The sequence below is a fragment of the Ceratotherium simum genome, chromosome 16, assembly GCF_057802395.1.
Source record: "Ceratotherium simum simum isolate JZ-2026a chromosome 16, ASM5780239v1, whole genome shotgun sequence".
NCBI lineage: Eukaryota > Metazoa > Chordata > Mammalia > Perissodactyla > Rhinocerotidae > Ceratotherium > Ceratotherium simum.
The window spans coordinates 17,123,914-17,401,249 of NC_141915.1; the positions used below are offsets into that span (position 1 = coordinate 17,123,914).

The following is a 277,336-nucleotide window of genomic DNA, read 5'->3' on the forward strand; positions in this document are numbered from 1 at the left end:
AGGAGCTGCCTGGTGGCTGACCTGGAGACCTGGGTGAAGAGCAGGGAGGGGGCTCGGGCTCACCTCCCCCCGAACTCCGCCACAGTCCCCACAGGCCACAGTCCCCACAGGCCGAAGGGAAGCGCAAGGAGAGTTAACTAGGTAAATAGATTCCTGGAAACACATCTGGATGCAGCTGGAAGAGTGAAATATTTAGACTGGTGGTCCTCCCTGGACGACTAAGAACATAAACGTCCACACCACAGGGCTGAGTTGTGTGCAAATGTTGGGGCTTTGCATTTTTTTTTATTAACGTTTTCCTTTCACGTGGTTTACATCAATTTATAATAATCTACATAAGTTGAAACAAAACATAGACAAAAATAATATATCCTTACCAACTTATTAAAGTCAGATATTAATGAAGGGTCCCATCCTACCTGTATCAGCAAAACCCAGCAGCCCACGGCCATTGGCCAGCAAGGACAGGCGTACTGGGATTCCTGTGGCCTGTCTGCAGGGCTCCTGTTGGCACAGTGGCTGGGGTTCCAGGCTGCACGGTCCCTGTCCCTCAGGAGAACTCACGGGCTGTTTCCCTGGTGCAGCTTAGTCCAGGTCTGGTACCCACCCCTCCCCACTCGGGGTGGGATTTACAAATATTCTGAGCCTTTTGCATTTCTCAGCACTTCCAGCCTTCCTCCCATTCATACTGCCTATGCAAGCTTGGGGGCTGCAGGAGCTACCTGCTGCTGAGAAGCAAACATCCCTTGTTTTGGGGGGGTGGGAGGCACCCATTTTTGGCTGTAACTAGCTCTCAGCAGGACCTCCAGTTGATTCCTGTCAATGGCTTTGGAAGCAAGAGCCTTTCATGCCGCACACCGACTCCTGAGCGCCCAGCAGAGACTCCAGGGAGGCTCGGGTGCTGGGATCTCTAGACCAGTGGTGTTTTCTCCACCCCCTGTCCCAGGGAGCAGGGCTCCTTCCTAAGCTGCTGTCAGGCAGCTAGGGGGTCAGTATTTCCCTCCTCTTGGGCATTTCTTTCCTCCAATGTGCACAGAATGTGTACCGTTCTGCCCAAGATTGGGCAACAGGTGTAAACAAGATCAGAAAGGGCCCTGCCTCTCACTGACCAAGTGCTGCAGCTTTAGGGCAGCAAACCCTTTAAAACTCAGCCCTGAGCACAAGCTACGGGAGCTGTTCTCTCCAGTCCTGAGGGCCTAGAATTTACTCTGCCACACAGGAGCGCCAGACAGCTGTGTACTACAGCTCAAGCCCCTCAGCCTGGGAGTGTCTGCTCTCCCAGGCTAACTGGTGCAGGCTAGCAGCCACTGCCCAGATGGGAAGAGATGATGCTTTGGGGATTCACTTGGCTCCTTTCCACTGAGCAGTGGGTCTCAAAGTTGGGAAAGGAACCTGCTGATCCCCTACTCTGGAGTAGAGCATCAGTAATGAGGGTCCCCAGCAAAACCCAGCCCCAAGAGAGGCAGATGCTTGTGACTCCTTGTCCTTCCCCAGCTTCTGGAGTTTCCCCGAGGTCACCCAAAAGGCTGCATCTAGAAGCCAGGGGTGCGGAGGCAGCACCATGATGGCTGGCTACTGCTGGACTGTGCCTGCCTTTTCCAGGGCCTAGAGCACATGTGGCCATGGGGGCTGCCCCGTGGCAGTGCTTGGCTGTGGAGAATGTGTAAATCTAAGGCAAAGGTACCGTGAGGTACGTGAGGCACCAGGAAGGGCTTGCCTCCTGGTTGGAGCCTGCCTGTTGCTGGACACCAGCTTCAGCCATATTAGTTGCCCTCCTGGAAGCCACTACAACTCCTGCTGCTGAGAGCCACGTCCCCCCAACTCAGGACACCCAGTGCTCCGTGGCACTCCTCTGAATGTTCAACCTTGTTTCCTCAGTGGCCCAACTCGCCTGCCTCGCCCCGATTCTTTCCTGACCCTCTGGCTGTCTTGATAGCAGGTCACTTGTGAGCCTACACTCAAAGGAAACAGAATACCAGGAGAAAAGGAACTGAAAAGCAGTAGAAGAAACAGTCGAAGATGCCTCACTGGTAGGCAGGAGACAGAACAGATAAACCCCAGAAATGGAGATTCTCAGATGGAAAATTCCAGAAATCTGCTCTCCAGCTCTGTGCTAAGCTGAGGATTAGTGTGAGTCTGTCTCCATGTCCAACATTTGCACAGGCAGCAAGGCAAAGCAGGTGTGCTTCCACAGATGGAGGACAGCGAGAGGGCTGGGAAGCAAGCGGCAGCATCTGCTGGGCCACCGCCACTGCCACCCAGGGCCTCCTAGAACTTTCAAGGTGATGGAGCGAAAACCGAGGCTGCACATGCATGCGGGCAGGCTGGGAGGGAAGGGAGGGTGGAGGCAAACCGAGGGGAGGCTGCCAGGAGACTGCAATCTGGGAGCAGGGCCAGGAGAGGACGAGCTGGCAGCAGTTACAGAGCGCAAAATAAAAGCCCTTGGACTGGACTTGGGAGAAAAGAAAGTGTTGGAGGAAATGAAAGAACAAAGCAGGCTGTCCGTGTGCCCACACCCGGTCAGTCGCTACCTTTTCTGCATGACAAACAGACATAAAACAATTCCCGAACAGCACGGAGCATCAGACACAACTAGAGGTACAGAGGGCAGGAGCCCGGGGCCTGGCGGTGAGGCTGGGGGCTGGGGCAGCTGGCTTTGTACAAGGTGGCACAAAAGATGCACATATTCCAGTTCTTGGAAATCTGTGTTCCTTGGAGTCTGGAGTGCTGGGTTTGGGAGTTTTCTATTGTAGTCTTTCAAGTCTGTGTTGGGTCCCCCGGCTGGAGAGGCTGGCGGGGCCACCCCCCCCACAGCACAGCTGCTCCCACCTCCAGCTACACATCGGTGGAGAAGTACAGTGTGTTCCGCTTCAGGTCTGCGAAGGAAATGGGAGGGTGCTGCAGGTAGTAGAGGAGGACCTGCACCTGTGGGGAGACAGGGGAGACTGAGGCTGGGGTCCTTGTCTTCATGACCCTCCTCTGATCCGTTGAGAAGAAATGGCCCCTGGGCTGGGGTCACATCTGGGTTGCCACCCCCCCGCCCCCGCTGGCTCTGGCAGCTTCACCTTCTTTGGAAGCCCAGGTGTGTCTGCCCGCTTGCAGCAATAGAGGGCGCTGCAGGGCAGAGGGTGGGGAGCCTGGGGCCACTTCTCCAACCTTAGTCATTAGCTTCCAACCTGCTCTAGAGGTTGGCTTTGGTTTGACAGCCCTGCCTCAGACTGGCCCCTGCCCTCGGTCTCTCAGGGATCCCAGGGAAGCTTCCTGACCCCAGAAGCAATCCTAGAGCTTCCACACATGAGGACAAGGCCCCCAGATTTTTCCTATACCCCTGGGCTTGCTTTATGAGACCAAGGCACTCCCAAGGTTGCAGCCAGCTCCTGGGACAGACATTCTCTTGCACTTTGTGTTTGGGTCTGGGAGGGGCAGGACTGTGCAGAGCCCTGGCTCCCTGGTGACATCCTGCAGGCCATCAACCCAGCTGCTCAGAAGGAAAGGGCTGTGGGACTCTGAGCTGTCCTCTCTCCACCCCTAGGTGGGGCTTGTCTCACCCCCCACCAGCCGCAGGCCGGGCAGTGCTGGTGGTACCTGGGCCATGACATCATGGGACCAGATGTCCGCAGCCGACGTGAGGTGTGCTTTGCTCTCCACTTCTGAGGGTCTCAGTAACGTGGGGCCAAACACCGTAGCCAGGTTGTGAAGGGACATTTTGTTGATGGGCTCCTTCTCAGCAACCCTGGAAGGGAGGGAAGAGGAGAAAAACAAAGTCGTTTCTCAGCAGCCATCAGAACTCCAGACCCTTGGCCTTAGCTGGAAGAACTGGAAGGATTCCTGGAAGGTGCTCACTAGCCTCCTCCTCACGAGAGACCCCTTGGTAGGGAGGGGACTAAACCAAGGGACCAAGGCCCCAGCTCTGTCCCAGGACATTGCTAGAACAGATTCCCAGCTCCTGGGCCATACCCTGAACTGATGGTTAACTGCCAGAGCCTGAAGGACCCACCAGCTCCCTTGCCTTAGAGATCATGATATTACTGGTGCAAGAACTTTCCCTATAGTAATTCATACTCATCACAGTCCTTTGAGGCAGGTATCCTCACCTCCACTGTACAGATGAAAAAACCAAAGTACAGAGAGGTTAAGTGAGTTGCCTGAGGTTACACAGCTAGCAAGTGGTACAACTGGGCTCACAGTCTGCCTCCAGAGCCCATGCGCTTTACCCACAGTCAGTTGAGCTGTGGTGAGTGGCCCGGGAAGAGTCGCAGTGGGTGGGGCGGGGCCGAAGGTAGGGAGCTGGTCCCAGCAGCAGTTGCTAACTACACCTGAGGCTCTGCCCGCTGTTCTGTGGCAGGAATCACCCTAATCCCAGATGCAGCCCAGGGCTGTTCTCTCACACCTTTCCAGAAAGGTCTGCCTCATGGGACCCCAGAGTTGCCTCCCTTTGGATCTTCCTCTCCTTCTCTTGCATAACAGGCCAGATGCTCTGCAGATATTTCCCAAGTGACAGCAGGAGCTGCCATCTGTGGCTAGTGTCCAGGCAGGCCCAGTACCACCCAACACATCAGAGAGGCCCTGGGCCTCCCCCAGTCCTAGGAAAGGTTTCAGGGCTGAGACCCACCGGCCCCAAGCAGCACCTCTCACCCTACTCCCAACTCTAGCATCATTCCCACCCTCCAGGCAGGAGCCGTGGATGCGCCTGCTGACTGCTTTAGAAACGGGCAGACAAACACTGCCATGCCAGGAGGCAGCTGTGCGGCTGGCCCAACCCCACGGCCCCGGCCAGGGGCCCAGATGTGGGAACAGACTGTGCCCAGTTCCCAGGGTGGAAAACCTAATGAATTTTCCCTTCCCACTCCTCCTCTGTGTGTCCTCCCCACAGTGCTCGCCAAACTATTTGGGAATTGGTTGGGGCTTTGGTCCTGGCCAAACCAGAGGGAAAATATCTCATAATGGGAAAAACAAGACAGCAGCCCCAGGCATTTCCAGGTCTCCACTGACCCTCCCAAGCCAGCCAGGCGGAGCTGCAGCTAGGAGCCCAGTCCTGGGGGCTGGAGCCGAGCTCAGGGAGGACCTGGCCTGCAGGGCAGCCCCCTCTCTGGGGGGCTCCCTGTTTCAGTGGATTTAGGGGACACCTGGGAACTTTTCCTCCCCACTGATAGCCGGGACTAGTCCTGGGCTCAAGAGTGAGTGACGAGGAGCCTTCAGGGCCAGCCTGAACTTCGCTGCAGGCGTCCACTTTAGCGGTTCTTGGAGTGACCCGACTACGGAAGAGGTTGGGGAAAAGGTAGGAAGGGCCTTAGTGTAGGATTTGGGAGATGTGGCTTCTAAGGACAGAGCTGCTGCTAACCAGAAGCAAGTCCCTGCTGGGCTGGAGACTCAGTTTCCCCATCTGTTAGATGAGGTGTGGGTCAAGACCAGTGGGTTTCAAACTTTTCTGACTGTACCCGCCCACACTAACAAACACATTACACTGTAACCCAGCACATGTGGCTATAGCTAACTGAACAGAACAATACACTTCCTGCTTGCAGTGTGTCCTGATGCCATCTATTCTGTTCCATTTAAAAAATGCCAAAATGACTGAATGACCCAGTGACTGTTAAATCTATCCCTAGTCCTTGGCTCTAGGCCGACCTTTCTAAGCATTCTTGGCCAATATTTGAGGTTGCTGTTAGGACCCAAATATTATTCAAAACAGAACAATGTGAGTGCGAGAATTTGAAAAGCAAACTCGCACCCTGCTACAGATGGCCCAGCAGAGGCCAGCATCCACAAGGAATTGCTGAGGAGGTACGTCCCACAGCAGACGTGTCCTCCCCAGCGGGGGCCTGCCCTGGGCTCCCTGCCCCCCCTGGATGGGCCCCCGCCTGTTACCTTTTCAAGTGTTCCAGCAGGAAGAGGAAGGTGATGAGGTTGGGGTCAGGCAGGGAGCGGAGCAGGTGCATCATGCAGTTTTCCTTGGCAGCAGGGTCTGACAGGGCTGTGGGGAGAGATGGGCTAGGGCGGGGCTCGGCTCCTGGGAGGGGAGGCCCCAGCCAGAGCCCCCGTGGTCAGGAAGCTGCCGGACTCTGGGGGACAGTCCAGGCGGCTGGGGGTCAGGGGAGCAGACCCTGCAGGGAAGGGCCTGGTATCTTCCCGAGGGTGGGCTATTAACAGCTGGTTCCTATAGGAGGCCCACCCGTGACCTGTGACTCCACCAGGAGGCAGGCTGGTGGGGAGCAGACACCCTTCCTCCCCTCACTGCACAGCCTCTGTGGCTGGTGCCATTCCCCATCCCTGGTCTGTAAGGCTCAGTTTAAGACAACGATGATACTGCCATGAAGGTTCTCTTTCAACTGCCTCTGATGCTGGAGTATGGCGGTGGGCAGCCTTCTGTGGGGCTCCTCATTTCCCGTGGTGGCTGAAGCTCTCATCTGCCCCAGGAGAAGAAGAGGCAGGAGGGATGCGCCCAATTTGGCCATGGGTGGAGGCCGGAACCCTGCTGGCCAGGGCTCTCAGCTTCCTCCCCATCCACGGATACATGAGACAAGAGTGCTCCTTCTGGAAGGCTCAGCACCAGCCATCTTAAGTGCATTCCAGCTTTAACCAGGCTTCTCCTTGGCTCTGGGGCACTGGCCCACCCACCTCAGGGCAGATTTCCCTGGACACCCGGGTTTCCAAGCAAGGAGGTCAGTGTCCAAGGAGGAAGCACAGAGGGCAGCCCACTGGGGCATGTGGGGAGAGAGCAGGTCCAGCCTCTGGATCAGGCCCCAGCAGGCTACGCCTTGTCCTCTGGGCCACGCAGCCACGTGGCCCCGGTGTACTGGGCAGGTCAACAAGCAAGGGCAGCCACAGATCTCTTCTCTTTACTTTGCTGGTCAGGGAGGCCTGGCTCAGCCCAGCCCTCAGGTCCCCTGGAGCCTCACCGATGCCCTCCATGAAGGCTGGGTAAAGTCTGTCTGTGAGGAGGGGCTCGGGCAGCTCCCGGAAGTAGAGCTTGAGGGTGCCAGCAATGGCGTTGATGTCCATGTCGCTCAGCATCAGCAGGATGTCCTTGTTATCTGTCGAGGAGGTGTGAGGTCAGGCGCCATGCCAGCCCGAGCCACCTCTCTCTCACAGCCCTCAGCTGGGCGGGTGGCCCTGTTCCACCCCCTATCCATCCTGAGACAGCCTGGCCATGGGCGCCCCTACCCACCCCATCTCTGGTCTGGTGTCCCCCAAAGAAGCAGGCTGTAGGTAGTGCCCGCAGGTGGTCCATGATTCAGCTCCATGAGGGGGGAGCGAGGGGAGCATAGTTCATCATCCAGAGTTCTGGAACCACATTCACACCCATGTCACACACCCTCCTTCCCACTGGAATCTCCCCACTACTAACCCCTCTGGAAGGCACTGTACATCTTTCACACCTAAATTCACGTTCTGACCAAGCCCCAGCTTCCAGGTTGCACAGAGGAGTCATGTGCCAGCGTGTCCCCAGCCCCACCACCCCAGGCTCCCCGACCATGTCTACTTGGCAGCTCTCCAGAGACCCACGGGGCCCCTCTCGGCTGCCATGGAATCAGCAGTGCCCGGCCAGTTCAGGTTCCTGACTACTGGACATGCTGCTGCCGCTGCAGTCTGAACCAGCGAGACGGGGGAAGGGAGAACCAGAAAGGTCAGGCCCGCCACCGAGGAGCTTACAGTCAAAGCCGGAGGCAGCAGTGCCCTCCCAAAGGGGCCCTGAGGACAGCAGAGGCGAGCCTGAGTCTCCAGCTCAGGCTCAAAGCTTTTAGTTTCCCTGCAGCCCACCAGGCACCCTGGAGCTAGCCAGAAAGCCAGGAACATGGACTCTGGAGTCAGAAAGATCTGAGTTTAAATAAGGCTCAAAACGTATAAACTGGGTAATCCTGGGCAAGTGACTTGGCCTCTCTGAGTCTCACTTTCCTCATCTGTAGCAGTAGATGAGAGATTGGAGGGCAGGAGGATGACATGAGAAAATGCAGGATGAGCACTTGCCACAGGGACTCAAACGGCCTACCCCATGCCATGCTGGACCGCAGGGCACAGACCAAGGCTCTTCTGCCATCGGCTAGCTGGGGCCACTCCATGGAGAAGGCCTCCTGGTAACACTGGGCTCTCCTGCCGGCCCTACGAGCTGCTGGAGCACCCTCTCCCCGCCACCCCTGGCCTGGGCCTCCCAGACTCACTGGCATCGAAGACGGCCTTCAGTGCCTGGATGTCCGTGGCCACCCCTGATATCCGGTAGATGCCGACCTCCTCGATGCCCCGCTTCTCCACCTCTTCCACACACTGCCGGACAATGTAGGGCACCTTGGAGCGCTCTCGCCTGTGGGGGAGGCGATGTGAGGGGTGGGAGCCCTCTCCCTGCATACCCTGGCCTTGGAGAGCTCTAGCCTCTGGGATCAGGAGGGGGCCACGGAAAGGGCTGCGAAAGAGGCTGTGCCATCCCCCCACTCAGTCTACCCAAGGCCTGCCTGCTGAGGGACCAAAGGCAGGAGAAAGTTTGGAGAGATAAGCCCAAAGACTCTAAGGAAAGAATGTTCCCTTAGAACAGAGGTCTCAGATTCAAATGCTTGTGGGGTACCCAGCAGGTAACCTACACGAGGGAAATGAGTCAGGTCCTGGAGACAAAGCGCATGGAGGGGATGGTGGTAATCGGAAGGACGCATGCCACCCCTCGATTCCAGCCCGCGACTGCCAAAACGTGGGCCTACAGTTGTCAAGTCTTCCCATCTATTATGAGAAGCTGACGATCTGGGCTTTTCACATGCACTCGCCCGACGTCAAAATGCTGGCTCATCTATTTCTAAAGCATGTGTGAGCCAGAGAACACACCTCCGCGGGCCACTTCTGGCCTCCAAACTGGCCGTCCATGACTACTGAACTGGAGGGTGACTGATGAGGGGCCAGCATAGGCAGGGAGGGCTGGAAGGCAGGGGCTCGCAGGGGCCCGGGCGCTGATGCCAGCACTCGGACACTGGAGGCAGCACCTACTTCGTCACCACACTGATCTTCACACCAAAGACGCCAGTCTGCTTCTTGGACGGGGTCCTCTTCAGGCTCATGTCTCGGCTGGTAAATTTCATGGAGAATTCCACTTTGATCTGGTTGGGGGGAGGCAGGCGTAAGTCCCCCCGGGCATAAGAGCCTGAGGAATGCCCCAGAATACTGCAAACAAGAGGTATTTCTAGCATCCAGGGCTCCCTGAAACACCTGCAGGATGGGAGTGGGAAGGGTGCAGGCAGAGGAGACGGGAGAGGGACTGGGCTAAGGGGAGGCAGGGGCAGGACAGCACCCTGAGGAAACCACCTGATGGGGCTGCCCACCCACTGCGCACTCCGGGCTCACCCCATTCATCTCAATCACATCCGTGTGCCAGTTCTTGGTTTCTACAGTTTGTGGATCCAACTGCAAAGAAAGAAAAGAAAGAGAACACGCGTGAGAGAGAGCTGACAGTTCAGAGACCCGACCAGGGCTCTGCCTGCTGGTCAGCAACTGCTCATAGGCTGCTAAATGGTCAAGAAGGCTGAAGAGGTGCCTGATGCTTATCTTGAAATCGATCCTTCAGGGCAGCTCCAGCCCCCAGGCCCCTCCTGCCCCAGCTAGTGAGGAACTCCCCTGCCATTGCTGTGAAAGAAGTAGAGCACACTGTTAGGCATTCTGCTCATCACATCTCATTCACTCCTGACCCTGTAAGATGAGTATTGTCACTCCATTTCACAGATGCAGACACTGAGGTTCATAAACAGAAAGCAAGTAGCTCAACCACTGATGAACTGGAGTCGCCAGGAGGGGCTGCAGCCATGCACGTGGAGGTGCTGAACGGGAGGCAGCGCGATGAAGAGGTTTGAGTCTGGTCTCGGGAGTCAGGTGCCTAGTCTGATTCCCGGCTCTGCCGCTTCCAGCCGTGGGGCCCTGGGAAGGTTTAACCTCGCTAAGCCCCATTTGTTTCATCTGTTCATCGAGCCAGTAACAGAACCTGCCTCGCTGGATTGTCGTGAAGACTCAAGGAGATAACCTGGGGTGAGCGGCTGGCCCCCCAGGAAGCTAACACTCTCTAGGGGAGGCCCCCAGATTAGCAGGAGGAAGTGGGAAGGGAGGTGTGGAGGACAGGGGAGGCTCAGAGGCACCCCTCACATGGGACGGCACAGGCCTCTGTTTCCCTAACTCAGTCGCCTTCAAACTGTTTTTCCTTGTGCACCCACAAACTAATTTTGAAAAACTTTGCACTCCCTGGCACATTTTTAATGAATATTGAATTCATTAAATTTATTTAATTTTTGAATATTTCCAAATATTTCTGAATATTTGGTGAACTTGCTGAATATTTCCAAAGCAAGTTTAAATAGCTGCAAAGAACAAAATTTCCAGAATAATGTAAATATTTACATCTTAAAAATAAAACTGTTACATCATTCTTTTAAATGTAGTCAGCGGAATCCAAGTATCGTAGTGATCCAATACCCACCATCAGCCATTTAAAAATACACGAACAAGGGGATAGCCTGGTGGCGCAGCAGTTAAGTTTGCGTGCTCCACTGCGGTGGCCTGGGGTTCGCGAGTTCGGATCCTGGGTGCACACTGATGCACCGCTTGTCAGGCCATGCTGTGGCGGCGTCCCATATAAAGTAGAGGAGGATGGGCACAGATGTTAGCCCAGGGCCAGTCTTCCTCAGCAAAAAGAGGAGGATTGGCATTGGATGTTAGTGCAGGGCTGATCTTCCTTACAAAAACAAAACAAAACAAAACATGAACAAGCTCTTCTTCCCCTTGTAGAAACCCTGCATTGTTTCTTTTTCTCCTCGAATTTATGTTTCTATCCTATTGCTCCCAAAGAATTTTGTCCTAGCTTATATTTCTATATTTTATTTTATTTTATTTTATTTATTTTTTTTGTGAGGAGGACCAGCCCTGAGCTAACATCCAATGCCAATCCTCCTCTTTTTTGCTGAGGAAGACTGGCCCTGGGCTAATATCCGTGCCCATCTTCCTCTACTTTATATGGGACGCTGCCACAGCATGGCCTGACAAGCAGTGCGTTGGTGCGCGCCCGGGATCCGAACCGGCGAACCCCGGGCCGCCGCAGCGGAGCGCACGCACTTAACCGCTTGTGCCACCGGGCCGGCCCCTATTTCTATATTTTAAAGTCTTTCATTCATCACCCTATTACTTTTTGCTTCAACAAAAATATCGGTATAAACGGAAATGAAAATTTTCCTGAGACCACAAGGCTCCAAATACTCAACCCATATTCTGGATTAGTTATTACAATAAAAAACCCAACACATTACAAATTTTAACAAATATTCAGCAGCAAAGTACCATTTTGGTGGAACTGCATCTCTTAATGAGGTGGATAGAGCATTTTTTTTGTTTTAGTTCATGTATGTATATGGATATTATTTTTTGCTGGGGTGAAACAGGGTTCAGCATCAATTCTACTCAAATTTTTCTTGGTTTTGTTTTTAAAGATGTAAAGGATGGGGGCCGGCCCAGTGGTGCAAGCAGTTAAGTGCGCCCGCTCCGCTGCAGTGGCCTGGGGTTCGCCGGTTCGGATCCCGGGCGCGCACCGATGCACTGCTTGGCAAGCCATGCTGTGGCGGCGTCCCATATAAAGTGGAGGAAGATGGGCACGGATGTTAGCCCAGGGCCAGTCTTCCTCAGCAAAAAGAGGAGGATTGGCAGATGTTAGCTCAGGGGCAATCTTGCTCACAAAAAAAAAAAAAGACGTAAAGTATGAATCTTGTTCACATAAATAAGTAGATGGAGCTGAAAATAGTTTTATTATAGCAACATTATGCAATTCTTTAACCTCTTTCCTCGTTATTTGCCTTAAATTGGATATATATCTATTACCAAAATTTAAGTGATCTCTCAGCTGACAATTTCCATCAGTTTTGTGGAAAGCAAAGAACTGGAAACCACCTGACTTGTGAAAGGATTTGTGACTGCCCATTCAAGTCTTTCACTTTCTCACACCTACACCCACATTTCAAGTGGCCCCTCTCTTGGCCACGCAGGAGATCTTGGCGCCCTGGGCCAAGTCCCGCAGTGAGCCCTGGGCTGCTCTACAGACAAAGAGAGGTGATGGCGAAAGGCAGACGGCACCTGTGGGAGTTGAGGATCTGCAAATCAATTCCCTTAAACTCTCCCTGCCCACGTGCCCCTCAGAAAGTCTCTGCACCCCCATGGGCATGTGCACCAGGGTTTGAACACGGCTGCTCAACCGTCCCTGCAGAGGAAAACTAGATCCCTGTCAGCCCAGGGTAGGCTGGGCCCTGGGGCATTCCGCAGCTCCAGGTAAGTCCTTCCCGTACCTTCTATGACCCATGTGGCAGCTGGGGGCAGGTGGTACCCAAGCCTCTGATGGGGTCTGGAGTCTGCATCTGGGTCGCTGTGGCCCAGGCTCAGCCCTCAACAGTAAGTTCCCTGCCCAGAGGAGGGATGGATTGAGAGCAGTAGGGAGGGAGAGCAGTGTTGAGAGAACCGAGCATCCCTCCTCCCCAGCCCAGTACTTCCTCAAACACACAAGGGAAGCTGCGGGACTCACCAGCCTGGCTGCTGCCCAGGCTCTCTATTCCAGAAGGCTGGAGGCCAAGTATCCTAGTGGGTCCCAAAGGAAGCCCCTGAAACCTCCCTCCCCTCTAAACTTCTTTTTGTCCCAAACCCTCAATGGCCTATAGCACAGGCTGCCCCTTATAGTTCCTCCATCCCTTTCAGAATGCTGGTCTTGAACACAAGGCTTGGGTCTGTCCTCAGCCCTGTCCTCTAGCAATGGCCATCTGGAGTAGAGCGATCTCAACTGCTCTGTGTCAACGAAGCAGATGCTACCTTTGGGACACACGTTCTGGAATGACCACCCCTTTTTAACGCAGGTCTCTCCAGGCATTAGCATGAGCCTCAGGCCAACTCCATGGTCATGGCACCAGTCAGATTCACCTAACGCCCCTCCCCTGCCCTAGCCTCCCATGAGCTGGCACCTCCTGGCAGCTGCCAGGGGCTGAGCCAGTGGTGCCTCCCTGGGTCCTGGAGTGGCATCTGGACACAGCCTGAGTGGGGAAAGTGCAGGGATTAGTCAGACCTATCTGGATCCAAATGTTCGCTCTTCCATTCAACTGTGTGAATTTGGGCAAGTCACTTAACCTCCTTGAAGCTCAATTTCCTCGCAGGGGTGTCCATACCTACCTCAGAGGGTTGTTATGGAAAATAATAACAGCAACCGACTTTTTTTTCTTTTTTGCTGAGGAAGGCTTGCCCTGAGCTAACATCTGCTGCCAATCTTCCTCTATTTTGTATGTGAGCCGTTGCTACAGCATGGCCACTGATAGATGAGTGGTGTAGGTCCACGCCCAGGAACTGAACATGAGCCGCCAAAACGAAACACACCGAACTTAACCGCTAGGCTCTGGGGCTGGCCCGCAACTGACGTATTCTGAGCATTTCCTATAAGTCTGACACCCTGACAAACCCTTTACAGACAGCATCTCAATTAATCACCATCAGAAACCTGTGAGGTTTAAGCTTTTACAGCTGCTCTGAGGACACTGAGGCTTAACGAGAATGAGGAACTTGCCCAGTGCCATGCACCTGGGAAGGGAAGCTGGGGGACAAAGTCAAGTCTCCCTCACTGACTTGCTCTGCCCATCCGGCAAGAGAACATGTAAGCACCTCGCCTGGCGTCTGCACCTCTTGGCCACAAGGCAGCTGTTATTTATCTAGAAAGGAGATATCAAGCCTCCTGGCGCATGGTCTGGCTTCATGGGCAGACCTGGGTGCTGGCAGCCCGCCTCCGTACAATTCTTCCATCCCTTCCCTCCCCATCGCTTTTGTTCTAGCTGCCAAGTAGCAACAGTGTGTTTTCCTGAGACCATCTGAGACAGGAAAAGCAACTCCTGATGCTAAGGCTCAGTTCTAGCCCTGTTTCTTCCAAAAAGCCTTCCTGGACAACGCCAGGCCTCAGGAATCTTCAGTTGCCCCCCGCCTTCCTGCTGCACTAGGACCCTGTCCCTCTGCAGTCTGCTGGCACCATCTGCCGTTGTTTCCCACACACCAGCCTGTCCAAGGCCAGGTCTGGGTGAGGTGGCACTTTTGTGTTTTCCTGAGACTCCCCACCACTGCCATATTCCAGATCCCCTCTACAGGTGTGGCCCTGGTACCCATGCGGGGAGGTCTGCCTGGCCCCTTGGCACCCCGACAATGAAGCTCTGTCTCCCAGGAGGCCAGCAGCCTCCAGAAACCAAGTCTATTTCAGGATATCATTTAAATACAGAGAAGGGAGGGTGCGGAGTGGAGAGGGACATGGCACATTTTCCAAAGAAATGATGCTGCCTGAATTGCTGTGGCTATTTTTAACCCCTGGGAAATGTGGACTCTGCTATTTCCTGATTAGATTAGCGCTGGGGGCGGAGGAGCCAGCCCCCAGGATGTCAGCGGACGGACGGGAACACCTGACCGCTCACCCTCCAGTCCCAGCAGACAGGTGCCATCCACTGGCCCTGGGGAGCAGGTACCTGGGGGACGCTGGATCACCTGAGGGAGGGAGACACATGGGGCTTCAGAGGGCCAGATTGGGGGAGACCCCCAGAGGGCACTTCCTTTACCCCACAGGTAACACACACGAGTGGGGCTCCCCCAAGGCAGGGCACAGGCAAGAGACAGAAACGGGCCACCGAACATCCTGGAGGTGGTTATGAATGACTGGGCTGTACACGGGCACCGAGGGCCTTGCTCTGTCCTTTCTGCCTTTGCATTAGACTCGGTCAGGTCACGGCTACAGTCAGACCTCTCCCAAGAAGAACAGCTGACCTTTGGAACTGATGTCCACGAGAGAGCCACCGTGTCCCCTGCAACAGAACGCTGGGCCCCTGCATCCCCAGGTAAGGAGACCGGGGGTTCTCTGAGAATCTGGCGGTGGCTGGGGAGGCTGCCTCACCTTTCTGGGCCTCAGCAGCCTCAGGTTTAGGGCGGGAAGCACCCCAGCGGCCCTGCACGGGGCTAAGAGGAGCTGAGGATCCGAGGGCAGGGGAGGGTGCTCTGTGCACACCCGGGCATCCTCCACATGGTGGGTACTGCCTTTGTTTCAGGCATGTCCTCGGGGGTCCCCTCTGAGAGTTCTAAGCCCTTCCTCCCTGCCACCTTGCAGGTGACCCCACTGCTTCTCCTTCCGTCTGGCTCAAGGGCTGTTCACGGCCACCTCCAAGTGCTTGGCATTTCGGAGGCAACAGTGAGTTTGGGGTCCCCATTCCTGCTCCCCCTAGTAGGTGACAGAGCCCATGTTCAAACACGGGTCCTTCTGACTGTGGGCCAGTCTTCCCACTATATCACACTCCCTCAACCACATACCTCGCCCGGAAGTCTTCTGGTGATTTCTGCCACCACACCTTCCCAGAGGCCCTCACATGGGCTCCTTAATCTACAATGAGGGGCCTGTGGTGGCCCCAGTCTAAGGCAGTGGGGACAACCAGTCAGAAGTGGCGGGTAAGGGGGGAGCACAGGCCCAGAGCAGCCATCCATGTGTTACTTTGGGATGTAACGCAAGGGCTCACTGGGTGATGGGGACCCATGAAGACCAGGGGCCCCAAGGGCTCCCAGGCCTCCACCACCCTCCCCACAGCCCCTCAGCACTGAACCCCTTCCCTTGGAGCCTCACCCTGTCGTTTCCACAGCCTGGGAACCAGAGGCCCTGAGAAGCCCGCCTCCCCAGGCTCAGCCATGACCTCCTGTCCCTCTCAGGGCCTGGCATCCTGGGCCTGTCGCGGGTGGTGGCGTGGACTTCTCTCAAAGCCTAGGGTTGTTTTTAGGGCTAATAAAAACTAAGTGCTTCTTAACAACGAGGGCAATAAACCCAGTAACTGAAGTTGTCACCCTGAGAGTGAACGGGGCACTGAACGGAAGGTGGAGGTGTCTGGCCGTGTTTCTGGGGACCCCTGCCAGAGGCCAAGTCCTGGGCTGTGGAGACCAGGCCCCAAGCCAAGTGTCCTGTCTGACGGTGGGTACACTTCCTGTGGCTCCCAGGCCATGGTGGCGGTCCTGGGCTGCCTTTCCCCTGCCCTCCTCCAAGTGCGTCCACATGCTCTGGGATGGGTCACTTGGGACGTTAAAGCCAGCCTGTCATTGGGACAGACCACAAGCGTGAGGCATGGCAGGGCTGGCAACGAGGTGACAGGGAGCTGCCAGGAGCCTCCCTCTCAGGGAGGGTACTGGAGGATTCCGTCAACGTGGCCACTCTGAGAGAAATGCAGAGAGAGGCCAGGCCGTGGGTGGGGGACGCCAGGGCCTATATCCTGGCTTCCAGCTCAGCAGCTGGGTCGGGGGAGAGTGGGGTCAGGCTCAGTAAACTTACCCCATCTTCCCAGAGGCCAGGGTGCCCCCACCATAAGGCCAAGCAAGGTCTGCCCCTCCAGCTTTCGCCCTGCAGGTCAGGCCCCCTCTCCCAGGCCAGCCACGCAACAGGCTGTGCTGAGTGTGCATGCAAGGCACCAGGGTGAGGCCATTTCACCCCAGCCCGCCGCCCCTCCCCCACCCCTCCTCTGAACTTTGAAGTTCCCCGAGTCCCACATATGGAAAGGGTTTCGCGGCTCTGAATGCGGCTTTTATTGAAGCCAGGTTAGCCTCGTAGCACCCACCATGACCTGCCTTCCCCAGCGCTCCACATTCCAGCCGCCCTGCGCCTGCCAGACTTGGAGCCCTTGAGCCAGCGCAGCTGCAGACAGAACTGAAGCCTGGGCTGCTCTGGGACCCCCAAGGCTGGGCACATCCCTCCCAGAGCCCCAGGGCCCCGTCCTGCTCAGAGATGGCCCACCCGCCACGGCCTTTCCTGCCCCACAGCCTGGAGACTTCACCAGGCTGGAGAGCCAGACCTCAAACTGACAGCCAGGAAGTTGGCTCGCCCCAGCACAGGGCCATGTTGGGGGCACAGGGTAACAAGGGCAGGGACACTCAGGAAAAGGAACTGGTTAGGGCCGAAGCCACACAGAGACGGCCCCCAGCAGCCTTGTCCCCAAAGGGAAGGGGCCACCTTAGAGGTCAAAGTCCAAGGCAAGAGGCTACCTGAGGTCCTGACTGGGAGGTTTCACGCTAGCTGCCACGGGAAGGCCAAGGGCCTCTAGAACCACCATGGGCTCAGCGGCCTCCCCCTGGACTTGGAGTGGTTTGGTAAGAATTACAGAAATCTTCTTTGAAGCTGACTGCATCCTCCCTGCCCAGGACGGCTCTGTCTGGGCACAGAGCCTGACAGTGAAAACGAGAGGCACCGACAACTGTACCTCCCGTGCCCGCTCTGAGGGGTCTCTCGGTGGGCTCCTCCCAGAGCCCACATGCCGCGAGCCTCACGGTCACTAGACATCATCGGAAGTAATCGGCGTGTCCATTTCTGTGCACAGCACGCTATGCTGGGTACCACAGGCGTCAAGGCTCCTGGGTGAGACCCCACCTCCAGAAGCACCCCATACAGGGCATGCAGCCCCAGCCAAAGGGCTCCATGACCACTTGGACAACTGGACGACTAAGCATCAGCCAAACGCCCCCAGGGGGCTCAGGGCTGGGCTGCCTGGGTTTGAGCGCTGGCTCCTGCACTCAAGCCACTCACGTGACCTCATCTGTGTCTCTAGGAGCCCCAGTTTCCTCACGTGGAAGATGGCATGGATAATAACAGCACCTGGCAGGTCACCACCTAACACATCAAGGGCTAAGAACGACGCCTGGTGCTCGCAGGTGCTCAAGTGTTGGCATCACCAAAACTGCGCTGAAACTCGCCGCTGGCCTCCCACCGCACTTACGCTAAAAGTGAACTCCGTGTCATGGCCTACAAGGCCCTGTGCAACCTGGCTGCTGCCCACTCCACCCCTCCACGTGGCCCGTCTGCCCCTGAATGCAGCGCGGTCGCTGGTCACCCGGTTGTAGGGCTGTCACCTTGCCGGTTCCTCTGCCTGGAATCACTGTCCCTGGATCTTTCAAGAATCCTTCTTGTCATTTACTTATTTATTTTTTTCCCCAAAGCCCCAGTAGATAGTTGTATGTCATAGTTGCACATCCTTCTAGTTGCTGTATGTTGGACGTGGCCTCAGCATGGCCAGAGAAGCGGTGCGTCAGTGCGCGCCCGGGATCTGAACCCGGGCTGCCAGCAGCGGAGCGTGCGCACTTAACCGCTAAGCCACGGGGCCGGCCCCTTCTTGTCATTTAAGTCTTAGCTCAAAATGATCTCTTCAAGCAAGGCCTCTCCCTCCGCATTACTCTCTAATCCATCACCCGGTTTTATTCTCTTCACAGCACTTGTCCAGCCTGAAATGATCTCACTCACTGCCTGACTCTTGGGCCACCTCTGGAGTGCCCAGCACATGAAGGCGCCCCATCAACACTCAGGGACCAGAAGAATGAACTGGGATGCGGGGGATGGAGGGAGCAATGCCTTTCCGCCAGGGTTCCCTCAGGACAGGGGTCAAGGCGGCCCACATTCCTGCTCGCCTCTCTTCCGTGTTCAGTGAATGGCTGGCCTGGACCCAGGGGCAGCCTTGTGACCTCTCCCACCCAGACTTTCCCAGTGTGTTGAGAGTTTAAGGCTTAGGAATAGGAATCTTGAGACGTGGCCAAAGTCACCACATGAACTGGATCTGGGAGATCATCCTGTTCAGCTCCTTCATTACGCTGATGCTGGAGAACCAGAGAGGTGAAGAGATTTGCCCCAAGTCTCACAGCAAGAAAACAAACTCAGGATTAGGAAAATGAGGCCCCTTGACTTATAGCAGCCCAGTGTCCTCCCTTCCCTGGCATCCTGTCCCGCACGAGCCTGATGGGTGCGGGTGCTCCAAGGAGGAGGCCGGGGCACAGAGGAGCCATTCAGGCATCTGACAGGAAGAGGGGCTGTGGCTGTCGCTGCTCTGGCTGTGCCCACCTGAGGCATCAACCCTGGCTGGGGTCACTGTCCAGGATAAAGACGGTTCTAGCTTCCGGCTCGTAGTAAGTTCCACTCAGGCAAAGCAGAAGCAGAGAAATCACCGTGGGGCTCTGGGGCCCGCCAGGCTCCCTGCAGGAGAATCCAAAGGGCAGGTCCCAGGGTCGCTTCCCACCTCTCAGGCCCACCCTGGGGACCAGAGACAATGGGACCTTAGTCTAAGGCACACTGGGACCCAGGACTGACTCTGGATTCTTGCGGCGATTGGGCAGGCAGGTTCCAGGCACGGGGGATGAGTGTTCCTCTAGGGTGCTAGGGAGCTGTCAGAACACAAACACCCTTCCTACCCCCAGCACGACAGGGAACAGGAAGCCAAAATAGCACCAGCTGACCAGCTCCCGACAAGTTGGGCAGCTGGCAAGGTCACTCAGCAGAGGGCGGGGCCTTGCGAGATTGTGCTCCCTGATCAACGCCTGCAGAAGTTCCTGGGCTCTTTCCAAAACGTCTGCCCTCCTGGGGCCTCACTGCCTCTGGATCCTCCTGCATCCTGGACGCTCCTGGATCTACTGGGCTTGGGCAGCTGTGGCCTTTCAGAAACCAGCTCGGTTGGCAGGCTCAGCTCCCCCTGGTCCGGGGCCATCCAAAAGCTGGGGCACCAAGCCCAGCATGGTGGCCTGGCCAAGCCACCTGTGGACTGCAGAGATGGTGGAGAGGGCCAGGGCCCCTTCTAACCTCCCCAGGGTCAAGAAACAGCACCTCACCAGTTCACTTAGAGCACGGGTTCCTTCCTTGGGATCTGCGACCCTCTCTGAAACAGCTCACAGTCTGTGCATATGGGTGGCTCTGTGTCTGGTGGGGGATCCATAACCTTCACCAGATGCTCAGAGTTGAGGACTCCTGCTCTGCAGAATCAAACAGGCAACTCGGGAGCCAGCTCAGTGGAGAAGCGGGAGCACTGGGGGTCAGGAGACCACCCATGTGGCCCCACAAGTAAGGTCCTCTCACTCTAGAAGAATGCAGGGAGGTCACTCCACTTCCCCTCCCAACCCTCCAGTCGGCCTGGTCACAATCCAGGCCCACACAGAGGCCCAGGAGGAAATGGGGTGGCTGCAGGGGTCTCCGGCCCCAGGGGGAGGCGCTACTGTCCCTTTCTTACAGCTGAGGGATCACTAGAGGGGTGTGAGCGGCTGTGAATGGGGAAGACACAGATCCTTTCCCTCTAGCAAATAAGGTGGAGGGGGGTGGGGTTGGGGAAAAGGGGGCAGAGCAGTGGGCAGCTGGGGCAGGACAGATATCTATTACATGAGGTTTCAAGACCTTTCTTGATGCCCAGACCTAGATTTTGAAATAAAGGAAATGAGCCCAAGACATATCTATATCTTATACCCCAGCATCCTTGTACCCTCAGCGCCTGGAACAGCCAGTGAATGGCTGAGGGAGTCTTGGGGATAAGCACATGGTTTGCGTACCTGGTGCTACCTGTTAGGAAGAACTGTCAAGTTAAATGACAGACTCTGGGAGGGGCTAGAGCTGTCCTTTGGTTGCAATGCAGATGGCAAAGAAAGGGACCCTCCTGAGCCCCCAAATTCCCCAGACAAGTGGCCCAAAGGGGTCCCCCCAATCCTGTCCTTCCTCAGGTAACACCTCTGGCCCTCCCTAGAAGTAGAGGACAGGAAACTCCATCCCAGAGCAGGTGGACTCACTCCGGGGCTTAGAGGAAACGCCTCAGTTCCCTTGCCGGCCTCCAGCTTCTTGAGAGCAGCTCTTTGGAGGCTGGAATTCTGAAGCCCACGTGGCACCCTCTTGAAGCAGAGACGAGGTCATCAGGAACTGTCCTCGACTCTCTCCCACTCCCCTGGATTCTGCCAGGTGAGCCTGAGTACCCCCTGCCAGTATCTGGCCTGGTCTGGGTCGGGACATCTTTGGGTTGAAGGGTGACAGCAGGGGCCTAGATCCCCCCTAGACAAATGCTCCTGGCTTGGCCTCCCTGGGGCCCTCCAAGCCCCTCTATGGCCCTCATAAGTGACCCCCTTAAAACCTTTGGACACTTCAGGGGGTGGGAGGCAGGATTCCTCTTTCAGCCCTTCTCTCTCCAAAGTGCAACCTAAGCAGACAGGATGGGAGGAGGCACTGGGCCTGGTCTCCTTGAGTGTGATTTGCAGCAAAAAAAAAAAAGAGGAAAAGGAAAGTAGGAATGCAGAGTAAAGCGCCGAGAGCGCTGGCAGAGCCCACAAACCCAAGTGCCACGTGTCTCCTCTGCCTAATGCTTGCACAACAGACCGACTGCCAAGGCAGGGGCTGCAATGAGGCTCCAGCCCCAGAGCTCCTGGGGACAAGAACAATCCCGACCACAGCCCCTGGGACCCAGAGCAGAGCCTTGCGTGGTCCCTGCCTCCCCTCTTCCAGCAACTGCAGGCTCCTGGGATCAGAGGCCCCAGAGATTAACACTGCCACTTTTCCCTCTGAACAGATTCCTCAGCCCCAGCACGGGGTCCCCGATGAGTCACACACCGCCCCCCACCAGCCTTTAACGAATCTTTAGTTAAATGGGAGTAGGAGGGCCACAGGTATCTTGGGCATCCAGAGCATCAAATCCTCAGGGCAAAGTTAATGAGTTAACAAAGTGACCCCTCCTGCCAGGCTGGGCAGTACCTGGCACCCTACCCCACCCAGGCTGCTGCCTGATCCCAGCCCTCGTCTGGCAGGGAGCCTGCTACACTGAAAAAAATAGGTTAATGCAGCTGGGGAAAGATGGGGAGTGGGCAGCGGGCCTGGCTCCATGAGCCCACCTGCTCACCCACCAGCCTGGGCACAGCAAGGCAGGCACAGCAGGGTGAGTGTCACTCATGGTGCAGACCCTTGTGTCTGTGACACCGATACACTTTGTCACACAGCAGGGGATAGAGGACTGAATCACCTGCCACACAGAGCATCCCAGCACCACAGCTACCCTGCAGCGGCACTGACGCCAGTCAGCTCAGCAGCCCAGCGCCTGGCCGGCCGCCACCCTCGCCCAGAGAGCACCGTCAGACACAGCGCTATCAGATACCATCAGAGGCAAAGCTGCTGAAGAATTCCTGGAGTGGCTTCTTGGTTTTGCCAGTCACAAACGCACAGGGAAAGAATGGAAACTCTGGGATTTTAGGGTCTAAAAATTGTCCCCTCCCTGCCAGGCACCTCCCAAAGGGGCAAGTAAAGGGGAAGGGCTCTGTTTGGCTGGCACTGGACCAGGAACCTGCTGGGTCAGTTTCTTGCCAACCTCGAGGTTTAGGAATGGACTGGGCTGGTGTCTGCTGGCCTCAGCAGGGGCTGGAGGGTGTGTGGGGAGGGGGGACGACTCCATGCCGCTGGGCACAGACAGCTGCCTCAGCGCCGAGGGGCTCTGGCAGCAGCTGAGGCCAGCAGGGCTCTGCTAGCCAGGTCCCTAGAGAAGCTGAAGGTGACACAGGGGCCAATGCAGGACAGCTCAAGTTGCTGCCCTGCCCAGCACTTTCCAGGACTGATGTCACCTCTGGGAAGTCAAGTACACCCCACTGGCAGGGGACAAAACTAGACAAGGAGCCAATGGGCCCAAGATCACTTCCTCTCGGCAGGTGCCAGGAGCCTCCATGCTGGCTGGCAATGGGGATTTGCACAAAGGGCCCCCCTCCGAGCTATAGGAGGGCTTGCAAATCCCCATCAGCCACAGGGACTGGCCAAAGCTTCCCTTATCACTGCCCTGAAGGACGGACACAGCCCTTGCTTGGGCAGTTAATCTGGTCTGCAGTTATCAAGCGCTTACTGTGTGCTAGAAGCTGGGTCTGGCTTTTCCTCGGATGCCTGATGCCAGGGCCCAAAGCCAGTCCCGAGGCAGTCTGCCCAGCTGCAGGACAGTCAGCTTCTATCTCCGATTTTAATCCCCACCCAGGTCTGGGGCTGCAGGCGGATGGGCAGTCTGCCCTGGCATGGCTTGGTCTGAGCTGCCCGCTGGGTCAGGAAACCCCTGGCACACTGATGGAGTCGCCTGGTGCCTAGTTGGCACTGGGCCAGCAGCCATCTGGGTGGTCCCTAAAGCGGCAGCCCCCAGCCCCAGCAACACCACTACCTCCCCACAGCCCTCCCCTTCCTCCCTGGTGGGGAATGACGCCCACAACCCCGCACAAAGAAACCCCACATGGCTGCCGGCGTTGAGGGGCCTCTGCCAGTGCCTGTCAGCAAAGGGGCAGCCAGCACTGTCCGCTGGATGCAGGGGGGTCGGGCCGGAGCTGGGCACCGTGGGGGGACACTGAGATCAGGAGCCCCTTACTTAGTCTGTTCATTTTCCTGCTGGTATACACTCAGAAAAGAGCCAGGCAGAATCCTCTCCCACAGGAGACAATCCCCTTTTCCTGAGACAGGGACAGCTGCAGAGAAAGCAGCCAGGGTCGTGGGTGGGGGTAGCAACCAGCATTAATCATCAAATTAAGGCCACTTAGAGCAGACCCACACATACCCCATCTCTGTCCTAGGACTCCACGGTCAGGCAGGAGCTGTAATGAGCTCCAGAGGGAGCAGGGCAGAGTGGCCCCAGCAGCCCCCAGCCCTCCCTCAGTCCCTCTAGGCCACCCCCTCCAGCCCCCTCTGGTCCCCAGCTAGCACCTTTTGGCGGAGAAGCTTGCTGCGCACCCGGCCCCAGAGCCGGGCGCCCGTGTTGGGGGGCCGCTTGCTCCCCGGCTCCTCCAGCTGATCCAGGCAGCAGCGCTCCAGGGGCTCGCACACCGCCTTAAGGCTGCAGTCGGGCTGGGGCAGGACGTCGGTCATGCCGGCGGCAGCGGCAGAGCCCAGCCCCGACGGCCACCAGGCCTGTGGGGCCAGCTCCGGGACGGGACGCGGGAGCGGGGCCGCCGGGGCTCCCCGCGCGGAGAGGGAGGTGCGGAGCGCTCAGCCGGGCGGCCGGGCTGCTACTCGAGCCGGGCAGGGGAGCGCATGGTGCGCGGCTCCGCTTTCTCCTCCCCTCCCCGGAGACTGCGCCCGCCCGGAGGGGCACACGGAGGGGCACACGCGGCCCGGGCCTCTCCTCCGCCCGCTGGTGCCGGCTAGCGGCACAGGGACACGGACGCCGAGTGTGTGCGCCACGGCCCGCCCGAGGCAGCGCGGAGAGGCACCCGCCCGCAGCACCGAAGGAAGTGACTCAAAGAAGCGCTGGAGGCTGCCCCCTCCAAAAATCCCAGCCTCCGGGTTTTAACTCTTGGCAGGCTGGGGCTCCTCCTCATAGACCCGCGTCCCTCCCTCCAGCCCCTACTAAATAAAGTTTGACAAGCAGCTCAACACAATCCAGTCCCTTCCCCGCTAGATCTCCCGTTAACCCCTTCACCACCAGGCTGCACCCTGGGGCCTCAGCGTCTGAGGGAGGCTTGGGGGAAGCCAGAGGGCATTTAGGGGGGCCAGGGCTCAGAGGCAGAGCTGCATTCTGGCCATCAACAGCTTGCCCTCCTGGCCAAGGAGTCACACTGCCCTGGGGTTCTACCTCCTGTGTCCCCAATCCCTGCCCAAAGGCACCCCCCTCTAGCCTACTTGGTGATGGACCAGCACTCATAAACTCTTGTGGGGAAGGTAGAGAATAAAGAAGCTCCCTAACCGGCAGCCTCCTGGGCTCCAGCAGCCCCAGAAGGAGTTGGCCACCACGGGCCTTCTCCTGGGACATGAGCAAAAGCCAAGGACGACACTGGTCATAGGTACCTAGCAAGAGGTGCTCGTCACATGGCCACTTGTGAGCATGGTCCCATGCACCTCACCAGAAAAGCCCCAAAAAGGCCTGTGGTGCCAGGGGCAGAGGATGCCCACTGCCAAGGGGCAGTCAGCCACCTTGCCTGTGCTGGGTGCCTTGGGAGACAGAAGCAAGAACTTGTTCCTGACCCTCAAGTTGGCGAACGCTCTAACCCGAGGGAGAAGTGGATCATTCTGCAAGATAACAATACAAGTTATCATTGCAGCCTTATTCACAATAGCCAAGACTTGGAAGCAACCTAAGTGCCCATCAAGGGACGAATGGATAAAGAAGCTGTGGTATATATACACAATGGAATACTACTCAGCCATAAGAAACGACGAAATCCAGCCATTTGTGACAACATGGATGGACATTGAGGGTATAATGCAAAGTGAAATAAGTCAGAGGGAGAAGGCCAAATACCGTATGATTCCCTTCATTAAGTAGTAGATAATAACAACAATAAACAAACACATAGGGACAGAGATTGGATTGGTGGTTACCAGAGGGGAAGGGAGAGGGTGAAGGGTGAAAGGGATAATTCGTTACATGTGTGTGGTGATGGGTTGTAATTAGTATTTTGGTGGTGAACATGATGTAGTCCATGCAGAAATAGAAGTACAATGATGTACACCTGAAATTTTTGCAATGTTATAAACCAATGTTACTGCAATAAAAAAATAAATAAATAAATAAAATACATATTTATACAATAAAAAAAAAACAAAAAAAACAAAAAAAACAAAAACAATACAAGTTAGAGTATGGCGTTCAGAGAAAAGAGAAAGGCCTGAACCTCAAATGGTTAGGGCACACAAAACCCAGAGGTGTCCAAGATGTCACGCCACTGCAGAGATAGGCACAGGGTAGGAAGGAAACCAATATTTTCATGGTGCCAACCATGAGCCGGGTTCCATGCAAAGGGCTTTCAAATACCTGATTGCATTTAAGCCTCACAACTTTTGTGATGTTGGTGTCATCGTCCTCGTTTGAGAGCTGTGAGGCCTGGGGCTCAGGGAGGTGAAGTTCTCTCCTGAGCTGGGGAGGGACAGGTCCCCTCCAAAGCCCCCACTGCTCACAACTGCCGGGCCTCGCTGAAGCGGGGCTGCCGCTCTGGATTTGGGGAAAAGAGCTGGGTCAGGACACTTCTCGGCTGACCCCGGGGCAGGGGGGTCAGGGCACAGAAGCAGCCCTTGGCATCTGGAATGCTCCTGCTGGGTTGCAACCAGAACACAGGTCTTGGGGTTTGACCTCAGAGCCTGCAGGGCCTCCTGAGAAAGGGGCGGCTTCACCGCAGAGATAGCCCAGACCTGGCCATGATAAGGGCTGCCCTTTACCAAGAGCTTCCTATGCGACAGGCACCATGCTAAACCTCCACATGAACTAACTCACTCACTGCTCCCCCAGCCTTATGAAGTAAGCACTAGCGTCCCCGCTTCCCCATTTACTAGAGGAAACTAAGGACACTGAGGAGTTGAGCAACTGGCCCATGGCCAGGCCGGGCGGTGAACGGAGAGGCCTGGCCAACTGCAGAGCTGACGCCCTCACTGCTGTGATACCCCAGTGGGGCAGGAGCTGGTCCCGCACTGCCCTCTGCCTGGCTGGTGGAGGTGGGCCCTCGGGGCTCTGCTGGCCTCTGGGTGGCCCTGCAGGGTGGCCAGGCCAGCCCCATCTCTTCCAGGGCTCCACCCTCCACACCCCCTTCTGCAGAGCGCGGGCAGGGCTGGGCTGCCAAGGCTGCACAGAGCCTCCTCATTCCTGAGCTGAAGTGGCCCAAAGCCCCTGCAACCAAACAGGGCTGAGTCACACAGCCTTCTCAGCACCCCCTGAGGGCAGGGGAGGAGACCCACAGAAGCAGGGACACACCTGGGGCCCCTGGCCAGCTGGGGTCTGAGCCTCCCCTCCTGACTCATCGCCCACCTGCCTCTCCTAGGGCACCTGGGTGCCACCTCTGAAGAGAGTCCTCCTCCAGCCCCACGAGGGACCAGGCAGCTTCCTCACCCTGGCTGCCACAAAACCCATTTCCTCCAGGCAGGGGTGGCTCACTCCTACAGTCTTCATTTCTTCATCCCATTCATTTCATTCAAAAGGCACTGACCAAGGGCCTGGCTATGTGCCTGACCCAGGGGTAGGGGCTGAGGAATCACAGAGACGAATCAAAGTCTGCGCTTGACAAATTTGACAGTCCAAGAGAGGAGAGGAGATGTGGGCGTAAACACCTCTTCACAGGAAGCAGAAAGGCATCCACGCATCTGGCACACATCGATTGTCTACCTACCATGTGTCATACCTAGACGGACAAAGCATCATCTTTGCCCTCAAGAAACCCAGAGTTATGCCACAAGAATAGTACAGATACAGTGCCATGAAAGTCGAGAGGAAAGACAGAAAGTTTCTAGCCAGAGGAATCAGGGAAGGCTTCCTGGAGGGGGATGGGTTGGCATGGGCTCGAAGAGCTGTGGAAAAAGGTCATCCACCCTGGCTTTACTCTGCATCTCTTCAGCTCTCTGCAACTGCTGGTTGTATAACTGGCTGGTAAGGTGCCACTATAATTGCTGACCACGTTCACCTGCTGCAGACACACAGCGCCTGGCACCACCGGCTGGTTAACTTCAGAACTGGTTCCTTGCTGGCTTTCTAAGTTCTCTTCCCTCTATCTGGGTCACATTTCACAGGGTGCAGTTTGGGGGAACGTTCTGCAAGACGTGCCCTGCTTGCTGGGTGTGTGGGAGAAGGGGGGCAGTACAGATCCTGTTCCCATAGCCCTACACTTGTCTGTCTCAGGAACCCCAGGCTCAACACTTGTCTGGGAAAAGCGAGCTCTGATTGGATGAAAGATGGCCAACTGGTCTCCATGGTGACACAAGCGCCTTAGCAGATGGGCAGATGAGTTGGGAGGCTCTTCCCTTGAGATGCTCATCTTTCTCTTCTTCCCTGTGCGCTGGGGGTTCTCTCTGGGGACAGCACAGATTTGCCTTCTCTTCCCCAAGCCTGACTCACTCCTTCCTGGAATCAATGGTCTAGGAGCAGGCCTCAGGGGGTTTGTGCAAGACAAATGTTCCCAGCATTCCTCAAAAGCAGGAGTCTGAATTCTGGTCACTCCAGCCCACCGTGGACCCTTCCTCATCTTTGCTGGATGGGCTAGGCTCAGGCTGTCCTGGCCACCCAGGAAGTGCCTGCACCCCCTCCTCCCTCTGTCCACCCCTTCCATCCAGCCACACCTGGCAGAACCCGCCTCTGAGGACATGCAGGGGCCCCCTGTCTGGATAAACAGAGCCTGGGCGGTAAGGCCCACACGAACAGATGTCGCCGCCTTTGGAATTAAAAACATTCCTAGTAGACTGTCCCGTCCTCCCTCATCCCCTCCCCAGGCTCTCTGCCAGAGGAATGAGAGGGGCCATCCCCAGAGAGACGCAGGGCAGGATCGCTGGTTATACCTGGGGGGGGGCAGGTATCCACCTGGGGTGTCCAGGACCAGCCGCCCAGCACAGCTGTGACCGAGGCAAAATCAGGTGAAAGTGATCAGCAGCCGCATCACTGAAGAAAAAAAGGTCAACGGAGAATGTACGCAGCCTGAGATGTGTGGGCGGGAGAGGCAGGGACTGCCACCAGTGCTGCCTTGGTGACAGGTGGGGGTGGGGACAGCTTCCAGGCAAATCCTCCAGCCTGTGAACACGAGGAGCAAGGCTTTTCCTCAGAACCTAGGGATGCTGCTGGCGCTTCTGCGGGGTGACCTCCTTTTTCCCACTGGAATTGCTTGCAACTTCCCCCGAGCCCAGACTAGAACCCCAATTTCCTGTCCCTGTTCTCCAGCCAAATAACTCTAAGCCAGGAAAGGTGGTTTCTGAGCAGCCAGCTAGACCAAGGCCACCACACCCCAGCGAGGACAGACTGGGAGGGCAGAGGGGAGCCCCAAAAGGCCACCCAGGGAGTCGCACGTGCTGGAGCTGGAAGCCTGAGGAGCCTGGATGGTGCTGAAGATGAGGGCCAGGAGGGATGTGGTCGGGGTCTGCCAAGAACGCTCCTTCTCAGTCCCAGAGGAGAACAGCACGGAGCGGGCCCCGCAGGGCAGAGCTGGAGGCAAGGAGGTGGTGCAGAGCAAGGTGGGGTGGGAGGCTGTGAGGGCTGCAGAAATGACGCCCGCAGAAGTACCTGCCCAAAGACAGGCACAGAGAGAACCAGCAGGGCCGGGCAGTGCTGGGAGCCCAGAGAGACCGGGGCCCACGCAGAGGGTGGGCAAGTTGGCAGGGAGGGTGGCACATGAAAGGGGAAATGGGAGAAGCGGGGATGGGAAAGTCCCCTTAAGATCAACGGCTCTGGAGTCCCTGCACTCCTGATGTGTGTTCTCATCTTGCTCTGCACCTGTCCTAACCCAAACCCGGGAGCCAGAAGGGCAGAGAGCCTCAGAGAACGAGAAAGTGAGGCCCATTCGTGCTTTTCTCTCTCTCCATCCATACTTTCCGAATATCTGCTTTGATCAGGGCCTGCAGGAGGCCCAGGGACGGGAACGCTTTGCTCAAATTCACCGAGCAGCCAATGGTGGAGCTGAGCCTAGAGGCTACATTCTCACTCATTGCTCATTCACTCATTCATCCATCATTGAATCGATATCCACCAAGTGCCAGGCGGGGAGGACTCTGAACAGTTCATAGTTTAACTTGGCCAAACTGAGCCCTGGCCACCCCAACACTGACCCACCCGCCCCTCCAAGGAGAGTAATGTCAGCAATCAGGGACTCTTGCAGGCAGTCCAGGCCAGAACTGCCCAGGGTCCGGGTCCCGCCTGCTAAACAGCTGTGCACGGGGTGCAGCTCTTTAAGCTCTGGAACCTCAACTCTGTAGATACGGTGAGGCTGACACGGCCACAGCGCTCGTCACTGCAGAAGAACTGTCCTGATGGCGCGTCCCTGGCAACCCTAGTGATTCTCACGGCATATTTGGTCACAGAAAAGGATGGAAAATCAAGTTGAGCCTTTGGGAACATCTTGCTTATCTAAAACAGCCCCCCCTCCTCCCCCAGCCGGACAGAGTGGGCAGAGCATATCCACCACATGCCCATCCACTCCTTCCCTACACAACTCACGGACGTAACTCATGGCCAGACCAATGCTCAGACCCCCTTGGCCGCTGGCCTGCTCCTCCTCACACGAAGGAGGTGGTGTGGCCGGGGTCTCTCAGTACAGCCAGTGGGCAGAGCACCCCAGGTAGGCTGCCAAGCCACGGGCTGAAGACATAACAGCCTCAGGCAGGAGGTTTGAAAGAAAGTCAGGGTCCAGTGGGCCTCCATGCCTTTTCCTCTTTCTCTATTATTAAGCAATGCTTTTCTACCCAACTCTGAGCTCCAAGTGCACAGAAGAAAGCTTCTGGGAGCGAGTCCTGCCTGGTCACCCTGGTCACTGGGACTCAGCAGCCACCTTCTGTCTCTGGGCTCAGTTTCCACACCTGTCAAAACAGAAGCTTGGACCAGACAAATGGTCATCGATGAATTTTTTTTTTTTAAGGAGCAGACACTCCCCTAAATCTTATGCCAAAGTCTCCCTACCCCCAGTCAGATAAGAGCAGAAGCAGAGAGCTGAGGCCCCTGGCTGAAGTGGGGATTTGGGACCCCACCTGCTCACATCTTCTTTGTCCACCACCCGTCTTGGGGGCTCTTCAGGCCCCCCCAGTAATCCCTAAGCTCTGCAGGCAGAATTTGAAGCCCCTGATCCTCCTTTCAAGGGGATGGCTCAGACCTTAAGTTCCGGGGGTGGGCGCAGAGCAGTCCTGATGGACAGGCCTCCTGAGAACTGCTGTTTTATTGACCACGGCCACTGGCCCTTGCTCTCCCTCCGGGCGGGGCAGATGTGGAAGCTGGGGAGATCAGGGGCTTTTTAAGGAAACTTCTGGGTCAGAGTCCTAGATCTGAAACTCATGTCTTATCTCTACTCTCTCTGCCTTGCTGGGGGCTCCCCTCAGTGGCCTTACCATGGGATAACGCTTATCTCATCGAGTCAGTCAGGCTAGTGTTTTCTGGGTCACCTCAGCCCTGAAGCCAGCACGGGTCAGCTCTTGCCTCCGCAGGTATGGGCAGGCTGCACCCAGCTCTCCCCATCCCAGACCACGGGGAGCAGGCGCCTGGGGGTTAGCCCCTCACTGAGTGCCACCACTGCCCACACTCCTCAGTGCCATGCCAAAGGCAGGCTGGCAGCGAGGGGCCATGGTGGGCTCTGCAGAGCCCACAGTGAGGGAGGCCGGCAGAGCCCACCTAAAGTGTCTCCTATCAGCATTCACGTCCAGCCTCAGCCTTCACCCAGGGAGGTCCCCGGTAAGTCTTCTGCTAAGTCCTTTTCTCAAAGGTTTTGAAAAAAATCAAAAGTGGAACCATCCTAGGGCCAGTTTTTTGGATTCCTAGGAGTATGAAGTTGCAGCCTGACCTGCAAGGAGGGTAGCCATGGCCGAGAGGGTACAGCATGCCCGGTACTGTCACCTCCGTGGACTCATTCAACACTCGAGCAGGCTCGAGAGGAAGCACTCGGAGAAGTCACCTAAGGCCACCTGGCTATTAAGTGGTGGAGATGGGCTCAAACCTGGATCTTCTGCTTCTGAGTCTAGGAGCCCCCCAGTCCCAGAGCTGAGAGGAGAGCACCCCTGTTTGGTCTGTTGAGAAGCTGGATGTTCTCAGGCCTGAATGAATCAGTTCTCGAGGTCCTCTCTGGATCGGCTCCTCTGCTTGTCGCCCACGCCTCAGAGACACGCTTGGGGAGCGGGCACCCAGCCTGACTGCCAAGGTGGCATTCCCAAACAGGGCAGGAGGAAGAGAGGGAGACTCGAGCCTCCATCTGCTTCCTATTGAAAGCTTCCTGTCTCCAGAACCCAGTGGGCAGAGTCCAGGCTCCCCAAATCAGGAACACCTGGGAGGCGGGGCAGCTCAGCAGGGGCGAGGAGAGAGGTTTGTACCACAAGTTTGGGACACAGGGACGGACCCTCTCGCGGGATCCCGCCCCTGGCTTTCCCCATCCTGCCGCCCGCTCTCCAAGTATGGCCACTCTCCAAGTATAGCCGAGGCGTCCAGACCTGCCTTGAAGAGTGACAGCAGGTGGGGCGCTGGAGAACACAAGGGTCTGAAACAGCTGGGGAGGCGCGGCTGGGGTGGGACAATGCCTCAGTCACCTGGGCCCCTGGGAGGGAGGTGGTGTCTGAGGCAGCGAGCAGAACAGTCCTGGTGCTCAAGCTCCCCTGTCGCCACATGCCTCTGGGCTGGCACAGTGGTGATGATGGCAGCAAAGGGAAGAGCCCCACACGGGCCAGCTCCGAAAGCAGTGGGCAGCAGGGGTATAAAACACGAACTCTAGAGGCAGACGCTTCTCTGGACGTGCACGTACGGCCCAGGCTGGGGACATGCGAGGGGTCCATCTTCCAGGGGAGAGGCTGTGTCCCAGGGCAGGGAGCTGCCTAGGGCTGGGAGGTGCCAGGCTGGGGTCAGGGGCTGGGGTGGTAGAATGAAAAGAGCAGCTCTCTGGCCAGCCCCACAGGCCAAGGATTTCTCCCAGTTGTTCCCGCTTCCCCATCCTAGTCAAAACCAGGCCACTCCCAGGGACCAGGGATCCAGCTATGGCCAGCGTGACCTGTAGGATGAACGAGAGAAGGCGCCAAAGACTGACATTAATGTCCCTCTGTCATCTCACCAGGGAGGGACCCAGGCACCTCCTGGGTGGGCCAGAGCTAAAGGGGCTCCAGGTCAACCAGGCCAACGCCCCCAAGCCCAGGCTCCCAGGGCAACAAAGCGAGCACGCTGGACCCTCGGGCAGAGTCAAACGGGGACAACAGATCCCCCGGGGCCAGAGGGAGGGTCTGGGGTGCGGGAGCCCTTGACTCCTGCCCTGGCAGGCTCCTGACCCACACTCGTTGCGAACGTCCTCACGCTCTGCAGGGTAATTGAAACCAGAAGCAGCTCCCGGCCGACAATGGCCCCTTGTTCCCGCTCCTCACTCACTGCACTGCGGGCCTGACCGCACCACGCCAAGCGGAGAGCTGCTCCAAGGGGACAGAGCCGGGGCTGCTCAGCCCGGGGTCACGGCAGGGAAACCTCGGGCCAGCAGACAGTGAGCACCCCAACCTTGACCTCCCGGCTCGCTCTGAGATCGGTTCATCAAAGCCAGGTCTGACTCCATCTGCTTAAGAAAACAGATGTGGCCTCAGCCAGCCACAGGCCCAAACACAGGGGGTCACTCACAGGTGACAGTCTTTGGTGGGGGGGGTGCTGGACAAACTACACCCAGAATCCCTGCAGGAAGGCAGAGGACAGTGCACCAGGACCTGCCAGCTTAGTCAAAACGCCATCATCATTAGACAAGTAATGACTGTGCCAGGCCCCGTGCCAACAGCTTCCCAGCCTTTCATATTCAGCTCTCCATAGAGCCCATTGTACAGGTGAGGAAACTGAGGTTCAGAGAGGTGAAGTAACTTATCCTGTTCTCCCAACTAATGAACAGAGAAAGCTTGACTCTGAACCCCAGACCTGCCTGGCCTCAAAGCTGCTTCAACACCAGCCAAATGATGAAAATTTTCTTCTGTTTCTTTACTACCTGGTGACTTCCTGTTCACTCTGTACCCACAGCACAGTGCCTACCACTTAAAGGGTGCTCAATAAACAGAAATGGATGAAAGCAGGGATGCGCATGTGTGGCTCTGACCAGCCCTTTCAGGTACATTCCACCCTTTGAGCCTCACAACAAGCTGGTGATGAAGACAGAGTGGGAATAATTACCCCCATTTAACAGATAAAGAAACTGAGGCCCTCGGAGGTCAAGAGACCCGGATGCCCGGGTGTTCTTCCACAGTGTCATGGTAACTACACGCCACACTCAATATATCTAAACCACCGACCCAGGGGAGGGTGAACAAGAGGTTGGAGGAAAGAAGGGTCAAGGAGTCAGGGATGCCTAACCTGTGCGGAGAAGGCGCGGGGGTGGGGGGCAACTGTTTCTTTAACTAGAAGAAGCTAATGGTGACCACTGGTGCTCTGGGGTCGTGGGGCCCTGCTCTTGTCACAGCTGGAGAGAGAGGAGCAACTGGCGGCAGGGGGAGCCCCGGGCCTGGGGAGAAGGATGCCATACAATCTCCATCGTCAGAGACCAGGCTCTTTTTCTCATTAAAAGTCGAAGGTGGAGGGGCCGGCCCCGTGGCACAAACAGTTAAGTGCGCACACTCCACTGCGGTGGCCCGGCGTTCGCCGGTTTGGATCCCAGGCACGCACCGATGCATTGCTTGGCAAGCCATGCTGTGGCGGCGTCCCATATAAAGTAGAGGAAGATGGGCACGGATATTAGCCCAGGGCCAGTCTTCCTCAGCAAAAAAAGAGGAGGATTGGCAGATGTTAGCACAGGGCTGATTCCCACCACCCCCCCCCCAAAAAAAAAGTCTAAGGTGGAAATAGCCCAAATGTCTAACAATGGATGAATGGATAAACAAAATGTGGTATATACATACAGTGTTATTCAGGCTTAAAAAGGAAGGAAATTCTGACACATGCTACATGGATGAACCTTAGAGACATTATGCTAAGTGAAATAAGCCAGTCATGAAAGGACAAATATTGTATGCTTCCATTTGTATAAGGGTCCTAGAGTAGCCTAATTTGGAGAGACAGTAGAATGGTGGCTGCCAGGGGCTGGGGGGAGGGAGAATGGGGAGTTGTCGTTTAATGGGTATGGGGTTTCAGTTTGGGAAGATGAAAAAGTGCTGGGAATGGATGGTGGTGATGGTTGCACAACAATGTGAATGTACTTAATGCCACTGAACTGTACACCTAAAAATTGTTAAAATGGTAAATTTTATGGTATGTGTATTTTACCACAATTGAAAAAAAAGTAAGAGAGTCTAGATATTGTCAGATTTGCCACTCTGGGCTCTGTGACACTCCCAGTCCTGAAGGTGGGGGACTGGCCTGAGTTTCATTTATAATAGCTCTGACCCCTCTGAGCTTCCAAGTGGCCAGGTCAAGAACGTCAAAGAAATTAGCCCCTTTCCCCTTTAGACACAGGCTCCAAGCTTCAGAAGGGAAGAGGATGGAGGGCGAGGCATCGCACTGGGCCTGAACTTTGCACTTGCAGGCGAGGGGGAGTTGGCACCCCAGGCATTGGGACAGCTGGGGCTTCCTTCTTGGTCTGGCACCCTGCCCCTTCCCACCCCAGGGTCTTGAGCACCCCTATGTCCAGGGAGGGCTGCCTGCCCCTGGCAGGCTCATAGGAAGGTGAAGCTGCCTCTCACCCAAGGGGAACAGAGCCGGGGTGGGGGGGCAGAGTCCCCAGGCTTTTGGCTGAGCTGGGGAACGGAGGAGCAGGGGCATGGAGGGGCTCCTCTGGCTTAAGTAGCTCCTACATCTCAGACCCCTCTCTATTCTGGAGTCGCTGGCCAGAACTAAGCTGCGGGGTCCTCAGGGAGAGCTCCCCTCTGGCCAGCCAGCCAACAAGGGCTGGATCCTGGGAATATGCTAATCAGCCAGCAGGGGGGGGGGGGGGGGGGGGCGGTGTCCCAGCTGGGGATAGCACATCTGGAGCCTGGAGCAGCAGGGTTGGAAATAGACCTCGATAAACATATGGAGTCCCCTGGGGCCAGGGAGCCAAGGCAGACTAAGAGGGGGCCTCACGGCTGAGCTGTTCTCAGGCTCGACGGGGGTGGGGCAGCAAGGAAGTGGCGGGCAGTGGGGGTGGCCTGGATGGAGAATCTGGAGGTACTGGCCCCTTGGGTATGGGAACAAAGGGAGGACTCCTGAGCCTGAAGGAGGAGAAATGCAGCAAGCTGGTGGGATCTTCCAGTAAATTTGCAGCGACAAAGGACAGACCCCCGAGTCACGGACTGACATCCAAGCCTGCCCCCGCCCCATCTATGAGCATTTTCATTTACTCATTTGCTCAGCAGCTGACCAAGCAAGACCAACCCGGGACTGGGTCCCCAAATTTGGAGCCCTTGCTCAACCACTAATGAGCTGTGTGACTGTGGCCATGTCACTCACCCCTTCTTGTCTCAGTTTTCTTCTCCCCCAAAACAGGACTGGATTAAATGCCCTTGAGGGTTCCTTCTGACCTGAAACCCTACTGATCCTCTTCTTTTATTCATTCCTTCCCCCTCACTCTTACTTGTGCTGTTCACACCCCCCTCCTGCCCCTTAATTTCCTGGGACACTCCCTGCACATTCCAGCCTCCCTGCCCTTGCCCACACGGGCCCTTCCCCCAGAATGCCCACCCCACTCCTTTCTGCTGATCCAGAGCCTGTCCACCTTCCTAGAATAACACGGAGCCTTAAAATGGCAATTAATGCGCTGGCCATTATGTAAAACGATTTTTATAAAGTATACGAACTACTTACGACAACATATCAAAAGAGGTAATTATAAAGACTACATACAGCCCTAGAAAAAAGGGGGTTTATGATAATACTACATGAAAATAGAAAAAATACAAAACATGCGCTGTGATGAAAACCATATAAAAATTTGTATACCCGAGGAAGGGAAAAGGAACAAAATAAAATGGCTGTTTCAGAGGAGTGGGAGGAGGGATGGTGTGTGATTTTGTTTCAAGTCTCTGCAATTACTCCAATTTTCTTTCTAATGTACACACTGCTTTTAGAATTAAAAAAAACCCAGTGCTCTCAAATCCCTCCCGCTCCACCTCCTCCTGGAAGCCTCCCTAACTCCAGCCCACGATGATCTGTCCTTCTTCAAATTCCTGTGGCACAAGTTTCCATCTTATTACGTACGGAACAGTGGGAGACAGGAGAGCACCCACAGAGGGCTCTGCCTCCAACCCGCCTCAGCCCGGTTCACTCCTGGGTTTCCTGCCCATCTCTGCCTGGCCTGGGAAGATTACTTAACCCTTGGGGCCTCAGCTCTCTCATCTTCAAAATTATGATAACGTTGCTACCCCATGGGGTACTGTGAAGATCCCGAGACAACGGCTGTGAGCATTAGCCCCGTGCTGGGCTCATAGTCAGCTCTCTGATGTCATCATCATTGGCACCTTGTTTCCCAGTGGCTTGCATATATTGATATACAGTCATGCACCACATAACGATGTTCGGTCAACGATGAACCACATATACGACGGCGGTCCCATAAGATTAAGATTAGTACCATATAGTGTGTAGTAGGCTAGACCATCTAGGTTTGTGTAAGTACACTCTGCGATGTTTGTTTGCACAAGGACCAAATCGCCTAACGATGCATTTCTCAGAGCAAATCCCCATCGTTAAGTGACATACAACGGTACTTGTCTTTCCAATCTGGCAGCAGATTCCTTGAGGCCAGGCCCTACACCTCTCGGAGCAGCCACCCCACGCTGGGCACACTGCACATGCAGAGTAAGTCCCCTTCCCCTGTCTCTTCTCCACACACGCTCACTCTTTTTCCCTCCAGGTGCACCAGGCAGAAATCCCCCCCACCCAGAGGTCAGAGGACTCTAGACTAATTGGAAGACTTGGGCTCACCTTATGCCATAAAGCGGGATGCTGGGTGGAACATCACCCCAGCTCCTTCTCCAGGCCACTAGCCATGCCAGTGCCCTCCACCTAGGCTGAGAGATTCGTTGATGAAGGCCCAGGGCATATGACACAGCACAGAAGAGGGAGCTGGCCTTCCCTGCACCCTGTCAGCAGAGACACCTGGGCCTCAGCGTCCTCATAAGTAAAGTAGGGAGGATACAACTGCTGTTTTCCTCGCAGAGCTGTTGCAAGGATCACATGAGAGGAGCACTGGACACACGTGTTGGCGATCAGCACTGCCACCTGTCTGTCACTAAACGCTGCTCCCCTCACCCCCAGCCTACTGCTCCAGATTCCCTGCCCCCACAGCCACATCAGGCAACCCAGATAGAGAGGCTCATTTTGGAGCAAAGGCCTGGAGCTTAGGAAATGGAGTCCCTTGCTGTTCTCTGGATGGGCTGAGCAAGAAGGGGCTTAGAAAGAAGAGGCACCTTTCCTTCAGGCCACCTGAACATCCCCAAGGACTGGGCCTCTACTCTGAGGCCACCTTTAGCTCCACCCTTGGCGCCAGCTGAAGGGGAGCAGAACCGAGTGCCCGAGGCTGGTGCCAATTCCCTTCCTTGGGCACGTGGCAGGAAGGGAGGTGGGGGCGAGCTGTGGGAACAGACCGTTCCGTGGCTCTGTGGGGCCCAGCCATTTGGGAATGGCTCGGTGCAGGCTCTCCCCCCAGCCCGGTCATCCACAGTGGCTCCAAGGGCAATCACAGAGCGAGTAGGACTTTACGAGGCATGGCACATCCCTGGCAGGGACACCCCACCCCTCCCTGATCCACAGGAAGGCGGGTAAGACAGTCCACAGCTGAGGGCCAAGGGACGCGCCCTGGGGAGTCGAGGGCTAGGAGACTTCAAAGCCCTCAGAGGACGCTGGCTCTGAACCGGCCGCTCCCAGGCCCAGGTCAGCTGGCAGCAGGAAGGTTTGTGTTTCTTTTAATATCAACTCCCAGGCATTTAACATTCCTCGAAGCTTAAACACAGAAACATTTTCCTTACCAGACTGTGCTTTCTGCTTTGCCAAACATAACCTGGCCTCCTCCCCTCCCCCTATCGCCTCCATCTGCTCCTGTCTCCAAGATGTAATGATTTATGGTGTGTTTCCCCTGGGGCTTGTGCAGCTGACAGAGTGAGAAGCAGGGAAGCAACAGGGCTGGAAGTCCAGGTGGGGACAATGACATCGAGCCCCGGAATCCGGGTTCTGGGGGAGGTTGGGGCCCATGGTGCTCACTGAGCTGGCTGCCCTGGACATCCTTTTTAACTCTTCCATTGCGCAGCCACCAAAGGCCTGGGGAGCCTGGCAGCTGGTCATGCTTCTTGGCTGGGTATCTCCTGGGGCTGGATGGGCCAGCCCAGGACCCCTTCCCTGCCTGTCCCTCCGGCCAGCCCAGGGAACGTGGAGATGGGGCTCCCACTCCTTACCCCTGCAGGAAGTACGTTCCTGGGACTGAATTTTGAGAGCCCTCCCTCATCAGCCCCATTTCCTAAATAATGACGGACTGGCTTGTGGTTGCCTGGCAGCACCGTCTCCCTGGCGACAGTGCTCAAGAGCGGGGTGCAGGTCCCACAGCGTTAGGAAGGGATGTGCTCAGGAATACGGGGCAACATGAGGCAGATAGCTGGGCCCCCACCGAATGGTGCCGTCCCCCTGTTCAAACACTGGAGCCCGAGACACGTGGGGGGAGCAGAAGGCCCTCATGGGTCCCCAAGGGGGCACTACCACCAAGTACGCCCAGCCAAGAGCCAGATACCAAACTCTGCAGCCTCAACGGTATGTCAGAGAACAAACGCTTCCTGTGAAGAAGCATCATCACCTTCCACACGCAGGTCACATCTGGGGCAGGTGTTCAGAAGCCCAGAGCACCTCCTGCCCGTGGCTCCAACCCAGTACACACCAGTTACTGCTTCCCTTGATTGCGTGGTCACAGAAGATAACCCCAAACCAAGCCACTTGTGTCACAAGTATGAGGCCACACAAGGTGCCAGATGCAGTGTGGATGGCTCCATGCTGACTGTCACCCCCTAGCCTGTATCCTGATAGTAAGTGAATAGCAGCCATCTTCAAAACTGGCAGAATTTCCAGAGACCCAAGCATCAAACAAGGCCCTTTTCCCTACATACAGCTACAGCCCTACATACAGGGCACCAAAAAATGCAGGCATATAAACTCTTACCTGACTCAGGACCTGCCTCTGTGATACCCACAGAACCCATCCTAAGCCAATGAACTCCCAGCATGGGTGAGTAAGGCCTGGCAACCTAGCAATAGGTCAGAGACCAGCCCCCAGCAACCCAGCCAGATCCTAAGCCCTTCCAGGTCAGTGGCAAATGCTCAGGGCCTCTTTCCTCCTATGGCAGACAGTGCTAATCAAACCCAGCACTCATGGATGTAGCCTCAGAATCTTTCTCAACACAGTGTTCCTGGAAAAAGCCACGAGCAGACTGGAGTTGGGATGTGAAAACAAGGGTAGCTATCACCCTTCCAGTCCATCCTGGAGGAGTATGGATGATCCACCTGAGCCAGGTGTGGAAGCCGGAGGAACCAGGCACACACGGGCTTCTGGGGCTAGAACAAGAGGCCACCTCCAGCAGGGAGAACCACCACCTCAGGGAACTTTTCTCAAACCAGCTTTGAACCCAAGTCACAAAAGGCCAAGCACCTTGAGCGAGAAGGCGGGTGAGGACTGGCACCACCTCCTGGCAGCTCCCCGGGCCTTGCCAGGGCACCCTGGCTGCGCCCGGCCCCTCACCTGGATCTGCCCTTTGCCCATGATCTTGTCCACGATCTCGTTGTTGTCTTTGTTGACCTTGGTCTTGTCATAGCACTTCTCGTAGCACAGGATCCTCAGGGACTGAGAGCCCTCCAGCTCAATCTCGAACTCCTGGGGAAAGAGGGACGAGGGGCCTGAACCTCCAAAGCAGGGAGACACGGCCTCCTGGCAGGTGTGGGGCCCGACTTTGCAAGGGTGAGAAGGGGGCAAGGAGGGCCACGTCATGAGGCGTGGAGAAGTGTCGTCATTTTCTGAAGCTCCAGAGGCCCCCAAATCACTGATGAGGTGGAGTTTGGGGCCTGAGTGGAAACCCCACGTCTAGACACAAATCCTGTGGTCAGAAGCCAAATGAGTAGGGAGCGGAGGGCAGAGGGGTTTGAGGACTGAGCTGGCCCCACCAACAGGCTCAGCCATCTCCAGCCAATGGGACACAGGGAGTGGGGTGGGCACGGTCGTGACACGCTCAGGGGCCCCTGCGGGGACACCAGCCTCCTCACTCACCTCGTCCCACTTGGGCTCTGCCGTGTCTCGGAACACCCTGGTTTTGGCTTTGCTGACAAAATAGCCAAAGGAATCCACCTCCAGGGTACAGTACAGGTCTGCGGGGGGACAGGCAGAGACACGCTGAGTGAGGCCCGAGGCCCGGAACCCAGGAGGCAAAGGAGATAAGGCATCTGTCCTTCCTGACATCCCGTGGGCCACACTCAGGTTGCCCTACCTACAGCCCCGCGAGTCTGGCCCCTTTCCATTTCTCTGCCCTCTCCGCCTCACTCACCACCCTCCAGCCACGGGGGTCTCTTCCCTGCAACGCGCCCAGCTGCTCCCACCTTAGGGTCCTCACCATCCCTTTGTCCCTGATCTCTGCATGGCTGCCTCCTCACCACGAGGCCTCATGCCAAGGCCCTCACTGCCCACGCTGACTAAAGGAGCCCTTCCGACCCCCATCGCGAGCTCCTCAACAGGGAGTCACTGGGATGTGAGGTGGGAGTCACTGGAGGGCATCTGGCCTCTGGATGCTGAAAGCCTGGAGTAACCCCCCGTCACTGCGACAACCAAGAATGCCCCCCTATGCCAAAAGCTCAGTTTGTTGTTGTTTTCCTCATAGCACTTAACTTTAACTCAAGTTATCTTTTCCATCTGTGTGTCTTTTGTCTCCTGTCCCTCCATTATGTCAACACCACACAGGCAGAAGCCTTGTTTTCTTGGCCACCAGCGTACCCTGGGTGCCAAGAACAGGGCTTGGGACACAGTAGGCACACAGTAGGCACACAGTGAGTATTTGTGGGATGAATGAGTGAAGCTCTTACCGCCCCCAAGCGCTTCAGGTAACACAGGGGCAGAGGGCTGAGGGCAGGGAGTAGGTGGGGGTGGGGAGCTTCCTCTAGTGTTTCCATCTTGAACCACGGGACTTTAAGGCTGAAAAAACCCCTCTACCCTGAGACCCAACTGAGGAGCCCACAGCACTGGGTGGTCACCCTAGGCACTCGCAAATTCACACGCTCCTCTGGGGCTCAGACCCTGGCAGCCTTCCCCCTCTGTGGGAGCTGCCCAGGTTGTTTCCCAGGGTAATGGTGTGTGTTGGGGGTGGCTTTGGGGCACTACAGCCAATCCTTTGCAGTGTGAATCAAGGGGCAAGGGGCAGAGGTCAGAGGGTGGACATACATGCCCCTCCCAGACCTCAGGAGTTGCCCAGCTGGGCTGTTCTCTGTCAGAGGGCTTTCCTGCAGAGGGAGAGTGGACAGCGCTGCCCCAGGTTGTCTCCAGCTGGTGACGTAGACTCGATATCACCGGTATCAGAGCACGCGGGGATGTGGGTGCGGATAACAGGTGAACAATGCCAGAGGTCAAAGCACCCTGGCCTCTGCCGGATCAGAGAGCAGTCTGGGTAGCTGAGAGATGGAGGGACATGAAGTGCCGTCACCATTTATTGATTTTGGTGTGAATGAACCCTCTGTCAGGGGCCTGGGGATAGTTCATGGGATAAACGGGAGGGCTCTGGAGTCAGACAATCTGGGTTCAAATCCCAGCTCTGCACAATCACCCAACTCTCTGCCTTAGTGCTTCCACCTGTAATGCAGGCATAACAATGGTGCCCACACCCTAGGCCTTACTGCACAGCCACATGAGTTTACTAGGACAAGAAGCCATGGTCGAAGACTCATGGGGCCTAAACCTCTCCCGAGTCAGACTGAACATCTGAGCGGGTCAGGGGGCCGGTGGAGTGGGAGGTGAAGACAATCTGGAGGTGAGGAGAGATTCTGCAGCAGCTCACCCCATGTCTACCCACCCGACCCAGTGTGGGAGGTAGAACATCCTACTCTGTGGAGTGGGACACTCCACCCCAATGGGCCTGCTCCCTGAGCCCCAACAGGAAGCAGGGGGTGGGGGGGTGAGACATCTGGGCACCGTGGAGATGGGAGGCCCCTGGTCCAGTTGAATGCGCTGCAGACTTGGGGGTGTGCAGCAGCCCTACAGAGCTCACTAACCAGGAACATTCCTGGGCAGCACCCCCAGGAGGGGATTCCATGGGTCTGGGGAGGGTCCAGGAAGCTGCCACGTGTATCAGCAGCACAGCCCAGTGATGAGTGCGGTGGTCCCGCCACACTGAAAGAAACACCGCTCTAAAGGGAAAAGCGTGGGCTCTGGTGTTGGAAGACACGGATTCTACTCCTCCACCTGTCCCTTGAGCCCTCTGGGCCTCAGCTTCTTCGTGTATAAAACAGGAAGGATAGCAGTGGCCTCAGAGGGATGCCAGGAGGATCAGAGCAGCTGATGCACCTGGAAGGGCTTTGACTGTGCCGAGGCATGGTCCACGTGCTGGCCAAACTGCTGTTTCCTCCAGCACCTCGTAAGGCACCCAGGCACACAGGGGCCATCTGGAAAGGAACTACTGCGTCCAGCATTTCTGAGCTCCTATTCATCCAAGGATAAGGAGACACAGTTCCTGCCCTCCAAGAAGTCACAGTGGGGGAGGCAAAGTTTAAGGGACAAAGCAGTAGGACAGGTGCTATAAGCACAGTTTGCCCTAGGGTGACGGGAACACAGGGAGGGGAGGCCGATTCACCCCAGGAACCGAGGCTTCGCCGTCCATGTCTATTGAACGGCTGTTTGCGAGCCAGCAGTGTAACCTCTGTGTGGCGCACGGCAGGGAGAGAGGCAAAAGGCAGACCTCATCCGCCAGAGAGGAAGGGCAGGCTGACGGGAGAGGAGTCAGGAGCCCTGGGTTTCTGATCCCGGGGGATGTTAAGTCCTTTTATCTGTGACTCAGTTTTCTCATTTGGCAAACGGGGAGAAACTATTAGCTGTCTGACTGACTCAAAAATTCCTACGGGGAGAAAAAGTCAATAAAGAGTGTAATTGTATCTTATGAAACACTAAAAATTGCACAGATTTAGTAGATGGTGATAAAGGGAGAAAAAGGGATGTGTGCGGCAGTGTGCTGATGCTGCACATACACGGTCATATTTAAGCCTGCTCTTAGGTCAGTGTTAACAAGTGTGATTGCCTTTTATGGAGAAAGAAGCTGAGGCTCAGAGAGGTTAAGACACTTGCTCAAGGTTACACAGCTTGGAAGCAGCAGTTGTAGGGCTGGAGTCCAGGATTTCAGACACTGGGGGGTGGGGGAGGGCTTGGGGAAGAGCAGACCTTGGAGACAAAGGGCAGGGACCACCCCCCTGCCAGGAGGAGCTGGTTCCTGGCTTTTGGGGGAATGCCCACATCTCAAGGCAGCTGGCAGGGCCCAGCCTGGGAAGACCAGAGCCGAGCAGTGGGGCAGCGGGAGGCCCCACGCAATGGGTCCACAGGGACTTTCTGTGAGAGGATGAACGGTGGCTCCCCCAGCCTCTTCCGAGGGCTGGTGGTCAGGGGCACTTACTGGCTGACTGCTTAAACCCCTTGGCAGAGTGGACGATGACATGGAGGAAGCCGTAGAGTCCCGGAGACTCATCGTCTGCAAGAGAGGAAAGCCCCAAGGGAGGAGGTGACGAGAGGCTTCATCCCCTCCCAGCCTGGCGGGAGGCAGAAAGGGAGTACGACAGTCTGAGCCTTGGTCTGACGGCACCATCTGGTGGCTGGATGAAGAAGTTTCCAGAGCCCACTGCTTTCCGGAATGTGAGCTGGTGCCTTCTCCCTCCAGTCAGCCTGGGAGGCCAGCTCACACCTTCCCTCCTGGGCCAGGGATTTGGATCCCTTCCCCAGGGCACTTTCCCTCCCGCACTGAATCCTGCCTCTCCCCTGGCTGTTCCCCTCAGTCTAGCCTTTCAGAGTGAAAATTAACCAAGGTAAGTCACTCTGTGCCAGTGGGAGAGAGACGGTCCAGCTCTGCCTGCTCTTTGGGACACAGCGGGCAGACGACCCCCATCTGTGGAGGAAAGCTCACCTTCAAACCCCCTTCCCCAGGGTGGACCATTCCCAGCAGCCAAGGGCAGCCAGATTCTACCCACTCTAGGCCAGTTACCAGCCCCGATCGTAGCTCTCCTCTGCTCAAAAACCTCCCATAGGCTCCTCAGCTTGAACAAACTCCTTTCAAGGCTTCTAAGATCTGGTCCCTGGAAACTTCTGGCCTTATTTTTCATTCGCTACTCTAATCCTTCTCCCCTTCCCACCACTATCGCCCTGCACCATGCTGCAGTCTTGCTTCCATTATCTGACTACCTTATGAACATATTAGCAACATGATCCCAGTGCACCAGGGTGCCAGATTCTTCTCTCAAGCCAGAGGGGGCTGGGGAGGAGTTGGGGCCATCCGGGGACTCAGTAGAGAACAACCCCTATTCAAGCTCTCTGTGGACCTGACAACTGAGGCTTACCAGCCCAGCCAAGCAGAAATCAGCCATTTGTAGCCAAGGGTCTTGCTAGGTCCTTCTGGAAGGCCCCAGCCATGCCCTGGGGGCTTGAACCTGCTGACTGGGCAAGCTCGGATTCCAGATCTTACCATCTTTATTGCTGGTGACAGGAATGTTGTGTACAGTCCTAAGTTTGAAACAGGATCCCGTGAGCACCTGGAGCTCCACTGAGCTCAGGACAAAGGCCTGGAGATCTGCAGGAGGAGCCAAGAGAGAGGGGAACATCATCACAGGTCCACTAGGACCTGCTGCTCTTCCTTGGGGGCTACTGCAGGAAAAAAGCTAAGCTCTAGGGGCAGAGTTGGTCATTGGAAGGAAGGGAAAGACTTGTAGACATTCACATGGGGACAGTCATGGGTGCTGTCAGAGGGGTAAGAATGGGAGAGTAACTGAAGAGGCTCATGTATGTGTGTAGGAGACAGCGAGAGTGAGTGAGAGATGGACAACCCTGGGCTCTGGGTCCAGTCCTATTGCTAAATTGCTGCATGCCTTAAGCAAATCACTTAAATTCTTTGGGCCTCAATTGATCAGTAACATCAATTAAGTGCCACTTGCCCTGGCACTTTATAGAGTGACAGTGAGGGTCGAAAAGATATTAGACATGAAAGTGCTTGAAAAAAAGGCCCATCGTTGCTATGGACACCATCACGGCAGTGTAGAGCGGGACAGGACTTTACCCTTCTTCTGTAGTTTCTGAATCGCTTCTCTCCACTCTGACCTCTCATAGTCCGAGGACAGTAGGAACAGATAGCTCTGAAGAGAGGAGACGAGAAGTCAGTGGGGTGAGCAGTCAGGCCAACTACATTCCTGGATTCCAGGGCCCCCAACAAATCTCCTTCTCACCCAGGCACCACTAGGCTTAGAGAAGAAGGCAGCTGGGAGGACAGCCTCCTTCCTGGGAAGCCTGGTGACAGGAGTGGTGGTGCCAGTAATGGCCAGCAGAGGGCGCTAGCTCCATACCAGTGGGGAGAGGGAGTTCAGGGCTGGAGCCATGGCAGCCTCATTGGGAACTGGGGACCTGAGTCCCTGATTCCCACAGGTCAGGGCCAGGAGCCATAGAGAGTGGGCAGCCCTGGACTGAGGAAGGGGCTATCTCGGTCCCATCCCCACCCTTCCTGACCTTTCCATTCCGATTGTGGATCCGAAACGGGATTGTGGGGGAATTGAGCAGCAGCAAGAACTCATTCTCAAACATCTTCTTTTTCAGGCGCTCGATGGCCCGGCTCTGTCCTTTGTTGGCTTTCTGCAAGGGACAAAGAGCACAGATGGCTTCCCTCTTCTCACCCTGCAGCTCTCAGCACAACATGCCCCTGTGTATTAATCACGGTTTTTTCTTTTTCTATATTTTATGATGCTTTGACATCTTGGGGGGCCTAACTCGCCAGGGAGAAAACTGCCCCTTCCAGAGTCAGCTAATTCCCAAGAGAGCAAATGACTCCTCTGCGAGTGGACCTTTCATATGTAAACCAACCAATCCTGGGTTCACAAACCACCCCCCACCTCCTTTATCTAACTACACACACCACACCTCTGCCCGAAGTCACCCAGGGCCAAGACAACTAGAGATGGCCTCTCCAGACCAAGCCTGCTGATGTTTCCCAAACTAACCAGTCCTAAGCTTTTGCCCCTGCCCTACCTTCCTTTCCCACAGAACACACAACACAGGCTCTGGGCCATGATTCCCCCAATGCTCCTCCTGTCTCCTGACCAAACCTGGTGCTTCCCCTGTGGCCCTGCGTGGTGTGATGTGTCTCTTCTTTTGGAAACTATAAGTAATAAAAATCTTCTTGCAGTGGCATTAGCCTCTCCACGTCACCACTGAGTCACCTCTATAAATTAAATCCCAGGTATCATTGAGACACCGTGTTTAAAAACCACAGACACCTTACAGCATAAAGCCCGATTCCCGGCCTGGCACACGGGGCCTCTCCAGGCTGGGTCCAGCCTCCACACCCAGCCTGATATCCCACCACGCCCCACCCTGCACCCTCCGCTTCATTCCCATGGGATCATTCCCCATTCTCTAACAAGTCACTGCCTCTCGACCAGTATCCCCTTCTCCTCCAATCTTTCAAGTTTATGTTTTATAAAGGACCCCCTCTATTCTGCTTCAAGCCTCAGTGCCAACACCATCCTCAAGTTCCTCAGGTGGAAGTCACCTCTGCAGCATGTTCCCACCCACTAGATGGGCAAAACTTTGGCCTCTCACACACGCTGGTGGGAACATGATTGGATGCAACCTTTTTGGAAGTAAATCTGGCAATTAACTGCACAAGCACCCTGCCCCAGACATCCCACGTGCAGGGAATCTCCCAGAGAGAATACAGTGCAGTGATGTTTACTGCAGACCTGCCTGTTAAGCGTAAAGAACCAGAAACAATCTCAACATCCAAATACGTCACTGTACAGTCAAGCCACAGAATAGGATGCAGCTGTCAAAAAGAATCTGCTAGATCCAGGGAGCTCTAAGGCACACTGTTAAGTGAAAAGCTTAACTTGCAAAATGGCACATGTAGTCTAGTCTCATTTAAAAAGACAAAAAACATATATACACACACACACACCAGTATAAGCATAGAAGAGTCTAGAAGAATACACCTCAAACTGTTAACAACAGGAGATGGGTGAGGATCAGTTGTATTTTGTACACCTCAGTATTGTATTTCTCGTTCTATAACAAGCCAGTGTTACATTGGTGATTGGAAAAAAAATTATAAGTTTAAAAAACTATTATTAAAAGAATAAATCATCGCTGCTTCTGTGACTCAGAGTGACACTGTGCCTCTCCAGCGACTCTCATCACATTGTATCCCACACGGTGGTCCATAACGGGCATGTCTGCCTTTTCTATTGGACAACAAACACTAGGAGGCACTTGGCACGGCCCTGCAGGTCGCAGCCAGTGGAGCTCAGACAGCATTTTTTTTTTTTTTTTTTTTTTTTTTGCTGAGGAAGTCTCGCCCTGAGCTAACATCTGTGCCAATCTTCCTCTATTTTGTATGTGGGTCACCACCACAGTGTGGCTGATGAGTGTTGTAGGTCTATGCCCGGGATCCAAACCTGTGAACCCAGACCACCGAAGCAGAGCACACTGAACCTTAACCACTATGCCACAGAGCCAGCCCCAGAAAGCACTGATTTGACTGAGCAGAAGGCTATGTCTACACATATGTCTGCACACCTGGGGCAGGAGGGAGGGCACAAAGCCCACTGGCTCCCAGGACCAGGTGAGAAACACGCATGCAGGATGCCCCTGGGGTGGGGATGGTGGGCAGTGCCAGATGGGGAATAGGCTCAGCTGAGGCAGAGTGGGGCGTGGTGTTCAGTAGGAGGACACCTGTGCTGGTCAGGGTGCTCCCTCTGGGCAGATGCACCTCCAGTTGGACCCCCAATCCCAGGACATCCCCCTGCCCCAAACATTCCTGAGGTTATCACTGTGGTCTTCTTCTCCTTCAAACAGAGATGTCCAAGCTGAGGGGATCCTTAGAGGCCACCCAGTGATGTATTCCTCAACAATCGGTCACGGAGCGCCTATTCATTATGTGCTAAGGACTGGGGACATAATGCTGAAGAAAACAGCCCTCAGTAGAGTTCAGATTCTAGTGGGGAAAAGAGAAAGCTGACTGTGCAATGATAATTCAGTACCATTACAGCAAAGCAAAAGGCAAAACATCAGGAACCAGGAAGCAGGGCACCCAACCCAGACTGCAGAGGGTGGACATCAGGGAAGGCTCCTCAGGGGAGGTGAGGCCTCAGCTGAGCCTGGATAGGTGAGGAAGAGAGACCAGGCCAACCAACCAAGCCCCTCCCTGCCTTTCCTGCCATTCATGGGGAAGGCGCCTCCTGCAGTGCTTTCCTCTAGCCACTGTCTTCAAATAGATGAATTGAAGGCTACACATTTTCCTCTAAATAGCGCTTTGGCTACATCCCGTGGGTTTTTGTAAGGCTACACATTTTCCTCTAAATAGCGCTTTGGCTACATCCCGTGGGTTTCTGTAAGGCTACACATTTTCCTCTAAATAGCGCTTTGGCTACATCCCATGGGTTTTTGTATGTAGCGCTCTCATCTTCATGCAGTTCTAAACAGTCTGCAGTTTCCATTTTCATTTCCTCTTTACCATGAAAGTTTTAACTTTCCAGGCATATTCTTAACTATATTCTAGTTGTTGATTTCTAATTCTGCTGCACTGTGGTCTGTGAACATGACCAGTATGCTACCAATTTTTTTTTTAAAAATTGAGATTTTCTTTGCAGCCTAAAACATGATAAACGCCTGTGAATGTTCCATGTGTGTTTGACAAGAATCTCAGTCCTCTGTCAGGCCCAAGCTTCTGTGCATTTTTATTTATTTACTTATGGTTTTTTTTTTGATAAGGAAGATTGGCTCTGAGCTAGCATCTGTTGCCAATCTTTCTCTTTTTGCTTGAGGAAGATTGTCCCTGCTAAGATCTGTGCCAATCTTCCTCTATTTTCTATGTGGCATGCCTCCACAGTATGGTTTGACGAGTGGTGTTTTGGTCCATGCCTGGGATCCGAACCTGTGAACCCTGGGCCGCCAAAGCAGAGCGCGTGAACTTAACTACTATGCCACCAGGCCAGCCCCTCTGTGCATTTTTAGATCAAGCACATTAATTGTGATAGTCAAGGCCCCTCTTTCCTTATTTATTTGCCTACTTGATCTGTCAGTTTCTGAGAGGCCTCCCAGGTCTTTTCTCTTACACACATCCTGCTTTTCCTTAAGAATGTCTTCTTCTCTTGCTTTCCTTTTCTACAGTGTTTGACATACACTGTTCTCCAGGAAACTTCCCATAATTAACCCCACTAAATTCTGAGCACTGACTCCTTGGCCTGCCCTCCATCTGCTCAGTTACTCTGCCATGGTCAGTCTTTCCCTGAGCATGTATATGCTGGAGGCCTCCCACTGTTGCATTCTGCCTCTGTTATCAGATTCCCAAACCTGACAACTTTCTCTCCCTCCACCTCCCCGGCACACCCAGTTCAAAGGGCCCCAATAAAAATGGCCAACTTCCTGTCCAGCTCAGATGCCAGGCTCTGCTCACCTCCTTCTGGATTTCACTCTTGAGGGCGGAGATCTTCATCTTCATGTCCTCCAGCTCATGGTCTGGGAAGGGGTGCACCTGGGGGCTGGCCTCAGACTCCTCAGGGGATGGAAACACTAGGTCGGCCAGGGGGATGTACCATTTGCAGTCATATTGTTGGTGCTTCCTGCAAACAAGCCAGAGGGAGACACGAGTCAGAGGGAAATTGGCTTTTTAAGCCTGAACTGCTGGAACCAAAAAACCGCCTGAAAGGGATTTACAAGAACTCATCACAGGCAAGAATAATCCCTGTCCTTGAGGAGCCCGATGAAGAAACACACATGTGGAGCAATGACAGTCGGGTTCTAGGGTCAGTCAGCAGCGGGGGTTCTGGCCCTTTGCCTCCCAGTCTTTGGCCCATTACAACTGATGTTTTTTTTTTCTTTTTGGTGAGGAGGATTCGCCCTGAGCTAACATCTGTGCCAATCTTCCTCCATTTTGTATGTGGGATGCCTGCGACAGCATGGTTTGATGAGCGGTGTGTAGGTCTCTGCCTGGGATCCAAACCTGCGAACCCCGGGCCGCTGAAGTGGAGTGTGCAAACCCAACCATTACACCACCAGGCTGGCCCCACAACTGATGTTTTTAAACATCTCAAATCTCTAGGGGAAGAGCAAGAGTGGGCTCACGCTTTCCTATTCCCCATCCCACACTCCCTCCTCCCTTCTAGCCTATCCAGACCTAGCTTATATTCACTATCCTTTAGGCTAGAGATGGAATACAAATGTTATTTTGAATGCCAACTCTGATCAATAGATGTCCCCTGGGGTACTGGGTCGAGGATTATAAAGCCACGTCCAAGCCTCGGTAGGAAATAGTGCTGCGGTTCATTAGTAATGTCTGCCATGGGCAAAGGACTAAAGGCAAAGGTATGTGTACTTATGATGCCATCTCTGCCTTAGAATGATCTCACACGTGATCTAGTTCCAGGGAGTCGTCCCTTTATCAAAGCTCATAATAGCCTCTCTTTCTCTCACCTCCCTCAGGACTTAGGTCTGCACCTCTCACCCTGGTCCCTTAGTGCTGCAGGGAATATATGGCTTGTCTCCCCTGGACTGTAAGGGAGTGAACTGGGCACACAGTAGGTGGTAAGGACATGTGGGTGGAAGGACATGTGGACATGTGATGAATACCGAATAATGTTTTCTGCTCACAGCACAGAGCAGATCCTTATCACTGGGTATAGAGAGGAGGTGGAAAGAGGCTTTCAAGTCAGATTAAAGTTCAAATCCTATCTCCTCCACATCTAGTTGTGCGACCTCGGGCAACTTACTTAGAAAAGTTAACTTTTCTAAGGCTTTTCTCTCATCTGTGAGGTGGGGATAATAATACCTACTTTGTGGAGTTGTTGGGAAGATTAGAAATAATATATTCAAAGCATTTGTCGTGGCACCTGGCATGGCATAAGTGCTCAATAAATGGTAGCAGCAGATTGAATGAATATTCACTGAATTGCAGTTAGCAAAAATTTAGAGATGTCTAATAAAAGGAGAATGCTCAAGTAAATGATGGCATATCCACTTGTAACATCATGCAGGAAAGTAAAATGATGACTATGAAGATTAGGCAGCAACAGGGAAAATGCTTATGACGTGGGTTGAAAAATGCAGAGCCCCAAATTGGGCATTCACTCTGATTACAAGTACATGAAAAAACAGAAGAACATTTAAGAAAACTGGAAGGAAATAGAGCAGGAGGAGACTGACGCTTATGTTCAGGGGGGTGATGGGTTTTTTTTCTGTAATTTGGTTATATTACCTTTATAATTAAAGACAAGATTTATTTTTAGAAAAAGGCTACGCAGTAAAATAAAATTAATTAATATATTTTTTAAAAGGAAAAAAAAAACGCAGATTGCCCCAGGTTGCTGGGGGGCTCCACAGCGGGGCAGGGTCTAGCTCCCTCCCGCCTTGCACCCTGGACTCACGCACACTCACCCTGCAGATGTCTTCTTGAGCTTGGCGCACAGTAGGACATCTGTAAAGAGGAAGACGTGCCGCAGCTTCCGGGAGCCCTCTGACACTTCCACCAGGAAGCCATCCTTCACCAGCTGTCGTGTCTGAGGGAGAGGGCACACCCACCCCCACCTGCTCAGGGGGAGTCAGCCCAGGGCCCAGCCTGCCCTGGGGGGCGCCATCTGGGGACGGGCTGCAGGGAGGGGCCATAGTGCTTGGTGGTTAAGAGCATTGGCTTTGGGGTCACACAGACACAGGCTTGAATTTCACTTTCTGGCTGTGATCTCGGGCAAGTTCTCTGACCTCTCTGAGCCTCAGTCTTATCATCTGTAAAACGGGGATAATGATGTCTGCCCCATAAAGTAGGACCGTCCAGATGGTATACGTAAAACAGTACAGTGCCTGGCGCATAATATGTGATCAATAAATGGCAGCTTGACACTTTCCCCGCAGCTCTCAACAGCTCCCACCTGGGTGGACCCTAGTCCAGGATGACTTGGTTCCTCCACGCTGGGGCAGGAACACCCCCAACTCTGCCTAAGAAGTTGACCTAGTTTCAGTCCAACCTTGGCCTGCAGCCCCACTCAGTCCTGTTTATGCTACCTATGAGTGGATTCTTCAACCACCCCGAGGTGGATGGAGACCCTGGGCTACCCTCCGTGGGGCCGTAGCTGTGTCCTGGGGGAACCTGCAGCCATCTCTAACCTGGGCTCTGGATGGTGAGAGCATTTTGCTCCATGTGGAACTTCCAGAGTCTCCTCCCTGCCACTCTCAGAGCCAGCTGGCTTCTCTGGGGCTGTCATAATCTGTCCCAGCCTTCCCTGTGTATGATACACTGTGTGACCTACCTATGTCGCAATAAGTTGGTGAGCATGTTGAAAGTAGACAATTAAAATGATCTGAGACTGACAGTGCTCTAAACCCTCTGGAGATCTTTCAGATATCCCAGAGTCAAACAAACGAGCGACATTCCAGGGCTTGCAAACCAGGGCTGGGAGTTGCACACAGGGACAGCTCTCTACGCCCCATTAGTCACTCTCCAGACCCTGTCCCTCATTATTTCCCTCCCCAGGAGACACTGGAGGCTCGTAAATGTAACAAAAGAGCATAAACCCAGCCAGCTTGCATTCCTAAATGCCACTTAATTACCTCTCCTGGACAGGAAGGCCTATATGTGGGCCAAGCTGCTGACCCACATGGATAACTGTCTCTCTGATTCTTCAAATTGCTTCCTCTCACTGGGGTACCCACCTTTCTACCAAGAAGGGCCCCCAGGGAACTGGAGCTGCTGTACCACACCTAGGCACCACCTGGGACATTACAGCAACCTGGCAGCCTCAGCCACCTCTCCTACCAGCCCTTCTTGCTGTCAGGCTCACTCCTAGCTCCTGCCCACCTGCTCATGCAGGCTGATCAGAGGCAGCTCAGAGCTCCCGCTCCCAGAGACTCCCCGAGCTCCCTCAGACTGAGCCATTATCTTTCAGGGGACTCTGAGGACATCATACTGCCCAGAGCAGGGGGTTTGCATTTAAGAATGAGATAGCCAGAGCCCCTGGCTTCTCGGTATGGGGACAATGCATGAGGCTTACAGACAGAGAAGCCTAGCTAAAGAATCTAGTTCCAACACTTATGGCCAAGAGACCTCGTGCCAGACCTGCAGAGACTCTCCAGGCCTCAGTTTCCTCTTCTGCCTCCGTGGATTATTATGAAGATTAATGTGACACTGGACTTAAAGCTCTCAGCCCAGGGCCTGAAGATCTCTCCCTAGCTGGGCACGGGGGATCAGGGTTGGAGAGGCACAGAGGACAGGGCAGCGGTGCCTGTGTGTGCAGGAGAGCAGGGATGGGTGGTCTGGTCCGCTGCACCCTCCTCAGCCTGGGGGAGGCTGTGCTGAGTCCTGAGCTCACCTCCCCCTTAGGGGTCGTGACTGCAGTCCGGCGGGGGTCAATGTCCTCATTGATGCTGGACAGGAAGTTCTGGGAGATACGGAGGGCATCCTGTAGCAGTGGGTAGTCTGGGTGGTCCACAGGTGTGTGCTTCAGCAGGTCCTGGGAAGAGATGAGGTGGTAAGTTGTGGGGAGCGGTTCTGGGGCTCAATGAGAAACAGTGGGGAATACTCAATCCTCACCAAAGGGATTCCGAGCAGGGGCCTCAGGGACCCACACTCTAATCTGGCCAGGCCTGTAGAATCTGAACCAAAGATTACGGTCAGAGCAGAGGGGTGAGGGCAGTGGTGCCCCTTTATTCCTCCTGAAGTCATTACTCTTCCCCGTGGCGGGGGAGCCAGGTAGAGTCTCATCTCACCAGGCAGCTGGGGAGACAGCCCTCTACCCACCCCGCAGCTGCTCCAAGGACACTGGAGACCGTCAGGCAAGGGAAGTGTCTGCCTCCTAGGGAGCATCTGGCCAAATGTCAAGCTTAGTGGCCAAGCTATATTTAGGCCCTGGGCCCGTTGGCATGGTTACCGCAGGCCAGGCAGGCGCAGTTGGGGTGCAGGGACCCTCTGCCCAGCTCCCCAAATGGGCTATTCTCAGTGACGCCAGCACCCTCCACCCTAAGCTCATTCTCCCACCGAACTCCTAACCCCTCCCTGGCCAATCAGGGGGCTGACACTCACGTGTAGGACCAGGGTGCTCCTGGTGACTCGGTCAATGGGCTTGTAGAGCAGAGCTGTTGGGCAAGGCAGGGAGGAGACAGGACAGATGAAATATGGGAGCAGACAGAGACCTCAGAGTCCAGCCTTATGCCCCGACTTGCCTCACTTCCCCACACGGACACCCACTTGCAGGAAGCCAGAGCAGGTTCTGCAGCAACTCACACCTCCATTCTCCCTCCAGGCCAGGCCAGAAAACACCAACAGGCGACAAGCAGCTCTGGCAGCCCAGGCCCCTCCCACCTGCCCCCTCATCTGATCTCCCACCAGAGGTGACTTCTTTGAGGGCCATCCCGCAGGCCTGTCCTAGCCTGCAGGCTCAGAGTGAATGCAGCTGCTCCTCTGTACCCCCGACCCTGAATCACACAGCCACGCCTTGCCTTACCCCGCAAGAGCTCCAGTGCACCTGGGACCCCAGAATGCAGCAGGGAGACATGCTGTTTTTCTGAGAAGGGTGGCTCTCCCATGCCTGATCATCCTCATAGCCCTCTGGTCCAAGGCCTGGCATCGCCCGCTGGGAAGGGCAGGCTTTGTTCTGATCCACACAGCCAGCCTCATCTCCATGAGAAGACCTTGCTCCACGCCCTCAAACCCCGAAACAAAATAGGACAGGCTGAGGGCCAGGGAGGCAGGCCAGGTCTCCACAGAAAGACTCTGCCCTCAAGCAAGTGGCAGCTGAAGGAGCAAAGATTTCCTGAAGGAATTCAGGCGGGGCCTCTGGGAGGCTGGGAAAATGCAACTCAGCAGGGGCCCCGTTTGCCACACCCCTTGGCAACCAGAACACCAAATGAGGATTGCTGGGATTCGGCAGGGACAGGTGGAGGCAGCTGCTGGCCGACCAACACTTCCTGCAAGCAACTGTTCCCCGCCCCTCCCTCAGCCTCAGTCCTGCATCTGGACGCCTCTGTCTATGGGGTCATGACCTCTGTCCTTCTGCCATAGGAGCAGTAAGAGGCAGGATGCTGGTCTGGGGAGGAGGACCCTAGACTGTGTGTCCCATCGGACCAGGTTGTGACAGGTCTCAGAGCTGACACTCATGCCCTAGCCAGCCCCCAAATCCCGAAGCCCTAGATGTAAATCTCCTGTGCATAGCTAAGCAGATACTTTGGGGAACAATCTGCTGGCTACAGAGAAGATGCAGTCTCAGTGGTGTGCCACGAGCCGTATCTGCAGTCTGCTTGGCTGCCCATTAGAAGCACTGGGGGAGCTCTTAAAAGATACAGCTGCCTGCCCCTTTCCCCACCCCATCAACTAAATCCCAATCTGCGGCGTAGAACCCGGGTATCGGCATTGTGAAAAAGCTCCTTTGCTGATTCTGATACAAAGTAATGATTGAAAACCACTGCTTTATGCAAACATACTTCCCACGACTTATCTGTAGTGCTTTCTTAATTTACGAATTTCTACAGACCCTCCCCATGGGCTGTGGGAGCTGGAACGGACAGGACGACGCTGGGGGTATCCTAGGACAGTGAGGGTAGAGCCCAGCTACCAGCCCGGGGGGGGCCCAGCACTGAGGCTGTTTAGGGTACCCACCTGTGGCTTAGCTCATCTTTAGGGGGAAAAAAATCACACCCGGAGAACCTCAGAGACCCAGGAGAAAGTGCGAGGGCAGCAGACACCTGCTGGGTGGGCCCTCGAGTTCCAGCCTGGGAAAGCTGATACTGCAGTGTCAGCTCCCTGCGTCCCTCTCTCGGGTCCCAGGAGGAAGAGGTTTCTGACTGAGCTCAGAGATCTGCACAAAGGGTAGGTTGGGTTTCAGAGGGGTTATTAATATGCCTGGAGTCACCTCAGGAGGCCACCTGATAGGGTCTGCGGAACCTCAGCCCCAGATGGGGGAGGGCAGCTGGAGGAGAAGTTGGGGAGGGAAATGCAGGGAGAGGGCCCTGATACGGAGAACCAGGGGAGGAAGAGAGAACCCGACGTTCCCCATGGGGGTGTCCCCACGGCCCCTGCACGCCGGCTTCCCCTAAGAATGCAGGGTGAAGAGCCCACCTGTCCCCCTCACCTGTTCCTGCCCCTTCACCTGTTCCACGGCTCCGGCAGACTGGCCTGCTCCTGCCCCTGCTTCCCCTACTCTCCCCACCCCTCACCATGCCGGTCCTCCAGGCCAAGGGCCTGTTTCACGAAGACTAAGCTTCCTGGGACAGACACTATTCACCAAGTTGCAACGCCCGTCTCTCCTCCTCCTCCAGGAAGCCTTCCCTGACCAAGACGTTTGCAAACAACACCCACCATGCCTACAAGTCAGACCCCTGACACGAGCAAGCTGGCCTCTCTCTAGTTCGCTGGGTACTTACTCTGTGTCCAACGGCACTGTTTGACAAGTGTTATTTCCTTTGATTAAAAAGGGAAGCAATTATCACTAGCCCCATTTTACAGATAAGGAAACTTCTCTAAGGCACAGAGAAGTTATGTAACTTGCTCACAATCACAAAGCTGTAAGTGGCAGCTGGGTTTGAATTTAGATCTACCCATGCTCCTAACTTTGAGCAGCTCTTCCGTAGGGGAAGGCAGCTCCTGCCGAAGCTCAACAACCCTCAGGAGGATTCTCAGAAAGATTCCCCAGGAAGGAGTAGGTGAGCTGGCCTCTCTTGTTGCCAAGGTGAGCCCCCTCCTTAGGGGCCTGGGTCACCCACGACTTCCCTTTGCATCCCCCTAGCATTTGGCACGGAGCCCAGAGCCTGGCAGAATGAGCGCTCAGAAAATAACCATTAAGGCTGACAACTCCAGATTGAGCCCCCAGTTGCGCAGCCTCCGGGGACCCCCAGAACCAGCATCCCTTGGACGGGCTGAGAAGATTCTAAACAGAGTGGTCAGCCAGGGCTCATTCACTCCTCACTACCCCTCCGAAGCTGACTTCAAAGAAAGCATCGCAGGGACCAAAGAAACCTCAAACTCCAGGCCAAGGGCCTGTTTCACGAAGACTAAGCTTCCTTTCGGGGAGAGAAGAGGAAGCAAAGTGCCAAGCTCGTTTCCTTTTTTAGGGAGGCAGAGTTGAGTCGACCAACTCCCAGGCCAGACCAAAAAGAGCATGTCCTCTCTGATCTTCAAACAGACCAATTTCCAGTCCAGCTCTCCTCCGGACCCCAGCCGTCAGGATCTGAACTGAGGGCCAGGGGCACAGGGCAGCTTCTGCCCAGCCACTCAAGTTCCCACAGCTGTCCTGCTGGGGTGGCTGGAGCGGCTGCCTCAGGGGTTCCCTCCATCACGCGTGGTCTCTGACACAGGACAGGCTGAGGAGGTGAGGGGACAACAGCCCCTCGGGCACAATGGCCTCTGGGAAAGAGCCCAGGAAACATCATCATCTCTCCTCCAGCAAACTGCCACCCCCCTGCATTCAGCCTTAGACTAGGAGCTCCAGGTTACCACGGAGATGGGAAAGCAAAGTGACTGGGAAGGGTGCGGAACAAAACGCCTGCGGGGAAGGAAGAAGGTCCTAAAACCAGCCGTCTGCCACTCCAAGGGCCCAGAGCAGCTGGCCTGAAGGCAACACTTGACCCCACACGCCCGCGAAAGGCAGCGTGGGTCATCCCCAGCGCTCTTTGCCTCAGAGAGCAGGGCCCCCCGGCTTCTGGACACCTCCTGGCCTAGGTCTGCTTCAGCCTCCCCTGAGCAACAGGCTGGCTGACAGCATGTGCCTGTCCCAGGACCCCCTCACTGAGGAAGCTACAGAGGGGCCCAGACCCTTCCATTGTACGGTGGGTGTGTGACCTTCACAAAGCAGCGGCCTGCCACGCCCCCCTCTCCTGCCAGCACTCACCGCCGACCTTCCGCGCTAAGTGCCAAGACTCGAGAGTCTCCAGTGGCCAGAAACAAACCCCTCAGAGCACCCCAATGCCTTCCTGCTCTCCCAGCCGCATCCACATTCCCCCACAGCCGCCGTTCTGAGAGGAGAGAATGTGGTGAAGGCGGCATGAGCACTCTGAGCACACAATACCCTGGCCGCCCAACCTCCTCTCCTCTCTCCCGAAACAAAGAAACTCCCAACTTCTCCCTCCAGCCGGGGCTGGCGCCTTCTGGGTCCAAGGCACTACTCTCCAGGCCATCTGTCACTCTCTGACTGGCCCCTGCTGACCCTTCTCCAGCCCCAGGTTGCCACGCCTGCAGGTACAGCCTTGTCACTTTCCTTAACAGCCTCTCCAGGAAGTTGCCCACAGCCTCTCAAGCTAAGCCACCAATTCCCCATAGATCCTCGGGGCTACCTGGACCCTTCTAGCCTGGTCCTTCTATTTCCAAGCCACCCTGCCCGGAGCGGACCCCAGACTTCAACTCTAGGCTGGAAGCTGACTGGAACGGGGGTAAACGCAGATCCAGCCACCTGTTCCCCCTCCCTTCTCTGCTGCCCCCCAAACCTTGATGGCTACATTTAAGCCCACTCTAGCCAGCCCCCAGAGGCGGGAAGATACACCACCTCCCAAACGAAGGGGGCCTGGGTTACCATAGGTGCAGTTACAGCAGAAGCGAATGATGAGGAGAATTTCCATGGCAGCCTCCGTCCCTGTGGCAGGAGCATGTGGCCATCGCTCCCTGGCTCCCATCAGCAGCCCGGCCACTCAGGCACCTTGCCGGCTGCTGCTGCACAGCCTCCAGAATCAAGCAGCGGCTTCCGAGTGCTCCTCTAGCAAGGGGGAGGGGAGGGGAGGGGAGGGGAGGCGCGTGGAGAGGCGGGAGGAGGGAGAAGGAGGACGGGAGCGAGCCGCCTGCTGGCATCCTAAGAAGGAGCACGTTTGTAGCTGGCCAGCTGCCTGGGGACAGAGGCTGGATTCCTGGCGTGTGTGTGCTCACACACACTCACACATGCACACGCACATGCTCACACAAGCAGGGCACCGTAGCCCACAGAGCCAGACAAAGGAAGGTGACTGCTATCCAGCCGTTCCCCAGAGTACCTTCCATGGTGACTGACGTGTGGCTGTCCTTGGAGTCCTTGGGACCTTTCACTTTGAGCTCCTGCCAAACAGAGGAGAGGAATCACTTCCTGGTCTGTCCCTAAGCCTCCCCATCCCCCACGGTGAGCATGGCAGGAAGAAGGGCTCTGAGACCCAGGGGTGCACATACAAGAAGAGAGACCAAGACCAAGGGACACAGGCCTCCCTCTGCCTCATCACCTCCCTGTGCCACACCCACGACCTCCTGGAGCCTCGTGGAGTCCAGTGGCTGGGTGCAGGCAAGGAGAGGCTCCAGGTACCACAGAGGACTGCGATAATGAGGCTTCTCAGCCCACCCACTAAAGCCCCTCCCCGGGACTCTGAAGGCCTCCAGGGAAGGAGTGGTGGCAAGAGCAGGACTCCTCCCACCCTCTGCCCAGGGCTCCCCTCCACAGTGGCCACTACTTAGGGCTCTGTACACATCAGCTCAGGGCACACAGGGTTTGAGTGGACAAGCACCAGGGGTACCAGCTGATCTCTGGGGCAGGAGCAGTCCCTGAGATCAGGAGCGAGGGATCTTGCACACGTGCACAGGGGGAAGCAGGGAGGGGGTGCACCTGGGGCCTGGAGGCTGCGCTCCACAAGGCAGTCTGAGTGCTAGCCTACCCACGTAGAGAGGGACTCAGCCAGTCCCCAACACCACCAACACTCCCCACGCCCCAGTGCATGCACTAGGTACCAGAGAGGAAACTGCAAGGAAGGAGAGGAACATTCCTCCTGGATCCATGCAAAGTGACCAGGTAGTGAGTGCTGGAAACAGGCTCCAGGGAGGGCTTATCTGACCCAAACCTCTTTTATCCGCCTTTAGAGACAGGTTCCAGCTCCAGCCCTTGCCAACGGACCAGCATGGCCTGCAGTTGGAGCAGTAACGCAATTCCCACCCAGAGGGCTGAGTGCTCGGAGGGGCCTCCAAGGCAGGTGTCGGCAGGAAGGCGGGGCGAGGTGAGGCCAAGGCCAGGGACCCAGGGGATGTTGCCTGCTCTGCCTGGGAGGGAGGAAATGCCCGGGCAGCAGGAACATTTCCTACTCCTGCCTCAAGCTGTTGCCAGCCCCAGGGACTGAGCCTGGGGCTTGGGGGTGAGGGTGGGGATGAGGAGAAGGGGGGTTACTCAGCTCCTCAAGGCTGTGTCTCTGGCTGGTGTCTGGATTCCAGGCTTTAGGGAATTTTTCTCCATGCCCCCTCCAGTGCAGCCTAGAGATATGAAATTGGTCTGCTGCAGAGAAAAAGGGCCTAATTGCAGTAATTAAGTGGCAGCGCCAGTAGGAAGCGACGGCGTCGGCGTCAGCGTGTGAGTCAGGGTGAAAAGCCACCTGGCAGCAGGCCACGGGCCTGGCTCTGCCCTTGGGGCCTGCAGGCTTTGAGAGGGGCTTGGCTTGGGGATGAGAGCACGGGCTTCTGCTGACCACAGAAAACGGGCAGGCAGCCCAGGCTAAGAGGAGACTCCCCACTCTGGACCATACGTGACTCTGGGTACCCGGGCAGCCTTGGCAGGACCACTCTAACACAGATCAGGGGAAGCCAGTTTGTTCCCAGGGAGGGCTGGGAGCCACAAGGGGAAGCACCATTTCCCCAGCCTCGTGACTCCACGTAGAGGGACATCCCCACTCCCCACTCCGTCCTCCCAGGCAGAGGGTGACTCTCCTGATCGCTGGGTTTGGGAGAAGAAATTGAGCTCAGCCTTCCTCCCTCTGCCCCCAGTAGATGTGCTCAACTGTGGAGGGGAAGTGTTAGCAAGCCCAATGTGGCTACAGACCCAAGTCCACACTTTTCCAATCCAGCTTTTCCTAGTAATCAGGCTGACATTTTCACCTCTGTCTGTCCAACTCTTGTGCTGCCTCTAGGCTGATTCCAAACTTGGGTATAACCCATAACCCCAGTAGTTTCACAAACTATCCTGCATCTCATCAACTTTTCTAGCATCAGAGCCGAGACAGGAAAGCAAAGGGTCCAGAGGGGCTCATAAGGCAGGACTTTCAAAACTGCAGAAGGAGCACCGCCTCCCCTCCCCAGAGGTTCTCTTGCCCTGAGGTTGGAGCGGGTGCCGTGACTGCAAGGCCAGTGGCTTGGGGGTGTCACTGAGATCTTTCTGGCTAATGAGGCAAGCTGGGCTGTGCTCCTGAAGGATCCTAGAGCCCCTCGCTGCCACGTCCTGGACAGAAGTGTCCACGGCAGACAATGCCACATCTTTGCCCTGCAGAGGAGCATGGACGGGAGGCATAGCTGCAGCAGCAGGGAGAGGCGTATTTCCAGCCCGAGGGTCTGGGGCTTCTTCTCCATACAAGTGGCCCTTGTCCTCTCTCTGCTTGTGGGATTGCAAGGATCTTAGAAGACCACCTAGTCCAGACTTCCTCAAATCTTCCTGATCATAAAAATCACCTGGGAAGCTTGCTGAAAATACAGATTCCTGGGCCACCCCAAACCTTCCGAACTGAAGCTCCAAGGAGGGTGCCTGAGGATCGGCACATTAAACAGTGCCCGGTGGTTCTTATCAAGCAAGTTTGGGATGAGCTGGACAAATCCAGAGACCTCATTCTACAGAAGAGGTAATAAGACCAAGAGAAGGAAAGTGACTTGCTCAAGGTCACCACAGTGTGGGAGAATACCATCTTTTTTCTTTTCTTTTTGGCCTCCTCCATTCTAATACAGAATAGCGTAAAACAGAATAACAAAATCAAATAAATCGATATTCTTATATTAAGAGGGAAAATGTCAAGTGCAAGAAAGCAAATGTCAGGCTAAGTGTTACCCATCAGGGGAACTGTGTCCCTAACCGGCAAGCAGCGGAGGAGAGGCCCAAAGGCTGGAAGGCTCTGAGCATCCCGCAAAGACCCGAGTCGTTGGGGTGGCTGTGCAGGGAGCTGCCCACCTCGGAGATCTTCTGGAATTGGTTGTTGGACTGGCTGCACTTCTCAGCTGTCTCCAGAGCGACTTTATAGTTATCCACAAACGCTTTGTACACGCCAAGCTGGCTGGCCTGCCGGGAGAAGAGAGAGGAGGGAGAGAGGAGGGCAGGAGTGGGATGGGGAGAGAGGATTAATGAATGGATGAAAGCTTAACCAGAGCATCTGGAGCTCCCTTAGCACTCAGAACCTCTAACTCAGCTCCAAAGGGCTGGCTGGGAACAGAGGGGAAAGGCAGGATGAACATACTACAGTATCCCTTTGAAATGACAGTTTCCATGGAAACTGGCTCAGCCAATAAGGTTAATAAGGGGGTCCTGGGGTTGGGGGGAGCAGAGCAGGGCCTTTGTTGGCATGTTAGAAATTCAACTCATCTTAGCGTTTGGCTTTACTTAGCATCATCAAGGTCTTGCAGGGTTTGAAGCCCCTGAACGCCTCATACCTCTTTCACAGCCTGGAATTAGCTGGAGCAGGGAGAGACCGGGAGTGGGGTGGGCACGTGCCGCCTGCTCAGTACCCCACTCCCGATGCTGACCATGAGGCACAGCATTTAAAGGCACAGTTCCCACTTGCCCTCAGCCTCTAGGTCCCTGTCCCTACCTCCTCAGCCTCCAAGGAGCCGGAAGCCCTGCCTCGCTACACATTTTGCATGTCACTCTGAACCTAACACAAAGCTTTCCCTGACTTACTCATGACCACCTAGAGGCTCGCCTCCTCTGGGAGGCAGAACAGATGCCATCATCCCTTTCTGCAAAAGGGAAACCAAGGCTCATTAATTCAATCCCTCAAATAGTTATGGAAAGCATTCTCTGTGCTGTGCATATGCATTTCCTTTTAAGGGAGCAAAGGGTGGAAATTCAAATTAAAACCACAATGAGATACTATTTCACACCCATCAATCTAGCCAAAATTTAAAAGTCTAATGATATCAAGGGTTGGCAAGAAACTGGGGAAATAGGAACTTTTATAGACTGCTTGTGGGGATGTAAATTAGTCCAATTATTTGGAGAGCAATTTGCCAATTACTAATAACGTTGAAGATATGCACAGCTCAGCCTGCTGGTTAGCAAATCCACTTCTACATACAAACTCTAGGGCTCTGCTGCCCAGTAGGGAGCCACCTGCTACCTGTGGCTACTGAGCACCTGAAACGTGGCTAGTCCAAATTGAGATGCACTGAAGCGTAAAATACACCCTGGATTTCAGACTCAGTATGTGTAAGAGAATGTAAACTATCTCATTAATTTTTAAATATTGATTACATGTTGAAATGATAATATTTTAGGTCTATTGGGCTAAATAAAATATATTCTTAAGATTAATTTCACCTGTTTATTTTTACTTTATCTTATTTCATTTTTATTTTTTAAAATGTGGCTACTAGAAAATTTAAATTATATATGTAGTTCACATTATATTTCTACTAGAAAGCGCTGCTCTAGAGAAACTTGCATTTGTGTGTGCCCAAAAAAAACATGAGTGAAGGTATTCACTGCCTCACTCTTCCTCTGGTGGAAAGACTGGAAACAAATGCTCACAAATAGAGGAATCTGTACACACACTGCAGTTAAAATGAATGAACTAGATCTATGTGTAGCAACACAGACACGTTTCAAAACGAATGCTGGTTGAATTGCAAAATACATAAAATATGATATATATATATACACATTATATCCATTTAAAAAGTACATGCAATGCCATAAAAAGACATAGATATGCAGGAAAAACACAAACTACAGCCCAGAAGGCTGCACACCAAATTCAGGCCAGTAGCTGCTTCTAGGTTGGGTGGGAGAGCAAGAGGAAATGGGTGGGAGACAGGGAGGGCCTTCATCTTTATCCGTCATGCTTTACTTTCTTGATTGAAAAGTTTTGGCGTGTATCTTCAGAGCTTAACATCTGTTAATTCTGGGCAGTGAGTACACAGTTGTTTGCTACATGATTCTCTAGATTTTCTGGTTTCAATGAAGTAGCAAGGAGGTTCAGCTGCCACCGAGTTTCCTCAGGCTCCCACCAGGTGCTGGGGAAAGTGGGCTGCCCCTGAGCCCCACCCGGACCACTCTGCTTTCTGCAGAATCCTTGTGCTCCTCAAGGACCCAAAATGGTGGGGGAGGGGCCTGGAGCTGCCCAGGGCAGAGACAGAGCCCCCCCGAGGAGGCTGGCAGGTGGCGCCCAGGAAAGCCAGAGAAGTAAGTGAGAACTGGGATGCCTGAGGAGATGCCAAGGCCAGAGCATGCAGGTCTCAGCCCAGATGGGCTACACTTTTCAAACAGAAAATCCTGGTCGGGGGGCGGGGGGAGCGGAAGGGATGGAGTTTGCTTCCTTTTTGGGGGGGGAGTACTGGCCCACTGGCGTCCCAAGCTCCAGGAGATGTGCTAGACAGGCGCTTCCTAAAGCAAAGTAAAAATCAGTGCTATTCTTCTTCCAGGAACATGCCCTCCTCATCCCTCTTTCCCAGGAGAAGGATGAAGGCTGGATACCCAGGTTGGAACATGACCCTCCCGTCTCACTGCCTAAGGAAGTAGCAGAAGGTGAGCCAGAAGCAGGAGCCACCTGGGCGGAAGGTCACTGGCCATCCCAGGCCATCCACAGTGCACCCTCATCTGTAGGGCCCGAGCCTCGCCTGCCAGGGTCATTAACTGGGAAGTGGAGGTTGCTTGGAAACAGCAGCCTGGCACTGGGGTGATCTCATAAAACAAATAGCAGAGATGCTAATTCTCTTCTCTGGTAAGGGATAATCAAATACCCGGAGACCAGCTGAAAATAAACTGCCTCCAGATGCCTGGCCACCCCGGCTCCACCCAGGCCCTCCCAAGCCTGCAGCCCCAGGGGCCTCAGACATCAGTGCGTGGTGCTGGGGAGGGAAGGTGAGTAGCAAATTCATGACCAGACCTGGAGCTGAGACCAGAACAGGTGACAGTAGGGTCCAAGTGATAAAGATAAACCAGGAGAGCCCTTCCACTCTGCTCTAGGCCACTCGCCCTCCTGCCCCCGGATTTGCTCTCTTCTGCTCTCCTGAGGGCTGAGGAGAGGCTGCCCCTCAAGCCAATCAGCTCAGGCTCCTGGAACCAGGCTGGAGTGATAACTGGGGTTCACCACCCTGAACGGGGGCAAGCACTTTGGGTCTGCCAGAACCAGAAGCATGGAGTTCCCCTACAACAAGGTCTTCTGGACTGCCTCTTCCTAATAATCATAATCATAATCATAATCGTAATAACAGTAATGATAGGGGCCGGCCCCGTGGCTAAGCGGTTGAGTGTGCGCGCTCCGCTACTGGCGGCCCGGGGTTCGGATCCTGGGTGCGCACCGACGCACCGCTTCTCCGGCCATGCTGAGGCCGCGTCCCACATACAGCAACTAGCAGGATGTGCAACTATGACATACAACTATCTACTGGGGCTTTGGAGAAAAAAAAAAAAAGGAGGAGGATTGGCAATAGATGTTAGCTCAGGGCCGGTCTTCCTCAGCAAAAAAAAGAGGAGGATTAGGATGGATGTTAGCTCAGGGCTGATCTTCCTCACACAAAAAAAATCCAGTAATGATAATGGCTAACTATTGAGTATTTACTATGTTCTGGGCCCTGTTCCAAGCACTTTTCAGGTATTAACTCACTTAGGCCTCAGAACAATCCAATGAGGTAAATACTATTATTATCCTCATTTTTACAGATGAGGAAGCTGCGTCACCGAGAGGTTGGGTAAATTGCCCAAAGTCACAGGTTTAGTTTAGGCAGAGCCAGGATTCAAACCCAGCTGTGACCTGGCTCTAGAGGCTGTGCTTGTCTCCACAACACTGCTGGTATCTCCAGACACAGACCTCAGGCCCTGCAACGTCTCCCTTAATGCCCTTCCCAGCTCTCCCTAGTCCCAGTGGTCAAGGTCATGACGTACCCATTCATTCATTCACTCATTCATTCATTCATTCACTCATTCATTCATTCATTCATTCAGGTATTGAGCACTGAGCTGCTTCTGGGGGTCTAATGATAAAGAAAATACAATCTGCCTTTCTGGAGCTTACGGCTTTGGGAAGTCAGGCAGTTATGGTGTTAACCGAAGGGACAAGCATAGGGGCTGTGTTTAAGGGGCTGGGAAGGCTTCTCTGAGGAGGTCACTTCTAAGCTAGGAACTGACCAGGAGAAGCCGGACACGATGGGGAAGGACCTCTCAGGCAGCTAGAGCCTCGAGTACAGAGAGATCAAGAGTGCCAGCAGTAGGACCTGAGAACAGAAAATTCAGGTCAGGGGGCACACAGGGTGAGGGGGGCAGCAGCCAGAGGCCAGGGGTGGACAGAGGCCAGCCTATGAAGTGTCTCCTAAGTCATCCGTCAGAGCCTGACCTTTATCCAGTGGGCAAAGGGGAGCCACTGAAGGGATTTAAGCAGGGGAGAAGCACGGTCTGGTCAGGAGTTTAGGTAACTCTCTCCTGCTGCTATGTAGAGGTGGAAGGCAGAAGGCGAACAGGCCTGGGGACCTGGAGGCAGGAGCCACTCATGAGGCCACAGCAACGGTTCAGGTGAGGGCGCCAGACGGGGTGGAGAGAAGCAGGTCGCTGTGAGCACTAAAGAAGTGGACCAGGGTGGGAGGGGATGTGGAGTGAGGGAGGGGATGGGGGAAGAGGAGGTGCCACGGATGAGTCCAAGGGAGTCATGGATGGATGAGGGATGGGATGGTAGCAGCACCCACCGAGACAGAGGCAGGAAGAAGAACAAAGAACTTCGGAGACAACGAGTTCAGTTTTGAACGCGCTGAGCTTGAGGCCCTAGAAGTATCCAAGCAAGAGTGTTCTCCAGTGTAAGACAAGCAGAGGCTGTCCACTCACCCAGCCCCACCATTGCAGGAGAGGAAAGACAGAGGCGCTGCTCCCTGCCCGCCACCATTCACACCCGAGAACAACAGCCACTGACTCTGCTCTCCTTCCTGCCTGCTGGGTTGGCAGAAGTTATGGCGGGGGAGCCCAGGGGAGAGCTGGGTGGGGGGTTCCCTGGGTCTGACCTGAGGGTCGTCCATGGGACACAGCCAGAGAGAGACACAGAGCTAGGGGAGAGGGTGTCACAGAAGCCCCAGCAAGTAGAAGACCGCTGTGAGCCTTTCCCAAAACGAAGTCTGCACTGCTTCCACCTCCTCCTCTCTTTTCCCTCCCTTGCAATGGTGGGTGGGCTGGGCTCTATGCTTTCCGCTCCAGGGTCCTCAGGAGAGGACTGTTAGCTGACACGGTCTCCCATCCGACTGCTTCACTTCAGAGGCAGCACTGAGGTGTGGTGAATGCCCGTCCCCCTGGCACATGCCCCTCTGTCAGCTGAGTAACAGGGGACCTGAAGCCCAGCAGGGGAGCCTTTGTTCCAGCCCTGGAGCCCCGAGTGGGTGAGAGAGAAAGAGTGCCCTGCCAGGAGCACTATGTATACAGCCTGTCTCCATCAACCCTAGAAGCACTCCAGGGCTTCACTGGGGGAGGCCGGGAGTTGAGGCAAGGGGACCCAGGTTCCCCATAAAGCAGAGGCCCAGACTTTCCTCCAGGACTCCGAAATGACCCAGGCCTTCAAGAAGGCTAGGAGGGCTGGGGCTGACCAGTCCTCTCCCAACACCAGCAGCTCCACTGAGGTCCTGGAAAAGGCCTCTCCCTCAACGGGAGACTCACCAGTTTCTGGAAGAGGTGGCCCATGGTGACCTGGCTGTCCCACTGCTGCACCTTGGGGCAGAGGTTGTCATAGAACTCCTTGTGGATCTCATAGATGTCCTGGATCTTGTAGAAGATAGTCTCGATCTGCTGGATGGTGAGCACGGGCTGGGAGGTGGTGGCTGTGGCCTTCAGGGGTTTCATGGGCTGGGAGAGAAGAGGAAGAAAGAGCAGAGGTAAGAGGCAAATAACCCAGAGTATCAGCAGGCCCAGGGCACTGAGTAGCCTCCCTGCTGCCCGACTTTTGCCTGACAAGGCCACTGAGGGCAGGGCACCTGGAGTGTGGTTTGTATCAAGCAGCTGCTGTCACAGGGCCCAACAAGCCAAGCGCTACTGAAAGGAGAGGGAACTTGATAGCTAGAGCCTGGCCCTGCAGCCCTGCCAGGCCCAAAGGGTGGTGCCAAGACACATTTCCTCCACACCCTGACCCCCAAGGGGCTCCTGGCCCCTGGGCAGTACCGGGTTTGCTTGTTGGTTTAACAGGATCCATGTCTTTCTTCCACAATGGCCTCATGCTCTGAGTCATAAGGTCCCTTGTCACACTTTGGTGGAAGGAAGCGTTGACTGGGAACTCAATCCCTTAGCTATTTCCTTCCAAGAAACAGAACACAATTCTAGGACTTGGGGGTAGAGTCTCGAAGAGACCCAAAACCAACCTCACCTGCACTGATATTTCAAGTCCCCATCACTTAGTACAGAGAGAGTGAGCAGGTGGCATACACGCCACTGCCCTCCCTCCTATACCCATGGCAGACATTGCTAAGCGATCACAATGATCTTTCTCATTGAGCCTGGTCATAGTCTTAGACTCTTTCTCAATGCCAAAGTTGACATGCACGATGAAACCTATCTGTCATCTCTGCTTGTCTACACTAAGATCTCCAGGGTCTGCAGGTGGAGAGGGTGAGGTGATGACAGTCACTGAGGACCATCCCCCAACACCTGCTGGGAGCTGAAGCCATCACCTTAATGCCCAACAGTAGGACTGTGGGAAAATGGGGCTTGGGTGCATTTTCTAAATCACCCACAATGAGTAAATCACGAAAAAAGCTATCAAAATTCATAGTTGAAACAAAAAAAAACTGATACTGAAAGAGAGAGAGCTCCTCCTTGGTTGGCCTTCCCTCAGCCTCAAAGTGCCCAAAGATGTCTAGACTGCCCAGACTTTGCTCCACGAGACAGGCTCTGGAAACCTGCCACACAGAGAGGGCACGGGAGCAGAGGGAATGTTGACCTGGAAGAGAGAAGCCTGAATCAAGCATGGCTGATGTTCTTCATCTAGCTGAAGGGCTGTGGGGAAAGAGGCCTTTGATTTGGTCTGGGTCACTCTGGAGACCCAGGAGCAGCAAGGAGAAGGTATGGGGGCAGGTGTGGACTCACTAGAGCTGTCCCCCACTGTCTCACTGGATCGGATAGTGAGCTTTCCAACAAGAGAAGCATTCTAGCAGAGAATGGGGGATTTGACGCTGGACTGGAGGTGACACCTACACTGAGGGAGATCAACGTTATCACTAGCTCACTCAGAGAGATGACCACCAGCTCGAGCCAACCACAGCAGCCAAACTCCCAGCCACGCTTCACCCCATCCTCCCATCTGCCTCACTCTGATGGTGGCAGAGCCCAATTGTGTCCACCAGAGGAAGTCCCCTCCACTCAAATACCCAGACTATGCTCCAACTTCTGGCTCCCTTGTCCTCCCAGCTCTGGAAAGTCCAGACACCATGATAAAGGCAGGAAAAAGCAGAAGCCCTCCTTCTGACCCTCTCAGCACTGGAAGCAACTAACCTTAATGTCCAGCCTTTTGCTAGGGAAGCAGGATGAGGTTGAACCTGGTGCAGGCCAGGCAGGGTGGGTTTGAGTCCCAACTCTGCCACTTAATAGCTGTGGGCAAGTCACTTAGCATCTCTGGGCCTCAGATGCCTCCTTTATAAAACTAGGATAATATTACTGTCTCAAGAACGCTGATAGGAAGATCAAAAACCATAATTTATATAAAATATCTAGTATGTGTCTAGCACATAGAAAGCAACCTATAAATGTTAGTTATTACCATTATTACTACTCACCCCAAATAGTGTACCAAGCGCCTAATGTGAGGCCAGCCCGGGGTATTCAGTGATTCACAATACACACCCAATCCCTGCTCCCATGGAGCCCCTCATCTAGTAGGGGAGACAGACAAACACACAATTACATATAAGTACAATGAAAGAAATAAGAAGGGGGCCTCCGAGACAGGGTGATAAGGACAGCTTCTCCAAGAAGGGAACATTCACCTTGAAATGCAAGCATGGGGGCAGAGGGGACAGTATTCCAGGCAGACTTCCTCAATGCCCGGTCCTGTGGCGGGAATTGGCTTGGCGAGAGAGAGGAGCTGGAAGAAAGCCAGGGAGCCTGAGTGCAGTGGGCAAGGGGAGGAGAGGGGCCTAGAGCAGGGCTGGAGGGGGGGCAGGCGCCAGATCCTGCAGGGGCAAGAGTGTGGCGTTGCAGCCCCTGCAATGACCTGGCTCTCCCTGGAGGGATTCAAGCAGGGGAGTGACGGGGGTCCAATTTTCTTTTCAGGAGATTATTTTTATGACTCACAATCTTTGCTCTGGAGAATGTTACCATCTATTTGGGTAAACTGGACCAACATAAATGAAATAATTTAGCGGACAAAGCAAGATAGGGTATTACCCAACTTGGACTGTAAATACCAACCAAGTGGTGCCAAGGTTGTGCTGGCACAGCTCAGAGGGCTTCACAGAGAAGGTGACAGGAACAGGGCCTTGAGGGTTGGGAAGATCTGAGCAGGTGGAGGGGTGGGGCCTGTGGAGGCATGCCAGGCAGGGAAACAGAAGGAACCAGGAGCCAGGAGAAAGGGAACACGGTTCTCCCAACCCCAGGTGGGCAGCCACACTCAGCTCCATGGCTCCTAACACTCCATGGAGGATACAGAGGTGGCCCTCAGGATCACTGTCATAGTTTATCCTTTTTACCTCTACCCAGGATCCAATGGATGGACAAGTCACCACAGAGTCCCAGAACCTCTAATCCCTGTCCCTGCCATGGTGGGACCCCCATTGAGGGGGATAAAGGACATATGGAGGGGACAGTCCTTAGAAGGCAAAGGGGTCAGCATTTCCCAGAAGCTGCTGGGAAAGCACTCATCTGCCGCCTACGCAAAGACAAGACAACGGCCCTGCTTCCTCCTAACGGCCCACCCTGTCCACAAAAGGGGAAGAGACTGCTCTCACCAGTGGCGGGTCACACGTACAGGGCCTGCCCTCGGGCGTCAGGCAGTTCTCAGGACAAGGTTGGGGACCTTTGGCCTCATCCCTGATTTCACTTGGGAGGAGGGAAAAGCGCAGGGTGTGTGCCCTTGGCTGGCCGGAGACCACTGAATGCAGTTACTTTTATCTGGTGAAGCCCCGAATAAAGGCCTTGAGTTGAGAGGGATGGACAGATGGCTGAAAGGCAAAGGCAGCCCAGCACTGAGCCGTGATCCAGCACTGCTCTTCTGCCAAAGGGCCAGCACACCATCCCTTCCTTCCTCCTCCCAGAATCCTGCTGCGGAGGGCAAGGGCGGCGGCTCTCCATTTTATCAGGGAGAAACTGATCCTTAGAGAGGATCCCTGAGTGACCTCAGAGTCAACCCTGGCTCTCAATTTCCCATGAAGTGCTTCTTAGGAAGATGGGCCAGGCGGGCTCTAACTCACAGTGGGACTTCACACAGCCATTTGTCTGCTCTGTCCTCCAGCAACTTGCCGTTGGAGACAGGGGAAAGAAATCTGCCCACTTCCTCCATCTCCTATCCCAGAAGGCCTGGAGGCTGCTAACGTATAACATTGGTTACTCCTCCTCCAGGAACCCAGGAAGGAAGGCGTCCTTAACCTATTTTACAGATAAGGAACCCAGAATGCGAGTCTAAGAGAGGAAGAGAGGAGGGCCAGTTGTGGCCCAGTGATGGGAGGTGCTGCAGGCCTGACGCAGTACCCGCAGTTCCCACAGTCGGGGAGATGCAGAATACGTGCATTTCGGGAGATGCAGAATTACATGCATTTGGTTTGTCTCCCTTCTTCCACCCCACCACCTCAGCTCAGGCTCCCAGACCCACTTCACTCGTAATCTGAGCCCATCAGGAACCTGGAGGGTTCTAGAAGATTACCAAATCTTGCCCCAGCCAGCAACCCAGGGGGCAGGAACAGAGGCTCCTGTGTGGCGTCCCTGTCTGTGCCTGTGTGTGTACACAGTCTTGGTACACACACCCAGCCATTTGCATATCAGGAAGTTTTAAGCTGAGAACAGTCAAACACGCTGGGAGCAGAGCTGTGGGAATGAGAATGGGGGTGGGGTGATGAGAAGGAGATCTGGGAGTGGGAGGGGGAGGGAGCAGAGGAGAGATTTTCTTCTCTGAGTCCCTTTGTCAGATCACCCCAAAAAGCAAGGGGCTTAGCTCTGCGATAGCTAGGAGGGAAGGGCCCCCAGCTCAAGGAGGAGATGAGGAGGGCTTGATTCCTGATCGCTAAGGCTGTGGCTGTGGAGGGTCCTGCCCCCTCTTCCTGGGGCCCTCCAGCCGCAGACGAGGCCTCCTAGCTAGTCCCCTGTCCCTCCCTCAGTCATGCCTCTGCTCAAGAAAGAACCAATCAGGGGCCTGGGATGAACAAGCTACGGGGAGAGGAAGCACTGGTCCTGGGTCACCTCAGGACTGGGGGCCCCAGCCTCACAGTTTTTGCCAGGCAAGGAGGGAGCAGCTTGACCTCTGAATCTGTTGTTATCTTTGCCCAGACAAACGGAAACTCAAATTAGGACCAATGACAGACAAGAATGCAAGTTGGAATCTAAGAGTGGCATGTGCCTCCCCTTCCTTCAGGGAAAGGGTGTGTCTGCAGAAACAAACAGGCCCTAACCTGCATTCTCTCCCTGCAGTGTGGAAGATAATCGTATCAGGTAACACTGAGGCTCTGTTCTAAGAGCATCACACACAAACTCACTTAGTCCTCACAACAACCCATGAAGAGAGCACTAATAGTAGCACACCTGGTTTGCAGGTGGCAACAATGAGGCACAAAGGTTCACGAATCTGCTGAAGGTCTAGAGCTAGTGAGCAGTCAAGCAGGGATTCAAAGCTGGGCAGTCTGGCTCCTTTCTTTGAACTCCTTTCAAATATGCCTCCTTCTAGTAATGATGACGACGCCCCCTTATTTTGGTACAGCACTTTATAGTTTATAAAGTGGATTTCACATGTCTCCGACTGGTTGTCTGCTTGTCCTTCCTTCAGCTAATATTTGAGTGCCTAAGTATCTGGCACTGTACTAGATCCCAAAGAGGATCACCTGATCTTCTCAACCCCATGAAGGAGAGAGAGAAGGTAACGGCATTATTCTCATCTTCAGAGGAGGAAACTGAGTTCAAGGAGGTTAAACCACTGGCTTGCCCAAAGCCAGTGGTTTTCAAATCCACAACGCATGTAAGAAATAACGTGACCCAGTACACACATATACATATACACACAACATACCAAAAGTTTCCTGAAACAGTACTGATTCTTACTATGTGTGATGCACACAAATATTTTCTTCCTCATTTGTTTTATTTATTTATTTTTTTTATTTTTATTTTATTTTTTTAAAGATTTTATTTATTTATTTTTTCCCCAAAGCCCCAGTAGATAGTTGTGTGTCATAGCTGCACATCCTTCTAGTTGCTGTATGTGGGACGCGGCCTCAGCATGGCCGGAGAAGCAGCGCGCCGGTGCGAGCCCGGGATCCGAACTCGGGTCGCCAGCAGTGGAGCGCGCTCACCCAACCACCAAGCCACGAGGCCGGCCCCTCATTTGTTTTAAAATGCTGGTGCAACCCACTATGCTGTTTTTATAACCCATTAATGGGTCAATATGCACAGTTTGAAAAACAATATGTCTACTATTAATGGCAGAGTCAAGTCTTACCTTAGTTCTGGCCCCACACTGGAGTCCTTATCTACCTGCCACACTGTCCCTCACTTGAAAAACATCCCTGTGTATACCAATAAACTCCTGGAGAGATCTACCACAAACTCAGCCCAGTGTATTGTAAAGTATCTGCAGGTTTCAATAGTTTTTCCTTGGGTAATAAATGCCAAGTGCCATGGGACACTGGGTGACAACATCTCACACCACGGCAAGTACATAAATGTGTATCTTACAATCCTTATAAGAATGAGTTTCTACTGATCACATCTACATTTCTTATTCCTCCTTTTTCTGATATTATCTTATGTCTAACACTGCAAACCCCCAGGAGAAAGAACTTCACATGCCACAATCGCTCTGCATAATATTCAGATGCATCTAATAAGCACTTTCTTCAAAGGCAAAAACATCTTACATCTGTGTAGTACTTTCACCGCTGGAAAACATTTTAACAGTCCCCTCCCAGTCTGAGTCTCACAACAATGCCTCCATCTTGGAGAGGAAACCAAGGCACCTTCAGAAGGCTGCGGTTGTCTAATGCCTCAGAGCTATGGTGCTTCTCAGAAAGACACAGATAGCCCTTCACCCAGTTCCTCCCACAGGGCCTCAGGATGGCACGAACGGTTCACTGTTCAGGGAGAAGGAAGGACTGGGACCAGGAAGAACGACAAAGAGGTCTCAACTCGATTGACTGGCAGAGACTGCCCACAGTGTGGAGGTGAGGCTAGGCCTCCACCTGGACAGAGCACTGTGATCGATTAGTAATGCCTGTGCCACCGTGGCCATGGGCAATGGGGGTGTTTGCTATCCCCAGCCTGGTTATCCTCCCTCTCTTGCCTTTCCCAGGGCAGGTAATGGAGGGTCAGGGCTGAGAGGCACAGGTCCTTTCTGGAAATGACTCCAGCTGCCCAATGCTAAGCTGTAAGCAGAGCAGTACCACTGACTGCCCAGAGGGAAAGACTGTTCCAGGTTCTCCTTCCTCTCCAACTCCAAAAGCAATTTTAGAGCATGACACTGTCCGACAGGGAGATCAGAAGGCCCCAGGGCATATACTCACCAGCAGCAGGGCTTCCAGCTGGTTAATGTAGATCTCTTCGCTGGCCAGGAACCCCGAGAGAACCAGCTTCCTCATCTCCAGGCCCTTTCCTGCTTCCACCTGTACGAAGGCAAATGAAAAGCCAACAGCTGATGAGAAAGGAGCCAAAGTCCTGAGTGGCCTGTCTTCTTGCCTTTTTCTCTTCTTTAACTAACACTTTCATAGGGGATAAAAGCCAAATGTACTTATTAAAGAAAATCTGGAAAATACAGAAATATCAAAGGAAAAACAATCACCCATATCCCACAGCTAACGTCTTGCTTCGTTTCTCTCCCATCCTTTTCCCCACATTTTCTTATTTGACATCCATCCATCCATCCATCAACTCAAGCTTGTAACAGTGAGCAAGATAACAAAGGACCTGGCCTCATGTGTAGGGGGCAGTTTAGTGGGGGAGACAGACAGTTAAGAAGGGAAATCAGAGTCAAGACTGGGGCAGGGCCTGGTCACATGGAGGCATAGGAGGGAGGAAGAGGGTCAGAGTCAGAAGACAGGCAATGTGACCCCAGTAGGGAGGGGGGGATTTACTGCAAGATTGGAAGATGCTACACTGCTAGCTTTGAAGACAAGAGTATGGGGCCATGATCCAAGGAATACAGGGGGCCTCTCGGAGCTGGAAAAAGCATGGAAACGGATTCTCTCCCTTAGAGATTCCAGAAGGAATGCAGCCTTGTTGACTCTTTTAGACTTGTGTGTCAGAGAATAAATTTGTGTTGTTTTAAGCCACTAAATGTGTGGTAACTTGTTTCAGCAGCAACAGGAAACCAGTATGGACGCCAAGCTTCAGGGAAGGACAACAGTCATTTATTGATGCCTTCACAAGTACCAGGCGCTGTTCTAAGTGCTTTCCATGGATTAACTCACTGGAATCCCACAATCTGGAAGGTGTTGCCATCATCCCCCTGAGGGAGAGAGTGGAAACTGCCAGCTGCCTGGAGCTATCGGCACTGCAGGCAGGCATCACACCCTCTGAGGAATAAGATCAGAGCTTGGAGCAGGGCCTGCGGCCCCGGCTCCCCAAGGTTGAGGGTCTGAGGTCAGAACTGAGGCGGCCTCCCTGTACATCACACAAACCCTGCTGCTTCCCAAGCCTGGCAAATGGGAACTCGCCCTCCATGTTGGGGGCCAGCGGTCCCCTACTGCGCCCCACTCCCGTTCTGTTCCCTGCCAACCAAGGATTTGCCTGAGGGCCTAGCAAACATCCTCTAAAGGAAGTTACTTGGGGTACATTGTGAGCTTAACTGTAGAGCTGGTTGGACTAAGAGCGGAGTAAAGACCTGGTGATTTGCAGCCCCTGCCAAGCCTTCATCCACCTTGGCATGAGCACAGACCCTGTGACAGCCCACTTCAGCAAGCCCTCTCCTAAGAGTTTCCCAAGACCCTCTCCTAAGAGTCCAGTCTTGAAAGAGCTCCCCAAAAGGCAACAGTCACCCACCAAGAGTCCTCACTCTGGGCCACATTCACTTGAAGTTTTGGCTGGCATAGGGGTGGAGGTGACAGAGAGCTTAAGGATGTGAAATTAAATTGCATGCCTTTTACCAACAGGAGGCCTGTTGCTCAGCTACCACCAAAAACCTCTTCCATCTTTTCTTTGCTTCTCTCAGACCCCACATGTTCCTGGTTTAGAATTATCTGGAAATTCACAGTTGTTTCTTCAACCGTGGGAGGCTCTTCTTGTCTCATAAAACACCAGGCTCAGCATTCATCCATTCCCCACTATGTGCCAGACACTGGGAATACACTGAGGGAGACAGCCTCTGCCTCCAAAGAGCCCTCCAGAGGTGGTGCCACATGCCCAGAATCCCCGGGTGAGTTCTCTAAAGAGTTCACGGTCCCCAATGCCCATGCCATGCTGCTTGCCAGTCCCCCGGCACAGGGGAGCCGCCTTCTGAGTGACACAGTCCCCACTTCCTTCCCAAGCGGAGCTTATGAAATGCAGACACGGTGGGCTTGTCTGTCCCCAGCATTTTACACAATCTGCTAGGCTGAAAGTCTGTCAGCTTCAGGCCCCCAAATCCAAGAGGTCAAGTCAATCTGGTAGGGATAATATCTACAAGGAAGGCTTAGCCAGCCCTGGCCTGGTCTTCTACAGAGTTTAGAGGTTACGTAGAGCCTCCAAAGGTTTGGTTCTAGGCCAAGACACGATCTGTCCAGGAGCCTTGACCTCCCCGAAGACAACAGTGAGGACTGAACAGGCAGGGCCACCTGTGATTCAGAGCCTTAGGCCACATGCAGCATTCAGCCCATGGGCCACACCAGTTTGCAAGGAGCACCCAGCCGGATCTGCTGAGAGTAGATCCACTGGGTCGAGGGGCTGTGCCCATGCCAAGCATCAGCCTCAAGGCAGCTGGCCCCTCTCCGAGCTGAGACAACGCAGGCACATCCAGCATTCTCTCATCTCCTTAGCTCCAGGCACCGGGGAGGCCTCTTTCAGCTATTTCCTGACCAGAATTTACAGCAGCGAGGACAGGGGCAACTGCTGAGGGATGAAGCTGAAGTTCCAGCTCCCGCTCTCCTCAAGGGTGGATCCCCGTATTCCAGGATCCCTGCTGAATGAAGCTTCAGGCAGGTCCAGCAGTGTTTCCAAACTTCACTTGCTCAGACGCTACCCTTGCAGCTTTGTCACACTTATACACCACTGCACTATTACTTACTTAACGTGGTTCTTAACAACGGACTTCTTAAAAGCACAGCCTTCTCCCAAGCATTACACTTGAAATCATAAGATGTGCAAATCGTATTTTTTCCAGTATACATTAAAATATATACATAACTGTTCAAGTGCAAAATATATACCAGGTGCAACCTAAAATCACCTCTCAAATCATCACATATGTGGCCTGCACTTCGGGAAACACCCAAGTGGGGGACGTGGGCATGGGCATTACCTCCCATGGAGGGAGAAGAGACCTGGGCACGCGAAACAGAAATATAGGCATTTCAGATGATCCATTAAAAACTGGCACAGAATAACACTTGAAAGGTTAATCTGCGTTACAAAGGGATTTTATTCCTGACAAATGAGTTCCTTTAAATAGCAGCTTTTATATAGCAAGGCCTCCATCAGCCCCGTGTACCTTTGGATAGGATTGTATGAAAGATTTTTGGAAAGAATACAACACTTTACAGATGGGAGGTGATGTTGCTATCAGTATTCGAATTATTATTAGTTTATAGATCATTAACTCCTCAAAGGGAAGTCTGCATGGAAGGACACAGCAAGCTCCAGCCCCAGCTCTGGAGAAAACCACTGCCATCTTCACATCTGTCCCCCAAGAAGGTGCAGCATCTCAGAAATTACACTGAAAACAGGACTGATTTGTAGGACCGGCATTTGGACACATGCTGAGGGACACCACTACTGTTTAAAGTAAGTACTCCTGAAGTAAAGTAATAGCAAAGACAGAACTGTCTTGGATTCCTACCAGCTGCCGAGAAGAGTCCACCGTGCAAGACTGTACCAAGACCGTCTGCGGCCCAGGACAGGAGCGCACCCTCCAGAGATACCCCTTGACCACACACATGCACACACATGCACCCAGTCCAGCCCTGACTCAGTGAGAAGTACTCTCTCCTCCTCTAAGTTTAGTACCCTTTTATCAAAATTCTTCTCACGGCCCTGACTGCTTTCTCACTATATTCCTATTATCTGTGTACTTGCCCCCTGGCCCTGAACTGTGTCTCCTCCCCAGTGGCAGGCAGAGTGCTTTGAGTAGAATACAACCTGACAGTGTTTGTTGAATGAATCAATGAGCTTTCTTCCCAGCTCTCTGCAGCCACTCTGCTTGTCTTCTCCCTCTATAGATGGCCAAGCCTGGTAGAGGAGGAGGGCATCCTAAAGGTGTTCGGGATGAGACAGGGGGCCTGGAATTCCCCAACACTCAGGAAAGGCCCCTTCCCCCATGCTGGAGACAAGTAAAGGAACATTGAGGCAGCAAGGTAGAGGGGAACACTGCATGCAGGCGCTCACAGGGATCTGGGAGAAGGGGCATTTTTAGGTGTGATGTGAGCCCAGGACCCCTGGACATCCATGTGCTGCCTCCTTAGAACATCTCTGAGATGGAACAAGGCCGGGTACAGGTACACCCTTTGCAGGCCCCATCAAGCCTCACTGATTCCACAGATTCACTGGGCACCAGCCACACACCAAGTACCACGCAGCATTCAGCAATGAATACAACATGCCCTTGCCCTCGAGGAGAATAGGATGTACTAGAGGACGCAGATGCCTAGAGTTCCCAGCAAAATGAAACATGGGCTAAGACCAAGGTATAAGCCAGAGCCCAGAATAAGGTTAGACCCACAAGGCAGCATATGAGCAGGACCCCATCTGTGCTGGGGAGGGTTTCTCAGAGAAGATCCACATACCTCCCATCTCACACACTACTAAGCTCCTAGCCGGTGCTCTTGGTTCATAACCAGACTTTTTCCCTTTCTGTTCCTGGTGGGGAGGCTGGTCACACCCTAAGTGCAGGGGACTTCGTGGGCCCATTGAGAGACCTGACTTACCCCCAGTGCTCCGAGCTAGCACCAGATGAGAGAACCAGGAGTGGGACACCAGCCATTGCCAGCCTTCCATTACAGCTCCTCTCTTCACACCCTGGCCTACGGCTACTGCTCCACCCAGACTCCACATATCAGCCCTCTACCGTGGGTCTGTGGTCTATTTTTACCTCCTTTAAAATCTCCTTCTCAGAACAGCACTGTAATGTGGGCGAGGCAGGGTTGTGATCCCTATCTTAGGGAGGGACAAAGAGGCCCAGAGAGGCTCAGTGACAGCCTCCCACCCACAGCAATGCTCTGTGCACCACGCCCTCTGGGGTGCAGTGTTGCCTGGGCAGACAGGCCCGGGGTCCCCAGATGGGTGCTCTCTGCTCTCTGTTAGGCAGCTTGGCTTGCAGTCTGCAAACTCCCTGCCATAACTTCTCACCAGCCCTCCCTTCTAGCCACAGAGCAGAAAGGAGATGAGCAAGCGGCTGAGGTTAGAGCCCTTAGAAAGGAAGACTGGTGTGGTGTGTCCTGCCTCAGGCAGCGCTGGTGTGGTTTCAAGGGGGAGCCCTGCCCCTGGGGAGAAGAGAAGGGAAGGGGATTGATATAACTGCTCCCCTCCGGCTCTGCTTTCAAGGCAACTTCTATGACAAGACAGGGGCTGAGAATGCCCACAGCCCCAGAGTGGGTGGGCTGGGGTCCAGCAGATGCTTCCTGCCTATGCCCACCTTGGGAACAGTGCCTACCCACCTGGCTCCTGCCTCAAAGCCAGCTGTTACCTCCCCATCTTCAGCTGATCCAATTCTTTTCCTTCAAGGAAGCTCAGTGACCTCTGGCTCTCGAGCTCTCCAGATGCTCTCTTGCCCTAGATTGCCCAGATGCACCAAGTCTCCTTGCTCGCAAGAGTGGCCCCCATGGCCTGAACTTTATAAGTGCACTTATCCTACGGTTGCCATGGAAATGACAAATTATGGCCTCCTGGTTTCAAGTCACCCAGCTCCTCTGGGGCAGTAGGCTCACACCACTGACGTGCCCCCCAGGTGACTCATGTCACTACCAGAGAAAGCCCCCAGCACAGCTGGCCTGGGGAAAGCCAGCAGCCACTCCCCCTGAGGACAACTGGTCCAGGGGGAGGAGGCAGGCACTGCCCCTCTCCCGTAGAACAGCTGCCTGGGAGCACAGCCCCTCGCGTCCCCTCACAGGCGTGTGCCAGCCCCTCTCAGTCTGAGTGAGGTGCTTCCACTCAGCCATGACGTTTGCGTACAAATCAGCCATTTCTGCCAGCACACAGGTTCGGCAGTGGAGAGCTGCTAGCCCTGCCCCCTCCCCCGACAAGCATCCAGGGCGTGTCACATTCCCACCTTCACAGCCACCAAGAAGGGGGACCCTGAGCCGGGGCTGGTCGGAGTTCCCAGCTCGCACTCCTCCAGAAGAAACACATCTTCATCCTCCAGAACCTTGTCCAAAAAGCCTATTGCCTCCTCTTCCTCTTCCATGGCAGCCGGAGCCGCGGAGGGCAAACAGGAAGCAGGGTCCACGCAGCAGCAGCAGCAGCAGCAGCAGCAGCAGCAGCAGCAGCAACAGCAACAGCAGCCGTTGCCGCCGCCGCCCGGGAGGGAGGCAGGCAGGCAGGGAGGGGAAGAGTGTGCAGAGCAGGCCTAAACCAGCATGCCGGCCTCCCCGGAGTCAGTCCTGGCACCTGGCCACCGGCTCCCGATGAAAGGCTCCATTATGAACCTTTTCCTGCCGCCGCTTCCCAGCCCTCCTGAGCGCCGGGGCTGCGGGCCCGCCTCGCGCGCGTCCCCGCCCTGAGAAAGGGGAAGCGGGTCCTCCCGGGCAGCCCCGCCGGCCTCAGCCGCCTCTCGGCGGGGGCTCCGCCGCCGCCTCCTCCGCCTCCGCCGCGATTTCAGGGCTGTCACTGGAGAGCGGGCGCCGGCCGAGCAGAAGGAGGCGCCCCTGCGCGGCCGCCGCGGCCCTTCCTGCCGTGCGCGCTGGCCCGGCGGGCGCAGGCGGGGCCCGCGCTCCCTCGGCCGCCGCTCCCGAGCTGGGCCGGGCGCCCCACCGCCGCTGGCCCACAAATCCCGCCCTTTCTGGACTCCGAGCTTCGCGTTTGCTATTAATACACAGGAAATGCAGGACTTGACTTGTGAGGTGGAGCCGTTCCCCCTCTGTGGTCACCGGGCCAGCCGGCTGGCGGAGGCTTCTGGAGCGCGGAGGCGGGGCGAGGAGGCCGCAGACGGGCCGGGCGCAGGGGGAGGTCTGCTTCCCAGAGACAGGCTTTATTTACGGCCCCTCACCGGAGCCAGGCGGGCAGGCAGGGGGAGGAGCGAGGAGCAGCTGCCCGCACAGCCTCGCAGAGGACGCGGGGCAACCTCAGTGTCACCTTGGGTCCCCTTCTCATCTCTGCCTCAGGATCTGACACCTTGGCGGAGGGGAGGCCAAGGACTGGTGAGAAACCATAGTTTCCATCCCTACCATGGTTGAGGGAACAAGGCTTTGTGCACAAGAGGCCTGACCTGCCTCACCACGACAGAAGCACCACTGCCAGCCAGGGTCTGCAAAGGGGCCACCTCCCACGCCGGAGATGCCACACCTCTTACTCACAGATGCTGCTGAGATTAGCAATACCACCTCCTTGGGGCTCTTCTCCCTCAAGAGGGGCCTCGCCCAATAGAGCCAGTCCCACAGGGTACACATAACCCAAGACAGGGCACATCGCCAGCCCTGCCCACCTCAGCCTGCTTCCCTTGGCTTCTTCAAGGTTACAGAAGCTAAATCCCTCCAGAGGGTGAAGTGCACCTTCTGGTGCCCCAGCCCCATCAGAGAGTACATCAAACCACTCTCCTGGGGGAGGAGTTTGGGGCAGCACATGGAAACAGCTCTTTTACAACACAACACCTGGGGCAAAGGTTGCAAACTCCGGCACCCATGAGGGTGCAGGTGAGATCAACCAGTGAAGGGAGCCAGGTAGGAACTGGGTGAACTGGGAAACCGCCACTCAGCTCCAGCTGATGGCTGCCAGAGGCAATGCAGGCTCAAGGTTGCCCCATCTCCGGTTGTTCAGGAGAAGCTGGAAATCTGGATTCTTAGGTGACAGCTCTCAAATTTAAAATGATGGCAGATAAATTCCTTTCTTTAAAAAAACAAGGTGCAATCTAAATGAAACATCTGTGCACTGAGCTAGTCCCACAGACAAGGTTGCTGCCTTCTTGCAGCTGGTTGTTTCTTTGAGGGAAGGTTGGAAGTTGTGTGGGGGAGGGGGATGAAGGGGTTCCCTGAATATCCCCTCTGTCCCATTTCCTCATTGGACCTGGCATCTTAGAATCAAATTCAGCTTCACACACTACCAACCCGCCACTCATCTTTGTAAGCCTGTATAAGAGGAGCCAACAACCAGGTAAATCTGGTAAAAACTCAGGATTCTGGGTGGTGAGCCCTGAAGCTCAGCCCCACTCAAGCCAACCCCCTAATCTCCCACCAGCCCCCCCAACCATGTCTCCAGCCAGGGATTCCCTCGAAATCTTCCTGATGTTTCTAGCTCACAATTCTCTCTCCCATACACAGTTGCGAGGACCAGCCAATGTGGCTCTGAGGCAGTGTCTGCACCGTCCATCACGTGTGTCTACCACTGGCCTCCTTGTGTACATGTCACATCCCCTGTCAGGTGGCAACTGTATGGCCATAAGGGGACAAGTCAAATTCATTGGAACTGATTTGGAAATGAGTTCTAAAGGAGGGTCAACTGTGCACCATCCTGGGCCCACCTGGTATCATCGCCTCTCCTTTCCACTGGGCACCTCGGCTGAGAACAGGGCCCTTGGCTGAGCCTCTAAGCTCAGTAGAGGGCTGGGGAGGAGAGGAGAGGGAAAAGCAAAATGGACATGGTTTCTTATTGCAACTCCCCAAAAAAGTCTGTGGAAGCTCTGGGTTCTAGATGGGGCTCCTGCCACTCTGTTAGAGCAGAGAACTTGTCCTCACCAGTGACAGGCTCCTCCCTGCCACCAAAGCTAAAATACAGACCAAGGCATTTGGGGTAGGCTCTCCGGTGCCTCAGGGCTGACAGGTTCCACAGAGGCACCCCCACCCCGCCCTCTCTCTCAGTCCCTGGTTTTTCCCTGTCCCCGCCCTGGCTGGGTTATAAATAGCCGGGGCACATCTGAAGGGCCCTTTCAGCCACAATTCCTCATTTGGTTTGGGCGGGCAAGGCTGTTCCCAGGGCTTGGGAACAACAAGGCCTGGCATTCTGCGGCACAAGTGTGCCAGCCCAGGGCTCTGTGCCACAGTTTCTGTCTCCTGCCCCTCAGGCTCCAGGTGCATGGCATGGGCTGCCCCTACCGGTCAGACAAGCAGGCAACATGGGAGAAGGGCCTAAAAGCCCAAGGGCCCCTCCTGTGTCCCTTCTCCCTCCCAAGGGAGCATGAGGTGCCCTTAGAAGTCTCCTAGACTATCCGCATCTCCATTGCCCACACCCCTACCCAGCATGGCGGGAATGACACCTACTTCTTCCCCAAACCCTGAAACCTCTCAGAGGCTGCTCTCCAAACATCCAAGGCATCTCTACTCCACACCAGCCCAGTTGGCTGGCAATTCCAGTGAGTAACTAGAATGCCCTTCCATCTCCACTGGGCACACAGACTCCACTCAGAGGCCATCAGTCCAACCCCTGGAGGGGAAGTGACTCACAGGTCCCAATGATGCTCCCTCCCTTTCCCCTACAAATGCCCTGAGCCAGCCCTGGACCTGAGCTTCCTCCCTGCATCCTCCCCACTCCGCCTGCTTCAGCCTGGCTCCTGATCCTCCTCCCCAGAGAAGCAACCTGCTCCAAAGGTCCCTAAACTGCCTTATTCTAAAGTCAGAGGCCTCACTCTCTACTCCTCGGCCTCTGCAGTCTGGACATTCTCAAACCGCTCAGCTTCCGTGACCGTGCTGCTGCTTCTGACCACTCTGGTTTAGGCTGGCCCTTCTTTCTCCTGCCCCCTGTAAATGTGGAGTCACCCATTCAGGACCCAGGCCTTAGCCCTCTGCTCTCTACCTGGGGAGAACTCATCCCTTCTCACTTCTAGGCCAATGGCAACCCATCACCATCGGCAGCTCCAGCTTCTTGCTCAGCTCCAAGCGCAACATCTGCGCTGTCAGCTGAATCTCCATCAACAGCCCCTCAACTCCACTTATCCAGACCAAACGACTCTCCCCCCGCCGAACCCAGCTTCCCCTTCTGGCGTCTCCACTTCTGTTGGCGGGGCCACCATCTTGTGATTCTTCCTTCCCTCAGGCCCCACATCCCTTTTACCAAGTCTTTTTGGTTCTTCCTTCTTTTCCTTTTCCAAAGCCACCAGTTTGCAGCAGCTCACACCTACACAACCACAAAAATATTCCATTTTGACTCCTGATCTTGCCTGTCCACCTATGTGTTCTTTTGTTCGTTCATTCATACTCAGAGAAGGCCTGCCATTACAGACACACAAGTCTGGGAGACACAGCTCTTGTAGTTAGGGTGCTCTCAACCTACAGGGGGTGAAGGACGTATGCACCAGCGAGGCAGTGTTCTCACTGAGCAACACAGTGGGGACAAGACAAAGGCACCAACCCCGGCTGAAAGAAAAACGCGACAGGAGAGAGGTTTCTGAGCAGCATCTTGAAACAGGGAAGGGTTTCCAGGCAAAAGGGAGGAAGGCTGGAAAGGAAAACGTTTTGTAAGGAACCCCAGGAAGCACAGCTGGAGGACAGCAGAGAAAAGGGGCAGGCAGTGAACTTGGAGAAGGGGGCAGGAACCACACGGAGGGGGGTGAGGGGCATGGACCCCCCCATGTGCCAGGGGCACAGACTGAGATTTCTGACACTCGCCAAGTCCACACTCTCAGAGCCACCGATAGTTTACTCTCTCCAAACCCAATAGCTTTCTCTCACACGCATTCTCCATCCTCAGTCCCCACTCAATCGACGAGTATTTACTAACTGCCTGCTGTGCACCAGGCACTGCGCCAGCATTCAGAATGAGCTACAAACCGGACACAACATCCACCTCCACAGAGCTGACCATTGTGGACCGCTGTGAGCCACGGCAGTGCCAGGGGAGGGGTCAGTCTCAGAACCATGGGGCTGAGGTACAACTCTTCCAGAAAGGATAACATGGAAATAGCTATTGTGATTTTAAATGTTCACACCCTCTGACTCACTAACTCCACGTTAAGGGTTTTTTCTGCAAAAACATTTCTACAAGAGCACAAAGATATGTACAAAGATGTTCAATGCAATGATGTTTAAGACAGGAAACAGCCCAGATGTCTATCAGAAGGGGACTGAATAGGTGAACTGTGGTACATCCATAAAATAAAATACTGCAGTCATGAGGAAGAATGAGGTACATCTTTGATTACTGATATGCAAGATGTCCAAGACTTATTAAGTAAAATAACAAGAGCAAACTGCATAACAGTACCAAGAGTATGATCCCACTTAAAAAAATATATATATAATACCTCACATGGAAAAATAAGAAGAAACACACAACTAACTCTTAACAGAAGTTTTCTCTGTAAGATGGGACTTAAAGAGACTTTCACTTTCTATATTATATATTTCTATAAAAGTAGAACTTTCAGTGATGTAATCGGGGAAAAGAAAGAAGTCAAAAAAAAGAAGTGTGCTAAGTGCTACGATTAGGAAAGCAGTGAGCTCTGGGGGCACAAGACAGGAGCATCTGATGCAGCAAAGGGGAGTCACAGAGGGCTCTCTGGAGGTGACATTAAAACTCATACCTAAAAATGAAAAGAGGTTAGCCATGCCAGTAGGGGCTTGGGGGCAGACAGGACTGTGTGGGGAATAATGAGATGAGTTCAGCCTGGGTGGCAAGTGTCCATTCATTCCTTCCTTCAACGAATATTTATTGAGCATCTGCTATGTGCCAGGCTCAGTTCAAGGCACTAGAGTTTGCAATAAGCAAACAAAACTGACAAAGCTCCCTGGTGGAGGTCACATTCTAACTGGAGGTTGGTAATGAGGCTGCAGAGGTAGGCTGGGATCAAGTGGTCAGGTCAGGCAGCGTCTTGACAGCATTGCTGAGGGTTGGATAGTACCATAAGGACAAAGGGAAGGCATTGAAGGGTTTTAAGCAGAGTAACGTGCCCATTCTTAAATGCATCCCTCATCTGACATCAGATTACTCTTTCTAGAACATTGCTCACTCTGTGCCCAGCAGGAAGCCACCAAGTCAGCCCAAACAAGGGCAGTGGGGCCCCTGCTGATGACTCAACTACCTCTGTTGCTTGCTGTCCCCTGAAAGGGCCTGGCACATTCTCACCTCCAGGCCTTGTCCTCGGCTTGAAGCCCCTTCTCCTTCTTCTTTGCCTATCCCTGGCCATCCCAACTTTCTTGGCAGAAGCTTAAGCCCCACCTCCAGATTTTCTGGAGGTCAGCAGACTCTGGGACAATAAGAACTGACCCCAAGGGACCAGTGCCAGGGGCAGGCAGACCTGGCTGCAGCCACAGATGGAGTCAGATTCATCATCTTCCTGATACCCGTGCTCCTCCCTCTGCCTTTCCTTTCTCTGTTGTAGCAGAAGTCACTCCAATAAACGTATATGGAGTTCAATTACATAAAGCAGTGTTGGCTATAAGCCAGTACATGACACTATTATATAATAAAACAAATAAAAACAAAAACAAAAAAAAAACTCCCCTGGATTCTGGATCTGAATCCTCACTCTGCCTCTTGCCTGCTGTGGGACCCTGGGCAAGTCATTCAAAGCCCCTGGGCCTCAGTTTCCTCATCCATAACATGGGGGTAATTATAGCACCAACTCCAGGGTTGCAGTGAGGACTAGCACACACAGGGCAGTGCCTGGCACGTGTCCAGCCCTCAGTAGGCACCAGCTATTCTCCTCTTCTTTGGCAGTGGCAGGGTGGGGAGTACAGAACGGGGAGCCCCAGTCCACTCCCAGCTTCACCTCCCACCTCTTCCAATGAACCCAGTGCCCCAGCCACACCAGACCATTCTCCTTTTTTCAAACCTCCAGAGGTCTTCCCACATTCTGGAACTTACACAGCCCCCTTTATCTAGAACGTCCTTCCTGACCAGCGCCCAGACAGAATACTACCTACTCTCTGAGGCTGCCTCCTACTGGCTCCCCTCCCTGATTCCCCTACCTGAGGTCACATGACTCCTCCCTTGGGGCATTGTACATCTCTCAAGGCTGTTGCACAGAGGGCGTTGAAATAGAGGGATTGAGCCTGTGTGCGTGTGTGTGTGTATAGGGGGGTGAGGGCCAACCCCCGTGCATGCTAATTCCACACAGCACAATATCTTGTAAAAAGTGCGTGCTCAGAAAATATTTACTAAGTGGAAAAGACCCCAGGAGGCTTAGAGAGCAAGGCAAAGGGTCTCCCAAGAAGATAAATGAAGGGGTTCAGGTTGGGTGGATGGTTCCTAAGGTAACTGGTCACACGATGTGGGCTCCTAGGGCTAAAGGGAACCCAAAAGTCACACAGTTCTACCAAAGAAGGAATCTCCTCTCTATCTTCAGTCACAAGCCTCTGCTTGAATCCTTCCCAGGACAGGAAGCACATTACCTGTCCCACTGCTAAACAATTTTAACACTTGAAATATTCTTCTTAATATTTACTCAAACCTTACCTCGTGGTAACTCTATTCTCACCTGGACCTCCAGGGCAACACAAGATAATTTTCTTTAATTTTAATTGGGTAATACTTTCACAACCTTCAAATGCAGAGTATAAAAGGGCGTAGAGTCAGCAGTCCCCCTCCCACTCCTGCCCCAGCCGCCCTCCCTAGCACGCTGTCCTGCCGGGACCCTGTGACTGTTGCCTTCCCCTTAGCCCTAGGGTCCTACATTGCGTAACTGGTTTCACATGAACCATCCACCCAACCTGAATGCCTCGACTTATCCTCCCTGGGAGACCCCTCCCCTTGCCCCATAAGCCTCCTGGGGTCATTTCCACTCACTAAGCCTTTTCTGAGCACCTACCGTTTCCCATTTAATAAATGCCAAATGTCCCCCGAGAACCACTGTTCCAGACTCTCACGTTTCTAACCTCCTTCTAGACCAGTGGTTCTCAACTGAGGGTGATTTTGTTCCCCAGGAGACATCTGGCAACGTTTGGAGACATTTTTGGTCATCACACCTGGGGTTTGCTACTGGCATCTAGTGGGTAGAGGCCAGGGATGTTGCTAAACACCCTAGAATGCATAGGACAAGCTCCCACAACAAAGAATTATCTGGCCATTTCCAGAGCACACACCCTGCTCTAGACACACTCCAGAGGAGGGGTGAGCATCTACCTGTGGCAGACACAGCGGGCCAAGTCTATTATCTCTATTTCCCAGCACTTCCCTCCTTCCTCAGCTCACGACCCCCCGGTAGTGGGTCAGAGTCCAGCAAGGTGGGCTTAAGGGGACCACCCTCGCAGTGGAGGCCAGGGAGAAGGGAGGGCAGATTACGGCCGAGTGGGAAATAGCCCAAGGCAACTCCAATCTCCTTCCCAGCAAGTGGGCTCTCCTCTTTGCGCCTCTCTCTTCCCCGAATCCTCCCCAGTGGCACCGTTCTTACCCAGCAGGAGCGCCACTGGGAGCTGGGCCACCTCTGCCAGGACTAGAGCAGGGGTGGGAAGGTCCGAGGGCAGCCAGAGCTGGGGGCTCACAGAGAACTGGGTTCACGTCCTGGGAGAGATTCACATTCAACTGTCACCTCGGGAGCAGGTCCTCCATGTGGTGCAGCCCTAGGCCTTTCCACAGGTGTTGTGGCATTTGGTCCTCGAAGCAGCTATTCCAGATGGGAGGTATTTATCCTCATTTACAGCTGAGGGGACCGAGATTCTACAGGTTGCCATAAGTCACACAGGCAGAAAGAAGTAAAACAAGGACCCTAAGGCTCCTGTTCTAGAGAGGTAGCAGAGGGCAGCAGTGACAAGTACCCGGCCGCCTACCAGCTGTGGGACCTTAGCTGGGCTATGTAACCTCTTTGCACCTTAGTTTTCACATCTGTAAAATGGGGCCATAATGGTGTCTCCCTCCAAGGCTGTGGTGAGGCCTAAATGAGTTAATATTTATAAAGTGCTGTAACAGTACCTGGCATTTAGGAAGCGCTATGGAAGTGTTTCTATTCTTCCTCTCCCTTCTGTTGCACAGGTAGAAGAGGGGTCTGTGTGGCCCTCCAGATTGAAGCAACCCGTCCCTAGCCCTGAGGGTGGAAGGTCGGGTGGAAGGTCGACAAGAGCATCACCCCTGGGAAAGAACGCGCTAGCACCCACTAGTGGAGAAACCAGGTGATGATGATGGAAAACAGAGTCCAAGGGTAAGAGCCAGCCTGCTGGTGGATGTGCCCTGCCCTCCTACACGCCCGCAGGGCACAAAGCCTGGAGGCCATCATCCCCTGTCCCCTGGCGGCTCACCTCTGTGTGGCCAACACCTCAATGTGAGGACACCGTCAGGGGCTTACACAGCACTTGTTTCAGGGACAATTTAACACCTGTTGGTGTGATTATGTGGGTCAGTCGGCCTCCCTGCTCCTCCCCCAAAGACTCCCTCAAGGGCAGAGAACAGGTCTGGTCGGCTCACCCTCATACCCACAGGGCCTGGGATCTGCAGGAGATCAGCAAACCATCACTGAACAAATTTTACTTTGGAAGTAGCCTTATTGGCAGATGTGAAATACATTAATGAACTATGAGCCCAGCACACTAGCAGGGAGCGGGAGCCTGGGGACAGGCTGTGAGAGCTACGGGGATGCTTCAGGTCAGCCAGGCGTGGTTAATCAGGGAAGACCAGATCTGAACCAGGTGTGATGGGGGACAGGGCAGAGAGGACAGGGAGGGCCAGCTGTGGAGAGGGCAGAGGATTACAACCAGGGCACCATGTCTCCCTACTTTCTGCTTACCTACTTCTCAACTCAGACAAGCCAAGGAACCCTTCTGGGCCTTAGTTTCTTCATCTACAAAATGGCGGGCTCGTCCAGTGGTTGGAGGAATCAGGCGGCAATGACGCCTGTGGGCTCCTAGCATGGCACCCAGCACACAGGAGGAGGTGGTTAGTCTCCTCTGTGCAGCGGACACCAAAGATCCAGGGAGGGAGAAACGAGGAGCAAGGCTGCTGAGACAGGAGGTTGGCACCTCGAGAAGAGTATGTCTCTGATTCCCCAGCAGCTGGAAGCACGCGAGAGGCATGAAGACCGTGGAAGCCGCTAACCCACCCAGCCCAGGCCTTGAACACCATCCGGAGGGAGCAGACTGGGACACAACCTCAGGTGGTCCTGGCTCTCCACGTGGCTTCTCCATTCACCCAGAAGCAACCTCCTTGTTTGCAACCTCAAACCCCAAACCCCAAGCCTTCAGAAGGAATTTAGGAAGGGAAGAGGGGGCAGCTTCATCCCCTTACACTGCATTTGCCCTCCCTCCCTCCTCCCTGGACACCCAGTGATACTTGGTTCAATTCCACAAACACTGGGTGAGCACCCCGAGGTGCCTGGGAGCTGCTGATGGGGGCCACGGAGATGACTGGGGATCTGGGCTTCCGATTGCGAAGGGCAGACAGGCCCCACAGGTAACTGTGCACACTTCCCAAACTGCGAAGGGCTCACGATGGGCTGTCAAAGCTTCACAAGGGAGGTGATGTCTGAGCAGACCTGGCAGCACCGCACAGGCTCCGGCATCAGAAAGACATGAGTTTAAATAAATCTTTGGCCCCACTGGCTGGTCTTGGGCAAATTATGTCACCTCTCTGAGCTTCAGTTTCCCCAACTGTAAAATGACGGTCACTGCACCTACCTCATAGGGTTGTGGCGGGCATTCAATGAGACAACCCACGTAAAAGACTGGGAGGAGGGGCGGGAGGGGGAGGAAGATGAGAACAATGGTGATCATTTCAACCTTCTCCCCACTCTTATATTTGGATTTTCCTGCTGGTTGGAGTCTGAACTCCTCAATTCAGCCTTTTATTAGCCACCCTTTGACCTGCCTCTGGGTACCAGAGGAACTCACAATGAGTTTGACATTGAGCAGTCCCCACCAACATGTGTACAGACTTGACCATTTACAAAGTGCTCTGCCTAACACCATCTCACGGAAGCCTCACGATCGCTGTGTGAGGTCGGGAGGGAGGAAATGCTCAGTATCTTCACTTTCTAGGTGAGCAAACTGGAGCTCAGAGAGGGCAAGGGACATCCCTCAGGTCACACAGCTAAAGTGGTAGCACTGAGACAGCACCCAGATCTTCTCTCTGCCTTGTGGCCCATTTTTACTGCACCTCTAAGAGGGGAGACAGAGGAGTCTATGGCTTACGGGGAACAAGCTTTTCTATAAGACCATGGTCCTGGCAGAGGAACGTGTGCCCCGACTTGTCAGCTAAGATCGAGAGTCCCTGCCCTTCCTTACCAGGGTGAAACCAGGCACTCTCGGCTGAACTGAGCCACCAGTGGTCTGTGGCCCTGGCCCTGCCAAAAGCTCTGCTCAGCCTGGGCTGGGGGAGAGTGAGGGGTCCGCAAGGCACGGCTTCAGGTTTCACCCTGATAACTCGGTGGGCTGCACAGCTGGGGCACAGCTGAGACAAGAGCAGCAGGGCAAGGCTGTAGGGGGCGTGTTGGGGAGTGAGGAGCCTGTGTCGTGCCAACACCACAGAGACCTGCTTCACTTGGGCTCCCTCACCTGGCAGGACAGATCCCACCCAGAAAAGGAGGCTGCAAAAGCAGACTGAGTTGTTGTCCAGCAAATGCTCATCAGATCGGGTACTTGCAATGCTCTTGGCTCCCACCCCTCTAAAACCTGGTAAGAAGAGTCTTGTGGGCCCCTTCTCCAAGGCCTGAGCACCCACAGTGAGCCAGGCCCAACACTGCGGGCCTCACCTGAGCTATCCCAGTCGGTCCTCTCCACACCCTCAGGTGGTTAGTCCTCCTTAGAGATGAGCAAGCGGAGGCTCAGAGGGTTATGACGCTCATCCACCATCTCACAGCGAGAGAGTAGCCCAGGCTCATCTATCCAAAGCTCAAGTCCCCTCCATTCTCTGGGCTGCTGGGAGAGTCAGACTGTGATGGTTAACTTTATGTGTCAACCCAACTGGGCCAGAGGTGCTCAGGCATTTGGCCAAACATTACTCTGGGTGTGTCTGTGACGATGTTTCTGGATGAGACTAACATTTGAATCAGTTGGGCCGGCCCTGTGCTTGGTGGTTAAGTGCGCACGCTCCACTACTGGCGGCCCGGGTTCGGATCCCGGGCACACACCCATGCACCACTTCTCCGGCCATGCTGAGGCCACGTCCCACATACAGCAACTAGAAGGATGTGCCACTATGACATACAGCTATCTACTGGGGCTTTGGGGGAACAAAAGGAGGAGGATTGGCAATAGATGTTAGCTCAGAGCTGGTCTTCCTCAGCAAAAAGAGGAGAATTAGCATGGATGTTAGCTCAGGGCTGATCTTCCTCACCAAAAAAAATAAATAAATAAATAAATAAAATTTGAATCAGTTGACTGAGTAAAGCAGCTTGCCCTCCTGAATGTGGGTGAATGTAGGTGGGCCTCATCTAATCAACTGAAGACCCAAATAGAACAAAAAGGCTGAGTAAGAGGGAACTCCTCCTGCCGGACTGTTGAGCTGGAACGTGAGTCTTTTCCAGCCTTCAGACTCAGACTGAAACATCAACTCTTCTTGGGTCTCGAGCCTGCTGGCTTTCAGACTGGAACTTACCCCATTGGCTCTGCTGGTTCTCAGGCCTTCGGACTTAGACTGGATCTATACATCAGCTCTCCTGGGTGTCCAGCCCGCTGACCACAGATTTTGGGGACTTAGCCTCCATAATCAAGTGAGCCAATTCCTTATAATAAATGTATCTATCTATCTACCTATCAATCTGCATCCTATTGGTTCTGTTTCTCTGAAGAACCCTGACTAATCCAAAGACCAAACCCTAGGCTTCCAGGCACAAGTTGGCTGCATATTTGGGTGTGGAATGCCCCCGGTGCCAGAGGCCAGAAGTCTGAATATCTAGAACAATCATGTGATTTGGTCCAAAAGTCCCCTTGGTTCCCAAGGCCACAACAGGAAGCCTGGCAGGGAGGGACCTGCCTGGCCAAATCAACAGAGCTAAGAAGCAGAAGCCTTGACATATTTTTTTTTTATAACCGAAACACTCCCAAGTACTCAGGAAGAGGTGTGGCAACTCTCTCCAGCGCCCTAGTGTAAACAGCAATACTTGTGGAGTCCACTAGATGGGGCCAGTGACACGGCAGAAAGGGCAGAAATGCAAGTCCAGCTGGGAAGGTGGGCAGACAAGGGATGCATCAGGCTGGAGTCTCCCTGTCTTCACGAGGCTCCCCAAGTTGGATAAATGCTCCCCACCCCTAACTTGCATGACATCTAGCCAATGGTGTAAAAATCAGTCCTGGGGTTCCCAAACACTTTGGTCAGTTGTCACTGTAGCATCTCTGGATTTCAAAGTCCTTCAACCAAGTTATTCCCTCATGAGCCACCAAGCAAGATGGGTAGCCACAAAATGAAGTCAGTCCCTGCCCTGAAGCCTCAGAGCTCCAGGCGGGGGCACCCCCTCGTCATGCCTGCGACCTGTTTCACCAGAGAAAGCAGTGGACAGTACCTTTTATGAGGGGATCTAAAAATCGATGGACAAGTACTTCAGCAAGGTGGTCATGCGACCAAGGAAGGAAACAGGACAGGGAGCAAGGAGGAAGGCAGAGAGGGGAGAAAGAAATGGCAAAGACACTTTTCTCTTCAGCAAGCGGCTGTATTTGGCCACACGTTCTCAATGCTCAGCCAGCATCCTGGCCCCGTGTCGGGTCCTACAGTGAATCTTCCTGCACCTGCTCACAGTGGGGTCATAGCTGAGTCCCCCAGGGGGTCGCTGAGCCCTGTTGTGGCCAGAGACCTAAAGGCAGAAATGGCAAGCAAGTGTTTTTTTCTTGCTTCCTCTGGTTGGCCTCAGTTCAGGTCCCAGAATACCCTCTCCTCCATCAGTAGCAAAAATCCTGCCCTGCATGTCCAAGATGGCTGTCTCTCATAGCCACCCTTTCTTAGGATGTCAGGGCAACACCCCAGGAGGCTGGCTGGGGGGTCTGAGCCTTACCAACACCCTCGCCCAGCCCCTCCACCTCCCACCTGCCCCCCACCATCCCTTCCCAAACTTGCACTGCCTGGCAGCCACCAGGCTCTGCCTTGGCCTCTGTCGCCATGGCAACAATGTGGCTTCCCCCAAGTGGGAAGCCCGTTGCCAAGGCCCTTGTTGCCAAAGGCTATAACAGCCACCCTGGTGTGTGAAGGGGGGTGAGAGCTCTGTGGAGGGGGTGAGGGGTGGCGAAGGAGGGTAGCAGGGAAGGAAGTGGGGGTTCTCAAGAAACAGCAGAGTCCAGGCAGCCCCCCAGCTGGAGTGGGGGTGCTGGGCCCTGCAAGCAAGGAACAGTAGTATCTCACAGCATCTTAGCGACTGCTCCTCGGGGTATCAGAGGGAAGAAAGGGGACCCCCATAAAACATACCTGGACAAGCCCTCGACCAAGCAGGACCAGTCAACTCCAAGCCCCCCAAAACAGAGAAACAGCTTTGATTCTCCCCAACTCCAGAAAAACAGCCCCCAGGAAACCCTCTGTCTTACCAGCTCATGTGTCTCAGACACACGCGCACAAGCTGGGCCCAGGCAGAGCCAGCCCTTGTGGCCAGGAACAGCATGAATTACAAGGATTGCAAACCTCCACACATTTCTATCCCCCTGGCCTGTCGCAGAGCACATACTGAATTTTCCTTGTAAGATGCTTCTCTTTGGAGCAGAGCCCCTACCAGTAGACAAGAGGAGAGGTGGACATCATTAGGGCTCAGAGTCAACAGAGGAGGCTGGACGGGGCCCCTGGTCTTCAGTGAACACTACAGAAGCAGCTCATTCTGCTCCACAGTGAGCACCAAGGGCAGCCTTGGTTTGCTGAGCCAGCATCTGTACGTTTACAGCCCACAGGTCACATCTGCAGCCACTGTCCAGCCTGGGCCCAGAGAGAAGAGCCTGTTCCCTCCCCCAGGCCCCACCCTGCTAGAGAGGGGCTAAAAGAGGAGGTGAGGGTGTCCAGGAGGCAGGGGGAGCAGATGGCTGGTAGAGGAGGCAGAGACAGGTGCAGGGGAGGCAGAGAGAGCAGCAGGTGGGGGGTGCCGGGAGCCTAGTCTGAGAGGGGCCCAGGACTGGGATCAGATGACAAGGGCACTAAGAACAGCCAGGTCCAAATTTCCCCCAGCAGCGTCCCAAGCAGACCCTGGCCCAAGACATCCATGTCTACCTACAGCCCTCCCCAAGAGCCCCCCTTCCCAAACCTAGAAAGAAAAGCAGGTGTACCTACCCCAGGTGCCAGCCCCTCGGGTGGGGTGGGGGAGATGCTGTCCCCGCCGCCCTGGCTACGGGCGCTGAGCTGGGGCGACATGGTGGGTGACTCGTCGATGTACGGCATGGTCTCCGAGCCCTCCGGGGGCCCCTTCTGCTCCTCATTCCCCTCTCCGTCGTAGTCGTCCGCCCCGTAGCTGAAGTCTGAGACAAGGAACAAGAAAGGCCACTGAGAGTCCTCCACGAGGGCCGCCAGGGAGCGGTACCGCGGTGGGCGCCGGCGGCGGCCCCCGGCTGCCATGCCCCTGGCCGCACCATCCACGGCCCGGCCCAGGCAGGGCTGCACGGGGCCCGGGCCACGCGAGGGGCCGGGGAGCGCCACAGGCACGGGGCGCCGCGGTTCAGGGGCTGCCGGGAGCCGGGGAGGAGCGGCTCTGCCGCTGCCACCCGCTTAATCGCATGCCAGCCGCCTATCTGGAGCTGCTGTTTCCTTTGCCTCCTGCCTGATTTCAAGTCTAAAAATTAACAGCAGGAGCAGGAGGCAGGATGCTTCCAACTCGCCTCTCTGAGTCACCATTTTGCTTTTTATAGGGAATAAGGAGGTGGGGGCGGGCCAAGAGATGTCACTTCCTGAGCCCATCCTCCTTGGGTACCATTTGTACACTGAGCCCGATGCCTGGGTGGGGGGCAGCGCAGGTTTCGGGGTGGGGATTGAAGAACTGCACCCGAGGGAGCCCTCACCCCTCAGAACAAGGCCTCACGCAGGAAGGAGCCCAAGGCTGGCAGAGCGTGGGCGAGAAGGTGGCGCCGAGGCCTGGCAGGGACACAGCTGAACAGCAGACTCCTCAGAGGCCGGCACTTATTTCTATAATTTCAATGCTGGCTTCCTTCGGAGAAGGAGGGAAGAAAAGGCCACAGGGAAGTTGAACTGCTGTGAGCCCCCTCGGTGCTGCCGGCACCACTCAGGCCCCAGAGCCCATGCACAGACACCCCCTCCTGGGGACAAGCAGGCCAGGCCCGTGGGGGGGGTGCGCAAGGCAGCACCTCAGAAAGGCCCCCAGTCAAGCCCCACCAGTGGGGTCTCTCCTGCAGCTGCGTGAGGGACCCTCCCACTATCTCCCACCCTCCTGGCTGGACCTGTCCCATCGTCTGCTCAGATATCACTTCCTCCAGGATGTCCTCCCTGGCATCCCTGCTCAGAACTCCTACAGTGCAGGGCCTTCCAGTGCCCCTGTTGATCCGGCCCATTCATCCTTGAGCCCCTGGGGGAGGAACTGGGTGTCCCAGTCACCGCGGTATGACCAGGACCCACGGGCCAACATGCAGCAGGACCTTGGGAAACATGTATGGAGTGATTAAATGAATGAGCAGAGGAATGCACTGTCCCTCTCAGGTCTGAGGCTGCAGCCAAGTTCTCTATGGGGCCCTGGCTCCTCCTCCTCTGTCACAACACACGGCAGCCTGAGAATGGTGTCAACGGGTCACCAGGGCGCCTGCCCACGGCTACGCTAGGTCCAATCTGGCCCTTTGGCAGCCGAGAGCTTCCCCCGGCCTCGCTGCACCTGCTCCCGCCGACTTCCTCTCCAGTCCCTGCGCTGACGGCTCACGAAGCTGTCAGGGGACGTGGGCTGTTTTTCCCAAGACAGGCATGCAGGTGAAGAACCACAGAACCTAGTGATCCAGCCGCTGAGATGTGCGTATGCCACACACCGGGATATAGGGCCCGCTGCCCCGGGGGACACAGGGCTCATGTCTGAGGCTGGCAGGGGTTGAGCCGACTCTGCTATTTCCAGGGCAGGAGGGGGGAAGAGGAGCGACAGCTTCCAGTCTTCCTGAGTCTGGCTCTGTGAGGGGCCTGACTGTCCGGTGAGACCTACTCACTTTGCAGAAGCACAAGGAGGGAAGGAGACATCACGTTAACCTCTCCTCCAGGAGGCTCCAGGCTGCCCTATCAGGGCCCGGAGTCAAGGCTAGGGCAGTGAGCTACGGTGGACCCTGGCATGGCCAACAGTTCAGATCCCAGCAGGCCACACTGACTCTCTGGTACACTAAACAATTCCCAGGGCTCACAGGACCAGATCCCTCACTCTCAAGATATTTCTCAAGGGCAGGGGTGGAAGGGACAATAGGTAAGGTGGCGTGGCTCACCTCTACTGCACAGCCGGGGGCTGCCTGGGTCACAGCAGGGCGGGAAGGTCTCTGCCAGCCTCCTCGATGTGTGCACAACTCAGCCTTATCAGAGTGGCAGCCATGGACCCGCATCTCCTGCTCCTCTCAACCTAGTCACGTCTGTGAGGCCGTTCTCACTCTCTCCAATTTACAGACAAGGTCACGGAGTCTCAGAGAGATTTGCACAGAAAGGATCCGAACCCAGGTCTGTCTGTCTGTCTCCAAATGCCATCTTTTCCCTCTGAATCTCACTAACCCTCCAGAGAAATCTCCTTCTACAGTCCTCCTTATCTGGGGAAGCTGACCAAAGAGGGGAGGGAGGGGTGCCTGAGAGTGAGGCGCCAGCCACAGAAAAGGGGGCCCAGGAGTGGAGGAAGGAGCCCACAGAGATCTCTGCAAATGTTCTAGATACTTTCCCTTTCATTCCCCCCACAAAACCCTGACAGCCCAGGACATCGGGCAGAGACCCAGGAGACCCCTACCAGGAAAAGGGATGCAGAAAAAGATGGAGAAACCAACCCTGGGGACTCAGGAGCATGGAAATCCACCAAGCACAGGCTTCAGTTTATGAAAGGCCACAGACAGGAACGACGAGTGGACCATGGCTTGGCCCCCAGGTCTCGAAAGAGAAAAGGCAGGAGAAGCTGCTGACAGCCAATATCCATTTCCCCTTCTACTAACAGAAGTCTCATTATACTTGGAGTGGCAGTGTGCCCAGTGACTAGTTAAAAGACTACTTTTCCTAGTGGAGTGGGCCATGTGATTAAGTTCTGGCCAATGAGATGTTAAGTGGGTAAGTGTGGAACTTTGCGGAAGGCTGCAAAAAGAGATTGTTTCAACTGGAAGGTACACTTTTTTTCCCCTTTCCATGCTTCCTCCTTCTGTTTCCAATTTGGAAAGCAGATGGGATGGCTGGAGCTCCAGCAGCCATGTTGCACCATGTGGTGACTTGGAGGATAGAAGTCAGTGCTGAAGATGGCTGAGCAAAAAAGCTAGGAGCCTGGGTTGGTGATGGCACAATGAGCCAACATACCACCCCAGGACTGTCTACCTCTGGACTTCTTCTACATGAGAGTAAAAAATGCCTATGTTATTTAAGCCACTGTTCGTTTTTATGTTATATGCAGTCAAACCTAATTGTAACTGGTCCAGATGCTTTTCCTTGACATCTTGTCTCGGTGCCTTTCCCACTGCCTTCACTATTCCTTCTAAGTCTCCTTGGGGGAATCCTTTTTTTCTGCCCACCCCTTAAAAATTGATATTCCTTATACATCCTTACAACAGAATACTGCTCAGCAATAAAAAGGGACAAACTACTGATAGACACAACAACAGAAATAACTCTTACAGACATTATGCTGAGTGAAAGAAGCCAGACACAAAAGAGCACATCCTGTATGATTCCACTCATATTAAGTTCTAGAACAGACAAACTAATCGATGATTGGAAAAAAAAAAAAAAAAGAAAAAGAAAATAGTGGTTGCCTCTGGGAGGTGGGGTGGGGACAGGTGTTGATTGTAAGGGGCACAGGGAACTTTCTGGGGCAATGGAAATGGTCTGTATCTTGACAGGGATTTGGGGTACACGGGTGGATGTATTCATCAAAATTCACCAACCAGTACACTTAAGATTTGTGCATTTCACTAACTATTGAACTCTAGTTAACGATACACATGCTGAAGTGTTGAAGCAACCTGTACTGACGTGTGCAACTTACTCTGAAACACACAAAAAACAAAATGGATTGATGACGTGCAGAGGGATGGACAGATGTGCGATAAAGCAAGAAAAACGGTAATTATGGACTCTAGGTGGTGGGTACACAGGTATTCACTGTATACTTTTTTTTTGGTGAGGAAGATTGGCCCTGAGCTAACACTGTTGCTAATTGTCCTCTTTTTGCTTGAGGAAGATTGTCCTTGAGCTAACATCTGTGCCCATCTTCCTCTATTTTGTATGTGGGATGCCAACATAGCACAGCTGACGAGTGGTGTAGGTCCGTGCCTAGGATCCGAACCTGCGAACCCGGGCCGCCAAAGCGGAGCGTGCCAAACTGAATCGCTATGCCACCGGGCCAGTCCCCACTGTATAATTCTTTAAACTTTTAGGTATGTTGGAAATTTTTCATAATAAAATGATGCGAAAAAACTGGTGTTTCCCAGGCTTCTGTCACCCCTATTCTGCTCCCTCTCCCAAATTTTATTTACGCTCCAGGGAGAGGTCTGGGTTGCAGACCCATCTCTGATTGTTTCCTGGACATCACTACCCTCAGGAACCTCAAACCTAACCTTGCCCTGAAGCTAATATGCCAGGTCGCTCAAGTTGGAAACCCAGAAGCCTCCGCAGATTCCTCCTTCTTCCCGCTCCTCATCTCCCACACCCTGCAATGTCCCCACTTCCCCTCCTCCTCCCCACCCTCACCAACTCTTGTGAGGACAATCCCAACACTCTCTCCCCATGACGGCCAGACTGCAAATCTGACCATGTTTCTCCTCTGTTCAAAATTCAACAGTTCCCCATTCACTTCAAGGGCACAGCCTAAATTCCTCAGCTCGAGGCCCTTCATGGACACAATTTTACCTTTACAGGGTCACATTCTGCTGCCCTGTAACATCAGACAGCTTCTAGGTCCCTGTAAGTGGGTTGAAGAGTAGCCTCCAAAAAAATACATCCAAATCCTAACCTCGGTACCTCTGAATGTGACCTTACCAAAGAAAATGTCTTTGCAGATATAATGAAGGACCTCGAGATGAGATTATTCTAGATTAACTGAGTGGGTCCTAAATCTGATGACACGTCCTTACAGGAAACAGAAGGGGAGAAGACACAGCCACAGGGAGAAGACCACGTGCAGATGGAGGCAGAGACTGGAATTACGCTGCCACACGCCAAGGAGTGCCTGCAGCCACCAGAAGCCGGAAGAGGCAAGTCAGAATTCTCCCCTGAGCCTTGGGAAGGAGCACAGCCCTGCCAACACTTTGATTTTGGACTCTGGCCTCCAGATCGTGAGAACATGAATTTCTGTTGTTTTAAGCTACCAAGTTTGTGGCAATTTTTTTATGACAGCCCTACAAAATTAATACAGTCCCTAAACACACAACACCGTACCTCCCCTCTGGACCTTTGCACATGCTATTTCTATACCTAGAACATCCTCCTCACCCCTTCTCCACCCAGTGAAATCCGACTTAGCCTTCAAATCCGGCTCAGATGACCCTCTCCTATGAACCTCCTTGTCTCCTGAATATATAAAGCACTTATGCAAACCAATAAGAATAAGATGAATACATCAACTTTCTAAATGAGTAAGAGAAATGAATAGAAAACTAAAAAGAGAACTACCAATGCCCAATGTATTTATTTTTAAAAAATGTTAACTTCACTTGTAATCAAAGAAAATGTAAACTTCTATTTTTTGCAATTTCCTATCAAATCAGCAAAGATTTAAAAAAATACCTAGTGGCTTGGTGGTTAAGTGAGCGCGCTCCACTGCTGGCGACCCGGGTTCGGATCCCGGGCTCGCACCGACGCGCTGCTTCTCTGGCCATGCTGAGGCCGCGTCCCACATACAGCAACTAGAAGGATGTGCAGCTATGACACACAACTATCTACTGGGGCTTTGGGGGGAAAAAATTAAAAAAAAAAAAAAAAAAAAAAATACCCAAAGCTGTCAGGGAACAGGCACTCTCAGAGGGCAAACAGTATACCCTCAGAAGGTATACACACTCTTCAAGGGTAGACACAACTGGTACAACTTTTCCGGAGTCAATTTGGTTGCTTGTATCAAAAGCTTTAATAGTTGGTACAGCTTTTAACCCAGCATAACCTAAGACTGTGTCCTGAGAAATTAATTATAAATGTACACAAAAATAAATTTACAAGGTTATTAATCACAGGGCTGTTAATGATTGTGAAATACTGCAAACAACTTAAATGATTAATTATAGGGACCTGGTTGAGTCAATTATGGTATTTCTCCAACACGGACTACTAGGTAGCCATTAAAAATTATATGGATGATGTATATCACCTTATTAAGTTAAAAATGGAAATTAATAATAGTATGTACAGTATGATACTATGTTTGAAAAAAATAAAAATATCTGTATGTGCATAGAATAAAGCCTGCAAGGCAACAACACAAAACAATGATAGAGTATTCAGATTCTGGGAATTTGAGAGGAATTAATATACGGTCTCTGCTCTCTAGGACACTAGCAGATATCGTTTGTTTCCTACCCAATGTCCATTTTCCCTTCTCCCCTGCTTACCTTACCCTGGCTTTATATGAGGTGGCAATGGACCCAGTCCCAGGCAAGATACCCACTTTCTCTGCCTCTCTTGCAACTGGGGGGGGGGGGTGGCATTTGACACCGTTCTGGTCAATGAGACTCAAGTAAAGTATGCTGGGGCTTCTGGCATGGCCTTTCATAATTAACAAGAAACTTCTCACCTTGAACTCAGATGTGATAACTGGAGCTACAGTGGCCATATTGCTGCCATGAGCAAATGATCAAGAAAAAACGGACATTTCTCTTATGTTGTTGGGCTACTGAGCCACACTAGAAACAGCCCACCTCATTTTTTGCTAAGTAGGAAATATAAGCCCCTATATGCTGGATTTTCTGCCACTTAAAAAGAACACACTCCTAAGTGATACCCTTATAGCCCAGTACAGGAAAGCAGTCCAGTAAGCAATAAAACATCCTAGAAGCTGTGACAGAATACCTCCCAGGCACAGCAAGGCAGAGAGCAACAGTGGGGATGAGGGGATGGCTAGAAGAGCTTGGATGATACTCAAAGGGAGGTGGTTTATCACTGTGGCTAAGAGGAAGGACCCTGGGGTTACACGGCCTGGTTTCCAATCCAGGCTCCATTACTTCCTAACCTCTCTGTGCTCAGAAGAGTGCCTGGCACAAGGCAGCCACTTATAAATGGACAGTGGTTAAATGAATGAATGTGAAAGAAGCTGACAAAGGGACCGTGTGCACAGGGCTGCTGCGAGGATTAAACTGGATAACACACGCAACGCACTTAGCACATAGTAAGCACCCAATAAATCTCAGCTGCTATTATTAATATTATTAATTGAATTTTGAAAGATGTGTGGGTGCTTGCCAGGTGGATGGGGGATGGGAGCAGAGTTCTAGGCAATGAGAACAGGCTTGGCAAAGGCACCAAGTGTGAAATAGCAGGGTCCCTTAAGGGGACTATAAATAGCCTGGCACGGCTAGAACACTGAGTGAGCAGGAGGCTGAGATGCAGATAGCCCTCGAGAAGTGGGCACAGAGAGCACACCGAGGGCCTCAGGAGCTGAGCTAAGAGTTAGTCAGGACTCAGTGGGGACTGGTGATCTGGACCATTACCCTCTGTGGGGTCTTGCCAGCCACATCATTGCCAAATGTCACCAATTTTAGATCATCCCTCCTGACACGTTATGTTCCTCTGTTGAGTTACAGTCCTCAACAATGCAGGCAGAATCCTGTGATCTCCAGATCTCCTAGGAGTCACCCAGACTGGGACCACATGTGAACAAGGGTTATCTGTTCCAAGCCTGTAATGGAGCCTGTGCCAGATGACAGGATATGAGCCAAACCAGGGAGGCTGTGCTACAGTGTGACAGACCATGGATGTACGGACAGGCCACATATGGATATGACAGACCATGGAGGCCTCAGACATGCTCTTTTTGGGCAATGCAGAGAGTTGGTCTGTGGGAGGTAGGTTCAAACCCAAAAGACCACCCCTCATTCCTACCATCTTAAGCTCTGGTTGGAGCTGGAGGCTCACAGACGTCAAGCTGTTCACAATCTTCCCCTGAGACTGACCAGGGACCAATGGACACAGCCTAGAATACATCCTGATAGCCTCAAGCCCCGAAACAGATGCTGAGGGCAGTCTGGGGGGCCTTTCCAACCTCTCCTTGGACACTCTAAGAACCTGAAGGTGCAGGATAAAGTTAAGTTCCAGGTGTGGAACGGTCCTACCCTCCCGGCAGGAGTGGTACAAGGGCTGATATTAGGTGATAAACTTGTTTTCTGGCCTAGAACTGACGATGGGGGTAGGGGAGCGAAACTTGGGAGACAGCTCAGGGAAGCCCAGGCCTGACCATCATCCCCACCGAAGCAGCATCAAAAGTCTTCAGAGAGCATCCAAAGTCTCTATGCCACATGCTGCAACAGGTAGTGACAGAGCAACCGGGCGTGGACACCGCTCCTGCCCTCCAGGATCTCCCAGTGGGGTCCTCTGCATGCTCGCTGTCATCTGGGACTGTGCCAGGCACCGCACCGTGCGCAACTTCATTTTAGCTTCAGAGCAACCCCACAGTGGATGAATTTTACAAACACTATGTTGAGCAAAGGAAATCAAACACAAAAGAGCACGTATTGTAGGATTCCATTTATATGAGGTTCAAGAACAGGCGCAACAAATGGATGGCAACAGAAGTTCACAGTTGCGGCTACCTGTGGGTAGTTGCGGGAGGCAGCGGGTGTTGGCTGGGAAGGGGCATGAGGGAGCTTCCTGGGGTGCTAGAAACATTCTATATCTTGATCAGGGTGGTGGTTACGCAAGTAGACGTATGTAAAAGTTCTTTAAGCTGTATGCTTAAGATTGGGGCACTTAAAAGAGTTTTCTAAAAATTTAAAAACCAAGTAAGTCACTTGTCCAAGCTTTAATGGCTAAGTGGAAACCCTGAGTGAACACAGGTAGTCTGACTCCAGGACCCGTGCTTTAACCATTGCAATATATGTAGAACACGCACAGATAGAAAAAACCACACGGGCAGGTTGCTCTCAGGGCCCAAGAGTGGAAGAAACAACCGGTGTCAAAGTCTGGATGAGAAAGAGGTCCGTTTGGCGGAGGGTCTGGGCGCGCCTTGCAGGGGGGCGGGGGCCACTGTTTCCAATGCGGGGAACAGTGCTGCAAAGAACCGAGGGAGGACTGTGTCCATTTGTTCAAGCACAGAAGAATAGACTCGTGAGTTGAACCCGCGGCCGCGGGAGCCCTCCTCCTGCATGAGTAGAGTCCTGCCAACTTGCCATGCCTGTCACTAACTCCCAGAAGATGATTCCACTCCCTGCTCAGATCTCCCCCGGATGCCGGGCACTGGACTGAGGCTTGCACTGACCCTGTTGTGAAATGGTGCACACGTGGTTTCCGATGCTGGCCCCTCCACTGGGAGGTGCACAGATCTGCCCATTTCCCCCCAAATCCTGTAACTCCCTCAAATTCCTTCTAGAGCTAAGCTGGGTCTTTCCCACATTCCTAAGAGGCCAGGACACTGGCTAGACTCAGCAGTGGAGTCAGTTCCGAGGCTGACAACCCTGCAGAGACCCTCATCTCCTTCACTCAGCTGACAGGTACAAGGGGCTCTGAGACTTGTGCCCCGCCCCCCCCAACCCCGCAACCTGGTGGAAACCAAGACCCCAAGGCAGACTTGGAGTCCAGGGCCTTCTCGCCTATGCCAGAGCTGGTCTGCCACAGAACTAGGAGAACTGGGTTTGAATGCCAGCTCCATGGATTAGCAGCTGGCTGGCTCTGGGCCTCTCTGAGCTTCAGCTCCTCATCTGCAAGACGGGGGTAAGAATGCCCAGGCTAGTTGTGAGACCACATTAAATAACATCACGTAGGTTAAAGAACTTGGACAGCGTCTGGGCAGAACAGTCCTCAACAGAGGTCAACTGAAGGAACAGGAGAGCGAGCTGGAGACCTTCAAGGTCCCAGTGACCCCAGTTGACCCAAAAGATACCATCAGGAGTCCCTGAGTCATGGTCTGGCACCAAAGTGAGGCATCCTGGGACCAGCATCTTTCCTGCAGGACAAGCCACCTCTTTCTCAGCATCCCTTGCTCTGTGACTGATCAAAGAGGGGGTGGGGAGCCAGGATAGCACAGTGGTCAAGGGTATAGGCTCCGAGTCAGACTCCAATCTCAGTACTACCACTTAATAGCCACATGACCTTGGGCAAGCTACTTAACCTTCCAGAGCCTCAGTTTCCTCATCTTTAAAATGGGGATGACACCCAATGTCTATACCTCATGAGGTTTTTGTGAGGTCTCAGTGACAAAATATATGCAATGCAAGGCACCTGGCCTGGGGCAAGCATCAAATAAACAGTAGCTGTTATCAGTACCTAGTCCCCTTCCTGAGCAGTAAATGCCCTCAGAGATCTCCCAGTCCTTGAAAAACAAAAAACAAATCAGGGCTTTGGCAACTTACCACTGGGCTACGCTCCAGCAGACCTTCCCCCATCAGCTGACCCAAGAGTCCATCGGTCAGCCTACATTCAGTAGGCTCAGCGTCCAGCAAGGCATCACAGGCCATCAGAGTAGTTTAAATCCTAAGCTTTAAGACACCAGTTCCAACCTTCCCTACACACTAGAATCCCCTGGGGAGTTTGGAAACTACCAGTGTCTGGCTCCCAACCCAGGGATCCATACTGAATAGGTGGGGGTGGCCACCGCAGTGATGCTGTTAAAAGCTCCCCAGGTGATTCTAATGTATCCTAAGGCTGAGAACCTCCAGTTTAAGACAAGGACACTGAGGTCACAGCCCTTAAAATCTAATGAAACTAAACTCTGAAACAGCCCCAAGAAGCCATCAGCCAGGTGGTACGAGAAGTGCAGGAAAGGTTACCTGCAAGAGGCAGGGTTTGAGTTAAGACTTGAAGGACTGGGAGGTTTGCCTGGGAAGAGGTGAAGGAGGCAGACAGAAAGGGCTTTATTCTGACTGTACACCCTGGGCAGGGAGGGAGGGCAGCCCCTATCCCATTCACTCAGCGCCCTCAGCCTTGGCCTTCAGCAGCCCCTGGACCACACGATGGCATCCCTCTCACCCCAGGCCTTGAGGTAGGCCCGGAGCAGGAGCACTAACCCAGCAAAGGGGCACTGGAAAACAGGGCAGGGGCGAGGCGGCAGCTGGTTCCCAGAGGCGCGGCCGTGAGCTGCAGCGCAGGGTTCTGGCTCCGCCCCCGCTGCTGGGAACAGACTCAAGGCCCCCAGCGGGGGTGCGGCTCGGCCTCTCTGGTTGCCATGGAGGCGCGATCTGATCCTCCACCTCCAGGCTCCCTCGAGGAGGGGAGGAGGGAGGCAGAGACCGTGGCCGCGGGGGCTCCAAAGCCTGACACAAAGGAATCCTAGGTCTTGGGCATGGGTAGCAGGGGCAGAAACAGCAGGCGAGGGGACGGGGGCTGCCAACCAGCCCTGGGCAGAGAAGGGAGAGCGACTTCACCAGTGTCCGGGCTCAGCGAGATGGACAGAAAAGCTATTATCTGCACCGTGTTTGCAGTGTACAAAGCAAGCTCACAGCCGGGATCTCATTTCATCCTCACAACCCAGGGAGGTTGTTAGAGTAGATGTTATTCCCCCATTTTACACAGGGGAAAATTGAGGCTCAGAGAGATTCTGGGTCTCATTCATGGCCACCTGGCTAATAACAACTGAGCCACAACTGGAAGCCTGCTCTTTGAACCAGGTCATTGCTTTTTGTACTTTGACGTATCCCCTACCCAGGTAGACGGGCCTAACCTTCCTAATTACTCTGTAGGAAAGGCAGTTATACGCCCACTAAACATACAGGAATAACAGTGCAGAAGGCCAGATGACCTTGCCATAGTGGAGGAAGCTTACTTTTCATGTGTAAATAAGCAATAGTCATTCAACAAACATCTCCTAAGTTATTATGTGTCAGACGCAGTGATAGGAACAGACCCCAAGCAGGACTCGGCATCCCCAGCTCTACTACCAGTAGCCCAACAGCCGGTCAGTGGGATACAATTAGTCAAGCCCCAGGCCAGAAGTCAGACGGATCAGGGTTCTGGTCGCAGCTCTACAGGACTTCTGGCAAGCCTCTCATTCTCGGGAGCCTCCACATCCTTGCTGTAAAACACAGCTGCCCTGCCATCCACGGGGCTGCTCTGCAGAGCAACAAGAAGAGTATTTCACAAACAGTACAGCATTCCATCAATCAGACAAAAAAAAAAAAAAAATCCCCTATACAGAAAGTCAACTTCATACCCATTTGGCCTTCGGTTTACTCCCGCTTCCCCACTAGGGGGCAGGAGTCTGGAAAGCAAGGATGGCCCTCTTTACCTGGTATGTATTATTCGTGGCACTCCAGACAGCATTCACACACAGCAGATGCTCGGTAACTGCCCCCTGGCTGATCCAATCCCCTAACACTCCTCCCAGTTACTTCCCATAAAATAACCAATTCGGTTATGTAGGGTCTGGGGCCAGGAGGTCAGGCTGACAAATCCTACAGGAGTTCTAACCCTTGTGAGAGTTAACGGCTTTAACTCGCCTCCCACTTCCCCTCTGAATCGTCGTGAATTGATGAGAAGTAATGACCCCAGACTGATTTGATTTAAGGCTCTGCGCTTCCTCCCCTCTCCCTGCACGCTGATGGGAAATGCTGCTCGGCCCCACAAAGGCAGATGGGGGAGCAGCCAGGAGGAGAAGAGGAGGGGAATCAAAGGACCATTATGACAATGACCTTTGAATCCAATCGCACTTATCACCCGCCTGGGATGGCCTCCTCAGAGCCCCTCTCCCATATATGGTTTCATGAGTCCTGAGGGTATTTATGAAAAATTAAATGACTCTCAATCTAGTACTGAGAAGAAGGTACAATTCAGAGAACAGATAAGTAATATAAGGTCCAGAGAGGTCAGTAAGACTCTCAAAGTGGCCTTGCACATTGGTGGCAGCCAGGATTGGAATCTATGACCCCTGCCTTCCACACTGGGGGCTCCCTTCAATCCCAGAGCCAAGTGGCTCCAGGCTCCCGCCCCTCTCTGCAGAAGTCAGCCAAGACATTCCCAACTTGCACACGCTTGCACACCCTCACACATACACCCACAGGAACACCCCACACCTCTACCCCTTGCTGCCAGGAGGCCAGACTTGCTGGCATTCAGCTCAAGCTGCTGGCTCTCCACACAGGGCCTCCTGGACCTTAAAAATAATTCTACTATTGAACAGGGCCATAAGAGGGAGCCTCAAAACTCATGTCCTTCTCCCCTCCCCTCAGCTCCAGAGTGCCAGTGGTTTCACCTGTTCCAACTTCCTTTTGTCTCCCACTGAGACGAGATGAGAGGATCTCCCCGAGTCAATGGGCTCTTCCTGAAACACCAACATCACCTTTCACCTGGGGTGGTGCAAAGCCAGGTGAGGGCTGAGCTGGGGAAGGGCAAGGTGGTTTGCCCAGCCAGCCTGTCTCTGCTCTTTGCCCATATGCACACATACACACACACAGGCACACACAGACACACCCACCCCCTTAAGGCCCTGTCACCTTCTGAGTCCCACTGCTCTGGTCAGCCCTCATGCACAATTCTCCATTCTCCTTCTTCCCCTGCTGCACTGACCTGGAGGCCATGGGTTCCAGATGGTGTAGCCTCCATCGGACTGGGTCCCTGAGTGACCACATGGAGCAGAGGCCCCCGCCTACCTGCGATGGACTGGCATGAGCAAGCAGCAAACCCTGCCTATGTTAAGTCATGGGGATTTCAGGACTAAGGTGGTTCTGCATCATAACCAGCCTACTCTAACACACCCCCAACTCCTCCATGTAAGGTCAGCCCTCCAGCCTCAGTCTCAAAGAAGCTGTACATACGCTTCCCAATGCTTGACAGTCCCTTTCTCCCAACACCACCCATGCCAGGCTCATAGTGAACCACAGCCGCCCTCCTCCTGTTCAGGAGAGAACCAGGAGCCCAGCAATCTCTTCTGAGGACAGAGGGGAAGGAAATCTGGAATGTCCTCAGCGAAGTAGGTTGCTGCCAGGAGCACCCACAGCTTAGTGTTTGGTAGAAGGTGGCACCGGAGGGCCAAGCCTTCCCCACAACTTGGTGACCCACCCACTCTCCTGGGGCCGAGCCAGTGGGCCCATCCATGACCAAGCCCCAAGGATGGCCTATTGCTGATGTGTGAAGTATGCCCAAAAGTAGACAGGGAAACACCCATGTTCATTGCAGCATTATTCACAACAGCCAAAAGGTGGAGGTAGTGCAAGTATCCATTGATGAATGGAAAAACAAAATGTGGTATATACACACAATGGAATACTATTCAGCCCTAAAAAGGAAGGCAATTCTGACGCATGCTACAATGTGCATGAACCTTGAGGACATTATGCTAAGTGAAACAAGCAGTCACAAAAAGACAAATACTGTATGATTCCACTTATATGAGGAACTTAGAGTAGTCAAATTCATAGAGACAGGAAGTAGAATGATGGTCACCAGAGGCTGGGTGGGGGAGAAGGGGGAGTTAGTTTTTAATGGGTGCAGAGTTTCAGTTTTACAAGATGAAAAGAGTTCTGGTGGTGGATGGTGGTGATGGTTGCACAACAGTGTGAATGTCCGTAATGACACTGAACTGCATACTTAAAAATGATTACGATGGTACATTTTATGTTACATGTATTTTACCACAATTTTAAAAATTGAATAAAATAGGGGCTGGCCCAGTGGCATAGCAGGTAAGTTCATGCACTCTGCTTCGGTGGCCTGGGGTTCACCAGTTCTGATCCTGGGCGTGGACCTACTCACCGCTCATCAAGCCATGCTGAGGTGGTGTCCCACGTAGAAGAGCTACAACTCTACAACTATGATACACAACTATGTAGTGGGGCTTTGAGGAGAAAAAAGAAAAAGGGGAAGATTGGCAACAGATGTTAGCACAGGGCCATTCCTCCTCCTCAAAAAAAAAATTGAATAAAATATAACAAAACAAAAGCAGACAGGGAAGGAGCAATACCAGAGACAGAAGGTCTCTCATGGAGATTACAGGGGGCAAGGGGACTAAACCAGGCCTGAAGCCCACTTAGCTTCCAACGAGGGCTTTGGAGTCCCCTTCTGAGTTACAAAGGCAGGTTCCACCTCCACAGCTCATTTCTGTGGTGCTGCCAACTTCCTGGCACAAGACAAGTCTGGCTCTGCCCTAGGCAGGGGCTGCCAGGCATTTGTAGGCTCCCATTCCAATGCTCCTTCCCCCATCAGGCAGCACGCGGGCACTCACGACAGAGATCAACCTGCCCTGCAACCAATGCCAACGGCCATTTCTCAGGGAGCGGCCAGAACAACCCCAGGGCTCACAGCTGGAAGTGAAACTTCCCCCAGGTCACCACTGTCCCTGGCTCTGCCCCTACCCCTCGGCCACCTCCCAAGTCCTCCACTCAGATCCACAGAGCTCCATCCTCCCACCTGGCAGCGAGAGATGCTGGCCTTACCTCCCACAGGAAGGCAGCCCCCTCTAAGAATCAAGCTCAGGACCAGACCTGGCCCAGGGGCTGACAGGGGATGGGGAGTGGAAAGGAAAGGAGATGTTTCAACTTGGCCCTCCTAACAAGGGCAGCTGTAGACCACAGGCCAGAGAGGACAGGCCGAGAGAGACAGGCACCAGGGCCCACAGGGCTGGTGGGACCTTCCCCGCTCCAGGTGTTGACACTGGGACCATCTGTGTGCAGGCAGACTGGCGGGATGAGGCCGGAGCAGCAATGGTCAAGGTCAATTACCTCTGCTGCCAGGAGAGCTCCTGCAACACCCCTTCTGTGCCTGGGTATGTGAGCATAAGAGGTGGGAAGGGGCACAGTTCCCACAAAAACCAGGGCTTGGCTGATGTCAGAGGCCACATGTCATGCACAGGACTTGTGGGCAGGTAAGTGGGCACATCTCAGTCTCCCAGGAAAATGAAAGCAAGATTCTGAATGGAGGGCGACAAAAGGGTTACAGGGTCTGGAGGCCCCTAAGGAGCCATGAAAGGACATAGTAGTGTACAGTGCTTTGATAGCACTGACCCTGGAGCCAGGCTACCCGAATTCAAACCCCAGTTTTAGCTGTGTGACCTTGGAAAACTTGCTTAACCTCTCTGTGCCTTATTTCCTCCTTTATAAAAAGAAGATAATAATACCACCACCATCTCACAGAACTTGTGTGACAGTTAAACAAGTTAGTTCAAGTAAAGGCACTAAGAATAGTGCCTGGCATGTAGTAAGCAATGTTAGTGGTTCTTATTGTTGATATCACTATTATTATTACTATTATTATTATTACTATTTCTCCCCACAATCCTGGCCCTGGGAAAGAGGAGAGGAAGCCCACTTTGTCTGGTGTCTTCTCAGGGACTGTGGGCAGCACAGAGGTTACCCATGCACCAAAAGAGGCACAAGAGAACGTCCCCCACACATGGCAACCGTGTTCACTGCCTGCCCCTCGGGGGGCCACTGTCCACTCTCAGCCCTAGATCTGAGCTCCCTCCTGAGAGCCCGGGGCCCTCCAACAGGCTTAGGCAAGCAATCCAGGTACGCAGTCTGCAGCACTATCCTCCACAGCCCTACACAGAGGCAGCAGAGCACCCAGCCTCCTGGGAACCATGAAGGCAGGGAGGGGCACTCGCGCACACAGGGACAGGTTTCTCTGGGCTCCTGCAAATGCACGGGGCACAGCCATCAACACACAGAAGCTCACAAGTGCAGTTCTGAGCTTTTCCTCCCACTGCCGGTATATTGGGGGGGGGGGGGTGTATTTAGAACATTTTGGTTAAGAGCTCATGCTCTGGAGCCAGATTGCCTGGGCTTGAATCCCAGCTCTACTTATCAGCTGTGTGACCTTGGGCAAGTCACTTAACCTCTCTGTGCCTTTGTTTCATCTTCAAAATGGAATAATAGCGCCCAAACTCCCAGGGGTTTTGTGAGGATGAAATGAGTAAATACAGTGCACTTAGAAGAGTGCTAACACCACTTAAGTATTAACTACTATTACTATGCCTCAAGCTCAGCAAGTCAGATCTTATGACTGCCAGGCTCTCGCAGAGGCCCTAGTTCTCCTCTGGTTCTACATCTCCCCCTGGACCAATTCACCAAACTCCTCTCTGCTGAGAACTCATCTGACAACTAGTCCTCACCCCTAGAGGGCCCCTGGCAGAAATCCCGAGCTCACTCTATGCACCAAGTCTGGGCTTTGTCAGTGCCCTGCCCTGACCTCACCAACTGCTTTCTGGGTTTTCCTCTGTCCACAGGCAACGCCCACATCTCTCATTCTTCCTGTTCAGAAATCAGAAATAGCTCCAGGCAACCACTCCCCACACAGAACCTGTGTTTTTCTCTGGGGAGAGACTGCCATGGTTTTTCCACCAGATGTACAGTGTGTTTCTTTACTGGACAGCCTAAGAATTCCTGATTCTATGGGCATCTGGAATCCAAAAGAACACTGGATGTGAAGCCCAAAGTTTTAGGTTTAATTTTTTAGGCAAGTCACCTAAACCCTCTGGGCCCCTGAGTTTGCTTCTCTGCAGACTGAGGACAGCATTAGCTGCTTCCCATGTAGAGGTAAGGAGACGGTAAAACGATGGGCAGTGTCTAGGGCAGTGCCACGCACACGGCCAGTGCTCAGTGCAGCTGGAACGCGGACTTTTTTCCTCCTTTCCCATTATAGGCAAACTGTGAGAGAAGAGATCTGAACCGAGGTACTGTGCTGCCTTGGCCAAGCAGTCTGTTATCTTTAGCAAGATGAGGAGCTCTGTCAGGTGGTTTAGAAAAAATTCATGATGCAGCCTGGGCAGGTTTTTGTTTTTGTGGTTTTTTTTTTTTTTTTGGTGAGGAAGATCAGCCCTGAGCTAACATCCGTGCTAATCCTCCTCTTTCTGCTGAGGAAGACCGGCTCTGAGCTAACATCTATTGCCAATCCTCCTCCTTTTTTTCCCCAAAGCCCTAGTAGATAGTTGTATGTCATAGTTGCACACCTTTCTAGTTGTTGTATGTGGGACACAGCCTCAGCATGGCCAGAGAAGCGGTGCGTCGGTGCGTGCCCGAGATCCGAACCCAGGCTGCCAGGAGTGGAGCGCGCGCACTTAACCACTAAGCCACAGAGCCGGCCCTGGTCAGGTTTTACTGCCTGAGATTCAGAGCAGCCCTCTGTTCTGGGTGACAGGTTGCATCCTGGACCCCTCCCTGCCCCCAGAATCTGATTTACTTGATCAAATCACTCACTCCCCCCAGAACTAGGCAGAAGGGCCAAGGGAGCCACTTGTGCCCTCTAGTCACACACACCCAACCTGGTCAATGCCCACATGGCTTTTGGAGCAGCTGACCCCATTATGCCCACCCAAGCAGATGACACATCTCCCCGTGGACAGGCTGGGAATACAGGTCCACAGACCCACGTGCCTATCACATGACAGCATCACAAGGCGAGAAAACCACACCCTGCAACTAACTCATCTTTCTCCCTGGTTTGAAGCCTAGTGGTCACCATAGCAACAGGCTCCCGCTCCAGCCTTCCAGGCGGGGCTGATGCAACTCTCAGGCAGTGAGCAACTCCAACTCAGCTCACACAGCTCCACTCGGGGGCGGGCGAGTGGGGAGAACAAATGAAGAGGGAGGAGATGGGCGCACCCTACAGAAATCTCTGCACTCCCCCCAGTTCTGCTCCAAGGGCTGGATCTGAGGGATGTGGGCCCTGAAGCGTGCAGTGGATTCCCCTAACAAATATGGTGTTGCTGCGGTGGCTGCCACTTCTGGATGATTCATCCCCAAGGCCTTAGGAGATCTGGAGGAGGGGAACAGAGACTGTACCACGGGCCTCTCTACCACATGACCTCTCCCCCACCTTCTGAGCTAGCACCCCACCAGCTGAGCACCCCCACTTCCCTCAGCCCACAGGCAGCCCAGCTCTTCAGCATTCAACAGGTAGGTGCAGCTTTACAGTGCTCTGCTCAGTGATGTTCTCCACCTTAGCTGCATTAAAGCACTGATAAATCCGGAACTCCCCTGCAAGCTAAAGTGTTCCCATGATATCACCAGGCCCCATCCTCCCGGCTTTCTATCCCACTCCACGAGGGTTTCTGGCTGCCTTGGGGAGTCTTATTCACCGCTGGAGTCGATGTGAGACAACAGTCCTACCCCGAGGACACACTGGCCAAGAGCCACCTGACCTCTTAAAGCATCCAATCCCTCAACCTCATGGAGCAAGCACTCGGAAACGAGGGAGGTCAAGTCACCCACCCGCCATACACACACACACATGCACACATACTCACTAAGGAAACAAGGAAGGAGGCCATGTTAGGATAAGGGCTTGGCAATGCCAGTGGCCCTCTCTAGCCTCCCAGCGCCTACCCATGGATGCAGGGTTCTCCCTCCCGAGGCCGCCGTCCTGGTGAAGATGCCTCTAGTGCCAGGAATGCTTCCCTCCTGCAGGCCCCGCTCCCTTCTCCATCCCAAGAGCCACCTCCCGTGTATGCTCCCTCCTCCCTGGCCCGCATCAAGGGCATCCACCCAATCAGAGGCTGGGCCTCAGCACAAACAGGCCCTGCTCTGGGACCGTGCACCCTGTGCTGGGAAAGATGTGCAGGCGCGTAGGTGGAGGGAGGGAATGCACACCTCCATAGCACCCTCCCCTGTGTGCCCTCAGGGACCAGTCACATTGGACCCTCCAGTGGTCACCCGGACAGATGTGGGAAGTGATTAACTCCAGGGGCCAGTGGGGAGATGGCTCAGCTGTGGGATGTCCCGGCAACGCTTCCTGCGGGAGCCTCCAGGACTCTGAAAGCAGGGGGTCAGAGACGGTCAACTGTTAGAGCTGGAGGTGGCTTTCCAGATATACAGGTCAACAGAACAGATTTGAGAGTCCCGAAATAAAGACATCTATGTATGGTCAACTGATTTTCAACAAGGGTGCCACGACCATTCAATAGTTTTTTCAACAAATGGTGCTGAGACAACTGGATAGCCATCTACAAAAGAATAAAGTTGGACCCTTCCTTCACACCATACACAAAAATTAACTCAAAATGGATCACAGACCTAAATGTAAGAGCTAAAACTATAACTCCTAGAAGAAAACAGAGGTAAAGCTCATAACTTTGGATTTGGCTAAGGATTTTTAGATATAACACCAAAGCACAAAAACAAAAGAGAAACATAGATAATCTGATGTTATCAAAATTAAAAACTTTTGTACTTCCAAGGACACGATCAAGAAAGTGAAAAGATAACCCACAGAATGGAAGAAAATATTTCCAAGTTATATATCTGATAAGGGACTTGTAGTTAAAGAAATCTTACAACTTAACAATAAAAAGACACATAACCCAACTAAATAATAGGCAAAGGATCTGAATAGACATTTTCCCAGGTAAGATAAAGGCAGCTTTCCTTCATTCAATTGCTAGATATCTGATGTGGACCTACTATGTGCCAGGCACTGTGCTAGGCAATAGGGACGCAACCAGGAGGGAAAGCAGACTCAGGCTCTGCCTTCAGGAGGCTTACATGTGGGGGACAGATAGACACATTTATTGTGTGCCTGGTACATGCAGTAACTCAGGCCTCACAATGTGGTAGGAACTCTGAGAGCCCCCATCCTACAGATGAGGAAACTGATGCAGAGACAGGTTAGGTAACCAGCTCAAGATCACACAGCTAGTAAGGGGTGGGGCCGAGATTCACACCCAGGGTAGTCTTCTCTGGAGTCCATGTTCTGAACAGTTACATGATATTGAGCATCATCAAAAGTGATTCATTCTATTGGGAGGGATGGTAAACTGGGTTTGAAGGTCTTCATCAGCCAAACAAATAGGGAAGGAGACTTGCAGAGGCACAGAGGCAAGAGTCAACGTGGAGTATGGGAAACGCTGAAGGGGTCGGCCATACTCAGGGTGTAAGTGCAGGGTGGGGGTGGGGAGAGGGATGTGGCTGGAGAAGCAAGCAGGCCACACCACAGGGACAGGAAGGCTATTCTAGGGAGCAGGACTCCTCCCTCCCCGCTCCAATGGGGAGCCGTGGAAAGGTTTCAAGCAGGAGGGAGACCTGACCCGATTTTGTTTTGCGGACGCCGTGGAAAGGTTTCAAGCAGGAGGGAGACCTGACCCGATTTTGTTTTGCGGACGCCCTAAGGTGGCTGGGAGGGGGTGTCAAGGTCAGCCAAGGGAGCTGGCCGACCAGCTGTGAGGTTTGAGGAGAGATGACGACTCAGGTGCGTGTGGTGGACAACAGTGCCCTGGGAACACCCCATCCCATCCTCTTTGTCGTTGCATCCACGCCTATAACAAGAATGGGGGGGTGGGGTGGGCGTCTGCTGGCCATCAAGGGACAGAAGGAAAGGCGCTCACGGTGGGGCACTGCATGCCTCGTGCCCGGATGACCCCCAGGTTTGACTCCAATGTGATCCTCACTGAGGACAATGGGAGCCCTGGGGGGACCCAAAGTAAGGCATCCATGCTCCCCATCCTACCCCAGAGGGAAGGCGCGTATTCTAAGGTGCACACACTTTGTGAGGGGTGAGCCCAGGCCTCCAGTGGCAGTGGACCCATAAATGGAGATGTTCCAAGAAATGAGCCTTTGCTAAGGAAACCTGGGGCCAGGTGGCTGCTCCCTTCAGATGGGGTAACAGTGTCCCACGAGAAAAGAAACCTTTTTCCATGTTTTAAAAACAAGAGCCATCTCCTGAGTTTCTGGGTGGGTAACCACGTAGACGGTGAAGCCAGATGCTATACTAAAAAGCTCTATGTGCATTATCTTATTTAATCCTCTTAGGGACTCTGTGGTGAGTTCTATTATTGCCCTTATTTTGTAGATGAGTAAGCGGAGACACAAGAAGCTTAAACAACTTGCTCATGGCCACATGGCTAGTTAATGGCGGAGCTGGGATCTGAATACAGTCATGTATCACTTAACGACAGGGATAAATTCTGAGAAATGTGTCATGAGGCAATTTTGTCGTTGTGCGAACATCATAGCGTATACTTAGACAAACCTAGATGGTTAGCCTACTCTACACCGAGGCGATACGGTACTAATCTTACGGGATCACCAGCATACACGTGGTCCATCGTTGACGGAAACATGCAGCATGACTCTACAGGCAGCCTGAGTCCAGAACCAGCTTTTCTATCCACCTCCAACTTCCTGTTAACCAACCATTCTGATCTCTTCCCAATACAGCCATTGCGTCAAGAGATACTAGCAAAGAACTAGATAGATTTCAGGCCCTGATGCACAGATGGGCTCAGTAATAATAATCACAGCCCACACTTATACAATAAAAACTCATTTTATCCTCATACCACCCATGAGGCAGGTACTATTAATATCCCCATTTTACAGATGAGGAAACTGAGGCACAGAGAGGTCACATGTCTTGCCCAAGGTCACACAGCTGCTGAGTGGCCAAGCTCAGAACTCAGGCAGTCTGCTCCCAGACACGACTCTCTCGCTTGCTACCTGACTAAATCAGTAATGCGACAGTGCATACACTTCTAACATGCCCAGGGGTCTGTACTCTCAGGCCACAGCCCATGAGTTACAGCAACTAGGAGGGCAAGGCCACAGCTAGAACATGCCCAGCAGGAGCAGGGAGAAGCCAACAGTCAGGACAGACGAAAGGATGAGAACCAGCAGGCACAGTGGTCTCGTGCTAATGGGTGTGCGGGCAGACAGCCCTGGTGAGAGCAGAGGGCCATGCCCGGGGCCTGCCTGCTGGGCACAGAAGCACAGGGCGACCCAGCCAGACACGAGGGGACACATTCAGCCACTGCAGGGTGACCCATGAGTGGATGGTGCAATCAGTTTGGCAGGTCACCTTTTGGAGTGGATTGAAAAGGAGCATCTCACATACTAAAGGCAGGTATTATTTTGTGAAGCTTGTTTCAGGTATATATACACAGACACATCTATATATAAGGTGTATGTGCTGTGTTGCAGTGAAAAACCATTTTCCTACTACGGATTTTGTCCAGAAATGTAGGCGTACCATTGTTACTACTAAATAAGCTGTAGTTTATTCCTATAATGGAATTTTATGCAGCTTTGACAATGACTAATCTAGAGCTGTAGGCAAGAACAAAGACGATCTCAAAAACATAATTTTAAGCAGAAAAAGGCAAGTCACAGAAAAATACTCACACTATGATTCTATTTATATAAATTGTGGGCAGGGGCCGGCCCCATGGCTTAGCGGTTAAGTGCGCGCTCCGCTGCTGGCAGCCCGGGTTCGGATCCCGGGCGTGCACCGATGCACTGCTTCTCCGGCCATGCTGAGGCCGCGTCCCACATACAGCAACTAGAAGGACGTGCAGCTATGACATACAACTATCTACTGGGGCTTTGGGGGAAAAAAATAAATGAATAAAATTATTAAAAAAATAAATAAATATATTGCGGGCAAAACGACTCAGTTGTATTATTTAGGAATACATACCTAGATAGTAAAACTCGAAAGAAAAGGCAGGAATGATTCACACAAAATTTAGGACGGTGGCTGCCTCTATCTGCAGTGGGGTTGAGGGGGGCAGTGAGGGTGAGTGTGATGGGTTGAATTTGTCCCCCCAGAAAAGTATGTTGGAGTCATAACCCCCAGTATCTCAGAATGTGACTTATTTGGAAATATGGTCTTTACAGAGCTAATCAAGTTAAAATGAGGTCATTAGGATGGGCCCTAACGCAACATAACTGGTTTCTTTATACAAAGGGGAAATTTGGATGCAGAGACACGGGGGAACGCTATGTGAAGATGAAGGCCGAGATTGGGGTGACGCATCTACAAACCGAGGAACGTCAAAGATTGCCAGCAAATCTCCAGAAGCTAGAAGAGAGGCATGGAACAGATGCACCCCCAGAGACTCAGAAGGAACCAACCCTGCTGACACCTTGATCTCAGACTTCTGGTCTCCAGAACTGTAAGACAACACATCTCTATTGTTTAAGCCCCCCAGTCTGTGGTGCTCTGAATTAGAAAACTAATTCAGTGAGGCACACGGCAGCTTCTCAGGACTGGCAATGGTCTCTTCAAGCTTAAGGGAGGGCAGATGGGTGTTTGTCTTGTAAGTCTTTATTAAACTAAACCCAGGCATTTCATGCTTTTTTGTATATATATTTCATATGTAAAATAGAAATACAAACCATGTTAGGGTAGTCCAACCATTACATTTTACAGTTGAGGGCACCGAGGACCCACCTAAGGTCACACAGCCAGGCAGTGGCTGAGCTAGGAGAAGAGCCCAGGTCTCCTGCCTCCCAGTTCAGTGAAGGTCACCGTCGTAGCCACGGCCCAGAGTTACCCAGAAAAGGCCAAATTCTGTTCAGAGTACAGGGCACCTGGAACTCTGAGCATGAGCAGGGACCCTTTGCTCTTTTATGCCACGAACTCATGCAGTCTGGTGAAGCCAATGGATCCTTCTCTGAAGAATGTTTTGAAATGCATAGAACACATAGGATTACAAAGGAAATTAGTTATACTGAAACGCTATTCTAGCTGTGGGGACTCGGGTGCATCCAAGAGAATTAACTGATCCGTGGCTGTACACAGTAAGCACTCAATAAAAGTCAGCGATGGTTATTACCGTTAACATTAGGAGTTGCTTCCACGTCCCTGGGCCTGCGTCAACCAGGCTGAGGAGGGAGACCCAGCAACCCACGCCTCGGAGCCTGGGAACCACTGCAGGCCTGGACTCAGCTGAGAGATGAGGGATGCTGCCCCTGAACTGCAAGCCCCTGTGAGTGATGTCGCCACCTCGGAGCGGGGCGCTGTCTGGAGAGAATAGGTCCCTCAGAGCTGAGAGAAGAGGGACCCACAACAGGCCTTTCCTGGAGACAGGGAGGCGGGTCCCAGAGGAAAGCACAAACACACCAAGAACAGAGCCCTGGGGGCCTGTGTCCATAGTGCCTCTGGTCACATGTATTGCTAAAGGGCAGAAAGTGACACTTCATGGGTATCTCTATGGGCCCGGCACCCTCCACATATTATATAACTGAATTTAATCACGTTAGCCTTGCAACTGCACAATATGTATGAATTATACCCTGAACTTAAAGAGGAAACCAAGGCTCAAAGATGTAATGACTTCATGGAATCAGTCTTCACGTCCAAGACTCTCTGGCTCTAAGGAGAACCTTTAATGCAGACTAACAATCATTCATTCATTCATTTGTTGATTCATTCATTCACTCAACAAATCTTCAGTTATACAGAAATTGCCCAAGGTGGGACCCATCAAGTGGAGACACTGTCACTTGATCAAGTTGTTCCTTACCCTTTCGGCCTCCAGGGAGTGCTGCTGACAAATGCCTTGGCAGAGAGAAGGGAGTAGCGGGCCGGCAGGCCTCACCGCCTTCTAGAGAACCATGCAGAGCCCCAGCCCAGGCACATACCCCTTCTTAGGTACACAAAGGCTGGGGCCCTCAGATCTCGCCTCCTACTCAGCACCTATCCTGGGCCTTTCAGGAAGCCCCACTCACCCAGAAGTCAAGTCTTTACAACTGGGCCGAGGATGCCTCCAGTAACCACCCCCAACATAGTTGGTAATAGTAATGACAGCATCCATTCTCCTCTGAACCCCAAACCAGCCCAGTGAGGTACATTTCACTGCAGAGAGGCTCATTAAATGACTCATTTGATGCCACACAACCATTAAGCAGGGGCTCTGGGATTCAAATCCAGGCTTTTGCAATTTCTTTTTCCTTTACCCACATATCCTTTGGAGATTAGAGGTTTCCCAGCAGAAGTGAGAATGCGTAAGACTCATTCTGTGGGGGGTACCCAGCGAGTGTTTATCAATAATAACAATTATCCCTTACTCTGGTATAAAACTATGATGAACACACATCGTCACCCTTCATCATCTTAGCTGATGTTTCTTTTTTTGCTGAGATTCGCCCCGAGCTAACATCTGTTGCCACTCTTCCTCTTTTTTTGCTTGAGGAAGATTAGCCCTGAGCTAACGTCTGTGCCAATCTTTCTCTATTTTATATGTGGATTGCCACCACAGCATGGCTGACGAGTGGTGTAGGTCTGCGCCCAGGATCCAAACCTGTGAACCCAGGCCACCAAAGCGGAGCAAGCCGAACTTAACCACTAGGCTATAGGGCCGCCCCCATCTTAGCTGATTTTTACAACCACCCCAGGACATACAGGAGGCAGGTATTTATAACCCTCACTTTGCAGACAGGGAAAGATTCAGAGAGAATGATTTTACCTGGACAAAGGCTGGTTTCCTGGTGTGAGCCCCTCCAGATCCATTCTCCCTGCTTCTCCACCCCGTTTTCTGCCCCAACAGAGATCAGAGGAAGGGAAGGGTGAGGCTGGGATATTTCTACCCCCAGCTCCTCCCTGTGAGCCACCAAGGCCAGGTGCTTCCATCAAAGGTTGTATTTCCTGCCAAGAAGCCTCTCACACGGCCTCTGTGTCTCCAGGTGTTGGAACCAGACCCTCCCCTCACCCTGCCCACGTTTTGGTCCTAGTCCCGTTATCATCTCTCCCCAAACTCCCTAATTAGAGCACACCATCTGTTTCCTGGAGACTCTGATGGACGCAGCAGTAAGTTACCAGGTTGGGGACTCTGGTGTCCTGACGGATGAACCCAGGGCCTCTCTGAACCTGCCAACAAGCACTTACTGAACAGTCCCTCGGGGACTGGGGAAGAGAGGATAGGGAGAAAAGGAAGATGACAGAGAACTGGAAGGAGCTGGTAGCAGACAACAGGCAAAGCTCTTGGTCTCAGATTTCTCTTTGAAGTTAACCTTCAGAAAATGGGGAAAGATGACAACATGGAGAAGCTGGGCCTGGGGGTGGCCTGTGGTGGGAAAAGAGGTGGGAAGACTTGGATCTGGGTTTTGGGCCAAGCAGAACCACTAGTGCTACCTACATGGGCATTCTGGAAACTGATCTCTGGGACTGGGACAGGGCCAGGGCAGCCACTGGTAACAACAGGCATGTTCACACTGCTCCTGGGATGGACTGGGGGAGGACGGGTGGGCATGTAGTGGCCTTGAGAGAGGGAAGCTGCAGGAACCTGATCCTCACCCTGTCTCAAAGAGCCAGCTGGAGAAGGGGAGATACCACCTGTTGGTTTCCAGACTCTCTTTCCCATTTATCCCCCTGGGCACAAGCATCCAGGGTTGGTGCTGGGACATGGGGCTATTAGAAGTTTCTGTCATGCTCTGGCCTCCAGCCTCGCCTCTGCCAGGAGTACACAGTCGGGTTGCAAGGCCAGACCCTGGGCGACAAAGAAGGGCAAAGAGGACAGATCTCCTCTGAGTGGGACAGGGCACATGGATTTTCTTCCTTCTACTTTTAGGTTTTTTTCTAGTCCTCAATAACTACATGTATTCATTTTATAAAGGGAAAAAATTTCTATCCTGGAGAATCATGAAGATTCTCAAGGAAAAGAAAGATATCACATCATGGTACAATTATTTGTGAATTAATAAGATTGAAAAGGAGCTGGAATTAGGATTTGCAAGCTTGGACCTCAGACAGGCCTAGAGCCCGGGCCAGTTAAGGACGCTCACTTTATACAGTCAGGCAGCAAACACTCAGGGATGCGCTGGGGTCTCTTGCTCCTGGTGACAGGCTGGCATGTGGCCAGTGTCTCCACAACCTTCAAGGGTGGGGGAGCAGGGAGATATAAACCCGGGTGTGAGCTCCTCACGCCTGGCTGAACTCTCCCTCCGTGCGAGGATCTCGGGAGAACCCAGGAGGCCACACCTTGACCTTAAAGAAACTTCGCATCTCTAACTGTGGCAGCTGGGAGGCAAGACGCAGCATGGCGCCCTGTTTAAGACCAGAACACAGGGGCCAGACTGCTCGGGTTCACATCCCAGCTTATCATTTTCTAGCTGTGTGTCCCTGAGCAAGTTACTTAACCTAATTTATGCCTCTCTGTTCTCATCTGTAAAGTGGAGATAAGTGTCTTCTTCATGGGATAGTTGCAAAGAATAAGGGGGCTCATACACACAAAGTGCTTAGAACAGTGTGGATACACAGCAAGTCTAGGTAAGGAACAGCTATTACTATTGACATTTTTCCATTAATCATATCACTTCTTGTGTCAACTCTATAAAAACAATCTCAATATTTCTCTGACAACTCCACAGAAACTTCTCATCAGCTTGGCCTTGAGGGGTCAGGGGGCAGCATGGAGGACAGAAGAAGGTAATGAAATGAGGGGGGACCATCTAGATGGGTCCCTTGCTGAGTGTCACATACACGCCATTTAACCCGGTGGTAAAGACACCACATAAAACGCAAGACATCCAGTAAAATTTGAACTTCAGATGAGTAGCAAATTTTTAGTATAAGTATTTCCCAAATATTGCATAGGATATACTTACACTAAGAAAATTATTCATTGTTTAACTAAAATTCAAGTTTAACTGTGCATCCTATTTTTTATTTGCCTAAGAATTTGGCAACCCTATCAGTGGGGTTGGTAAGGTTGTTCCCATTTTATAGGTGAGGAAGACGAAGCTCAAAAGGGTTAAGTACCGTTGCCTGACGTTAACTGTCCAACCAAGCGTTGCAAGTGTTCAAAGCCTATGCTCCCTGTGAGCAGCAGGCTGCTCCCCTCCAGCTGCGCTCCTCTCAGAGCTCTTCCTCTCAGAAGCTGGGCTGGGGACAGCCAAGAGCCAGAGAAACGGAGCCCTCAGTCACCTGCCTCCAATCAGAGCCTGCTCCTCAGCCCTTGGACGAGCAGCCTGTAGGCAGGAAGAGCCATTTTTTCCCAGAGAGAGTAAGCTACTGCTCCCCAAAACCCGTGCACCAGGGAGCCAGGGGGTAGGGCAGGCGGCCAGGGGGTAGGACAGCCCAGTGAGCGCTGCAGTCAGCCAGGGCGGCACCCGGCACCCACAGCCCTTCCAGGAGCTGCCCCTGCCTGGGGCTAGGACCTAGAGGCAAAAAGCCCAGGAGAAAACTCAGGAAGCACCAAAGGAAACCCCTCCGGAAGTGCTGAAATGTTTCCACAGCCAAGAGAGAAAACCTTAAAGTGAAAGCAGCTATGAAAGTGCTGGGGGCGGCGGTGGGGGGAGCTGGCCTCTCAAAGCCCAGGGCATGACCACAATGACCACAGCACCCTGGCCCAGGTCACAAGGCCCCCTCCCCAGAGCTCACACTGATGGCCTCAGGCCTCCCCTGGCTCCAGAGCGCCCCGGACATCTGCCCTGCGAGGGCCTCCACCTCTGCTCTCCCAGACTCCAAGGTGGGGTTTCACTTCAGTCATTCTCAGCTCTATTTTCACTCAAAGGTGACAAGAAACAGCGAAGGTTCAAAGCAGGACAATTAAGTCACCTGATTCCACGCCTCTGCAAGGCTAGAGACCACGGCTGACCTTTGCTAGGAGCAGGGACAGGAAAGGGTTCCAAAAACCTCTGGAGGGCATCTCTCCAGGGCCAGGAGTCTAGGTCTGTGACTTCCCGAGGAGGGGACATTCAGCCTCATCCTCACCTGGCCAAGAAAGGCCAAAGGGTGTTCCTGCAGGCAAGGGAAGAGCATGTGCAAAAAGCACCAAACTGTGCCCGGGCATGGCGTGTTTGGGGAACTGTGAGGAATTCAGTGTGGCTGGAGGGTCGGGAGTGTGGGGAGCACCAGGAGGGAGGCTGGAGATAGGCTGGAGAAAGGCTCCATGCTATCATAAGGAGTTTAGATTTTGTCCTATAGGAAGGAGGGAGGTGGGAAGGTGCTAGACTGGCAAGCGACTGAATCAGATCCTCCAGGAGGCTTGGAGGAGTCTAGGTCCTTCCCACCCAGCATGAGCATCACCTGGAGGCTAGTCAGAAACGCCAAATTGGGGGCCCTGTCCACATCTGCTGGATCAGAATCTGCATTTCCACAGGACGCCCCAGCTGCTCTGGTCTAGAGGCCCTGAGTTACGGCTGGGGCAGAGAGAGGGTCAGTGGTTTGACCTCTCCAATATCCTTTTCTGATTGCCCTTCTGCCCTCCTCCTGCCCAGCTCTGCCTCCTTGCATCCTCCCTGCTCCACGATTCTCTTAGGTGCCTCTTGCGCTAGAACAATGGACCTCAGCCCCCAGAACAGTTCCTTTCTTCACACCCCCTTACCTGATCACAAAGCATTTCCAAGCTCTGACACACTCAGGACATCGCTAGTGCTGTGGGAAAGAGAGAAGCGCACAGTGCTTAAGAGTAGGTCCTCAATTGGACTGGGCGTGCAGAGGAGCTTTTCAAACATACAGAAGCCCAGGCCCCATCCCCAGGTTCTCATTCAGAGGCCCTGGTGTCTGAGCACCTCTGTTGAAGAGCACAGGCCGGGCATCCACATAGATCTGGGTTTAGAAGCCCAGCTGCTCCCTTTATACTGTGTGACTGTAGGACAGCTGTTAAGCCTCTCTAGAGTCTTGGGGAAAAAGTTTTCTCATCTACAAAACTGGATAAAAATAGTTGGGACCCCTGCGGGAGGTTGAAGATTAAATGGGACATTGTTTGTCAAGTGCTTAAGGACACTGTCTGGCACCCTATAAATGGCACCCTTTGTTATTCTTCTTCACGCCTCTAAGGAGTTTAGAGTCTGGCAGAGAAGAAATGACAACAGACAGGAAACACTACATAGGTAAACATTACAAAACAATAGATAAGAAAGTGCTCAATGATGTGGCCCAGAGCAAGCAGTGTTCAGGGTTCTGAGCTGGGGATCTCATGAGGCACGAGGAGTGGGGGGGGCTTCCTGGAGGTGGTGGTGGTTGAGCCGAGGCTTGAAGCTGGGTGGGAGTTGACCAGAGCACAAAGGCTGGCTGCGGGATGGTGAGAGGCCTCACTGGCTGGGCGTGTGTGTGTGCGCGCACGTGGGCACGCACGCGCTGGGATGCTGGGAAATCTGAATGGATGGTGCGAGGATCCCTCAGCATGGGGGACCTTGAAGGCAGTATGGATCAGATGTGGGAAGAAAATGCCCCACTGAAGGTTTCTGGGCAAAGGAGAGGCAGATGGAAGTGGGTTTAGCGTAGCTACAGCCAACTGGAAAGGGGGTGGTGTCTCGGGTCAGAGAGGGAGCTTGAGGATGCTCAGGCACGCGCTGCAAGGGCCTGGCTGTGGTGGCAGCTGACCAGCCATGCACGGCCCCGGGCCAGAAACAGCTCTTCTGACATCAAATTTGTGTCCCATCCTTCCTTTCCAGGGAGAAGAAGACAGAACCAGCTCCCGCTTTTAATCTCCAAAGGTTCTACACCCAAATAACGGCACACGGTGCCCACTGACCCGTCCAGGCCTCACGAAGGGGGAACATGTGGTCAGGAGCTGCCGTGGGGTCTGCAAAACGTTTGCCAGACAAAATCAAGGGAAAATGGCCCTTCCACACCACTGGGTAGCACACCAGCTGGTCTCTCATTAACTCTCTCAATGATGCACTAGAAAATTAACAACCAAGGCATTCTGCTCCATTAACACCGAAGTTGGTCCCTGGGGGGTAGGGGGGATGGGGAGGACACAGGTTTTGTCTAGACAGAGGCACTCATAAAGGCCAGATGCCTCAGCTTTTGCCACTCAGGAAGGGGATGGGCAGAGGAGACCTGGTGTGTCCCCCATGGCAGGTGCCCCCCATGGCAGAAGTCACCAGCAGAGGCCCATCAACAATGGCTGCTCCCTCTTCTCATCCTTAAAATGAGGGTAACAACCTTTCACAGGTTTACTGTGAGGATTAAATGAGATCATGAATGTGAGAACACTAGCTCAAGTCTGGTACCCATTAGGTGTCCAATCAACTGCTCTGTTATTTTTATTTTTATTGGGAAATGGGCTCAAAAGAGAGAAGTGTCACAGGTAGCTTTTCATCTGGCCAGAATCCAGAATTACAGAAGGGTCTGACTGGGTTCAGGGTCTGAAGTCGGTCCCCTGGGAGTGGGAATAAAGGACCCTGGAGCCCTGCTACCCAAATCGTGGTCCCTAGACCGTCAGCAGCAGCATTGGCATCAGCTGGGAGTTTGCTAGAATGCAGAACCTCAGGCCTCAGACCTACTGAATGACAATCTGCATCTTAACAAGATCTCCAGGTGATTCAAATGCACAACAGAGTTGAAGACTCTGCTCTAGCATATTTGGTCCTAGGAGAAAACCATCTTCTCCCCGCTCCTCTCCCACCACGGGAAATACGGGGCTCAGGACTCTGGTTAGATAGAAGCAGAGAATGCCGACGCAGAAGGGCCCTTCAACTAGCACCTGCATGCTTGCCACGCTACGTTAAAGCACACTCAAGCACACATCGAGAAAATTATTCCCTTCTTGATTCCTTTCAATCTTTCCTGTTACTGAAGAAGAAAGACTCTGGTACTAGAATGTCTTGAACATCTCTCTATCCCCTATCCTCTGTTTATTTCCCTTTAAACAAAGACACAGGAGGCTCACACCTAGATCCTTCCACGGGCAACAGTGTATAACTAGAATTAATAACACTTTTATGTTTAGCGCATTTATTTGTAAGGTAACTTTTGAGTTACTGCAAGTGGTACAGATTTTCCATTAGTTTCCTTTCTAAGTAAGTTATATTTTAAACAATGAATCAAATTGAAGAAAAACATTAAGTCCTAAATAACAGAAGTGTGTGACTCCGGCAAAAATCACAACAGGGGTATACAAAGGACTGCAGTTTGGTAAATTATTATTCCTTACAGTTTATAAGAGCTCTTTGAGATCATCTCATCCACTGCTTTTCATATTGCAGGTCATAAAATCAACATAGTAGGTCATAAGCAAAACTTTTTGGGTTTGTTTTTAATGGTGTGGTATGGAATGGCATAGGATAGAAGGGCACAAAAATATGAGTGCATTGCAAACGGGATAGAAAGGGTAAGGACTGTCCCATGAAACTTTTGTTTCAGTCTGCGTGTACTTGCTCGCAGTGTAAAATGTATGAGTTATGTTTGGGTAGAGTTGGCAAGTCACTCATCTAGTCCAATCTCCCTTTGGCAGGTGCCCCTGGCCGCTGCTAATTCTTTTTTTTTTTTTTTCATTTTATTTATTTATTTTTTCCCCCAAAGCCCCAGTAGATAGTTGTATGTCATAGTTGCACATCCTTCCAGTTGCTGTATGTGGGACGCGGCCTCAGCATGGCTGGAGAAGTGGTATGTCGGTGCGCGCTGGGGATCCGAACCCGGGCCGCCAGCAGCGGAGGGCGCGCACTTAACTGCTAAGCCACGGGGCCGGCCCTGCTAACTTAATTCTAATGGTGAGGTGTTGACTCCTTTGGCCAGGCCACCCATGAGCAAATGTCCCTTAATGCTACACCCTGGAGGCCCCATCACAGCTCTCTGGCTCCTCTCTCATGACACAGAACTGACAACAACAGTAGCTGCTGCTACATGTTATTAAACGGGCGCTCCCCAGCCCTGCTGAGGTGAGGGAGGGCTCAGGGAGCTGGCAGTGAGGCCCTATTTCGACCCGCACACAAAGAATTGTGGAGAAGCACTAGAGTGAAAACACGTCCATCTTGGAGGGACAGGCCCTGCTCTCCTGGCCCTCTCAACTCTCTCCGGCTTGGTTAGCCCTATTTCATTGGTCCTCCCTGAGAGATGTCTCCTCCCTTGAAAGACAGTGATGGGGAGAGGGAAGGAGGCTGGGGGCAACGGGAGGGAGAGCAGGAGAAAGCGCTGGGTGGGGGAGGGGATAGAGGGCACCACAGGGGGGCACCTGGAGGATGGACCTTGTCAAGGCTGAGACCCTGGTCTGGCTGCATTCTGGAACCACAGGAGGGCAGGAGCATAGCAGAGCAGCAGGAGGGAGACGGCAGGCACAGCAGGTTCAAGGTGTGGGAAGAAGGGGTCAGGAGCAACTAAGGCGTTAGGGGCAACTGAAATTCCACATTCACCCCACTACAAACAGATGAGCGAGTGAGGGGGAGGACTCATGGGTCCCTACACCCAACCAAGCAGCAGTTCCTAAAGATGCCCAAAGACTCAGGGAAGGAAGTAAGCTGCCAGAGAAATTTTGAGCAGCTAAGGGAAAGGAAGAGAATGGAGCTGTGGAGCGTCCCTTTCCCCACTTTTACCTTCCTGCTTTGGCTGTCAGCTCAGGGCAGGCTCTCATCCCCTATATCACACCCAAAAAACTCACCAAATACAAACCCTTTGTGCAACAAGCCCTCCAATCTTGTTCCGGCCTGTCTGGCTCCAGCCAAAGAGGGGTCTGTGTCAGTGTAAGCTCCCAGGCACAGGCTTCCCCCAGAGGACTGACCTCTCTGCAGGCGACTCTCTGGGCTCGGGGCCTTAGTGGGTGTGGGGAGTGGGGATGGAAGGTCTGCACCAAGCCACCCCATCATTAACATGCTGTGCGTGGGTGAGTTCAAACGCAGAAGCCGGATCTGCAGCCCAACTGGCCCTGGGCCTCAGCAAAGGACCTTGGTGTGCAGTGGCCTGATTTATGGCCGAGGGCTCTCTTTATTTTCCCTTGGAAACTGTGGAGGTGAATTTAAAAAGGCCGGAGAGCAGGGCCAGCACACGTGGCCTCTGCCAAGTCCTCTCTTCCTCCAGTCCCCACTTCTTGCCCCTGGACCTGCTCTGCTCTGGAAACTGGGCACTAGCTGCACCCCATCCCTACCTCCAAAGCCTATTTTCCTTCCTCTTTCTTTTGGTTAATAATCAGTGCTTCTTGTCAACCTCAGGGACAGGGTAATACAGGGTTAGGGGCTCCAAGTGCCCATGGGGAGATTTCCTTGGGACCATCCTTAGGAAGACGCAGCCAGTTGGTGGGCACTTACAGGACAACTAGAGGCTGAGAGCCACCTGAATGCCATGAGGAGCCAAGACAGTCTTCACAGTTGTCATTCTAGCTAGAGAGGTGAACCAGATCAATCAACCTCCGTGAAATACGAACTTCCGAGGGGCCTTCACTGGCACCATGGTGAAAGTCAAGGGAAAGTGGGAGAAAGAGCACGGTTTGCCAGGCCAACTGTGTGCTCAATTCCTGGCTTGCACACTAGCTCTAAGGCCTTGAATTACTGACTGAACTTTCCTGAGCCTGTTTCCTCCCTATAAAATAGAAAAAATAATTCCTGCAGAGCAGGAATAGGGGCTCATAAGATACAGGCTGTTGGTGATAACACACAGGAAGTGCCTAGGACAGTGTTGACACATAGTAGGTACTCAATTGGTATTGACTACAATTGTTATTGCTGTTGGAAGCTGAATGGGCTACATATAGAGGCAGAGCGATCTGAGAGCGGATCCAGCTCAAACTGGGAGACCTCTGGCAATAACTTAACCTCTCTGGGCTTCAATTTCCTCATCGATAAAACAGGGGATGATAACAGGTCCCCTGCTGCGTTGTTAGGATAATGTCAGGAAAGTACCCAGCACAGCATCTGGCACATAGTAGGGCTGGTTAAATGTTATGTTTTCTTCCATTCTTCCTAGACCAAATGGAAAAATCTAATTTCTGTGAACCCAGCAGGACTGACGAGCTTTCTTTTCATTGTGAGAGACCCCAGGATGAGGTTTCATGTCTCTTTGCAGAGCCCAGACACATTTCCCAAAGAGGTCCCCACTGCACAACTCCAGGGGGTGCCATCCCACAGAACACACTGCCACCCTGGCCCCAAAACTCCAAGAATGGGGTCTTTCTCCTAAAACTGCACCTTCAAGGGAGAAACTTGTTCAAAGAGATGGCCCTCAGGCTGTTCAGGCCCAGGGTAACATGCAGCTGAACAGAGTGACCACAGGGAGGAAATCAATTGTTGCTGTGGGGAGGAATGTCCCCCAGCCGGGGAAATAACTGGGCTTAATTACACAGCATCTTTGGTCTCCGTAATCTTGATCCATTAAACCCTTGCTGCTGGCCAGGAGGCAATGCCCAGGAGGAACTGGTTAGCCTAGCACACTAATAGGATCAGCCCTTCAATCCCATGAAGGTAATTATGGCCACATCCTTCCCCAACAGCCTTGAATAAACCCACAGATCCCTTGTCAATGTGGGGCTTTTCTAGGCAGCACCAGCTCCACTGACACACCACGGAGGCCAACGGCCATGCCGCCTGGAGTGACAAGGACTCTGAGCTCCATCAGCACTGGCCACCTGAGGCCTCCCAGCCACACAACCTCTTCTGGAGACTTTGCTCACCTTAGGCTAAGTGCCTGACCACATCTGCCACACCTACCCGTGGTCTAGAGGGACGTGACGGCATCAGAGGCCAGGGTGGAGGAAGGGGAATGGTACCTGACAGTTAGGTCACCACAAGGCCCACATCTGCCCATGAAGACCACACTGACCCTGTCAGTTTCTGTACGGCCAGTAAACCCATATTCGTCTTTCGTTCTGGTGTGTGATGGGAAAGGAAGGAGAGGAAGAGAAGACAGGAATAAAGCATAGGGGCAGAAAACTGAGTGGGAGGCCCAAATAAGGTCTGAATCTGGGGACAGGGAACTGGCTGCCCCATCCACAGTCGGTCATGGTACCAGCTGGCCCCCCTTCAAAGGCCTCTCTGCCAAATGCCTTGGGCAGGGGGTGGGACTGGGCATCAATCCCCAAACCCCACAAGGGGGTACATCCTATAGTCTGCCTGTTGCCCTGATTTCTTTTTTCTTCCCCATTTACAGGGTCTGTCAGGTTCTCCCCAAGCTTCAGGGATGAGCAAAACATTTCCACTGCCAGTCAGGGGCATCCATGGCTCCAACTGACCCCATCTTGCCCAAATAACTGCGAGCTAAGGCACAGCAAGGCCACAAGTCAAAATCAGCCTCTCCTGTCCTGCCCTGGAGAGAGGTAAGCCCGCAGGCCTCTCCTGGTACTCCACGGAAAGTGCTGAGACCCTGCAGGTAGAATGCGGTGGGTACTCAAGCCCCATGGATCCAAGCCTCAGCCTATCACAGCCAGGGGCCCGATACAGGCAAACAAGGTGGAGATGTGGAGATGATGAGATGACGTCAAGTTGTCCAGGAGCTGCCTAGTTCCTGGTTTGCCCCCAGAGGGCTCAAGCCGAGCCAAACAGCCACAGCACCAACCCTGGCCGTGAGGTCTTCCAATCACAGAATCACAGGCCCCAGCAATGCGTGGGACTCCCTGGGGGGGTCTACGACTCCACTACAAGCTACTACAATTACCACATCCACACAGCCAGAAACTTGTGAATGGGCCAGCTAATGGGTTTCGGGATTTCTGACGGAGTAAAGAATTAAAGGAGCCAAGAACCCAGAAGTTTTCTTCTCTCTCTCATACTCACTCATGCAACCAAAAATTACTGAGGGCTTATTATGCACAAGGCACTGGGCTAGGTACCACCTGAGAACCTGGTCCAACACTCTGCTCCTGCCAGTCCCCCCGCCCTTTCCCAGCCCCTTCCAAACTCCTCTGCAAGCCTTTCATGGATCCCTGTTCTGCGATGAGGACCGTGATGAGCCGGACAGCTGAGCAGGTCAATAACACTCCTCATCTTCAAAGCTTTATAAACATTAACTAATTAATCCATATGGTACCCACGAGAGACATCATAGTCTTGCTTTACAGAGGGGTGTGCATAAGGAGTGGGCACCAGAATCACCCAGGAAATGGACCATACCTCAGAGAGCAGCCCAAGTCTTCCACCCTACCCGCAAGAGTGAGGTTTTTCTCACCATCCCCCCATCTTCTACCCACCTAACAGTATTTTCTAGCTAATTCTCCACAAATGTTCCTGTCATTTCTTCCTGTTTCCAAAGAACAACGACAGCAGCAACCACAACAATAACAACAAATTATGTTCCTCTGAGTAGATGACTTAATTCTTCTGCCAGCCCCACCTCTGAGACTCCAGCAGCCATGACAACATGGGCTGGTGTTATGACCAGGGTTATTCTGAGGATAAGAAAACATCCATCTGCAGGAGTTCACTACACATCGGGGTGGTCTGGGTGACAAAGTTGCTCTGATCCAACCCACAAAGTCTGTCAGGCCAGTGGCTTGGTCCTTGGTGCGGCTAATATAGAAAGAAGATGGGGAACTGAGGTAGGGTCATGATCATCTAGAGATGGGTTTGTATCCCCACTGCTCCAAATGCTTTCCTGGCCCTTGGACAGGGCATGGAGTCTATAAGGGACATAAAAATATCACAAGAGACTGAAATATCGCTCAGAAATGTTGCTTAGGGTAAGAGAAGTGAGCTCCAAAAGGTAGGTTCTAGTAACAACAGATGATCATGTTCTGCCTTCTGTGAGGTTCAAGTAACTGCAGGTTTTTCCTTGGCTCAATAGGGTAGGTATGTTTGAGGTCAGAGCTAAATTGCTTGGGACAAAAAAGAGGCTGAAATGACAAAGGAAAAGACCTTAAATGTAGCCCTCAGTTCTCTTGTAAATAAATCCTGAACATATAGTTATAGATTTCCCATTTGAGGGGGTGCCAAATTATTAGCCTGCCTGGGGCACCTATACTTTTCAGTTTGGATAGATTTAGAGGGCAGTCTCCACTCAGACGGACAGAGAAAGTTTCAGAGCACCGCCCCCACTCCTTTTGAGATAATTCCATAGAACTTAATTTAACCCAACCTAATCCCACGGTATAGAAGAAAACCAGGAGAAAGTGGTAAGTGTTTAGTGGAAAGGGTAGTGAGAGAAAGATATACAGAAGATAAAACCAAAAAGAACACAGCTCTGCAGAGAGAATCACATCAGCTCCAGGGAAAGAATCTCAGCAAAGCAGTGAGGGGCGAAGCTGACATTATTACATTAATGTGGGAAAATGAGCGGTACAGAGACAGGATGTGGGGTGGCTGGAAGCCTCATCTGCCGCTCCAGCTTATCAGAGGCAAAGACCCTGCTCCATCAGTCCCAGATCACTCTGGCAGCTGGGAGCCAACCCATCTCCTTGAGTCAGACAAATCACCATCACCGCAGCCCTTCAGGACTTCCACCGTAGGGGAGAAAGGGGGTTCCCTTATCAAATGACCATCAACCTGCAATGGAAGTGGGTACACTCCTCCTGGCACAGATGCTGAAGCCAGAAAGAATGAGCTGACAACTCCAAAGGCAAGAAGTCTGTGACGGGAGGGGCTGGTGGGCAGTCTGGCACCTTAGGAGTAGAGAATCACTGGCCCCAGTGAGCTCAAACAGAGCCTCTCCCACCCCTGCCTTGGCTCCAGGACTAGGCCCCGGTTCCTGCAAGATATGGACAGGGTGGCGTCAGAGTCACTGAAGCCACTTACCCTGCTGGACCAGTTCAGGGAGAACTCTGTGACAGATGACCAAAGAGACAGATGTTCCCCATTCCATGATATTTCAAGGCCTTGACTAAGCTCAGACACATCCAGGTGAAATTCAAAGTCTTCCTGACCATCTTAGGGTATGATCTGAATTCCAGCTTTGTCATTGATCAGTTATGGGACCTGGGTAATGATTTGAGCTTACGGAGCCTCTCTGTAAAATGGAGATAAGACCACCTGTCTTGCAGAGTTGTGAGGTTTGGAAAGAACAGGTGGAAAGTGCCCAGCATGGTATCTGGCATACAGTAGGTCCTCAGGAGATGCTGTTATCACTCTTACCGGGATCAGCCTCTATCACTGGATCATTCACATCTCTAAGAAGTACAGTGGCCACCCTGTGCCCTGGGTATATCCCCTTTATCATTCCTGATGGATCTGGCATTTGTGGTGACGTGTCACCCCAGGATTGTGAGCCTTGTAAGTAACAGCTTCCCAAGAAGCAGAGGAACTTCCTCTGGGAGCCACAAAGCCATGCTGCCAGGCAAATGACAGCCCGGGTATTTGTTTTAATTTAGGCTCTTGTCAAGAGGAAACTTCATGGCTAACAGCCCAAACATGACTGCACAGCACCTCCCCAGGAAGCCTCATTCTACAGCTCTCAAATAAGCCATTTTGAAGAGAGAGGCAAGGACTCCTCACACTGCTGCCAAGTCAGCACCCCCCTCCCGCCCCCACCCCCCCATCTAGGCTGCCCCAGGAGCTCAGAGGCCAGGGCAGCAGCAGCAGAGTAGACAGCTCAGATGCCAGCCTGCCCAAGTCAGGGCTGGTTAATGAACACCCCCAAAGAGGCCCTGGGTCTAATGCCCTTTTCCGGTCCCACCTTCCTCAGGTCAGAAATTTTCAAGGCAGCCTCTGGCAATTTTGCTTGGGGGCGGGGGAAGCAGACAGAAAACTTAGAAATGATCAGGCCAGGGAGTCTTCTTCAGGGCAATGGAGAGAAAGCCAGAGACAGGTTTCCATAGGATTCTATGCTTCAGAAAATCGGGAAACCAGTACTGGGTTTCACAACGAGTCAGAAATATTCAGGAACATAAGCAGTATGTGAATGCGAGGCATTGTTATGACTTATTTGCAAAAGCGCAGCTAAGAGGAGGTCACTAATCCTTCCTTCGGGTCAGGAGCTGATCTGCAGCAGGGCTCTGAACAGATGTGTGCCCCCGTTCACACAGACACATGTGCACACCCACGCCACACAGCCATGCGCCCTGATGTTCACCCAACCATGCTGGCCTCTGCAGGGGCAAGAGCAGATGGAGCGGCTGGGCTTGGTGCAGGACCGACACCCAGGGGATCCAGCTTTACCCCTTTGATGTTAAAAAACCAAAGCGGAATGAACCATCACAAGGAGAGCTCCTGGGAGGAGGAAAGGAAGGAAAAAAGGATGGAGGAGAGGGAGGGAGAAGAAGAAGGAGAAGAAGCTATGGGGAATGACAGGGACCCAAGGGGATACAGAGGTCAGAGGCTGGATGCTGAGTACCAAGGAGCCTCCAGGGCAAGACCTCGGGATTCAAGGGATCATCTTTGCCCTTGTCCTAACCCTAACATGACTGTTACACAGGAACCTGAGCCAGGTTGACCCTTAAAAATGTCCCACGGCATCCAGTGCTCAGAGCCAGAACCTGCCTCCCCCAACACCGTCCCCCTGCCCCTGCCCTAGGCTGGGAGACACAGCAAGAGAGAGTGGGAGGGTCCCACTGAAGTGATCAGGAAGGGCGAAATTCACTTAACTATCTTCTTCAGGGGCCAGCAGGACCCTCTTCCGACATTACTGAAAGGTCGGGGAAGGTCTCAAGAGAGGGATGCGGAGGGCAGTACGTTAGCCACCGAAGCACGGCAGGGTGGGGAGGGGGGTGCTCACGGCTCGGCGCAAGCCCCCAGAACGTAGAGAGATCAGTTACACATCCCCAGCGGCAGTGCAGGAGCAATCACATGATCGCGGCAGATTTGGGAGCGAGGGGGTGGAGAAGTCGAGGTTTGTTTTTTTCTTTTTGGGGGTGGGGAGGTGTGAGGGTGGGGGTGGTGATGAGGCTGGCAGGAAAGACTGCTGAGCCGGAGGTTTTCAGCCCCTTCATCCAACGGCCCCCACGGAGATCTGCACCTACCGTCTCCCTTCCCACCCCACCCCACCCCCACCCCGAAACACACAACGGCCTCAGGATGTCCCTGAGGTGGCAAACTCGGGCGCCAAGGACTTTGCCAAAATGGCCTTTCTGCTTCAGCGTGGGCAGAAGGGGCGGCCGGCCGGGGAGCGGAGGCAGCCCGACAAGGGCTCTCCCCTCTTCCTGAGGGGTGCTCGGTCACACAACAGGTGGGACAGGGTAACAAAGCTCTCCCGGCCCCGTGGGTCCACCGCCCCCGACCCGCTTGCAGTCCGCTCTGGGGACCCCATCTGCGGGCGAATGCGGGGGCCCCACGCTGCTCCCCCGCCTCCCGGCCCGCTGGGCACCTGGCCCGCCGTGCGCGCAGCCCCCAGCCCGCGCCCGGCTCCCCAGACAAGCCCGGGGCCGTCGGGGCGCCGCGGCCCGCTCCCCGGCTCCCCGCCGAGCGCACACGTACTGCTGTAGAGGGTGTCGATCCAGGACAGGCGCGGCAGGCCCCGGTGGCTGAGCGGCTCCATGCCCGCGGCTCGGCGCGGCGGCGGCGGCTCCGTCAGATCGGAAACCCGACCCTCATCGCACAACAAAGGAGGGAGGGCGCGGGCGGCCGGGAGGGGCGGCCAGCCCGGGAGGCCGAAGTTGCCGGGCGCGGGGTGGAGGCGGGCGGAGGCAGGGAAACAGGTAGCAGGGAGGAGCGAGCCGGAGCCGCCGGGAGGGCAGGGGTGGGCGGGCGAGGGCAGGCGAGCGCCCCCGGGAGCCCTTCCGGCCACTGCGGCCGCGGCCGGCCCCGCAGCGGATCCCGGAGCGGCGGCTCCGCAGCCCGCCCGCCAACTAGCAACTTCCCCGGGGCCGCGCGGCGCCCGGGGGCGGGGCCGCGACCAATCGGCGCGAGGCTCCCGCGCCCCCTCCCCCGCCGCAGCACGCCTCCAGAGCCCGGCGCGGGGGTGGGGAGCAGCCCAGGCCCCCACCGACGCCCGGGCGAGAGGGGCTCCAGCCCGGGACGGAGGGGTGGCCCCGCGGTGGTCTCCGGGCTGCGGCGCCGGCCCAGGCTCCTCTGCCTCCCCTCGCTGGGCTCAGCCGAATTCTGGCGACCCGCCGACTAGGTGCCGCGGGGAGTCCTATGGGCCCGCAGGGGTGACATCACCTGCCACCCCAGGATCTCTAAGCGCCGTTTCGGGGACCGGTGCGGCTGCCTGGCCCCTCCTCTAGGCAAGCCTGGGGGACGGCGCCGAAGGGGTTAATGTCCTGTCCGCGCGGGAAGCTTTGGCCGCCCTGGGACTCTTTCCTTCCAAACCTTAACAGCGCCTCTTCTATTGAAACACCCTTGACCTAAAAGCTGTACACACCAGGGGCAGCGGATGGAGAAAGGCGGGAGGCTGCGGGGGGTCAATGAGGGTCTGTGGAGGACAAACTGGGGTACAGAAGAGGTTCCAGGGTCTCCACTGGGTTCCCTCCAGGAGCTTTCTCTGGGGATCCCGCAGCACAGGAGGCATTCCATGAATGCATAATCACATACAAGTTGAGGGAAGACTGGGGTCAAGAGGGCTCTGAGAACAGAACCTTTAGAAACAAAATTGTTTCTAAGACCCACAAAGAGCAGTGAAGAGGTGGAGGAGGGCTTTATGCCTTTCTTCTGGGTGCTGGTTCTATGGGAGCCAAAGCAGCTTGGCTTTGAGGCAGATTCACTTCTGCAGGCCTTCTTGGTCCAAAGGACTCTAGAGAAGGGACTGGAGGGGAGGGGAGTGAGGCTAGGGTCATCCAGGGCAGTGGGGGCTGACGCTCCTCTCCTGAACCCAAGGAAAGGGAGGCAGTGGGCCCACCAAAGGAACCCTGCACTGGGCCATTTATGCTGGTTTCACCTCAGAAACTGAGGTTTCTGATAATGGAGCAGACCCTCCCCACCCCCCAGCCCCAAGCAGCTTAAAGGGCATAGCTTTCATGGGACCCAGCTCTACAAGGCCTAGGGTTTGTAGCTCACCTTGACCTTTGTGGGGGGCAGTCTTGTTAGCATCCACAGAGCATTAGGGGGAGGAGTCTCCTCATCATTCCAAACAAGCACAGACCTAGTTGTTCTTAAGGGGAGAAGCAGACGTACCCTTGATGCTGGAAGGAAGCCTGCACCCAGCCCCTGCAGCTGCTTGGGTCCAGGCCTCCAGAGCTGCCCGAGGGGAGATGGTAGCCACCAGCTCACAGCAGGTCAGGTGAGGCCCTGGGAGGTGCAGGGGAAGTTGCTCTGGGGTGTAGAAAGCCTCCACAGGTGGCTACAGTGGGTGTTTTTCAACCATGAGGTAACATCGGCCGCACTGGCCCCTCCCCAAGACCACTCTGCTCTCCCCCACCTAGCCCTCCTGCCTCAGGCTCTGGCTCTGTCTCTTGTGGCCCCTCCCTGCTCAGCTGTCACCCTCCCACCATCTCTGACTTGCACACAAGACTGGGAGGACCAAGGAGGCACCTGGAGCTCAGCAGAGAGGGGGGCGTGCATCTCCAATGAGATGCTCCAGAAATAGAGCCAGGATGGCAGAGGAAGCAAATGGGCTCTTGGAGGAACAAGAGGGAGGATGGTGAGAGCGGAGGAGCAGTGAGGGGCCCAGGGCCTCTCTTCTTCCCACATGGAGCTAGCAGAAGGCACAGAACCCAGAAGGGTGGAAACAGCAGCACTGCCCCCTCCCCAACTACCACCACCACCACCAAGGCAGCCTGGGCCCTCTCTGCACTCCTGATGGCCACATCCGGGTCCCAACTGTGAGGATGCCATGGATGTATGTTTCTCTGTGAGTCACATACATTTGCATACATTTTACATTTTTATCTACAAAAGCTTGAATAAGCTATTTTCAGCATTTTTCAAGCTAAAATGTTAACAGTTGCTCTCCTTAGCGTTGCCATAGTTTGCTTTTTTCCTACATTCTGTCCATCCTGTCCTGGACCTCCCACTCCAGAATACAATATAGGATAGAGGGAGAGAAGAATCTTGGAGGCAATAGGAGAAACACTTCTAATAATTAACAGAGTGCCTACTGCGCACCTGCTGGGATCTTAGTGCTTTGTTTACAAGATTATCTCACTGTGAACCTCACTGTTATCTCAGTTCCCCCCATTTTCCAGATGAGAAAACTGAGGCACTGAGCAGCTGAGGCATTGCCCAGATAGTAAGTGGAGGGCTGGGGCTTGAACCCTGGCTGTCTACTCATGCTCTTAAATGCCATGTGTGCTGCCACCACTGTCAGCTGACTGGTGAAAGCAGGGTGGCAAAGGTCCCTGGAAATCTTTGCTGGCCCATGGGTTAGAAACTACCTTCTAGGAAAACCTTCTGGCCTTTCCCATCACTATGCACCTGTCTCACACATATGTGTCCCGAGAAAGGGCAGTTACTTCAAGATCCCTTGATGCCTTTACTGGATGGCTTCTAGTAGATGGTAACACCATACAGCCTGACTCTAACCTTGGGTATAGGACAGGTGTGTGAGCCTTTGAGCACCAGGGTTATTTAAGACTGGAACAGAAGCCTCCAGATTCCTGGCACTGAGGGTAGGGAGGAGGTTGGGGGAGACCCAATACCACATCCCAGGAAGGAAGGAGTTAAAAAGTCATTCGCTTCTGCATTTTGCCAAAAGTGAAGTGCTCTGCCAGCAACCCCAATCTGTCAGAGCAGCAGGGGGCGTTCCTGTGGACAGACCACCCTTATTCAGCTAAGTGCAGACCTGCCCGTGCACCCCAAGGTACTGAATCAGCACCCATCACACCGAGTCCTCCAAGCCCGCACTAACCATTTAACTAACCAGTCTTTTGGGTGAACACTCTCCACCTTCCCCAGCCCTGCCTCCGGCCTGTGCACACATGCTGTCCTCAGCTCCCCACCTCCCGTGGTGACCAGTGACCAGCCTGCTCCTGCCTCTGCACCATATTTAAGGGGGATTTAAGGGCTGGTTGCCTTGCCGGGAGCACTGGGCTGATGATGAGAGGCTGAGTGGGAAGGAGCTATACCCCATTCTGAAGGTCAGTGCCTTGCCCTTAATTCCAAGGGGTGTGCTACTCCCCGCCTCTCCAACACCAACCCTTACTTCTACCAGCCACTTGGCCAGGATGCAAAAAGGGTGACTGTGCTTAGAAGCAAAACTGGGTATCTCCGCTCTTCTTCCCTCCTCACTGTTAGCAATCCAGCTCCACTGCGCACAACAGGAAGACCCCGGGAGTCCCTGCTTCCTTGATCACCCAGAGGTGGTGAAAATGATATCAATTTACCTGTCCCCACGCTGGGGCCGGCAGAGAGCACCAGTGTGCAGAGGCTGGATGTACAGGCGGTCGGGGGTGGGGCCCTCTGCATTCAAATAAAAAAACAGAAAACAAACGGTGATAGCCAAAAATCCAAGACTTTGGACCCTTCCTGGCAGATCAGCTCTTTAAAAGCTGGGACTGCATCTTTTTTCACTGGGGTATCTACCTCGCTCAGCCCAGTGGATGAATGAGGCTCAGGTAGACCTCCAAAGCAGCTGTAACCACACTATGCCCCCAGATCAGCTTTCTGCCAAAAGCCCAACAGATGGACATTCAATAATGTATGCTGAATAAATAAAATTAATGACAGCTAACATTTATTGAGTGCTTCCTAAGTGCCAGGCATTGCTCTATGTGCTTCGTATAGATTATCTCACTTAATCCTCATAATAAGCCAAATTCCACAGAAGCAGAAAGGCTAAGCCGTTGGCCAGCTAGCAGGTGGTGACACTTGGAAATGAACTGAGATTCTGAATCCAGAGTCCACGTGTGTCACCTCTGTATTGGGCTGCAATGAGTGAATAAATGAATAAACAGAATGAAGTTAAGCTCAGGGAGGAAGAAACAGGAGCTACAGGAGGAATGAAAGGCAGTGTAATTCCAGAACCCCCAGGGCTACCAAATGATTAAGCAAAAAGAGAGCTGGTTCCCAAAGAAAACCGAGTCTACTACAACAGGGCAGATGACCTGGAGACAAGCTAGATGCAGTCAACCCAATGACAGGTCCCTGAACTCCAGTCCCTGCCAAACTCCACTGCTTCTATGCCTTGGGCCAGTCTCGAGCTTTTCCAGCCTTAGTTTTCACAGCTGTAGGCGGGCACCCGGGTGGATCAGGCAGATGACCTCCAGGCTTCCTATCTGCCCCAGTGGACTACAAACTCTGCTTCCTAGCAGACCCTGGGGTGGCCTGTTTCTGGCTACTAGCTTCCTTTCCTTTGCCTTGGTACAGTAAAGCAGCATTTACTGTTCTAAGATTCACCCTCACCCCTTGGGCCTAGAAAGAAGGAAATTCCCCAGGCCTCGACTGGGTCACCTCTAAGGAAGAAGGCTTGGCCTGACGGTTCCGTCCTTCGCCCTCTTCCTACCTGTCTCTTCCCAGCCTCTTTGCTTTTCCAGCAAGACAGTGAGATCTACAGGCGGCATAGAGTAAGCCAAAGCACTCCCCAATTATTCATTTCTCTACCCAAGTTCTGTGTCAGCTTGAGTCATGGGAAAGATCTGCAGCCCTGGCAAGACGTGAGCCAGAGAACTGCATTCACTCCTTGTTGCCTCCCTCCGCACCATGGCCAGAAGGCATGGTGACATCCAGGTCCCTGAAGCCACGAAGCTCCCCACACATTTCCCTGGGGCTGTGTTGAAGCCCCGCTCCCATGGCCAGGGGCCACAGCAAGTCCAGCATCCTGGGCAGAGTCCCTGCCTTAGATTATACTAAGCAAGCTGCAATTTCAAGCGAGTCTCGTGCCAAGCCCCAGCGAAGGTGGCCAACGACATGGCTCAGACTGCACCACCCAGGGGTCAACATAGGAGGTTTCCTAGAGAGGATCAGAGGGCTCAACAGTAGGGTCTGGAGCCCCTTCCTAATTTACTTACCACAGCATCCCCATCAGCATTTGGAAAGAGGCCAGCATTAAAGATGGAAGGATCCTCTAAGTCCCAAAAACCCAGAGACCAAGTTCAATGGCTCCAACTTGATCAGCTCCAAGCGACGCAAGGGCATGTCCAGCCTGGCTCAGAGCTTACAGGCTGGCCCTCTGCCTTTCTGTGGTCACCACTCCCCTGAAGCTGGCTGTGCGTCTTGTTCTTTCAGCCAGAGTTCTGCAGATGCATCCGAGCCCTGCGTTGCTCTGCCAGGAGCTCTGACGCCACCCGCCAGCCTGGCCCTGTCAGTCAGGACCAGGAGTGGCCACAGGGGCTGAGGGCAGCTGTCAAGGAGACCAGCTCCAAGAGGTGGCGGCTCAACATTCAGGAAGATGAGGACAACAGAGCATCAGAGCCTAGCCAGTGGTGCTTGTCATCAGCAGAGTCTCGCTTTGGGGTGACCGTTCAAGTTTGCGATGTGTGGCGGTGTCTCTTTAAGGACCAGGCCTCTTTAATGCAAGTTCCCTCCGCAGTCACTCCTGCCTCCAGTGGTCCTGCGGCAGGCAGTGGGGGCTCCCACGCGCCATCTGGTGGCCCAACAGAGCAGCACCTCAGCCACCAGAGGCGGTCTTGCCACCCTGGCCACAGTCCCGCCAAGAGGCCTGGAGATGCCTGCCCTAAAATCTCGGCTTTGCCCACCAGATTCTGCAAAGGGCTGTGGGTTACCATTGTGAGCAACGAGGTTAGGGAAGTCGGGAGGAACTCCATCTGGGGTCAGGAGACAGCAGGAGCCCCCAGGAGTGGCCTGGGAAGAATAAAAAGCTTCCCTAAGATACTCTCAAATGGGGGGATTTCCCCAGCCTCCCTGCTTGCCAGCTGCAGGACCTGATGCACGGCTGTACAACCCTGCCCTGTAAACACTGGAATAGTGGTTCTCAGTTAGGGGAGGGATAGTTGGTATTGCCCCACCAGGAAGTATTTTTAAATGTATAGGAGCATTTTCCGGGCCAGCCTGGTGGCATAGTGGTTAAGTTCACACGCTCCGCTTCAGCGGCCCGGGGTTCGCGGGTTCTGATCTCGGGGATGGACCTACGCCACTCCTCAAGCCATGCTGTGGCGGTGTCCCACATACAAATAGAGGAAGACTGGCACAGATGTTAGCTCAGGGACAATCTTCCTCACCAAAAAAAAAAAAAAAACAAACAGTATAGGTGCACTTTAAAGCTAGAGATGTTAAAATGTCCTGTAATTTGCAGAACTGTCCCAAAGAATGTCTGTCCCCAAATGCCAACAGAGTTGAGAACATTACTTGGTTGGGGGGAACTGAGGATGGTTCCTTGGCAAGCTCATACCCCTCTGTTCTTCTTTTCCCCATCATTCTGCCTTTGGTGCTTCCTTAAATGTCCCCTTTATAATCTTAAAGGTGGAGAGAGGGCATCTGGCCCAGGTGCTCTGGCCCAGGCCACCTTCACAAGGGTTGCCAGTGCCCCTGTCTGCCCCTCCCGAGAAGCCAGGCACACACTTGCATCCAGCCTGCATCATGACCCTTGGAAGGAAGAGGCAGACAGGCTGGCAGCCTAACTCAGACCGTTAGGAACCAGCAAGAGAACCAAGTCTCAGAGAAGAAATCACAGAAGACCAGCCATCCTCTTTTCCCACAGGACCACCCCGCCTTCCTTCCCACAAGAGTGACTCAACCTAACCCTGCTCTCTGTCCCCAATCTGTCCCAGGACACCCATCTTTTACATAAGGCACTTTCCGGTTCTGATCCTGAAACCTTGTGACTCCTAATTTCCCCTTCCCAAGCTCACCACACCCTGTCCTGGGCTGGTCAGCTCAGTCTCATGAACACAGTCTGGTGCCAGTGGCTGACATGAGAAACCAACACATATGTCACGTGTTCTAATGAAGGGAGAGTGGAAAAGAATGAAACTCTGGCTGCAATGGTGAGTGAAAGCCACACAGTGATCCCACGTGAACTGGGTCTGATGGTCTGAGCAGTCTCAGGCTCACGAGGCTAATATCATAGCTAGAATGATCAATTGGAGGAAAAAGTTTCCCAGCACCCCACAGAACCAGAGAGCACTTCTCATTACTGTCAGAATAAAGACCCACATCCTTTTGGTGGCACATAGGCCCCGTGGCCTGGCCCCTCCCTTCCTTTCAGCTTTATCTGGCACATTCTCCTCCTTGCTCTCTCTGGCTTTCTCAGAACTTTTGCACAGGATGATAATCTCTGGCTAAAACGCTCTTCCCCAACTCTGCCTGGATATTGCCTACTCTTCCCTCTGGTCTGAACTTAAATATCACTTCTGCTAGGAAGCTTTCCCTGACCACCAGACTGGCATTTAGGATTACTCAGTACTCCTGTAAATCATTCAATGCCTGTCTCTTCTGCCACACTGACAGCTCCCAAAGGGTACGAACCACATCTCTCTTCTTCACCACTTTAACTCCAGCACCTTGAAATAGTAGTTTCAGTGAATGAATGAGCAAATAAATGAGTGAATGACCCAATATGTTCCTGGTCACAAAGAGCCTGGAATGAGGGAGTACAGACTCTTCAGCCAGCCCAGCTCCAACAGCTGTCTGGGCTGGTTGGGATGCCATGTCGAGAATGGTCATGCTCTCCAGAAAGACTCAGGAAAAAACACAGGATCCTAGAATCAGATGTGGGGCAGGAGAACCATTGCTCCAATTAATTCTCTAACTGCTCACACGAAATCCCAACTAAAAACTCCCCAATGCACAGGGCTCCCTCGCTAAGCAGCCAGCATTTGATGCTGGACTCTTTTTACCTAATCAGACTCCAACATGGAAATGGAATAGAAACCAAGAAATGGTTCAGCCTACTAAGGGAACTTTGGTCTCAATTCACAGAGTCCTTCTCCTGGGCCTGTCCCATTTGCAATTAAATTTGTTTTTAGAGGAGGGAGGCAAACTGTAGCTGTCCTCTGGGAAAAAGCAGTCTCAGGGTGCGTGCCCATCCTGTCTCTCCTCCTGTTGTCTGGTAGGATGCAGATGCTGGGAGTCTGAGAAAGAAGATGCTGGGAGTCTGAGAAAGAAGATGCTGGTTGCCTGCAGCAATGCTGAACTCCCCTGTCCCAAGGGACTGTAGGCTGAAGCTGTCACTCAACCGCTCCCAGTGATGACACTGATGCCCCTCTAACCAGACAGATGGGAAATCTTGCCTTCAGCTCAGCAATGGGAGAAATATGATGGAAACTGATTCTGGGGACCTTGTCCTCCCAAGGACCTAGCTTGAGAGGATCTGCAGGCTGTCTGACAGATGGACAGACAGACAGACAGACAGGGCTTGGGCAGACCCTCTGTGGCTGCTGCTTGCACTGAGCCATGGTGACCACTGGGCAGGCCTAAGACTCACCTGGTCTGCTGTGTACCTGCAAAAAGGGAAGAAGGTTCCTTTTCATTTTCCCTTCACTGAAACAAAGAGACAAATAAAACACCCAATTTTTAGTTAAGGTCTGATTTGTTGGGCCTTGAGTCTGTGATGGTCCAAAATATTACCCTAGGCCACTAGGGTCGGTAACCCAGATGGTTAGCTCTCTAAGCTATCTGCCAGCTTCTCACCTGCTGCCTAGTAAGGATGTCCTGGCAGAGTTAATACTCTCAGGGTTCTTCTCTCCTCTGAAATGAAGAAACCTGGTGGGAGAAGGTAGCGGTCGTCAAGGAAGAGCAGACGAACAATGATAAGGGTGAGCGCAACACTCATATTTTGCTTACCATGCCAGGGATAATCTAAGGACTCTGCATGTATTAAGTCATTGAAGTATCACAGTAACCCCCAACTGCCCCAGAATCCATGTCTTTCCCCCTCAACACACCACTACCTCTCTCCAACAGAAGGGAAAGAGCACTAAACTGAGCACACCCTGAATCCAGGTCCCAGTTCTGCCACTAACTTGCTGTGTGACCTTGAGGAACTCCCATTCCCTCTCTGGGCCTTGGTTTCCTCACCTTGACATGCAGGGATGAAGGCTGTCCCATCTAGGATTCCTTGAGAGAGAGATGACCATAAATAGCTGATAAAGGAGGGGAAAAACTTGCTTCTTTCTCAGTCCTCAGTTCCCCAATATTTCAGGAAGTTCCATGGGTTTTAAGGGCTAGAAAAGTTATTCTATAGCTCATCGAATATTCCCTGAGCCTCATACAGTGGTCCCTTGGTATCCACGGGGGATTGGTTCCAGGAACCCCCTCGGATACCAAAATTGGTGGATGCTCAAGTCCCTTATATAAAGTGGGGTAGTGTGCACAATGAATACAGCCGGCCCTTCGTATCCGCGGATTCAACCAACAGTGAAATTTTGATCTGTGATTGGTTGAATCCGCAAATATGACACCCGTGATACGAGGGCCCACTGTATAATACTGAGTTCCTTTGCCCAGGATACTATGACAGCGGATTTGAGACATGCCCAGAAGTCACCAAGAGGCAAAGCAGTGCCTGGCAGGTCCAGAGAGTGGTCTGGGCAGCATGTTATGGGGGGAGGGTGGGCCTCACCACTGCAAGCTGAGTTGATGACTAAATGCTTCTTGGAGGAAGCGTGTTTGACCCGGGGCCTGGAAGGACACCTCATATTTCATTGGCAAAAATGGTGGAGTGAGGAGGCAGGGCATTCTAGGGGGAAGGAAAGGCATACACAATTACACAGAGGTAAAAATGGGGGTGAAGAGGGAACTAGAATGGATGACTGGCGGAGAAGGTTCTTTTGGGAACTGGGCAAAAATACAGACTGTTGCTAATGTAACGTGCAGCCTTAGCATGAATTCAGGGACACAGCAGAACTGGCAGCTTTTCTTAGGCCTGTGTTTATAAAGAAGCCTTTCTGGGACACCTCCCAGGAAATGCTCACAAAGGTTTGACACCCACCTCCCCTCCCTGTGAGTTTGTGGGTGGAGGCATCCAGTTACGGAAAGCCCTTCGGTCAACGTGTCCCTGGTTTCACCAATATTTGTGTTCTAGGCACTGTGTTAAGTGCATTACTTTCACTCTAACTTCTTTGTTCACATAAGTTGAGATATAATTGATAAATAACATTGCGTAAGTTTAAGGTTTACAACGTGATGATTTGATATAAGTATGTTTTGTGAAATGATTACCACAATAAGGTTAGTTATGTCCATTACCTCACAGTTATCTTTTTTGTGTGTGTGTGGTGAGAACATTTAAGATCTACTTTCTGGGGCCAGCCCCGTGGCTTAGCGGTTAAGTGCGCGCGATCCGCTGCTGGCGGCCCGGGGTTCGGATTCCGGGCACCCACCGACGCACGCTTGTCAGGCCATGCTGTGGAGGCGTCCTACATAAAGTGGAGGAAGATGGGAACGGATGTTAGCTCAGGGCCAGTCTCCCTCAGCAAAAAGAGGAGGATTGACAACGATGTTAGCTCAGGGCTAATCTTCCTCACTAAATAAATAAATAAATAAATAAATAAATAAATAAATAAAAAAGATCTACTTTCTGAGAAAATTTCAAGTGTACAACACAATACTGTTCACTACAGTCACCATGCTGTACATTAGATCCCCAGAACTCATTCATCTTATAACTGAAAGTTTGTACCCTTTCACCAACATCCCCCATTTCCCCCACCCCTGGGGTAACCATCAATCTACTCTCTGTTTTTACGTCACTCTTTCTTTTTTTTTGCGAGGAGGACCAGTCCTGAGCTAACATCCAATGCCAATCCTCCTCTTTTTGCTGAGGAAGACTGGCCCTGGGCTAACATCTGTGCCCATCTTCCTCCACTTTATATGGGACGCTGCCACAGCATGGCTTAACAAGCGGTGTGTCGGTGCGCCCCAGGATCCAACCCAGCGAACCCCGGGCCACTACAGCGGAGCGTGCGCACCCAACCACTTGTGCCAGCGGGCCGGCCCCTCACTCTAACTTTTAATACATGATACCACTATATGGAAGACACAATCATTTTTTTTGTTTTTTTGTGAGGAAGATTAGCCCTGAGCTAACATCCGTGCTAATCCTCCTCTTTTTGCTGAGGAAGACCAGCTCTGAGCTAACATCTATTGCCAATCTTCCTCCTTTTTTTCCCCCAAAGCCCCAGTAGATAGCTGTATGTCATAGTTGCACATCTTTCTAGTTGCTGTATGTGGGACGTGGCCTCAGCACGTGGCCTCAGCATGACCAGAGAAGCGGTGCGTCAGTGCGCACCGGGGATCCGAACCCGGACCGCCAGTAGCGGAGTGTGCGCACTTAACCGCTAAGCCACGGGGCCAGCCCTGGAAGACACAATCATTATCCCCACTTTATAGAAGAGGCTCAAGGCCATACCTTGAGTAAGTGGTAGAGCCAAGTTCACACACGGATCTGGCTGGGTCCAGAGCCCACGTTCCCAACCACTGTTATGGACTGAATGTTTGTGTCCCCCACAAATTCACAGGTTGAAGCCCTAATCCTCAATGTGAAGGTATTTGGAGGTGAGGCCTTTGGGAGGTAATTAGGTTCAGATGAGGCCATGAGGGTAGGGCCCCCATGATAGGATTAGTGCCCTTACAAGAAGAGGAAGAGACCAGAGCGCTCTCTCTCCCCCACATGAGGACACAGTGAGAAGGTGGCCGACTGCAAGCCAGGAAGAGAGCCCTCACCAAGAACTCAACCGTGCTGGCACCTTGATCTTGGACTTCCTAGCCTCCAGAACTGTGAGAAATCAATGTCTGTTGTTTAAGCCACCCAGTCTATGGTATTTGTTACAGCAGCCTGAGCTAAGACACCCAACACACGACTATGCCCGTCCACCAGTCACGATGCCGCAGAGAGCATCCTAGCCTTTGACATCACAAGATTCTTTACTGGCGAGGGAGCTGAGTTCCCGGGCATCCTAGGCAACACTGGCACCTGACCCTAACATGAATTTACCAGCAGAGCTCTTAAAGCTACTCTCCAGGGGGATGCTGCAGGGCAGAGAAGACACAACGATGTACTTCCACCCTCTTTCTCCTCAACTGAAGTCTGACAAACTCTTGGGTCTTTCGACTACTCCTTGTGCATAAGACCTGTACCTGGAGTGTCCCTGGTGTAAGGGTGTTTTCCAGTGCCACAGGGGTTATCTAGTCTCTGGGGTATGTCTCTCACAAAAGCAGCCCCCAGCCCTGCCTGGCCCAGGTTCAGCCAAGTATTGTAAGGAGCACTTTAAGGAAAATAATCCCTTAGCGAACCTCTCAGGGAATGCAAGAGAAAATGGGGTATCAACTCTACCACCTGCCTTACCCAAATTTTCATGTCTCCACTGCCTTGACCCTGAGGAAATGGACCAGTACACTTAGAACTTTCTCAAAAATTCTCTGTGCTCTGAATAGAGCTAGAGGCCCTGGGAGAAGATAACACCACATGGTGAGGTATAAGAGATTCACTTTCCTAAGGAAGGGCCCTCCACTTCTGAGAAACCTTCCCACAGAACCTCAAAGGTCAAAGGCTCTGAGGAATTTTGGTTCCCCCGCAGGGCCACCTGGGCAGAAGCACTTTCCTATGCTGCAGGGGTTATGGAATCTCTGAGGCATCTCTCCCACAAAAGGCAGCCCCAGCCCTGCCTGGCCCAGGCTCAGCTGAGTATTGTAAGGGGCACTTAAAGAGAATCATTCCTTTCTGGAGCCACCAGGAAGCGGGGCCTGATCTCATGGTCCGGGGTGGAGAGGGGGGATGGCTGAAGACTTGGAGCTACAGAAGCCTCAGCTTCATGCTGAGTGATTTCAACTGTCTGCCCCTGCCCACCCCCTTCCAGGGTGAGCCCCATGCCCAATTTCTAGTCTGACAGGTCACAGACAGGAAGACACTGTCCTTCTGCCTCCTGACCCCTTGGAAGTCTCAAGCTTTAGAGACCTCCCTAGATCTCAGCCATGACTCAGATGAAACCTGATTCCTCACCCTAACCCTCCTCTCATGGCCCAAAGTCTTCTAGACAACTCATTGCCCAACTCCTTACATGGCCCCGAGTTATTTTCCAGGTTCCTATTTCTGATTATGCAAGTTTCTTTCTGCCAGGAAGCCACATGCTTGTCACATAAGCGTAGCTGCAGGTCACCAGCAGAGGGGGGAAGGGCGCTAGGAAGAGTCCCCTCTCCTGGACCCCCGAGCCTTGGGTGGTGGCTCCCCACTCCCTGCAGCCAACATCCCAGAGAACTTGGGACCACTCGGCGGAGACCAGTGCAGCCTCAAAGGAGATCACGACTTGGTTTTCAGTTTCCCCAGAGAGCAGTCTCTTTTGTGGGTGGCCCCTGCACATGGGTTCTATGTCAGGCAGCCCAAAGCAGAAGACAGTAGCAACCACTCCGTACAGGCCAGGAAGGACATGGTGCCTCCTCTTACTACCAGCTGGACCTGGCTCCAGGCCTGCTCTGCCCCTCAGATCCTTGGCTCTTGGGGCAAATGCACCCTACTAACTGTGGGAGCAAAGCCACGCTAGAGGCCTGAGACAGGAACCTCAGCTGCTGCTGCACCTGGCCGGCCAGAGCCTCCACATGGGGGTTAGAGCTCTGAGGGCCCTTAGGGAGGCTGAGCTGGTTTTTTTCTGGAGGTAGAAGGGCTGCTTTTGTAAGAGACCCTATTTGCCTCCCACCACAACTAACCACAGATGAGGAAGCAGCCACAGAGAAGCTCTGGCCCCGGAGCTCCTGGCTCCCTGCTGCTGTCTCTCAGAGGCCACACACGCAAGCGGGCCACACTTCCTTCCAGGCTCCCAAAGAACCTTGACTTCCTACAAAGACCACTAACCCCAACCTTAGTACACGTGGGCACATCTACCCAAGGCAGCACTTCTGCTGATTTCTAATGTGGCTTTGAGGACCAAAAAGGAAGAGGAGAACATGGCCTGAGACACCAACAGCAGCTGGCTTCCCATCTGGCCTGCCTGATCCTGCAAGCAAAGGTGCCTGGTTCCAAGGAGCTTCGCTCAAGAGTGGTCAGGGTCACAGACACCTTGTTCTGGAAACAAATTCTCTCTAGCTCTGCAGGTGGCAGGGAAGGAGGGGGAACATGAACCGTGTCAAGGTCCTTCTGTGAAGAACACCCCAGCTGTGGCTCAGAAGCCACACTGCAAATAGCACCGTCATTTGCTCATCTGTATGCATTTCACATGCCATCAAAAGAGCGCATGGAAGGTGTGAAGCATATAGGCTGTTGGGTTTTATTTTTAACTATAAGTTTACTTAATTTTTTTCTGTTGTAAAAGTAATAAAGCCGCAGTAAAATTTTTTAGACAATAAAAGAGTAAAATGTAATCCGTAAATGCACCACCCCATTAGCATTTTCCAGCCTTTTTTGGTATGCATGCAAGGGGGGTCTTGACAGAGCTACAATCAAAGCGGCCCTCCAGATGGCGCTCAGGAATGTCTCAGCCACTGGTCTTTGGCCAGTCCAGGCTTCATTCTCTCCCCCTGTCCTGTGACGTCCAGCAGAGCAAGTGCTAGCTGGGTGAGCTATGACCTCACTCGCTCAGGGCCTCCTCGGCCCCCATACACAAAGACGAGCCCCGGGGGGTACTCTAGTTCATCATCAAGTTTGTTCACAGTGCAAGTGAGATGCCTCTGGTTCCTTCACCCACTTGTCAGCCATCCAGGGATACCAGAGAGAAAGTCTCATCTGTAGAGTCCTCAGTAGGAAGCTGAGAACTGCTCCCGACAGGGCCACAGGCCTCTTCCTTCCTCGGGGCTGGGTGACAGCTTTGAGATTAGGAGGTGGTCTTGGGGTTGGCCAGGGCTATGCACCTGCCTCAGGAGGGGCTGCAGCAGTGACATCAGTCCTTCAGCAGTGGAAACTGAGGAGGAGGAAAGGAGGGAGGTGTAGGGAGAATTGTAAAGAGAAAGTTAGGTTTGAGTTCAGTTCACTGCTTGACTGCTTGAATCCTAACCCCTGATGGGGACAAAGTGGATGGAGTGCTGGGTTTGCCATTCCAATCTCAGGAGGACAGGAGAGACAAGTGCTTTCCAATCTTGGTCACATCGTGGCATACGCAGGAAATGCCAATGTTTGCACAGCACACTGGGGTAAGCAGACAAAGCTGTCAGTGGTCAGAGGTGAGGGGGGCATCCCACTGCCGCATGACTTGCCCAGCCCCCTTGAGACGGAGACATCAGTATTTCCCCACACCTTCAACCCATTCTAGGCACACTGGGATGGGGAGTGGGGAGATGAGCTTCTACTTCTAACAAACCCTCCCAAGTGGCCACAGGCTTCACAAGCATTTCTGATTTTAGAAGCCCTCATGCTGCCGAAATAAAATCAATGAAACCTCCTCTAAGGCAGCAATCCCAGCCCACATAGCAGGTGAAATGAGGCAATGTCCAGGTGAATTCACCTGCACACTCAGACAATGGGGCTGAGGGCACGCTTCCCAGGAGGACACTCTATTTGCTGGGCATGGCTGCTGAAAAAGCAAAATTGATAGCCTGGAGGAAATGCCATGGCTTGGGCCAGATATCAGTTATACCAATCTTGTCAAAAGGTTCCTGTTTCCCGGCCAAGGTGGAGACTGATATTTACTTTTACAAAAGCAGAACCACCAACACAGTAGCAGCTCTCCTCTGATGCTCCCCTGATGCTCCCCGCTTGGGTTAACCCATCCTCCCATCCCAGGTGCCCGGGGGTAAAGATACCTGCTAATTCCCCTGGGCACTGCTGCCAGGAGCTTCGGTCCCCTGCATGCAGCAGCATCACCCAAAGCTGCTCACATCAGCAGTAGCTTCACGGGGCCAGTTTCTGGGCTGCTGCTGTTTCAGATGCAGACTTTAATGGTTTAGGTCAGGATGTGGGTTCTGGAGACAAAACAGATCAGGGCTCAAGACCTGATGTCCTTCAATAATTTAACCTCTCTCAGTCTCAGTTTCACTGTAAAATGAGGATAGTAATTCCATAACCCTAACATACCAGAATTATACACAATTAATTTCACTATTAAAACTCTTTTCCTAACTGCCTCAACTGAGATGGTTGAGAGGATCAAATGAGATAGTGGATGCAAGACACCCAGCACAGTGGCTGCTCCATCAGACGCACTCAGGCAGTGTTGGCTATTATCATTATGTTGGTTGAGCTTTGCGCACGAGCACATGCACGCACGCACGCACACACGCACACACACACTACACCTCTCTCCTGAGGGCCAAAACGAGGAAAAAAGTGAAACAGCACCCCACCCCCCCGCAAGACTACAGCAAGCCTAGTGAAAAGATACTGTGAGTTGTGCTGAGGTTACCGAAGCCTAACCACACCCTTTGCTTTCTGCAGGTGTCCCATTGTCACTGCAGAGTTAATTATTAGCACTTTTAAAAGAGTCAAAGCAACCCCCTCTTTCTCAGAAGTGTGCCCCTCCATACTTTGCTATTCAATAGCAGCTAGAATAAGAAAAAGAAGATCCGTCTAGAAAAACAATCCCCACGCCTTCAATTCAGGGCTGTCATGCTTGAGAGAGGGATGAGCCTCTAGATTGCTAAAAGTCCTTGACAGATTTCAAGAACAATGGAAATTGAAAGGTTGAGTACAGTATAAACTCTCCTGACAAACAGAATTTTCTCCAAGGCACCAAGGTAGAGCACCCTCCCTGAGCACAAGAGAAACTGAGGCTGAAGTGTCTGTGTTCAAAGAAAAAAAGATATACACGTAATTTTATGTTAAAATTGTAAACCTTGGATTATCCAGAGTAAACATTAAATCAAAATGTTGGACCAAGAAAAACATCTTCTCAAAATCAGAAATTAGTGTGTACCCATCCAAACACACACACATACACAATAAATTTAGGGCACGTCTGAGTATTATAACAGGGACATGCTGCAATCCAGAAGGACCTCTTATAGTAACAGATTCAGCCCTACTAGAGCCCCACACACTAAAAAGGAAATCTCCAGTGTATTTCTATTACTCATCTTGGACTTCAATGTGATGGCTCATTCTAACTTGCAAATTGAAGGGTATCCCGGCTGCCTTTTCACATACTGTTCAGCAAACAGGCCCCAAACACAAATATGCCAGGAACACGCACGCACGCGCGCACACACACACACACACACACACACAAACACACGATGAAGTCACATTTAAGGACAAGGAGACCCAACTCCCCAGGCCTCTTGTGAAGGACCCCGGCTATGGTGTGCCACGAAGTGTATAATGCCCGTTTCATGTTTTCACATATTAGCCCTTGGTAAATGTTGCATGCAACTTGATCCTGTTAGGAAGGGAAGATGATTCATAATCATCCATTCCTAATCCGCAGACCCTGGATGAAAACGTCCCTAGGTTTAGCGTTTAGAAACACTGTGACTGGAAACAGTTGGCTTGAAGACAAATGGCCCTCTCGTTTCAACCAGGAGGCCCAGCTGCTTGCGAAAAGGGTAAATTCAGGCCTCCTCGCCCCCTGCTAGTTTCTCCATTAGCCCAAGTGAGCAGCGGTTCCCGCGGAGGCCCCATTGGATGGGGCTTCGGACCCCGGCAGGGCTCCCCGACAGCTCCCAGGAGGCGGGGCCGGATGGGGCGGGGCTGCAGGCTCCTGGGACGTGACAGGGCTGCAGCATTTAAACGTGAAATTGAGCCCCAGCAACCAAGCCTCGCGGGGCACCAGTGTAGCCTCTGCCTGCACGCATGAGCAATCCAACATCAAATCAGAAGCGCCGTAGCGGCCCACTGCTCCAGGAGCCGGGCGTGGGAGGCGGCCTCGGTTTCTGCGGTTTACGCAGTCATTGCGAAGCAAATGCATTCCGGGCCGGGGGCCTCGTTTCTGTGACTCGTGCAAGAAGGCAGATGCCGCAACACTCCGGGGGCCCGTCTACACTCTCGGCACCGTGGGGGGTGAAGGGCGGCCCAGGCTCTCCCCAATACCGTGCGAAGGGACCGACCAGGGGGTGTGGCATTGGTGTGGGTCCTGCCACGCCTCAGCCAAGTGACCAGAAGGAAGCGGTGGACATTCTGGGAGGCGCTGGCCGACGTGGGAGGTGAAACCAGCTCCAACTCTTTATTTTGGCTTTAAAACAAAGAAATAGATTAAAGAGTTTCCGTTTCCTGGCCTCGAGGCCGGGTCCCCTGGGGAAATCCCTGGAGCGGAAGGGAATGAGCGAGAAAGCGCACGCCCACCTGCCCCAGGCGCCGGGCCCGCCCACTTCCTCTTGGCTTCTCCCCCAGCTCATCCCGACTGAGGCCACCGCCAGAGTCTCCGGGATTTCCCCCAGGGACACGCTGGGGAACCGTTAGCGTCCCGAGCACCTGAAAACCTTTCCTGGTGGCACTTCAAGGATGTCTCTTCACAGGGCTAAAACGTCCTAGCAAAAGGGAAGATCTGCTATCCAGACGAGGGTCGCCTGAAATTCAGATTATCAGGCAAAGGCTGGCCCACTCAGGTCTCCCAAAGGACAGCTGCTCCAGGAGAGAGAGCAGAGCTGAGAGAGCCCAGTGTCCCTTGGGACTACCTCAGACTATTTTGGGTTTGTAAGAAATACACCACTGAGCAAGACTCATTCATTCATTTATTCAGGAGTAGTGCCTCGATCTCCTGAAAAAGAGGCATTGGCTCTTTTCAAAACGAAACATGGGTTCAAACTGATTAGCTGTGGGCCCCTTGGCACATCACCCAACCTTCTAGACCTCAGTTTTCTCATCCATAAAATGGGGTTAATAATACTAACCTCTATGGTTGTTGAGACAATAAATGAAACAATGCACAAATTAGACACACATACTTGTACGTGTGCCATAAAAGGACTGGAAGGATATGTCATCTACAACAAACTTAACTGCAGTTCCTTCTGGAGAGAGGATGGAAAGTGGCAAGGAGAGATGACAAGAACTGGCATGTTTTATTCCAAAGACTTGGGTACCGTTTGCACCTTTTATATTGAAAATACATTTATGTATAATACAGGGACTGCTTCATGGTAGATACTCAGAAGTTAATTTTTAAAACTGAGATCTTCGTTCTCACTTAATTTTCCTTTGGGGCTTCTGGTTCAAGGTGGAAGACTGAGTGCATGTAGTTTTTTTGTTTGTTTCATACCATTATGACAAACTTGTCATGTGCCTCCCCCTCTCAACCCAAATCTCTAGACATGATATAAATCATATAGTAACACAAAACCTATAACAGCCCAGGAAAATGACCCAGGGTATTCTCAAAGACCAGGAATTCTGGGGCTGGCCCGGTGGCCTAGTGGTTAAGTTTGTACGCTCTGCTTTGTCGGGGCCCGGAGTTGGCAGGTTGGGATCCCAGGCGCGGACCTACACACTGCTCATCAAGCCACACTGTGGCAGCATCCCACATACAAAGTGGAGGAGGATGGGCACAGATGTTAGGGAGGATTGGTAACAGATGTTAGCTCAGGGCCAATCTTCCTCACCAAAAAAAAAAAAAAAAACCACCAGGAATTCTTTTTTTTTTTTTTTTAAAGATTTTATTTATTCATTTTTTTCCCCCCAAAGCCCCAGCAGATAGCTGTATGTCATAGGTTCACATCCTTCTAGTTGCTGTACGTGGGACTCGGTCTCGCGTTGGACGGAGAAGTGGTGCCTCGGGGCGCGCCCGGGATCCGAACCCGGGCCGCCAGCATCAGAGCGCGCGCACTTAACCGCTAAGCCACGGAGCCGGCCCACCACCAGGAATTCTAAGTAATCCCTGAAGGAAGGGGATGGGGTATCAGATTGAAGGAGGAAACCACAGGCCACAATGTGCCCAGGAGAGGGCTGCTGCCAACACGTGGGGTGGGGTGCAGGGAAGAAGCAGATCCTAGAGCAGGAAAGTGTCCAGGGGCAGCGTCAGGGAGACTACTGGGGAGGAAGCAGGGGGAGCACCCAGGAGTTGAGCCCCCAGATGTTCCTCCCGTCCCACCCCCTTTCCCCAGACCCAGAGCCCACAGGCTCTGGCTGCAGCCCCCTTTTTCACACTGGCTTTTATTCCATTTCTGGTTTGTGGAGATGTATGTCTTATTTTTTAGCACACCTATACCTTTTTAATTTTTTAAAAAATGTTTTATTTATCATGGCTTTGTTTAGAGCAGAGGGATCAGCTCAAAGCATGAATGCACAGCGTGAACTTGACCAAAAGTCTGTGATCAATTTTCCAGGGAAATATAAAGTCCAAATATTGGTTCAAGAGGAACACTTGAACAAATTACTAACCTTTAAATACGTGGACAAGTAGGCAAAGATCGAGACATGAAACCCAGCTGGTTATAAAGGCAAGGGCTTCCAAACCTTTACCAACAGAAAATGCCCATATTATGGAAATTGTTTCAGGGCATAGCGACAGATGGGAAGCTACCTAACTAATTTCATGACACTAAAACTGGATAAAGGCAGTAAAAGGAAAAAAAACCTATAGGTCAATATTTCCTATACCATAAATGTAAATGATCTTAATTGCAACTGGCATATTGAACCTAGTAATTTTTTTTTTTTTTAAATAGTACCTCTCAGGGCCACTATGCATGGTTGTGCAGGTTGTGCACTGCACAACTTGCTGCCACGTGAATGAGTTACTGAGTACACAGCTGAGCAGCCTGAAACCCTATATATCAGACCAAATAGGGTTTATCCCAGGAATATAAGCCTAGTTCAACGTTAGAAAATCTATTTGTGTAATTCACTACATTAATAGATTAAAGAAGAAAAAAAGCATATGATCATCTTAACATATTTGAGAAAAACATTTGTTAAAAGTTAACACCTATTTCTGCTTAAAAAGAACAGAAAAAAATACTCCTGAAACCCAGAAATAAAAAGAACAACAAATTTCCTTAACGTAGTAAATCTATAATTAGCATACTATTCAATTGGGTGTTAAATGTATTCACATTAACTTTAAAAAATGGGCAAAGAATATCACAGAGAAAAGGAAATAGGAATAGCCAAAGAGTAGAAGAAAAAGATACAGTACCTTATTAGTAATCAGGGTCATATGTATATTGAGATGCCATTTTTTGCCAATTAGATTGGCGCAAATGAAAATAACGAATGTTGGTGAGACAGTGAACAGGTTCTCTCAAAAAGAATGGTGAGAGTATAAACTGGAACAACATTTTTGGAGGATAATTTGACAATATCTATTAATATTTAAAATACACATATTTTTCAACTTAGCAATTCCACGTCTAGATAGTCTCTAGAGAAATATTTACGCCTGTGCACACATGGAGCGTGTACCGTATGTGGTTTTTCACTGTGGCGTCGTTTGGAATAGCAGAAGTTGGGATACCCTGCCAAGGATTGGATTGGTCCCCTTTGCCTTTTCTCTAGCAAGAGAAGTGCCCCCTCGCCATAAAAAATGCTCTCGGAATCGCACCTTATAACTGTATAATTCCTTGGGCAGCCTCTCTTAGATCAACCATCTTGGAGCCACTGATATCAGAGGTGGCCTCCCTGCTGCAGTCTAGGAAAGAAGGTGGTACAAGACCCACTGTGTTCTGAGGGCTTAAAAAGAGAAGTTGCCAGACCCCCCAGATGGGTCCCCAGGGATGGAAAGGAGATGATGGTGGATGCTAGAATTTGTCCTGCCCGGCCTTCCTGGGCAGATTGACACATGGGAAGCAGCTCTGTCTGTGACCTGAAGAGACTGGGTATCAGGAGCAGGTGCCCTCAGCCGAGCTTAGCACTGAGGAATTGATGTCTTCCTCTCTCCAGAAAAGTGGCAGGCTGTGCTGGGTCTCCGTCAGTGCATTCCCACTCCTCCTTCCTGTACCATGGTCCTCTGTTGGCCTGTGCAGTGAGAAGTCCTTACTGCTGATGAGACTCGAGTTCTCTGCCACCTTGGGTGTAGCAGCACCAACCACTGCTCCCTCTTTGACTCTAATGGAGAGCTTCAAGAGGAGCTGCTGGGTTTTCTGCTGGTGGACATGTGGGCACTGGAGCTGAAGAAATAGGGAAAAGTGCCAGAGGATGTGCCTTCGCGAGTGTGGAGCAGCTGCTACCACTCTCGTAACTACTGGTCGGCCAGCAAAGATGTGGTTCTTACTGTTCGGTGTTTGAACAGCAGTGGCTGCCAATCGTTTATAAAGACCTACCTTGTGTCTTGCGAGCCAGTTAAAGATGGCAGGCCCTTAGCATGGGTCTCTATGGTACAGACATTTATGCAGTGAAATCCTGTTTCCTAGCCTGGTCCCACAGGGAGACAGAAGGCTCTTGAAGCAGTAGTTTGAACCTTGCGCCTGGGGCACTGCTTGGCACAATTCAGGTGTCAATAAAGGTTGCTTTAATGTGCCTGCATCCGTTTCTCCTAGATAGAAGGAGTTTATGGTAGCCCAGAATTGATCTCTCCTGATCGTAAAATCAGACACACAATGCTTTATTCTCAGGAACCTGCTGTGAATTGAGAGGTGTTTTATTGCCCAGATCCTTCTCTTTTAATTTGGTGACTTAGTTACTCCATAAACATCAAGAATTATAGCGAAAGTATTTTGTTGACTTTTTTTTTTTTTTTTTTGAGGAAGATCGTCCCTGAGCTAACATCTGTGCCCATCTTCCTCTATTTTGTATGTGGGACACCGCCACAGCATGGCTTGATGAGCGGTGTGTAGGTCTGCACCTAGATCCGAACCCGTGAAGCCCAGGCCACCAAAGTGGAGTGTGCAAACTTAACCACTATGCCATCAGGCCGGCCCTTGTTGACCTTTTTTATTGATTGGTTTGGAGGTTATAAGTACTCTATGCTCTCCACAGTGACTTTAAAAAATACGAGAGGGCCGGCCCGGCAGTGCAAGCAGTTAAGCGCACACGCTCCGCTTTGGTGGCCCGCGGTTTGCAGGTTCAGATCCCGGGCGTGCACCGACGCATCACTTGTCAAGCCACGCTGTGGCGGCGTCCCATATAAAGTAGAGGAAGATGGGCACAGATGTTAGCCCACAGCCAATCTTCCTCAGTAAAAAAAAAAAAAGAAAAAAGAAAAAAAAAGGAGGGGGATTGGCATAGATGTTAGCTCAGGGCTGATCTTCCTCACACACACAAAAAAAGATACAAGAAAAAATTCCATTGATCAAAATCCAGTAGGTTTGCTCAACTATTTACAAATTCAGCAAATTTACAAATCACAGCAAAGCTGCCATTTTAACTCCACGTTCATCTCTGCTCCCAAAGAAAACACACACATGTGTATTTTATGTCATCACCTACACCTAAGTTAGTGAAGGCTGATCTCTTTGAGAGAGGGAGAAAGTAGAGACAGAAGCTCAGCCTACTTGTGTTGGGACTTTGGGTCTGTCACTTGTCACCTGGGTAGAAAGATGTGACCCCACCCCACTGCCCTCCTTCCCCAGAGCTCAGCAGGGGCAATGAATGTGGGTGAGCATTCATACCTGGAACCTGACACCTTCAGATACCAGGATCACTATCTGGGGGCAGCAGGAAGGTCACCAACATGATCCAAACCACAACTGGCCAAGTGTTTTGAAAGAACAGATCTCAGTGAACTTCTCTGTGCCATCGTCCAAGTGTCACTCGGCTTTCTGCTGCTGCGTTTGCTCTCAGACCGAAGGTCACCCGGGCTGCTGCCTCCCTCTGGCTGCTTGCTGGCTCCTAACACAAATGGGTGACTTTATCATCTGTCTAGCAACTCCTGACTACTCACACACAAACCTGAAAGGGCTTTTTCCCTTCCACATTTTGCTTAGAAGCACCTCGAGTTCTTAAGTAAACTGAGGATTTATTTATTCATTTATTTTTGGCTTCCTTTGAATGTCAAACTTTGGGGCTGTATGGGCAAAAAGGGGCCGCACCAGACATGATCCAGGGATTCCACTTCTGGCTATACACCCCAAAGAACTGGAAGCAGGGTCTCGAAAAGATATTCGTACACCAAGATCATTGCAGCATTATTCACGATAGATAAAACGTGGAAGCAACCCAAGTGTCCATTGACAGATGAATGGATAAGCAAAATGTGCTATGTGCATAAAACAGAATATTATTCAGCCTTAAAAAGAGAGAAAATTCTGCTACAGCTTGGGTGAACCTTGAGGACATTATGCTCAGTGAAATAAGCCAGTCACAAAAGAACAATACTGTATGATTCCACTTATATGAGGTACTTACAGAGTAGTCAAATTCATACAGACAGAAAGCAGAATGGTGGTTGCCAGAGGCAGTGTGAAGTGGGGATGGGAAGTCATTGTTTTATGGGTATAGGGTTTCAGTTTTACAACATGAAAAGAGTTATGGAGACTGATGGTGATGATGTTTGCACAACATTATGAATGTAGTTAATACGAATGAACTGTATACTTAAAAATGGTTACAATGATAAATTTTATGTTATGTGTATTTTACCATCCTAAAAAATTTTGAAAACAAAAGGGATCTAATGTACATAGCCTCATTTTGTTTCCCATATTTGGTGGCAATTGTAATAAAATTTCTTTTTCAATAAAACAAATGACAGAAGTGCACAAGAAAAACAACAACAAACCCCAGATATTGCCCCACCTCACATCAAGCCCTCAGCAAAGCCTGCCCAACTCTGGGCTGCAGGGCTGGCTGCTAAGAATCCCCTGAACTTGTTAAAAATATAGACTCCAGGTTTTGCGCAGACCCACTGGGATTCCACTTCAGTGGGGCTAGGCATCAGGAATCTGTCTTTTCACAGTGTTCCTGGGGAAGATTCTGACTTGCAGTTCTTTATCTAGATTATTCCAGAAGTAGAAGAATAATAGTTTAGTAATTTCCTCAATTGTTCTTTCAGGTTAATCAGCAAACATCACAAATCACCAAACTTCAAGCAGGTAGGACACATAAGGCACTGTGGCAGATGCTAGGAAACCAGAGGGTGAATAATAATATGAGTTATCATTTCTGGAGTGCTCACTATGTGGCAGGCACCATGCTGAACGCTTACCATGGATTCCCTCATTTAATCCTCACAACAGTCCAGGAGGTAGATGCTATCAACACATCCATTTTACAGATGAGAAAACCGAGACACAGAGAGGTGAAATAACTTTTTAAGGTCCTCACAGCTAGTAGATCTGGCTCCAGACCCTGCACCAGTTACCACCATAAGCCTTCAGCAAGCCTTGTGAGGTGGGGTAACATTGGAATTACCATAACGAGAGGCAGAATGAAGACTCAAGAGATTTTTCACCCTTTTGCCAAACAGCTAAAGGAGTGTGAAATTCCCCAGCAAATCCCTCTAATGAAGTTGCCAAGAGTCAGCAAGAGTCAACCCATCTGTCCACGAGGCAGATCCACGGAGTTTGTTCTAACGTAGATCTTCCCCCAAGACGTGGCACTAACCAAGCTGCTGCCCGGGGACCGAGGGAAAAAGCTGGCTGTTTCCACTTTTCAATTTCTAAAACCTCTTGATTTTGTAATGTGCTCAGGGTGGGAGTCAAGTCAGGCTGGGAAGTGGTTGGGCATGAAACTGCAGCCTCTGCGTTTTCCTTCCACAGTGCCTGCGACTGATTCACCTCAAGACTGATTTGGGGGACAGAGAAAGCTGTCAGTCAATGTGTGACCCAAATAGCAAACTAAGGGGCATTTAAGAGCAGGAGATGACCCTATTTTAGGTGACGGGGCAGATACTATTTAGCCTGAATTATGGTCACAGAGGTTGACGGTCATTGTCCTAACTCATGAGAAGTTCTTCTGTGCTAGCTTCTTTGTGAAAACTGCAGCAAAGACGCTGTCGTAACCCCACACTGATCTCACTTCTTCAAAGACAACAGGCTCTGTGGTTCCAAGGAAACACACTGGTTAAAAAAAAGCAGTGTAAGACACTTTCTATTTCAAAGAGATGAGAAATGCTGTATGGGACTTTTTTTTTTTTTCTTAATTGTAAAGATTAGCTACTAGAGGGTCCCTCCAACCTAAAAATTTGTTTTGGCTTTCATCAATTTTTGGAATTTATGATACTAATATGTTTTATTGTATATATATATACAATATATATGTATATATATTTTTTTATTGTGTGTATATATATATCCCCCATGAGTAACTGCCTTAACAAGGCTAAATGCTAAATATCTACAGTTAACCCAATTTAAAGGAAGAAAAAGAAGATTTAAGATTTGAATATAAAAACTGTGATTGTAAATGTCTTTTTTCCTCTCATTTGGCAGCTATTTCAATGTATATAAGCGCAATGGCTAAACTGTATTTCTCTCCAAATAAGTAACTCAGATGAATACTATTGCCCCAATCTAAATTTGACATCCTAAGTCAATGCTTTTGTGATATATACAAATTTGAAGCATGAAATTAAAAATAAAATGGTTGTTTCTCTCCTTACCCCCCAATAAACCAAACAAAAAAGAAAAACAAGGTAGTCACCTATGCTAACATTTCACAGACTAAAAGTAGCAACAAGAAAATAGGTCCAGGGAGATGCTGATTTGGGGCTTATTTAATATGACTGTGGTGGCAAAGACAGCTGAGGGTCCACCGAAGATTCCTGCTCCAGCCCCCTCCCCAGAGTATGGCTGTCACTGGGGAGCAGCTGCCCAGTCAGGGGCTACACTTGCCGGGACCCCTGCATCCAAGAGGGGACATGTGCCTCGTCTTCGCCAATGAACTATGAGCAGAAGAAAGGGGTATCACTTCTGGGCTAAGAGAGTTAAGAAGCAAGTGTGTCTTCACTTTCTTGTTCCCCCAGTACCCTCTGAAAGCTGAGAACTACCGGGACCTAGAGGAAGGCAGATCCACAAGAGTGCAGGAGCCCAGGATCTGAGCGACCATGGGAAGCAAACCTGCCCATCTGGAACACTTACACTCACTGTTATGTGAACCAGAAGAAACTTAGCCTGTTAAATCAAGGACATGTTGGAGTTGGTTTGTTACAGTGGGTATTACTCCTCTAATTGTTACATTCCAAGGTGCTGAGATTGGGGGCTGGAGGAGGGAGTAAACGCTTATTAGTGAGTTAAGTGGCACACCAGGAAAGAAATACATTTTTTTCTTCTATGAAAAACTCTTTAACCCAGGGATTATAATCTCAAATGCCTAAAACACTAGGCAGGTAGTGTGATACTGTAACAGAGCTGAAAAGTCTGATCGCCCAGGTTCTTGGTCAGTGTAAGAGGAATTCAGACACCGACAGGACGGCAACAGCAAGCAAGCAAAGATTTATTAGAGGAAAGGTCAGATACACTCCAAGTGAGGAGCAGGCAGTGCCAGAGGACGCATCTGCCCCGTGTCTTGGGTTAGTTTTATTTTTATTTGGGTTGTTTAGAAGGGAATTAGCATTATCTGGTTATCCGCCAATTATGGTCTTTCCTCCAACGACACGTCAGGAGGGGGAGTTCTTGACCTTCTAGGGGAATCTCCGGAACTGTCATGGCAGTCATCCCACGAGGAAGGGGGGCTAATGAATATGGAATTTGTATGTAAATTAAAGAAAGATCAATGTCCTCTAGCAGTGTATAGCAGAAGGCTTTGTTTTGTGCACTCGTTACTTTTACTTTCATCGTCGAGGTTGAAGGTCTCAGACTCCTGTGGCGGTAGTGCCAGGCAGGTCTCAGTTCCCCTTCATCTGCATCTTGTGGGATGCCAGCTAGATGCTTCACTGATGCAGCAAGGCCTCCAACCATGATCCCTCCACCCCGCCACCACGCTCATGTCTACCTAGCTACCCATCTCAATACTAGTAGTTATTAGCAGCAGTTATTATGTGACAGGCACTGTTCTAAACAGTTACACTAACTCATTTAGTTCTTACAAATATGGGAGATAAACTATTATAATCCCCATTTTGCAGATGAGGAAACTGGGGCCCACAGGGGTTAAGTAATTTGCCTAAGGTCACACAGCTAGTAAGCGCCAGAGCCAGGATGCCAGGCCAGGCAGCCCAGCTCCAGGGTCTTGCTCTGTTCACTACACTATATACCCACCTCTCACAATGAGAGCCGACAAAGGGGCCACACCAAGGCTGAAGCAATTAGCGAAATCATGTCCAGTCTGAAGCGGTCAGCTATTCAGCACTAGCTGATGATTTCCACGTGTATTGTAGATCTTCCCATCTTTCAAGAAAAGCCGGAAATCCAGATTTTATGTAAAATCTCCCGATTTTAAATTGTTTCAATTTTGCTTTAACCCTCTGCAGCCCGAAACGAAGCGTATCAGCAGACTGCATGTAGCCGGGACCGGCCACTTGCCATCCCTGCTTTCAGAGCAGCTGTCTGCAAAGACCACACTGTCTTCTGCTTGTCCAAAGGCCCTGGGGAATTCTGGGTCTGGTAGCCAGAAGGGGAATCAACTCTGCAAACAACAGCTCCTTCAGGCCCGCTGATATGAATAATTAATTTCTGTTTTCTCCCTGCCGGCCCACAAAGGTTACCAACAAGCCAGGCATTCAGGAAGCAAATCCGTGCCCTTCTGAGACAATGAGGGCAGGCGTGGGGGTCCGGGGGGGCTCAGGGAGCCCCATAATGAAGTCCGGCGCGGTGGCCTGTGTTCAAAGGGAGCCTGTGGACGCCGGCGTGGGCCTGTGTGCACGCTCCCTGCCTGGCTGCCTCGGTGGGGCCATCAGAGCATCCGCGAGGCTCATTAGAGACATGACGCTCTGTGGCTTTTGCTGCTGTCAGCGGGAGAGGGCTCTGAATTCCTCAAGATGCTTTAAAATAAAACAAAAGGGCGCAATTATGCAGCCAAACCTAAGGCAAGGCAGCTGCATACAAAGCAGGGCTTTCTCCATAATAGGACCACAGCCTCAGCTAGACAGCGCTGAGGCCGCATCGTCCTCCCTGCCTGCAGCTGTGAGGCATCCGTAATTGGATGCTCCACTGCTCCAGCCCCTGGATTATTCAAACTGCAGGATTTCCAGAAACCTCAGGTTTCAATTAAGGAGATGACAAGGCAACAAGACGAGCGAGGTACCATTTTTCACCCTTACAGTCCATGTCAGCAATAAACATGGCCAAACCAGTAATGATTGTGATGACAATAAAATTAACCACCTCACGCTGTTTACTGTGTGTCAGTTGCTGTTCTATACTGAGTTATTTAATCTTCACACCAACTTAATTAGGTATTGGTATCACAGTATTATCACCCTCAGTCTACAGATATGGAAACTGAGACACAATAAATTTATGTTAGCACAAGATCACACAGCAGTTAAGTGGCAGAGCTGGGATTCGCACCCAGGCAACGTGATCCTAGACAACAACAGCATGCTCATGACCATCACATCAGTGGCTGTTTGCACTTACACGGAGCTTACCGCAGGCCAGGCCCTGTGCTACATGTTTTCTGTGTATTATTTCATTTAATTTTTACGACACCAGGTGAGGAACAGTCATCTCCATCGTACACAAAAGAAAATAGATTTATAGAAAGGTAAGTAACTTGGTTAAGGGCACAAAATAACAAGCAGCCTATAGCCTGGATCCAACCCCAGGTTCCTCTGATTCAAAGCCAGGCTCTTAATTATTAGTCGGTTGAGTCCCAGCTCATCTAACTTGCTGATGTTCATAAAATTAGGCCTGGAAAACCACCTACTCCAATCACTTTATTTTATAGATGAGGAACTGCAGCCAGGAGAGATTGTTAGCGGTGAGATGGAGTAGAGTGGCTGTGACCCCAGAAAGAGCTGGGTTCCAATCCCAGCTCTGTCCTGTATTAGTTGTGTGACTTGGGCAAGTGACTCAATGTCTCCAGACTTGTTACTATAGAATGGGAATACTAATACTTAGTGTCATGGGACCATACTGATTCAAGTATGTGAGTAATATATACCTCTTCGACTAAACATTCGGCATGACAAAACCATCTCATTACAGTCAGATATCCCCAAATTACAGATGGATAGTTTCAAAGTTTTGTTTACAAGTCTGTTCTTTATGATTTGAAATAATGGTTGCGAGGATGGCTCCCAAAATCTAATTAACAAAGACCTTGGCAAATTGCATGGCACTTCTGGAGTGTCACGCTGATTCCAAATGTGCAAAATCCCCAAGGAAATCACATCTCTCAGATTTCCGGGCAGACATGTAGGCCTTCCACCCTCACAAATAACGTTAATATACTACAGTACTAGATCAATGACATCCTTGATGTTTCCATGCTTTTTAATTCTAGTAACCTTTTCTCTATGTTAGCGATTTCACGATTTCACACCTGGAGCAATGGACCATGCTGTAATGGCTTGTCAGGTTCCTTTGCACAAATATTAAGATTGATAATGTACATCTGGTTTCATTTTGGGCGTTCTTAATTTTGCTTTCCATAGCTGGTTGTTTAGCAGATATGCCTATGTGACCAGCTCCACATAAAAGTCTCAAACCTTGAGACTCAAACAGACTTCCTTGGGGGAAGACATTCCACATCTGTCTTTGTAGTTTGCTGTTAGACAGAGGGCGCTCCTACATGGCCTCAGACAAGGAAGGACATCAAAGCCTGTGCTGGACCTCTCTGGAGTCTGTGGATACAAATTTTTTTCTTGCTGCTTTTGCTCTGTATCCTCCGTCAAAAATCTTAGCCACGAATGTAATCTGCTCTTGAGTCTTATAAATCCTTCTAGCAAATCACTGAAGGAAACAATGGTGAATAATGTAGCCATTTCTAATATTGTTTTTCACATTTTTGAGACCCACCCTCTCATATACACATACAAACAGCCATGGTTACTGCTTGGCCTTAGTGAGATGGGAACTTAGAGGTTTTGGGGAAAATAATTTGATTTCTGAGGCTCAGAAAAGCCATTCTTCTGTATGATTATGTGTCAGGGGTTTGTATCCGTCAGGATAAACTAGGTAATGCTGTAGTAACAAACAGCACCACACATTTCAGTGGCTTAAAACAACAATGGTTTGTTTCTCACTCTACTACATGCCCATTGAGGGTTGACTGGGAGCTCTGCTCTGTATTGCCCTCCCTCTAGGACCTGGGCTGATAGAGCAGTCACCATCTGAAACATTGTGCATTGCAGTAGCAAAGGGAAAAGAGAGCTCTGAAAGGTCTCACGCCAGCATTAAATGCTCTGGTCCAGAAGTTGCACACATCACTTTCATTCAAACTCATTGGTTAGACCTAGGCAAATAGTCCTACCCAATTTCAAGGGAACCAGAAATGTAATCCTACCCACAGTGTTCCTGGAAAACAAAGGGGAATCAAAATATTTCATTTACAATCCTAATGACTAGCACAGGTCTCCATTAGTTGGGGAGGGCCTACTTGGCTGGGTGTAAAGTATCAGCCTTTTTCTGCATTGCTGACCTTCAGGAAACATCATACTCCCATCAGGAAGACAGGCACAAAATGACAAATTCTCAACTGGTGGGCAGGCAGATGTGGTAGTAAGCTAGAAGGGCACACATCAAAATCACTTTGGGGCATGTGAAGTTTGAAAAACCCACCACAGCCCTTGAGAATCACACCTCTAGAATATGTCTTTTTTTTTTAAAGATTTTATTTATTCAGTTTTTTCCCCCCAAAGCCCCAGTAGATAGTTGTATGTCATAGGTTCACATCCTTCTAGTTGCTGTACGTGGGACCCGGCCTCACGTTGGACGGAGAAGTGGTGCCTCGGGGCGCTCCCGGGATCCGAACCCGGGCCGCCAGCATCAGAGCGCGCGCACTTAACCGCTAAGCCACGGAGCCGGCCCTAGAATATGTCTTATCAATTAGTCCTACTGGTCCAAAAAAAGAGGAGGGAGAGGAAGAGATGAAGATAAAGGCAAAGAAGAGGAAGAGGAAGAGGAGGAGAAAGAGAAAAGGCTCTTTAAATACTTAGAGACCCCAATAGTCTGCCCAGGTATTCCAAATCCCACAAACTTCTTACTTGAAAATGTACAATCATTCTTTCATTTGTTCAATAAATACCATATGCCAGCCTTGTGCTAGGGGCAGAGATCGTAGAATTAAAAGAAGTGATCCCTTTCTAATATACACACACATAAAGGGCTTAGAATCCTGGACGGGGGTGCAGGACAGAGAGGCAAACCATTTTATAATTGCTCAAATGAGTGAATGAGCAAAGTTCAGGCGAGGATTGCGGGGCCAACACTGGGCTGGTTTTCCAAAAGCCCACTCACAGCCCCCTCTCCCTTAACACCCTTTACAACAGAGGCTGAAGAGCTAAAATTCCTGATTCCCCAGCCCTCCTTGCAGCTAATGATGGCCATGTGACCCGGTGTCCGCTAGCAGCAGGAGAGCAGCAGTTGCTAGGTAGGGCTTGTGGGTGGGGGAGATTTTTAAAGGGACAGACAGCCAGTCTAATCACTTCAGTCTAATCTAATTAGATTTAGGGGCTAGAGCAATCACTTTGTCTTTAACGTGGGAGCTAACCAGGGGGCTGGAGGAGAAAGTCTGGAGGCAGAAGAATCGGTTATTGCAGTGGTTTAGATCAGGGGTAATGAAACGACGTGTCGATATCCATGAACATTTACTGAGCAGCTCCTATATGCCAGGCACTGTGACTTTCCAGGGCTACCAAGACAATAAGACACAGGTCAGGACAAGGGCCCCTCTGGCCATGCCAACCACAACCCCAGGGCAGGAAGCAGGGGTGCTCGTGGAACCTCAAGTATGGGACGTTCTGCCAGCTGCCCCAAGTCCAGGAAACAGCAAGAGGGTGGGGTGCAGCCCAGGGGAATTAAGGCCAGCCCCATTCTGCAGCAATTCAAAGGGGCAGCCGGACCTTCGCAGTGAAGGGAACACGACTGAAGAAGCGGAAGGTCCTTTTATGTACATATCTCACCCAAATGAGCCCTGCTGTTCCCCCACATCTGGTCTAGTTATTTTAAATCACTGCATGTGGCAAATAAGAGAAGGAAACGGCACGGTCATAGGAGAAGCCTAGACTCAAAAACAGCCCAGCCTGATGAAAATGGTCTGGAATCAGAGAGTGTGACGGTTGCACAACTTTGTGAATATACTAAAAACCATGACTGTACACTTTAAAAGGGTAATTTTATAGTATGTGAATTATCTCTCAATAAAACTAATTCATTTATTTTTTAAATAAGAGAAAAAATAACCCCGCTACTTAGCCCTAAGTGAACTTAGCTTGTTAACGAACCGGTCAGAGCCTCAGTTTCCTCTTCTGCAAAATGAGAGTAGTGGTACTTACTATCTAGTAAGAACAGAACAGTCCTGAATATCAAATGGGATCATGTAGGTTAAGCACTTAACATACTGCCTTACAGGTAGTAGGTGCTAAATATATTCTAGTTCCTTTCCTCCTCAGTGCCAATAAAAATTTTAAAACAATCATTTTCTCAGCAGCTGCAAGAAGTGACACAAGCTCTAGGCAACCTCCCTTCAGACCGTCTGGTCTCAGGCAGACGAGAGCGAGGATCAGATGGGAAGACAGGAACACGGCCTGAAGCGGATGATCACTGCAGAGGACTGCAAACTCACTCTGCAGCTACGGGGCGCAGAATAACAGGAGGGATGCACGTGGTGCAAACACAGCTAGACGGCCAGAGCCATGCTCAAGTCAGCAGGGCACAGAGACTTCTGCTTAGAATTCTAGTTTGCTATACAAACAGTGTCCAGTTTCCAAAATAGCCAAACCCACCCCAACACTTGGACAAGTCCATGTAGCTACAGTGCAGCCCTGAGGTTCAGAGATGACCCATGTCCCACTCTCCTTGTTCTGGTGCCTCAAAACCAGAATGAACCAAAAACAAACCTGACACAACCAGGATTGTCTAGCACAGTACCAAGTCAGGGGATTTACTTTTTTCCTTGACTTTCTCATTCGTGACGATTCCAAAATCAACCAGGTACATATCCAGCGCCTGCTCTGTGCCCAGCCCTGTGAAAGATATTGTCCTGAGGGAGAAAAAGCATAAGCCATGATCCCTGATCTCAGGGAGCCAGCTAACCTCTTAGTTTGAGAGCAACACTTCACAGTAAACATATAAAAGGCATCGTGCCTTGCACAGAGCAGTGGTTCAGTCGTTATTTGTTCACTGGGTCAATGAATTAATAGAAGGCACAATAATAAGACAATTGTGCAAGTGTGGGGCTCACTCTAAGAACCACAAGATGGGCTGGAGTAGTTGGAAAAGCCTTGTGCCAGAGGCTGCTAGTTGCCTACTCAATATCAATTCTTCCATTTTTCCTTGTAACAGAGCCTCTATTTTATTTGAGGTGGCCCTGTGCCCAGATAAAATACTACATTTCCCAGCCTCCCTTGTAGCTAGAGGTGGCTAATGAGATCTAAACAGAAATTGTCAAGAGAGGCTTCCAAGGAAAATGCCTTAAAAGGCAGACCAACAGCTGCCACTCATTCTTATGTCCTTCCTCCCTTTCTTCTAATTCTTATCTGAAACATTAATGTGATGGCTGGATTTCTAGCAGCTATTTTGGACCATGAGGCAATCTTGAGACAGAAAAGCAGAAAGACAAAATAAGCTTGAATTCCTGATGATTATGGAGTCACCATACTCTCCCTGGATTGCTTTCCTTTAGAATTCTTTTACATGAGAGATAAATAAACCTCTATCTTGCTTACACCACTTTTTTGGGTTTTGTCACAGGCAGTAAACCCATATCTTAACCAATCCAAGGTTCCATGGAAAAGCCAGGCCTTAAAGGAAGACTTGGCTTTGAGATTGAGGAGGGGGAGGTGGGAGAGCATCTCAAATGCCAGAAAGAGCACAAGAAAAGACACTGGTGGGAATGAGCACTGGTGAAAGCAAGAGGGTAGAGAGTAGGAAATAAGGAGGAGCCAGATGATGGTTTTGCACATGACAGGAGAGACAGGGCTTGATTGGGAAAGGATCACAAAGGACCAGGAAAGCCTGTCTCCCTCTGAAGGAACAAAACACCTCTGGACCTGGAGGCGGGTAAGAAAGGAGAGAAAGAGGCAAAGAGACTTGGGGAACTCCATCACATGAAGAGACATGAATTTGAGCTGTGGCCTGGTTCAGCCAACTTGAGAATCCCTGGACTTGGAACAGTAACAACACCATCTAAGCTTTATTAACACTCATTTGCCCTGCCGTGTGCTATGCCCCTTACACACATCATCTCATCCAGGCTTCACAAGTCTACATAGACCTCTCATCATCAGCCCCATCGGGCAGACAAGGAACCTGAGGCACAGGGAGAGTCAGTAACAGGTTCAACAGAAGCCTCATGACCCTGCAAGCTGGGTCACATCAACCCCATTTTTCACAAGTGGAAAGTATTGTACCATTACTTCAAAGCCAGAAAAATGGATCAAGATCCTGACTTTAAAACGTAAAGATCCAGAGTCTAATGTAGAGCCAATTGCTTTGTGAATAGTCTCTTAACAAGAAAAACAGACTAGAGGAATAGAAAAGTTTTCATGCTTGGTTGCATTTACTACTTGTAGAGGAGGAAGGAATTTTTAAACAAACCTACCCACACCCTCGGGCCAGCTGACAAAGTATTCATGAAGTGTAGACGTGCTAAGATGGTGGGGGGAGGAAGGAGGGAGGCGAGCATTGAAGCCTCACACAAACAGTGACGCAAGGTCAACTCCAGTGACAAATGAATCACAGCCAACCACCAGCTCATGTGTCTCAAATAGTTTCTTAATATCTCTCCACAACAAGGAATGGAAAAAAGTGACTCCATCACAGCTAAGGCTGAAAATTCAATACTTTGAATTAAGTTATTCAAACACATCCACTGAACACAAGGAATTCTTCCTGAAGCAAAAATCTCATTAGTCACTAACAGGAAAGGGCAAAACCCGTCGGGATACAAATGAACTAGGTAACATGAGTACCTGGTAGGAAATGCATTTCCCATGAAGATTAAAAATAAAGTCTCCATCTGCAGCCTGGCAGAATCCGATGGCAGGGGCTCCCAAGTAGAGAAACCTGGAATTCTACAGCCAGCCCGGGACAGCATTACATGTTGCAATTTAAAGAGTGTCAGCTTCGTAAGACTAATGTGAGTTCAAATGCTGACTCCATAACCAGCTGTTTGACTCCGGGCACATTTCTTTAACTCTCCTAGCCTCAGCATCCTCACCTATAAAATGGGACTAATAATTTCCACCCGCCGAGACAGCTGAGGCTAAACAAGACGGTCTGCTGCTCGCGTGACTACGACTTTAATAGCACTTACATCTTTAGTGTTGTCTGCTTCATATTCCAGGAAAGTATAGGCTGTAGGATATAATGGAAAGAGCCTAGATCTGGCTCCTAGGCCTTGCCTTGAGGGTCATGAGCATTTGACTTTGAGGTTACTTTTAGGGTTCCGGGGTCCTCACCTGTCTGGAGAAGGGCAGGACTAGCCCAACTCCTCTTCGAGGCTCTCTCGAATGTTGCTGAGATTCTAAATAATAGTCCTTAACCATTCATTTCAGGATTTAATAAGTTACCTGCTGGAAAGTTGTTTCTTTATCTAAAAATCTATGGTTTCTACCCTAGGAGCCAAATAGCCAGTGAGAACCTTAAAGGTGGGTCACTGACTTTTGCAGTCTTGGCCCTTAACACAGACCTGGCATTAAGTAAGATCTCGATAAATCCTTGTTGAGTGGAACGGATGAATGAATGAATGAATTTCAAGGGCTAGCAAAAATAGAGACAGCTCATCCTCCATTGAGCAAAGTTTAATGCAAGGAGAAAATGCTACGGATTTAAAATATTAATGATATTTACTTTGTCATCTGAACTAAAACCAGAATATCAGATGAATAGTTGCTGCCAGTCAAAAGGATGCCTGACTGCAAAAGCCACCTTTGGGCTTTGCTGGAAGAATGCACCTCGGTCCACGAGTAGTGCACGTGTGGTATAGAGGATGCCGCAGGCTGCAGAAGGGATGCATGAACCCCGAAAAGGACACGTTACCCACCTCTATGGCAGGGGTGGCACAAAGCATATCAACGTGAAAGGGAAAATACATGGTCTCTGCACGTGGGCAGAGTGTCTGCCCAAGAGTGCCCAGCTGAGGAGGGGAGATCGAAAATCCAGCAGGTGGTCTGCTCGCCTGTGAGGCCATGTCCACCCAGGAGCTCCAGTGGCGGAAGCAGCCCTAATGGTTGACCCAGCCGTGGACTGAGGTCTGCTGGAGACTTTAGTGATAAAGAAAATAGTAATAATGCACACACACATGTACACATACACATGGATGCACTTAATGGTCACTGGGTGGCAGGTGCTTTGCTAAACTTTTAAAATATTTTATTATTGGGGCCGGCTCCGTGGCTTAGCGGTTAAGTGCGCGCGCTCTGATGCTGGCGGCCCGGGTTCGGATCCCGGGCGCGCCCCGAGGCACCACTTCTCCGTCCAACGCGAGGCCGAGTCCCACGTACAGCAACTAGAAGGATGTGAACCTATGACATGCAACTATCTACTGGGGCTTTGGGGGGAAAAAAATGAATAAATAAAAAAAAAAATCTTTAAAATATTTTATTGTATTTAATCTTAATAACTACCCTGAGAGGTAGGTGCTATTATTTGAGGCAGCACAGCTTGGTGTTTAAAAGTATGGAATCAGGAGTCAGACTGCCTGTGTTCAAATCCTCATAAGCTGGGTGACCTTAGGCAGGGTTGTTTAAGCCCCCTGGGCCTCAAGATCTTCATCTATAAAATGGAAATAATCATCGTGCCTGTCTCACGCAGCTGTTGTGCGGCATCAGTGAGTCACTGTGTGTAAAATGCTAAGAACAGGAGCTGACACACAGTGAGCCCTCGGTCAAGTGTTAGCTATCCTCGTTATTTCCATCTAACAGAGACCGAGGCGCCGAGGGGTCAGCGGCTTGCCCACACCCCGTCTACACCTGGTGAGAGGCAGAGCCAGGGCACACACACAGGATGTCTTCACAGCACACAGGACCCAACACGGCTGCTTCTAGCTCTGCCAGCCCCACCCCCACCCCATTCACACCACCACCCTCATCCTCCACTTCTAACCACACCTACACCGCCTAGCCGTTCTTGGTACCAAGGCTACAAGGTGCTAAAAGGAAGATACTAAAAGAACTGGCATTCCAACTTATTTAAACTCTAATTTGGCTACCATGTGTAGAAAAAAGCCCAGATGTGTCTTGGTATGAGGATCTGTCCCTCATCTAAGAGAAACCAGCCCTTTTCCAAGGAGGGGGGCACCTCTGCCTCCGGGCCTTTTTAAGAGGCCTCTGTGCTCTCTCTCCTTGAAACCCTGAGACAAACAAAGGCAAAGCCTGGATTGCCCAATAAAACCTGACCTTTGGCTAAGGATCCGTGAATAGAGAATGCACGTGATTGCTAGCGGAGAGGGAGAAACAACATGAGGGCCAATCCAGCAAGAGAGCATCAAGAGCCAAGATTACCACTCCACCCTGCGTCCTGCCCTGCTGCCTGGAAGGTTTGAGAAAGAGGCAGAGCCTTGCTAGAAAAAAACGCATGCATCATAGAAAACCAAACCATCTGTGATCCCAGAATGATCTGGGAGGGGAAGCTTTGAAGTGTCAACTCAAAGAAGATGACCTGTAGTCACGGTTAGTTCACACCAGGGGTGCTTGCTACGTGCCAGGGCCTGTTCAAAGTCCCTTTAGAAATAATATCCCATTTATTCCTCATATCAGTGATATGAAGTGAGCAGTTTATTAGCCTCATCTTAAAGATGAGGAAACTGAGACACGGAAAATTCAAATAACTTCTCCTAAGGTCACGCAAGCAGCCTAGCTTCAGAGCCCATGGTCTTTATCAGCGTCTTAAACCTTTTCATCCAACCCACAGCAAGAAATACATTCTACATCAGGACCCAGCATACACTCACACATATAATTTTTTACATAATTGAAATGAGGTTTTAAAAAAGAATAACTCATCATTACCACATGCAGTGCACTCCGATGTTTTCTATTCTATTCCATCCCATTTTTAAAAAGTGTATCATTCGGGGCTGGCCCCGTGGCATAGTGGTTAAGATCAGCTCACTCCGCTTCAGTGGCCTGGGGTTCGCAAGTTCAGATCCAGGGCACGGAGCTACACTACTCATCAGCCATGCTGTGGCGGCGTCCCATATACGAAATAGAGGAAGACTGGCACAGATGTTAGCTCAGGGCTAATCTTCCTAAGGCCAAAAAAGAGGAAGATTGGCAACAAATGTTAGCTCAGGGCAAATCTTCCTAACCAAAAAAAAAAAGTATATCATTCAACAAATATGTGTAGAACACCTAACACGTGTTAGACATTTTTCTAAGCTTTGGGGCTACATCAGTGAATGAAAGAGACAAAAATCCTTGCCCTCTGGAAGTCTGCATTTTACTGGAGTGAATAAGACCCACATACAAAATCTTAGCATCTGAGGTGGTAATTTGGTGAGTGCTGTGGAGACAAATAAAACAGGAAGGCCAAGGTGGCCAAGGAAGGCCTCACGATGCTGTCAGTCCCCGCTACACTGATTTCAGTGGGCTGTCACCCACAGTGTGAAAACTCTGCCCTCAGTCCCTCCACTCTAGTGCCTCCCTGTGTGTTTGAAGGCTCCTTCTCCTACATTGTGAGCACATGCACACATGCATGTGACTATGTGCACAGGTGTAGACATGTATAGGCCTGAGTGGACTTGTGTGCATGCACGCATGCACGTGCATGTCCACCCCCATTCACTTCCTCACGGGGGAGGTATTGGAGACAGGAGGCAGGGCCCCCAAATGCAGCTGTCCAGAGGTTCCCTACACAAGCTTGCCCTGCACAGGAGTCCTGGAATGGAACCTGAAATACAGTCCAGGCACCACTAGCCAAAGCCATAAGTGCCAGACACCTGCCCTGGCTGGAGTCTTCAATCCAGAGGAAGGAGAATCTTGTTATCATTGGTTCACCCAGAGAGGGCAACTTTTGTAATTGGTTAGGCCAGAAGGAACACTAGTTCCCAATCTGCATAAACGTGCTGTATGTGCCGGAGTGCCCTTACGGAGAGAGGAGACAGCACACGGAAATAAACATCACTCCCTGGGAAAATCCAAGTCATTGGGGCACACCTGGCAGGGTGATTGATGTGGGTCTGGGGGGAGATGGGATTGGAACCAGCTCTGAAGCAGCTCTGGGCCACTTGGGTAGCCTCCATTGAGGGCATTTGGAACTTGGCACTAGGGTGAAATCTTCAGACTCTTTCCTTTAAGTTAAAGGGGCACATAAAAATGTTACTAGCCTGGGCGGCAAAAGCATTACCTATGGGAAAAGCAGCCAATCTCTGCTAATGAATAAGCGTAATTGATCACAACAGATGACTGGATGGACCTTCCAAATGTGCTTTTAGCAAAGTGGACAGTTTTTCATTCAAATGCAAACTCACCCAGATAAGATCTAATAATGGACATTTTGGAGCAATCCCAGCATCAGTGATTTCTTTTTTTTATCTCCTTCACTGAGCAGGAAGGCATCTTAAGTTCCTGGTCACAGCTTGACTCAACCGGACACCAATTTATGCTTTCCTTATGGCTGAGGAGACCCTGACAGTCCCTGGGAGCAAGGAGGCAGTCAGAGGCCACCCCACACTCCTATCTGTCCTTTCCTCCTTGGCCTCATTCCCACTCCCTGACTCTATGAGGAGCTAGGTGGCTGGGAGACATTCAGTTCAATGCAATCATCCATTTATTCAAGAAATATGTATTGGGCACTTACTACGTGCAAGACACTGTGCTGACCACCACAAGGGGATTCAAAGATGGCTAAGACCAGGTCCTGTCCTCAGGAGAGAGCACAGATGCGAGGGGAAACAATGAAAAACATGAGGCCCCAGTTGAGGGCTCAGCTCACTCCAACAAGCACTTAATCTTTCTGAGCTTCAGTTTCTTCCCTTATCAGATGAAGGCACTGCAGGAGACATGATCTCTGGGCACCAGGCCAGCTTGAAAACTCTATTCCCCTTCCCAGGCAGGCTCCTAGGCTCCTAGGAAGCTAAGGATCATGTGCAGCCTTCTAGGAAGGGGACAGTCAGCAAAGGGAGGGGGTGGTGAGGAGGCTGCTTCAGTTTGACCCCAACAGAAGATACAGGCTGGAAAAGATGAGAGGGAGGTTCAGAAAATTGAGTGCAAGATTTAGACTTTCACCTCAGGAAATCTGGGGGGAAATGGGGAGCCACTGGAGTTTATGCAGAGAAGGATACCATCAGTGTGGCAAAGGAATCTGACCGACCTGTGGAGGATGAGTTGGAGGGGAGTAGAGCAGTGATGTTGCAATAGTCAGAGCAGGAAGGCTGAGGCCTGAAGAGAAGAAAGCTTCCTCCCGTGGTCTGGCCCAGCGCACCATTCCATCACCCCCTGCCATCGCTATAGCGCTTATTTTCATAAACTCGCCCAAACTGAAATCACTTTGCATGATCTTTTTTTAAGTTCCACAAGTGGCTTCAAGGTAAACAAGTAAATCTTATCTCTCTTCTTCCCAGGAGCCTGAGGTTAAACAGGACCAACAAGGTATGCCAGGGAGGGGCGTAGGAAGCGGCCATCAGCCACCGGGATGCACGAGGCAGGAATCTAGAGAGGGCGCGCCTACCTGCAGAGGAGCCGTCCTCGTGGTCCGAGCTGTTGCGGCTGCAGTCACTGCCCCTCTCGGGCGAGCTGTGGCTGGGCGAGTCCCGCCCCGGCACCCGCAGGAACCTCTTGCGCCGCCACGGGGGGAGGTGCTCGCGAGCCCCGCGCCGGGGATGCTCCTCCGCCGCCAGGGGCGAGCCCCGCCCGTCCTTGGCCTCCGCCTCCAGCTGCTCCACGTCGTGGCTCCGGCGCTGCTGCCGCCAGCCCCCGGGGATCAGGTGCATCCAGCGATGGGGGCTGCACGCCCGCACCGGCTTTTCGGCCTCGTCGCGGGTCCCGAGCCGGTAGGGGGCCACGAGCAAGGGGCTGAGGAAGAATTTCTCGTTCAATTCCACCATCTCGAAGTCGTGGTCACTGCTGTCGCCCCCATCGTCCGCGCCGGAGGCGTCCGGCTCGCCCTCCTCCGAGCCCCGCCCCGCGCGGGTCCTGGAGGACAGCTCCTCGCCGGGGGCGCTGGGAACTGCGCCACCTTGGCCGGGGGGCGCGCAGTCCTCCCGGGGACTGAAGAGGAGGCGAGGCTGCAGCAGCTGCTGGTGGATGGCGGCGGTCAAGCTGCGCACCGCGCCCCCTGTCCCCGCCGCCCGGGGCCGGGTGGGAAAGTCTAGGCACACGTAGGGGAGAGTCTCGGCTTTCGCGGCCACCTCGGCGTTAGGGGGCGCGGGGCCCAGGGGGTCTCCGCCGCCGCCGCCCGCTGCGCCCTCCTCCTCGCGCGCTGGCGGCGCCCGCTCCGGCCCGGCAGGCGCCGGCTCCTCTGCCGAATCTCTCCCGCTGCCGCCGTCCCTGCCCTCCAGGGACCCGCAGGCGAGGTCCCGCTTCTCCCCGGCCAGGGCCGCCTGCAGGTAGGAGACTTTGAACTTCTCCTCGGCCAGCACCTGTTGCAGCCGCTTCAGGTTGAGTTTGCAGCGCTCCAGCTCCCGCTCCATGTCCAGCACCGAGTCTAGCCGCATGATGGGGGCCTCCTCCCCGGGGAACTCGGCCTGCCAGTGGCGCTCAAAGTCCTCGGGGTCCCACATGCCGGGCGCCCCTCCGGGCCTCCGGGGCCCAGCTCCTCCGGCGCAGCGGGCTGGGGTCGCGCCCGCCTCTGTCCGGGAAGCCCGCGCTGGCGCAGTCGCCTGCCTTCCACTTCAGCCCCAGGAGAGAATCAGAGAAAAAATAAAAGTTTTTCCCCTTCCGCCCTCGTGCCTTTTTTTTTTCTTCTTCTTCTGGGTTTCGCCTCCCTGACGTAAGCGGCTACCCGCGGCGGAGGCGGGCGCCTGGGGGCCCCGGGCCCGCCCCGGGCAGCACGCGCCGAGCCGGCGGTCTGCAGCCCCGCCGCCAAGCCGGGCGCCCCGCGGGCTCGGGCGTCGGGAGAGCCGGGCGGGGGTGGAGCCTCGGGGCGCCCGGCCAGGGCCGGCTGGCGCGCCCCGGAGCGGTGCCGGCGGCCGGGAGGCTGGGAGAGGGCCGCAGTGGGGCGGGCCCGCGGCGCTGCCCACCCCAGAGACGCCGGCGACACTCGGAGCTGGACGCGGTAGGCCCGGCTCGCACCTCCCCGGCCAGTCCGGCTGCGCCGCTCCCGCCGCCGCGCGCTGTCGGCGCCCGCTCCCTGCACCCGAGCGCGGGGCCGCGCGGCCGCGGGAGGCGGGAACCCGGTGAGGGAGCGCGCGGGGGCGCCCTGGGCCCCCAGCCAACCTGCAGCCGCCCGGCTTTCCGCAGCCTCGCCTGCCCAGCGTCAGGGCGGCGCCTCGGACCAAGAAGGAACAGGTGGGCAAAGGCGATGTGGCGCGGCGACGAGGGCAGGTGGTGAAGGGAGCCGTCTGCTGACCGGCGGGGCTGTCCTTCGCCTAGATTATTGAGCGCCTTGAACTAACTTGATCCAAATCACAGAGCTGTTTAATCCAAAATCAAGGCTAAAACTTTGGTGTTTTGAGTCCCTTTATTCTCTCTACTGCTCACTAGAGCTTTCCCGGGGGGAGAAGTAGGCAAGGGTCACAGCTCCAAGTGGCTCTGCTAGAGGCCCTGGGGCTTCAAAGCTGAGGGTACTCCCGTGTGACTGAGTCAGACCATGACTGCAAGGGCCTTGGACACCTGGGTGTCTGAGAGGACCCTCCTCTCCGCGTCCTCTTTGAGGTCTCCGCAGTTCCTCTAGGCGGGAAAAGAAAGCAGAAGCTGGGGACAGGCGTCTGGGCTGGCACTTGCGGTGGGGTGGATGGGGGGGCTCCCACTTCGCCCTCCCCTCCACACCTGGCTGCACCACACTTTTCCAGGGTCTTGGGTGAAGTCCCACTGTCTGTCCAGAGAGGTCCTGACAAACTGTCTCGTGCTTGCCTCAAGAGGGGACATTATCAGTGATTCACATTTCCTTCATTTTAAGGATGAGGAAATTGATACTCTAAGAGACTAAGTGACTTGGAGCAGGAAAGTCTTCCTGTCCACTATGCCCTTGGGGGACTGGAGCTAAACTCAGCGACCCCTTCTCTCCAACCACCTACCATATGCCTCTCACCTGAAACATCTGAACAGGCCATCCTCCCACTTTTCAGTCCCTTTCAATCCATCCCTCAAGGCTGGATATTGGGAAGATACCAGGATGATATTTCTTAACCACAAATGAGATAGTGCCATGCTTTTGCTCAAAACGCTTCAGTGGCTCCTCATCACCTACAGGATGGAGTCCAGACTCCTCTGCATGACAAGGAGGTCCTCCCACATTGGGTCTCTGCCCACCTCTCTGCCATTCTCTTGTGCAACTCCATGCTGTCCCAAAAGACATCTCGCTCCTTCCGGGTGCTTTTTCCTCTTCCCTGGAACTCCTGTCGCTACACACGGGCACAGCTCCCTGCTGCCTGGGAGACCCCAACCCTCCTTTAAGACTCAGCTAAAGAATCTCCACCTCTGAGAAGCCTTTCCTGGCCCCTCCCCTCTTCTTTGTGTCACCACTCCATCTTGTACACGTCTTAATCTTTGCTCTTGTTCTACCTTATTATAATTATTAGTGACATCTGTTTCTCCTACTTTCAGAACCCTTCAAGGGCAGGGATTGTGCCTTTTCCATTTTTGTATTCCCACTGCTTCTGATGCCAGCCCTGATATCAGTTCCCCTACATTAAACCCAGCATATGTGGGGTTAAAACCCAAAGCACTCACCCTCTTCTCTAGGTTGCATTCATACGTAAATATAGGTTTTTTAAACCTTTGTATCCCTGAACTCCACAAGCAAATAGAAGTTATAAATTGTTAAAAGCCCAGGTGGCCTCACACTGGGCTCACACTGAAGTTTTGGCTAATTACTGGTTCTTGAGGTTTGTTACAGGGAAACTGACATCCAGAGAATATCAAGAAACTGAAGCTTCCTGGACCCCAACTCCTTGGCTTCCTGGTGCCAGAATCCACCATCCACCACGGAGGCAGACAAGCAAGGACACCCACCTGCGGACTCCCATATTTCACCATCCTCCTCCCTATAAGCAGCCTCACAAGGCCAAACACAGGCTGGTGGGAATGCGCCAACCAGCAAGGCCACAGGCTCCCCCTCCCTCCAAGCAGCCACATTCCTCACAACATTTAAAACCCCTTGCCTCCCATCTTTTGGGGAGACAAGATGAATTTGAGAGCTCTCATCTCCCGGCTGACGTCACCCAAAATAAAAATCCTTTCCTGGCCATAAGCCTGGTGTTCCAGTTTTTATTTGACCCCTCTTGTGTGGCAGGTAACACTTTTTGCAGCTTGTGATAGAGAGATAATTGATGATTGTTGAATGAAAGACATCTGTCTGTTCATGAATGAATGAATGAATGAATGAACAGACAGATGAAGGAATCCCCACCTTGCAGTTCCTGCTCAGCTTTTCCAGTTGTGAATCACTCCAGGGCCGGGAACAGATGTGCCTCCCACAGAGGCTTTGCAACTCAGGAATTTCCTTCCTTGACAAAGTCTGTGTTTACTCATTTTCTCAATATTCCTTTTTTCTTCTTTTTTTTTTTAAATTTGGTATGCCACTGGTGTGACTCATCACAGTGTTTGTCTTTGTGCCCGACTGCTGTGTTGGCACATAGGGGAATAGATATGTTTTAAAATACATTAATGGGGGCGGCCCTGTGGCTTAGCGGTTAAGTGCGCGCGCTCCGCTGCTGGCGGCCCGGGTCCGGACCCCGGGCGCGCACAGACGCACTGCTGAGGCCGCGTCCCACATACAGCAACTAGAAGGATGTACAACTATCTACTGGGGCTTTGGGGGAAAACAATAAATAAATAAAAAAATTTTAAAGAAATGATTAAAATACATTAATGGAGTACTCCCCAGTTTTTATGATTTCTCAATCCTTCACCTCGTTCCCCAAGCTGCTTTCTCTCCCATCTTAGCTTCATATTTTGACCCTACCTCCCCAGAGGCCACCACAACCTCCTTTGTCCACTGGGAAGGACTGAGGAGCTCCCAGTGCCTAAAACCAGCCAGTGCAGGGTATTCCATCAAGCAGAGTCCACAAGCATCTTGGCCTCTGTTAAGGTTTCAGAATGGGAGAGAAATGCAGCAGAGCAGGGATGGATGACCCCAGTCAACAGCATATTGATTGGAAGATGTTTCAATATGTATATTTAAATGCACAAAGGAAAAAAAAACCTATGAGTTACTATAAGTATCAATTTCTGAATTTGTAAGTTCCCTGGGAGGATAGTTTCAGCTCTGTCCTTTAATTAAACCAGCGGTATGATTCCCTTTTTGTCCAAGGAAATTGTTACCAAAACCACTAATTTTTTCCACGAGGACCAATATAGCTGGAAATGCCAGCATACATCTTCTGTAAACGGATCCCAGGAGCAGCCTTCATTGTCTCCAGCTGGTGGATAGTTCAGCTTTATTACTTTGGGTCATCACGAGGGCAGGGGTAGAGGGGCCGACATTTATTGAGTCCACATTTCTAGCGGCCATACATCTTTGATCTCATCTAATTCCTCACAACAACCCTGTAAAGAAGGTATTATTGTTGCTACTCCAGAGAGAGAGAGAGAAATGAAAGATCAAAGAGGTTAGAGGTCACACAGCTAATCTGCTGGATTCTAAAGCCCAGCTTTGCAAGGGCATGGCCCAGGTGCATCTGGCCTTAGCATTCATTCATTCAATAAATATTTGTTGAGCACCTGCTAGATGCCAGGGCCTGGTAAATAAAGTTTAAACTTTGTAACCCGGCATGTAAGACACTTCACAATGGATCCTCTGACCCAAGCCTACTTGTCGAACCCCATTTCCTGAATTTCTTCTGCTTGCTGCACCCATTCAGCACCTTAATCTGAGTGACCCTCTGAGCAGATGCCTTTTGTGTCCCATGCCACCTCCCTCTGGTCCATCTCAGATTTCTGCTGCAGCTGCAGTGGACAGCTCCCATGGGCTGCCGGGCTCTCACCTCAAGCACCCCCTTACTACTCTCCACTTTTCTGTCCTAGGGTTTTTCTCAAAGTCACAAAGCTCTAAAGGGCATCCCAGATGGAAGCTTCCATGGGGAAGTTAACACTCCCAGGGGCATCCCATGACCCGTGGAAATGGGAGCTGCTTAGTAAGTGCCCCAGGCTCCGGTCTTTGGAGGGCATTTCTGAGGCATGTGCTCTGCATGGTTGCTCAGTGGTCTCCAGCAGGAATGAACCCCAGTTGTTCACAGTGAGAGCCAATCCATAATGAGCTCTCTATTGGCTTTCCCTTCTTGTCTGTCTCCCTCTCCCTCACTCCTGTTCCTGGGATAATCTCCAGACTAAAACACTTGGTCCTTATCTCAGTCCCTGCTTCCCCCTCTGGTCCCCCAACTAAGACACCCTCCAGTCTCCCCATGCCGTCGCTGATACAGCCACGCAAGGCACTTCCGCATCCCCAGGTGACTCCTTAGTCTCTTATGTCTTCCTTCATTGTGCTGCTTCCCCCTCTACCTGGTGAGATCTTTTTTCGTCTGTCAAAGCCCAGCTCACCCGTGACCTTCTTTCTGAAGGCTTCCCTTCCCCAGGTCCAGTTAGGCATGCTTGTCTACAGAGTGATTCACCTTGGTTCCAGCCCTGGTCACACCTCCCTGTAATTAATTCCACATCTCCTTGAGGAAATCCTGGCTCTGGCCAGCTGGCATCTCTTATTCCTTCAACTGCCACAGCCCCTAACACGGTGCCAGAGTCAGTACCTCGTAAGTGTCTGCTGAATGAATGAATGAATGAATGATTAGCACTCCACCTGGACTCTTTAGACCTCTACCTCATGCCATCTTAAAGCAGGACCACTCTTACCCCAAAGAAGAGTGGGAAGACACTTCTGAAGGTCATGCTGCCAGGAGCTCTGCTTTTTAAAAAATTTCTTTAGATTAACAAGGCATTATATGGAAATATAAAATTTGGCTATCGGTCATTCACACCTCAGTGTGAACTGTCTTCTATCTTACTTTCTTCGCTTTCTTTGGGGTATCTGAGGTTAGTAGGAAAGGGTTGGGAGTTTGGGCTAGAGAGGAGAAAGGAAGCAGAGTGCAGCCAGGAGGAGGGTAACCTGGGGAGGAGTGGGCTGGGGTGGGACCTGCATCTTTGAGTGTGAAGGTGTGAACTCAGAAAAATGGCCCTTCCATTTGATGACCTTCTCCACCAGGCTTGCTTCCCCTAATGCAGGAGTTCTCTTCACTGCAGATTAGAATAACCTGGGAGAGCTCTTAAGACTAGCCAGTCTTGGACTTCCTCCAATGCAAATTCATTCAGAATCTTGGGAATGGAATCCCCCTTAAATATTTTATTTATTTATTTTTTAGCTTTATTGAGGTATAACACAATACATTTATTTAAGTATGCAATTTGATGAACTTGAGTAATTGCAAACAGTCCTGTAATCTCCACAATAAACAAGATATAGAACAGCTGCATCACCCTAAAAAGTTCCCTCTCGCCCTTTTGCAGTCACTCTGTTTTCCTGACTCAGTCACAAGCAACCGTATTTTTCTATAATTTCTGTCATAGTTTTGCCTTTTCTAGAATTTTATATGAATGACTGTAGTCTTTGGTGTTTGAGTGCTGAAACTTAGCATAATATTTTTGGGCTTCATCTACATTACGTGTATTTATATTCCTTTCCTTCCCCCTTTCCCCCCATGGTCCAGAATGGGCATTTTGGTGTACTTTATCACGTTCAACCCTCATCATAGTGCTGTGAGAGGACTATTATCACCATCTTGCAGAAATCAATTATGGTTTGATGAGATTAAGAGAGTTGGTAAAGGTTTCATAATTCCTTTCTTTTTACTGCTGAGTAGTATTCCATACTACAAATACACCTCTATTTGTTTATCCATTCTCCAGTTGATGGACATTTGAGTTGTCTTTGTGTGGACATAAGTTTTCATTTGTCTCAAAAAAATACATAGGAATGGGATTGTTGGGTTGTACAACTATATATTTAACTTTATAAGATACTGCTACACAGTGTTTTCCAAAGCGGCCATACCATTCTCCATTACCACCAGCAATGTATGAGAGTTCTGTTGCTCTATGCCCTCGTTAACACTTAATGTTGTCAGTCTTTTCATTTTAGCCATTTAGTCCACTTAATTTTGTGAGTGTTGTAAGAAAAGGATCCAATTTCATTCTTCCGCATGTGATAATCCAGTTTTCCCAACACCGTTTATTGAAGAGACTATCCTTTCCCCATTGAGTACTCTTGGTTCCCTTGTCAAATATTAGTTGACCATATATGCAAGGATTTATTTCTGGGCTCTCAATTCTGTTTCATTGGTCTATGTGTCTATTTTTATGCCAGTACCATACTGTTTTGATTACTATAGCTTTGTAATGTAGTTTGAAATCAGGAAGTGTGATGCCTCCAGCTTTGTTCTTCTTTCTCAAGACTGCTTTGGCTAATTGGGGTTAGTTGTGTTTCTATACACTAACAATGAAATATATGATTCTTTTTCACTCCATGGGATCAGTTATGTGACATTCACTTTTGAAGGGAATTTCTGGCCAGATAGTGTCTGCAGCTGAAGTATTTTGTTCTCTTCCCCCAGCTTTATAACTAGAACGGCCATATGGAAGAGATGCATAGGGCAAAGTAAGGGGGAAGGGCACAAAGCTTCCATGCCCTCTCTGAGCGTGCCACTCTCCCCAAATCTCCACATGTGCACCAACCTGGAAGCTCCCCAACTTCATTTTTTTGTAGATGGATATCCAGTAGGTCCAACACCATTTGTTAAAAAAACTATTCTTTCCCCATTGAATGATATTGGCATCCTTGTTGAAAATCTTAAAAAATTGAAAATCAATTGACCATAAAATGTAGGTTTATTTCTGGACTCTCAATTCTATTCCATTTGTCTATACCATTTATTTTTCCTCTATCACCACACTGTTTTGATTACTGTAACTTTTCTTTTCCGGATCTGAATAATTTTTATTTTTATTAATTCCTAAACAATATTTGAGAAATAAACACTAATGATTCCACAGTAAGATTGAGCACCAATGAGAAGAGGTGCTATGTTAACACTAGTAACATGAACCAGACTATTGGAAATAGACTTGGAGGGCTGTGGATTCCGCCAGGAGATTCTTGGTTACTGTAGATTTGTAGTAAATTTTGTAATTGGAAAGTGTGAGTCCTCCAACTTTTTTCTTCTTTTTCAAGATTGTTTTGTCTTTCCTGAGTCTTTTGCATTTCCATATGAATTTTAGGATCAATGTGTGAATTTCTGCAAAAGACAAACAGACAGGATTTTGGCAAGGATTGCATTGAATCTGTAGATCAATTTGGGGAGTGTTGCCACCTGACCAATATTAAGTCTTCCAATCAGTGACAATGGGATGTCTTTCCATTTATTTAGGTCTTCACTTATTTCTTTCCATGATGTTTTATTTGTGTCTTTATAGTTTTCAATGTACAAGTCTTGCACTTCATTGGTTAAATTTATTCTTAAGTATTTTATCTATTTTTTTAATTTGCGGCAAAAAACATATCATATAAAATTTACCCTCTTAACCATTTTTAAGTGTACAGTTCAGTAGTGTTAACTATCTTCACATTGTTGTGTAACAGATCTCTAGAACTTTTTCATCTTGCAAAACTGAAACTCTATACCCACAGAACAACAAGTCTCCATCTCCCCTTCCCCCAGGCCCTGGCAACCACCATTCTACTTTCTGTTTCCGTGGTTTTTACTACTCTAGATGTCTCATATGAGCAGAATCATATAGTATTTGTCCTTTTGTGACCAGCTTATTTCATTCAGCATAATGTCCTCAAGGTTCACCCATGTTGTAGGATGTAATAGGATTTCCTATTTTTTTAAGGCTGAATAATATTCCCTTGTATGTATATACCACTTTTCTTTATTCATTCTTCTGTCAGTGGACATTTGAGCTGCTTCCACCTCTTGGCTATTGTCAATAATGCTGCAATAAACATGGATGTACAAATATCTCTTTTAGATCCTACTTTCAATTCTTTTGGCTATATATCCAGAAGTGGGATTGCTGGATTATATGATACTTCTATTTTTAGTTTTTTGAGGAAATTCCATACTGCTTTCCATAGTGGCTGCACCATTTTACATTCCCACCAGCAGTGCACAAAGGTTCCAATTTCCACACCCTCACCAACACTTGTTGTTTTCTGGTTTTTTAATAGTGACCATCCTAATGAGTGTGAGGTGATATCTTATCTCCCATAAGACAGAACACAGAACGGTATCAGTCTCCTGCTCATGCTGCCAGGGCTCTGCTAATTTCATGCTTCTCTTTCCAGGAACAAACAAGAAAAGATCTCAATACATCTTTTATTTTTTTTTAATTACAAAAGCAATACTTGTTTAATAATACTTACTAAAGGAAATTTGAAGAACCCAGAACTATGTAAAATAAAAATGAACATCTCTCCCCCATCTGGCACCTCTCCCCGGGTATAACTATGTCCATTTTGGTGGGTTTCCAACTGGAGCTTTTAAGATATATTTTCATTTGTACATATGTCTAGCATAGCACTGAGCAGACACTAGGTACACAATAAATATTTTTGAGTAAAAAAATGAACTAAGAAGAATAGTTTTAGTTTTGTTTTATGATAATAGAATTTATGCTCTGCCCAATTAACTATAACTTTCTTTTCTCTGTTTTTAATCTCAAAGATAAGTCTTGAAGGTCTTTCTATGACAATACATGTTATGTGATTTTTTTCTGACACTGAGCAAGTCTCCAATTCTCTGACACTAACAATTTAATTCACTTCTGACATCAACTTCCCAGAGTTAGCTCAGACCCCACGGGTTAAGGACTCAGTCCCGCAAGACTGCTTCCACTTCAGATGCCAGCCACAAATGGGGTCCCCAGGCTACCCACACTTCTGCCCAGCCAACTACAAATTTGGGGATTCCCATGACCCCTCCAGGTTTGATAATTTGCTAGAACAACCCACAGAACTCAGGAAAACACTATATAGACGGTCCCTGATTACGATGGTTTGACTCATGATTTTTCAACTTTACAACGGTGGAAAGTGAAACACATTCAGTAGAAACCATACTTCGAATTTTGAATTTTAATCTTTTCCCCAGGCTAGTGATTTTCGGTAAGATCCTCTCTCGTGATGCTGGGCAGCGGCAGTTTCAGCTCGCAGTCAGCCATGTGATCGTGAGGATGAACAACCGATACACTTACAACCATTCTGTTTTTCACTTTCAGCACAGTATTCAATGAATTGTATGAGACAGTCAACACTATTTTATCAAATAGGCTTTGTGTTAGATGATTTTGCCCAACTATGGGCTAATGTAAGCATTCTGAGCACGTTTAAGGTAGGCTGGGCTAAGCTATGATGTTCAGTACATTAGGTGTATTAAATGCATTTTTGACTTACAATATTTTCAACTTATGATGGATGTATCGAGACGTAACCCCATCGTAAGCCAAGGAAGAACTGTGCTTACTATTATAGTTTATCATAAAGGGTACAAGTGAACAGCCAGATGAAGAGGTACATAAGGTGAGATCTGGAAGGGTCCCCAGTGTAGCATCCTCTGTCCCTGTGCAGTTGGGGTTTGCCACCCTCCCAGCACATGGATGTATTCATCAACTCAGAAGCTCCCTGAAGTGTGTCATTTAGGTGTTTTTATGGAGGTTTCATTATGTAGGCGCGATTGATTAAATCATTGGCCATTGGCGATTGAACTCAATCTCCAGCCCCTCTCTTCTCCCCAGAGGTGGGGGAGGGGTGCTGAGAGTTCTAATTAGCCCTCTAATAACAAGGTTGGTTTCTCTGGCCACCAGCCCCCATCCTGAAGGTATCTAGTCTTTCCTCCTCATTGGACCATCTCATTAACATACAATAAACAGTAAATTCCAAGAGTTTTAGGAGCTCTGTGCCAGGAACCAGGGACAAAGACTAAACATTTATTTTACTACAGGTGTAAGTCTTTCTCACTCTTTTTAACAGCTTTATGGCAGTCCATTGTATAGATGTACCATGATTTAGTTAAACATCCCCTATTGACAGACATGCAGGTGTTTGCCTGTCCCTGCTGTTACTAGCAATGATTTATTTAAATAATCATTATTGAGAAACAATGTAGTTATTTGCAGTTTCTTTGCAATCACTAGCAATGTTGCAGGAGACATCTTTGTCAGTATTTCTTCAGTTACATTCCCAAAAGTGGAATTCCTGAGTCAAAGTATGTGTACCCTGGACATTTAGATAGATACTGCTAAACTGCCCTCTAAAAAACTGGTACCAATTTGTACTTCCATCAACAGTGTAGTATGTAAAGCAATCTACAGATTCAAAGCAATCCCTATGAAAATCCCATTGCTATTTTTCACATAAAAAGAAAATCCTAAAATTTGTATGGAACCACAAAAGACCCTGAATAGACAAAGTAATCGCAAGAAAAAAGAACACAGCCAGAGGTATCACACTCCCTGATTTCAAACTATGTTACAAAGCTATTGTAATCAAAACAGTATGATATTGGCAGAAAAGCAGATGCACACATCAATGGAACAGAATTGAGAGCCCAGAAATAAACTCATACATATATGGACAACTAATTTACAACAGAGGAGCCAAGAACACACAAACAATGGAGAAAAGAAAGTCTCTTCAATAAATGGTGTTGGGAAAACCGGACAGCCACATGCAAAAGAATGAAACTAGACCACTCTCTTATACACCATACACAAAAATGAACTCAAATGGATTAAAGGGGCCGGCCCCGTGGCTTGGCGGTTAAGTGTGCACGCTCTGCTACTGGCGGCCCGGGGTTCGGATCCCGGGCACGCACCGACGCACCGCTTCTCCAGCCATGCTGAGGCCGCGTCCCACATGCAGCAACTAGAAGGATGTGCAGCTATGACACACAACTATCTACTGGGGCTTTGGGGGGAAAAATACATAAATAAATAAAAATTAAAAAAAAAAGTATTAAAGACTTGAATGTAAGACCTGAACCCATAAAATACATAGAAGAAAACATAGGTGATAAGCTCCTTGCCATCAGTCTTAGTGATGTTTTTGTGGATTTGATTCCAACAGCAAGGGAAACAAAAGCAAAAATAAACAAATGGGACTATATCAAACTAAAAAGCTTCTGCACAGCAAAGGAAACCATCAACAAAATGAAAAGACAACCTACTGAATGGGAGAAGATATTTGCAAACCATGTATCTGATAACAGATTAATATCCAAAATATATAAAGGACTCATACAACTCAACAACAACAAAAAAACAAACAATCTGATTTCAAAAAATGGGCAGAGGATCTGAATAGATATTTCTCCAAAGAAGGCATAGATGGTCAACAGGCACCTGAAAAGATGTTCAACAACACTAATTATTAGGGAAATGCAAATCAAAACCACAATGACATATCACCTCACACCTGTTAGAATGGCTGTTATCAAAAAGACAAGAAATAACAAGTATTGGAAAGGATGTGGAGAAGGAAGCCTTGTACACTGTTGATGGAAATGTAAGTCAGTGCAGTCACTACGAAAAACAGTATGGAGAGTCCTCAAAAAATTAAGAATAGAACTACTTTATTCCAGCTATTTTTCTTCTGGGTATTTATCTGAAGAATACAAAAACGCTAATTCAAAAAAATATATGTACCCTATGTTCGTTGCAGCATTATTTACAATAGCCAAGATATGGAAACAGCCTAAGTGCCCATCAATGGACGAATGGATAAAGATGTGGTATATACAGTCATGGGTCACTTAACGGGGAAACCTTCTGAGAAATGCGTCTGTTAGGTGATTTCATCCTTGTGTGAACACGATACAGTGTACTTACACGAACCTAGATGGTCTAGCCTACTACACACCTAGGTTATGTGGTACTAATCTTTTTGTTTTTTTGGGGGGGAGGAAGACTAGCCCTGAGCTAACATCCATCGCCAATCCTCCTCTCTTTGCTGAGGAAGACTGGCCCTGGACTAACATCTGTGCCCGTCTTCTTCTACTTTGTATGGGAGGCCGCCACAGCATGGCTTGACAAGTGGTGCGTCGGTGTGCACCGGGGATCCGAACCTGAGAACCCCGGGCTGCCGCAGCAGAGCGTGCACACTTAACCGCTACACCACCGGACCAGCCCTGTATGTGGTACTTATGGGACCACTGTTGTATATGCAGTTCATCCTTGACCGAAAACTTGTCATGCGGCATATGATTGTATATACGATGGAATACTACTCAGCCATAAGAAAAGATTTCATCTTGCCATTTGTGACAACATGGATGGATGTTGAGGGTATTACACCAAGTGAAATAAGTCAGACAGAGGAAGACAAATACTGTATGATTTCACTCATAAGTGGAATATAAGAAACAAAACAAAATGAATAAACAAACAAAACAAAACAAACAAAGAAACTCATAGATATAGACAACAGATTGGTGGTTACTGGAGGGGAAGGGAGTTGGAGGGTGGGTAAAATGGGTAAAGAGAGTCAATGGTATGGTGATGGATGCAAACTAGAATTTTGGTGGTGAGCACGTTGTAGTGTATACATACGTCGAATTATAATGTTGTACACCTGAAACTTATATAACATTATAATATCACCTCAATTTAAAAAAGTGTATGAGAGAAACCATTTATCTAAACCCTTGCCAAAACTGGATGTTTCAACTCTTAAAAAATTTTGTTGTTGGGGCTGGCCTGGTGGCATAATGGTTAAGTTCACATGCTCCGCTTTGACAGCCCAGGTTTGTGGGTTCAGATCCCCAGTGTGGACCTACACATCGCTCATCAAGCCACGCTGTGGCGATGACCCACATACAAAATTGGGGAAGACTGGCACAGATGTTAGCTCAGGGCCAATCTTCCTCACCAAAAAAAGAAAAAAAATTTGTTGTGGAAAATTTCATATACAAAAGAAAGGGGAAAATTACAAGGACTTCATGCGCTCATCACCTAGCTTGAACTCACGACCAATCTTGTTTCAGCTATACTCCCACCCTCTTCCCCACCTCCACTTGAGTACTTTCTTTTTTAAAGCCTCAGTACGTGGTTGTGCATCCTAGTTGTTAATTTTAGTTCTCTACATGAGCCACTGCCCCAGTATGACAACTGACTGACGGGTGGTGTGTTTCCACGACCAGGGAAACGAACCTGGGCTGTGGCGGTGAGAGTGCCAAATCTTAACCACTAGACCCCCAGGGCTGGCTCTCCACTGGAGTATTTTGAAGAGAATCCCAGACATAAAATATTTCATCTGTAAATATTTCAGTGTGTATTTCTACTAAAGGAATTTTTAAAAACATAATCACAACCCCATGCTGACAACTCCTCCAATTAACAATAGTTTCTTAATACCATCAAATATCAGTCTTCAATTTCCCAATTGTCTCATAATTTTATCAGTTGTTTGTTTGAATCAGGATTCAAAAAATTCCGTAGATTATAGTCTATAAGTCTTTTTTCAACTTATAGATTTTCCTTCCATGTCTCCCCCCTCCCCCCACCTTCGTTTGTCATTGTAATTTATTTGTTGAAGAAATTAGATGGTTTGTCCTGTAGAGTTTCCCACAGTCTGTATTTTGCTGATTGTAATCTCGTGGTATCTTTTACCACGTCCCTCCTGTGACTTGGTGGTTTAGATCTAGAGTCTTAATCAGATATAATCTGAGGAGGGGGTAAGACTGCTTCACAGGTGGAGCTGTGTTCTTCCCTCAGAAGGCACATTGTGTCATCATGTGTGGTCGTGTCTCTTCTTGTGATGTTGGTACTCATCGATGACGATTCAAACGGTGTTATGCCACCATTCCTTCTTCATTTAGTAGCTGGAAAATGGTCCACAAAGAGAAACTTCCCCTCATCAACTATTTGCTGACCCAGAGGTACAGTTCATATAGGAAACACATGATGAAGGCTTAATTCTTAACCTTTATTTCCAATTTTATAAAGTAATAAGTTGGTTCACTAGTGTCCTTGAAAGGTAACCAATGAGGTTTTCTTTTGTTTTGAATTTTTTAGTATAATGATAAATTCAGAGATTTAAATATATTTATGCATTTTGTTCTGCTCTCATTATTATTCTTATTCATGTTCAGATTGTCCCATCTCTGGCCAGTGGGAGCCTCTTCAAGTTGGCCTCCGAGGTGGACATTACTCTAGTGGTCTTTGATAGCTTTGCTACATTCTAGTTTGACAAGATGTTCCAGGTTTATCTTATATATTCCTGGTCCTAGACATAAAATCAGCCATTTCTCCAAAGAGCCCTGGTTCCTTTTAGTGAGAAATGGCATTTGGAGGCCTCAGTCAGGGTATTGGAGATGTTTATTTCTATTGGGGTGGTCATCATTTACAGGACTTTTCAGCAGAAAAAGGTAGGAAATATATATATTTAAACTACATCATGAGTTTATGGTGACTTCCAATTACTATTCTGGAAGACAGAATTTTTACTTACTCTCAAAGATCTCACTTTCTCCTTCTCCTTTTTCCCCCCTTGAAAAAGAGCCCCTGTTCTCTATAATACTGATTTGATTACTCATACAACAGCTTCACGGGATTTGTCATTAATTTGCATGTCATCTGTGCCCAGGGACCGTGCCAATCCTCTCTGTGTCACTCTAAATTTAGTATATGTGCTGCAGAGGTGAGAACAAACTTTATAATCTTTACCAATCTGAAAGGTATCTTCTTCTAGTTTTATTCTGCATTTCTTTGGTAATTAACGAGGGTGAGGGTCTGTCTTTTCATTACAGGCAAGTCCCTGGTTTAATCCTCTTTCAACAAATTGTTAGTATTCTCCACAACGGTATTTCCCAAACTTCAGTCATCTGTGTAGTATGTTTCTTCCCAATTAACAAATCCCCCATGTTATTATTTACTAAATATATTTTTAGTTACTGAGCTCCCTCCTAAGCAGTCATACACAAGCGTAGTAAACATTCATAGATTTGGTGTCTACTTACATACTTCCCCAGTGCACATTGACATAAATACATTAGTCTTAAAATTAAAAAGTGAATTTTTACCACCCGAAATCATCTCATGTACCACCCACCTGTGGCAAGAGCACCATGCTCGGGGAATCACTGCCCTACAGGTTTTGGCATTCTGTGATGGAAATGGAACGAGAGGTGTCAGTCATGTCCCCATGTCATCATGTCTTTCATAAGAGGGACCATGTTCTGAGGAAAGCCAGACCAAATACCTGCCCTCACTCAGTGCTAGAGGCAGCTACACAGTAACAATAATGTGCTTTACCATTCGATGTGGAAGAGGACCTGGGATTTGATCTGCAGTGCTGCTGTGAGCCAGCCGGCTGTCTTGGGGAAACCCCATTGCCACTCTAGCCCTCAGTTTCCTCATCTGTAAAATGAGGAAGTTGGAGAAAATGATTTGAAATCCCGTCCAAGTTTGAAGGCAAGGTTTGTAAGCTCCTCCATCTTCATGCACCGAGAGTTCCTAGTTTAGAAGTGAGAACGTTGCTCCTTTATCGCTGTCCATTTTCTCTCATCTGAGTTCCTGGGTCAGGACCGGTGCTGGGCGTCCCAGTCTGCACCAGCAAGTCTCTCTCTGGCGTCACTGACAGAGGACTACACCGAAGCAGCTAACCAGCTCCTAAACACAGGAGGCACCGGAGGGGAGCTGAAGAGTTAAGCAGCCCGGCCCAGATCCTGGAAGAGCTCAGGCTGGGGCAGTGCAGGCTGCGCGATCATCACAAGACCGCGAGACTTGCCATCAGGTGGCTCGGGCAGCCCTGGGCAGGAGCAGAGCCCAGCGGGAAAGGGCATTGTGAAGTCCGGGAGAGGCGATTCACACGACCCCAGAAGCCAGGTCATGCCCTGCTTCCAGCAGCCCGGTCCAGATCAGTGAGGATCAGGACTGTGTGTGTGTGTGTGTCTAGAGAAGAGGAAAAGCACCGTAGTTATGAACTAGAGACCCTGGTCTTGGCTGTCACCCTTGCCCCTTACTAGCTATGTAGCCTTGGACAAGTCACGTAACCACTTGTGGCTCAGTTTCCTCATCTGTAAAATAAGGATCATAGTATTACCAACTTCATAAGATAGTGATGAGGATTAAAAGGGTTAACACATGAAAAACAGAGTGGTCATAAGCATCAGGTTATGTGTGTCTAGGAGAGAGAAGAAGAAAAGAAAAGAGTGAAAGAACAAGAACAGGTTAAGCAAAGCTTCTTCTCCAGTCGGGCGCAGGCGCCAAGGTAGAGGAGTGTGCTGGGAACCAGGAGCTGGGCGTATTGAATTAAGAATATGCAGATGACGACCTGCTGAATAAGGAGGCACAAGCCACCCACGTGGGGTGGGCAGGTAGCTCCTTCAGCATCCCAGCTCCCACTTTGGGGGAAGTGAAACCTTCAGGGTCCTTTAGACTGAAGGCGCAGTTTCAATACACCTACACAAAGGAAATAGAATCGCAAGATTTATTACTTACAGATCCCAGAAGCGAGGAGGTGCAATGAGCCTGAGGGAGAGAGGCAATCCTTTGTCCCAGGTCGCCAGCGAGCAGGAGATAGGGTGCAGAGTAGCAAGCACCTATTACTTATAAGGTGGTTGGGGCGGAGGTCACTAACTTTTCCACGGCTCTACTCTAAGTGGTTGTTTTAAAAGGTGCCCTGTGGGGCCAGCCCGATGGTGTAGTGGTTAAGTTCACGAGCTCTCCTTTAGCTGCCCGGGGTTTGCAGGTTCAGATCCTGGGTGCAGGCATATACACTGCCCATCAAGCCATGATGTGGCAGGTGTCCCACATATAAAGTAGAGGAAGATGGGCACCAATGTTAGTCCAGGGCAAATCTTCCTCAGCAAAAAAGAAGAGGATTGGCAATGGATGTTAGCTCAGGGCTGATTTTGCTCACCAAAAATAAATAAATAAATAAAAAAGTGTCCCAGGGAAAGTAAAGTGGGAACTTAGGGTGGGCATCCTAAACTCAAGTCCTTATCTAGGCGTCCAGACCCTGGATGTGTGCAGGGCTGTCATGCTGTAGAATGCCTAGGCAGCAACTCTGAAAAACAAAAGTTGTTCTTCAAAAAGTTGTTTTCTCATCACGTGGAGTGGTCTCCAGCCCTGAGTTCTGGGAGGAAAATGGGATACCCAGAGATAAGCCTCTCTCACACAGCAAAGACTAAAAAGAAACCCCAAAAACAAACAAACAAAAAACTGCCCAGAGGTATTTTGTTGCTCAGACAGGGCCCAGCACTGAGACCCCTGACCTCATCCAACGAGATGTGTCTTGCTAAGAAAAACCACACCTTGTTCAGTGGCCTGTGTTGCTCATGTCATCTGCTTGAGGAAGAAGCTGAGTTACCCGTGAGGTGTCTTCTACGGGGACCAAAGTGCAGCTCAGAGGAGTGCGAACTGCACTTAAACTGCAGAGACAGTCGTGGTGAGTTAACGCGGGTTGTACCACGTAGAAAAGCAACAGATAAATCCTTGGAGTGTGCCATTTGCTCAGACAGCTACATGTGCAGAGAAAACCCTAAATCGCTCTGGAAGGTCGGTCAGGTAACCTGCTTGGGGCATTAAGCTCAGTTCCAAATGGTGAGTGCTGGAGCCCTCCAACCACGCCAAGATCAACCGATACCTAGGCCCCCAGCATCAATAATCCCTTCCAGACGCCATGCCCACTGAAAACGCTGCCCCAAAGGAAGTAGTTTCTTCTTTGCGCCAGCACAGAACCTGAGAACTATTGCAACATTTACTTTCTTTTTGTACTTAAAAAAATACTCTGGTAATTTCCTTGAAGCAATGTGTGTGTGTGTGTGTGTGTGTGTGTGTCTGTGTGTGTGTGTATGTTACGTCTAGAGAGACAACCATCCTTTTGGCCCCTTTCCTCAAATGCTGGGGAAGGTTTGAATCCTGGACAACCTTCCCCTATTTCACTGGAGTTTTTTCCCGCTGTGGGGCATTCTCCTCAGAGACCAGCCCCACCCTCAGAATGAAGGCTCACATGTCCCCACAGTCAGCACGAAAGACTTAACAAGCATCAAGAAGTTCCTTCACACCTTCTCAGTATTTCCCCTGCCTGCTGACTAACAACTGAAATTCTTTTTTTTTTTTATAATTTTATTTATTTATTTCTTTTCCCCCAAAGCCCCAGTAGATAGTTGTATGTCATAGTTGCACATCCTTCTAGTTGCTGTATGTGGGACGTGGCCTCAGCATGGCCGGAGAAGCGATGCGTCGGTGCGCACCCGGGATCCGAACCCGGGCTGCCAGTAGCAGAGCTTGCGCACCCAACCGCTAAGCCACAGGGCCAGCCCTTACAACTGAAATTCTTTAAGCCAGTTCAGGCCTTATGTTCCCATATCAAGAGTCAGCAAGCTTATTCTGTAAGGTCCAGAGAGTAAATGTTTTAGGTTTTGTGGGCCGTGCAGTCTCTGTCTTGGCTACTCAACTCTCCTCTTGTAGCTAGAAAGCAGCCATAGATAATAGTAAACGACAGAGCACAGTTGTGTTCCAATAAAGTTTTATTTACAAAAGCAGGAGCCAGATTTGGCCCACCGTCGAGAGGTTGCTGACCTCTTGTTCTACATTTACAGAGAAGGGTGGTGGGATGGGGTAGGGAGAGCTGACATTTTTAGGGTGTATGTCACATGCCAGGCATAGTGCTGGCAACTTGATAGATGATATTTCATTTAGTCCTCACAAAAATCACTGTGTGGAAGGTACAATCAATATCCCCATTTCATAGCTGAGGAAACTGAGGCTCAGAGAGGTTAATTAACTTGACTGAGGTTGCTCAGCTGATGCTGACAGAATGTGAAGTTCCAAAGCTTGTGCTCTTCCTGCAGAAACAAAGACGTGTGGAATGCTGGAGCCAGATAGGCTTCAGAGGTCACCAAATCCAACATCCTCACTTTACAGAGAGGAAATGGAAATGGTAGGGGGAGACCAGATGGAGACAAACTTGTCTTCTTTCTCCCGTTCATACAGGGATGGCCCTAATGCCGTCACCTGGGGCACAGCATCTCCCCTTGGTAATAAATTGTTTTTGGCTGGGACTCTCACTCCCTCTGGACAAATACCAAACTCCTTCCTTACAAACCTCCCATTCTCCTGCCCTTATCCCCTGCTGAACATCTAGTAACACTTCACAGAAACAGCTAACAATTTTCTCTCACTGGAGGATTTATATTTATTGTAGTTTTGATTATGGAGGCTTGAATTATCTGGACAACTTTATATTGCAAATAACAGAAACTCCAACTCAAACTGGCTTGAAAAATAAAGATAATTTATTGGTTCACATAACTGAATAGTTCAGAGATGGGGCTAACTTCAGGTGGGGCTTGATATGGACTCAAACAATGTGCCCAGGACACGACTTCTCTCTGTTGGTTTCTCACCTTCCTCAGCATTGGTTTTAACCTCAGATATACTCTCCCTCATGGTTGCAAAATCGCTGCCAGGAACTCCTGAGGCTACATCCTCCTTATTTGCATAGTTCCCTGAAAGAAAGGGGCTTTTCTTTCCCAGAAACGTCAGCAAACATTTCCTTGCATCTTATTGGCTTGGGTTAACTACCCATTTTAAACCAATCACTGAATCCAGGGGTTGGGACAGTCTGTCTTAAGCCAATCAGGATCCATCCCCGGAACTGGGGCTGGGGTTAATTGCACCTAACCTGCAGGGCTGTCAACTAGGGAAAGTTTAATTCCCCCATGAGAAGGCAGGAGAAAAGGGATTGGCAGACAAAAATGTCTGCTCTGGGTTGAACTAAGGGTCTTCAAAAAGCTCTCCCGTTCCTGAGAGTTCACTATTCCACTCTATTCCTTTCTCCCCTAGGCAGAGGAGGCTGTTTTTGCAAACACTCTCTCTCTCTTATCTTCATGAAGGTAAGGGTGAGCCTCATTCTGCCATCTGCCTGGCACACAAGCCATGTGCGAATTGCACCCAGAATGACTGTGGGACAGCTGTGTTCCTAAGGGGCACTTCTTGGGGTCAAGTGTGCGTCAGAAAGTGGGTCTGCTCAAGTGACCGGCTGTGGAAGGGTTTTGAGATGTTTTAAGCAGAGGAAGCAGCCTTGAAAATAGCCCCTCAGCCACTGTCCGGGCTGAGTAAAAACTGATGTCAGGGAAGTGAGCAGAGTGCTTATTTCACGAATTCAGTGATGCCGTGGCTTAGCTTTAATGCTATTTAGGATGTCCCTGCCCAGGAGCCCTCTCAGAGGAGGTCAGAAGGCAATCTGCAAATTACTAAGCTTGCAGCATTTTTCAGAGTTCTCATTAGCAAGCGATACATTAGTGTCACCACAGGCCTTCTTCACTGAGTGCCAACAAACTGTGATACTGAGAGGTACGGCTCTGGTTCCAGTTTACCTATGAGCAGGTAAAAGCCGCAGACCCATCTGTCTTTTCCTGGTGGGTGGGAGGGGAGGGAGTGCCAGGCATCCTTTGAGATCCTTCCGGCCCTAGGATGAAGACTGACAGGAGATACAAACGTAACTGTGGATCATTTGTGGAAACAAAGCAGAGGTGTTAAAGCCTGTGGCCATTTACTGGCCTCACATTCCTATTTCACCACCATTTTGGTTGTGACACATTTACAACTAGAAAGTGTTGGGCTGTCTTACATTGTTTGTTTGTATTTTAACTTTCTTCCAGATTTTCCTTGCAGTCAATGATCTTAACATCCAGTCCTTAATCTTTGAGGAACGTTGCTCTGGTTAGCTCAGTTGGTTAAAAGCTAAAATTAGAACAATTCCACCCCAAGTATACATTCCCAAGAGAATTGAAAGCAGGGACTTAAACCAATACTTGGACACCAGTGTTCAGAGCAGCATTATTCACAATAGCCAAAAAGTGGAAACAACCCAAATATTCATCAACAAATGAATGAATAAATAAAATGTGGTATATCCATACAATGAAATACTATTAGGCACAAAAAAAGAATGAAATTCTGGTTCATGCTACAACGTGGATGAACTTTCAAAGTATTAAGCTAAATGAAATAAGCCAGACAAAAGGACAAACAGTGTATGATTACACTTACGTGAGGTATCTAGAATAGGCAAATTCATGGAGACAGAAAGCAGAATAGAGGTTACCAGGGGCTGAGGAGAAGGGAGGGATGGGGAGTTATTGTTTAATGGGTAGAGTTTCTGTTTGGGATGATGAAAAAGTTCTGGAGATGGATGTTGGTGATGGTTGCACAACACTGTGAATGTACTTAATGCCATTGAATTGTACACTTAAAAATGGTTAAAATGGTAAATATTATAAGATGTATATTTTGCCAAAACAAAAGAAAATTTTAGGGGCTGACCCGGTGGCATAGCGGTTAAGTTTGCACACTCTGCTTCAGCAGCCTGGGGTTCACAGGTTTGGATCCCCGATGCAGACCTATACACCACTTATCAAGCCATGCTGTGGCAGCGTCCCACGTACAAAATAGAGGAAGATTGGCACAGATGTTAGCTCAGGGACAATCTTCCTTACCAAAAGAAAAAAAAAATTGTTTTATGTCAAAGTTACGGGCAAACTCTAAGTAGGGGCCTGTTAGGCTGCGTTCTGTCTCACAGACCACCTTAGCCCTATCCCAAGCCCTGCTGGTGATTAGAAATCAATGCCTTTGGCCGGAAGAGAGTCTGGCTCTGGACAACCTCTTCTGGTTGCTGGGAGATATGGTCCATCTGCTACTTTAATAGTGGGTTAGGAGGTTAGCTATGACACTCAAGGTTATACCCCAGAGGTGTAATACATAAGACATCCATATTGTTCAAAGATCAAAAAAAGGGCCGGCCCCGTGGCTTGGCGGTTGGGTGCGCGCGCTCCGCTGCTGGCGGCCTGGGTTCGGATCCCAGTTGCGCATCTGCCCACCGCTTCTCCGGCCATGCTGAGGCCGCGTCCCGTGTGCAACAGCTGGAGGGATGTGCAGCTATGACATATAACTATCTACTGGGGCTTTGGGGAGAAAATAAATAAATAAATAAAATCTTAAAAAAAAAAAAAAGATCAAAAAAAGCGTGTAGTAAAAAGTCTCCCTCCCACCTCTTTTCCCATCCACCCAATTCCCATGTGCCCCAACAGGCAACTCCTGTTTTAGTTTCTTGTTTATCCTTCTAGAATATTCTTCTAGAAGTACATTTTAGTACATCTTCTAGTAGTACAAGCTACTATGGATATATGTTATTTTTCCCTCTCCTCTTTTTTTATCCGAATGGTAGCATGCTGTACTGCACCTTGCCTTTTTCTGTTAGAATGTATCATGCTGATATTTCCATAAAATACATAAAGAGATTCCTTACTCTCTTTTTACAGCTGTATAATATTCCAACTTATGAAAATACTATAGTTTATTTAACCAGTCCTTTATTGTTGAACATTTAGCTGTTTGCAATCTTTTGCCATTACATAATTATAATGTATAATCTTGTATAAATGTCATTTTGCACATGTGTAAAGATACCTGTAGGAAAAAAATCTGGGAGTAGAATTACCGGATCAGAGGATGTACACATGTGTAATTTTGATAAATATTAACAAATTTCCCTCGATATAGAGTGTCAGTTTACCTTCCTACCAGCAGTATATGAGACTGCTTGTTTTCTTCGAGCCTGGCCCATGCAGTGTGATGTAAAATTTTTGGATTTTTACTAGTATAATGGGTGAAAAATGAGATCTCAATGTGGTTTTAATTTGCATCTATCTTATAACTGGGGTTGAGCATCTTTTCAGAGTAAGAGCCATTTTTCTTTTCTGTGGACCATCTGTTTATATCTTTTGCTCATTTTTCCCTTGGGCTGTTAATCTTTTTCTCATCAATTTGTAGGAGCTCTTTAAATTGGGAAATTAACCCTATGCCTGTGATATGAGTTGAAAATATTTTTCCAAGTTTGTCATTTGACTTTATGTTATTTGCCTTGCAGAATTTTTTATGTAGCCAAATTTACCAATTTCTTTTTAGTGGCTTTTGGATTTTTATGATATAAATATATGAGATTTAATCATATATGATTAAATATATGAGAAAGGCCTTACTCCCTCTGGAGTTATAAGAGAATCTTCTCATATTTTCTCCTATTACATTCATGGTTTCATTTTTTTTTCCATTTCAAACTTTGATCCAGTTGGAATTTATCCTCATATGCAGTGTGAAGTATGGATCCAACTTTGCTTTTCCAGTGACTACCTAGTTGTTCCAATACTTACTGAGAAACCAATCAATTCCCCCACTGGTTTTAGATTCTATCTGAATTAGCACTGTGGGATGGAGTGGTTTATCAGAGTCCCTACCAAGATGGATTCTAGGTTTTGTCCCCCATCCCTATGGGACTGCCTAAGTACATCTTAGACTCACAGCAAATGTTTCTGGAAAAAGTGACCCCGAGTCCTTTGCTCACCAGTCTGTGTTCCCAACCTCTCCTAGATCTCATCCAGTAATTGATCCTATCTTGTTAACTCTTCTATGCTTTAAAAAATATTTTTGTTATCCTTTGTCCGGTTTAATTTTTCTTCATGGAGAGGATTGTTCTAAATTATCTAGTCCACTACTACCAGAAGAGGAGGTTCTGGGTTGTGGTAGTAGAGTTCCATATGTTGAACCATCCTTGAATTCCTGGCATAAACCCCATATGGTCATGATATATTAATTTTAATATGCTATAGTCTATTTACTAATATTGCACTTGGACTTTTTGCATTAATATTAATTAATGAGATATATCTATATTTATATATTTAGTGAAGTCTTTTCTGGTTTGGTATCAGTCTTGTGCTCAAGTTTTTGAAAGATTTTGGAAATTTTCCTTCTTTTTATATAGTATGTAACAGTTTTAACCACCCTGTGATTATCTTCTCTTTACAGGTTTGGTAGAATTCCCCTGTGACACCACGTAGTGCAGTGGATTTCATTGTAGTCATCGGGATCCTTGCTGGGGAGCCATGGAGGGGAGAAATGTAATCTAACAACAGACAGTATTTGATTCACATCAGTGCACACAGCTGGAGCTGGAGCAATTGTGTGACTAAAAACATTCTTTTAATTCTAGTAAATTTTCAATACCACAAAATTATAAAGATTAAATTTTTGTTGTTTGTTGTTGCAAGAGTCAAAAGGCTTTAAGTCTTTTCTCTTACTCATTTCACGCCCTAACCTTTTTCAGAGACCAAAATATGTGCATTGAACCACTTCCCAAACATTTATTCTGCCTTTCTTGGCCAATCAGAGCTCTAGAGATGCGTCTAGTTGCTTTGGGCCATAACGATAACCCTCCCTCCAATACCCAAAGCTAATCTCCTGTAAAATTTGACATTTGCTCGTCAAAAAACAATTCCCATTTCAGGGCCTCCTTTGTGTGTTGTTCTCCCCCACAGGGAAAGGGTTTCATCACTTTGATTACTCCTGTAAGTGGAGTAAATGTGATCATTAAGAATAAAGATGAACGCAGGATTGGTATAAGGGGGGCAGAAAAAAAAAAAGAATAAAGATGAAAGCAAGATGGGGAGGCGGAGCATCAAATCCACACTCTTAAGCAAAATTGAAACAAACAAAACCCCAGTAACAGCAAAAGCCCAAAACTCCTTTAAGACAAAGTGCTATTTGTTAACAGGCTGTTTTCTCATCTCTCCTTCTGAGGGAAAAATCACTCAGAAAGCCCCTGACGCACAGCACAAACCTTTGTGTGGTGGCCTGGCTTCATAGGAAGTATATGGGATATAGAGGGAAATTCAGGGCTTCAAAGTGATAGGAGACTGAGGGCATCCGAATTGGAACTCACCCTGCCTGTACGACCCTGGGAAAGAGGGTAGGAGTCAAGTTCACCTCCAAGGGAGGAAGTGGTTGAACTTCAGATGGATATTGTGGGTCAGCCAGTGTACCCTGACTATGTGACCGCTGTGATTTTGCTGGCTAAATGAAGTTAGTTGGCCACTAACAGGGGAAACTAGAAATTCTAGTTGCCCAGATTCAAGTCTGTCTCCGTTTCCAGATTGTAATCTCTTTGAGGACAGGGATTATGTTTTTAATCTCCGATTCCCCGGTGCCTGGCACAGAGTATGTGCTCAACACATGAAAGAAAGAATGAAATCATTAAAATAACGGTTTACATGGATTTATTTATTCATTCATTGAGTATTTATTGTGTATGTGTTAGGCCGCGTGCTGGGTGCCCCTAAGACATCGGAGGACAACCCTGGTCTCCCTCCTGTGGGGACTGTGGTCCAGGGGCACAAGATGTTGAAACGCCAGAGGAGGCTGGAGGAGGGACGTTGGACGTGGCTGACCCCGTGCTCTAGAGAGACTTCTCACTCGCACTCGGTGGGACCTGCAGAGCACAGAGCAAAATAGTCTTGGGGCAAGTGGCTCAAATTCCGGGGGCCTCTCGCTGCGTCTGGCCCCTGTGCGGTGTGCGTCGATGCTCTGCTTGGGTGTGAAAAGATGAAGACAGCCAGGGCGTCCGCCTTGACAGCCGCTCATAGCCCGAGGCCCGACGGGCAGAGATTGTAACCTGCATCCTTGCTGTTACCAGAGAAGGAAAACCAACACTGAGACGGGAAGAAAAGCGCACGGCTTGCGCAGAGGGTGGGAGTGCGGTTTCCCGAGGGAAGGAGGCGAGAGCTCTAAATCAGGCGGCGGCGCGCCCCCTGCTGGACCCAAGGCCGTTCTGCAACCGGCGGAGCATGGGCCAAGGTGGGGGGAAGGCAGCTCAGACTAGTGAGAACAAGGAACCAGGAACCTTCCTTGTTCCTCTCAAAGGCGGAAACCAAATCCCCACGTGGAAAAATCTACCAAGGCTGTCCAGGGCGCCCCATCTTCCCTACATTCTGGGAGAACAGGAATGGGTAAGTGGTAAACAAAACTCCATCTGTAGCCAGGGCATTGGCTACCCACTCTGCTGGCCAACTCACTACTTCCTTGGGGCCGCATTTCCCGTCTCGGGCTTACCTTTGGGAAAAAGCATATAAATTATTATAAAACATCTGTCCCCCTCTTTTTCTGCAAATGAAAGGACCTTGGGCATGGGAATAATACAGATACCATCAATTGTAAGGACTATATCTAGCTTACTGGCATCTCCCTTCGTCCCCCTCCCCCAACAGCATATAATTTGAGGATTTTCTTAAAAGAAAGACTTTAACGCCCCTAACTAATCTTTTCCAAACAGCGATAATTATAAATTCCAAACAAAAACTCAGAGGCTTGTGAGCCTCTCTCAGTCTTTTCATTTCAATACATCCACTAATTAAAAGCTATAATTTAACAAATAATGACTTAACCATCTCACTTTGAAATCAAACAAAAACCTACCAGTAAAACGTCGGACTAGATAAAGATAATGAATCCAGGCGCAATTCAGACTCCTGCTGGGCCAGTGCTGGCCCCCTTCCAGCAACGGGCCTGCCGCCTGTCATTAGCGGCAATGGTTTTCCAAACCATTTGGAGCAAACTCACTACAGAGAGCATAAGTGAGCAATTTGTGAGGCTAAGTGTTTTTTTGGACGCACTCCCACTGCTGATGGGGCATTTATCCCTGCCTTGCCCTCATTCATTGTCACTTGCTCAATTTCATTTTCTCCCTGACCCCTCTTTGGGCCCTGGGGGAGAATGTTGTTTCTGAAGTAATAAGCAGGAAGGAATCGTGAAAAGGAAGATGAGCAATGAAACTAGGCGATGCTCACTGTATACAGCATCCTAATAGGTTAATAAAATAATCAGTGAAGAAAGCAAGATTGCTTCCCACCTAACATGCCCCCTCCCTTAGCTGGGAATTGGGCATCTGTGTCAGGCTAAAAATAGTCTCGTGTTCTGGAACCTCCTGCGCAGCCCAAGCTCACACCAGTCGCCTGTGTGTGCCACCCGGCTGCTCTGCGAGAGCGCTCATTCTCCATGGCAGGAGGGCCTCAAGCACTGACCCCTTCCTGGAGTCCCTGGACGGGGAGAGAATTGGGTACCTCTGACAAGGCGTCAGGGATGGCAAAGCCTCCCCATGGAGCAGCAGGAAGAGGGGGCACTGGGTGAGACCCCAGGAGAATACAAAGCTTGGACACTCTGAGTCTGTCTGCAGGCTCGGGGGGAAGGAGCTGCCAGGTGTGCCTATGTCACACTCTCCCCTCCAGGACCTCAGCCTGGGCTGTTACATCCCCAGGAGCTGCTTAAACCTTAAACCCCAATGTCTCCTCTTCACCTGAGCACAGTTCTTGTCCTTTATTTCCCTCTCCCCATCATTCTACCTGTACCTGTTCTTCAGCTTCAAATAGACCTGGTAACAGTCGTCGTCATCATCGTCATTGTCATCACCCTCAGTGCTACCATATACTGAGTGCTTTCAATGTGCCCGGCACTCTGCTGAGCACTATATGTGGATTGATTCAACCAATCCTCCCAACAACCCTCAAGCAATAATAATAGCTTTTTTATCCCCTGTTCCCTCATTTTCTTCCAGGCTCTTCCTGGATTCTTTTCCTTTCCAAACCCACTGTACTACACAGGCCAGACAGTTCTGAGTGCCTGCTACACCAGAGTTCTCCTCTGAGGAAAGTGGTTACTTTGCGGGGGGGGGGGTGCTCTTGCTTCACCTTGTGTCATGTGACTGGACTATTGGTTGGTATGGGATTGTGGGCCCAAGCCCAAAGCGGCAATGGATGGACTGGACATAAGCATGACCAATCACCCATGATATGGGTCCACGAGGGTCTGTCCAATAGGGATGCTCCATACTGGATGGTACAATGTCACCTGATCAGATTTTCTCTGGAGGTATGAATGTGAGATGCACGCTAGGACAGTGGAAGTCTATTTCCATGGAAATGACGAGTACCTGGATGTGTGTTTAATCTTCCAGCAGTCTTCCAACATAGGTACTATTAGCAACCCCACTTTAGAGATGAGAAAATAGAGGCTTAAGCAAGTTAATCAGCTTGCCATGAGTCACACAGCTATGGTAGAGAGATTCAAACCCAGGTGGTGGGACTAAAGAAACTGTGTCCAAATTTTCCCTTTGTGTAAGAACACCAGTCATGTTAGATTAGGGACCATCCTAATGGCCTCATTTTGACTTGATTAGCTCTGTAAAGACCCTGTTTCCAAATTAGGTCACATTCTGAGGTATTGGAGTTAGGACTTCAACATATCCTTTTAGGGGGACACAATTCAACCCATAACAAAATGAAAAACAACGTTATATCTAAATGATCTATTTTTGAGTCTTTCATCTCTAAGATCCTCAAAAGCAGGATTAGTCTCTTATTCGACTATGTGGCTTCCATGTGCTGGCATATGACTTTTCCAACCGTATTGTTTTTTCTTATTACTAAGACCCATAAGGAATGGTAGTTTTGTAAATTGCTCAGATGTATTGCAAAACAAAGGGCTTAAGAACTATCAGGCAGGTGAATTGTTACCAAATAGCTTTCAATGGATCCCACATTCTAGACTGCACGGCAGGGTAGAGCAATCTTGGGGACTCATGCCAAAGGTGACATGACTGAGGGGCGTGACCAGGGTATCTGCTTTGACTTCTTCCTGCCAAATTCTGGGCCCTTCTGTTCACTCCCCTTTCCCACCTTCCACCAACCCTTCTCTTATCAGGCATGTGATGTGTCAACTTGACTGGGCCACGGGATGCCCAGATATCTGGTTAAACATTCTAGGTGTGTCTGTGAGCATGTTTCCCCAGGAGATGAGCATTAGAATGGATGGACTGAGTAAAGCAGAGCGCCCTGTCAGACGTGGGTGGGCATCATCCGACCCACTGAGGGCCTGAGTAGAACAAAAAGGCAGAGGAAGGTTGAAGTCTTTCTCTCTGCCGGACTGTGGAGCTGATCTCCTGCTGCCCTTACACCATCCTCTCCCCTGGTTCTCAGGCCTTCGGATTCAGACTGAACTACACCACTGGCTTTCCTGGGTCCCCAACTTGTAGAGAGGAGATCATGGGACTTCTCAGCTCCATAATCACATGAGGCAATTCCTCATAATACATCTCTTTATATCGGTCTCTCTCTGTTTATCTAGTATCCTATTGGTTCTCTCTCTCTGGAGGACCCCGACTAATACAAGGCACCTCCCTGGGTCTGGCCTATTTTCCTCATCAGGTTCTTATCTGATCCCAGCTAACAGGCTGCCTTAAGAAAGAAAGAAAGAAAAAAGAAAGAAAGAAAGAAAAAAAGAAAAATATCCATTTTTCACTGTTATGAATTCATCAGAAAAAGGAACAAGAGCAAAACTTTGTAATGCTTAGATATTCCAGCAACTATTTTATGTTATTTTGTGTCTTCAAGTGAGAGGAAGAGTATCTTGATAGGATTTTGTTTGGGTTTTTTTGTTTGTTTTTATGGTGATGACTTTTTTCTTTTGTTTTTCGTTTATTTACATATCTTTAATAAAAATTGTATACATTTAAGGTGTACAACATGATCTGATATACATAAACACAGTGAAATGACTACAGTCAAGCTAATTAACTTATCTCCTCACATAGTTATCATTTTTTGTGCATGATGCGTGCACCTCAAAAATATGGGCTGCTTCACAAGTTTGCGTATCATTCTTGCACAGGGGCCATGCTAATTTTCTCTGTATCGTTCCAATTTTAGCACATGTGCTGCCGAAGGGAGCGCTTGACAGCATTCGTTTTGTGTCATATCTCTTCATGCTTTGGGGTGTTTCTAGGATACAGAAACATCTGGTCCCATAGAGCTGGGATTTTTCTTTAATACTTGGTTTTTTAAAAGACTGAGCTGGGTTGTTCTGTAATGATAGTTGGTCTCATAACCTAACTGCCTCTGTCTTATCAAGCCAGATTTCAGTTGTGGGTGGATGCTCTCGATTTTGCTGTTTCGCAAGGTCAAACTTGGCCGCTTTTAGGGACAAAATTGGAGCAGTGTTCTTTAACATCAAAAGCAAAGCCTTGCGAACCACACCTAGTGAGGTGGGATTTGGGTTTTCAAAGTCTGCTTCGTATTCCCTTGATGGACACATGGATTTACTCAATCCCAAATCCTTAGAGCAAAACTACCGAATATCAGTTCTTGGTGTCGAAGCCACTTCAGCAATGATGGGAGACGGGCTTTCCCAGCTGGCTGCTTACGGTGAGTCTATTAATTGATTACAGTATTCGTGTGAACTCCTCTTAGGGATATTTGCATTTCACATGAGGCAGCGTTTAAGTTCAAGGCATCCTTCTCTTCCCTCTTCCTCTCCTTCAGGCTGAGAAGCGGCTCTTTAAAGACAGGACCCCGTCTTGTTTATCTTTGCATCCCCCTAGCACCTCATGCAAAGTCTGATGATCTAGAAATACCCATTAAATAGGATCCAATGGAACCTGATCATCTGTATTCGGTAGGACTCTTTATGTTGCAAACAACCTCTACAACTAAATGCACTGCTTAAATAATAAAGAGACTATGTTAGCTCACGTAACTGAACACTGTGGGGGTAGAACTTTAGGTATGGCTCCATCTAGTCTTCAAATAATGTGACCAGGAACCCAGATTTTCCTCTTACCATACTTCCCGGCCCTCCTTCCTTGGCGCTAACTCCATTCCCAGACCTGCCCTCTGCTCACGGTGGCCGGATGGAAATAGCCATCTCCCAGGGCGTGAGCCATGCTCATGGCTGTCCAGCAGGTGAGAGCCTATTCTGGTAATTTCCACCCAGGAAGATGGAGGCTTTATATTCCTGGAGGTTCCAGCAAACATCTCTGGGAACCTTACTGGCTTTGACCGGCAACTGCCCATACCTGAACCGTGTACTGCGGCCAGCAGGATGGGATACCCTGCCGGGTTTAAGCTGATCCCACCCAGTGTGCTGAGAATGAGGGAGCAGTGACTCCCCAACAGAAAATTAAGATCATTTTGGTGAGAGAATGGGAAATGGATGCCAAGAAAACAATCGGAAATCGAAACCGCACCACCCAGCTCCTCTGTGGGTTGGAGGTGGTAGTTTAGAGCAGCGTTTGCTTTGTGGGAACTGCCCACGCCTGTCTTGTGGGCTCTTTGGCCCCGTCATGCTGGAACAGCTACAGGCATGAGAATGGGAGACCACAGAGCCCTGGGCCACACAGCTGCATGAGAGGGAGAGGATGGATGAAGGCTGACTGCCCCCTCCTGGGTCCCCCCGCCACTTGCCGTGTTTCACCAGCCAGTCAAGACCTCTTTGCCTTTCCCTCACCTCCCAGACCCCTGTCTCTGAGGCAGTTTATCCACCTCTGTTGATATCCACTTGCCTCAACTTCATGCACATGGGGGACATTTTTCTGTTTTTAGGAAAAGATTCGTCAGCCTGATTCTTATAGACTGGGACTCATTTTTATTTGCATCACTGAAATAGTCATTGCTTTGAAAATTCTTGTAGTACTTCCTGAAGAAACAGGGAAGGTACCGTTCCTGCTCTGCTGAGAGTCACTGTGACATGGGGATTGAGGGTGAGGCCTCTCACAAAGAAAGGCTGCCCCCGATTAGAGGAGACTAAAGAGACATGACAACCATATATGTATATATTTATATAATATATAAAAATATGTATGTAGCTATAAAGGACTTTATTGGAGCAACTGGTGAAATTTGAATATGGACTGTGGATTAGATAATAGTATTGATTATTTTGACAATTGTGCTGAGGTCATATAAGAGAATGTCTTTGTTCATAGGAAAGACACACTGAAGTCTTTAGGGATAAAAAGAGCATGATAATTTGCAACTTTCAAATTATTCAGGAGAAAAAACTATATATATATATATATATATATAAAGCAAATGAATAATAATGCAAATGGGACAGAATGCTAAAAATTGGTGAATCTGGCTAAAGGATTGTGGAAGGGCTAACCGCCTGGGTTTGCATCCTTGCTCCATGCTTCCTAGCTGGCGCTAAACTTAACCTCTGCAAGCCGCACTTTCCCCATCTGTAGGCGGAGGTAACAGTAGCACCTATCGCATCAGTTTATTGGGAGAAATAAATGAAAGAATCCATGAAAAGAGCTTAGCACAGGGTCTGGCTCATGGTTAGAGCCAGGAGTAATAAACGTTAGCTATCTTTATTACTCTTACTGTCCCACAGTACTACAGTCCCTGGGATAAAGAGGTATAAATAGAAACTCTTCCTCCTAGGAGCATGGCAGGAGACACAGGATAGAGGGAGGGTTTTTCCCCTCATGGGGAAAAGACTTGATCACGTCTCACATTTTGTATACATATGGTTTTACATATTATTATGTATTACGTAATACATATGTGTCACATATGGTGATATACTTTATGTATTTTTCCACAACTTGTCTTTTTCGTTCAATGCAATGTCTTGGAGATCTTCCCATAGTAACACTACTAATAATTAACATTATTATTAATGTTACCATGTGCCAGGCACACTTCTGGGCACTTTATGTGTATTGTTTGATTCTCACAACAATCCTGTGAAATAGATCCTCTTTTTTTTTTTTTTTTTTAAAGATTTTATTTATTCAGTTTTTCCCCCCAAAGCCCCAGTAGATAGTTGTACGTCACAGGTTCACATCCTTCTAGTTGCTGTACGTGGGACTCGGCCTCGCGTTGGACGGAGAAGCAGTGCCTCGGGGCGCTCCCGGGATCCCAACCCGGGCCGCCAGCATCAGAGCGCGCGCACTTAACCGCCAAGCCACGGGCCGGCCCGAAATAGATCCTCTTGTAATCATGATTTATGGATAAGGAAACTGAGGCTCAGAGAGGTTACGTAGCTCCCCAAGGCTGTAGTACCAAAGCGTGAACTCAGCTGGTCTCCAGAGCCTGTAGTCTTAATCACTATATTTTCCATGCAAGTATATGAAGATCTATTTCAGTGAAGCAAAGCAGTGGGGAGGGGGGAGGGAGCTACACAGTACTCCATACAGTAGTTATACCAAGATCATTAATTGTTCCTCAACTGATGGACATTTATGTTATTCCCAATATTTTCTATTTGAAACAATGCTGCAATAAACATCAGTAAGCAAGGCTTGATAATATTACTTAGTGTCTGAGACCAAAGAAGAAAAAGAAGAAGTTAAAAATACTGGAGAGAGAACAACTTTAGCAATAAAATAAATAAAGTAGTATTGGATTATAACCCAAAATTATATTAAATTTATATTAGATAAATATCCATGAGTCCATAATGACATAAATAAATAATAAAGGGGGGAGAAAAGACAAATCCCAATGAAGAAGAATTCCAAATAATTTGAAATTCCAGATAAATGTGATGTGGCATCCTGGATGGGATTTTGGAACAGAAAAAGGACATTAGGCAAAAATTAAGGAAATCTGAATGAACTATGGACTTTAGCTAATAATAACAACGGATCAATATTGGTTCATTAATTGTAACACATGTGCCACAGTAATGTAAGACGTTAGCAGCAAGAGAAACTGGGTGAAGAGTATATGGGAACTCTCTGTACAATCCTCTCAATTTTTCTGTAACTCTAAAATAATTTTTTTTTTAAAATTTTTTGTTTATTGCGGTAACGTTGGTTTATAACATTGTAAAAATTAAAATAATTTTTAAAAATAGTCTTGGGGCCGGCCCTGTGGCTTGGCAGTTGGGTGCGTGTGCTCCGCTGCTGGTGGCCCGGTTCGGACCCCGGGCACGCACCAACGGGCCCGCTTCTCCGGCCATGCCGGGGCCACGTCCCACATGCAGCGGCTGGAGGGATGTGCAGCTATGACATGCAACTATCTACTGGGGCTTTGGGGGAAAAAAGTAAATAAATAAAATTATAAAAAAAAAATAGTCTTAAAAAAAAAGTAAAAGAAAAAAATACTGGAGAGACAGGAAACTGCTGTGGAGCAAAGTCTAGGTTTTGTGAGAGATGGGAGAGAGGCTCCTCAGCCCAGCAGGAGGGTTAGCTTTGCACAGCAGGAGCAAACGAGGGGCGGTTGGGTGCAGACATATTTTTGGGCCCAGGCAGGAAGTTGAGGATTCACATCTGACGGCCTCAGTGTTTCCTCCTTGACCAGAAGGTGAGGGTGTGCTACCTCCTGAGAGAAGGCCTATGGAAAAACTGTGGGTTGCAAGTGGTGAAAATCTGGAGAGCCCCTGAGGGGAGCGCAGGAGGAAGCTGACCAGGGGCCGAAAAGAGCAATGTCTTCTGAGGTCACAGATTTGTACTGCGGACAGCCGCTAAGAGCAGGGCCGTGGGCCCAGGCCTAGAGGCCCAGGCTGCCTGTCTCCGCGGAGTTCAACGTCTTGACCAGCAGAGGGCGCAGAGACACCACTCAACTTGTGCTTTTCCACATCCCTGGCCTGGATCTCCCAAGTTTCTCTTCCCAAAGTTCCAAAGCCTCTGATTCTAGGAATAAAAAGTTCTTTTCTGAGTTAGCCATGTTTGAAGGATGAGAAACTCTTTGAAATAGTCCCAAAGAACACCTTTGAAGAGGAAGAATTCAGTTATGCTTCTGAGAGCTAATTTTTTTACTTGCATCCCTCAAGGACGCCCTGGCGGAGTACCCAACCGCCATGCTGGAGCACCTCCTGTGTGTCGGTGATAGGCCAAGTGCTCCCGTTGAATCCTCACAACCATCTCAGAGGTCGTGGGTTATTATCACCCCTCCTGTACAGACAAATAAACAGAGTCTCAGAGAGGTTAAGGAGGTTACCCCAAGATCATTCCTATCCAGCTAAACTGCATTCCTATTTGGCTTCAACTGGTTAAAAATTATTCAACAGGTGTGTGTGCTGGGAAGCTTGTCCTGGGAGAAGCTCTGTAAGGAAAGGATCCTGTGTCAATAGGTTTGGCAAAGCTGCAAACTCTCTCCTTTTCTGTGCATATCAGCACAATGGAGAATCCTAGGAGTCAGGTAGCAAAGAAATCTGCTTGGTTTTGTTCAAACCCATCATTTTCCAAATTTATTTGTCCAGAGAACATTTGTTCTTGTTAACACCGGTTAACATCCACAGGACAAACTTTGTGCAGTGCTTCAGTCGGCACTGCCATGGTGGCAGGGAGGGGAGGAGCCAGACTTGTTTGGGTGGTTAACATGGGCTGCCGGGTGGAGACTGGAGTGGAGGAGGGAGAGATGAAGGGTGGACAGACTGAGGCAAGAAGACCAGTAAGACCAGTCCGGGAGCTATTCTACCACAAGGCCTGAACAGGGCAATGGTCATGAGGGTAAAGGGGGTCGGGGGACAGACTGGAGAGTGAACCAGGATGTAAAGGTGACAAGCTTGGTGGGCCATTGGATTTCAAGTAACAGGAGGGTGGTGGATGATGAGGGTGGGAGGTGTGTAGGATGGTTCCCGGGTTTTTGACTGCAGCAACTAGGTAAATGATGGTTTCGTTCCTTTACCAAGATCATGGGGAGCCAGGGAGAAGAGTTTTGAATTTGGGTTGAGATGTCTGCAGAACAGTCATCAGAAGTTAGGAACAGGGGTCTGCAGCTTAGGAGAGAGCTGGCAGCTGGAAATAGAGGTTTCATATTTAAGGGGTTGGTGGAAGAAGAGGAACTAAGAAAAAAGACAGAAAAGGAGTGGGAAGAGACCCAAAAGAAAGGTGCATACCAGGAAGCAGGGAGTGGTCAGCTGCTTCAGAGGTCATGGGTAGAGCAAGCAGGGTGAGAGCTGAAGGTGGACATTATGCCAGCCATTTAGGAGGTCATTGATGAGCAGTTTCAGGAGAGAGGAGAGAGGCTCATCCAGATGATTATGGGGTGCATAAATGAGGGAGGCGATTTCTAGGGCAAAGCAGGGTCAAGGGAAGGTTTTGTTACATTCAGGACTGGACACTTGAGCACTTCTGGTAGATGGTCTCTCAATTCTGCTGCAAACAATTCCTCCAGTCCACGGTCACTCATGTTGCTCCAACTATCGAGAGGTGGAGTCTGTTTTCCCTCCCTCAGAATCTGGGCTGCCTCGACATTTGCTTTGACCAAGAGAGTTGGCAGAAGTGGTGTTCCGGGTCTTCCAAGCTCAGTCCTTAAGAGAACTGGCAGTTTCCTTTTTCTTCCTCTTGGAACCCAGCAGCCATGCTGTAAGGAAGCCCAAGCTCTCCTGCTGGAGAGATGGCCCATGTGGAGAGGTCCAGGGGAAGGCGAGAGAGGCCTTATTGGGCATTCCAGCTTCGGAGAAGCTCCCAGATGAGTGAAGTCACATCAGTGACCCTGGCTGACATCACTTGAGGCAGAACTGCTGAATCAACCCACAGAATCATGAGAAATAATACATTGGTGTTTTAAGCCACCAGGTGGAGTGGTTTGTCATGCAGCAATAGATAACTGAAACAGCACCATGTTTATGGGCTGAAGGGAAGGAACCAGGCAAGAGATGCTGATTCATGACAGAGGATGAGTGACTGATGGAGTGAGTTTATCCAGGAGGCTGAAGGGCTGGTCCTGGGCAGAGGGAGGGCTGCCTCGTCCTCTGACACAAAAGCAAAGGAGAGTGTGAATACAGAAGTGTTACAAGGTGGGAGGGAGACGGAGGCTGGGGATTCCCTTGCCCCCTCAGGTAACTTCTGCTTTCTTTGTGACAGAGAGGGTGGGGCCTTGCTAAGAGTGAAGCACCGGGATGAGGTGGTGGTGTAGGTGAGCCCCAAAGGGTTGGCTCTGTGATAGAACCCACCAACAAAAACATGAACCCACAGGACACAGGGCACCTAGTGGGTCTCAGCTCAGCTGCTCTGGGCTAAACGGTGCATGGACAGAGGGACACCGGGCAGTGGGAGATCCTGATTCAAGTCCTGGCTGCTCCTATGATTTTGGGTTCCGCTTTTGGGGGATTGGACTGGATTAGTGACTCTTTATCTTTTTTGAGTTATGGATTCCCCTGAAAACCTGATAAAAGCCTACAGGTGTAACATTTTAGATACACAATACATCTTTTGTTTATTTGCCTGTCTCCACCCACTAGAATGTAAGCTCCATGAGGACAGGTTTGTTGTCTGTTTTGTTTACTGCCATATAGACTAGAACAGTGCCTGACACATAGCAGATGTTCCATAAATACTGATGAATGAATCAGGATTCAGAGACAGCTCCCCACCCCCCCACACACACAACTGGAGTTAGCCAGGTTCAAAATCCTGGAATAAGACAATCTCTTTCTGTCTCAAGATTCAGAGTCTATGAAATTCCATCCTGAGTCCTTCTGTTGCAGACTATGTAGCTCACTCTAACAAACACAAACAAACAAAATTCCAGCCCTATACCCTGGGAGAAAATATTTGCTAGACAGCTCCTTTGTGCCAGGAAGCCAGGAATTGTCTTAAATGCATTCCATATTTTATCTTATTTAACCTTCACACCACCCAATGAGGAGGATTTTATTATCCTAATTATTTAAATGAGGAAACCAAGGCTCAGAGAGGTTTAAGTAACTTACCCATGGTTAGCCACCTGACCACAGGCAGAGCTAGGAATTGAGTTTGAGTCTGTCTGGCTCAAAATCCATTGAAAGGTCTTTCTTCTATGTCGTGATGACCCTGAGGTAAGGGTTACACTTATTCCTTCCAGCATAAGTATTGAGGGGAGCCCCAACCCCTCTCAGGAGCTGCCACACACCACAGTGGGTAGGGTGGGGGCGCTGTATTTGAGGACAGGCCTCATATCCCACCAGGGGAATGGCTGGTACATCACCACTGGCTGTCAGGAATATTCCCAAGAGAGGGAGACCTGGTTACACCTGCCTAGGTGGCCTCTTCACCTGTGGACAGGCCCCTGGGCCAAAGCCCCTTTCCTCACTGAAGCCCCCATGAATCCTTGTGAAGATGGTGAACTCATCCGTGCTCCCATCAGTCCTCCCCCAACCCCACAACGAAAAACAATCCAGACACCTGACCTCCCACGAGCTGCTAAACCTCTGGGAGGCTCTGTTTCCACATCCGTGAAATGGGCATAACCATAGTCATGGCAAAGGGCTTAACTAAAGCTGAACGAGACCTCCCTCTGCAGCCCTCCAGGCCTGGAGAATGCCCGCTCCCTTCCCCCTTCCCTGACCACCCCAAGCAGGTGCCCTGACGGGCCTGGCTTTTTCCTTTATTGGGGAATGATATAGCCAAATTGGAAAAAAAAAAAATCGACCCACAAGAAGCAGTAATTGAGGATGAACAATAGAACCGAAGCTTTGGAGTCCGGCAAACTCCATCTCTGAGACTTGGCTTTCTCATCCGAAAAACAGGCGACAGACACGAAAACCCTGTAGTTTGTCGTGAAAAATCAGCAAGCTCGTGGAACCCTCAGCTCAGAGCCTGGCCCTGGGAGATGGGGTGAGGGAGGCACCTGGACCTGGGGGTCTGGAGCCCCCAGGCGCTCTCTCGAGCCGGACTTGCGGCAGGACGTGCGCAGCCAGCCCGCAGGGGCCACGCGGGTGACCACCGGCTTCCCCCGCCTCCGGGCGCCGCGCTCTCCGCGCCCCCAACGCGGTCGCGTCTCCGGGTCTTAGCTCGTAAATCTCCTTCACACAGGGCGATAAATCTGCGGGCCGCGGGGAACCCCTCAGCTCCCCGCGCCCTCGCTCCCCCTTCTGCGCAGGGCGGGGCGCAGGAAGCCCCTGGGACAGGGTGGGCGGGGCCGCCCCAGACCCGCCCGCCGCGGCTTGTTAATTACAGGCCGGGGGCCTGCGGGGCCTGATTTACGGCGGGCGGGCCGCGTCCTGCGGCGGGGGCTGGGAGACCTGCGGGGCTCCCAATTCTGAGCGCCTTATTGAAATAACGATCTTGATAGCAGTAAACTGTAATATATTTACATATAAATAAAATATAATAACAGCAATAGCTAACATTGATTGAGAGACTGTGCGCCAAGCTGGGCTAAACCCTTTATTAATTCATTCATCAAAGATCTACTGAGTGCCTATTTGGTGCCGGGAATCTTGCATATATTATCTCATGAACTTCCCCAAACAGCCCTGCAAGTTAGTCGTTATGGTTCCCATTTTGCAGATGGAGAAATTCCAGCACGCAGTAATTAAGTGACTTGTCCAAGGTCACCAGGCTGGTGAGTTGTGGGTCCAGGACTCATACCTCTGGCCATCTGTCCCAAAGCTTAAACTTTTTTGACTAGGTTATCCTACCTCTTTGCTACCACGTGCCTCACTGTCTTCCTGCTCCATCCATGAGCTGTGTGGCCCTGGGCAGATGCCTTTGCCTTGCTGAGTCTCAGTTCTCCTTACTGGCAAGAGAGGCACTTCTGCCCTACTACCTCACAAGGAGTCAGGAGGATCAAATTAAACTGAAGCTTATGGAAACGCTTGCAAAATAATCTGTAGGATAAAGCAACAGTGAGGAGAATAGATGTGAAGGAGACAGGGAGAAAGTCTATCCTCTGTGTGATTGGAGAACCATAAGATGAGGAAAATAAATGTGCAACAGAAGCACTATTTGAAAAGATAAGGTGAAGAATTAATAACAAACCACAAATTCAAGAAGCCCAACAAATCCTAGAATAAATTTTTTTAAAACCCACACACTTAAATGCGTCATACTGAAATATCAAAAACCAAAAACAATGAAAAAGTTGCAAAACCGATCTGAAAAAAAAGTTACCTTCAAAGGAGCAATAGTAACTCTGAAGCTGATGTCTCATCAATAGCAATGAAAGTAAGAAGACAACATCCTATCTTCAAACAGATTTTAAAAAAACACAACCAAGACTTGTACAGGAGAAAGAAAGATGAGAGCAGGCTCTCACTAGGGGAAATTCTAAAAACATAATTCAGGCAGAAAAAAAAATGATCCCAGATGGAATGTCCAAGATGCAAGAGGTAATGTAGAACAAAGAAATTAGTAAATATATGAGCAAATTTAAATAAACATTGATTGTATAAAAAATTATCTATAAAGCTCTGTGTGACAGTGTATTAGTTAGGGGGGTGATAGATGTTATAGAAGATAAATCTCCGAATCTCTGTGGGTTAAACATAACAGTTTGTTTCTGGCTCAGGTCATCCCTGGTCAGGCAGGTTTCCTGGGCTGCTCTCCTCCAGGCATGATGAAGGGCCCAGGCTCTTCTCTCTTTCCGCTCTGCCATCTTTAGTTTGTGGTTCCCATGGCTGCTCTAGGTCTTCAAGCCAGGAGGAAAGGAAAGGAGAAAGGAGGCCACATGGGAAGTTATTATGGGCAGGCTTGGAAGTGGCGCACATCACTTCTGCTCATATTCACAGGAGAACTCAGCCAACTGCAGGAAAGGCTGGGAAATGGTGTAACTGCTGTCTTCATTATCTGTTGCTGCATGACAAATTACCTCAAAACTTATTGGCTTAAAACAACAATGAACATTTATTATTTCACAGTTTCTATGGGTCAGAATTTCAAGAACAGCCTACTTGGAGGTTCTCTTCCCCTTTTGTACATTATGGAGAAATGCATATGACTCCTAGAACTCCTGCATCCATTTTGCCACCATGAGGGAAGCCACCTTGAGAAAGAAACATACATAGATGAGGTATGAAAGAATCATAGAGGAGTAATCATAGGGATGATTAAGCTAAACAAAGGAATTCAAAATTCCCATGGAAAGGTAAAGGGCCAAGAAGATCCAAGACACTTCTGAAAATGAACAAAGAGGCCAAGGAATTGTCAGACCAGACAGGCATTAAACAGAGATGGGGGGGGGGGTGCGTTACAGAGATGTGGCGTCACAAATCATTCGAGACAGAATAAACTATTCACCAAGTGGAGCTGCAAAAATTGGCACTTGGATCCCAATAATAATAATTTAAAAATCCAATAATAAAGCAATAACAACAATAATAATGGATACCATTTATTGACATCTACAAAGTACTAGAAATTTACATTTGATTTATCTCATTTTATCCTCACACCAACGCTCCAAGGTAGATATTATCATTTATTATTCCCACTTGACAGATGAGAAAACTGAACCCCAGGAGGGCAGAGATGGTTCCTGGAGACCACACATGGCTCTCAGCCTCCTGGGCCCTGGGTAGGAGCCCTGATTCCCCTCCCCACAATAGCAAGGCTGCCTCTCCCAGGAGACGGGAGACAGACCTCCATCTACACCAAGCCAGGCCCCAAGACCCAGAATTCCTTCTTTACCCTAGATTGACCCTGGGGCAGATCTGTGGCTGATTAGACCCGGCTAAAAGCACAGTGGCCTCTTTGTCATTGCTCTAATGAGAAGCCAATCACCAGGTCATTAGTGGGTGGAGGTGATGAGGAGTTTGGTACTGAGGTGGGTGGGAGGAGGATGCTCTTGGTTCCTGGATGATTTACGGTTGCAGTGGCCAGGCTGGCTGGGGAAGGGAGCCAAGCAGCAGGAGGAGGAGAAAGTTAATATTCACAGAGCACCACAGAGGAGCCAGGTCCTGTGCGGAGAGCGTAACGTGCTCTGATTTCCTTAATCCTCACAAGAAATCTGATGGAGCAGGACAATCACATATCCCCATTTTACAGACAAGGAAACAGACTCAGAGAGGTTAATTAAGCATCTTGTCCAAGGCTATTCAGCTAATAAATGCTGGTCTTATTCCAGAGTCCAAACAACCAACCACTCTTGCTGTTCAGTGTTATAGGCACAGCAGAGCTGAGTGCAGATGAAGGGCCAAGAATATTCTGGCTTTAGATGAAGAAGGAACCAGCTATCCGGAGGTGCTTGATGGAGAACTATTACTCTGTGGGCTGGGAGCAGGGGCAGGGAGGCGCCGTGTGCCCGTATGAGCTTGGAAGGAAGAACTCCCAGGGTGCTGAGTGGGTCTGCCAGAAAGTGGATGATAATGATAAAAGCACTAAATATTATTAAGTGCCTACTATGTGCCCGGCACTGCACCAAGGGCTCTCTGTGCGTGGTGTCATTTAATTCTCACAAGCCAGCTATGAGGCAGTTACCAATCCATCTTACAGATGAGGAAACTGAGGCTCAGAGAGGTTACGTCACCTGCCCCAGGTCTCAAAGCTGGTAAATGGCAGGTGCAGGGATTGTCTTGGGAGTAAGAGAGGAGAAACAGGACGGTTACTCCCTCTCTGCCCTGTGTTGTCAGGATTCTTGGTTGTAAACAACAAAACCCAACTTGGTTCACTTACACGGAAGAGGAAGTTATCGGGCAGCTCTGAGGTAGCTCACAAGATCATTGGGAAGAAAGGCTGGGGAGTAAGTTTGGAAACTCATAGGAATTACAGGAAACTGGGTGGCTGGACCCACAGCCTGGCCAGTAACCTCCTGTGGCTGCCCCCACAGGACACTGAGGCCACTGGCCCTGGGAGTGGCAGAGCAGATGCAGTTTCTTTGGGACACCTCCTCCCCATTCAAGTCCAGGAGTCAAGCACCTAGACTCCTGTCTGTCCTACTGCCAAGAATCTCCCCACTAGAGCCCGCCCCCAGCCACGAGCGCCCCTCCCCCCGGAGAGGAAGACCATCCAAATGCTGCATAGCAAACAACAATGTCAACAGAAAACAGTGACCACAAGCCCAGGTGCCCCAGGTCTCCCAGCCCCCCGGAAGAGGGGACCCTCATGCCGTCAGCTCTCTGCCCTTCCTGAGCCTTCTCCCATGTGCACAGTTGGACCCTAGATCAGAGAGCCCATCACTAGGGGCCGCCCAGGAATCTCAGGCCTCGGGTCCTTGAAGGAGGTTGTGGAGACGATAACACCTCCTTTTTCTTCATCTGCTACATCCACTTGGTCACCCCCCTGTGCCAATTCTACTTTCCATACAGGTGTTGACGCCAGCCCCCTCTCTCACCACCACCTGCATAGCTCAGGCCCCGTCTCTCACCTGGACCCCTGCGGTAGCCTCCTAACTGGAGTTTGTCTTAGTGCCATTCTCCACACCGTTCACAGGAGCTCTAGGTACAGCCCAAATAGGACTGTGTCACTCCTCAGCCCATTTGCGGTACCCAGTCACCTGCAGGACAAAACCCAAGCTCTTTGGCATGATGCCTAGTGACCCCCAGCCTCATCTCCCGTCACTCCTGGTCTGGCATATCATGGTTTGGCAAAGTCAATTTACTGTATGTTCCTCATACTTCCAGGCCTTGGCACAAGCTGTTCCCTCAATCTTCAATGCCCTTCCGCCCCTTGTCTGTTTGACAAACTCCTATTCATCCTTTGACATCCAGTTCAGGCATCAGCTCCTCTGTAAAAGATTTCCTGAGCCCTCAGAGAAGTCAGACTCCATCCTCTGCACCACTTCCAAACCTTGCACCTTCTTTGTTTCACGCTGTTGAAATAATCTGTTTACGAGACGGCCTTCCTCACTAGCTGGCAAGCTCTACCAGGACAGGACCCAGGTGTATTTTGTGCGTCACTGTTTCTTCAGTACCTAACCCAAGACCTGGCAAATAGTAGGCGCTCAATTAATGCGTGACTTAACTGACCAGGAAAGTCTTGCTGAGATCACAGGGGATGAATGAAAGAGAAGAGGGTTCCGGTAGACTGGGGGGTGGGGAGGTGGCAGGAGCCAGACTTGGTTTGTGAGGGGTGAGAATTAGGCAGGGAGATGAAAGGAAGGAGAGAAGGTATTAACACCAGGATGCAGGCAAAGACTAAGCTGGAGAAAGCAGCCTGAATACACTCGGATTTCCGAGGAAGGAGCCAGTGGAGAGAGAGCCTTAAAACCAAGGGACCGGCAATTGGTGAGGCAAGCCCGGAAGGGATGGAGTGGAGGCAGAAGAGGAGAGAAGAGGGTGCAACGCCAGAGCACAGGCAGGGCTACCTGGGGAGGGAGGAAGGACAGTAAGACAGAAAGAGGAGTGCTGCCTGGAGAGGGTCGTGGTGGAGGGAGTGCTCATCCAGCAGTCAGAGAAAGAGAAAGCTAATGGGTTGTTTTGTGTGTGTGTGTGTGAGGAAGATTTGCCCTGAGCTAACATCTGTGCCCATCTTCCTCTATTTTTTGTGTGGGACGCTGCCACAGCATGGCCGCCCAAGAGTGGTGTAAGTCAGTGCCAGGAACCGAATCTGGCCTGCCAAGTGGAGTATCCCGAAGTTAACCACTAGGCCATGGGCTAGCCCCTTTAATGGTTTTTTTTTTTTAAAGATCCATGAAGGGAGGAGAGGAAATAAATATTTAATGGCTTCCCATCTCTTGCCAAGTAAAAGTGGAAGATACTACAGTAGTCTACACAGCCATGTCACCAACCCGAGCTCACCTCTTGCTCTGCCCCAGCCCCAACGGCCACCTTGCTGTTCCTGGAACTTGTAGATACCCTCCTGCCTTAGGGACTTTGCACATGCTGTTCCCTCAGCCTGGAAGCTCTTCCCCGAGATAGCCGCAATGCCTTGTCTCATTCAAACCCTTACTCAGATGTCACCTTCTCAGGGGGGCTTTCCCTGACCCCACCTCCCCTCTACCCACCTCCCCTCTACCCAATACATGCATACTCACACTTTCTATCTTTTCTGGTATTACTTTTTCTATAGCATTTATCAGCTTCTAATATACTTCAAATGGTACTTATTTACTATATAAATTACTTGTTGTCATTATTTGCTCTCCCCACTGGAATGTGACTTCCATGAGGACAGGTTTTTGTGTGTTTTATTCACTACTCCACACCAGTAACTAGAACAGTCGCAGTCAATACACTTTTGTTGAATGAACGAATGAATGAATGAATGAATAAATGAAGGGGCAGAGCCTGAAATTGAGCCTATCTGCCAGATTCCCAATTTCCCCCACACTAAGCCTGTCTCTAAGCAGAAACGCTGAGGGTCTCGGCCCGGGAGAGAAGGGAGACTGTGGGCTTTCTGGAGGGTGGCCTCTCCGGAGCCAGCTCTCCGGGGACGCTCGCGGTCTCAGGGCCCCACGGGCTCGGTTGTCTCCGGAAAGCCTCGGTCCCCGGCTTCCTCTGCAAGGTGGGAGTTCGGTCCTCCCTCGGGCGAGCGACGCCGGAACTTCCAGCGGACAAGCAGGAATTTCTGAAATCCGGGCCGGCGGAGCGGTAATAGGCACCTTCGCGCCGCCAGCGGAACCGCCCGGCCCTAAATCACGGCCGCGGCCCCTCCCCCGGCCCCGCCCGGAGGAGCGGCGCTCGCGAGGGGGCGGGGGGACGGAGTCCAGGCGCCCGGCGGGGGGCCGGGCCGGCGCAGGGGCCGCGGAAATGCCTGCCGGCTGCGGCCTTTGAAGTCGCCCGGCGCCCCCACCCCGCGCCCCCCGCGCCCCCACCCCGCGCCCCGGGATCGCAGCCAGCGATCAATCTGAATCCCCTCGGATTCCTGAATGCGCGGGAACGGGCCGAGCGGGGGCGTGGGGGGGGGGCGCGTCTCCCCGGGAGCCCCCACCGTTTGTCAAGAGAGTGGCCTCGGAATTATTAACTTGGAGCCGTGGGCCATCTCCTGGCATGTGCGCGGAAGGGCGGGGGAGCCGGCCTGGAAGAGTGTGACGCACGGGAAGGAAAAGCCAGAAGTGTTCTGGGTGAAGGGCTGGGAGGGTGGGTCCGCTCCCAGCGCTGGGAATCTTGTGCTGTTTGGGCATATTCTTTGCTTTTACTAACCTCGTTTCAATGTGACTTTGAGGGTTCACAGTAGGGGAGCAGCAGAGAAATCGGTGGTTCACTGCATTTTTTTTTTTCCTTACTGATTTTCTATGTTCCTTTTGAGTCCCATTGTTGTCTATGTCCAACGTATGGGTAGGGATGTTCTAAAGTTAATGTGCGGGGCTGGCCCCCTGACATAGTGGTTAAGTTCGCGCGCTGGGCTCCTGCAGCCCTGGGTTTGCGGGTTTGAACCTCGGGCACGCACATACACAGCGCTCATCAAGCCATGCTGAGGTGGGTTCCCATATACAAAAAATAGAGGAAGATCGGCACAGATGTTAGCTCAGGGACAATCTTCCTCACCAAACAAATAATAATAATAAAATAAAGTTAATGTGCAAGAAGAAAATTGTGTGCAGTCAAAATTATCCTTGAATAAGACTTAAATTGCAATATCCAAGGCATTATGTAAATAACCCTGAACAGTCATTCTCAGGCAAGCTAAAATTTAATAACCACTGAGCTAGACTCTGGAAGAACAAATATATATCTTTCTGAACATTTGAATTACTTTGCTGTTAAGACAGAATTTTGAATTCAATAGACCTGGGTGGGATCTGAGAAGTTTTAAGATGCTGCTGTTGCCAGTGCAACCATACTTTGAGAACCACAGCTCTCAAATCCCCCCTGATGACTGGGGGTGGGAGTGGGGGTGGAATTCTAAAGCATTTCTATTTGGCTGCAAGGTTTAGTTCCTTCTATTTTAATATTGAACTTCTGCAGACTTAATACACGTGTTTGTGGCTGTCAACACGTGTGAAAGCTTATGGCACTGGGACTGGTATTTAGTGGATGTTCAATAGCTGTTTACTGGATTTGAATATAGAGCTTGTTTGGTCAGACCAGTGTGGAATTTCCAAAGTATCAGAAATATCTTAATTTCAGGGATTGCACCATTTACTCAATGTTCAGGAAATATTTCCTTGTACCTACTATGTACCAGGCACTGTGCTAGGAACTGGGAATAGAGAGGTGACTTAGATGTGACCCGGCATGATCCCCTAAATTCTAAGGTGGAGTTAAGCACAGAAGGGGAGCCTGGGGAGGAGGGCTCGAGGCTGGCTGGCTTCACAGAGGAGGAAATGTCGCCCGCAGGCGAGCCTGGTGACCCCCCGCAGGCCACTGAATTCGGAGAACTCTGGCCTGCCAAGAGGGATAGAGCCTTCCCAGCAGAGGCATGCAGGGAGCTGCAGGCTGATCCTGAATCCCCTCTGGCAACCCTGGCTCACTGGGCCCTTGCTCACCTGCAGTGGGGTCAGCAGATGGGCACTGGCCTGTCACTTCTCTCTGGCACTCTCCTGGGGTCCCAGCAGCCATCAGTTCAGCTGGGGACAGTTAGAATTAGCCAAGGAAACCCCTGGCAGAATCGCAGACCCAGGAGGCAGGTGGTTAGCCTGCTCAGGACTTCTCCTGGCTTCCAGCCCACATCCTCTATTCTTTCCTGCTTATCTTTCTTCATTTGGGGGCCCCCCACTTCCAACCTCCCCCTTTCCAAGTTTTCTCTATATCAGCCACGTTCTCTTTATTTTTCACACTTGGTTGAAACTATTTGAATATCTTAATGCCTTTTGTTTCAAAGGGGAGAAGCCAGGCTCTAACACCTACAGGTGGTCAGTGGGGGCTGTTGGTGTTGGGGGTAGGGGGTGCTCACTGAGCCGAGTACGCAGGCACAGCCGAGTTAAGAGCTTGGTCCTCTAACAGGAGCCACATCGCCAGATTTGAATCCTGGCTCAGCAACAGCTCAGCCCTCTGCCTTGGGGCAAGTTGCTTAACTCTCTGAGTCTCAGTTTCCAGTCTGTAAAATGGGTATTATAATAGTAGGGCCTTCTGTATAGGATTGTTGTGAGGCTAAGATACTGTCATGTTAAAAAAAGCACTTGGTACCATGCCTGGCTTATAAGCACTCCACAGAAGTCAGTACCAACAGTATTAAGATGATTACTGTTATTCTTACAAGTTATTACTAAGCAGCATCCTGCCCATGGTGGCCTGTGAGCTCTCACTGGAGGAAGGAAAGGAGCTGGAAGCAATTTAAGCTTGTTTATCACCCGACAGCACCCTCGCCTCGGCTCCTGCACTGCCCCAGGCAGATTCTCCCCTCTGTGAGGCTGCCCTGGGGGTCAGTGGGAGGGGAAGGCTTCCTTGGATGGGTCATCTCCATCCTTCATGGGGATGGGGGGTGCTCTGGGCTTGCCCATCTGTCTCCTCCTGATCGATGGTCGTGGGCTCCCTGGGAACACCACGGGGGAGGGAAAGCCTGTTAATCACCCTCGGTAGAGGTAATCCCCGAGGTAACCAGATGCAGTATTTCTTGAGGCTCACTCTTTTCCAGGTTCTGTTTCATTGAGTCCTCTGAGGCTGGTGTCACTCCCATTATGCAGGTAGAGAACTGAGGTTCAGAGCTTTTCCCAAGGTCTTTATGAAAGTGGCAAATATCAGACGAGTTTAGATCCAAAGCTTGCGTTCATGACCACTACACTGCTCTCTCCTACACTCAGGGCCAGCCTCACAGGCGTGGGGCCTGTGCAGCGGCCTTCTAAGACCTCAAGCTCGGTTTAATGCTCTGCTGTCACCATCTTCAAATTCTTAATAATTTTGAGCAAGAAGCCCCACAGTTTCATTTTGCACCAGGTTGTACAAATTATGTAGCTGGTCCTGCCTACTCTCTTTTGTAGAGAGGATGTCTTCCTTGCAAAGGAAAGGAAACTGAGGTGCAGAGAGGGGGACATGACTGGCACAAGGCCATGTGGCAAGTTGGTGGCAGAACTAGAACCAGGTCTCCTGACCCCCTATTCAGTGGAATTCTCTGGAAACACTTGTATGTCCAACTGTGCCCTCGATGGGGGAAGTTTCAGAAGGAGCCAGTGACTGGGCCGGGGGGTGGAGGAGGGGAAGGGCTCCCACTCAACAAACCACCTCTCCCACCTGGCCCTTCTGGGACTGAAAGGTCCACCTGCTGCCTTCTGGTCTGCCCACCTTGGAGCCCAGGGGCCAGGCTTTCCTGAGGGGCTGGGCAAGGCCAATGAGCACTCAGCTCTCTCTAGAGTGGCATTGAGGGACTAAGGGACATGGGATGGGGGTGGGAGAAGAGGTGGCCATAGAATGTGACACTCAGGAACTGGACTGTCTGTGCTTTGACCCGATCCCCTGCCCCTCCTCTGAGACCCAGTGAGACTGACATCCTGTTACCTGAGCTGGATGGGTGGACACCCATGCTCAGATATCTGTGGCCCATGATCTCTGTAGAATCCTGCTTGAGGCATGCATGCTGTGTGACTGCGTGTGTGTGTGTGTGTGTGTGTGTGTGTGTTGTGGGGACTGTGGGAAACAGATTGAGTAGAGAGAAAACATGCAGTCCTAGCTGCTTTCATTCACTTTTTAATTTCACAGATACGGCAGATTTGGGGAATAGAGCCCGAAAATACAAATGTCCTTGGGATGCTTACAGTCTGGTGGGCAAGACAGACAATAAAACAAATAATCACACAAATAAATACATAAATTTGTTTCCTAGTGCCCTGTTTTTTCCTTCATGGAGCAATTCATAGTTTGAAATAATGGGGTTATTGGTATGCTCTCTGGTGTAATGGATATGAACTCCATACCTATCCCAGCTGACGCCCCAACAGGCCTTTGCTTTATGGAAGCATTCAGATTGTGGCTGGGAATGAGACTGATGTTCGTGCTCCAAATAACTCACTTGTGGATGCCTGAAATTTCACTGGGGGTCTTTCTGTAGGATTAAGCATTATTTTTTTTCTGACACCCTGTGTAAAATTCAAATCGCTGGGGGTAGGGGTGGCGGGTGGGTTCACTGAGTTCATAACATGGCAGTGCTGTGTCATGAGACAGGGCTGCCCAAGAGTCCTGGACCCCAAAAGATGCCCCTGCTGGGTACCAGAAGGGGAGCCAGAGGGCCGCAAGACAATCTTCTCCATCATCCTCTGCTGCAGACTCAGCCCAGCTCTGCCTGCAGAAGGGGGAGCCAAAGGGAGGTAGGGGAGAGTAAGGCCCAGTCAAAACCCAAACCCAGAAGCCCAGCGGCCGCACTCTGCTGGCTGAAAAAGCCCGGAGCTCCAGCTCCCTCTTACCTGCAGGGCCCTGTGTATCACATCTGCCCCTCCCTTATCCGTCCTGCTTTCCTCAATGACAGCTCTGTGGCTGCCCACAGGACTTGACAAGAACTTTCCAGGTTCTTGAAACACACTCAGCTACCATCTCCCCAACCTTTCTGTGCGCCTATCAGCTCTCCTGCCCAGAGGCTAAATTCAGCACTCTGTGTGGGGTCGGGAGGAAGAGTTTGGAACGCAGCCACCCTAGAGAGGCCCTGGAGTGAGGCAGAGCAAGGTCTCCCTGGCGGCTGGAGCACTGCCCCGGGCGTGGCCGGGCTGCCCGTCTGGTCCCCTCGCACAAGAATCTGCACGCTTCCTCCATGCCTTGCTTCCTTCCTCTTGTTCCTCCCTCGCCAACCTACCTGGAGGCAGGTAATAAAGCAGGAGGAGGGAGATGGATGGATGGGGAGGGCGGAGAGCCACGTGGTGCCATAAAGCCCAGGTAGAGAGGGCCGCCTGGGGAGTGTCCAGCCAACGCTCGGAAGGTGGACTGTCAGCCTTGTGAGCGGGAGCCGGAGCATCAAGGCCTCGGAGAAGGCCATGCACCGAGGCGCACCAGGACCGGGCCTCAGAGGCCTGAAGGGGGCCGAAGGCTCAGCTGAGGACTTGGGGGACTCTTGCCTGGAGGCCGGGAGAGATTTTGGGGTGCTGAGAGAGAACGGCGCCCCCCGCGGCCTGGGCGAGGCAGACGAGGTGGCGAGCGGCAGAAAGCGCGCGCGGCCGGTGCGATCCAAGGCGCGGCGCATGGCGGCCAACGTGCGGGAGCGCAAGCGCATCCTGGACTACAACGAGGCTTTCAACGCGCTGCGCCGGGCGCTGCGGCACGACCTGGGCGGCAAGAGGCTCTCCAAGATCGCCACGCTGCGCAGGGCCATCCACCGCATCACGGCGCTCTCCCTCGTCCTGCGCGCCAGCCCCGCGCCCCGCTGGCCCTGCGGGCACCTGGAGTGCCACAGCCAGTCCGCGCGCGCCGGGGGCGCCGGGGATGCGGGCTCCACCCCGCCGCCGCCCCTGCCGCTGCCCGCCGGGCCCAGCCTCGCGCGCTGGGACGCCGCCGGTCCCTTTGCGCCGCGCTGCGCCTCGTGCTCCCCGCACACGCTCCTGGGACGGCCCAGGGCGGTGGCCGAGGCGCAGGGCTTGGCCCAGGCCTTCGCGGGAAACTGGCGCCGGTGTCCGGGGGCTCCCTCTGCCTGGCCGCGGGACCACTTGTGAGCGGGTCCCCGGCTGGGCTACCAGCACTCCTGACTCGGCCACCGAGCGCACCCGCGGGCCTGCAGGGAGGCTGGCCCGAGAAGAGCCAATGGCAGGATGCCTACAAAAGGGAAGACTGCAAAAAACGTCCCTGACTGAGCAAAACTGAGTGGGCTGAGGCCTGAGGGAGAAAGGAGGCAGCCTTGCCAGTAGGATGGAACTCTGGAGCCTGGGCTGCACCCCGTGACCTTCCCCATCCCAGCCAAGGGTGGCAGCTCCCAGAAAGGAGCAGGATCCCCCGGGGCTTTCTTAGGTTTGGACTTGCTGAACTCTTCTTGGAGAGTGACCTTTGCATTCCTGTGCCTCTGAGTCCTATTTTCTCTTGCTGCTTTTTAGGAGAATGGGGGCTTTTGGACAGGGAGACTTGTATATGGGACTGTGGGTGGCACCTAGTGCCGTCTGATGGCTCAGTGTGGGGTCCCTTCCCTGCCTATGCTGATGCCGCAATTCTGTGATCTGCGAGGGGCAATCAGAAACAGCTAAATAAAAAGGAAAAGCTATCATCTCTCTCTGCTCCAAGGACCCCACTAGGCCCACTGGCCCAGGGTGGCAGGAAGGCCTTTGGGGCTGGGGCCTGGGGCTCACCCTGAAATGCTGGGCCCAGGCCTGGAGCCCACAGGTGGGTACTTGGGGGCATCGGTTCATGGCAAGACCCCAGGTGTGGCTGAGCACTGTGAGGGGCACTGTGGGAGGGGACATTATTTGGAGAGGAGGGGCTGAGCTGGGAGACTGAGGATGTGGTCAGCCTCATGTGTAGACTCCTGCAGAGCTGCTGTCTGCAGTGAGCCACAGGGAGGGTGGTGATGAGAGCAGAGTCTGAGCTAGTCTCAGAGAAGGAAGCTGCGGCAGGACCCAAGACTGGGGGTCAGTAAGTCTTGCCTGCACCCCGAGTGATGGGCAGATGGAGCTCCTAGGGAGGAGTGGGCCAGTGCAGCCAGGGCCTCTGTGAAGTGGGGAAACTTGGAATCCAGGAAAGATTATGAGGAGAGGGCTGAGGAAAGCAGGCCTTGGGCCACGGCTGCTGAGTAAGTGGGAGGCACAGCCAGCCCCCAGAGAAGTCTGGAGAGCTGCTCTGCATCTAAGATGAGCATGCCTGAGCTAGTGTCTAGCCTCACTCCGGCTGACCGGCCTGATGTTGCAGATGCTGCTTGCTGGGGTGAGGACCCAGATGTGCCGGGGGAGAGCTGAGGGCTCCCTGATCTCCTTGGAGAGCTGCGCTCTTGCCAGCTGAGGGGGAGAGTTACACAGCTCAGAATGGGGGACCCCACAGAAGCTGGAGAGACACCCATAGGTGACACCCAGGAGGAGTGAGGGGTCCCCAGAACAGTTGAGGTGAGGCTCACCACCATACTTAAAGATGTCTTTGCTTTCTGCAAGCAAGACACTGGCTGGCACACTTGGCATCCTGTCCCCAGCCCACAGGCCTTAGGGCTCCCAATTTCACAAGGCAGGTGGCTGTAGCACAGGTCACAAGAAGGCTTTGACTCTGGTGCTGAGGCGTCATGGGGTCCAGCCAGGAGCCAAACGTGGGACTCTGGCCCCAGGCCTGCCCCCTGAGCATGGAGAGGCGGTGCCACGGTCTGACAGTGGAAAGGAAAGAGCCGGACCAGCCTGGGATCCCATCTCTGTCTGCCACTTACTACATGTGTGACCCATGGTGTCACTTACCCTCTCGAAGCCTGTAGCTCCTCACCTCTGACACAGACGAGGCCACCTCAGGGTGGCTGTGAGGGTTAACACTCGTTCATAATGTACAGTTGCTGGCAATTAGAAGGTGTTCCACAAATTGTTACTTTTTCCATATTATTATAATTTTATGACAGACCAGCCTGGACAATGCTTCCACCTTGCTTCAGCCTCAGGTTTTTATTCTCTGGAAACATTATAAAATGACCAGCAAGTCCTGCTTTCCTAAGTTCCAGGAGGGAAAGAAAGGAGAGATCTTCTTGCCCAGTTGCACTCCCAGCCCGGCCATGGCGAGGGTGCCCCCTGCAGGTGGAAACGTGAGTGTGCAGGGACTGTGAGGTCAGCTGGAGGGGTGTAAAATTATTTGTCTCCTCACCCACTTACCTTGGTGATCTTGGCAAATCGCCTAGCGGTGTTCCCATCCTTATAATGGGTAAACATAAGTATATCATGGGCTAGATGAAGCATTTAAAGCACTTAGCATAGTGCCCGGCCCACATAAGCTCTCCCTGAGTGGAAGCTATTAAGACATGTTCTAGGGCCGGCCCCGTGGCTTGGTGGTTAAGTGCGCGCGCTCTGATGCTGGTGGCCCGGGTTCAGATCCCGGGCGCGCACCGAGGCACCACTTCTCCGTCCATCCTGAGGCCGAGTCCCACATACAGCAACTAGAAGGATGTGCAGCTATGACATACAACTATCTACTGGGGCTTTGGGGGGAAAAAATAAATAAATAAAATCTTTAAAAAAAAAAAAAAAGACATGTTCTAGTCACAAGGTTGTCAGAAGGAGAGAATGCAAGGGAAGGTGTTTTATAAACTAAAGTCTACAACATGTTATTGTCATTAGGGCTATTTGTTTGAGTGCACACATCTGTATATCTGCACAATGATGTGTATTTGCCCAGCACTCTGAGGTTTTTTGACATGCACCCATTACGTGCAAGGCTTATATAGATGTGTGGATGTGTGAATATTTGTGGGTGTGTACATGTATTTATTGACCTAACAGGACCTCCTCCTCTCCTTGATTCTTCAGGGGATCCTAGGCCAGAATACTTTTAATTATGTGCCTTCCAGGTTTTCTGGAACCCCTTGCTTGATTTTTTTTTATCTGCTTCCTAAGTCCATATCTATTCTCTAAGATGACTGATTTGCAGTGGAGAGAAGATAAATCTGTGATAATTAAAGAAATGGAAGGTATCAACTGAGACCAAATAGGTTTGTCTAAATATAGAGAAAAGTAGTTTTTACAAATATAGGTATTAAATGAATATAAAAAGGAAAGTACTAGAAAGAGAAAAGGCATGTGTAAGACAGAGCTGCTAAAAGTTATGGCCAAAAGATGTGAAGAACTGATAGACATAAAGACAGAAATTATACATCCATAAGGTTAGTACCAACAGTCCACTCAAATGTGTTCAAGGGAGAGATAGAGTTAACTTTTAAAGGGCAGGGAGTAATAACAGTCATGGCACTCTCACTGAGGGCCCTCATACACTCAGTCTCTTGGCTTCTCTTAGGAAGCCTGTGCCTTCCAACTCCTTCCCTTATTCTCCCTGCCTCCACCAGGGAACAGGACCTCACCTCTTTAGCACTGAATGAGACATACCAGCTAAAATAAATAGCGACTGTAAGACCTAGTGTTGTCAGGGATGTGGAGACAAGGGCACATTGACAGATTTCTAGTTGTACTATGTATCTGTTCCTTTTTTGGTAGAGAACAATTTGGCAAAATCATAATAAAAATACTTCAAAGGAGGAATCCAAAAGGAAAAACAAATTTGCAAAAAGGCGGTCCCAGCAGCACTGCACGTTAACAGTGAAAGATTTGAAACAGCACAAATGCCCAACTACGTGGCAAAGCCAACTCTGGCATTCCAACAGGATGAAAATAATGGTGAGTTAGAAGAGCAGATGGATGGTCTGTGCCCACTGATTCTAATTGTAGACAAACATATGGGTGCCTGAACAGACCTCGAGAGAATTTGGAGGGACATAAACTTGTTAATATCCATTAGGTTCTTCATAATTGTTTTTTTTTTTTTTTAAAGTTTATTTATTTATTTATTTTTTATTTTTTGCCCCCAAAGCCCCAGTAGATAGTTGTATGTCACAGCTGCACACCCTTCTAGTTGCTGTATGTGGGACTCGGCCTCAGGATGGACAGAGAAGTGGTGCCTCGATGCGCACCCGGGATCCGAACCCGGGCCGCCAGCATCGCAGCGCGCGCACTTAACCACCAAGCCACAGGGCCGGCCCCATAATTGTTTTGAAGAGGGGAAAGAGTTGTCTCCTTAGGATACCTTCAGAGAGGAGCAGCGAAATGTTTTGAGCAAGAACAGCAAGGACCAAGCATCTCGAGTGGATGCCTTTGGAGGGACACCCCCCCCGGATGTAAAACTGGGGTGCTTGCTGATGGGTGCACGATCGCGTCAAGTTTTGCTCACACTTTGCACGTGTGTGTGTGTGCAGACACCTGAAGGCTGCTGTTACCCCTGGGGCACGGTGGGCTGGGCCCAGGAAGGCCTCGGTGAGAAGAGGAATTTGCTTAATTACTCCTGCCCTGTCGGCCCCCTTTGGGTTTCCTGACACCCTGACCCCAAGGGTAAAAGAGCTGTGGGCACAAGGGGCTCGTTACCTCTTCCCCTTGGATTAGGCTCCAACTTACCTACCCTTGCTTCCCTGCCCACCCCACCCCCTAAAGGACACCCCGCAGTACGCAGGTCCACTTTCCCCTCCACTGTTTACATCTCAGCGTCCTTCACACTCAGGAAACAGTAAGGTTGGGGGCGGGCAGAGGTGGAATTAGTGTCGGCGTGGACACACTCTGGGTGCTTGGTTGGTGCTTCATCTTCCTCTGGTTCATCCAGCCAGCTTTAACTGCCAGCCAGGCACTGGGCTAGGGAGCTGGGGGTACACCCGTTCCCTCCAGGACCTCACAGCCCAGCGGGGAAGGTGGAAAGAGGGGGGAATGACCTTCTTCAGTTCTCTGTGTCCACACCAGAGAGCAGCAAGGCCAGCCAGCTGCGGAACAGAAAGGCCGATCCATCTGTCTGGCTGCAGGGCCTCACAGCCCAGACCGAGGCAGGCAGGCTGTGGGATGGTGGAGGTGGAGGAGGAGCTCAGCGACCCCCCCCGGCCCCCCCAAAGGCTGCGGCTGGCCCAGCTGCTTGCTGCTCTACAGAAAATGAGCCCAGGGCTCCCAGATCTTCATGTTAAAAATCTGAAACCCCAATTTTTATGTGAAATGGATTTTTAAAAAACACATGTTAAGTCAACACTGTGTAGGCCAAACCCACTTTGTGTGATGAATTATAGCCCACGTGCCTCCATTTAAGACCTCGAGTGAGGAGGTGGCAACTGGGTCACCTGCCCTGGAGCCCAAACCGGATGCTCCTTCTCCCCTCCTCTCCCTGCTTCCCCTGGTCCCCTCTCCCACTTCTGATCATTCTCACCACCACCAGCCACTAGATGGCACTGTGAGCCCAGCATCTCGCAGTGGCAGAGCCAACCTGGCTCCCCAAGTCCCTGACCCCAGCCCACCTGGTAACCTCACTGCCATGGGCCACCCTGGGGTCTTCTTTTTCTTTTCTCTTTGAGTTTTTATTAAGTCAAAAAGGTCCCTTTATGTCGAGTTCCTTCTGTCCTTTAGGCCAATGCCACCCAATAGAAATATAATGCAAGCTACCTTCTTAATTTTTGATTTTCTAGTTAGCACATTTAAAAAAAGTAAAAAGAGGGGCTGGCCCTGTGGCCTTGTGGTTAAGTTCAGCACACTCCACTTTGGCAGCCCAGGCGTGGACCTACACCACTTGTTAGCCATGCTGTGGCAGCAATCCACATACAAAATAGAGGAAGATTGGCACAGATGTTACCTCAGGGCGAATCTTCCTCAGCAAAAAAAAAAAAAAAAAAAGTAAAAAGACACAGGTGACATTAATTTTAATAATGTTTTATTCAGCCCAATACATATAAAATATTATCATTTCCGCATGTAATCAATGTTCAACATATTCATGAGATAGTTTACATTCCTTTTTTTGTACTAAATGTTTGAAATTTGGTGTGTTTTATACTCACAGCACATCTCAGTTGGACTAGCCACATCTCAGCTGCTCAGTAGCCACATTTGGCTAAAGGCTACGGAATTGGGCTGGGCAGCTGTAGGCCCTGTGGAAGGCCTGAGTTCCTCCCGGGAGGGTCAGCTCCCATGGTGTATTGGAATTCTGTCCAAGCCGGGCACTGGCTTAGAGTCTAGGGGTCTCAGGGACCCGACTTGCCACCCTCTGCAGGAGGTCTCATATTTAACAAGGCATTAGCACATTTCTGGAAGTTCCTAGGCAGGGGAGCTCAGCTCACTAGCCCCACCCTACCCTGGCCTCGGGTGGGCAAGACCCGCCCCGAGGACTGAGCTGAGCGCAGGGAGCCTCATCTTACTGCCCTGGGTTTCCTTTATGGAGCAAAAATTCTTACTTTAAAATAGTCAAATTGATCAAACCTGAAAATTTGCCCCAAAGCCACACACTTTTTTGAAACTTATTTGCCTCCAGGCGTCCTTCCGGCTCCCCAGGCTCCCCCTCGGCCCCAGCCCCTGGCTCTCGCTGCTCTCCTTCCGTCTCCTTCCTTCAGCCGTGGCCATTTCCTCGTTCTCTGTCTGCCCCGCTCCCTCCACACCCAGGCGCTGCCCTTGCTGGAAGCAGCATTTCCAAAGCCAGTTGGATACACAAACCAAAGCCATTTCTTTCCCCTGAAGTGGCTCATTTTGCTTCAAACGAGACCCGGATCCTGGACCAGGGATTGAGGTCTGGTTGGGATACAGTTTGGGACGTGTCTCTCCACTTCTGGGCCTCGGTTTTCTAATCTGTGACATCAAAGGATTTGGACTCCACGACCTCCGAGACCCCTTCCCACCTCTACCTCCACCCCCCCCACCCCTCCACCCCCAACCCCTGTCATGCATGACTCTAGGGTTTCAAACTCCTTCCAACACCCTCCTCCAAACCAAACACACACACACACACACACACACACACACTCTGGTGGTTCCAGGTCACCCTTATAAAACAATGTGAGGAAAGAGATCGGGGACATAGAAAGAAAGAGATGTAAAGAAGAGAAGGAGGCAGAAACAGAGGGAGGAGACATAAGAGAACAAAGACAGAGCGAGAATCAGAGAACAGGCAGCCAGCAGCAAGGCCCTTCAGAGCCGGCAGCTGCCCGGAGGAGCTCTCGAACAGGAGGGATCTTTGCCAGCTCTTTAGCACAGCAGAAAAGCTCTAATGGGCATGAGATGGGGCCAACACTTCCTTCCTTCCACCTACTCTGCCCCACCCCTTGGTGAGCTGCTCAGAAACCCATTCAGAGGGCCCTATGGTCCAAGCAGGATCCTCCAGGGGCCATGCTGGTGCTCACACCTCCCCTTCCCTCCTGGAGCCAGGCTCTGGCCCCCTATGGGGGCGGGAAGTCAGGGTCCAGGTGGGATGCCGTAGGTCCAGGGCCCAGCATTTCCCATCAGATGGGAGGAAGCACGAGCTGGTCAGGTAGAAGAGAAGCAGAGGGCTGTTTCCCAGGACAGTTGAAGACACACCCTTTGTGGCCCACTTTGCCTTTTTCCCCATACAGAGCCCCCAGCCCAGAGGAGCAGGTGCTGGGGCCGCAATGGAAACCAGAGACAGCCCCGAGTCCCTATGGGCTGGGCTGGGCTAGGCTGGGCTGGGGCAGAGGCAGAGCGCGGCTGGGTGGTTCTCTGGGGAGAGGGGAATTGAAAAGGAAAAGCATCTTTGAGGAGGGCGGGAGGGAGGGAGGCTGTGTGGCATACACACACACACACACACACACACACACACAGAGCCTCCCAGACTTAGCCTAAGCCTCACTTGGGAGAGAAGCATTCTTCTCTCTGCTCTTGGAGCTGCTTTCTGTTGCTTCCCCGCCCATGTGTGCTGTCAGCAGCACCAGCAAAGTTGGCCTCAAACTTGAACGGGGCTGAAGGCTCCAGCTTCCTGGAGCTCCACGGGGGCAGCAGGCAGGCCCCAGCCTCTGAACTCAGCTGGCCTGGAGAAGCTGGCCCTTGCTCCCCTGGCTGACACTTCTGCCCCTGACCTGTAGGTCCCCAGTCTGGGCTGAGGAATGGTGCGCTGAGGTCCCTCTGGAGACCTTCGTCCCGGCCTGGAGCTGGAGCAGCCCAAGGCTCAGGCCAACATGGCCAACCCTGTGCAGCCTCAGTTTCCTCCTGCACGGGAGCCAGGCACCGCCTCACCCCTGGACCTGCCGGAGATGGAGAAGCTCCTCACCAAGGTGGACGACAAGGCTGACAAGTCCCTGAAGCTGTCCAAGTCCCTTTCAGGGGCTCTGGACTTGGATCAGAATGGCCACGGCCTGCCCTTCAAGGTGATATCCGAGGGGCACCAGGAGGCCACACTCCCCCTGTCGCCCTCTCGGGCCAGCTCGAGGCGGGCCTCCTCTGTTGCCACCACCTCGTATGCCCAGGACCAAGAAATCCCCAAAGATTACCTCATCCTTGCCATCGCTTCCTGCTTCTGCCCCGTCTGGCCCCTCAACCTCATCCCCCTCATCTTTTCTATCATGGTAAGTGTTGCACTTGGTTCCAGGGGCAGGGGCAGGCCCAGGGGTTGGCAGGCACTGGACGCCCTGCCTGGGGTGTAGAGAAAAGAGAGCTGGGTGCCAGGGTTTGGGGAAGACTCCCTTTCCCAGCTGGCCTACTACTCCCCCTTGGAGAGGGGGCCAGGGGCCAGGAGACCTCCTGTCGTCTCTGCTCCTGGCCATCACAGCTTGATTTTGCACACATCTCTGCTGGGGAGGGGACCCCAGGGAGCCGCCTGGAGCTACATTCTGACTGCAGAAAGACAGCCAAGTTGAGGGTCTTGCCTTTTGGTGGGGGGGTTTTCCCAAGGAGTCATTCCTGAGCAGGGCTGTGTATCAGCAGAGGTTGCAGCCAGGTGTTTTCAGGCGGCGAGCCAGCCCCGTGTTCTCAGGAGGGGAGCCAGCCCCTCCTTCCCTGGGGCCACCCGGGCATTCTAACAGCCTTTGCGAGCTCTGGTTTCCAAGGGCTGACAGTGGCTTCCCTCCCATGCACTGAGGGCCCCTGGGCCTGGCTCCCCCAAGGGGTGCATGAGGAGTGGAGAGTTTGCAGGCTGCTCCTTGGGAGGGGGGTTCTCACTGGGGCCCTCTGGGACTCGCAGTTGCGCTGGTTTCAGCATCTGTATTCAGGAGAAGGGAATCTGGGTCACGGGTGAAAAATGAGTGTCGGAGGCCATGGTTGGCTCTGCCAAGGAGGCGCACGGGGCTAGTCTTTGCTTCTCACACTCTTGTACTGTGGAGTTTTGAGTAAATCATCTTAGATTGTCCCCAAACCAAGCCATTTGGATAGAGCTATTTACAGAGGATCCACAGAAAATGTCAGTAGAGGTTGGCAAGTGACTTTTGAGGTCCCGGAAGGAGAGAGAGAGACCGGGCAGGCAATGACTTTCAGAATGAGGTTAGGAGCAGGGGGAGTAAATTACCAGCCCCAGGACTGAGGATGGGGTGGAGAGATGCTGTCTGCTTCCCTCTGGAGTGACTCCACTGCTGAGTCATCTGTCACCGAGCCCCCAGGTGTTGTGGTCACTTCTGCAGCCCCCAGGCTGTCCTCTGAGAAGCCCCTATTTCCTCATATATCTCCATCTACTTCACTGAGGCCCTGTCTCCAGCCAGGGAAGTCTTCCCAACCCCCATCAAATCCAGCACCACCTACCAGGATGTCAAGGGACACCGGCAGCGTTTCTAAGTCTGAGGGAGTTGGCATGAGCGCAAGAGCCAGGGCTGGGCAGGACGCGGGGTGGGGCCTTCGAGGAGGTCCTGTGCTGCCTGCTGCACTTGGGAGCCCTGGGGGCAGAGCCAGGCCCCAGGGGTGCAGCCCGTGGCTCTGGGCAGGGCCAATCTCTTGGTTACAGAGAGAAGCCCCAGGAGGGGAGACAGGCTTTGGGGAGGGAAACACACAAGGGCCCAGGAGAAAACAGTCGCTGGAATCCTTCTCCTGGTGGGGTGGCAGGGTGCAGGCTGCGTAGGGGCTACCTTTCTCAAAGGAAACCTGGGCCCAAGACTGTGAGACCACTGACCCCACCCCTAGTGCATTTCTACATCCTTCTGAGGTTCTCAAGTCAGGTCTGATGGTCACTGGGTCTAGGCAGGGAATACCGCACTAAACTAGACACCATTGCCAATTTCCAGGAGGCTCCAGTCCAGTGGGGAGAAACTTGTAAACAGATTCTTACAACACATTGCAGGAAGCGCCCATGCTAGACAAAACCACAGGTGTTGTATGGCCTCAGCCAAGTCACTCAAACCTCACTTCTCCTCAGCATTCCCATCTGCAAAATGGGTGTCACCATAACCTCTACATTATAGAGCTGTGTGAGGGCAAAATGTAACGAGCCACACAAAGTCTGAGGAACGACACCCAGAGCATAGTAAGCGCTGTTACACGGCAGGTGGGAGTAATTAAGCGGCAGCTGAGTGTCTCCCTGGTGGGGGATGGGAAGCCATCCCAGGCTTGTTGTTTTTTTTAGAGCTTTGAGATATAATTCACATTTACAATTCACCTATCTAAAGTGTACAATTCAATGATTTTTAGTATATTCACAGAAAAGTGCAACCATAACCATAGTCAATTTTAGAACATTTTTCTCACCTCCAAAAGAAACCCTGTATCTTTTTTCTATCATCGCCCTCTCCCCTGGTCCCTCCCAGCCCCTGGCAACCACTAATCTTCTTTCTGTCTCTATGGATTTGCCTCTTCTGGACATTTCATATACATGGAATCAGACAACATGTGGTCCTCTGGGACTGGCTTCTTTCCCTGGGCATCGTGTTTTCAAGCTTCCCCTCTGCTGTAGCATATACATCATAGGGTTTGGAGCCAGAGAGGGGCGTGGTCAGATTTCCATGATGGTAGATCAGGCTGGTGCAGGGTGAGAGGAGGGTCTGAAGGGGCCCCGCTGAGCCTGGCATTCGGGAGAGGGGACCTTTGCAGGAGTGCCGGTGAGAGATGAAGACGCCTGGACAAGGGTCATGACAAGGGACAGAGGGGGTTTCTGGAAACCTTCTAAGAGTCGGTAACGCAGACCATTCATTCATTCATTCAGTGAGCTCTCACTTGCTTGTTTGGAGGGAACTAAGTGGTAGAGGATGACTAGGCTCCTTCATGAATGAATGTGCCTCTTTTATGAATCGGGCACCATGCTAGACATTTGGGAAGTGGATGGATGAGACATGGTATGTTTGGCACGGCAGAAGGGTGTGAGAGCGTGATGTGGAGAGAGGCAGGCAGGGACCTGCTCTAGGAATTTAAGTTTTATCCTAAAGGCCCTGAAAAATTTTAAGCAGAGATGTGATGTGGTCAGTTCATATTTTAAAACTAACACTCAAATGCATTGTGGGAAATGAGCTAGAGCAGGCAGGACTGGGAGCCGGGAGACCCTACAGGAGGCTCTTGAGATAGTCCAGGCAGGGGTGGTGAAGGCCTAGCCCAAGCAGCGGCTTAGAAAGGAGGGCCCTGGTGAGAGGATTGTTCAGCAGGCAGGAGCAGTGTTTGCTTTAGACTCCTGCTTACCCAACTCAGAGATAGCAGAGCTCTGGGCACTACGGCATTTAACAGGTGGGAAGAGGACAGAAGAGGGTTTTGAAAAGAAGATCCCAGGAGGTGGGAGGAAAACTAGAAAAGGGGGAGAAACATCTGGGAGGAGCAAGCTTGGAGGAGGGCAGGTCAAATGCGGCGGAGAGATCAGGTTCAGTAAGGATGGCAGTGTCTGCTGGCTTGGCCATTTGTAGACCCCTGGGGACCCTGGTGATGGAGATGCCTAGGCAACAAAGAGAGAGGTGATTGACGACGCGAGGTTCCTGAAGAGTGGAGAGATGGGATCTAGAAGAAGGACCCCCTCCCCTGGACCCTGGAGGAGAGGCCATGAGGAAAAAGCAGATAGAGATACTTGAAGGAAAGAGAGTTGGTTCATGCTCTACGGGCTCCGTGCCGCCAGGCGTATGGAGGGCAAGGTCATTTGCTGAGAAATAAGGGCTCGGTGGCAGAGGAGAGGAGAGGAGAGGTGACCAGGGACAGGCAGGTCAATGGCCTGAAGGCTCTGCTGAGGCTGCAGACCAGGGTCTGAGTTGTTATCAGCCTGCATGGTGGTGTGGGTTTTTTCCAGCTGTAGGTATAGAGTCACAGATGTGACGTTGGGCCCACCCAAGGCTGGGGATAACAGAGTTTCCATGAGAGCAGGGCCAGGTGGCACAGAAGATGCTGGCAAAGGTGGCTGAGATGATGCACCAAAGGATTGGGCCGGACTGGGAGGGAGTGAGGCTGGGAAGATGGCCATAGCCTTGGTGGAGATGGTCACAGGTTTCAGAGAAGTCAAAGGGCAGGTTCAGGGGGTAAGAGAGTTATTGCGGGGTTGAGATTTCAGAGGAGGAGCCAGGTGGGGTGATGGCCAGGGGGAGTATAGTGGTAGAAATGAATTTCTAGAGGGGACTGTTAGGACCCTGGGAGAAGGAGCATGAGGGAGCCCAGGGTTGAGGGATAATATTCCTGACATTCACCGCATGCTTACTAAATATCAGGTACAGGTCCAAATTCTTTGCATATATCATCTCATTTAATCGGGACTCTGACCCTATGAAGTCTAAGTATTGTTGTTATTCTTGTTTTATGGATGAGAAAACTGACGCCCGGAGATGTGAAAGGACTGCGAGTAACTGCGAGCCCAGGATCGGATGCCTAGGGCCAGAGCTCATGTTCCCACCCACTACACTAGCCGGCCTCATGGCAATCGGGGAGCCCAGGTGGGGAGCGTTATTGGGTGTGCCCACACTTGTCTCCCCTTATGGGAGCCAGTCTAGTGCACAGGACCCTCCATTCCCCAGGGAGGGACGGAGTCAGTTATTCCTCTAGGGCTGAAACACTCGGTCCCACCCAAACAGCAGCAGGGGTGAAGGAAGGACAGAAAGTGTGGAAAGAGAGTAAGTCTCCTGTGCTGGTGTCTCCAGGTCCTGGGGACAGACTTCAGAACTCCTCATCTGAGGTCCCCCCACTGGTTACCAAGTGAAGGATCAAACCCTTGACTCCAGGGTGGAAGGAGATGCACAGCCCTGACAGCCTCTGTAGAGCTTACTTTCTGCAGAGCATGCCCTAATAGAGGCTGACAGAGTCTGGCTAATTGTTCCCATTTAACAGACAAGGCAACTGAGACGTGCAGAACAGCACCTTGCCCACGATCACGCAACTGGTAAGAGGCAGATCAGCTGGATGCTGAGTTCAGGGTTCTCTGCACGGCCCCACCCTGCATCTGCCTCTGGGAACAGGGATGGTGTGTCCCTCTCAGGAAAGCCAAACCTTTCAGGCATTTGTGCAGGGAGGGAAGAATTCCACTTCCTTCCCTCTTTCTCTCCCCGCTGCACAGTGTACCGCGCCCCGCCCCCCCCCACTAACTCCACCACTGGAAGACTAATGGACCAGCAGCATCCTTCCCACTGTGCCTTTGACAGGGGCCTGCTGTGACGAGCGCTGGTGGATCAGGGGCTCTACCTGCAGGGCTGGGATCACGGGTATCCAGACCCACCACAGCCTCCTGTGACCCTCCTGGGGTGGCCAGGGCAAGGCTGGCTTCATCCATTTTACTTCTGGGTCAGACTGAGAAATGACCATGTTCCTCAACGCCAGCAAAGTCTCCTGTCAATGAAGACAGCTGGACCTCAGGCAGCCGGCCATCAAGGGACAATAGTGATAAAACAAGCATCAGACAGATCTGGGTGTGCATCCCAGCTCTATCCCTTATAAGCCATGTGACCTCATCCAAATCACTCAATCTCCTTCTTTAGCCTCAGTTTCCTCATCTATACAATAGATGTAAGAAAACCATTGACCTCATGGGGCTGTTGGGAGGATTAAATGAGCTAATATGTATGAAAGCACCTAGCACAGAGCCTGGCACACAGTAAATCCTTAATAAATAGAAGTGGTTGCGGTTATTATTAATACTGAATGAAACTTGGCAATGTCAGAGGAAAGGGCAAATCCCCTGTGGACAGGCAGTTCTGACTTTAAGCAATTTGGGGATAATGGAGTCTCACCCCTCATTACACCCCCAGGGGAGGCAGGCAGCCCTGTCTGTGGTTTTGATGGAAGCCTCGGAGCAGTCCCTTCTCTGTAGTGTTCCTACAACACGTGGGAGAGCTGTAGAGGTCCAGAGTGGCTTCGACGCTCCCTTTCTTAGGATTATGTGGTTACCTAATTATTTAACTGACGTGTTGCAGGCTGACTTTCATTCATTTGTGCAATTTATCCATTCACTCAACAAGAGTGCTGGTCCCCAACCAGCGCCAACAGTTGGCTGGCAGGCGGACGTGTGGCTTAAGATACTGACATGCTTCGCAACTGGTTGGTAAATGGCTGTTGTCTCAAGCCCCTAAACATTCCCAATCCCTCCCATCCACCGTTGCAGCTGCCCTGACTCCTTTCCCGGGACCCCTCACCATGCCTTCCTACTCCCCGGCAACTGAAGGGTTATCCTGCAGTCAGGCCATTCCAGAAACAATTGCAGTGTTGCAGAGAGAGGGATGTGAAGGGGGCAGGGAGAAGCACATCCTTTTGCCTTGACCTGCCGGGAGATGCTTGATCTCCGTGGAAGGACTGGTTGCTGATCAGCTCTGGTACGTCTTGTCAGTGCTCCTCAGATCTGCTGGGCTTGGCTTGAGCCTTGTGGTAGAGGAAGCTCTTTCCTGAGAAGTTCTGTTGCCACTTTCCTCTGGCTGGTTTCAGCCTCGGGCAGCTCTCCCCAGCATCCTCTCCACCCCCTCCTCCCCCTCGCCCCGTCCCCACCCCCTACCCGCTCTCAGAATTTTTTCAATGTCTTTCAGTGATCTATTAACCTGAATTCATTTTTCCCTTCACCATTCCCACAGCCATTGCAGTCACAAATGATCTATTAATTCATAGTCATTACAACATCATTGCAATTACTATTATTATGTCTTCAACTTGAGCCATTTTGTATAAGGGGAAGATAATGCCACTAAGTGGGGATGAGAGCTGCTGGTAATTTACTCATAAAAAGAAATGAAGGGTCTTCTTTCATCCCTGGAGTCAAAGGATGGATCTTTCATTTGGTAACTAATGAGGGGACTTCAGAAATGAGTGCTAGCTAGAAGTGAGGAACTTCTGTATCTAAAGTATGGCTCTTCTCTTAGAGACAGCTATTTTCCCTCCATTGTACAGATCAGAAAACTAAGACTTACAGGATAGTTGTGAGGTGTACATTGGATATTGTGTATAAAGTGTCTGACACAACAAAGCAGCCACAATCAAGTCTGCCCTGTTCCATCTGGCCATTCCCAGTGCATCTCCTTCAACGGTGTCTCTCAGGCTTGAAGGAACGTGCATGACTGGGATACAGGACTGATGGCTCTGTGGATAAAGAAGAGAGACTGGGCTTAGTGTGGCTGAAAAAATTACCTGTCACTCTTGCCTACTCCCCCCACATCTCATACCCAAGCAACCACACATGCGCATCTCTCCATGGTCCTGAATCATTACTGGGCGCACAACTATTTCTCTGGAAAGTGGGCGGCAGGACTCATCTCAAACCTGGCGCCCTTCTGCCTGCATGCCATGCTTACATCTGAGAATGAGTCCCTTGACTCAAGGTGGCCCCAGAATTTCTAAAGCCACATTTCCTAGACCCTGAAACCTTTCTGTATGTTGTCCCCTCTTCCTCCAATGTTGCTTTGGTGTTGAACTCTTGAGCTCAGTGACCTGGGCTGGCCATGCAGGGAGCTGTAGGTGGCATGGCTAGTGGGTGGGGCCAAAACCCAGTTGCCAGATATCTGTCCTGTGGGACCTATTGCCCTTATTTCTTTCATGAATATGCTATTTTCATGAATCTTTTTTAACTTTGACCTTTCCACTGGCTAAGTTCAGTGATTAGAAAACAGACTCTCCTCTCGTTCTTTTTCTCTCTTCTTTTAGTCTTTGCTTGGTCAAATATCTACTGACTACCTACTAGGGACTATCCCTAGGTTACATAAGAGGAATACCAAGACTGAGGCTGCATGGTCCCTGCCTTCAAGGAGCTTACAGTCCAGAGAAAGAGACTGACACAGCCACAAGAAATAATGACACAAAGTGGTAAGGGAGAAAAAGAGTGGGGCAAGATGCTACGGGAGTCCCAAGGAGGGGCTGATTAATTGCTTGTGGGAACCAAAGAAAGTTTTACTGAAGGTGACTCTTGAAGGATGAGGAGGAGCTGTTGAGGTGGCAATATGGTAATGAGGAAAGGCATTCCAGTGCAGACACAGTACATGCAAAGGCACCGAGGCATATCCCTTTTATGGGGAGTCATGTGACCAGGCTTGGGTTTTAAAGACCTCACCTTGGCTGTTATGAGGAGGTTGGATGGGGGCAAGGCTGGAGCAGAGAGACCAGTGAGGAGAAGGCTGATGCAATCTCCAGATGAAACAGATTGAAGGAGTGGGCTAGGGCAGTGTAGTTAGGGCTAGAGGAGTAGGGACGGACTTGAGGGATATTAGAAAGGTCAGGAATTCATACTTGATTGTATTTGATGATGGGGAGAGACAGAGAGGAAGTCCAAGAGGGGAAATGCTAGGATTCTCTCCTGGAAGTTGGAGCTGGAGGAAACAGCCTTGCAATGAGACCTTGCTATTCATGGTGCTCTGTGTTCCAGCTCCAGCTCCTCATCTGTAAAACGGCCTAATAACAATCCCTGTCTCATAGGAGCATTAGGAGGATGAAATGCTCTACTGAATGGCAAGCACCTAACATAGTCCCTGGCACAAGGTGACTGTTCAGACAATGTTAGGGATTATTATTATTCCTGTGGAAGTGGAGGAATCTTGGTGGGCTTCACGGAGCGGGTGGCATTGGAGCCAGCCCTTGAAGGATGGAGAGGTTGTGGGGGGTGGAATGTGGGCAGGAGAAGTAGCATGAGCAAAGGCATGTGAAAGCCAGTGCTCATACTCTGGGCAGGTCAGATTGGCTGGGCGCAGAGGTTGTGGAAGAGAATAGTAGAGAGTCAAACGAGGAAATGCAAAGCTAACTGAGTTTGGGCTTTGTTCTGCGGGCAGTGGGGGCCATGGAAGACGCTGGGCAGCCATGGTTGCCTCAGCCACCATCATCTCGCTGAACTTTTGCATCAGCTCTCGACTCCCCACCTCTTCTCCGATTCCACACTACAGCCAGAGGGGTCTTTTGGAAACCATTGCCCTGCCCCCAGTCTTACGTCTTCACTGGCTCCCACTGCTTCTGGGATAAGGACCAACCTCCTTCCTGTGTGGGCAGAGCCCTGCCTGGCCTGGCCCCGCCTACCTCCTCTTCCTCACTCTCAGCTCCAGCCGCACTGGCCTTTGTCCAGCCCCTCCTGCTTCCTTCAGACAACAACGATATATTGAACATCATATTTGCCATGCAGGGCCTCCCTCAGGGCCTTTGCACATGCTGTTCTCTCTGCCTGGAATACTCATCTTCCTTTGGAAACAAATCTATTTAATTCTTACTCATCCTTCACATCTCAGTCCGAATGTCCTTCCTCCCAGAAGTCTTCACCAACTCTCCCCTTTTATAAGCTCTCATAGTACCAGGTTCCTCTCCTTTGGAACACTACCCACTGTTGCAATTTTACATTTATTTGTGTGATCAGATGGAAGCCAGCCTCCTCCACCAGGCTGTGAGCTCTGTGAGCCTAGGAACTGGGACTCTTGTGCACACTGCTGCATCCTGGAGACCTAGCACAGTGCCTGGCATAAATATCTGTGCAGTGAAATGGGGGTGTGGGCAGTAGAATGGAGAGGAAGAGAGCTTAGAGCCAGGGGGATCTTCAGGAGGCTGTTGTCCCAGTTTAAGAGAGAAGTGGCACCTGGAACTAGGGCAGGTCCCAGGGACCTAGAGAGGAGAGTTGCAATGGAATTGACTAGGAGAGGAAACTGATGAGGAGGGTGGGATGGGAGAGGACTTGTGACCGAGCGGGAGGACTCCAGGCTGTCACCAATAATCGGGGCTTGAGCACGTGGAAGGAGGAGCACAAGGCCAGGAGCAGATCTGGGAAGCAGGAAGCCATGGTTTGGGGCAAAGAGAGTTTGGTGTCACGCTGTGGCCGGTAGGTGGCGCTGGCCTGGAAGGGGCTTGGAGTAGGGAACCAGGGGGTAGGGGGTTGGTTAGAATTCTGAGAGGTAAAGAGGACAGGACCCCAGGGAGGGGGGCACCCCCATAAGGAGAACAGAGAAGGGAAGGGTCCCTTCTTTGAACTTCAGCTTCTGTAAAGGTGGGCAACACTGCCAACCTCGTAGGAGGATTCTGAGGCTAAATGAGGTAATTTAGGTACCATGCTTCACAAGCTGCCCGACACAAAGTAGGGCTCAGTGAACCGTCGTCATTGTCGTCATCATCGAAGTACTTGACTACGTTTCCATGCTGAACTCAGGAGCCTCAAAGAAAAGAAAAGAACCAAATAAGCGGCCTGAGGCCTTGAAAGTCCTTTAGTGGACTCCCGCCTGTGCCCATTCTAGAAGTCCAAGATGCATCAGGGAGTTCTAGAGCTGGAGGAATCTGGAGGTCCCGGGCCAGCCCTGGCCAGCAGGTTGACACCTGAACCATCATGGGCAGGGCCTCCATGGAGACACTGGGGACCCATCTCCTACAGAGCCCCCCCAGGATCCTCTCTGTCCATCCCCCCCCTCACCCACCCTGATTTCACCAAATTAAATGGGGCCAAGAAAAACTGAGCTCCCTGAGAGGGAGCGAATATCAAACAGGCCCCCTGTGAAGCCACACAGAGCTCCCCGCCCCCCCAGCCCCAGTCTTCCCAGTTCAAACCCAAAACACCTCGCCTTTCTGGTGCGATTCAGAAGTGGGTTTGGTTGAATGAGGATGTGGTCTCTGGTGGGAAATAGGGGGAGGGAGGACCAGTGTGATTTTTTGCTTTTGTGGCAAGAGGGGGCTCACAGAGGACAGGAGGCAGGAGCGTCAGGCCGTAGAAAAAGCCCCAGGGGCTGCCTTAGGTCTCAGCGCGGCTGCAGCAGTGAGCCTCCAAGGCTGGCCTATCTGCTCTCACCAGCTCAGTGTGGCCTGGACCCGGTCCACCCTCTCAGGCCCTCGGTCTCCACTGTACCACCCTGCCCCGTCACTGTCCTGAGACAATGCCCTGCATTGCTTGGTTCTGTGTCCAGTTGTCCCCAGCCAGCCAGGGGCAGGCTTAGTTAGGGGTCCCCACAAGAGGTCTGGGCCACTCGAGTCCAAGCCACTTCTCCAGGAGGATCCCACTTTCTCTCCCTTGCGGGGGGATGCTGGAGTGTGGGCTGCAGTGGGGACCGGGTGTGTTCCGGAGGCCCAGGCAAGGGGCCCCCACAGGGCTGCCGAGGACAGCCTCCCTGAGGTCTCTGCCGCCCTCTCTCTGCAGTCTCGAAGTAGCGTGCAGCAGGGGGACCTGGACGGGGCCCGGAGGCTGGGCCGCCTGGCCCGGCTGCTCAGCATCACCTTCATCATCATGGGCATCATCATCATCATCGTGGCCGTGACTGTCAACTTCACAGGTGAGGCCCCGCCACATGGAGCGGAGGGAGCCAGCTTGCTTGGTGTGAGGACTGTGGAAGGGTGTAGCCCAGCTCTGTGGAACAGCGGTGGAGGGTTAAAAGTACGTGGGGGCCACAGCCCAGCCTCGCACTCTAGAAAAGCAACCTAGTCCCCGGCAGTTACCAGCTGAGTGGGATTGACTATCATACCTGGAGAGCGGATCAATAGGAACAGACGGGGAAAGAGCTCGGGCCTAGGAGTCAGAGGCCACGAGCTCGGCTCGGCTCTGTGGCCCTGGCACCTGGGCCAGTGTCTGTGTGGCTGAGCCTCAGGGGTTTTCATGGCTAAGGTATAAGAAGCCTCCAGCACTGAGGCCGTGTCAGAAATGCAGAATCTCAGGCCCCACCCCAGACCCACTGAGTCAGAACCTGCATTTTAGTAAGATTCCCAGCCTGATCATTCAAGTTTGGGAGACACTGGTCTAGAATACAGTGTTCAACTTGGGACAGGAAGCCTGGATTCAGCTGTGGGGTCACGGGCAACCTTGGCCGCTTAGGCGAGGGAAGACTGCAGGTTTGTAACCAGCCGGCCTGGGTTCGAAATCCGCGTCCTCCACTTTCTATCTGAATTGAAGCAAGTTCCGTAACCGGAGTCTGATGGACATGCGAGCACACGAGAGGCAGGAGCCCACTAGCCCAGGGCATTGGCCTCAGAACCTCCGTATGATGCCCAGTCTCCTTTGTCTTTCTACTCCTTGTCATTTTAGACATCACTCTTTTGATGGCAAGTGACAACTACTGAACTCAAATTGGCAAAGGGAATTGTTTAGCTTCCACTAAAAAATTCAGGCATAGATGGTTCTGTGTTCAGGGGTCACACACCCACCTCTGAACCAATCACCCAGGCTGTGGTCCTCGCATTGGCAGGAGTTGAGTTCCACCAAGAGCCCCAAACCAAATGACCCCCGTTACCTTTTCCCACGAGGAAACCGAACCCCAAGTCCTCCAGACAAGGACTTGAAGACCCCATGTTTCGAGCTGGGTTCTGCCATAACTGTTCTTTTCTTTACAGTTCAGCAGAAATAAAAAGAACCAGGCGCCGTGCTCGCGGAGGCAGGCCCTGCCCAGCTGGAATGCTCAAACCCACACCCGCCCCACACCACGGGAGGACAGGGCGGTGACTGCCGAGCGCCCACCTGTCCCCGAGCGCCAAAAGCACAAACTCGGAGGGAAAGCCCCAAGTCACGCTACCGTCAACCACATCAGATAGGAAAAGTGAGAGGAAGAAAGGAAGGAAGGAAATTAAATTGACTGTGAAACCAATGACTAATGTGGTTTAATCTCATGGACTTGTCCCGACATTTTGACCCCAGTGTTCTGGCTTGTTTCTGGTCCCCACGATTTCCTGGGCTCGACCAAGTAGCATCTATTGCCAGAATGAGAAGAAACCAGCCCCACAAACGAAACGAACTACGGTGGAGAGAGAAGCAGCACACTCCCTGTGTGTCTGATGACCAAGAGCAAAGACATGGGACTTTATCTTTTGTATTTTTCCTGAGGGGATAAAAAAAGACTGTTTGCATGTCCTGTGCCACACGCCTGCTGCGATCCCAGCCAGCGCCCCAAGCTCAGATGCTGAGCTGCCACCCAACACATGCCCTGGGTCCCCTCGGGCACATGGGATGTGCAGCTACCCTGGAAGAGGTGACAGCCACATTCATCGCAGGGTGGAGGCGCCGAGAGGGATGTTGGTGAAGACAGGAACAGGGGCAGCATGACTCTCGGACTCTTCCCAAACTTTTCAGCCTTGGGAGCATCTCTGCTGAGAACTCTGGTCCCAGAGCGTCTCCCAGGATGACCCAGTCCTCCTCTTGCTCCCTACCTGTGTGTAGCCTGGGCCGCCAACCACCTGCCCTAGCCTGACCCAGTCCCCTGCTCTGTCAGTGAGGAGGAGGCCGGGCCTGAGCTCTTGTCCTGCCATGGCCTCCCCGATGGTCTGGGGTACAAACTTGGGGCTCCATGCAGAGTGGCTGAGGGTCCCCATGCAGAGCGGCTGAGGGTCCCTATGTGGAGCGGCTGAGGGTCCCTATGCAGAGTGGCTGAGGGGTCCCCATGCAGAGCGGCTCAGGTCCCCATGCAGAGTGGATGAGGGTCCCCATGCAGAGTGGCTCAGGTCCCCATGCAGAATAGCTGAGGGGCCCCATGCAGAGTGGCTCAGGCGCATGCAGAGCGGCTGAGGGTCCCCATGCAGAGCGGCTGAGGGTCCCCATGCAGAGCGGCTGAGGGGTCCCCATGCAGAGCGGCTGAGGGTCCCCATGCAGAGCGGCTGAGGGGTCCCCATGCAGAGCGGCTGAGGGTCCCCATGCAGAGCAGCTGAGGGGTCCCCATGCAGAGCGGCTGAGCGTCCCCATGCAGAGTGGCTCAGGTCCCCATGCAGAGTGGCTCAGGCGGGGCCCAGGCTCCGGCTCCCAGCCCAGCTGCATCTGAAGCTTTGCGCCTCACCCTGTGCCTCTGGCCCTCCACACACAGCGGAGGGTTTCCCTGGAGGGGGCTGTGGGACCAACCCTGGGGGGCCTTCCCATGGGCTCCCAGGCTCTTAGCAGTGTTTGTATTGCCTGTAGGGGAGCGGGCCGGAGAGTTTTTATGAAGTTTATTGTTTATTGAGTCTAGAGAGTTCCAAGACAGAGGGAAGAGCTTGGCTGAAGTGTCCAGTGTACAGGAGAGTTAGGGGCCTGGGGTTTGGGAATACACACACATGCCCAGAGGCAGGGGCTGGACATCATGGCCTGTCTCAGGACCTAATTGGACACCTGCAAGGAACCAAGCAGGGCCCCTCGGGCTCCTGCCTGGCTTTTGGCCCCGGGATTCTCCCCAGGCTTCTCCCTGGTACAGGCTCTGCCCACAGGGCCCTCTCCTGCTCCCGCCTCCCCTGCCAGCTTCAGCTCCCAGGTCCTCGGAGAGGGCTGCTGCGGGTTTCCCACCCTTGGAGGCCCTGCCTAGCAGCCAGGGTTACTGGGCTCGATGGGAGGGCAGGTTCCCAGCCACAGCCAGACTGGCCACCGGTTGGCAAAGCATGTTTCCCCTGCTCCTGTTCAGGACCCTCGTGCCTCCTCCCAGGGCCCCTGTCCACCTCCCCCACATGCCTCAGAGGCTCCTGGGAGGGAGCCTGTTAGCACACAGGCTCTGTCTGCCGGGAGGGAGTAGCTCTGAGTCCCCAGCTCCGAGCCTTCTAGTAGGGCCTGTGTGACAGGGGAGGGGCACAGAGCCCGGGGCACGGGGTGGATCCTCTTGGGCTGGTGCTCCTGCGTCAGTCCCCCACCTGGGGAATAAACTCCAACCTCTCCCCACCCTAAAGGAGGGGCCGGCTGGGTTTGCTTTATGGGACGTTTGAGGCCTAAATAAACATGCCTCTGTTTGTCTGGGAGGGTAGGGGTGAGCCCAGAGCATTTGTGTCACTTTTGAGGTCGGGTCAGGCCAGGGGAGATGTGAGGTCTATGGAACTGGTTAGTCGTCACAGGCCCCAGCTCTGGGAGGAGGGATCATGAGTCTGCGGTCTCCCAGCAGGCCCCAGGGCTTCCCAGCTTCAGCACCCCAGGGAGAAGAGAGAAATGAGCAGACAGTTTAGGCCTGGTCTCGACTGTGGCCTCTGAGTGCACTGGGATCGTCACACACCCAGACCTGCCCCCCCCCCCCCCAGGTCACACGCACACATACACACACTCGTTCACACTCAAAACCCAGAACAGTCGAGAAGGACAGAAGCCACCAGCAGAGCCGCAGGAACAGGCACAGCTGGAACATCCTTCCATTTGGCAAGAACGACTTGAGAGTTCAGTGCCAAGGACGGAGCTCAGAGGCCTGGGGGTGTGTGGAAGGAGCAGAAGCCCCAAGATCCCGGCCCCTCAGGCAGAAAGGAGCACAGGCCTGAGGACGAGAAACCCTTCAGAGGCAAGACTGGGAGGGAGGGCCCCGCCGCCCCGCCCACTGGCAGCCTGGTTCCCCCAGGCCTCGTGGAAGGAACACTGGAAGGAACAGTGGCCCTGCCGTCCCAGCTCCATCTACGTCCAGCCACTGGCTGCATGAACACAGTGGCACCCCGGCTTAGGGCGCTGACCCAGCCTCTCCCCACGTCCCACAGGGAGCAGCAAGCACTCTCCCTCACCATCCCGGCACCGCCCTCACCAGTTCACAGCCCTGTATTCCTTGGCATGGAAAGAAATAAAGCTGACCGTACGTGCGCCCCATGGGCCTGTGTTTGTGCCGCTGGGGTCAAGGGATTCCAACAACTGGGGGGGACATCCACTCAGCCTGTCTGTCCCAGGGTTGGGCTGGGAGCTGGATACTGGGAAGCCTGGGAACACGGGCCCCATGACCCACTCGAGGCGTTCCCCTGGGCAAGTCATGTGTCCTCTCCGGGCCTCAGTTCCTCCAGTGAGTAATGCCGGTCCCACCTTCCCTCGGTTGTTCTTTTGCATATGAACAAAGATCTCAAGAGAGAGAGAAGAGGGCAGGAGACCAGCACTTGCTGACAGCCTGGAGCATGCTGGGCATTTTACACACATTGGTAAATCCACACGGCACTCCTAGGGGGTTATGTGTGTTGAGCCTGGGTTCAGATTGGTAAACTGAGGCTCAGAGAGGCTCAGGGACTTGTCCCAGGTCACCATGCCTGGCACACAGAAGGTACTGAATGAACCTTGGTGAACTTACCCCATCCCTAGGTCTGACCCCAAAATTGGCTTCTTGCCACCATGCTTTGCTGCCCAGAGAGGACAGCCCTATGGGGTGGAAGCCGTCTGGAAGGAAGGTGAGAGTTAGTTGTGTCAGGGGGAAGGGTGGGAGGAGGGCTCCAGTTCCCAGGCTGCAGGATGAAGCAGGTTGCTTGCTGTGGAAGGTGGCAGGGGCCTCAGGAGGGCAGGCCAAGGGGGAGGCAGGCATGGGCAGAGCCACATGCCCCCCCACCCCCACCCCCAACCCTGGGCCTCCTCTAAAAAGGCACTAATCCCGCGACCTTACCACCTCCCAAAGGCCTCACCTCCTAATACTGTCTCCTTGAGAGTTAGCATTTCAGCATATGAATCTGGGGGGACACAACATTCAGACCACAGCAGTGTGTAAGGGCTTCAGTGGGCGCTCACTGGGAGAGCTGAGAAGGGAGCAGCAACCTTTGTCTGGGAGGTCGAGGGGAGGCTCCCTGAGGGACCCTGGCTCTGGGCCCCCTCCCTCTCTCCTTCCACAAACTTATACTAAGCACTTACTATGTACCAGGCCCTGAACTGGACCCTGAGGACAGTCTCAGATGAAAAAGATGAAAAAGGACAGGCTTCCTGGACCATGTGACCTTTAACCTAAGGAAAAGCTCTGGAAGGAAGGGGGGAGCTGGTTGTTGGGGGCGGGGTGAGCAATGTCCAGGGAAGATGGGGCAGCAGGGAGGGGAACCTGGTGGTCCAGAGGGCTGTCCCAAGAGGTCGGGGGAGCCCAGAGCAGGAGGGCAGCCTGCACCAGGAGACTCTCGTGATCTTTCCAAAGGCATTTATTTTATTTATTTATTTTTTTTGTGAGGAGATCAGCCCTGTGCTAACATCCGCCAATCCTCCTTTTTTTTTTTTTTTTTTTGCTGAGGAAGACTGGCCCTGGGCTAACATTTGTGCCCATCTTCCTCCACTTTATATGGGACACTGCCGCAGCATGGCTTGCCAAGCAGTGCGTTGGTGTGTGCCCGGGATCTGAACCGGCGAACCCCAGGCTGCCACAGTGGATCGCGCGCACTTAACCGCTTGTGCCACCGGGCCGGCCCCTCCAAAGGCATTTAAAGCACCATTCAGGGGTCCAAATTAAGATGAAATGTCACCAGAGTAATGCTATCAATTTAATTAACGCTCAGATGAATGGACACCTTCTACACATGGGCATTGCCAGTAACAATCACATCACTTTACTGCCCAGCTTGGTGGCCTGAAAATTTCTTTGGCATCATTTGTCAGACACAATCCAATTTTAGAAACTTTAAAATGGGGGAAGGGAGGACATGTGTCTCAGAATCAGTGAGGGAAAAGTCAGAGCTTCCACAATGCAGGAGGCCTCAAATGACAGATGGCTGTGCCCTGGGACAAGGGGCCTGGCCTCTCTGAACCTCGACTCTGCATCTGTAAATGGGGTGACAATCTGCTCTGTACGCCCACAGGACTGTTGGAAGCCTGATGGCCCCCCTGGTGAACCGTGAGGGCTGAACACATGTAAGGGCACAGCCTGGCCCCAGCCTGGAGAACACCCCAGAATCTGGGAGGTTCTGGGCACCCCAGGCTGACCCTTGAGCCCCTGCTATCCTCCATCCCCAGACCTCCCTGCCTCCTCCCCGCTCCCTGACACATGACAGGAGACAAGCCCATGTGCCCAGGAACGCTGTCTGGCCCAGGCCCCTTTCACTCATTGGCTGTGTCATCTTGGGCAGGCCCCGGCCTCTTGGGGCCTCAGTGTCCTCAGACAGAGGAGGGAGCTGAGCTGGTCTAGAGCGGGCTTCTCAATCCTGGCTGCACATCAGAGTCACCCGGGAGCTTTGGGAAATGCTGACGTGTGGCTGCCACTCTAGAGAATCTGGTTTACATGGTCTGGGGTGTGGCCTGAGCATCCGGATTTTTAAAAGCTTTCCAGGTGATCCCAATGGTCGCTTGAAGTTGGGAGCCCCTGGGCTAGACTCTAGAGCCTCGCTCCTCAAAGTGTGGTCCCTGGACCACCAGCCTGGACATCACCCAGAGCTGGCAGAAATGCAGAAACTCAGGCCACGTCTTGATCTAATGACTCGGAATATCTGTCCTTCACCAGGAGCCCTGGTGGTTCATATGCACTTTAATGTTGGAGCAGCTCTGGGTGAGCCGCCTGGAGCCAGAGCGGGCTGGCTTGGCCACAGTCTCACGTTAGACATGCTTTCTCCAGTGGGTCTTCTATCTCCCTCTAAAAATAGTCATCATTTTCTTTGCTTTCTTACTGACAAGGGTCTATTGTAACAAACTGAGAAAATCTAGGCAATACTGAGAAGCAAAGAGAAGGACAAAGAGAGAAACCCCAGAGAAGTTTGGGGGTCTCATAGCAGAAGAGATCTGCACCCCCCTCCCCAGAGCGTTTGCCAGTGAGGCTGCAGCCCCTTGTGGAGAAGGCGGCCTGTGTGTGCGCGCGTGCGCGCTCGCGGTGGGAGCAAGTCAGAGAGTCACAGTGGGTGTGCCCCCAAAGCACAATTCCCAAGGAGACACAGACCTTTCCCCCTCCCCCAGCATCTAGTCCGCACTGTGGACCTGCTGGAACCTGCTTGGGGATGGAGGAAAGTCAAGTAGGTGTCCTAAAGTTGCTTGGACGTAAACTTCTACTCATAACCAAAATTAACACCCTGATTCTCCCGGGTCTCCACCCAGCAGACTCCAGGCCCCGGAGAAAGAGTGAAAGAAGGGGCCTTGGGAAGCTGTGATTCTCTTGCACCCTTGTCCTGTGGCAGGAATTCTGCTCCCAAGCCTGGCTCAGGTACATATGGTTCCTTTGTGCTGATGGCTAAACAGGTGCCTCCAGGCAGAGGAGGTATGGAAGTTGTAAAAAGATCCCCTTCCTGGGTGTGTTTGCAGCCTGCTCCCAGCCTGGTGCCCTGAGGACAGCTGGATTCAGAGGCCCGGGCACAGAGGCCTGCCCCTTTCGGGAGGGCTGCGGAGAGTCCCTCCCTGGAGCTGGAGGCAGAGCAGGTCAGCTGGCAGCTGGGCCCTGCCAGGGCTTCTGCCTCCTGCATTATTGATCTGCCGCCTGGCTGTGGCGGTGAATAATTCATCAGAGGAAGGAAGGAGCACTAATCTGGGCTCCTCCCCGCCTCGGAGCTCACGGTTCACTCCTCTTCGCTTAACGGGCTTCCAGGGAGGCCCTGCTGAGTCTCCAGTTTCTCCTCGTGCCCACAGGGCAGGCCCACAAAAGGCCTCGTGGGTCTGGGGTTGCAACGACCCTGGCTTACCGGGATAGATCTGCCCGCAGCCCCAGGAACCGGGTACCCCATCCTGGCTCTGCTTCTGCTCCCCCAGGGCTCTAGAGTCACGTGCCCTGAGTTCACACGCTGAGCCCTTTAACCTCTCTAATTAGGTGGATTGTGTTATGCGCGAGAAGGACCAAACATCACCCTGAGCTATAGCACCTGCTGGGTAAACACAAGCCGTTACCGTCGTTGATGTCATTTATAACCAATGGTGGCTTCCTTCTTTGTTGCCAAGGTCTTGGTGAAGGGCTGAGGGCACCAGCTGGGAAGGGGGTGGGCGGTGGATGACGGATAAGCCTGCTTGGGGTGGGCCAGATCACAGGAGGCCTGGGAGCCCCTGCCTGTGGCCAGGACTCCATCCTTGAAGAAGTATGCTTTGCCCCCTGCTCCCGTCATAAGTAGAGCCTGCCCCTGACTACGCCATTCCTCCAGGGCCTTACTTCTCATTGGGCCACCGATTCTTCAAGTGACCACATCAGAGGGGATATCTACTTCTCATTGCTCATTTGTCTTCCTTATTTATTTTTTTTTTTTTAAAGATTTTTATTTTATTTTATTCATTTTTTTCCCCCCAAAGCCCCAGTAGATAGTTGCATGTCATAGGTTCACATCCTTCTAGTTGCTGTACGTGGGACTCGGCCTCGCGTTGGACGGAGAAGCGGTGCCTCGGGGCGCGCCCGGGATCGGAACCCGGGCCGCCAGCATCAGAGCGCGCGCACTTAACTGCTAAGCCACGGAGCCGGCCCTGTCTTCCTTATTAAAGCAAAGAGCTAGATGACCAACATGAAAACCAGTGTTATTATTATTATTACTACTTTTTTATTATTTGCAGTTAGTTTTCAGTAGCAATTGCTGCAGAGTACAAAGTTACTTTTTTCTTGCTTTGAAAGAATATTAGTATTGTACTGTCAGACTTGACATTTTTTCTTTCTTTATCACCCAAGGTGAAGTAATCATAAATAGAAGTTTTTGAGAAATCTTCTAAATCAGAGATTGACAAACTTTTTCTGTTTGGCCAGATAGTAAATATTTTAGGCTTTGCAGGCCATATGGTCCCTGTTACAACTACTTAACTCTGCCACCGTAGAACAAAGGAGCCATAGACAATACACAAATGGGTGTGGCTGTGTTCCAATAAAATTTTATTTACAAAAACACGTGGTGGACTGGAATGGGCCCATGGGCCATAGTTTGCTGACCCCTGCTCTAAACCCACTCAGTATATTGGTTTCTGTGGCAGGAACGAGCTAGCTTTTCTCTATACCCACTTTCCGTTTAATCTTGGGCACCTAGCTACATTTCCCAGCTTTCTTTGCTGTGAGATGTGGCCATGTAACTGGGTTTTGGCCAAGTGAATGTGGGTAGAAGCGATGTGTTTCACTTCTGGGGGTGGGGCCTGGGCCTTAAAAACCTCACCCAGAATCCTCCAATCTCTCCCATCTGCCAGCTGGATGTCAACTCCCAGGGCAGCCTTGGAAGCTACTTGTTGGGGACAGCAGAGATGCTGTCAACCTGGGTCCCTGGATGACGATGAGGAGCAGAGACCCCCTTCCTTCCTAATGCCAAGCTGCTGATTGGATTTATGTGTTATGCCACCTAAGATTTCAGGATTTATCTGTAATGAATTCAATTTCCTTCCTTTATTCTACCCATTTTACAGATGAGAAAATTAGTTGAGCTAATTTAAGGTGTGAAATATCAAGGTATTGGCTAAATAGTTTAAGAAGCAAAGTATCAAGTTATAGTTCACTCATAAACAAACACTGGTTGGCCTACTACGTGCCCGACACTGTGCTGAGTGTTGGGTATACCGTGGTGAACAAAGCCAACTGGGTCCCTGCCCTCAAGGATTTTTGTAAGTCTAGTGTCTACAGAGATGAAACAAATGAATACACAATTACCACCTGTGACAGGCGGTAGGAAGCGTTTACGAAAGTATGTGATGGAGGGACCTGATACAGATAATGGAATCAGGGAAGCTCTCCCTGACGAAACGACATTTACACTGAGTCCTGATGGAGTTGTCCAGGTGTGGAAGGGATGAAGGGGTTGAGGCAGAGCCAGGCCAACAGCTGGCATGGGCCAAAGTCCAGGTGGGAGAGTGCTGGGCTCATCGTACAGCAATGCCAGGAAGGCCAGTTAGTGCACCTGGCTCCTGCCCAGTCGGTGATTATTCCCTTGTGACAGGTAGATTAAGGACAGTGGTGTGGTTAATGGATTGCTCATCCTATGATAACACCTATGATAAACACCATTTAAAGAAGGAAGGAAAAGGCAGATCATTAGTATCTAAATTGGAAACAAACATGGAGTCTAATTCAGTTCACCCCCAAAGCTCTGCTGCTAATTCCCAGGTACCAGGCCATGGGGTGGGAATTGGGGTGAGGCGGGGAGGTCGGAAATGCAGTCCCTGAGGCAAGGAGCTCCTGGACCCTCCAGGGAGGTGTGGACAGCCAGCCATCTGCTGGAGACACAGTGACCACCCAACAGGGAGACAACGGGGCAGGCAGGGTGACGTGCCTCGGCCCTGGGGTTGGGAAAGGGGGCCCTGCAGAAAAGAGCTCTGTCATCACATAGATGGGGAAAACACTGAGTTAAAGGAAGCTAAATACAGTCGCTTGACTGTGAGACCGCCCAGAGCCTTCAATACGCCAATGTGCAACGTGCATCTCCAAGAGTGGATGGAGATGCAGTGTTTCCTTAGACTTAATGCACCGCCAAGCCCTTTCTTTGAGGAGTATTTTCTTGCAAACCTACTTTAGATTTGCTGAGCCAAGCACTTCCGTATGTCATTAAAGACTCTTTGTGAACATCCTTTTTAGTGGCCGGATAATATGTATAAGCCATCACTTATTTATTTACTTATCTTTTCTCCCATTGCTGCACACTTAGGCGTCCAGTTTTTCTCTCTCCAATTTTCTTCCTGCCTATACTTTATTTTTTTAAATAATTTTATTTATTTATTTATTTCCCCCCCAAAGCCCCAGTAGATAGTTGTATGTCATAGCTGCACATCCTTCTAGTTGCTGTATGTGGGATGCGGCCTCAGCATGGCCGGAGAAGCGGTGCGTCGCTGCGCGCCCGGGATCCCAACGCAGGCCGCCAGCAGCGCAGGGCGCACACTTAACCGCTAAGCCACGGGGCTGGCCCCTGCCTATACTTTTAAAATAGGCTTCAACACTAGGGGAGCAAATTCTGAAGGTGCTCTAGGAGCAGCTCTTGCTGGGTTCCACTGCTCCCGACAGCCAGGGAGAAGAGCTCCGCCTCCACCCAGGGGCAGCTGATGAGTTGCCATGGCAACCACATGGTTGAGGAAGAGGGAAGATGCTGGCAGGTGGGCTAGACAAGGAAGCCCCCCCGGGGCCAGGGAGCCTGGAGGGCTGAGGCTGACCAGACCTGACTGTTGGGGGACCTCCTGGGAATGATGGGTGGGTGTCTAAGCTGCCTTTAGGTTCTTCTCGGCTCTCGGCAGCACCAGGTGACCAGGACTCTCTGCCAGAAGCCTCCTTCTCCCACAAATTTGCCTGTCGGGGCAAAGAGGGAGGCAGACGTCAGGAGCTGGGAGGGTGGGTGGCTGGGGGCAGATGAGGCCTCATTCCTGCCCCAGTTGGCTCCCATGTCTCCAAAGTTGCTCCACTTGTTTTTCACTGGATGGCGAATTTTCTTCTATACATTTCTTCATTTGGTCTGAATTCTATGTTTCTCAAGGAAGTTTTAACGAGGATCCCGTTGTGCACAGTCGCCTGTCAGAGGAAGAGGTTTCTGGGTGAGAGGAGACCTGGTCTTCTGGGGCCTCTCCCAGGAATGCAGTGAGCAGGGGGATGATGGGGCAAGGGCCAGTGTCCCAGAGGCCTCTGTCTGATGGTGCAATGCTCTCCCTGACTCGCAGACAGGCACCACCAATGTGGTAAGCAACCCTCCTCCAGAAGAACTTTCTGTGCTCCCTGGCCCATGCAATATTCACTCTTGAAACTTTTTTTAAACATAAAAACAATACAAGTTATGTACACCAGACTGACATCAGCAGTCGGCCATGAGGTGGGGTTGTGGCACTGGAGAGGTGACCAAGGCAGCCTTTCAGCCTTTATTCCATATACCTCGTGTCATCACAATCTTACAACAATCATTTATTTCTGTATTTCTTTTACAACTTGGAATTTGAATTTTTAAAAATAGGGATGTATGAGGGAGGGAAAATATTCCCTATAATCCATTAGCCGAAGGAATCAGTATGAATATCCGAGCATTTTTCTTCCAGGCTTTTAAAAAGGAATTTGGTTTTGATATACAGCAACAGTCACTTTATAATAAAAGGGCTCAACCAAGTGCTCTTTGCATGGCAGCCGGACTCTGCAGGCCCTTCCGTTTCCCTCAACCTGCCTCCTCACACACGCCAGCCTCGCCTGACTGGAAGGACACACAAACTGGGTACAGGTGGGTGGGATGGGTTGTCAGAGGGGATGGAAGCCCATGGAAGCTCTCCCTCCTCTGACTGACTGGGCGGGTCTCCAGGAAAGCTCCCTCCTTCAGCATCACCTCTGGGGCCTCCCCAGGGTTCACTTCTGCTGACCTTTGCTTTGGATTCAAGTCCTGCTCTCGGCCCTTGCCCTAGAACTGGATGCCCTAGAACTGGACGCTCTGGTCCATCTCTTGTCTCCAGACTCTCCTCTCAGCCCTCCCCTCTGCCCCTCACAGTCTCCCTTTCCCGAAAGCCTGCCCTCCCCTTACCCCGGCTGGAGGCAGACGCCTCTGCTGCCTCCTCCTTCCCCTAGTGAAGTCGATGCCCTTTTCTATTTGCTACCCTTTCTGAGGGCCTGTGGCTGTAGCAAGATGTCCATTTAAGGAGCAACGTGGATGCTGGAAAGTGCATGTAATGGGATTGAACCTGGATGTAAGAATGGTCCCATGTGATTTCTTTTCAACCCTCAGACCAGACCCCACAGCCCTCCCCGACACCCATCCGTCTGTCATCCGTTGAGGGCTTTGGGAAGCTGAGGGAAGTCCCTGGGCACCGAGGTCCCAGGCCAGGCTCCCTCTGGCTGGTTGGCCGGGAGAGGCAGTCTCAGGACATTCCCCAGAGAGGGGGACACAGTTCCAGGCCGGATCGGGCCGCCCTCCCAGGGGAACCAAGCGAGATGAACTCATGTTGGATCGCGGCCCGTGGGAGCTGTTCTTGTGCTGGTTGCACGGGCAGGAGGTAAACACGCACCGAGGAGACCGCAGCCAGCGGCTCCCTGCGCGGCGGGTCTAATTATCAGCTCAACCTAATGACGACAGGACGGAAAGTGGGGGAAATAGAGGGACAAAACTCCCAGCTCCCGCCTTCCACATTTCCACTGCCCGGTGTGTTAGCTCTCCCTCTCGGTGACTTCCCCCAGAGTGTGGAGTGGTTTTTTTCCTTCTTTAATTTCTTTCTGATTACAAAATTAACACAAGTTCATTGTGGCAAACTTGGAAAATGCACAAAATGTAACAAACAAAACAAAAATGTCCCCAGATTGCGTACTCCAGCCACTCCCTTTAACATTAAGTGGCCTTATTTTCAGTAAAGCACTGGTCACTGTCTGAAGTCATCTCCTCGATTTATTTATTTGCTTGTTTTCTGTTTCTCCCTCACCACAGTCTTAAGTCTGTCTTATACACAGTTAATGTCCAGGGCCCAGGACAGCACTGGGCACACAGTAGGTGTTTTACTTGGTGTCTGAGGAATCAATGAATCTGGGGCAGTGTGTGTGGTTTTCACTCAGTTGTGATCACCCAGTTCATGCTATTTTGTATACTGATTTCTTCATGTTCTTCATGCCATGGGAGTGGGGTGGGGGAGAGAGATGGGGTGGCTCTGGGCCCAGGCCTAGGCACAGGGAGAGTGGGGGAAGGCACAGAGAAGGCAGTCCAATGACGTTGCATCAGAGTCACACATCTGCCCCAGGTGGGGACTACATCTCATCCTTGGGGTTGTTGGTACAGAAATCCAAGAGGTTAATTCAACTTGCTCAAGGTCTCACAGCTGGTCAGCAGTGGAGTTAGACCTGAACTGATGATATAATAAAAGCTTCATCTTATAGAAAAAAATACATCAAATCAGAAATATAGGTTACGTTTTAAGAAGGTTTTTAATTAAAAGAAGCTCTGAAGCGCATCCGAGGGATGTAAATGTCCTTTTCATTTGGATACTGTTCTATCAAAAGCCTTAGTCTGTGCTGATAAGAAAATGGATTGCACAAGATTGAATTCAACAAAGAGGTTTGGTAGCCGATTAATTAACTGAGGCAAAGGTCTCGAGGGAGTTTAAAATGGGGCGACCCTTTGTTCTCGTTCAACGCAGGAAGATCAATATTCTCTTGCTGTCAGATTGATTTAAAGTTAGTTTGCCTTTTTCCATCTGAAAAGTAAACCTCTATGTTTGTAAAACGTATTTCAGATAATTGTGCAAAAATTGGGGATAAGGTAGGAGATGGTAATAGTTCACCAATTGTATGTATTCATTGCTTCAAATGAAAGTACGTATCAATTGTACTTGCTAATTAAAAATAAAGTATCCCACCTCTCTGGGTCTTTGTTCTTCCAAAACTGAAAATATGCCAGAGTGGCTTTTGAGACGACTGTTGCAATTTGCTGTCTCCCACCAGCAACAGTTTACAAGTGTGATCCAACAAAAGGGCTTCTGACAGTTTCTCGTTTAAAATCCAGTGTAGGTCTTTCTGTCCCCAAATCCGGCTCTTTCTCAGCTGCCTCTTCTGGCTGTGGCTCTTCTTTCTGGCCACCTACAGCCCTCAGCACTTACCCAGCCAGAACTATATCTGGTATGGATTTAACTCACAGGCCAACCCATCATTTTAATGAGAAGCCTTAGGGTTCTCATCTCTGGATCACTGCTCATGTTTCTGGGGAGTCTGTTCCTAAAAGTTTCCTCCAGCTCAATCTTGGCCCCGATGCAAGCTCTGGTTGGTGCATTCACATCAAGGACAAAGTACCACCTGCCCAAGGAGCCTCCTTGAGGAACCCAGGCCCCCATTCCCCTCTGCCCCCAGCCTCTGACAACCACTGTTCTACTTTCTGTCTCTAAGGGGGGAGTAAGCTGTACTCCCCCCAGAGAGCCCTCTGCCCCAGGATGCCTCCCTCACTCAGAGGCATCTCCCCAGGGCAGATCAGGGGTGCAGGGAGGTGGAGGGTGAGCTGAGCCTTGGAGATTCATTCTCAGGAGGATACTTGGTCCTGCAGGGAAGGAAAGCCTCCTGTCTTGAGCTTCTCCGTGCTTGAAGGATTCAGTGATACAGAAATTAAGAAAACCTTCCATCTGGGGACCTGGGTATATGACTGGAGAGCAAACAGACATGAAAAAGCCATCCCCTTTACAGATGGCTAATAGAGGGCAGACAGGCAGAGCACAGATTAATTAAATCCATAGCAAATTGCAGACTTTCATTTTTACCAAAAACTTCAGTCTTATTCTTAATGCAAATTACCTGCGGGAAAATCATAAGATATTCTGTTCCACTCTCAGAAGCTCTATTTTAGATTAACAAATTCACATTCAACTAACATTTCTTAACATCTAATATGTACCACTTACTTTCACATACACTATTTCATCTGATCCTCATGACAACCTATTTTAAATAGGGATTAGTCTTCCCATTTTACAGTTGAGAAAACAAAGACTTATAAATGTTGAAGTTATTATCCAAGGACACACAGCCATGACCACTGGAGAATAAAAATTGACATCTTTGCCTTCCACCCTAACGGTAAAGCATCTCCTACACCAGTTTTAAGCCCATAGTTTTTTCTTTTTAATTGTGGCAAAATACACACAACATAAAATTTACCATCTGACTCATTTTTAAGTGTACAGTTCAGTAGTGTTAAGTACATTCACATTATTGTGCAACCATCACCATCCAACTCCAGAACTCTTTTCCTCTTGCAAAACTAAAACTCTGTCCCCATTAAACACTAACTCCCTATTCCCCTCTGCCCCCAGCCTCTGACAACCACTGTTCTACTTTCTGTCTCTAAGAATTTGACTACTCTAGGTACCTCATATAAGTGGAATCATACAGTATTTGTCTTTTTGTGACTGGCTTATTTCACTTAGCATAATGTCCTCAATGTTCATCCATGTTGTAGCATGTGTCAGAATTTCATTCCTTTTTAGGGATGAATAATATTCCTTTTTACATACATACCACATTTTGTTCATCCATTCATCCATTAATAGATGCTAGGGTTGCTTCCACTTCTTGGCTATCGTAAATACTGCTGCGATGAACATAGGTGTACAAGTATTTCTTAGAGACCTTGACTTCAATTCTTTTGGGTATACATCCCAAAGATGGATCATATGGTAATTCTATTTTTAATTATTTGAGGATTTGCCATACTGTTTCCATAGCAGCTGCACCATTTTACATTCCTACCAACAGTGCACAAGGGATCCACTTTCTCCACATCCTCATCAACACTTGTTGTTTTCTTTCTTTCTTTCTTTTTTCCTTAATAGTAACCATCCTAATGGGTGTGAGGTGTAAGCCCACAGTTTTATACCCTGCTCATTGTCCCAGTAACACGGAGGATGTAAAGGTAAATGGGCTCTGTGCACATGGACAGTGGTCAGACAGACATTAGGATCTGCCAGTAAAAGGCACTGAAATATTAACAAGACCTAAATAAATGGAAGGAAATACCATGTATATGGATTGGAAGTTTCAATATTGTAAAGATGTTAATTCTATTCCAATTGATCTATATATTCAGTATAATTTCAAGCAAAATCCAGCAGGCTTTTCATGGAAGCTGACAAAGTGATTCTGAAATATATATAAAAGTGCAAAGGACCAAGAATAGCCAAGATAATCTTGAGGAAAAAAACAAATCTGCAGGATTTATACTATCAAACTTATTATAAAATTCAGTAATTAAGATAGAGTGGTATTGACTCAGGGTAAGAAAATAGGCTAATGGAAAAGAATGAAGGATCCACACATGTACGGTTACTTGATTTATGACAAGTTGACACAGTGCAGTGAGGAAAGGATGGTCTTTTCAATAAATGCTGTATCAACTGCATTTCCATACGGAAAAATGAATCTTGCCCTCTACCTCATATCATACATAGAAATCAACTGCAGAATAATTATAGCTCTAAATATGAAAAGTACAACAATATGGCTTCTAGAAAAAAATATTGGAGAATATCTTCCTGGCCTTGGGGGTAGGCAAAGATTTCTTAACAGGATACAAAAAACACCAATCATAAAGGAAAAAAATTGATAAATTGGGTTACATTAAAATTAAGAGCTTCTATTCATCAAAATCACCATTAAGAAAGCAAAAAGACAAGCCACAGAGGGTACATTTGCAATATATTTATCCAATATTGGCAAACTTAATGGAAAAAGATAATTTAATACATGTGCAATACATGGGCACTATAAAAAGGATATCCTAATAGTAACTGAGCATTTAAAAATACTCAACCTCATTAGTCAACAGGGAAATGCAAATTCAGACTGGTGACACCAAGCGCTGGTGAGGATGTGGAGAAACTGGAATATTCATACATCTGCTGGTGGGAATGGAAATTGGTACAATCACTTAGGAAAACTGTTGACAGTATGTCCTAAAGTTGAATATATGCATAACCTATAACCCAACAATCCTTCTCTTAGGTTTATATAGCCAACAGAAAAGTGTACATATGTGTCCTGAAACCCATGTTCGAGAATGTTCACAGCAGCACAATTTATAACAGTTCCAAACTAAAAATAAAAGTTATCCATTTACAATAGAATGGCTAAATAGAATGTGGCTATTCATACAATGGAATACTCTAGAGCAGTGGTTCTCTGATGTTAGTGTGCATCAGAATCCCTTGAAGGGCTTGTTAAACTACTGATTGCTGCACTCTACCACACAAAACATCTCTCACATTTCTTCCTCTTAGCTGCCCTTATCACAGTTGAAGCTGGCTGCTACCCACGCCTTGAGTGTTCTCTCCTCCCCAACATCAGTAAGAGAGGGGACTAAGGAGGCACAAGAGGCCTGGTTTCTGACTGGTAGTACAAACACAAATATCTCTCTTCTCTCAAGTCAGCCCTGCACCCCTGACTCTGTTGATATGCTTATGAGCATTACCTTACATAACTCTAACAGGATAATTAGAGGATAATTATGATATAATTATAGCAGCCACCATTATCCCCATTTTACAGAGAAGGAATTGACAATTGGCTGGATTAATTTCAAGGTCATGCTGCTGCTAGGCAAAAGTAGAGATGAGATTCAAACCCACATCTTCGGACTCTGGGTCTAATGCTCTCTCCTCCATAGCTGGCTGCCTCCCCAGAATGCCAGGCATGCTTCTCCCTCTTCTCCATCCATCCAGGTGCTACCAAGTTCCAGGTCCAAGGCGAGGCCTCCTTTCTCCAGGAAGAAAATACTGCAACCCAAAGCAAGATGCTTTTTCCTGATGTGAATGTAGTATTGTTTAGCTTATAATAATGTGCTTCTGGGCATTAAAAGCTCAGGCCTGAAAGAGCTCCTTTCGGCAGCGTCTGCTGTTTCTGCGGCTAATTGGCTGACTGGGGAGGTGGATGCAGCTGCAGTGAAATGCTGATCTTTCAGCCTAATCACTCGGAGTGAGCTAGGATACCGTTTCCTCCATGCATCAGCATTTTTGAAACAGCTGTTTATGACTTTCACAGAGCCCAGTGGGAAGTGGGGACTCCTAGAGAGCAGCCTGTGGCCTGAAGAGATTCAGCACCACGGCCAGCGATTCAGGCCCTGCTGGAGGCTAAGAACCCAAAAAGCAGAGGTTCTCCGCCCTGGCGGCAAGTTGGAATCACCTAGAGAGCTTTTAAAAAAAATTCCAATGTCTGGGCTCCACCCCAGTCCAACTGGATTGAAACTTGGTGGGGTAGATCCAGCACATATATTGTTTAAACCCCCCTTTCCCGGGTGATTCTAATATGGCACAAGGATTGAGAATGACCATAGTAATGAATCAACAAATAGGAGATGGAGTGTTCCAAAGAATAGGCAGTACTGGGCGACCATGAGACTTAGAGTTTTAAAAGGAACCTTTCGGGGGAGGTCATTTAGTTCTACCCCTCAGCCCTGCTTCCATGAAAACTTCCTGGGCCACTCTAACTAAATGGGTGAGTGCTACTCTCTCCACTCTGGTGTCATCGTCCTTGGGCTCGCTTCTTCTTATAGCCACAGGCAACAGCCTAGACATTCATCATGGCAAACTGGAGAGCTCAACTGGGTCCAATTCAACACACACACACACACACACACACACACACACACCCAGAAAGAAACGAAGAGGCTGCAGACATAACAGCAGTCTGGGAGTTCGCAGAATAGATTCTGCTTTCAAGATTTCTAAAGAGAAAAATCAAGTGTTGCTTGGTTATTTATAATGGGATAAAAATTGGAAACCAGTGTATAGTTAAAAAATAGGGTGTTGGTTATATTTGTACAATTAAACAATCAGGAGTTGGGTGTCTGCATAATGAAATTCAACAGCCATTGCAAAGTCTGCTGCGTATGAAAATTTAATGACATGGGAAGCTGTACATGCTGTATTACATGAAAAAATCTGGTCATAAGACAATATGTACCATATGATCCCAATTTTGAAAAAACAAATGCATGTAAGTGTTTAGACATTTGAAAAACGAGAAACATTCCAAGTTTGAACAGCCATTATCATAGAATGTTGGGGAAACAGATAATTTTTATTTTTCTTGTATTTTTCTATTTGATCCTTATTTCTACATAAATACACATTAATTTTGTCAGGAAAAACAGTAATAAAAAAAGCTTAGATGCTGAACCAGTAAACTGATCCATAACAATTTGTCATTTTCAACAGAGGGATGCAAAAAGTTTTAGGCTGAAATAAAATTTCACAGCATAATCAATGGCATTCAAATAATGACAACAATATAGATCCTTCCCTGGAATAAAGAACTTCTTTAAGGCAAATGTCAATGTTTCCTGGGAGTTAAATATTAATCGGACAAACCCAACCCAGCCTAGGATATGAATTTTAGTTTACATGAAATTTTTATGAACTAATTAGTGGGTTGGATCAAAGAGCAGGACCAGAATAGAGTCACAAAGAGGTCTTAGGAGATAAGGCATTTCTTGTTAATTCACCACTGTTTTCTTAAAAGGCCATGAACTTGGATGAGGCACTTACCTACCCAGGGTCCGCAACACAACACCTACGAACCTAAGTCATGTCCCAGGTGGGAAGCAGGGCTGGAAGTAGATAGAAGGCTCTGAGGAGGAAAATTTACCAAATCTTTTATCACAGACAAGATGGGAGAGCCAATCTTGGGTTCTCTTTCTATAGGTCACCTTCATCAGGGAAGAGGGAGGAGATTAAAAAGCTGGAACAGGGGCTGGCCCCGTGGCGTAGCGGTTAAGTGTGTGTGCTCCACTGCTGGCAGCCCAGGTTCAGATCCCGGGTGCGCACCAACACCGCTTGTCAGGCCATGCTGTGGCGGTGTCCCATACAAAGTAGAGGAAGATGGGCACGGATGTTAGCTCAGGGCCAGTATTCCTCAGCAAAAAGAGGAGGATTGGTGTGGATGTTAGCTCAGGGCTGATCTTCCTCACAAAAAAAAAAAAAAGCTGGAACAGTTTTTACTTACATATAAATACCAAATCCTGCTTGATGGGGTCTTAGAGGAGCTTTGGGACTGACATCATTATTGCTACCTGTGCGCCACCGTAAATGATTAAATATGATACAATATAAAATGCTCGTGGTCCCATTCATGGCTCAGTGCTCCAATTTCCTACCACTGTGGAGTTTCTGAAATGCAATAGGCTGAACAGAACAGTCTCCATTCATGCATTAAAAAGCATGCTTTCAATACTGACATTTTCCAAAGCAGTCTATTTCTCTTTTTAAAAATATAATTTAGGGGCCGGCCCAGTGATGCAAGTGGTTAAGTACACGTGCTCTGCTGTGGCGGCCCGGGGTTCGCTGGTTCGGATCCCAGGCGTGCACCGAGGCACTGCTTGTCGAGCCGTGCTCTGGTGGCATCCCATATAAAATAGAGGAAGATGGGGGCACGGATGTTAGCTTAGGGCCAGTCTTCCTCAGAAAAAAGAGGAGGATTGGCGTCAGATGTTAGCTCAGGGCTGATCTTCCTCACACACACACACTATATATATATATATATATATATATAATTTAAACAGTTAAAAAATGCAGTATATGCAAGGTGAAAAATGAAGAGTCATTTATGCTCATCTATGACCTCCAGTCTGCTCATTCTGTTTCCCTGAGGCAACTGCTCATACCATTTTCTTGACTATCTTTCCTAATATTCTACACATAAAACAAACAACTCATTAAAAATGTGCAAAAGATTTGAACAGACATTTCACCAAACAAGATATATAGGTGACAAACACAGGAAAGATGCTCAATATCATTAGTTATTAGGGAATTGCAAATTAAAATCACAATGAAAGATCACTACACACCTATGAGAAAGGCTAAAACTTACAAGACTTATACCAAATGTTGGTGAGGATGTGGATGAACTGGAATTCTCATAAGCTGGATTATAAAACGATACACTTTGGAAAACAACTTGGCAATTTCTTAAAAAGTTAAAACACACACTTGCCAATCGATCCAGTCATTCCACTCCTAGGTATTTAACTAGGAGAAAAGGAAATATATGTCTGCACATAGACATGTACATGAATGTTCATAGCAGTTTTATTTGTAATGGCCCCAAACTGGGAACAACTCAAATGTCCAACAACAGCTAAGTGGATGAGCAAATTGTGGTACATCCATACAATGGAATACTATTCAGCAATAAAAAAGAATGGTCTATTGGCACACAAAACAACATGGATAAATCTTAAAATAATTATGCCAAGTTAAAGAAGTCACACCCCTTCCAAAAGAGTACATATTGTATGATGCCGTTTATATAAAACTCTAGAAAATGCAAACTAATCTATAGTAACAAAAAGCAGAGCAGTGATTGCTTGGGGATGAAGGGGTTAGAGGGAGGGATTTACAAAGGGGCAGAAGGAAATTTTTGGGGATGAAGGATATGTTCACTATCTTGATTATGGTGATCAAATTGTTCACTTTAACTATATGGAGTTTACTGTATGTCGATACCTCAATAAACCTGTTTAGAAAAAAATGTGTGTCCATGGCACGTGCATATCATTTTCCCCACTTACCAACATATCTCGGAGATCATTCTGTATCAGTACTTAAGTACGTAGTAAGTTACCTTTCTTTTTAACAGCTGAATAGTATTCCATGAAATAGATTTATACAGTTTCTTAAGCCGCCCTCCTACTGACAGGCATTTAGGTTATTTATAGTCTTTCTTTTACAATCAATGCTGCTATGAACATCCTTATATATACTTTTTTTTCCTTTTGCATCTATAAGATAAATTCTCAGAAGTGGAATTGCTCAGGTTATATTTATTTACAGTTTTGATAGACACTATGAAATTGCCCTGTTGCTCTCACTGGCTCCAGTCCTGCCTGCTCTGAAGGGGAAGGGGCGGGCCCCACCTGGATTAAAGGAGCTGCCAATCAGCTGTCTGAGTCCCACAGAGCGAGACCTCCTCAGTGATCACACCCCTATGAGCCGACGGTGCAGTCCTGGTTTGCGGTCACTCTTTGGTTCTAAGTTTTCTTTGGCAACGGGATTGTCTTGAAATAGTTGTGGGAATCAGGCCCCCCGTGTCATGGTGCCTACTTGACCTGACTGGTCACAGGGAAAGGAAACTGAAGGGCTGGGCTGCTGTAAAACAGTGAGGCAGCAGTTAACGAAGAGCCAGTCACACCTGACAACATTCATTTCCAAGCGTAACAGCCACTGCACTTCCATGCAGGGCACCGCATCCTTCCGTTTCTCTCTCTCTTCTCTTTCTCTGTCTCAATATTTATGGAGCACCTACCATGTTCATTGACAGGGCTTGTGGGAGCACAAAGGAAAATAGGAGGCACAGAGGAGGGGCAGGTCAGGAAGTCTTCCCAGAGGAAGGGCCATTTAAGTAGTTTTTTTAAAAAACTGAGGTGAAATTCACATAACATAAAATCAATCATTTTAAAGTGTACAATTCAGCGGCATTTAGTACATTCACATCATTGTGCAAGCACCACCTCTATGTAGTTCCAAAACATTTCATCACCCCGAAAGGAAACCTGGTACCCATTAAGCAGTTACTCGCCATAGGTACGGTTTTAAAACAAGGAGGAAGCGTTACACAGGCAAGCTTGGAAAGGAGGCCATTCCAAAAGAGGAACTTTACAAAGGGCTTGGGACATCAAGCCACAGGCGATGGTGCAAATGTGTGTGTTATGGGGGTGAAGAGAGGGACGAGGCAGGAAGGAAGGCAGGGCAAGGGCAGTGAAGATCCTGTGTGCCAGCTCTGTCCTACAAGCAGCTCGAGCTAATCAAGGGTGGTAAGGAGGAGTTGGTGGTTATGGGACCCATCTGAGTAATCTTCAGTCCTGGAGGGATAGTGTCAACTTTAATACGAATTCAGTTTGAGCCAAGGTTTCTCAGCCTTGGCACTACTCACATTTTGGGTTGGATAAGTCTTTGCTGTGGGGGCTGTCCTGTGTGTTGTAGGATATTTAGCAGCATCTCTGACCTCTACCCTCTAACTACCAGTACCATCTATCCCACCCCATCCCAGTTGTGACAGTGAAAGATGTCTCCAGACATGTTGTCAAATGTACCCTGGGAGAGGGGCAAAATCGCTCCCTGTTGAGACCGCTGGAAGGACTCTGAGCCCACACTCCACAATTCTAAGGAGCAGGCGAATCACACGGTGCTGTGGGAGGCACCCCTCCGAGCCCTATGGAGACAACAGGACATGGGGCACGACCACCTCTGAGGACTGGGATTTGGGTCCTAAGCTTACAAACACAAGCAAATTAGTGTTAAAACATTGTGGCATTTTTAAATTCCTTTCTCTATTTGTTCAGCAAGCACTTAAGTGCCTACCACGTGCCAGGTACTGAGGATACCACCACTGGGATGAGTTACTGAGAGATGTAGCATTTCATTCTTTCACTTCCCCACGAAGGAAACCCCGACATTCTGTTTCTAAGAGAGTAGTGGCTCACCCCGGAACGGGCGGGGAAAGGAGGACGGTGGGAAGACTGAGGGGCTGTGGGAGAGCGACGGGAGATGGGCAAGCGGTGGGAGGTGGTGGTGAGGCGCTGGCATCAGCTCACACCTTGCTCCCTACCAGTGTCCCAGCCCCTCACGGTGCTCCTAGGGGCGGGAGCACCGCAGGGGAATGTCTGTGTGGTGGGGTGCCCCAAGGAGGCTGAACCCCAAGCCCAGGGGCTCCTTAACAAAGATCCCTGCGCCCAAGGGTGACATAAAAACAGAGCAGCTGGTGGCTTAAGGAGGACTGCATGGGCTCAGATAGCGAGCATATGCGTGGGGTCCAGTGTGGATTAGAGTGCCTGCCCCAAAAGTTCTGGACTGTGAAAAACTCTTGGGAGCTTTGCACAACCCAAGAGGCAAAGGGAAGGAGCTTTAATTATGAGCAGGATTGATTGTTTTGTTTGTTTTGCTAAGCTCAGTAGGAGGGGGGCTCGGAGTCAGATTTAATTGAATTTAGAAGAGTTATGTGTCAGTTTCTGCATAAAGTTCATAAATGTGACATAAAGACGAACACAACACCGCCCTGGCTCTCCAGGGACCTGCAGTCCAATGGAAAACTCCCCCTGCCCCCACATTATTTTTTGAGAATATTCCGAGGAATTTTGTACCATTGTCATCTTTCATTTGATTTGATCTCTACAACTGCATAAAGTTGCTAGAGTCCCCTTTGCAGACAAGAAAACTGAACTTAAGAGTGGTTTAGTGACTTGCCCACAGCCTAACCGTATGAGATCCAGGCCAGAATATAGAACTTCTGACTCCAAGCCTCGTTCTGTCCACTGCACCAACCAGTCCTGGGGATTACAGTTCACGAGGGATGAGGAAACTCTGGTTAGGCAAAGGGCAGCTGATGGCTATCAGGACTACTCTGATCTCTTGGATTTGTTTCCCTATCTGTAAAAGCAGAATACTACCTCACTAAGTGAACAGGATTTTGATTGTGAGTATGTGTTGTATGTATGTGTGAAGCAAAATGCTGGGTGTACATTCCATGTGTTAACTCACTATAACACTGGCATAGATAATAAGAAGGAGCTTCCAGACATTCTTGAACAGAGCAATGCGAGGTTGTAAGTTGTTTAGGAAGATGAACTAGGTAGCTTGTGCGCAGAGCAGGTTGAGGGGCGTAGATGAGAGGCAGGGCCCCCAGCTCAGAGGGCAGCTACTCCGTGCAGTTCAGTAATGTACAAGAGGGCCCCAGCTTGTGGGACCTGCAACAGGGGACAGGAGAGGGAAATGGAGAGGACTGAGGAGGACTCATTCCAAGGTGAAAACCATAAAATGTCATATTCTCAGCATATTACCCACGATGAGAGGGAGAATGGTAAGAATTAAGTGCCACATTCACTTAGAGATAACTTGTCACTTCGGGGGAAATGAGTATGTTTAAACCGTACTTTTTTGGCACTGCGTTAAAAGTAGCTACAAACCATATTTGCCCGCTCTCCCTCAAGCTGTAAGTAATTTCATCAGTAAAAGGCTAATTGGATGTTTGGGAATATCTAAAAGAAATGTACTAATTAAGAGAAAGTGACTGTTTCCTAAAAGCTTTCTATCTCAAAGGAGGGAAACGGAATACCACAGGTCAGGATAACAAATTACAGATAATTTGACGAGGGTGAGGAGAACATTGTCAAGTGATCTCTGGGATTCCTCTAAGCAGAAGTTACAGACTTTTCAGCACCCAATCTCCTTAGCTTTTAAGTGTCTTCAGAGAGTTGATAATAAGGAGCTTTGCAAGCAGAGCAGCTCTGCCAAGGTGGGAATCGTAGCCGAGGGGAGCGGAAGGCACCAGGCTCAAGTGCCTTCCTCTCTGTTCCAGCACAGCCAGCAAAGCTGCACCTTCCAGAGGAGGAACAGATTTGTTTCTCTCCTGGACTTTGCTTTAGAGAAACAAGAGAAAATGTCCTCATAGCAAACATCTTCAGTGAGACTCTCCAGCCACTTTTTTTTTTTTTTTACTTCTAGCCATCTCTGACATCAGACAAGGCATGTTGGGGCAGAACCTCAGATCTTTCCCCAGGAAAGGCCAGGTTCAACAGGAGCGGCAGCCCGTCCAAACCATTCCACCTGGAAGAGAAATGCACCATTGCTGCGAGTTGGGCGGCACTGACTAAGGATCTGTGCTGAGGCGCTTTGTTGGGCTCGGCTTTGGCCACCTCTACGAAGACCTCTGAGGTTCTAACCTAGAAGCTCCGAAGAGTTGGGCAGGAAGTTTAGACCAAATTAAAGCCACTAAAAAAACATTTTCTACAACTTCAATGCATTAGTTCTTGTAAAGGCATAGTGATTTACAAACCAGTCCTCTTTATTAAGCACATGGCTAGTAGTTAGCATTCCTTGAAAATAATCGAGCCACAAGGCTTTAAACAGATGCTAAATCTATCACCTTTAAAATCAGGCAAAATTGTTGGTTCTTTTATAGCTTCTCTCCTAATCATGCAGCATGAGTTAAAATATATTTTGTGGAACTAGCACAAGATTTGGCATCAGAGTC

General features: G+C 51.1%; 3 protein-coding genes and 2 non-coding genes across 7 annotated transcripts; 2 read left to right on the forward strand and 3 right to left on the reverse strand.

Annotated features, from left to right (window-relative positions):
• Nucleotides 1-248: 248 nt before the first annotated feature.
• On the reverse strand, nucleotides 249-180,432 carry ABR (ABR activator of RhoGEF and GTPase). Of its 3 annotated transcripts, none has more exons than XM_014789724.2 (23): nucleotides 179,165-180,432; nucleotides 95,784-95,968; nucleotides 74,921-75,019; nucleotides 67,893-68,078; nucleotides 62,220-62,327; nucleotides 59,314-59,374; nucleotides 54,386-54,438; nucleotides 53,676-53,816; nucleotides 51,751-51,872; nucleotides 49,775-49,940; nucleotides 45,835-45,957; nucleotides 45,392-45,467; nucleotides 44,804-44,908; nucleotides 43,745-43,819; nucleotides 40,372-40,469; nucleotides 39,850-39,981; nucleotides 9,322-9,381; nucleotides 8,968-9,077; nucleotides 8,160-8,299; nucleotides 6,900-7,034; nucleotides 5,869-5,974; nucleotides 3,586-3,733; nucleotides 249-2,925 (listed from the first exon to the last, which is right to left on the reverse strand). In XM_014789724.2, the coding sequence occupies exons 1-23, from the start codon at nucleotides 180,213-180,215 to the stop codon at nucleotides 2,836-2,838; spliced, it is 3,570 nt and encodes a 1,189-aa protein (XP_014645210.2). In that variant the 5' UTR covers nucleotides 180,216-180,432; the 3' UTR covers nucleotides 249-2,835. The 3 variants fall into 3 exon arrangements, with proteins under 3 accessions (XP_014645210.2, XP_004433393.1, XP_004433394.1); XM_004433336.3 differs by lacking the exon at nucleotides 179,165-180,432 and adding an exon at nucleotides 137,429-137,708; XM_004433337.3 differs by lacking the exons at nucleotides 95,784-95,968; nucleotides 179,165-180,432 and adding an exon at nucleotides 80,809-81,438.
• Nucleotides 180,433-195,175: 14,743 nt separating this feature from the next.
• On the reverse strand, nucleotides 195,176-195,282 carry LOC147914929 (U6 spliceosomal RNA). Its single transcript, XR_015554839.1, has one exon. It is a non-coding gene; the product is annotated as a U6 spliceosomal RNA (small nuclear RNA).
• Nucleotides 195,283-210,093: 14,811 nt separating this feature from the next.
• LOC147914930 (U6 spliceosomal RNA) lies at nucleotides 210,094-210,200 on the reverse strand. Its single transcript, XR_015554832.1, has one exon. It is a non-coding gene; the product is annotated as a U6 spliceosomal RNA (small nuclear RNA).
• Nucleotides 210,201-230,460: 20,260 nt separating this feature from the next.
• Nucleotides 230,461-231,347, forward strand: BHLHA9 (basic helix-loop-helix family member a9). The gene has a single exon (XM_087440194.1). It carries the CDS (start codon nucleotides 230,676-230,678, stop codon nucleotides 231,345-231,347), a length of 672 nt encoding a protein of 223 aa, XP_087296320.1. The 5' UTR covers nucleotides 230,461-230,675.
• A 7,922-nt stretch (nucleotides 231,348-239,269) lies between these two features.
• Nucleotides 239,270-251,912, forward strand: TRARG1 (trafficking regulator of GLUT4 (SLC2A4) 1). The gene is made up of 3 exons (XM_004433455.3): nucleotides 239,270-239,659; nucleotides 250,531-250,764; nucleotides 251,715-251,912. Exons 1-3 carry the CDS (start codon nucleotides 239,273-239,275, stop codon nucleotides 251,910-251,912), a joined length of 819 nt encoding a protein of 272 aa, XP_004433512.2. The 5' UTR covers nucleotides 239,270-239,272.
• Nucleotides 251,913-277,336: the final 25,424 nt, after the last annotated feature.

Bases quoted from the DNA above. Each gene is read 5' to 3' on its own strand.
- ABR (XM_014789724.2), bottom strand. From the start codon at position 180,215: ATGTGGGACCCCGAGGACTTTGAGCGCCACTGGCAGGCCGAGTTCCCC. The intron at 95,969-179,164 runs GTAGGCGCGCCC...TCCTTGTCTCAG, and splicing joins CGAGGACGGCTCCTCTGCAG to ACTTCAGCTACGGGGCGGAC. The intron at 7,035-8,159 runs GTGAGTCTGGGA...CCTCCTCGACAG, and splicing joins GAAGGCCGTCTTCGATGCCA to ATAACAAGGACATCCTGCTG.
- BHLHA9 (XM_087440194.1), top strand. From the start codon at position 230,676: ATGCACCGAGGCGCACCAGGACCGGGCCTCAGAGGCCTGAAGGGGGCC.
- TRARG1 (XM_004433455.3), top strand. From the start codon at position 239,273: ATGGCCAACCCTGTGCAGCCTCAGTTTCCTCCTGCACGGGAGCCAGGC. The intron at 239,660-250,530 runs GTAAGTGTTGCA...CTCTCTCTGCAG, and splicing joins CCCTCATCTTTTCTATCATG to TCTCGAAGTAGCGTGCAGCA. The intron at 250,765-251,714 runs GTACGTGGGGGC...TTTTCTTTACAG, and splicing joins ACAGCGGTGGAGGGTTAAAA to TTCAGCAGAAATAAAAAGAA.